The following is a 288,358-nucleotide window of genomic DNA, read 5'->3' as shown; positions in this document are numbered from 1 at the left end:
TGTTTTCCTGACTAAAGACACTTTTGAATGTGTGATTGTTTTCTCTGACTAGAGATACTGTGAGCGTGTATTTAATAAACATATTGCATCTTGGCTTTTAATGCAGGAATTGTCAGTCGAACCCACTGGGTGAAAACATACGATCTGACGAAAATGCAATCTCGAAATCGTAAGGACCGCGTTCGTCTAAAAGGACTGGGGATGACAACAAAGTTGCGTGATTGTGTTTATGAATAGGGCGCCGTATCAGTTTTTGACTTTCTGGCGCACAACAAGATTCTTGTTGTGAAATTTTCTGCCGGAGGACTATTTTCCTCAGATGTATAATTTTCAAGTGCCTTCAGAGGTTTACCGTGCACGTAAGAAAATTATGAACAGCTGTTATCAGGTTACCTTCAGCTGAAACAAAATGATAGCTTTTTTCTGAGAAAGGAAGATAATTTTTTGTGCCTTCCACCACATAAGTTTGTTTTGATTTTTTTCCCGTCAAAAGTCATGTGATATTTTTATCTCGATCACTCCGCCTCAACTGGAAATTCCCCTATGCACCCTAAAAGTGATTGAGTTTTAGAAAAACAATAACAAACCGTGTTATGTGGTGGCGGATTGCCCCTTTAATAACGCCCACGCCTCTCCCGATTGATTTGTGCAGTGAGGCGGAACTCTTGTCTATAGTGTAAAACCTTTAGTCAGGATTAATCAATGTGCGATTTTTATTGAGGAAATTTAACTCACCATGTGGTGCATGTTCTGGACTGTTTTGGTTGTCAACTCGACGGAATTGGAAACTTTCTCTCTGGTTATTTTCAAACAGCTTTAAAATGACTTTCAGGGATCTTTTTCCTAAGGATTTTTGAAATTTTTGGATGCAATATTCTTTTTTTTTTTTCTCCTAAAAGTGCCATACAGTGTGCTGGTGATTAAGGAAGCATTGATCACCAACAGTGTGAGTAAACAACAGTGCTTGATCACTAAAGAGGTACACGGCAAAAATATAAACCTTGTCTGCTTGAGCAGATTGATTTACATTCTCGACAAAGAGGTCGATAAAACAAACCTTGTCTGCTTGTTGAGCAGATTGATTATTTACACTCTCGACAAAGAAGTCGATAGAAAAACTATTGTCCGACATTTCGTACACGGCAAAAATATAAACCTTTTCTGCTTGAGCAGATTGATTTACATTCTCGACAAATTAAAGAAGTCGATAGAAAAACTATTGTCCGATATTTCAGGTTGACATATATTCTTGACAAAGAGGTCGATAGAATAAAGCATCTCTTCTTAAAGAAGTCATTACCAAAGAATGACAAAACGGTCACAATGCAATTGTTTGACCTTTGCCTTTATGATTCCAATAAAAACTGCTGATTTGGCCTATTTGAGCTGGTTTCCTTGATTTTTAACAAACTTAGCTTTACTTTTGTTATACATTTTTTAATATACATTATCATACTATATATATATTAATATACATTTTGTGCTTAATCTGAGGTTTACATTCAGTGTAATTTTTAAAACACATGACTACAATAATATGCAACGTTCCTCACTTTGACATTTTCTTGTTATGAACCCTCGTTACGCTCTTTCTTTATAAGAACCATGAAATTTGAGTTAAGCCTAAGCTTGTTCTTATTTTTTCTATTGTCTAGAATAATAGCCCTATTGTTTCAGTCTAAGCCTGATTGTTCTTATAAAAAAAGAGTGTATGCTGTTAACCCTTTCAGTACCTACACTTTTTTATAAGCGTATCGTAATGCCCGAAGTTTTTCATCATCTTATCCTCCATAACTCGAACCTCTATTACTCGAACGTCTCCTTAACTCGAACAAATTCGTTGGCAGCATGAAAATCTCCTAATAAACTCATATAAAAAAACCTCCATATATCGAATGTTCCCCTTTTTTGGCTCCATAACTCCAATTTTGTTTTCCTTTCCTGAACTTGAAAAATATAAGCAATCTGATTGGCTAAGAGACAAACCATATTTCTTTTTTGAAAATTTTGATTTTTGGGCCTGGGGTCGAGTTTTCATTTTTTTCAAAATCTTAACCTGCTACAATCAGACCTTTAAATAATAAATAATTCGAAAGTTACTGAAGTACGGCGCATTTTTAAGGCTTCACTTTTTCTTGCCTGAGAAAGGTTAGAGATTGAACTCTAGCCCTTCGGGCTTTAAACTCGATGAGTCCATCTGCAAGTGTAAGGGGGAAATATTTAGTCGCATTTGTGCGAATCTTGTTTAGATATTCCCTTTGGGACTAGGTATTTCGATTTCTACAAGTAGAATTTGTTCGTAGAAAAATTTTTATCCACATCTGATGATCGCCTTGTGCGTGAAACACAGTGTAATGTTTGTTTTTAGAGCTAACTTTAGTTAGGTTAGGTTAATTTTAAGGAAGACAAATTAACGCCCGCAATACACCCTTCCGCCATCATGCTACGCACTCTAGAAGCCATTGCTCAAATCCCAGTATCACTATTTATACGGGAGTGAAACCACGCTTAGTCTTTCTTATTCTTGTGTTTTCAATTTGTTGGGACGACATGTGCAGCAGACCCAAGACCATGTTTCAAGGTCAAAGAAAAGTTGGCTCCATAACCAATTTTGTTTTCCTTTCCTGAACTTGAAACATATAAGCAATCTGATTGGCTAAGAGACAAACCATATTTCTTTTTGAAAAATTTTGATTTTTGGGCCTGGGTCGAGTTTCCTTTTTTTCAAAATCTTAACCTGCTACAATCAGACCTTTAAATAATAAATATTCGAAAGTTACTGAAGTACGGCGCATTTTTAAGGCTTCACTTTTCTTGCCTGAGAAAGGTTAGAGATTGAACTCTAGCCCTTCGGGCTTTAACTCGATGAGTCCATCTGCAAGTGTAAGGGGGAAATATTTAGTCGCATTTGTGCGAATCTTGTTTAGATATTCCCTTTGGGACTAGGTATTTCGATTTCTACAAGTAGAATTTGTTCGTAGAAAAATTTTTATCCACATCTGATGATCGCCTTGTGCGTGAAACACAGTGTAATGTTTGTTTTTAGAGCTAACTTTAGTTAGGTTAGGTTAATTTTAAGGAAGACAAATTAACGCCCGCAATACACCCTTCCGCCATCATGCTACGCACTCTAGAAGCATTTGCTCAAATCCCAGATCACTATTTATACGGGAGTGAAACCACGCTTAGTCTTTCTTATTCTTGTGTTTTCAATTTGTTGGGACGACATGTGCAGCAGACCCAAGACCATGTTTTCAAGTGTCAAAGAAAAGTCTGGATAGTTAATTAAATAAATCAATAACTCTCAATGGATGTTTGCTCTGCTGGTCCTTACCTTACACTCTATGATTGCTGTTGGCTACTCTACTGCTGAATTCCTTCAAAAACAATAAACATTGCTGACTGATGACAACAAATATCCAGAAGCTCCCATCCACACACGTTGTTACTTGCGTACTTGTCTCCTCGAAGTCACAGTCCCAATGCACTTGTCTTCACTCTCTTCCTTGGATGTTTTTCAACAAATGGAAAGTTAAGTGAACAGTCTTGTAAGTTCAAAACTTCTATTCTCATCCTCCCCCCTCTCCAACATAATCAATCTGGTATATCTTTATGGTCCTTTGATGGTACGTGTACTCCCTGAGTTTGTTTTGCTGGTCATGGCACATGGGCAATCTTAGTCGTGGAAAGGAACCACATTAGGTTTGCGTAGCCTTGCTTTGTTAGTTTCAAGTTGCAATTTTTGTCTTTCATTTCTCTGGGGGGCTTCTAACTATCCACCCATGGGTTCATACATCGTAGTCGGGCAGTTGTTACCCTATGTTGTTTTTCCCTTCCTTTAATCCCTGGTAACATCCATGACGTTGATACATTAGCCATTTCATTATTCTAGCCTACGTACCTTTGGAAGCCTTGGTTGATGATAGCCCTGGGTTTCATGCGTTATCATCTTTTACCTTTTTGTTTTTAACTGGGGTTTTTAACTATCTACCCATGGGTTCATATGTCAAGTCGGGCAGTTGTTTTTCACCCCATTTGTTCTCCCTTCTTTAATCCCCGTTGATATATCCATTGGTGTGTTGATACATTGGTAATTATTTCAGCTTAATGTACCTTTCGGAATCTACTGGTTGGATAGCCTGGGCTTATTGTATGTTTCACCTTTGTTTTTAACTGGGTTTCTCACTATCCACCATAAGTTCACTTTAAGTTAGGCATTGTTTTTCACCCCTCTTTCTTCATCCTATCATCCGGTTGACGTCCAATGACGTCATGATATTGGTAATTATTTAGCCTATGAACTTATGGAGACCTTTGTGTTGTCATGTTATACTTTTGTTTTTAACTGGGTTTCTAACTAGCCACCCATGGGTTCACCTGTAAATTGGGCAGTATTTTCTTTTCCTTCTTTTTTTTCTTCACCTGGCCTTTTTTGTTTGTTTTCATTCTATTATTCCTGGCGACGTCTAATGACGTCATGATACACTGGTAATAATCTTAGCCTATGACCCCATGCAAACCTACTGGTCGGCTAGCTCTTGGTCTTGTGTCGTCAAGTTTTATTTTGTCTTAACTGGGTTTCTTACTATCCACCCATGGGTTCACCTGTAAGTTGGATACTTTTTTTCACCCTTTTCTTCATCCTATCACTCATGTCGACGTCCAATGATGCATTATACCTTGGTAATTACTTAGTCTATGAACTCTTCGGAAACCTACTGGTTGGATAGCCCTGGGTTTCTGTGTTGTCATGTTTTACTTTTGTTTTTCACTGGGTTTCTAACTATCCACCCAAGAGTTCACCTGTAAGTTGGACAGTTGTTTTTCACCCTTCTTTTCTTCATCCATCACTCATGCCGACGTCCAATGACGTCATGATACATTGGTAATTACTTAGCTATGAGCTTTGGGAACCTACTGATTGGATAGCCTGGGTCTGTGCTGTCATGTTTACTTTTATTTTAGTTGGGTTTCTAACTATCCACCCATGGGTTCACCTGTAAATTGGGCAGTTTTTTTTCTTCTTTTCTTTTTTCACCTGGCCTTTTTTGTTTTTTTTTCATTCTATTATTCCTAGCGACGTCTAATGACGTCATGATACACTGGTAATAAACTTAGCCTATGATCCCATGCAAACCTACTGGTTGGGTAGCTTTTGGTCTTGTGTCGTTAAGTTTTATTTTGTTTTAACTGGGTTTCTTACTATCCAACCTTGGGTTCACATGTAAGTGGGACAGATATTTTTATTTTCTTTCTTGTTTTCTCTTGCTATAATCCCTGGTGACGTCGAATGACGTCACGATTCAATGGTAATTATATTAGCAATGAACATGTGGGAATTTACTTGTTGAGATGTGGGTTTTGTTTTTATTTTATTTTTTATTTTTTTTTTGACACCTATTCTCTATACAGCTGTAACAGAAATTGGGTCTGGAGACTTCACAATAAGTAGATTGTTTTTTTGGTTTCAACTACCCTGTGACTTGGTTCCCTTTCTTTCCCTGAAACATACCCCACAGATATACAGTGCTTAGATTAAAAGTTATATGTCACCATCCTCAAATAATCTTTTTTTATATATTTAGCAGACCCCTTGCATTAAATGTCCAAAAAACAATTTACCCTCAGATCTCGATTCGATTCAGACCATCCTGCCTTGCTCATATGGCTGTCCTCCTTACAGTCCTTCGACAGGCCGTCATCCCTACGTTAGGCACCTAAGTCCATCATACTCATTACAATTTGGACTAAAAATCATCCCTTCAGGACATGGGCTCAGGTTATTCTCACTAGGATATAGGCTCAGGCCATCTTCATCAAATATATGGGCTCAGCTTCTCATTATGACCTATAGGAAAAAACTTAACGCACTAAGACCAGACGTCTCCTTTTAGTAAGAGTTAGGTTCCTAATGTGTAATGACTTCTTTTCGAGTTTGGCTGCTGATTTGGGGATGTATTGGCGGGTAGTTTTGGGGACGTTTTTGGGGTGTGGGCCCTTCGGAACCCCATACTCTACCTAGTGGCTAGCTTATACAGTATCTACAGGCACATACATGTGAGCGACGTCATAAGTTGAGAAAAGGCTGTCCTCCTTACAGTCCACGCTCATAAGGTTAGGAGGAGTAAAGGCTTCCTCCTTACAGTCACGCTCATATGGTTCCTCCTTACCAGTCCACGCTATTTGACTGTCCTCCTTACAGTCCACGCTCATAAGGTTCAGGAGTAAAGGCTGTCCTCCTTACAGCTCACGCTCATAAGGTTAGGAGTAAAGGCTGTCTTCCTTACAGTCCACGCTCATATGGCTGTCCTCCTTACAGTCCTTCGACAGGCCCGTCATCCTTACGGTCTTAGGCGCTTAAGTAGGCTCATATTGCATGGTACATCCCCAACATCAGCCCCAAAGCGAACAATATTTCACATTATTTCATTTCACAGATTTCGGCAAATTTCAATCATTTCAGTTTACTATATTTTACTCATTTCGAAAATACACATTTCGGAACTAATACTTTTGTCATTTATTGCCTCCCCAAATCTTCACCTGTTTACACTGTTAACAACATTTCGACCCTCTGACGTAAAAATTAATTAGAGCTAACTTAGTTAGGTTAGGTTAATTTTAAGGAAGACAAATTAACGCCCGCAATACACCCTTCGCCATCATGCTACGCCCTCTAGAAGCCATTGCTCAAATCCCAGTATCACTATTTATACGGGAGTGAAAACCACGCTTAGTCTTTCTTATCTTGTGTTTTCAATTCCCACCCTCCCTTCCCTTCCTACATTGGAGGTTGGAGGGACATGGTACTTGTATGCGCCAGTTTTGCTTGCTTTTTTCTCTCTCTCATTTTCAGATGATTGGCGACGACGCCCACGTCGACGACGAGGACGCACAAGCAGCAGCGCAGCTAGTCCCAGCTATTTTTTTCCCCAAAAGGTGTTTTTTAGTCAGGACTAGTCTTTTTTGTCTTCTTTGGGATGTATCACGCAATATGCTCTCCATTGGTGTGGGTCCCTTCGGAACCCATACTCCTACTAGTGGCTAGCTTATACAGTATCTACAGGCACATACATGTTAGGAGTAAAGGCTGTCCTCCTTACAGTCCACGCTCATAAGGTTGAGGAGTAAAGGCTGTCCTCCTTACAGTCCACGCTCATAAGGTTAGGAGTAAAGGCTGTCCTCCTTACAGTCCACGCTCATATGGCTGTCCTCCTTACAGTCCACGCTCATTTGACTGTCCTCCTTACAGTCCACGCTCATAAGGTTCAGGAGTTAAGGGCTCTCACGCTCAGGTTAGTAAAGGCTGTCTTCCTTACAGCCACGCTCATATGGCTGTCCTCCTTACAGTCCTTCGACAGGCCGTCATCCTTACGGTCTTAGGCGCTTAAGTTAGGCCTCATATTGCATGGTACATCCCCAACATCAGCCCCAAAGCGAACAATATTTCACATTATTTCATTTCACAGATTTCGGCAAATTTCAATCATTTCAAGTTTACTATATTTTACTCATTTCGACAAATACACATTTCGGAACCTAATACACTTTTGTCATTTATTTGCCTCCCCAAGATCTTCACCTGTTTACACTGTTAACAACATTTCGACCCTCTGACGTAAAAATTAATTAATATTTGAAGAGAAATATATGAAATAAAACTGAAACTACATTTTCAATTTTTTTGATAATTTTTTGCGAGCATAAACTTTCGCGAATTGCCTAGCCTGGATATCCAGGCTGTAAACTATTTCACAGTCTAGTTTTTGATATTTTATATTCTGGTTTACAGCCTGGTCTCCCTAGAGCGATTTGCATTCTCTTTAAGAGGATGCAATCCGCTTGCTTGCGCTCACTTCGCTAAAACCGTAAGGGCCAATCTACACGGCGTGGAGCAAAAATAAGATAGTCCTCCAGTTGCTAGTGAAGATAGGGCTTTCTGTTACATGAAAAAGAAGAAAACAGAGGCAAGTTGGTTGAAAACATGGTTGGTCATGATAATGCATGCAAACTTTTTTATGGACTTTGGTGTAATCTTTGGATGTTTTAAATAGTTTTAGATCTTGTAAGACTGCTTTTTATTAATTTCTGTTTTGTTGCCCTGGGTTGGCTAGGAAACATGGGTTTTCACTTTCATTCTTTAGGGAGACCAAGCTCTATAATTTTAGAACTTTGTATGTTGAGGTAAATTTCATTTTTTCTAAAATTTTGAGCTTGGATATCCAGGCTACGAATTGCCCTGTTAAGAATTTCCAAAGACATTTACTTGGAAGCCAAATGTACTGAAAAGCAAGGAGCTTTGTCGCGACGAATCATGAGACGACTCGCTGTTTTTGTTTATGATTTACCTGACGATGCCTGGTTTTTATTAAGTGTTTGGTGAAGTTTAAAAAGCAATGTTTGTGCTTTTTGTCTTATTGAGGAAAAGTAGAGCTAGTCTGATTCGCAGACCTATACTTCCTATAAGAAACTTTTTTCGCTAGAGGATAGATGAGCAGAAGCCTAGAGTAGAGCAGAATTACAGAGACTGTTGTTAATAGTGAACATTTTAATACCTTTACGATTTGGTCTTTGTTTCAACATAATTTAGGCGAGACAATATTTTATCAGCTTCTAGCGGATTAGCATGTTAGACGAAAACCGCTTTTTTATCGCGATTTAATAAAGAAAAAATTTGGTTTGTGGGAAGGCTAGTAGCCAGTAGCGAGTCTGACTGATTCTTGAATTTTAATCATTTTGAAGTAAGTGACCGGAGGAGACACTCTGGCAAAATTAGATAAGTAGACGTGTCCCTGGTGAGGGTCCTTCTTTAGGCCCTGATCTGAAGACATCTGAATAGTCCAAAATGTGCACGCTTTTTGGACCTACCTGGAGGTCCTATAAATTAACCTGTGTTCGTCTGTCCGTCCGTCTGTTACCAACTTTTCTCGGGATTGAATCATAAGAATTTTTTGATTTTTGGTACAAAGGTACAAAATGGTGTTGGACCAAATGTGACGGAGCCCGATTTTCGAAAAAAATGTTTTTGGGCAAATTTGGGCCAAAAAACGGCCTAAAAACGGATTTTTTGGACTTTTGAAAAATTAGATTATTAATTTTTTCTAATCTTTTGCATGAAAGTAGGGTACCATTCCATAGTTAAAAGATGGCTAAAGTAAATTTTTGCAAAAAAATTTAGTTGGCTCAAAAAACGCATGTTTATCTATAAGAATGACTATTAATAAGCATACATCAATGTTCTTAGTCAAATAACACTCAATTATTTTTATGAGATAGATGTTTTTTTTGCTCACAAAGTCTTTAATATGAAAGAATATTTCAAGAGCATGAAGTTTTGGTTTCTCAACGTTTTTTTTTATAAGAAACAAACGACTAATTTAAATAGATCGTCATTATTTGTGTTCTGAATGTTTGTTTAATGGTTACGTCACGTAGATATCAATTATAAATGTGTTAAATGCATAACCAGGTAGGTCCATAAAAGTATCACTTGTTTATAAGAAAATGTACTTTGGATGATGGTCAAGTATTCTTAAGAAAATGCTAAAATGGAGGGTGAAATATTCTTAACGTATTCTTACTTTTTTAAACCTGAATTTTACACAAAGACGAAGAAATGATCAATTTAAGAGTTTGAGACATTCGAGTGTACATTGGCAGCTTAAATTATATTTTTGCCTCGATGTTTCAAATTGAGTTATAAGAACCCAGTTTTTTCTGTTAACCAATACAAAATGACTGTATTCTTCACCATACCGGTGATGTCATCATATTGGTGAAAGGAAAAGGTTCCTCATGGGTCCTTTTTTTTTCGATGACACAAATTGTATATTTTCATTAGTTAGGTAGGCTTTTATCGTCCTCGATGTTACGGTTCAGAAATTTTGGTTGTTCCAAATCGTTCCTGTCACGGCTGCTTCAATACATGGATACATGCATACTGGCTTATTCATCTCAGGTTGCAGCTAACATATCATTTTCAGGAAATCAATTCAAGGTTTGTGTTTTGAGTTTGTTGGAGATTGGAAATTGAAGAATGTGATCAGGCCTGATCAGAGGGAGATTCACGCATGTCGACTCAGCAATGAACACGATATTAAAGTAACGTGCAACGATGGCTCAACTATAACTAGTAAATATGGTCCGGGGGTGGTTAAAATGCATCTGATCAATGTCTTAGCTGGCTCAGGTAAGAATTATGGCATGTCTCAAAAATATGAAAATCAACATAATTTTTTAAGACCATTAGCTGGCAGAAAATGAGCAAACCAATGATTTACTACGAAGGATACCATGATGAAATTTCCCTGTAGGGGTGTTACCTAATTGTTTACCCCTGAAAGAATTATATACAACGAGTTATGAAATATTTCTGTTTGATGTGAAAAAAATCCACTGTAAGTGTGCTAAGTAATAAGCGGCCTTGAAATTGATCAGAGAAATGGAATGGAATAGAAAAAGTGCTTCTCTGATTACCCGAAGTGTTCTGATCGTGTCTATTGAAAACTCCTTTGTTTTAGCTTTATTTGGTCGTTACAAAAAGTCCAGAAAAAAACGGCTCGCCATGCGAAGAGGGCTGGTTTCTATATGCTGTGTTTATAAAAGTGGTTTTATGTTTTTCGTTTTTGATCCATTACTTTTTAAACTTTCAGTATCCAGTAACAAATTTTACACTAACTTGTAGTCTGAAAAATTCTCATCACAATGATACCAAATTGTTTCTAAAAAGTTTGATAGAAATTCATCAAAGACAGATTTGATGTCTTAATTTCGTGCACTTTAGCTTTCAATCTAATTATGTAGTCATGATGCCGTTATATCATTAGAATGGCTTGAAAATTCTGAGCAAGAAAATATAGGTATCTTTTGGTATAAAAGAGGTCTCCCCAAAATATAAGCCCCTAAAGTTTACGCATAATTTGACCTGAAACAAAAGAATTTCGTCATACTAATTATACAACTTCTTTAAAGCAACAAAAAAGAAATCCATTAGCTCGAAACAAACTCCCTTAAGGGCAAAGGACCTGGTATATAACGAGCCGTTTGTCTATTGTTCTGACGAAGCTGTTTTTTCATCTCTTTACATTTTTCTGAATTGACACAAAAAATTTCAGTTGCTTTTCACGGCTGGTTTCAATTAAAGGGTTTTTAATCCGGGGGGTACTAGGCTTGCAAGATGACGGGTATTTCCGAGTCAAAGTTTGAAGACTGACCCTTAAATTCTATTCTAAGTTTCAGAAATTTATGACCCTTAGGGTAGGTAAGGGAAATTAAAGCAGTCGGGCCCACTGAGCCGACCTTCCTGAATGATAGAAAGGTGCTCAGTTGTAAAACTTCAAACTAATTCGTTGGAAGACAGAATCAAGTAAAGCAGGGCCAAATTTGAAGGTTCTTGGATCGCTTGTTGACCAAAAATGGTAAAAAAAACGGTCAAAATCTTAAAAAAGTGGATTTTTGTCAAATCTTTGCATTTTTTTGACTTTTTGGTTTAAAATCTCGCTGGAAAGACTCACTTTTGATTTACTTCTTGCTTGACCATGAAACCCAATCCAATTCCTACGAATTAGACCAAAAATGACGATTTCTAACTCAAACTGGTGTCGACGCCCTACCTGTGTTACTTTTTCAAATGTAAATTTCATCAAAATAGAAAATCTGAAAAGGGGTTTTAGATAAATTGGTCGAAATGATTTGCAAACGTTAATTCATCTTTTAAGAAGTTCAAACTCAAAGAAAGAAAACGTTGATAGTGTCGAAACAGTCTAACACAGAGAATTTATATTCAAAACAAAACTTGGTTCAATAGGTGGTGTAATAAGATTTCCGAGTCCTCCATCTTACTCTTTGGAAACACTTAAAAAAAACTTTATTATCAGTTTTATTTTGGAACAACTTCAAAAGTTCCCTTTTTAATTTTTGGAATACCATCAAAGGTTCCCTTGTAACCTTTGGAACACCATCAAAGGTTCCCTTGTAACCTTTGGAATACTTTCAAAGGCTCCCTTTTCGCCTTTGGAATACTCGAAAATAATGGGATCTATTTTTTTCTACATGTTTGACTTTTATATGTACAAAATTTCAAAAGGGGTTTCTTCTTTTAATCATGTTAAATTCCTTCCAAGGGCTTTTCTCGTTTAGATAAAATTTTTACTGCCTACGTCACAAGCTACGTCAAGGTTAATAGGTTAATCGAGACAAGTTCAACTTCAGTATAATCAACATAGTTAAATAAGGTTTCAAATTAGAAAGAGTGAGACAATCATACTAATACTTCGTCTTGATGATTGTAGAGAGCCCGGGGGGGGGGGGTACTTAGGCAAATGGAGGGTACGGTGTGTGCCGCCCTTAAGAGTACCTTTTTTGGACTTCAAAAGTCCCGCTAGGGTTGGAAAAATCAGAAAATCAAATTTCAGTCCCACTAAGGGTCGGAAAAATAGAAAAATTTCAACTTTTACTACCCCCTGAAAGATCGAAATTTGGTCGAAATTGGTCAAATTTGTCCCGCTAAGGATCGTAAAATCCCCAAAATTTTCCTTTGTTTTCTCCTTTTTGGTCCCGGTAAGGGTCTAAAGTTCGAAGGTCGGGCGGTACCCCCCCCCCATCAGCTCGCAACCCTAGTACCCCCCCCCCCCCGGGTAAAGAGAGAAGGGAGACGTCAATTAAAAAGTTGTATTTAGTAAAGATAACGATAAACAAAAATAAGGGGGTAATGGATGTACTCCAGACAGCAAAAGAGGAAGGGAAAGGGGAAGGGAACATTTCTGCACTCGAGGGAAGGGTTGAAAAAGAAAAGGGGACAGGTGGGCAGACAATCTCGGTAGAACCTCCATGTCGAGGCCTCTTTCTGAACTTACTAAATTTCACATGCATGTTGAAACAAAAGGAAGGCGAGTGAAGAATGAACTTTGAGACAAAGTTAGTTCCCTACAAAAATAATCTTTAACATAACCAGCTCCTAAAGATAAAAAAAAATGTTACACTTACATTGTGAAAATAAGTCGATGAAGGTTGAAATAACTTCACTTGTCTACTTGTCTACTTACAAAGAAAATTTGACCTCTATATATACTAGGTCCCTACCCCTAAAATAAATGTTAATTGCCTGATTACCTAATGGGTTGGGGTTAATGGCTTAGCCTTAGCATTTCAAAATAACAAAGTCGTAAAACAAATATAAAGAAGGAAGGTTTGAAAGTAGTTAAAGGGGTCAAACAAAAGGGGTAATTGCAAACAGCCTTCTGAGGAGCAAATATGATTTGATATTGACTTTAATTATGCGAAAATGGGGAAATGGGAAGGGGATAAATGGCTTCCTGGAATTATGTAACCTCGGGTGTCTGTTGAGGGACTTTTGAGGGTGTGAAAAAGGCATCTTAATGGGTCACACATACTAGGCACCCATTTTGCTCCCCTCACGGGTTTTAATTTAACACGAAATTTATTAATTCGTGTTAATTATCGTCCAATTACTTTCGTGTAAAATATTAAAAAATTAAATTTGAACCCTTCCGGTTGAAAATCTAATAACCCCCCTAATACCGAGGACTTTGATCTAAGGGTGCACTACGAAGTGACATAATTCACTACCTCGGTCGCTGATCTAATCTTGAATCTTTAATAGAATTTAAAAAATTTGCAGAACTTTTAAATTGGCTGAATTTAAGAGATGTTTTCAATTTTTTCATATCTTTCTCATCTTTCAGATACGGAGATTCTAAATGCATAAATGTTCTTGAATTAAAGGTTCACTTAGGTAAAAAATAAAGTATTGTTTTACAAATCGTTAATTCTTTCTTCATTTCTCATCTTCTTTTTTTCAAAGTCGACTTTACACCGTTCCCATAAGGGAACAAACACTACAAAACAGGGGAACACTCCCACCAATCCAATCATCTCGTTATCATCCAAACGATAATGAAGGAAAGCTTGCATGGCTGACAAAACACTTGTCACAAGACCAATAATCTGTTCAGAAAGAAAACAAAAGTTTTTTACTAGTTTGAGAGGAAATATTGTATTTAAAATATTCGCTTCAGAGGATCGGTTTAAATCATACATAACACCGGAAATCTTGAAATAGCAAAACATATATAACCTGCACTTAACTAAATCTTTTTTCAGTAACCTGTACGCATGAACACTACAGCTTAACTTTCTCTGAAATTAAGTTGTAGAAACAAACTATACATAAGAATTTTATCGTGCATGTCTGTACACAGTACAGAGCGTTATCTCTCGAAAAATTGCATCAATTAGAGCACAATGAAGAATATACATCAGTAAGTGAATTCTATAAAAACCAAACGCTTTAAATAAAAATGTTGAAAGTGAATCTTTTTTCATAGCCACTCCCTCCCTGGTGTATTTTAAGATTTCACCGGGCCACTGAGACATGGGTGTTAGTATGTACCCCGGGGAGGGTCCCTAAGGGTTGCACGAACCAGCTCAAATTCAATATCGTACCCTGAAAAGCCTAGATTGGGGGGGGGCTAAATTTCTATAAAATAGTTCCAATAAGGGTCACAAAATTCACAATTCGGGTTTTTTAATCCATCTAAGTCCCTCCGAGGGTCCGTTTCGGTCCCCATAAGGGCCCGACCGCCAAAAGTCGGCCGGCACATACCCGTCATCCCGCAAACCTAGTGCCCCCCGGGTATGTACCAGCATAACCAGCCGTGGTTTCTTGTCAAATGAACCCACATGACAAGAAGGAAGCTGTACCACTAGTAGTAAGTTGAGAGATACCCTTCTCGCCCTTTTTTTGGGACGATATTTTTTTAGGCACGTACATCGGACCTTATGCGTACAAGAGGACTCACCGTATACTCATTTTGAGAATGCAAATCGATTTAGAAAGACCAAATGGTGAACAAGAAACATAATATACTATACCGGGTGTGTTTTGAAATGAGAAAAATGTAATATACCATGCAAGTCCACAATCCTCTGTACTCGTCCATTTCAGAATCGGAACGAAATTGGAAGAACGGTCGAGTCATGGAAGCTATTCCCCAAAGACATCCAACTAAGACTAGAAAGCTGCAAATAACACATATTCCAATCATCTAAAATCAAAGAATAGTAGGGAAAAACTAAAATTAAAAAATAGATTACTTTTAGATTTTACGTTACTACAATCAGTGCCAAAATATTTGACATTAATTAAACAGTGATTTTCATGCGTTTTTGAGAAATTCCCAGTTACCTAACTTCAATGGTTGGATTTGCTGAATTTGATTTTAGGGGTCTGGGGGAGTGAAATAAAAGTTCCGAAGGGGTATTTCAAGGCTTACCGCCAACATATTATTGTGCTGATTGTAGCATTGTTTAAATCCAAATATTTTCAAATCGTAAGCAATGTATCGGAAAAATCGGAAGTTCCTCAATGCTCACAAGCTCGTTTTCTCACTGAGGTTAAGATTATTGATTATTGATTCGAACAAAGAATTTGAATGATTGGTCATTAAAATCCTTAAAAATATCACCAGGCACTTAAGCTTTTCAAATTTTTTGAAAACAAAGCAAATAAAAACACAGACCGATAGCCAGCTTTAAGGTGCAAATTCTTTATTTAAATTCCTTGATGTGAAGTTTGAGAAACCTGGGTAGTGTAGGTTTACTCACGATTTTGTGAATGTTGATATCTCCACCCTTCAATCTGTTGGAGATTTCTGTCACGTTAGCCAAGATGAAGAGAATGTTGGAAATCCACAAAATCAGATTTCCAGCCATGTACATGGACGACTCACTGCTGAACGCTGATAAACTTCCATCAGAATCTCCAAGCTTCCATCGCAAAATTACAATCATTACCCAATTTATCGTCAAAAAGGTCTGAAAACAGAAGAGAAAGGGTTAACCGGTTAGGGGGCAGTTGGTTTACCAACTGACGGTATGTGCGGCGAAAGAAATTAGCTTTTAGAATCGCACCCTTACAGCGCAGATTTATTCAATTTATATTTATCAAAAGTTCACCCTTACCAGAAGGGGTCGTTACTAAAATCCAAGACACGTATGAGTACTAAAAGTTTTTTAGATGATTTTTGACATACCCCACCTAATTTTTGGAAAAGTAATTTTAGTACACATGTACTAAAAACTTTTTTGACATTTTAGCATAGTGACCACCTAAATTAGGCTTATTTTGGAATTCAGTTCAGAGAATGGGTCTTTGGACAAAATGCCAACTCTGGTTATTTAGGCTGTCAATGAACCTGATCTATAGCTCTCTATTCTAGATAAAGACTCAGAAACAGTCCAGACACTTTTGCTCTGCACTACTTTAGTTATTGATTGCTTATTTTTCACCTCTAATTTACAGCTTGCTCTTTCTTTCCAGTTATCTATGGTTCTTTTACGTTTTTATTTTATTACTGCTATTTTGAAACATACCCTTAACCGCCGCACAAAGCCGTCGTTCAATTTGCCTGACTCCCCCGCCTCCCTCACGGGATGGTTTAAATCACTAATGTGAATCCAACCTTGCCATTTTGGTTGAAAAGGAGATGTCATAAGACATTAAAGGGAGAAGAATTGAAACTAAACCATCAAACTTTTAGTTTGAATTAAAACGGTTACAAAAGCTTTAGAACTATGAAAGAATAAGTCCATGTCAGCAAAAAATGTATGTCTTTTGTCGATTGAAATCGAGAACTTACTGTATTAACCACGATGAAAATGGATGTCGAACGAACAAAAAAGTCTTTATTTTTTAACAAAATGAAAGGTGTTGGCTGGCTGCTTTGGCGATTTGAATGGTCATCTTCTTCTGCTTTTTCATTTTCAAAGACTTCGTATGGTGGTGGAGGCTCAATCATTTTTCCTCTGTGATTTAGTTTTTCAAATAGCTGACAGGTAAGTTGCACTTAGTTGCTTTTATAAGACAACAACTTTAAATTTCCTCCTTCACTACGAAAGTTGTCTTACTACTGTATGAACGCATCATAATGCAATTAGCTCAATTAAACAAATTGTTGATATGCGTGGGTTTTTTATCCAACTATTTTAATACATTGATTATCAGCCTATTCAAAGGATCGTGCTTAGAGAATTTTTCCAAACTGCGTCAAGGATTTAGCAGTGATAAGCCTATGGTCTCCAGTCCTCGTTTTCGAAGATTGCCGGGACCAATCAAAATATTTTTCATGGGCCCACGGGGGGCCGGGGGGTCCATGCCCCCCCCCCACTTTTTGGTAGACCATGTCAAACCACAAAAACTATTATTCTCCCCAATTAGATATCGTTTTAAGGTGTTTTGAGGGTGTAAAAAGTGAAAAAAATTCTTCGTCGCCCAACCATTGGCGACATTTTTTTCCAAAACGTTGGCCCCCTCACTCAAAATGGCTCGCCGGGGCCCATGTTTTTAGGTCGTTGAGCATTTGGAATGTGGCACATCAAAGCCAACCGTAATTTCTCTCCAATGAGAAATTGGAACACTACCGTTGTTTTGTATAAGTTTCCCATTTCCGCACTAAGATTCACTTTTCTGGAATCTTTCCGCTCTTTTTCCCGGGATAACCGGCATGGGATTGGAAAAGTTACAGAAAATCTCGCGTGTTTGCATTTTTCAACCACCCGAAGTCCTGTTCTTTTTCCGCTAGTAATTTGGCAGAGAAATTTTAGTGCGGAAATGGAAAACTTATTTACAAAACGACGGTGTATTAAAGTCTGTCTCAAAATAATTTGCAGCTGGAGACAGAAATGGCTGTAACTTTTGATAAAATTTGAATCAAGTTACGATTTTGTGCTCGTTGAAAAGATATTTGTGAGTGGAATATTATTATACCTCCACTATCAAACAAGCTGCATACTTCCATCCTGAAAAAAATGACAACAATAGATATTAATGCTGACTAAAAGACAAGTTCATAGCACTATCCGCAATTATCATATACCATTTAACATAAATTGGAAGGTTGATTTTGCTATTGAGCAGCAGTACACTAAACCCTCTAATAGGTTCTGGTCTGTGAAATATCAAAATATTAGCAGGTGTCTAGGTCAAAACAAAAAAGTGTAAGTTAATTTGGGTTATCACTATCTATTACTGCTTAAAAGATCATAGCATTTTCAAATCATGTGAGATATCATTGGTCCAGCGCGCAGCAGAATGGACCTTTAAAAAGCAACTGATCGAAAAGATTTTGTCTTTGTCGGGGCCTGTGCGCGCAATAAATTAACAAGTCCAGGCTAAACCAACTGCCAATCTAGAATTTTTGCCCCGCCTACCCGCGCGATGTTTGACCTATGTTTTGGATTGAATTGGTAGTAGAGTCAAATTTCCCGGTTAGATTAAAGGGTTGTTTCAGGTAGGGTCAGGTAGGGTTAGGGCTAGGGTTGGGAATGGGAGTTAACCCCTGGTTAGGGTTTTAGCCCCCGGGTAGTAGAGTTTGGAGTAAATACCATGTTTATAAGGAACTTTGAACTCCTTAATGCAGTTCTGACTCGATGGCCGAGTGGTTAAGGCACTAGGCACTAGCGTTCTAAACATAGGTGTTTTGTATATAGTGGGTTCGAATCCCATCAGCGGCAAAAGTTTCGAAATTTCGGGAAATGCATCAAAAACTTTCAAAGAAAGTATCAAAGAATAGAAGCTCAAAGTGGAGGATGGGAAGGAAATCTTTTTGTGTCACTTAAGGAACCCGGTACGAAGGACATTCGGTTATTGCCACGTCAGCTTGACCTTCACGCCGCTCCGGCTTCTTGTTTGAAAATAATTTCAATCTCAATTCCAATCATTGAATTATTAACCCTTTAACAGTTTCTGGTCTATAAAATACCAATTTAGGCTGCGTTTAGACCAACTGGCATTTGTAATTTGGCATTTGCTCATGAGGGATTTGATTTTAATAGCTTTTCCATTGTATTTTCTGTCATGGCATTTAAGGAATCGTCTTTTTAGCGTCATTACTGAAAAGGTGATTCCCTCAAGTTCAACTTTGACAGATCAAACAATGAAAAACATGGAATTTCTCAAAAACTGCAGTCATTAAGACTGAAACTTTTTGCCGTAGGGCTAGGCTATGGCAAATCTTGCAAAATTTACAATCTATAAAAAGAACTGAATAAAAAACGTGAAAATACTTTAAAAAATCAAAAATGTCATTTTTTCTCTTTGTTTTGGCTCCTTTGTTTGATTTGAAATGCCAGAAAAGGAGATTCCTTTGCTCAAAATGGCATTTCAAATGCCAATGAAATACCAACACGCTGGCATCATAAGGCATTTGACAAACCGAACAAGCGCGGAATAATAGAATTCAAAAGAATACTACAAGCAATTACAAATACCAGGCTGGTCTAAACGCAGCCTTAGCAGGTAATTGGATGAAAATGATAAGTGTCATTTGAATTATCATTATCCATAACTTGATCAACATTTCAAGTTAATATCTCTTTCCCATTGTGAGATTCATATCAGGAAATATCATCTAATAGACCCCCGTCTCACAGACCCGACAGCATTTTTTTTAGTGAGGTAAAAATAACAGAAAGAATTTCAATGGGGATGAATAATGCAATGTTTTTTATGGCTGGGGATAATAATTCCATTGTTTTCAAGCCCAGGGGGGGGGGCACTCATATGGTCTGACCTACGGCATGTGCCACCCTTAAGGGTAGATTTGACCCTGGACCCTTAGAGTCCTTAGAGGGGTGGTTTTCAGGGGTCTTAAATACCGTCATACCGACAAAATTTTGGGTCAAATACCGTAATACCGTCGGTGAAGGAAGCCTAATACCGAAACCGATATTATATTTATGTCTTTTTTCGAAAATAATGAATTTTCAGTTATCAAATCTATTCCGTAGTAACAAATTAGAAACTGTACAAACAAGTCTTGTACTTTATGAGGCCCCCCAGTCAACCCTCAATTCAGGTATTCACGCACAAATTTTTGCCAATTCACGTATTCACGCGCGAAAAAAACCATTTTTACGTTCATGCACCAATTTTGCTTTTACATCTTTGGTTAAACGATTGTGACCTTATTGGGCTAAATTTAACCTTTTTATGGTCTCTTTTAAACAGATTGACCTATTCTTATGCCAAACATTTTCGCCAATATATAAAGTTTTTTGCTAGTTTTGTGACCTTATTCTCGATATCGTCGACTTTTTAAGGCCTTATATGCAGCTATTTGAGCTTTCATAAAGCCTTATTTTAGGTCTGCCGCGCCAAAGTTACTTGCTTGTTACGGGAGGCAAATGCAAAATTAAGCCTTTCCCCCAATAATTTCTTCCTCGCAGACCCGTAAGATGTCTTTTATATTGAAAATTAATTTAAAATCGAGGTCATGAGAAGCCGTAGACTTCAACACAGGCTTGGTGTTGTGGTGCTACTAGAGGACACGAATTCTAAACTCTAACCCCCCCCCCATATCGGAGGAAAGAAAAGTAAATGAAAAATAAGAAGGGGAGCGTAGCGAGCGCGAAAATCTTTCGACGATTTTCGCTCTTCTTTGTTATTGAAAAACGGCTTTAATACGCTATTGTTAGCAAAGTATGCCTTGTTTGGTCACACAATTTTTGTTTTTATTTAACACTTTTTGTTGGCAAAAATATGGTACGTTAAAGCGACGTACCTGCCGTACCCGGTGCGGCGTTCCAAGAGTTTCGCCCAAGAAAAAAATTAAAATTTAGAATACCTAGATTGCCTGAAAATGCATCATGTGCATCATGATGTGAATTATTTTTTAATCGTTCGATGCTGCACAAGATGTTTTTAGAACCTACTCTTACTAATTATTGCAGGAGTAAATACGGCCTTAATACAGTAATTACTATCTCTAAGTTACTGCAGTATCAGTGTATTGTATTGTAGTAGCAATATACAGTAAGTGAATACGGAGAGACGACCATATCATTTAGTTGGATGCAGTATTTGCATCACAAAAGTGTTGTCATTAAAAAAATGCGCCCGCAGAAAAATAACGAAAATATTTGTTCAGATATCGTAAAGTTTTGCTTATTTTGAATAACCTTACCATGACAATAAGTCAATATGACATTCAAGATTGTGCGAGCGAAGCGAGCAAGAAAATTTTACTGGTTGAAATACCGGAATAGATTTATCTTTTTTGAAAATTTTTCTGCATGAAACTCATGAAGAAACCTAAAGGTAAATAGTTTTATACCGAAATACCGTTTTTTATTGATAAAAATATCGAAATACCGACAAAAAAACAGGCAATTTACCGACACCGGTAGAAAATGAAATACCGTAATCCCGTCGTTTTTTCTTGTAATACCGATTTACCGGGGGTAAAAAGGCCCAATACCGTCATACCGTAAAAGTGACCCGGTGCCCCCTCAGGTTTTCAAGTCAGCAATGTCAGTGTTGGTGGAAAAAATAGCACGACGTTTTGCATTGGGTCTGTGAGAAGAGATGTTCTAATGTTAGCCAGATATTGTATGGCCTTTCATTAGATATTGCAATTTATTAACTCGATGTAAGCGAAATGGGGTTGAGTATCATTTACTGAGGGTTAATGAATCCAACTAGCCGTATGCGCAGCGTCGCACGCTGCGTGTCCCAATCCAGTGAATCAATACACATCTAAAAAAAACTCTAACGGAAGAAAAATAGCCGCCGATTAATGATACCATTTTGATTTTAGGAAATAAAGGAGAAAAAAGATAGAATTGCATTGCAATTTTTAACCACAATTAAGTAAATAGCTTTGAAAAATCATAATTTAGATTTTCGTAGCCATCGTGGCTAGCCATCGTGGTTGGACATTCGAGGGTGACTTTGAAATAGACTTTGAAAAATTTTGAAAGTGATAGAAGGGAGCTGCGATTGTAAATAGAAAGTTTTAAAGAGCATCTGGAATAAGAATTCTTCAAAATGAAAAATAAAATTTAGGAAGAATGTTGATTTGAACCCATCCGGCTCCAAACTTCCTGTATAGAAAATAGTATCTTAGGGTCTCAAAGTTAGTCTAGTGGTAGGAAATCTGCATAAAGTGCAAAAAGACGATGGTTCAACGCCACGAAGAGGAGGCTTTGTAGAGCTTTGTTAGATTTTCGAAAATATTATACAAAAGGTTGTAAACACACACGTTTTAGCGTATTAATATATAGATATCCAATGAAAGAACCCATGAATATATGTTTCATTATATACCCAAAATAATCTGCGAGTATAAATTTTAGATGCAGGGAAAGCCGCTAAGACAATGTTTTCACTATCAAACAACCAAAGCAAGAGAATCTAAAATTGACGTCAGAAAATAGCAATCTACCTTAAAAAGAGTATTACAGATTGTAGGCACTCAGTGAGCCTCTAAATCGATCTCAATTTACAAATTTCGTGTATCGAATTTCTTTCTTGTGTTGTCGATGCGGACGTGGTTGTCGATGGCGGACTGATTGTGCATATTCAAGATGCAGTCAAACAAAAGTACAGTACAGAGTGAGAAATATCTGTGGGCTAAGGTTTTGGAAGCCACGGTTAATAATTTCCAAGCATCGAATTAGCCTTGTTGACTTGCTTAGAGATATGTTCCACGAAATTCAACTCTGCATCAATAACAACGCCAAGATCTTTCTCTACGAAAACGTGTTCCAGTTGATTTCCATTTAGAGTATAAGAACGTGCATGTTTTATGTTTGTAAACTTTTCGATTGTAAGTGTATGACACTTGTTGTCTGGATGGAACTGAAGCAACCAGTCTTTAGACCATTTCTCCAGCTCAATTTCTTTTTGTATGATAAGAGAGTCATCGGTGGAGTCAACTTCTTTAAACTCAACCAAACTCACCCAAGACCAGGGCTAAAACTAAATAAATAACTTAAAACATCCAAATGAAAACATCGACGGTGCTCGCCCTGGGATGGAGGGTGATAAAGGAAATCAAATAAATTTTAGTTTTACTTCCCCATAGACGGTAAAAGGGGATTTCTCCACAAAAAAAATGCGAATTTTAAAGCAAATAAGATTTTTCCGGGAAAAAACAGATTCAGTCACTTTAGAGAACCTTGCCCTTCGTCTCAAATTTTAAGAAAAAAAAACTAAAGAAGTAACTCCACACAAAAAAACCTATTTTTAGGCAGTTTTTGGCCCAAATTTGCCAAAACAAAATCTTTCTCGAAAAATCGGGCTCCGTCACATTTTGGATATCACCATTTCACATTAATCTGCAAAATATCAATAAAAACTAATGAGCCAATCCCGAGAAAAGCTAGTAACAGACGAACGAACGGGCGGGCATTGGTTAAATTAGAGGACCTCCGAGGTAGGTCCAAAAAGAGATTAGGCTCGGGGAAGAGATCGCTGATTAACTTCACTGGACTTTTTTTAAAATTAGAGAATATTTGACCGCTATGAAAGATCATAAGTTTTTCCCAAAAAATAAAATTTGGCGACTTGATAATAGACGGGCACAGTAATTGATATAACGACGTAAAATGTACATCACAAAATTATATCTTTTCAATTTTTTTTGAAAATAAACATGTTGCAATATTCTCGAAAAACAATTCTCTTATAGAATAATAATAATATTAACAATATTTACAGGCTCATTAAAATTAGTAGCTACAAACTTAAAGAAAATAAATATTATTCAAAATTGATCAAAAAACTGAGGGGATGCAGTCTTCAGAGACTTAGACTACTTAAGTAGAATACTTCTTCAGAATGAAAAGTGTTTATTTTTTTCAGACACATCTTTCATACCAGGTTCAGAAAGTTTTAAATTAGGATTACATAGGGAAGGTCAGTAAGAATGCAAACTTGATAATTTAAATTCTACACCACCCTCCCTAATCTCGAATCTGAATCGCATGCTTTCTAACAGATTGATCCCACAGAGAGTGCTGTTAAAAATTTCTTCAGCATATCACATATGCTAACAATTACCATTGCATACCAGATCTTGAATGTACGCATAAGCCACGAATATGATATAGAATATTACGAACGTTAGTCCTAAGTATTTGTTCAACTTGAATTTAGCGGCACCGAAGACGATCAGTGACATAGCCAACACCAGGAGCAAGATGAATCCGAATTTGACGTGTGGGATCATCACAATCTCACCATTATCATATTGAACCTGGTGACAAAATAAAATGGAAAGTGGAGAAATTAGTCGTATTCTAATGTATGGGTAAAATCGAATATCTTCTGCATTCCAGATTTTTGGCATAAGTTCTTTTCAAAACATTTACAAATATTTCTATTAATATAAGACAGTAGAGGAGATACAAGTCAGATCTGCAAAGGCATAGCAAACAAAAAGGTGATAATACGTACACAACATATAGTACCAGTCAACACGAAATCCAATTGCAAATCTCCATCAAGTACACGTTTTTAAGAATCTCAAAAGTCGTTGCAATGTAGTAAGTATTGCCATTTAAGAGTTTAGAAGGTTTCACAAATGGCCCGAAAAAGTAATTATCTTCATAAAGTTCAATACAAACCTGTTCTTCTTTGGAGAGAATGCTAACGGGTTCGAAATTACGAATGAGTGAACTGATAAGAAAAGGGAAACCCAATCCAAGGTCAATATCGAAAACGTTGGATCCAATAGCGTTCGATACTGCCATATCACCATAACCATCACGAGCTACCAGCACTGAACTCAAAGCATCCTGTTTATATAGAGAATTAAAAAAGTAGTGGTATACAACCTCGCTTTCAATCACCTAAACAGTGTCCAAATAATAGCGGATTTTGGGAAGGAATACTTTTGAAGCTGTCAATTAGTTCTATACAAAACTGGTTCAAGTTGTTTTAAAAGAGATGGCGTTCCTTTTGAACCTTGGTAACAAGAATCGCAAAATTGCGACTAAATATTTCCTTAAAAATGAAGGTCATTATTGACATATATAAAAAAGCACACATAATAAAGTATACATATATATTTGTCCAGAAAGAACTGGCATGTTGTTTGCTTTGATTTGGTGTTTAAAAATATGTACTTATCAGTCCTAAAAAAAATACAAATTTGAATATAATGAGGGCAATAAGTCTGGTTAAATGTTACTTTATTCACAAGATTTAAGGATTACTGAAAAAATACTACTGCAGATGAACTCAACTCAAAAACTAAAACTTTACAATAAATTTACATTACGACAAAGTAAAAATCTATCTTTAATAGCAACAAAGAAAAAAATGTGGCTCAAAGTTTTAAAGCATTTAAATAGGTTGTAAACAGTAGACCTTTTTTTAAAGAGGCAGCCATATTGAATAATTATGTACTCCAGCATAACAATGATACAGCCATGCATAATTACTGTATCATGCATATTTTAAAAATTCAGTAGGTATAGAGAATTCAAGATTTGAAAACAGACACTGCATTGGTTTACAAGACTAGACTAGAGAAAGATGTCAACCATCCACACGGTTCATGAAAAAAATAAAGTATTTATCAAAAAAAGGTTCTCTTTTTTTTGGTAATCAATACACCGTTTAACAGGTGTCGGTTGCGCACGCGTATGAACACTAAAGTGAGCATTTATTTTTACCTACCGCCTCTACGGTGGGATGGCGAGACTGTTAAACGGTGTATTCCAACACACAACAATCAATATACCGTAACAGGATCCCACGGTCTAAACATTATCAACCAACAAAACCCACACCACCAAAATTGTAAAAATAAGTCAATATAATTTCTATCAACAATTTCTCGTAAAATGTTTTATTTCCAACATTCTGACTGTCTGATACCAATCATGGCTGGAGTCATCATGTGTAAGAGTGACTGTGTATAACAACAAAAGTTTATTGAAAATCATCCCATGGTCATGGTGAAGCTAAAGATTTATCAACCAAACAAAACTGACGCCAAGTCAAATCTGTCGCTTAAAAATTTCCATGAAAATTACAATCGAAACTTTATCTCATAAAATGCTTTTTTCAACATTCTGGAGGTGTTCAAAGTTAGAGGTATCATATGTAGAGCCAATCAATACATGAAAAGTCATTTGCTATCCCATTTGCCATGAGATATACAAGTCAAGAAATCAAACAATAACCAACAAATCATGTCTCTTCACTTTCATGTCACATCGTGTTTATATGGGGTAACCAGAAAGTCAATCCACAAGAACAGCCATCTTCCTTTATTATGGAGTGTTCCAAAACTATTGGTAGGTTGTTTGGAAGTAAAGAAACCCACACAGTTTGATTTATTTTAAAGATTTAACTTGGTGAAAACAAACTGCATCTTTCTAGCAAAAACTCATGTTTCAACCTGCTACATAACAATTGCTAGTCGGGTCTGCTACTAACATGTAATAGTTTTATTATAACCAGGCTTGAGAATCCGTAAGGAACTTGTAACATATATTATATATATAGTTTATCAGTCGACTCGAATCATGATACATTACTTATACTTCACTGTGTGCATTTTTCGCTGTGAAATTAAAAACGGGCGTCAGTCAGGGCGTACGGAAGGCGTTTTGACACGGGAAATTATGGAGAAAGCCCGTTTTAATAAATATTTCCCTTTTGGAAAACGGGAAATATTTAATTATGGTAAGGTAATCATAAATTTACGGAAGTAGATAGCTGGGTACTAGCTCCTGTTCAACACCAAGAGAAAGCTCACCGGAATACTAGTGCCAATGGCAACCACCACAAGTCCCATTGTGAATTTATCAATCTCCAAAATACAACCAGCTCGTCCCACCAACGTTACCATAGCAAAACTTAATCCAGCGATCCATGCGATGGACATGAAGAAAGAGAGAAGGTAATATTTCTTGGTCTGTGGTGTCGAACAATTCGGGATTGTCCACGTGAACATGATAACGAATGGGAAAGATACCAAGAAGAGAATCCAACTTAAGACGCATCGCAAAAATCCGAAAAGTGTAGGGTTTGGTTTAGCAGGGATATCAGCACTGACAGGTGGCAGACAAGGACAAACCACGATCGAAAAATCTTCGTCTTCTTTATCTTCACTTTTGTCAACAGATTCCGTCTGAGCCTGTCAGTTAAAAAGTCAAATATTATCAATAGATATGACAGGGACAAGAGTTTGGTTTCCCGTCTTTGATTAAAACGATACTATGAATAATGGATTCTTCAAGCGGAATTTCTTAGATACAAATATAGCACGCCGTGGTTAATCGCTTCTTTTAAGATAAAGCTTTTTCCAACTGAGGTGAAACAATAATGATAGCAAATCGAATTTTTGTAAAAATATGAATTGTTTACCAAGTTTGAGATACTGCTCTGCAAATGACCCTTGTTGATATGTGAAAATTTTCGTTTCTTTCCATTGCTGTCTTCTTCTCCGTCTTCTTCAACGATCTGTCAGCAAGAAGAAGAAAAGTACTCTTAGGTGCCAAATAAACGGGAGGGGGGGGGAGTTGGAAAATTTTCGAAATTTCAATAAACGGGGGGGCCTAATGTCGGGGGGGGGGGGGTTGGAAAATGTACTTCTGAAAACCCAAAAATAGGGTAAATATAGGCTAAAATCAAGTTAATTAGAGAAAAATAAGGGGCCTTCTCTTTGACAGCTGAAAGTATTCTTAAAAATTAATAAACAGGGGGGGTCCTAATAAGGTCCGGGGGGTTGGGAAATTTTCGAAAAATTAACAACCGTCCAAGTTAAGGAGACATTCGAGCTTCGAAATATGAACAATCACTGACATTTCCGACAATCAGTTAGTTAACTATCTTTCAAACTGTACTACCTACCTAATATATTGGAATTCTTACTTTTCATCAACATTTTTTTATGTCATCCTGTATATCCATCTATCTGTATTTGCCCACTTGCCCCCCCCCCTTACAATAAACAAACTATTTAGTAAAAGTTATGTTACCGTTTCTGTGCCATCTTCTTTATCGCTTTTGTTGCTATTGTCAGATGAAGGATCCACTTTTCGTGATCTAGAAGGACGGAGGAAAATTCGATCATGAAGATTTTAATCGAAAGAGATATTACTTTTAATGATACATGTTCATCTCAAGAACTTAAGAAATGTTCATACTGTCATTTATTTGGAGCAGACTTTACTTTAGAACGGCAGCTTCAGTAGACAATATGAACACACAATCGGCCACACTTACCCCCATTGAGCCATCTTCTCCATCAACTTCGGATTGAATTTCATCAGAAGGATGTACAGAAAATAGAGGGCCAGTAAAATGACACTTTCGTAGATTTCAAATTTGCCATCCCATGCAAAGATGATGAAAAAGCAAATAGAAAAACAGTAAAATGCAGCGTCACGCGTCAAGGGTCGCCAATCAAGATGTAGAACCTAAAGAAATAAAACATGAACAATGCAAAAGAGAACTGGGCCGAAAACCAATAAGCCAGGAGGCAGGAGCAGACCTTCGGGCGATGGGGACCTACTGCTGGAGTTGGCCTTGTGAGATATAATTTTTTAGTAGACATTTGACCCTAACTGACGAAATCTTGAATCCAGAAGTTCTGATGAAAATATCGACCTTGCTAGATGATAACTTTTTTCTTCATAAAACACTCCCTAAAGAGCGATGAAAATAACCACACTCGACCCTGTCGAATACACCCTTTGAAATTTAGTGAAATTGCAACCGTCGCGGGGTCTCTTACTAATACCACGTCCCCGTTTCCCATTTTGACTGAGCCCGATTTTGACTGAGCGAACCCAGCCTCTCGGTTTCGAGTAATTTCACGAAAAACAGCTTAATAAAAACATAGAAACAACTGGATTTTAAGAATTATTTTTACCTGACCAGCAAAAGCTGCCGATAATGCAACAATACCAAGAAGATTGAATATGGCACTCCTATAAAAATGAAAGAAGCTATCAAATTATACCTATGCTTTTTTATACGATATTAGTAAGATTGGTGGCGTCAGTCCTCGCCTCTACTTGAAGAGCTAAAACAGAAATATTTCTGAAGGTTGCCTTCAACACTGCCTATAGGCGAAACAAAAACGCCATAATATAAAGTAACTCAGAAATTAACTCTTTTTTACAAATACAAACCAACCAGTTTATTTATAAGTTTTCGAGATAAAAAAACTCAACAAAATAAGAATGATTTAAAACTTACCCAACTATAGTTCCGACACCGACGTCACTCTCGACCGTCACACCCACAATTGACGTGAAAAGTTCCGGCGCTGAAGAGCCGGCCGCCATAAAGGTGGCACCTGCTACATCTTCTGATAAATCAAGTTTTTCACTGATCGCTTCCAGAGAAGGCACGAAAAAGTCATCACAGATGATTGCCAAAGCTAAAAAAACAAAAGAACTTGCGTTAGAAAGTTTTTCCTTTCATTTTTAAGACTTCATCAAACCAACATAACTGAGATTTGCAATACCTTCAAACAAAAACATTTCTTCATCGGGCTGTTTTACAACACCAAAGCAAAAGTTCAAAATCGAAAACCACGCGCTTTTTGATAAGAACCAAAAATTTTTGGCTTAAGCTGGGCTGTTCTTAATTTTGTGAAATTTTAAGGCTTTAATGTGCTTAAAAGGTCTTATTTTGTTCAGAACATTTTTATTCATTTTCAGACCCATGTGTGTAACGGTGTTAAAGGAATAGTGTATTGCTACAGTTGAACTCGACAGCAAAGAAACTCGCTCATGTTTTTCCCGCAAAAAGTAAAACTACCCGAATCAGTATTTCCCGTCAAGGGCGCGAGAAAACCGAACGAGATTCTAGTCTTGCTCAAAAAACGAGCTAGAAGAAAATGGCGACTGGAAAATTTTTATTGAGAAAAACTGCAATCTTTACGAGACCTCCATTGATCATTTTGTGGCTGAGCAGTGTTAATATTAACTGAAATAGGTCATATTATTATTGAACTATCATTATGGAAAGTTTCAATGTTTATTTTTCTATGATGCTGAAGATACAAGAAGATATTTAATATCAAGGTTGAATTCTTTTGCTAACCAATTTATACAGAACTATCTCTTCTCTTGCTTCTTTCAGTTAAATAACAATGTAGTCAATTTTGAACACTCAAGAGGAGAAAGAGATTTCTATTTTCTCTCGAAAGTGTGCATATGGATCTGAGAAGTGAAATGAAACTCATCAACAAGACAAGAAAGACTTGTTCATCTCTCGAAAGTGTGCATATATGGATCTGAGAAGTGAATGAAACTCATCAAGACAAGAAAGCCTTGTTCAAAGAAGATTTTCATGGTTCGTACTTCAAAATATGGGACATTTTCGTTCATCCAATGACTTGAAAAATCAACTCTGGAGACTGTAGTCTACATAACTTCGGAATACTTCGTTTCGATATAATCATGGAATGTGGATATTATTTTCTCGATAAAAGCACTGTATCATGAGATTTTGCACGAACCAAATAAAATGAAGTGAAAAGTAACTCTACGATGAATGAAAGACTCTGTCTGGTTCTGAGCATCATATAGTACTGATTTGGAATTTTATGAAATAATGTTGAGGAAGTAGGACACATTGATTTGATTAAATTTAAAATCCTGTGACTATCATTGAAAATTAAGATCAAACCATCGATCAAGGGACTTTGTCTTCTTGTGCTTCTGGCATAGTTCGACTCTGAAGCTACATATCTCTGCACCCTTTTTGAAAGTCCTCGTACATGCTATGATTTGGGAACAGTTGAACGTATTTTTCATGTACCAGTTTGTTTCGTGATGGATGGACATAGCTGCATTTTTTTACATGGTTTACAGTGGTATGGATATGCTGCTGTAAGAAGAACTGTTTACATTTTATTTACGTTGTTAACTTGAGTGAATGTGGAATATTGTGACTGATGTTGTATGAAGTGACGATAAATACATATACTCAATGATAAAATTTTAAGATATTAAAAACATTTTCTGCTAAAAAAGGAAGTATTTTTTCAGCAACAGTTTTCCCTATGAAGTGCTACTGTGTGAAAAATTCTGAGGGTGCTTTAATTGAGAATTTTTTTTTGAATGGAAAGAAATATTTTGGAAGGCAATTTCAAAGAGGAGGTCATATTATTATTCAAATACTTTTGCATCACTTTTGATAAAAGTGAAGCCATAAAGAATTTGTAAATACTTTATATAGTTTTCAAAATCCAATTGTATATACAGGAATTTTGTAATGTCATGTTATTTTTTTCAAAAAATGTTTTATGCTTTATTTACTATTTGTTATTTTGTTCATCTGCTCTTGATGAAACACAAAGAACACAGGAAAACAAAAAAGAACTGTTTATATCTTCTCATCTCACAATCTCTTTGTGTATAGAAAAACTCTTGTGTAGTATTTACATTTGTGAATCAATTTTGGCATAGCAAAACAGAAAATTTCCTTCATATAAGTATGATAGAAGACAGAAGAAATTACACGAAAGATTTTTCATTCCCCTCCCAACTTTTTTATGTCGCAAAGTATTTTTCGGTTTGTTTAGATTACGAAAACGAAAGTGAAAATCCCGTTCGACCAATCAAATTGTAAACTTTTATCGCGCTCGACCAATCAAATTCCAGACACGTGACCATAATATTTTGATTTGCGTAGCAATACACTATTCCTTTAATTTCTATATTTTTGATTCAGACTTGGTCCTATTTATCTTGTTCTAAAACATTCACTAGAGCTGAGCGTCAGGTTGTTTTTAGGTTTTAACAAATATTTAGCCTTGTATGTGTCCTTATAAAAGAGTGTATACCACCGGGCCACTTTAATCGCGCTATCCAGTCTATAAGAGAGCTAAAGTGAACCCCGGGCCACAAATAATAGGATAAGTAATTCTCTGGTGGCATTTTTAAAGGCTCTTTCTTTAGTAAACCAACAAAAAGGCTATCTGAAAGAATGCCTTAAAATGAATGTTTAGGAGACAACAGGGACGGTGAAATGAACCATTTTTTATACTTTGACTTAAATCTCTGAATACAAGGGAAATAGGTTCCAACACGCATAATGAAATGGGATATTTTGATTGTCAACATTATTCAAGCAAAATAAACCAAATAGTTTCACATTAGACAAGGTTTTCATAGGGAAAAGAGTATGTTTAATGTTTAGTAAACTTTTGAACTGCATGATGTTGATGCTCCTTCTGTTGGTTTTATTATTCTCGCCATTTACAGGTAATCAAAAACTTATTTTGCTGTTTTCTGTAAAATATTGATCCGAACAAGTTTAGCTTCATAAAGTTCGACAGTCCAAAACCTTTGTTCACAATTTAAAATTTCTCATGCTAATACGAGAAATATCTTCTTATGCCTTTTTATTATGGACACTGTTATAAAAAGATAGTCATAGTACGAAATTACTTAAAACTCGGATATGGGCATGTATCACCTATTCTCTATTCAAGGGTTTAAACAGGGACAGTGTGTCCAAAAATCGAACAGGAAAAATAATTTAACTCTAGTATTTCATTAATGATAATAACTAGTTTGCTTCAACTTCCATTTACCAGTATCTACCCCACCATGCTGTGACATCCATGTTTCACAAGACACCAATGCAAATGATGAAGATGGTTGTGGATTGCGATCAGAACCTTGTCGCACCATCACATACGCATTCAAGAATTGTTTAGTACAACAATATATAAGTGTATGTCATTTGATAGTAGATGGTGGATCCTTAACAAACGCTTTGTTTACCACGTCAATGCTGGAAATGGATCACAGTATACATCGGACCAGTTCTCAATCTCCTTAGAAGCATTAGATTCAAGGGTTCAGCCAATTATCAAATGTAATACGACCACAGCTAATGAAACATGTATGGCGATACAGACTCAGTCTTTAAGCATCGTATCATTTATCTTTGAAAGCGAACAACCTTCTCAAAAAGCAGCTCTACATATAAAAGACTCAGAATATGGTATTTCTGAATTAGTAATTACCGATTGCATATTCAACGGTTTGACGATTCAGTTATTTTCAACCTACGGTGATATAGAAAATTGTATATTCACTTTCATGAAGTATATTTCCACCTTGGAGGTATCAATATTTCTCAGCAAGCCATTCGGACTGACCAATATTCTAGAGTTAAAATTGTAAACACTACTATTGATATAGGAACAGGTTTGGTATTTGAGTGTCCAGAAAACACGGAAGTAAAATATTCTTATGATGACAAGAACTTTGAATATTTCTGCTTGTCTTTGAAAGGAAGAAAGTATTCAACACAACCATCGACATTATTTTGGACAGGAACTTTTCAGACTTCTAGTGCACCACAATTTGAATGTCCTGATGATGGAGTATGGACGGAAAAAGGGGTCCTAAGTGAAGGAAATTATTGGGGATATGTTGGCAAAAATACAGGAGAAATCTCTTTCCAGAGATGTCCTTCAACCTACTGTTGTCAATCGATGAAGGACTGTACCTCATATGATACTTGTCGTAACGACAGAGTTGGCAAACTTTGCAGTAGTTGTCCATCTGGATACAGTTTCACAATATTTAACGAGTATAGTTGTGTTGCTAATGAGAAATGCAATGCTAGCATTATTTGGTTTGTTTTGTCTGACTCACTCATAGTTCTTTTAATGTTGATGTTTTCTGAAAAAGTTTTTTACGTTTTTGCGCATTTGGGACGAAAGAAAGAAAGAAATGTAAGGAATTTGACGCAGAAACAGTGGCGTAAGGAACATAATGATAATGCAAAAGTTTTAGGACAGCGACATGAAAGAAAGGAGATAGAAGGGAAACGAAAAGGCGAACAAAGATTTGACGGGCATAATGCCCATGGAGAACAATCATCAAAACTGGTGAGTGGTGAGAAACCAAATTATGGAGGTTGTAATTCAACATCTGCGAGCAGCAACACAGAATACAACCATGATAATTCGTTCGATTGCCATCAAAATACTAACGAGCTTCGTCCTTTAGTCGCTGAAAATAACCTGAACCAAAATAATATCATTGGAAACCCAATGCCACTTTCGACCCAAGGAATGATGAAAATCATATTCAACTTTTACCAGATCCTCGGTCTGATATTGATTCAGAACCCTTTATCACTTAAGAAATTGATTCCAACTGAAATTCTCGTCTCGATTTTCTCGATCAAGTTGCAGATACCTTCTCTCGAATGGAACACTTGTCCCCTTGAAATGAAAAGTATGACGGAACTTGAAATCTTTAGGATCATTGTATGGTTTACACCATTTGCTAGTCTGTCAGTTGGAGTATTTGGAATTGGCCTTTACGAGTATATTACTACCAGGAGACTCCAAAATGATCAACCGAGAAGGGAAATAGTCTATATCGATGAAAATACCAAAGCCTTTAACAAGATCCCCTTACCTGTCCGTATCAAATGCGCTTACATTCAACTGTTATGTTTCGGCCATACTGCAATCACCGTATTATCCTTTCAGCTAATCCATCCAGTCACCATCAATGGTAGTTCATATCATTTCATGGACGCTTCAAAGGCATTCTCCACCGACAGCGTAATCGTCTCGTCTTCTCTTTTCGTCTTGTTCTTTTGGTGTATACCCTTTATCCCTGCTCTGTACAAGGCAACAAGATGGTTAAGACAATGTAGGATAACTCCAAACCAATTTCTCCTGATTCTAACATTTCCACTCAGTGCATTGGTCTTTTTGTTAAAGCAACACAAAACACCAGAAGCTCAAAACCGATCAACAGAGATGAATGGACAGATAGCTAAACATATTCTTCACACCCTGTTTCAACCATACCGATTAAGAGAGTCACGTGATCAAAGAAAGGAGCAAGCTGTTTGTTGGGAGTGCATGTACCTCTTCTCGCGAACCGTTTTGGCTTTTGTTTGTACCTTCAGCGTTCGTCCGGAAAATCGCCTATGGTTAATTTCGTCCTGTCTTTTATTGCATTATGGTATACACCAGACCTCGCAAATATTCAATTTAACCCGCTTAAACATGGTTGAGTCAATCTGCTTACAAGCTTTAATTTTGATAAATTGCATTTCGATTTTAATGGAAACATCTACGAAAGATCAGGTTATTGGCAACAATGCCAATTATGTTGTACTTCTTTCTTTCGCACCTTTCATCTCTTATCTGATGTTTCCATTATTGGATATTGTTTATGGCAAAGTTGGCAAATATTTAACAAGACGTTATGATGGCCTAAATTGAACGATTGATTTTTGACTCTTTTTATATATTTGATTGGCAGCAATTTAAAATGTAAAATGTTTAACTTTTATTTTTTATTTTCTGAATTACCTTTCCAACAGATAGTGCTCAATGTTTTATTTCATCTAATCTCCGGGATTCCTTATAGTTTGAAACATACAACACTATAATCAACTTTGTTTTTAGTGCCAACACGTGCGTATTGACCCTAATAGCGAACTACCAAGCTGAGGACTGAAGTGAGATTCGAAATCGCGACTTTTTCATTACTAGTGCAAACGCTCTATCGACTGAGCTGTCCAAAAAATATCGTTATAAAACTGGGGTCAATGCACACATCGTGTTGACATAAATTAAAATGATGCAAAAATTTTCAGCCGGGAAAGATTTTAATTATTTTTCACACTTCGTGCAAGCGTACTCACAAATCGCGTGTCCGCTAATTCTCTCCAATATTTAGTGTTATATTTGATAGATTTTTTTATATGAACCAAGTTAATTTGAAAACTCTGATTATGAAAAATTAGGTATGTTAGTTTAGAAACATTAAATTACTTTTCTGTCTTTATATCCTAGTTTTATAAATTTTTATAATGGAATATATTTCACTGCTTGTTTTGGTGTTTTAATAATAATTGAAAAGAAAGTGAAAACTTTTAAGATGGCGGTATCCTCCATTTCACTGGATCTTTAAAATCATCAGGAAGCATCAGTCAGAAGTAGGCTCTATCGCAAAGTTAAATTGTCTAAGAATCAACCACGAAAGTATAAATCCTATGTTACCTGATAGGTGATTGAAGAAAGATGTGTTGAAAAATTACAAAACTTAAAAAGCGTTGTCCGAATAAAATCGCAATAATATTGAAAAAGAAAATAAAATTGTAAAAAAGCAACCCAATTATTTAGCGAGGGCATGCTTGATAAGTCACGGAGCATCCAGAACGGGAAAAAGTAAATAAATTTTCTAATGTGACGCATCTCAAATTACAAAACCCCAATACGTTACGAAAAAACTTATCTTTTGCGAAAAGCGTTTCGAAAAGTTTTCTTTTTTTAATGACCCCCCCCCCCCAAAAAAAAACAATTTGAAAAAAGGATTGTTTAAAGGAGGATGGTAGGAAAACGTTCTAAGTAAAAAAAAATTAAAGTGGAAAGAGCTGACGATCAAGGATAAATTCTCGTTAATTGCTAAATCACATTCCTAAATTAGGTTGCATGGGTGTCGAGGAGGAACTGAAGGAATGTATGACCAGCGGAATGGAACACAATCAACATTCAGTGATCTCTAATTTAAACAGCCGAATCTCTGCCGACTTTATGTCTCGTCTCGAGTTTCACTGACACTCAAAAGTTTGAAATGTTACAAACAAAATTAGTTAATTTGGAGAGAGCTTTACTGACAAGAAACCATATATTTGTATCTTGACTGAAAAATGGGAATAGAAAAGGAGCCAAGCTAACGATCAGCTGTGAAAATAATGTTTCTCAAGGTTTTCTCAACATTTTACTAGGAATACATAGGGTTTTTTTTCGAGGGAAATTTTGAGTTAATTTTCAAGAAATTCAAATTCTAGTCCTGTATACACCATGAATAAAGCGCTAAAACAATCCACTATGTATATTTTCAAAGCTAGAGATCGTAGTCAAATCATTTTTCGCTGAAAGAACGTTCGTGATTTTGCTGAGGCCTAGAGTGGGTGACATTTTCAAAAGGTGACACGCCTATGATTCTGTTTGTTCCAAAAATCCATAACAAAAATTGATCTTACCAACAAACACGATGAGAATAAGGATACAATACAAAGCAACCCATCCTTTAGCAGACGCTGGTGAATACCAAGAGTCTGGATTCGAATAGTTCCGTGTATGACCGATCTCAAAGTTGCATTGTTCCCATTCGAAAGCGCTCAGTAGGTGACGACTAGTTGCACCGTGTGATTTGCTTGTGTAATCTTGTGTAGAAAAGAAAACATAAGAGGTGAACATAAAAAAGCCGTAGTACACATATACTACAACAAGTCTTATACACCAGGGGGGGCACGCAGTTACTACAAGACATGATGTGTAGTAAGTGCTTTTTCAACACTTTTTTTCAGGACCACCACCCTTTGCAGTTACTACACCTTGGTAGTAACTGTTTTCAGAAAAGATTTCCAGGTACCACCCCTGTTTTTGAGTGATATCATCAAAAACATGCTCGAAATTACCCTAAATTGCGATTATTTTTCAACCTAAAGCCATTTTTGTGCTAGATTTTCTTTTAATTTACTTGGTTTACAGCTGTTGAGACAGGTTGAGAACATTTTAATGATAATTAGGGAAAGCATAATTTCAAAGTTGAGTCTGAGAAAAATTAATCAAATTTTTTTTCGTCCATTTATAACAAATATTTTTTTTAACAAAGAATTTTTTCACAAAAAAATTCATTTTTGGTGAAAAATTTTGAAAGTTCTTTAAAAAGAATTAAAATATAAGCACTTACTACACCAAAAGTGCTACCGTTAGTGTTTGGCACCACCCCCAAACAGCAGTTACTACACTGTGTAGTAACTGTTTTCATAACTTCTGAATACAGTACCACCACGGTAGTAAGTGTCATACTGTCTTGTAGTAACTGCGTGCCCCCCCTGTATACACGTTTTTTATAAGAACATCCAAAACTTTTGCAGCCTTTGGATGTTCTTAACATTTAGAGTTTTTAAGCCTAAAAAAATTCTTAACATGTTCTTATTGTGACAATTTTGTGAATATATTTTTGACCATTTTCCTAAGAAAAAGGTATTTTTGAATCCACAAAGCCTTAAAATGTTCTTAACTTGTTCTTAACATTTTTTCCATCGAAGCCTTATGTTCTTATATAGTTTGTTCTTATAAAATGAACGTGCACTCTTGAAAACACACAAAAAGATATGATTTTGAAGTTCAAAATCCTGTGACAATCCTACTCTAACTGACAGAACTTTTAACTTTGAAAGCCTGCATTTTTTATATGTTTGAGTACAAGACTTGTTGTGGAGTGTTGTGGAATACTCTTTTGCTGATTAAATTCAACTTTGAGAAATCGTAAATTTGTTGCTTATTTTTTGGGTTAGGAGTTTTGCCTACAACTTGAGTTTTTTCCAAAAAAACTTTTTCATAACCTAATGGGCTGTTCCAATAAAAAACGTACATGGGGGTGGACGAGCCTTTTCAAGTCAGAAAAAATTATTGTAAATGTGCGGATCCTAAAGGTTGGACTTTTTAGTGATTTTTTTACTGTATATAATGTTTGAAAGGAAAAAATAAAATTTGAAGTCCTAGCCATAAGCAAAAAGCTCGTACCCATCCATGTCTATTTTTAGCTGTTAAAGCATAATAATTTGAGTTGAGTTCTTTTTCAGGACATGAAACTTGGATATTCAAAATCTACTCAAAATTCCGCTTCCACTGATATATAACATGATAGGGTTATTTTCAAGTTAATATTCCGGTTTTTTTGGATTTCGGCCGAAAAATTACCCATTTTTGGCCAAAAAAGTGATTAAACGCTAAAAATCATAAATGAGAAATATGTAATTATTTTCCTGAATTTGTAAGAAATATTATAATTTTAATGTAAAGTTGTCAGAAATATATACTAGAATGAGAAAAATAAACTTAGAAAGCTAAAACATGAGCTGAATCCTAAAAAAAAACCCGGGTTTTTCCAAAATTAGTCTACGAAACATTTTGATCAAAAATGAGAAAATCCACCTTGCAGGACTTCTAGTTCATTGTAATTCTGCATTTTTGACTTTATTTTTTGCATATTCTGATATACTCTACCTATTTGAAGAATTTTCAAGCAAAGAAATCTCAATTCAAGTACAATTGACGAAAAGATAGGGGAATTTTGACATAGGCCCAAATTTTCCGTCACGGCGTGACAAAAACTAAAAAGGGCTACAGAAAATCTTGTGGGTTGATTTTTGAATTTCTATTTTAGGTTTCTGATTAACACTATATGGTTGATGTTTCATGGAGAAAATTAAGGCCTGATTCCACTCTCATAGATTTTTACAGGCTATTGAAAATTTTCCGTCACGGCGTGACAAAAACTCTGACCTAGTACTAGTCAGTGAAAAAATGGATTTGAAAGCCTCAAATCATAGATTTAACCAGTCCAAGTCCTATAGAAAGTTGACTCAGCTTGCCTTTTGTTAAGTTTTTTGAATCTATACCTGAAAAAAAAACCCTGTAATAAGGACATCATTCCAAAGCAGTTTTTTCAGTACCGTAGCAGCAGGCTCAGATTTAGCCTATGTCGATTTTTCAGGAACATATGCATGTTATATATCAAATTGTCGGAAATTTTATGTAGATTTCAAAAATGGTTAAAAGTAGGGGTTAAAAATGAAGTCAATGAGAAGAAAATGCAAAACTTGATGATTTTTTCTCCTATTTTGGCCTGCGATTTTACAAAAACCTAAAAAATGCGATAAAAAATTTCTAAAGCGAGGTTAAGCTCTATTTTTTTTTTTGCTTTTTGCTACAAAATACCATAGCTTCCCATAAAAATAGGTTTTAGAGAGATTTGAAGACCTTCATTTTTTGACATTTTTAAAATTTTTGGGTACGAGCTTTTTGCTTATAGCTTCCTGCCCTCGTGTACATCCTTATTGCATCCCCGCTGGAAAAAAAATCTTTACTAGGTCAGACGGATGTTACAAATGCGTGTGGCAGTTATTGATTTCATTCAAGTGATTTGAAAAAAATTATACCTGGTGTATTTTCGCGACCATAGAATTTGAAAGCAGCATACGCGAAAATAGCGATGACAGCCAATCGTCTGATACTTCCAATTGGTGTTGGACGACTACATTGTAGCATCGTTATCTGAAGGAATAATCCAGTAAATATATGGACAATCACGCACGAAGAGCTGTTTATATGGAAACAGCCCTCCCTCCTCCTTCAAAAGCCATTTTTTTCTGCTCTTATAAAAACAAGCAAAAACAAGTTTGAAAAACCGGTGCTAATGCGTACTGGTGCATAGTGGGAAAGATTAAGGCGTTAGGTAGAAATAGAGCACTCAAAAGCAAATTGGAATGGGTTTTTTGTTTAAATTAGAGGATTTTATATATAGAGGATTAATATATATAGTTTCAATTGGTTCCATTTAGGCAAATCGAGATATTTTGAGGTCTTTGTCAAAATTTGAACCTTAAAAAAATGCATAAAACGGCACATTTTTGAGAAAATTCATTCAATTTTTCCAATTTCTTCATCCAAAAACAGCTTCTTTTGGATGGAATAGTCTTTAGTCTTAAGCTTTGCAAATCAAGTCAAAAAATTGCTTTTGGCTTCAAAATTGGGTAACTATGGCCTTCTTTGCTCTGTAGAGTGGGAAAGTCGAAAAATGCTATTTTTCCAAATTCTTTTAATGCTCAATAAAGACTGAAATGGACAAAAATTCAGAAAATCGACCCAAACTTAAGCCTAATGTGTTGCAAATTTCATGTAGAATCGGAAACAATTGGTTTTTGATAAATTCCCGGACAATTCCACCTGCTTGCCCACAGTGTGGTGCTATATGACTTACCTTAAAGACTTCATTCCATCAAAACAGAAATTATTTACAACTTCAACTTCAAACACTGTCAAAATGAGAGCTTCTGTGCTCAAAATTAAGAGCTGCATGTAAGTATAAATAGATACGAAAGGGAGGGATCGTAAATTTAGAAATGAAAAACAGGAAAAAACAGCTCAATTAGTAAATCAAGCAGTTTGCTGCTCCACCTCGACATAAATCAGCATATACAATACAAAAAAAGACAACACAACAAAATTATATAAAAATCGTAAATTATTAACAACAAATGCAAAATATATTCGTCACTGTCATCAACTCTTTCACCTCTTTGAGAGTTTGAATTTTTTTTTCTCAAACTAATTTTTAATCTCTCCCTTTTCTTCTGATTTTTCTCTCTTGTCTCGTTCCTCTTTCCTTTCCTCGTTTTCTTCGTTTGTAGTAGTAATACTGTATAATATTGAAACACAAAAAAAACTTATCATTTTACTTTACAATATACAAATACTCTCTTGAGACTATTTCCATTCAATTTAGAGAAAAAAGTTCTCATCTCTCCTCTTACTTTGGTTTTCAGTTTTCCTTTAAATAAAACATACCCTTGAATTTTGGTCAAGAGATGAGAATAACCAACCATACTGTAGATAGAATTTCCTTTCAAGGCTCAAATAAGACTTTTTCATCGACATTTTTTAAGCCTGCTTTTTTCTTTTTTTTTTCTGGGGGGATTTTACACATGAAATACTGAAGACAAGAAAGGCTCTAATATAAAATTTTAATTTCAACATTTACACAATCAATCAAAGTTATATCAAATTGCAGCAATTAGAGGCAATTATGAATAATGTTTAGAAACAATGGTTAGAGATAGCCTGGATATCCAGGCTGTAAACTATTTCACAGTCTAGTTTTTAATATTTTATGTTCTGGTTTACAGCCTGGTCTCCCTAGAGCGATTTGCATTCTCATATGAGAATGCAGTCCGCTTGCTTGCGCTCACTTCGCTAAAGCCGTAAGGGCCAATCTACATGGCGTGGTGCAATTCTAAAGCAAAAATAGGATAGTCCTCCAGTTGCTAGTGAAGATAGGGCTTTCTGTTACATGAAAACATGAAAAAGAAGAAAACAGAGACAAGTTCATTTTCCAAGAAAACATGGTTGGTCATGATAATGTATGCAAACTTTTTTATGGACTTTGGTGTAATCTTTGGATGTTTTAAACAGTTTTAGATCTTGTAAGACTGCTTTTTATTAACTTCTGTTTTGTTGCCCTGGGTTGGCTAGGAAACATGGGTTTGCACTTTCTTTCTCTAGGGCGACCAAGCTCTATAATTTAAGAACTTTGTATGTTGAGGTAAATTTTGTTTTTTCTTAAATTTTGAGCTTGGATATCCAGGCTAGGTTAGAGACTGCGATAACTTTTCATAAGTTTGGATTTCAAAGGGTTGCTTGGTTACAGGAAAATGGGGGCCACTCTAAGCTGACTGAAAGCATGATTTAACTACTAGTACTACCACGACTTCACTATTTTTGTTGCATGGCTTTCTAAATCTACTTCTAGATCTAGAAAGCCATGGTTTGTTGGCATTTTAAAGCCTTAACTTAATTGTTATACGGGTGTTATACATATCCTTCTTGATCAGTTCTGATTTTTATTTTGGGCTTTAGACTGGATGTGCTTATTTTTTGACAATTTAGAGCCTTGAATGTTCTTGTTCTTGACGAAACTAATTTATTGAAAAGTATTACCTTAAAAGTTATAAAAACTGGCCCTCAAGTCAAACAAATCTGCTCTAATTTACGTAATTGTAGTAATTCTTTAGTTCCCAACTTCAAATAATTTGAAGTTGGGAAGTAAAGAATTACTACAATTACGAAAGTTTATTTGAATTCAGAAAAATTTGAGCATATGTTCTCTTCAATTCTCAGGCTGGCCATGTTCTTGCTGGACGAAACTTCATTCGAAGAAGATCTATTATTAAGAAAAACCAACTTATATACAGCAATTTATAGCATTGAAGACAATTATTGTTCTAAGACTTAGACTTTAAAAATATCACTTCCAAATTATTTGGATGATTATAGAAAATGGGTAATTTTGAACATTGCATGTTTTGGAATGAAAGTAAAGCTATATACAGTATATACTTTTTTGGTATGAACAAAATGCTTATAGCAGTGAAAAAATTCAAAGTTTTTACATTTACTAAAAACTCGGGACTAAAAATAAAAAACACAGAACATTAAAAGAGATTAAAACCTACTGTTTGACGATCAATCCAATATCTTTACAATGAAATTTTCACCATTCTTATGAATTGTCTTGTCATTTTATTTATGGAATGCTTTTTTTCTATTTTTACGATAACAACCAAAATATTTTTAACGTTCGAAATTTCAATGAACGTTCGAAAGTAAAAAAGAAGACATTGCATATGACATAAACAAACAAGGCAGGAGGCGATGATGAATTCAGCCCGCGCGGCTGGCGCGTGCATACCTTCACCCTACCCAGCGCTGTTTAAAACCATTGAGTTTCAAGCCCGAAGGGCTAGAGGTCAATCTCTAACCTTTCTCAGGCAAGAAAAATTGAAGGCTTAAAATATGCGCCGTATTTTTGATGACGGATTGAATCTAGCAATTCCTTTGTTTTCGAGTGATATATTTTTCAAAATTAAGCGGTAAATTTTAGTTTCAATCTGTCATTTGTGTAAAAACCAGGCGGGTCGCTCAAGGCCGCGCAACTTTGGTAGGATTTGTTGGCTTCAAATCCTACCAAGGAGATTGACCTCTAGCCTTCGGCTTGAAACTCAATGTTTAAAACCCCCTTTTTTCCTACAAAAAGCAACTACCCTATGGGTACCAGAGGCCAAATTTTCAGAGAAGATATTTAGTATTTATTCGAGCTTTGATAATCACGGAAAGAACAACTTGTTCCTTAAAGGGTCCTAAAATCACGATAGTCGAAATTTTTTGAAAAAAACTGGCAAACAGTATTAATTTAACATCGATGATCGAACGAAAAACTTTTTAAGGGTCCCGAAAACCCAAAACCCCCGTCCTCTAGCAAACCTCCCCCGTCGGGGCAACTGTTGTTTTTCGCAGGCCCTATTTTTAAAGCGGAATTTTTTAAATGCTCTCATCACCGTATTTAAAAAAGGTGAACCTTGTCAAGAGACGGGCTGAAGATGTTCAAATGTGTTAACTTAATTGAGCAAAATGAAAAATAATACGGCAGGGATGATTCTCTCCCTTTCTTGAAAGCAGGGAAGTAAAAAAAAGAAATAATGACAAAACCTTATCATTTGAAAAAGAATCGAATGTCGAAAGTTCGAATAGAATGCTGAAAGTTTTGGCACGTTCCAGCTGGATATGGCGGTTGAAAAGAAAAAAGAAAAAAGTCTGCTGGAAAAAAGTGGTCTGTTCTACTGAAGATTTGGATCAGCTGGAAAAATATGATCTGTTCTTATGAAAAAAAAATTGGATACAGTATCCAAAATATAAGGTCTAAGAGTTTCCTATCTGCTCTGAGGGAATTTAAAAAAAGTCAAAAAATCTATGAGATCTGTTCTTTTCCTTCTGAATGTGGTTGCGTGGAGTGGCAGCTGAAAATTCTCCATCTGTGTAGAACATCTGGAAATTATCGATCTGTTCGCACAGATATTTAAACTGTTAGCTGGAAATTAAGTTTCTGTTCTTAAAAGTCCTTCAGTCGAGCTGGAATTTAGCGATCTGTTCTTATAAGATTTTGTCCACCCTGGTAGATAAGAACAGTTAACTCGCATAAAATCAATCGCCTGGTAATTTCGTACCTGTTTCGAAAGTTTTTTTACCTCCTAGCTGGAAAAATATAACTGTTCTGAAGTAAAATTTTTCCCCTGGAAAACGAGGAACTGTTCTTAATTTCGGGGACATCCTTACAGCTGGCAAATCAGAACAGATAATTGCAAATTTTAGGTCGGTGGCTGCTTCTTAAGTTTGAATCTTCATTCCCGAAAGTAAACAAATCACAAACACCAAGCAAGACGGTAAGGTACTAGTCACAACATAATTCGAAGAATGAAACTTACAGATCTTATCTATTCACTATTGAGGGGTGTGAGCAGGATCTTATTTAAAATTAATAACCTTACAATATCCATTTCAATGAAGATCTACTTAATTATAAATATCATTAAATCCTAGTTTAATAAGAACCAGTATTAATAAATGACAATATATCTTTACAGATTTATTGACCATTTCGACGTGCCTCCTTTGTTGCTTTTTCTTCCATCAAAGTCAATCGAATTAATAGAAAATAGAAATAAAAACAATCTTTTGTCAGTGTAATAAACCTGGTGATCGAATATGTTCACTGGTACCTCGTTTCAATTGATAGGTTCACTTGACGAGACGGTGGATAATTTGCTTTCTGTAACTATCGAAAATAAGCTCTTTTCTAATAGATAGAGATCGACCTAGCAGAAATAGGTTTTGCCCTACAGAAATAAAAACAGAATAAGAACAATTTTTGGCTCAAAGTGCCAAAAAATGAGAACAGCGGAGCCTCGTCAAAAATCTACTGGTTCTCAATTCTAAAAAAGGGTCTTAATACAATATACACTATTTAAAATTTACACAAAGGCACAATCGAATCATAGATTTGACATAAAAATGAAATTAAAAATATTTTAATCGCTCACCTCAACAGAAAGTTTTCTATTTTACTCAAAACGTCACTGTTTTCGTCACAGCCAATAGACCCTAAAGAAATAATGAAAAGCTATATCTTAATAATTATGTAACCAAAAGAATCAATACATCTGAAGTTAAAGTGCTGCTAGATTGTTTGTTATATTATAAACAATCTGTCCTGCACGGGAGAAAAGATAAACAAGCATTCAGTCTATATTAAATGTATTCATAAACTATCAATGGAATGATAGGGTTCAAGAGGAAAAACATTTACATAATCACGCGATGAGGGTAACAACTTGTTATTTCAAAGAAAGAGTTCGAACCTGGAAAACTGCTATTAAAGCTTGGTCAGCCATCTTTTCTTCTTTGGAATTATCTATTTTTGAAGTTTTTTTCATTTTTATATCTAGAAGATAAAATAATTGAATAATAACCACAAGAATTAAAAGCTTCTAGTTTTAAAAACTTCATATAAAAACAGGGAGTTGATCAAAACTTTATCTGAGATCTTCAGTCCATTGAAATTAATTATTCTCTACAAAAAATTCCTACAAAAATTTAATAATGTGCAAAATTTCATAAATAAAGTTCTAAAATATGTAATTACATGCATAAGATACCGTTAGGCTACAATGTGTAGTTACTAACTAGTGTATATAAGATAAAAATTCATTCAAAGATAAAAATGTAACAAAACAAATTCAATCATAAATTCTTAAAAAAACGTGAATTAGCGGAAAATCTCAATGGTGTAATGCATTTTCTCTTAAGAAATGGTGCAATCCTAGTTGACGTGAATATTGGATAAACCAGCTTGAAAATAACTTTGTTTTGTGATATGAAGAGCACCAGCGTACTGATGTTTGGAGAATTCACTGGAGGGATTCTCTTGCCATCTCTCGTATAAACATTGCACCAACTAAAATAATGAGAGGAGTTACTTTTAGAGTCGCTTTTTTCAAAAATATATCTTCTACGCCTTCAATAATTAAAAATGTTTTAACAAATAGTTTATGTTTTGAACCACTCGAACAGCACTAAACTCAAATTACCAACATCGTAGTAGTAGCAAAAAACTCGTACCGAGTTCATAACTCAGCCAAATCTGGTATTTTCTTAGCCCGAAAATTTTAGCCTCGCTTATGGTGAGAATGTCCTCAGAACTAAAATCATTAAAATCGTCTTCAAACGTGATTTGCAACGTACCTTGTAAACGTGTTGTTCATAGACCACATGTTCAACGTTTGTCACATCTTTCAACAATGCATCCCAATGGTCTTGTGTGACATCACTCCCGTCGTAGAAATCTGATGGCTTCTTTCCTAGAATGAATGATTTAAAAATAATTGAAATTTCTGCATAGGGTCGCAGAATCTTACATATGGCTTTTCCAGAAATGGTCCGTGCCCCCTAGAAAATCGGGTATCCAGAGGGTTAACGATTTTTGTTCAAAAGTGGATATCCAGGGGGTTAAATATCTATAAGGGAGCGGATATCCGGTGTCTTTTCAAGTAAAAAATACGGTATCCAGGGGTAAGCATCTTTATAAGAGGGTCTTTACTAATAAAGTAGGATATGCAGTTCGGAACTTTGAAAAATCAATATCCTCAACAGTGAGGGTAAAGTTTTTTTCTGGAAAAGCTCATTCAAGGTTATAAAACTCAGAAAGTTGCTTACAGGTTCACACAGACAATGGTAACCTTTTTTAGGATGAAACAAGCGTTTACGTTAGATTCAAACACATCGATCACCACAATGATGAGACTTTCTCTATCTATGCTCACGAGATTTTTCTCTCTCGTAAAACTCACCTAAAAGTGGAGCTCCTTGTTCGAGGTAGGTCATCAGTATACCGCTCACCATGCCACGCAAACCAAGGAGTGCGTCATCGAAATTGAGGAGAGGGAGAACTTGCCGAGCTGACCAGGTACCTGAAAAAGAAGTTGAAACAATCAACCACTAAATAGCAGCGGATCTGCAAATGGAATGTCAATTCCAGCATTAATTTAGAGACACTTCTCTACAGCTATTTGGTATACAATAGAGAATTTATACACGATTTAAAAGTTATGTTTCATTCTAAATGTAGCGCAACCATCTATATAAACACGCCTGTTTGAGGCATTGAAAGTACATTAAAATCATCACCTAGAACACAAGTTTCTAAAAAGATGTAAGTAAACTGTATTCAATTCATTTAAGACGCTCACTATTTGCATTATGCATTGCTCGCTGCTCGCAGTTTGAGCACTCTTGTGAGTCCACAATGCAATCCACAAAATGTGTAACCGTACATGCTGTGCCCAAGTTCAGGAGTTGCCATAAAGCCATTATGTTAATAACCGGGAGGGCACATTGCTATACATTGTAAGTAAAATGTATAACAAAAACTTCACTTCTTAGACGCAGTAATGTAGTGGGGGTATCGATCTTGACTGCCATCCAGGAGGTCATGGTTTGATCCATACTTGGTGCTGTGGTTCACTTGACAAGTGAAAATATATCTTCACCCGGGCTAACCTACACTATTTGAGGGGTGTTTGGTAGACGAAAACTCAAGAAGCCAGTTAGTGACTATGACAGGGATCAATTCCAAAATACAATGGATGAGGTGAACGTTGACAGGCCTTGTTCCCGGGTGGCCAAGATTAATGCAGTTGCTCCGAAAATTGGATTGGATTTGTGTCGGGATCGCAAGCTGGCAGGCAGCAGAATAGCAAAGACGGTTTTAACGGACGACACCTAGCTCGGTCAATATAGAAGCAGGAGTCCTCTTGACAACAATACTGTAGGAAAGCAGTGCATTCTTACTTGTGACACCGTGCAAAAGGAAGAAATCATTTGTTCTGTTGGCTTCCACGTACGTTTTCGTTGCAATGTCCATCAACCAGTCCATACATCTCCCGATCTACAATAAGGTTTGTGGTAAATTTTAGAGACCGAATTAAAGTTAACCTAGAAAGGGGTACCTGTTGAGCATGTTGCTTGACCAATTATAAACTATGGTTCACAGACGAAGAGTTGACAATTTTCGTCCTAGGTGTGCCTGGACTAAATAGAGACTATCCATGGGTTTATGATTAGACTGAAAGGAAACCCAAAAACGATCAATATAGAAGCAGGAGTCATCTTGACAACAATACAAATTTTGCACAGAGGCAGTCTCAGCACGCCAAATATTAGATGTATATCAAAATGAATTTTTTTATCTAAACTTTAGAAGGAGCACAAAAGAAAAGAAAAGAGTCTCCATTTATACAGTGAGTTTTAGAGGACAAACTACTGTTTAGAACTGACATAGACAACAATAGTTTATGTAAACTATAAAACCATTTGTAGTTTTGTACATAAACATTCGACTAGTAGTAGGCTTCGAGTAGCTATAAAACTCTTCTCGTAAGTCGATAATGATAACACGAACAAAACAAACCTGACTGATATCTCGGTCAGCTGGCCTGAACCACTCTGGCAATTGGAGATTGTTGGTCAAATCCATCATCAAATCGCTATGGTAACGTGGGGACGCCCAGCCATAGATTCCAAACATGTGCGTTTCTTTTCTAGTATGAAGAACAGAAAAAAAGGGTCAAATCCATTTCAAAAAAGAGACGGTGCGGAGCACCAAAAAGGTTGCAACCGGCGGAGTGATACCACTTAGGAGTATGAAAACGTCAACTAGCACCTCGTTAGAACTAATACAATTTTATGTTGGACGGTGAAAAAGAATGCGGTTATTATATTTTGATTTTTCCCGACATGTTTCGGACTCGGTCCGTTCTCAAGGGAATACAATTTTATAATGTAGTTTTTAGTGAGTTTCACCGAGGGAAATTTCCAATGCTCACCTGAAATCTCGATCTTTTTTGTTTTCTTCTTGTACTTGTTGAACGAGCTTCTCGTCTTGCAACACTTTCAAGGTGTCCTCCAAGCTTGTCTTCCCGTACCCAAATTGTGAAAGGTCTAATCTCTACGAATGCGTGAAGTAAAATAATGTTCATTCATTTTTATGACTATTAGCCAAGGCTGTCCCGCAATTCCGCGTTCTTCTTAAAGCAACCGTTCGGGCTCTCAGTGTTTTAGGCTAGCCTCGCATTTCCCTACAATTATAAACGTTTTTACAATTCAAATAAAACATTTTTACAACAAAACAAAAATAAAACAAGAAAATCACACGGCTCTGAAAAAAGAATATAGCTACCTTAGGGTTGTTCATGTCGTTTCCATAGAGAGGGGAGTATTGTTGGTCTATGATGGTGATACCCTCCACAACAGCTTGGTCTGATCCTACTGCAAGACCATACCCCATCTGTATGAAACCATGGAAAGCAGAATACAATGGGCCATCCACGATCGGTGGGCACGTACCTGAGAACGCAAAATACTTAAATATTAATCTCGACGACCGGCTTCTTGATGTGTCAAAACGCTCAAAAATATATACCTAATTCCAATCAATATTTTACAAAAAAGAACCCGACGTCCAACAAATTTTACATTATGTTTTAAAAAGGTCTAAATCCAAGATGCAAGAAACCATGCGATTAAACAAGTCCATATACTATAGAAAGATTATATACGCTTTATCTAAAATCCAAAAAATAAGAAGGAGTTGGTGCCATACCAACTTATTATTATCCCATTTTTGCTGTTTTTTGCTCATTATTTTCAAGAGTTTAGTATTAGTTTATAAAATGTCAATAATCGAGTACCCCTCTTCCCGTGTACGCAAGCGCACATATATCCGCCTAAACCCCCTTCTTGGTACGTACTTTAAACTTTCATCCCTCCATCACCAGCGAAAAAAATTGTCTAGTTCGGGCCTATATTTCAAATAGGAACCTTAACTTTTTATTTTTTGCATTGAGGACGAGTTGTCAAGAAAACAACCTTTCTTTATAAAGGTCGCTTATTATTTCGCGAGAACAGGACAACAATTCACTCTTCATCTCTTTCACAGAATTTTACATGCAAAAAAGGGGCTGTAAAAAAATTCTTTTGAGTACGTACATTTTCTTTCGACCCTCCCCCCTCTGTTTGCAAGCATACGCTTTTGACAAGACATCCCCTAACGTACGTGGACGACCCCTAGTACAATCCGGGACATAAATATAGAAACACATGCTTGTAAAACCCCTTATATTGAGGGACTGTTTCATTCTTTTCTGACTCAGAGATTAGCGCTTGTTTACTAGCTCATTTTCTTGAATTTACCATAAATAAGACGGTGCATTAAGTTTGTGTATATTTTACTGACATTGTCCGTTTCTCTTTATCAAGAATCAACCTTACGGACCAATATTACAAAATAATGATTTATTTTTAAATGGCCTAAGTCAATTTCACAAGTTTTACTGAGTATAACACCTGTCACAGGCAGTCAGCCAAAAAAATACATTCTTCCCAACAGTAAGTACGTCTTTAAATTAATACAAGTTATCTGTTGATTTCAAAAAACTTTTGACATAAAAAATGGCTCCAGAGTCGGGGAAATCTCTAAAACAACTTAATTCAAGTTCTCAGGAAACACAAACCCTCTGAGTTGATACATGAAAAAACAACCGTGCTTTTATTGTGCAATTCCAGAAGAAGCGCTACCGTTTCCCCTGGCTTTTGCCGAAAATTTAGAAATTTTGATCCATTTTTAAGAAAGCCCTAGATCTTCAACAAAATGTAGTTTAATTGACCAAAACTTTAAAAAATTTTGATTATAGTATCCTTCTCAAACGGTAAAAAAAAGGAGATATTATTACTTGAAAATTCTTTTTAAAAGAAACAAATCATAAATGATAAGAATGATACAAGCAATGTAACAATACAATTGTTGAAGCTGATTCAAACAGTCATAACTTTTTAACATCTCAGTTCACAGACAGCTTTTTTGGGGTTCGTACAAGAAGCGTAATACCATCCTTTCACACTGCCATAGTTACGACTCAACATACAATGCCAATCTGAATGTTGACCAGCATCTGGTTTGGCCACAGCTGACCAGTAACTTCCAGTAACTCTTTGTGTTTCACATAGATGAGCTCCTCGACCAAACCAATACCACGCTCCTGAGTTGCCAACTTCGAATCCACCAATCCAAACATCATTATCGAATCGATGCGACATGACAGATTGAACTTCCTTGGTGTCAGCTCTGGCGAAATTTGTTCTGTTCCCTGGTTCAATGCTTTGACATTTCATCGCTTGCTCATGCCATGGTCTACGCGTATCAAGTTGTGTTAACCAGAGATTAGCGTTGACTCTGACCCATCGATGGTTCCAATTGGTTGGGAAACAACCAGTGGGCTGTTGGTGGGTTGAACCCAACGCTAGTGCTAAGCAAATTAATACTGCCAAAGACTTCATGGTGCTAAACTTGCTTGTTAATGACTGAAACTCTCAGCTCGTTTAATTCAACTTTATTATAAAGATTTTTTGTTTGATTGTTTGTCGTCTGTTTACATATACGAAGTATACAATTTACTTTGGGTAATGTATTCATTTGGGCAGCAGAAATAATACACCTGCTTTACTGTGAGTATTTGCTTACATTTTTTTATTAACTGAATCAAAGAAAAGCTAATTGCAAAAATAATAAAAAAATCAAAATGCATCGAATATAGCCCGTCTATTATTATATGGGACAAAGCTTTGCCCTTTAACAGCACTTTGTTTCATTCTTTTCGATGGCGAACAAACGTTAGATAACGTTAGTTGACGTTCAACACAAATAAAAAATGATGGACTACATTTTTTCGAAGGGTCAAATTAGAGTTTAGTAATAACCAGACTGAGGAGCGTAAGAGAATACTTACGACGCAAAAATAACTTCCTGATGCGGTTTACAATCGTAGACAAAACTACTGTCACAAAAGCGAGTCCCCCTTTTTCCACTTTCAATATTGGAGAGAGGAGCCTTGCAACTTCCATTAAGTCCATTTCAACCCTGAAGATGGGCATAGTGTGCAAGGGGGTTCCAGGTCCCACCTAGAAATTCAGGTCCCACCTAAAAATTCAGGCTGCACATAAAAATTCAGGGACAGGCTCCACATAAAAATTCAGGTCCCACACAACCCTGAAATTCCTACCCTCAATCCAGACTCCCAGATCCCAGCTAAAAATGCTATCCTCACGAAAAATTATACTAATTCGAGGAACGAATCAAAAATTCTTACAGTATAATAATAAAAAGGAGAAAGGTTTAGTAAAGTAAAATAATTATTTATAGAATATAAAATTTAGAAAATATTACAATTATATTGGAAATAAGAAAAAGCTAACATTAACTTTTACCAAAACACCAAAAATCCCACCTAAAGACCTTAAAACTTGTTTCTCCCACCTAAAACCTGAAAATTTCCAAAACCCACCTGGAAATTGTCGACCCAAAACACCAACCCCCCCCCTTATTCTGGGGAGGGGGTGCACACTTTGATGAGTGTAGGAGAACATATATTTATGTCCAGAATTGTAGGTCTACTTATATCTACCACAAATAACAAATAAAAATAATCTCCTCTTCTTTTGATCAAAACCATCCGTGCATATCTCTGATAGATACCCAAAAGAAGTATTTTGAGATTTTTAATATTAATATCGATATATACCTTTGATGGTATCCATGATGTTACCATTATATTTGTTTTGATGCAAATTCATGTAATGTGACAACAGTTTGTAGTAGCCTTGATTCTTACCACGATAATCTTCAATGTTGTCACTCTATGAAAATAAATGCAAAATATTTCAAAATGTATGATAATTTGGAAGATTTTCAGATTAAGAATATTATCAAAGACTGAATACTAAGATAGATACTTGAAAATGGGGGTGTAGACTTTTGATGTAGTATTTTGGCTTATTAACCATGAAAAAAAAACTGATCCGGGCGACCTATGACCCTAGAAAATTGCACAAGTACTCTTAATAAGATTTTATTAAAAGTCGGAAAGTTTCGAGTCGTTTAAAAAGATTTTCTCCGAGATATACGCAAAAAAACTCAAGCGTGGTAGATTCTATCCCCCCCTGGGGCTAATAGGGTTAAACGGATCTCTCAATAGAATAAAATAAAACTGCCCCTATCCCAGGGAGATGGTTCTCCTTAAAGCAATACTTTGAAACAATCAAAACTAAAGAACTTTTCTGATTGGTTGAAAAAAGAGAAAATATGTGAGACGCGTGTTATTTACTTTTTATCAACTGCCTTTCTTTTTATTTCAAGTGAGGGGATATAGCTGGATATAGTGTTAATTATAAGAACTTTCTGAAGCAGGAAGGATTTTTTAAGATTTTAATTGAGGTATGGCTTTAGAAATCCTTTCATATCTCAAGAATCAAATTGAAATACAACTTTTTGCGAAAATTTTGCACAAAGACAGTCTGATGTTAAAATTTATGCCAAATATTTTTGGAAATTTGTATTCAAAAATGGTGTTTACATTTCGGCGACATCGTATGTTGTCTCAAAGTATAGCTTTAAGGATAACATTCTCCCTTTGAAGGTAGATGAAAAGCAAGAAAAAATTCTTTTCAGGATTTACTAATTAGAAGACAAATTTCAAAAGCAAATTGCCTGGTTGAATATTTCATGAACTGTTGTCTATATCCATTACCTGAAGATGATCGATTTCTACTTGTTCAGTAAGCGGATCGTTTTCATTATACACTTCAACCGATGACTGAACGACTTTCACATATTTCTCAGTCAATTCTTTGGAATTGCTTAGTCGTGCAAAAGCAATGATGCCTTGAGCTTTATGGTTGTGTCTTACACCCTATTAAAGATGAATTAAAGAAAATCATGGAAATTTCAAGACACCTCGAAAACATTTTATCAAATACTAACAAAAATGCTCTAGTAAAATAAGATTATTTGTTTTAGCAAATTGTCTACAAAAAAAAGAGAATTTGCAGGAATTCAACAATAATATTGCTTGAAAAGAATCAGCAGCTCTTACCTTGTAATATGCATGATATTTAAGAAAAGTTTCTTGCTCAAGAATTTCCAGCAGCCATTTTGCAGATTTCATATTTTTTGCTTATTATTTTTCTAAGTCTAAAGGAAAACACACATCATATGTTAGAGTTATATACATCTCTTTTTAATCAAAATGTGAGATAATGACCGTGATTATGTCTATCCAGCATTGCCAACATTTCAACCACAATGATTAAAAAATGATATACCTCAAAGTAATAGATCATTCCAATAACTCTAAAAAGAGCTGAAAAGCAGACTGAAAGAAAGAAACTGAAACAAAAACCTCAAAAGACTTAATTACTAAAGAAGGGATGGGATTTGTTGCAAAATAACAAGGTCCAAAAATCATAACCATCATTTGTCAACTTTAAATTCCACTTTATGAGACGAGAGATCTCAGGATTAAAAATATAAACACGATTTTACTTGTAGAACTAACAACAAGAGTTAAATATAAACATTGTTTTTATCAAATATAGGAAAATTTTACTTAGACTCCAAGGTAATCGAATAAACTTTTTGGGAGGTTCTGATTCTTCAAATTCATTTCAGAATGAAGCACAGTCATCCTCGATTGGTGCTTCAGTGAAATGTTTTCTTCATTCATTGTCCTGCTAATCTTGAAGAATAAAACATCTTTCAAGTCCATATCCAAGTCACGAAAAACCGCTCCAACCTCTGTCATATTCCAATTGATAGAAAATCTAGCTGAGGACACTTGCTCCATAACCACCTCTGAAGACTTTTGGCCATTCGAATTAAGAATAAATAAACGAGATGTCAATGTTAACGGCTCGAAGGATTCATAACATATTCTTACTGACAGGAGATCTCTGCCACATCTTTTGATCGGTCGAACAGAATACACATTCTGATCTTGTACAAGATCATCTTTAACTTTCATTTCTGATACCTTGGCAATCTCACCATTTTGCAGTTTATACAATCGAATGATATTTACTTTCAAATCATAATCAGCATAATTTGAAAGAAGTAATTCTCCAGCAAAGAGAAAATTACAATCATCTGGTGCAGGGATGGAGCATGAACATACAAATTCTCCGTTGTAGTTATATTCATGGATAACCAAATGGTACACTTCATTGATAGGAATCTCGTCATGTAGATACATTTTGTCCTTCATCAAATGCAATTGGCAATATTCTGTGAGACGAGACTTCAAATCTATCACAACTCTATTCGAATGAATAAAAACATCTTGGTCTTTGCAAATAAAATCTATGTAACAGGTGGAAACACAGTCATCAAACTGTGAAACTTTATTGCCAAAAAAGGTTTTAACGGTCAATTTTCTTGTATTGTTTTGTTGAATCTTAAAATTCACATCAAGCAGCATATTACTTAGTTCTATGTCATAGTTGATAGAAAAATCAGCTTTTCCAATCTTTACAGTCATCTCAGTGACTTTATATTTCGTATTGAAAGCAGCTATAACGTCTACAAGGTAGAATTCTAAAACCCTTCTTGACTCTGAAACATATACTGCAGTACCAGTCTCAGGGTAGAACTTACTGTAAATTATATCTGTATGATCATCAAGATCTGGAAGCTTAATCCTCAAAATCTTCTTCTCAAGTTCAGATTTATTCTTATTGAATGAGAGGACGTATATTTCATCATCTTTGCCAGTGGAATGTCGAAACACCAAAAAGTATTGACCGGATGCATCAAAACCTGGTATGATTTTCCCCTTCAAATCATAAGGATCAAAATCTTCAGCAATAGACATTTCCAATTCTTTCCCAGTGAATTCTGATGGCAAAAACTTCTTTTTGTCTCCATTCATTTCGAAAAACTTTTTTGAAGCATAACATGTATAATATGAGGGTAATATTTCTGATTTGTGTCAGTGTCACGGTCAGTGTTCAGGTCCCACATAATAAATTGGACTTACCAAAATTAAAGTCCCCCATAAGATTGAGAATTTTTGGGTAGCACATGAAACACATGAAAAGTTAGAGTAATTGAATTAAAAATTGCACATCTCCTAAACAATAAAACATTTTGCCAATTTCAAAATAAATGATTGTGCTGTTGACAAGCACATTTCAGCTTTGATAAGCCTCTGAGTAAGGGTTATTTCAAAAAACTGATTATAGCATCATAATTGATGACGTCAGAAAATCTAAAAATTGAATTTCTCAATAATGTTTTACCTATTTTTGAAATTTGCTTATTTTGATATTTTTTCACTTTAGTGAGATCTTGGGTCCAAGTTTGAAGGAAGGAATGGGATAAACCATATGAATGAGAAATTCCATTTTCAGTTTTTATCATGACGGGCATCATCAATTAAGCAAAAATGAGCAAAAAGAGTCACACACCCCAGATTAGAAACTTCATCAAAAGACCCTTCATGTTTAGTCATTTTTTTGGTTATATTCTGTTGACTGATGCCATCTAATAATTATGGCAGTCTTTTGTACAAAACTTGGAGGATGCTTTCCCATCAAAAAGTAGTAAAATAGGAAAATTACGTAACTTTCACTGCAAAAATCAGTTATATTATTATTATGAGTTATAATTACTTTACATAAAAAATTAAATGAGTAAGACTAAGACTTTCTGATGATTAGTAGTACTATAGTAGTATTCAATTGAATTGAGAATTCATTGTAATACCTCTTCCAGAATGATGAACTTTATCATGGAAATGACTAACAATAGCTTCAGAAATACTAGATTGATATGTTTCAATGCAAAGTCTAACAAAGACCTACTCAACCTCCTACCAACCCGAATCATCTACAAAAGGATCAAGAGACGAAAGGGAAGTTCTTAGATTTATTTTTCAAAGCAATGAGATCTTTAGAGAAAAATTTTTCTTGTAAAAGCTTCTTTATAGTCATGAAGGAATCGTCTAGATCTTTAACGTTCAATTTACTAGTCACCTTTTTCTTTTTCATTTTATAAATAGCTTTTAGAACATAAGCAAAGACACGTAACATTTTAGGAAAGCTTGAAAAATTTGCTTCAAGATGACTAACAATATCCTTCAAGTCAAACGTTTGGATAGAATCAGATGTTTGGATAGCATTCACTTTAATTGAAGGAGAAATACACTCAGAGACACACAACACGAGACTTTCCTACAACCAAACTGCAATGGATCTGCTTATTAGAATCAACAAGGCGAACATAAGAACAACCATAAGCAAAATCAGAAAAATGATGAAGTGACACGTCTTTGATAACATCAGAAAATTTGGCAGGTTTGAAACATCTGGGAACTGCAATCTCTTTCAAACATGGTAGATTAGACTTCCAATCTATGAAAGCTTTCATGAAACTGTCTGGGAGAGAATCATCCCAGCTCAAATTCAATTGAGACAATTTTTGCAGAATCAGCTTGCCTTCTAACACAAAAGGGGAAGCTATACCTAAAGGGTCATAAATCGAACTAACAGTACTAAGAATTCCACGTCGAATTAATTTTAGTCTCCTTTGATAACATGTTACACAAACCAAGAGTATCCTTTTGAACGCTCCAAAGAAGACCAAGAGCTGTCTCAGATTGACAGAGATTCAAAGTTTCAGATTCGATGACTTTTTTATCTTCACTTGGCAAATCCTTTAACACTTCAGGAACACTGCTCACGAACTTGGTCAGTCTGAATCCACCACCTTCCTTACACATAGGAATGACATTTTTAATCAGATTTAATGCTTTAGACACAGAAGATGTCGATTTCAAGAGATCATCAACATAAAAACTACGATTAAGAGCATCAAATGCCTCCTCTCCCTCCGTACTTGGATCTTCCTTCAGATGCACTAGATTTCAAAGCAAAATTGCTACAAACTTGTTGAGGAAGTTGCACCAAAGACATGAACACACATTTCATACCGTTGGTATGGACGACTTGTACCCCCATCCTCCCACCACAAAAACTGAAAGAAACCTCTTTGGTTTTTTGGCACCTTGACCTGATAATACATAGCTTCAATATCAGCCATAAAGACAATCTTCTCTTCTCTGAATCGAATCAAAACGCCCAACAGATCATTAGTCAAATCTGGACCTTGCAGAAGCAAATCATTCAAACTAACACCACCTGTGGAAGAACTACAGTCCCAAACAACTCTCAGTTTGCTCTTTCTGGGATGGTACACACCATGGTGAGGAATAAACCAATCCTTTCCTTCTGGATAATCACATGAAACTTTCCTGGCATATCCCTTTTCTAACAAAGTCGACACAGAAGATTTGTAATCCTTCTTAAACTTCTCATCTTTCTCAAACCTTCTTTTCAAACCAAACAAACGTCGTTCAGCAGTTTTGAAGTTATTCCCGTAGGAAGCATTCTCTGAATGGCAGAGGGATCACGTAATGGCCATTGACTTTCTCAACATCAGAATTCATTATTTCCATAAACTTTAAGCTATCTTGAGATACTTCGTCACCCTCAACAGGTACAGATGGGACACTTTCGATTTCATACAATTTCTTCAACATTTTCTCAACACCATTGTCTTTCACAGAAACTCTATGGCAACTGGAAGCAGGAGAAGCAGAATTCAAAGGACCAACAATACACCATCCAAGTTTTTTGTTTCAAAGGAATAAGGGCCTTTATTCTCACTAGGAATCACTTTGATAGGCTCGATCAATCTTGGACAATTGGAACCAATTAATATGCCAACTTTTCCTCCAAGACATTCAGAAATTTTACTCGAATAAGGCCATTTCTCTAATGATTCAGAAGACAATCTCACATCACCATCATATATCTAGATTTTCTCTTGTGTACACAGTGGTTAACCTTAACAATTTTTATTATTGATGTTTCTCACAAGCATACCTTCAACTTTCTTCACGTCTTCAGAACAACAGCCGTTAATCGGTTTGTGTAATTTACGATGCGCGATCCAACGATTCACGATGCGCGATGCACGATCCATGCATATATTATGTTAATTATTCTAATTATGCATTTACAGGTTTTAGTAATCACATATTTTAATTCCTTCTTTTGTATTCCTGGAAAATCAATGTAAAGTATGTGTGTATATATTTTAACCTTAACAATCAAATCATATCAAAACATAAACTTTTTTGCCCATGCTTTGCATTGGATTGAGACAGGGCTATAAACAAAAATTTACAATGTTGTGGTAAAGTAGGGAAGACGTTTTTTAATGAAGAGCGCGTGTATAAACTCACCTTTTTTTGAGAAAGATCAAATGAATTGACTTGATCATCAAAACAGAGAAAACAAGCAACATGCTGAATGGACCTACCTGATGATGAAAGTTAGTTAGCAATGCGAAAAGAAAAATGAAAAAAATCAGTCAGAAAATATAGCATTTAGCGAAAATACACAACACAATAAATTCATCATTGATTGTTGATGGGGGGAGAGAGAAGGGTTGCAGGGAAAAAATAAATAGGAAGTTCTGGTCGCAAAAATCAGTTTTATTGACAATTGAATCATGCTTGATGGTGAGCATTGTTATCAATAATGTTTTTGTGTGAAAAACATAGAAATACAAGGAAAAAATCCAATGAAAATCTGCAAAAACGACGATTTCCGGCAACCGGGAAATTTTTTTCTCAAAAATCAACTCGGCCATCTTTTGAGCATTGCGAATACGCATCTTTCTGCAAAAAATCAGAAAAAACTAAGAATAAAAATTCGAGAAAAAGCCAAAAAACCAGTTTTTCCGGCATATTTCCGGCATTTTCGGCCGGAAATGAATTTTTTCGAAAATTGGGCTCCGTCGCAATTTAGGTATTGACATTTTGCATCAGTGTGCAAAATTTCATGAAAAAATATAAAGTACAGCTCACGAAATTCAAGAAATACCGTTTTTCCAGCGAAAATCGGCTGTTCCGGCGATTTTTAGAAAGTTCCGGCTTCAATAATCAATTTTATTGAAAATTGAAACATGCTTTATGGTGGGCATTGCTATTAATAATCTTTTTGAATGAAAAAACAACCAATTATATGGAAAAGTCCAATGAAAATCCAGAAAAACGGCGATTTCCGGCATATTTTCGGCATTTTCGGCCGGAAAAAATTTTTTCTCAAAAATCGGACTAGGCCATGTTTTGGGCATTGTTAATACGCATCTTTGAGCAAAAAATCTGAAAAAACTAATGATGAAATCTCGAGAAAATGCCGAAAAACCCGTTTTTCCGGCATATTTCCGCCATTTTCGGCCGGAAAAATTTTTTTTTTGAAAATCGGGCTCCGTCACATTTTGGGCATTGCCATTTTGCATCATTGTGCAAAAAATTAGAAAAAACTAATGAGCCGATCTCGAGAAAAGCTGGCAACAGACGAACGAACGGACGAACGCATTTGTCTCGTCAGTGTTCAAATAAATATCTCCTATGAATACAAACTGGAAAAGCATGGCAGACGATACTTTTGAACTTTTAAATAATTAACGCTGGAGGAGCAATTTCGAGTTGTGATCTATGTAAATTGCCAACCCATTTTCAGAAATCGAAAAAAATGACCTGAAAAAAAATGACCAATAAAAATTCAATGAGCTCCTGTGGGCTGAATAATTCTTCAAACGTCTAAAACTTGGTGTCCATTGGATGCAGAATTTAATGCAATAAAAAACAAGCAACCGTTTCTGTATCGAAAGTTATGGGGCTACTACCTCGGTAGAATGTCTTAACGAAAAAAAATACAGTTGACGCTCTCCAACTCGATTTTCAAGGGTAATCGGATTTTCATCGAATACAGGAGTGTATCGAAAATAGAGCTAGGAACGAAAAATATAAGCGAGGCTCAATCATCGGTTTAACCGTGAATCAGGAAAAATATAGAATACATTGTTGAAACTTAAAATTTGGGCAGAAAACTTTCAATATTTTCCTGTTTTTAGAAGTTTTGAAAAAATACCAACCAGACAGGTGGCCGATAGAATTTCAAAATTTTAATTCCAACACAAAAAAATTGAAAAGCCTAATTTGGAATTCCGTCCTAGGCCACCAAACACACCAAATCGAATAAGAGAGCGAAAAACCTTCACGAGACTGCAAATTTCCATCGAAAACGGGAGCTTCTCAAATAATAGAATGTCGAATTAGAAAGCGTCAACTGTAATAATAAACAAAACTAAAAATTACCATACATGGTAAACTCTGTTCCATACCTAATTCAACATAAAAATTATTTTTAAGCCAGTTTAAGCAAAAAATAAAAATAATCTGGATACAACAAAACATTTCATTTTTCTCGGTAAATAAAAACTAAAAAAAGAACTAAACTAGTATTACCGTATGGCTTCTAGTTAACGCCGTCCCCTAAATGGAAAAAGTCTCATCTCTTCGTAACTACAGTTTTGAGGCTAAAAGAGACCAGAAAAAGCAAAAAAGATTTTGCTCTGAAAACTGATTCTCGAAAAGAATTTAACAAACAAATTCCTTTGAATAAAAAATGCTCTTAAAATTCCTAAGATTTTTTAAAATAACCGGGGCGTTTATTATACGGAGTGCAAGTTAACAAAATCATAAAAATCTACTCAAGATGCCTTTAGAAAGAGACTTGAAAGGAAACTGATGGTAGGGGAATAACCCCCGAATAACGGAAGAGAGTGAAGATATAAATACAAAGAAAAAGACCTGCAATGGTACCGATTGGAAAATGATGAAATTTTCTACAATTTGAGTAGGATCAAAACCAAAAAAAAGAAGTCCCACAGATTAATATCAAAAGATTTCTCTTCAACTACACCAGTTCCTTAAAAGTCTCCACTGAATTTCTTTTCTACAAAAACATGAAAACAATTGAAATGATCAACGTTCTTTGATATTTAAGACAATTGGAATCCCGACCCTTTCTTCATAGCCGAAACAAAAGATTCCATCATTTGCTCTTCAGTTTGTATATGGACTGGAATTTTCACATACAATGCACATGTGCTGACTGTGGGTAAACAGGCACAGGCCGTCCCGTTTGGAGAAAGGCCACAGTCATGTTTAAAATATATTTTCATCTTGTCTGCCGGTAGACCAACAGGAGGGATCGTTTCGCATCCCGTCAGAAACTTCATTAATATTGGTGCCGGAATTAGGGTAGATTCTAAATAAAAAGATCAAAATGTATAATTATTGACAACGAACCCCTCGAAGAAAAATTAAGTTAAAGTCATGTTCGCAATGTTATGACGCATAGATACTACTAATAAATTTGTTTTTGAGCTCGAAACAACATTTGAGGGCAGCAGTTTATTCTTAAAAAGGATGAAAGAAGTTTAAAATTTCTCATCCACTTTCATATTCTTACATGATTTTTAAAACAGTGTCTACGAGAACAAGGTGAAAATCGACTAAATAAAGATCTCAAAAGAATATCTCTAAGAAGTTTCCAAATTAATAAGAATGAAAAGTGGGAAAAACAATACTAGTCTTATTAGTAAAACTCGAAAAAAAAAGCTGTCTATAATATTTTTCAGCAATATGGGAACTGAGATAATGCTAAGAAAATCTCAGTCTCAGCTAAATGGGCAAATCTGGGAAAACTTCTAAGAGTACCTCAACCTCTAGAAGAAAAAATGCAACGTACCATTCTGAAAACATTCATCTACGAAGTCCAAAAATGATTTGTAAGTGTTGATAGCATTATTTCTCTTGTTAGATCCATTTCATTTTCGTATTGTGCTTCCAGCTTTTCTAGGAGTAACTCTCGGGTCCATGTGTAAGTTTCCATTGATGGTGTAAAGACAGGTCGAAAGAGCTCAAAATTTTCACGGATTACAGTTAATGCGCCAAATGCTTCCATTCCTTTTGATATTTGACTCAGAAGATGCAACATTAGATGTTTCTCTTTCATGAACAGCGACCTGGGTTAAAAATCAATCATTTAAAAAATTCAATAGGTCCTTCCGTTTATCAAATTGAAAAAACTTTCCATTCCCCTGTTTAATGTAACCACCACCCCGTTTGTAAGCCTATAAGTAAGGCACTCAAAAGTACTGAGACCTAAATTTGGAAAACAAGCAAACCAGAGGCATATTTTGCAAGTCCAAGAATTTATTTTATTTTTGCACCCTGCAAAAAGTGGATTTTATGCCTTAAGGAGGGGAACTAAAAACCAACAGGACACCAAAAAATAATGAGCAAAAATTGAGTTAAGATAGATAAGTTACGATAGATACTACAATGTGTACCTTAGGACCAGTTGTTGATCATCCATTGTTACAGTTGCCGGGTTTCTTTGAAAACCGATAGAATCTAATAGGTCAATTCCCTCATCGCAGCATAACATTTTTCTTAGTTCTTCAACGTTTTTGGCTTGGTGGATCTGAAATTCGAAAATTTGATGAATGTTATTACAAGCGTCCCTCAAAGGATAGTTAAATACAATACTTACAGACACTGAAAGAACTCTGGTCCGCCCCAAAGTTTTAGAACAGAGATACAGACATTGTCAGATTCTCGAGTGAAGTTGAGAATTCATTCCCAAAAAATAGAGAATTCGAACCTGTTGAAATTTTTGACTGCATGATTCTGGATGAAGTACTGTGTTTTCTATCCCACCAACTAGATATTCGTACGCCCAAGGTGAGAGAAAATTTGGAGCTGGTCCACTACAAACAATGGATGATATAAAAAGATGACCAATACATATCATAGTGCCATCACTGACAGACATGTATCCAACAGCGGGTTCAAATCCATTTAAAGGTATCCCATCTGTCACTGGTTTGAAAAACCTCTTTAAAATTTGATTGAATGCTTCTGAAGTAAAGAAATTGTATCACTAATAAAAATTTGACTATTAACCATGGTTCCTTTGGTTGACTTTGGGATGATGTGTTGTCAACCCGACTGTCATTTAGACTTATTTGTTCATCCTTCATCTACACAAGGCTATGACGTTGCTTTGTTATCTTCACAGCAGAAAAACAATACATCAATTATTACAATATTCATGATACAGTAATTATGCATGGCTGTATCATTGTTTTTCTGCTGGAGTACCTACATAATTATTCAACAGGTGTGGCCTCTTTGAGAAAAGGTCTATAAAGGAACAGTCAAAATTTGTAAACAAAACCTGACAATACTCTATAATATGATATATACCTGAATAAAATTCTCTGGAAATCCCTCCAGTGTCTTTTCCTGGCTCTCCAATATATTTGATTTTTAAAACCTGTCCAATCTTTGATTTGTTCCACGTTTTCGAAAAAAATTCTGAAAGTCTGTAAACTCATAGCCCCTTCTCACATTTAGTACAATTGATACATCAGGATTTTGGTCAGGCCGAAATGTAGAAATCACTTCCTTAACTGATTGTGCTTTTTCAACCTCAGATTCTTGGTGTTCATCATTTACCAAGTCGATAAACTGTGTGTTATCATCATACTCATCATAAAAGGCAAAAGGTTTCTTGAGCTATCATTAATGGTGTCTTTTCTTCTTCTAAACATTTATTTACATGTTCATTAAGTTCTGAGATGCTGAATTCGGAATTACAAATGGGACATGGCAGTTTACGTTGTTGGGGTGGTGGTGGATCTTGATTTTTTTGAACAGTTTTTGATCGCTTGTTTTTCTTGGATTTCTTTGAGCCTCTTAAGCTGGAGATCTCTTCATCAGATTGAGAAAAACTTGATGATGATGATGACATTTCATCATGTTGAAGCAATTCCATTTGAAGACATACAAAAAGACATACTTTTGAATAGGGTTTCCCAAACCACTCCTGGTAACGATCCAACCTGAACGGCTTGTCTGTTCCTGGGATTGTATTAACAACTCTTCCATCGGAATAACAAAGAGAATACGAATCAGTTGGAAAAAAGTATTGGTTCGTAAGAGAAATTTTTGTAAGGGCAGCATCTAAAACTGCATCCCTTGTTGAGTGTTCATTAACTTGAACATTCACTCTACTTCCACGTTCTTGAACAAAAGCACCAGCTTTTTCTTTCATTATACCGACTTGAATCTTCACATCTTTTGAAGCTCCTTTCCGGGTACCATTTTCACGAGGGAGGCTATCACCATCATTAACTTGTTTGTCATTCTTCTTTGCTTTTTTTGAAAAAAAAGCAGTTCTTTGCTTTTCCTTTTCTTTTTTAAAACCAGAAAATGTCAATGGCACATTTCCTTCCACAGACGGTTCACTGTCTTCAGGAACTACTCGCCGGAGCTTTGCAGCACACTGGATGCAAAAGATGTCACCATCAAGTGGCTTAAAGCCACATTTGTGACAACAAGCTTTCACTTGATCCGCCATTTTGAAATAAATATAGTCAGTCGGATTCATCGTTCATTAGGTTTTGATTTAATAAAAGGCACACAAATTACAGTTAGGCTCGACTGAACTGGCGCTTCCCACAATATTCTCCCGCGCAGGTGATTCCCAATTCTGCGTTTATCATCATTCCCGCGGTTATTTTGGGAATCACCCTAAACAATTTCTGTCTTGTCTCTGGCTGGGAACATGACAGATTTTGAGAACGCGACACCTTTTGGGAACGCGACAGTTTTTGGGAACGCGACAACTTTTGGGAACGCGACACTTTTTGGGAGCGCGACACTTTTTCACGACATTTTGGGAACGCGACACTTTTTGGGGACGCGACAGCTTGAAAGAAATCCCGACAGCTTGAAAGAAATCCCGACAGCTTGAAAGAAATCCCGACAGCTTGAAAGAAATCTCGACAGCTTTCGGAAGAAATCGCACGCTGACCCTTCTCGGCTTCCATATAAAGGACTACCTTAGGTAGGTCCAAAAATCAAGTGAATAAAAACGTCAGGTGCAATTCAGTTGGTGAAAGGCTTTTATAAGAATATGCCAAAAGTAATGTACGAATGTAGCCAATGATTCCTTATTTACCTTATTCACTGTTCTTAAAAAAATAATAAACGTACAAAAGTGAGTTTGTGTTTCAATAAATTTTTCGCGCCAAAACTTTTCTATGACGTCAATGCTTTTTCTTCATTTTAAAAACGAGTGATGCATGCGGCGAACATTTTCTTTCTCTCGCTATCAATTTTGGGTTTTTCTACACAGAAGATATAGGTTATTTTAATTATTCTGATTACTGTATGATAAATTATTTCCCCTTCTTTTTTAAATTTTTTTTTCGTAGTGTTTGTAACTAGCATTATGAAAACTTATTTGTGCATAATTGGAATAATTAACATAAATCGACATAAATCATGCATGGATCGTGCATCGTGCATCGTGAATCGTTGGATCGCGCATCGTAAATTACACAAACCGGCCATTAATTGTCTTGATGGTAATATTTGTCTCAACAAAATCTGAACAGAAAGTTTTCAACAGAACTTCATCAATGAAAGAACCCTGACTACATGCATCTAACAGTCTAACAAGGCAAAGGTCTTCACTTCTCGTTTTGTCTTTGAATGAGTTAGAAAAACAGGCACAACACAGATGCTGACTGCAGATTCACCAGACACTACAGTAATGCTGAAGTTATAGGCACACTCTGAGATGTTGTAGTTGGCACTGATGATGAAACAGGTGTAGATCTTGGATTATCAGAAGTTGGAGAATCAGTTTTAGGTGGGGCTCTAGACTTTGGAACATAACCATGCAAAGATGTAGGAAGGTTTTTCTTACAGATTTTACAGACACAAATGTTCTTGCAGGCTGTCACAACATGATTTTTTGAAAAACAACCAAAACAGAGACGAACCCCATTAACAAATTGATCTTATCTCTTATAGACTTCTTTTTAAAAAGTGGACAATACTCAATATCATGATCAGATTAGAGAGACGACACTTTATTTGAACACCGGTATGATAATTTCTAAGACCTTTGTTTGGACCCGAAGAAGGTGTTCTATTGAAAGGTGAATTTTTATCATTCAGCAGTTTTCTTTGTTCTAGGGCTTCTTTCGAAAACAATGAATCACTCCACAAAGTCAATTCTTCTTCAACAAATGAAATCATATCCTTCAACTCTGGCTCCTGAAACTGTCTTGTTCTCAAAGACAAAGCCTTTCTATTCCACTTTTCACGAATATTTCCTGGAAGTTTTGACAGAATCTAGAGCATTCAAATAATTCCCTTCAACGACCTTTAAAGTCTTTTTTGACAAAATTTCTTAAATACTTATAGAATGACAAAAAAAAACGGGGGTAATGTTATTATAATATGGGTAAAAGGACCCCTCTTTTTTAACCTGGCTGAAATTTGAGACATTAGTAGCAACCATGCGGGGCCTAAGACGCCGAGTATAAACCCGCAACCCGGCATAGTGACAAGCCGTTACTAGCAACCCTGACCCTACCTAACTGTTAGTTAATCCAGTAATCCAGGTTAATCAATTCCAAACAACAAAACCCCCGGAGACATAAAATCATGGATAGGAGAAAAAACCATGTTCGACTGACGGTCAATTTTTTTCAACTTCCTCTAAAGTTTGCCTGGAATTCTGTGCCGAAATTTATTTTTAAAATTGATGTCTTCTGGGAATAGCCCATTTTGCTAGCAACTGGCAAATCAAGGTGGAGTATGCTGTAGGCACTTTGCAACTCTTATACATAGGGCTAGTTTAAATGATTTTGTGTCACACACACCTTCCTGAAGTACTTTGAAGAAAGATTTTCTGCCCTGATTAGACCTTTTTTCAAAGAGGACGTCCTGTTGAATAATTATGTAGTCCAGCTATAAAAACGATGATAGAGCCATGCATAATTACTGTATCATGCATATTGTAATAATTATGCATGGTTTTATCATTGTTTTTCTGCTGGACTACATAATTATTCAACAGGGTGGCCTCTTTGAAAAAAGGTCTTTCCTTGGCTTGGCGCTCCGAAGATCTCAACAAAAACACACAAGGCCAGTTGGAAAAAGGCAGGTTAGCTAATTCATTCAATGAATGACAGAAGTATAAAGAAAGCAGAGATGTCTTGCAAAATCTCTTTAAGATTATAATCTAAGACTTCTCTGTGTGCTTGGCTTGTGTTGTTGAGGTTATCCGACAGTCCGATGCGATTTGAACTGAGGTTACTCTAGGGGCTGAGTTAGGTCCCGTATGCGCATCGGCGTATAGTCATTTTTTCTTTCGATCATGAAAGTATAGTCCTTGAAGAGTCAGAAAACGTGGGGTTGGTCTAAAAAGCAGGGTAGCCAATTGGGGTAGCCAATTAATAGAAATACCGAAAATGAATGCATAGAACCACATTTTACTGACCAGGGAGCATGAATCTGATTGATACTTAGATTGATCATGTATGATTCCAAAGATAAACAAAGATATAAATTACCACGTGTTAATGCACGAGGAGTAAGAAATAGAGCTTCATTATTATAGAGCTATTTCAAAAGACCTTTTGTACCTATTATAAGCTGCCATATTTAAAATTTTGAAAGGAATTAATTGTTTGAAACATCTAAACATGATTTAAATTAAACAATAGATTCAATAACAAAGGATTGTTAAGATATGACAAGATTAGAGATCATATGGCCCAAAAGGCGATTCCAAAACTATTATCATCGAATTACAGCTTCACGGAAATAACAATTTAAAACATAAATAAAATCTAAATCTAAAATATTAAAAACTGTTTTGTATATATTTTTTATTCGGGTCTGTAAATTTTCAAACGAAGCCAAGAAGGAAGACAAAATGGCGCCAGGTCTCTTGAGAAGTGACAAAGTTCAGTACCTTTGGAAAAAAGGCTATTGTGGATGAAGTTCGAAAAGAATCTTAAATTTTATTACATGGAATCATTAACAAGATGTTGTAATAGTTATTTCCACATGAAAACAGGTTTCAGATTTCAAAGGTTTAGGCAAAAAGAGGTACCCCATAACCTAGCCCAATTGGCTACCCCATTGGCTACCCTGCTTTTTAGACCAACCCGAAAACGTGTGTGGCGTTATTTGGATCAGGCTCAAATTTCCATAATGGCGGATTTTAGATTTCAACCCTTTTTAGCCCTCTTGCTTGAAAAGAAATTTTTTTTTGACTTTAAACATAGACATATTATATACCAATCGATCACAAATTTTATGCTGATTAAGAAAAAGGTCAGAATCATGGTCTGAAAATTTTGTTATCTGGAGATATGAAGCACTTTCGATTTCGATTTTTTGAAATGACTACTTTTGGTTCCAGATTTGCGTGGCTTTAACATTTGATTGGCTTACTTAATTTACTTGAAATTTTCGGAGGGTCTTGCCTACCGTTCAAATAATAAAATTCAGGAAAAGTTTTTTTCTACATGAATTTCGAAATCCATAATGGCGGATTCAAAATTTTCTTTCGTCACATGGGCTCTTAGGCTCTGCTAGGCTAAGAAAAATGTTTTTTGAGCTTAAAACCCTGCATATTATACACCAATCGATCAGACATTTTATGCTGATTAAGAAAAAGGTCAGAACCATGGTCTGAAAATTTTTCTATCTCGAGCTATGAAGTACTTTCGTTTTCAAAACTTAGAAAACGTAAGTACTTCATATCTCTTGATAACGAAATTTTCAGACCATGATTCTGACCTTTTTCTTAATCAGTATAAAATTTCTGATCGATTGGTATATAATATTCAGGGTTTTAAGCTCAAAAAATATTTTTCTTATCCTAGCAGAGCCTAAGAGCCCATGTGACGAAAGAAAATTTTGAATCCGCCATTATGGATTTCGAAATTCATGTAGAAAAAAAAATTTTCCTGAGTTTTATTATTTGAACAGTAGGCAAGACCCTCCGAAAATTTCAAGTAAATTAAGTAAGCCAATCAAATGTTAAAGCCACGCAAATCTGGAACCAAAAGTAGTCATTTCAAAAAATCGAAATCGAAAGTGCTTCATATCTCCAGATAACAAAATTTTCAGACCATGATTCTGACCTTTTTCTTAATCAGCATAAAATTTGTGATCGATTGGTATATAATATGTCTATGTTTAAAGTCAAAAAAAAATTTCTTTTCAAGCAAGAGGGCTAAAAAGGGTTGAAATCTAAAATCCGCCATTATGGAAATTTGAGCCTGATCCAAATAACGCCACACACGTTTTCTGACTCTTCAAGGACTATACTTTCATGATCAAAAGAAAAAATGACTATACGCTGATGCGCATACGGGACCTAACTCAGCCCCTAGAGTAGGTGTATTCTTTTGTTAAATAAGCGGAGCAAGCGATACCATTTTGAAGTTCTGGCCACACTACGATCAAATATTACCATTGCCTCCCATCCTTAAAATCTGGTTGTAAACGTGACCATGCTATTGAGCGCGAATGCAAGTGCGGGAAATTTTGAACCAAAGTTTTATTTATGAATCCACTAATTCGTGACTTTGATTTCATTCCCACTCGAAATTCAATGTTTAAAAATTGCTCTCCAAAATCATCCCATTGGACTTTTTAGCCTGGGAACAAGAATTTCTATCCCCATTGGGATTTCATTAGGAATTTTTATCTCCACTGGGAAAAAAAGTTCCACCGGAGCTGTGAGACAGGGGTGTACTTATATAGCTAAAATTTGGTAAAATCAAAGTCGTAATATTTGATATACTATACTACACTCTTTCTTTTATAAGCTTACGGGAAAATTGGGTCGAGGCTCAGTACTCTCGGGTGCCTGCCTAATAAACGTACATGTACGTTTATTTTTTTCGTGTCAAATTTCCCGCCGGTACGCACCTTATTAGGAACTGTACGTTTATTTATTTTGAGAAATTTCCCGCCTGTACGTTTATTCCCTCCTGTACGTTTATTTATTTTGACCCAATATCGCCCGATTCATACTGGAAAAAATTTGTTATTTTTTGTTTAAGTAAGACGTGTAGAAAGGCCGTTAATTACATTCGAACGTATTGTGGGAGATTTCGAATGTTACACGAGTAAATTCAAACGTTTTGCTATAAATTCGAGCGTTCGATTTGAACTCTACTTTTGAAAAATTGGTAGATTACGTTTATTTTAGCCTGTACGTTTATTTATTTTAGCTTTGATTTCTCGTCTGTACTTTTATTTCAGCCTGTACGTTTATTATTTTCAATTTTATTTCCCTCCTGTACGTTTATTTTGGTCTGTACGTTTATTAGGCACCCAAGAGTATGCTTAACAAAATCTCATTTTCAGCCTTAATTTATGCTTATGTTTAGACTTCGTTCAGGTGAGAACTGACACGTTTTAATCTTGTTTGCTGATATATTTTTTTATCTTTTATAGTGTGCACAATGAACAAAAACTTGATGTTACAATATATAAATTAAACCAAAAAATTTACAGTTAAAAATGAAATCAAAAAAAATTTACAATTTGACTGATTACAAAAAGAAGCGTATGGTCGTCATTTTTCGAAAAAAGTCTTATAGCGTGTGAAATAAAAGAATTCAAGATGGCCTTGTATTAAAAACCTCAAGTGCATGTATTTTACAGAACGAGATGGTCTTGTTCATCGTACAGAGCCGGATCTTCAACCGTGTTTGTTGTTGGTCCGCTCAAGCTTTCTTTCTTGCACTTCAACAGTTGCGTCAGATCCTGGAAACAAAAAGTTGAAAATAACAGAGCATTGAAACTCTCCTTAGATGATACGATCAAGCACATTGTTTGAAGTCATCTAGTGCTTATTTGTCATCATGCTTGAGTAGTCAAAATCATGTAGACCTTTTCAAAAACCACATAGGCTTTTACGAAACTCATTTTATTTTGTCCATCCGATATACCTTAGTCCTACCAATTTGTGTGCCTTTTTCGCGTACCCCTTTATAATTGGTATTCGCGAACATATTAATTTTAAGGATAATTGGATGGACAAATTGCAATGAGTTTAAAGATCACTACCAAAAAAGCAGCTATATTATTTGTAGAATGTAAGGAATGTTTCGCTAGATTTGTGCTTTGTTTTGTTAGATTCATGATCTTTATGAAATAAAGTTTACATCAATCTAAAGATTAGATATCACTTACAGTCCACATTTTCATTTGGCGCATATTGGGAGCATGATTTTCTCGGAGATATTTCTGCTTCTCACGTAATTGCTGAAACAAAACAATAATGAATAAGCACTGTCGCTGGTCTTATAACAGCAAAATACACCAAAACCATTTCAACATTTTTAGCTGAGTAAAAAGAGGGAAAGAACATTTATACCATTTAAAGTTAGGTGTACAAGCTTTTTGAATATGAACAATTTCGTATAAAGGAAATCTCGAAAATGGCCACGGAAATTGAATTTAGACCAATAAATGAATAAAATGTTAAGAACATTTACGCCTGAAAATTCCTAAAAATAAGAACAGTCGAGTCTCAGCCAAAAATTACTCTTTTGAGTTAAGGATCGAAAGTTTGGAGAGTGAGAAAGAAAGAAGGAAGGAGAAGCAAACTGACCTTCCCCAATACTTCTTGTTCGTGAATCCTCTGTGAATATTTGTCCCTGGAGGAAAAGTTAAAGGATAAAAATAAAATCGCTGGAAGATACCAACGTGTTAAACAATTTGCTACTAAAAGCATATATCAAAAAAGCGGTTGTAGCTTTTATTAGGATTTTTAGCCATAATAAATATAGGTCAAAGAAGGTCAACGAAGGACAATGAAGGTCGATGAAATCAAACGACCATGCAAAGAAATCATTATTTTGAACGAAAAAAAAACAAAACTCTGTTTGGTCCAATAAAATCTAATTTAACAGCTACAAATAATTCTACCTGAGAGATTTCTTGGAACTATCAGTGTTGACATAAGATTTGATTTCTTCATCGATACGCTGTTGTTGGACCTCCAATACCTATAACAAACAAGGTAAAATTGATTGATTGATTGATTGATTGATTGATTCAAATCCCGAATACACACGAGTGTTTTTATTACCTCACTGAAGGAGCCAAGGAAAGTTTTGTAAATGAAGTTTGAAGACTTACAGCCCATTCCTCTATATCTTTTTTCAACCATTGCAGAGAATTTCGCATGGTCAAAGGCTCGTTCAGTCAGCCCTCCATTATTAAAAAGTCTCTGTAATGCGAGCCATAAAGGATGGTCTTCTCAGCCGTCAAAGCATTACCATAATAAGAATCATTTTCTAATTCGATACGAACAAAAATGTTTGCGAAGATCAAATTGGAAAAAGTCGACTGTATAGTGATTATTTCGATTTTCAGTTCGTGCTCTGAATGTCTCCTACCAATAAGAATGAAAGAATGAAAGAAAGAAAAGAGAGGATACCTCGATCATGGATTCCATGTAATGGTAACGACTTTCTTCCGCCAAAACCTCTTCCCGAAGTGCTTTTACTTCCTAAAGCGAAGAAAAAGAAAGTTTCAACAGGTAAATCCATTCTATAGAATAACTTAAAAGTAAAATAATTATGGCGAATTCGGCAAAACTTAAACAAAGCGTTTTTCGCAGGGACATTCGCTAAAAAAATAAAAAAAATGATCAAGTTCTTATACACGTGTATATATTTCAATTCAAAACGTCGAAAAATTTTTTTGCCGTTCCTTTTACCTGGTCAAGTTTGGACATGTTGCTTTCAAGGCCAGCAGCAGTTGTTTCATAAGTTCCTTTTCGTTCTTCGTACTCCACAGACAACTCCTAAGAAGTAAAGTTACTGCAGTTCGTCCTCAATAGAAATTTCATGTTCAACAGAAGCATTGATGAATTTGGCACTTGAATTTAGTACCAATATCTCTATTTCTAGCGAAAATATTTATCAAGACCTATAAGAATCCTTTCCGGTAATATACCCCTCAGCCTTTATGTCTAAGAATAGAAAAGAGGGAGAAAAGAAGGAGCTCAAAAATAGTTATCTATTGTGCTATCATGCGTGGCCAAAAAAGTAGTCACCATTATGCTGCTGATGCCACTCAAAATTCAAATATCATAACGGAATTGATCGTTTTCATGAAAATTGTGTCGATTATCCTTTGTACCAGTTTGTGATGATTTAACCGACAGAAAATTCGAGAGGAAGCAAGAAGAAATTCAGAGGGTTACCTGAGCTTGTTGACGTAACGGTCTCAATTCTTTGATGACAGGAGCTAATGAATTCTTCTTCTCTGATATACTGTTCGTTAATTGAACCACCTGCAAAACAAAAAACAATAGTCAATTATGTTTTAATTGTCTATATTTTGTCACGCGTTTCCAAAACAATTATTGTTTATAATTGCCACATTATCAGAGGAGATATCTATTGCGGCATTGGGACATTGGTAGCAATCACCAAATCTCCGTCAGCACTGTCAGCTCCCGTACCACTAAGTGATCCCCGGTGCAGTCCAGTGTACTCTTTTTATTTCACCGAATCTGAATAAAATCTAGTTTTGATTATTTTTTTTCTAATGTCATCTAATGTCATCTATTCTATATCCCTCAGACCCAAAACAGCGTTAGTTGTGCAAAACTCGTCCCCCAGAAGAAAAAAAAAGGACTATAAAGTCAGCATACCAATTGAGACATTTCTTCCAATGTTTTGCCTTTCTTCTCATCCAGTTCGCCTTTCATAGTTGAGACTTTCTCTAGTTCTTCTTGAGCGTCGTGAAAACCCGACACGCCATGTTTCGCTTCAAGATTCGACTGAAAATTAAATAGCTAACAGTTATTTATGAATGTAATCTGATGCTTCGTTTAACTGGAGAGGGGGTTTACTGGAAGTTGTTAACCTTAGCTCGGGATATTGGATAACACTGCAGATAAAAGCAACGCGCGGTGTTTGGAGAAAAGGCGTCAAAATGTCAGAATTGCTAGATTCGTTGAGTAATAATGTATTACTGTATTAATTGATATGAATCGCCAGATTCCGTACTGAGGAGCCCCATCGAACACGTGACCTTAGAGAGGGTAGCTTCTCTCCCTCCCTTGAGGTATCGGTTCGTTGCTTTAATACTGTTTCGAATAGAAAAGGATCCATTCAGAGAGTTAGAAGTACAGTGTGATATCACAGTGTGGAATATCTTAATAGACACGTTGAAGCTGTAAGTGTCGAACTTTTGAAACATTTTACCTGATTCAGCCAGTATTAAATTATAGAAAATGATAATAATTGGATGATGAAATAAAACATACAAGGAAAGCTTGCGAGTTGTCGTCACGTGACTTGAGAATTTCTTCAGAGCGGCTCAATACACCAACTTCTGCTTGCAAATCGGATATCTAAAGAAAAGAAATACTCATTCGGTCACAATTCTTTGTTGTTCTAGGACATAATAGCAGACTATTTGTAGACGAGATAACGAGCTAGTGTATAAAGAATAAATTCATGTCTGTTGAAGGAAATAACTAAATAGTACTATCAGAATAGATAAAAAAAGTTTACCTCCTGGCGTTTCTTTTTATAGATGTTGCTGATACCACGAAGTTTGTTCACGTATCGTTTGAACTAAACACGAAGACAGAAACGAAGGTAAGAAAATATGCTGCTGAAGAACTCTACACCTAGACTGCATCAAAGGACTTATAGCTTTTCAAGACTAGGAAAGCAAGGGGAAATTTTCGTAAAACCTCTTCAAAACCCCTGAAAGCCTAGAAAAAAGTAACGATACGAGAATAATTATTGATAAAGATTAACATTTAAGCTGGTGTATGAAGAAGTATTAAAACTGGACAATCATTGTCTATGATTAGACGTCTGAAAGCCGTCAACGGATCAAGCAAAGAATAAATGACACTCAGATGACATGCTACAGTACTTCATCTCCTTTCAACATTTGCACATCGTCTGAATCTTTCAACTTGTCTTTCCGCTCCTCAATCTCCCCTTCCGCATTGTGGTACTGTTAAAGAAAAGAAGCAAAAGCAATGTCATACCCAAGCATAATTGCGCTTCCCCACAATCTGAGAACGATAGAGACGCTCTATTCAGTGTTTCAGATATTTGTGTACAATATCCAAGACTGTTGAACGTGCTATCATGTAGGCATAATTGTAAAATTGATAGGCTAGACCAATAAAAAAATTAGAGGGTTCTAGAATTCTAGTAAACTGAAATAATTCAACTTTATTTTGAGTACAAAAATTGAGCCATTAATAGTTACCAGTAAATTTCAAATTATTATTGTAAAAATAGAAAAACTAGAATTCACCCTAGAAACAAGTGTTCCAAATTTTAGCCAAATCCGACCATTTTTGAGGTCTTCAGCGCTTCCAGCCTCGTTTTGATGAAAAACTGGTTCCCAGGTCCCAAAAATCAAAACTTTTAAAAAATGAAGAAAAGTAGAAAACAACCCACCTCATCCATAGCCTCTTGAAGGTCTTCAGCGGCTGATTTTTTCTTGTTTGCTATCACTGCTGCCTATGAGACATAAAAAAGTAAAAAAAACTGTAATAAAGAATCTTTCGCTGTGACATAGGCTGCATTTATTAGAACCTGAATTCATTAGACCTTCATAAACAACGAAAAGAATTGGAAAAAAGATTTTTTTTCATCGGGAAACGAAATTTTTGAATACCGGTTACAAGTGATAGAATGATAGCTAAACGTTTGGAAGGTACCTGTTGGCGAAAGACGGATAATTTGTCATCAATAGGATCGTTTCTCATCATTCGTTTCTCCACCAACTCGTTCACCTCTGATGATAACTCCTTGATCTAAAGTACACAAAAAAAGAAAATTGTTCAAAATAAAAAAATTCAGCTAGCTTGAACCAGTTGTATATCACTATCAGCTTACTTTCAGCTCGCAAGGGGACGGGTTTGATTTTTAGAGGAAGAGCGCCGCGAGTCAAAAGTCATCCGATGCGAAACAAGGGTAAAGGAATAATTATCATAGCAAATAATATGCTTTCATGGGCCATAATTCATTTTGAACTCTGAGGCCTCTCCCCTCACTCCTCTCTAGATTGTCACTATTATATAACAACTGCCGAACGAATAAGATACCTTTTCTCTAAGTAGACTTGTCCCCAGGCCCCGAAAATCAAAATCTCGAAAAAAACGAAAAAAACACCCTCAGGGATTCACCCAAGGAACAAGTGTGCAAAATTTTAGCAGAATTGGACAGTTTTTGAAGTCTCCAGCGTGCCCCAAAGTTTTTTGCCTCGTTTTGAGGCTAAAACTTGTGACCACACCCCTGAAAATCACAATTTCGAAAAAAAGAAGGAAAAAAACACCCATATATTCACTCAAGGAACAAGTATGCAAAATTTCAGCGGAATCCGACCATTTTTGAAGTCTCCAGCCTGCTCCAAAGTTTTGAGGTGACAGGAAGACATACAGATAGACAGACATTCTCAGATTTTAACTCAACTAAAGTTGAGAAAACAATTAAGGAGACAAGATCAGCAATAAGCAATGGAATAAACTTACACTTTGATTTAGAACTTCAAGTTCGTTTTGACCCATAGCAGGTTCATCTGAAACGCGTTGTAATGTATCTATGTACTGTTTCTTGTTCTCCAACTCCTATGGAAAGTAAGAATGTGAGTGCTCGTATAAAAGAAGTATCATCTTTTATCTAGGTTCATTTCAAATAATTTTTAAAGGGCATAAAGTCTGACATCTTGAATGGAGAAATGAACCGTTCAAGAAATTCGAACATTTGCCTACAAATGGGAGGGTAGGTGAGGGGCGGTGATTAGAGTAGGGTGAAGAGTAGGGCGCCAATGGTAAAACTTCAAGCCCATTCTTCTCCAACTTCCGTTCACTTGGGTGAAATTCTAGTACCGTAATTTTTCGATTCTTTTAGAGCAACATCCACAGAAAACTACAAAAGTCGTCATACTTTAGGTATTTTCTCGGTGGTGAGGTAGACATTGACTTGGTTCTCTTCTTCTAAGCGCTTGATCAAACCTAATATGAAGATAGAGACAGTTATAAACTTACTACACTTATATTTTCAGACAAAGATAAGCCAACCCCGGACTCGAATCTAAATAACTTTGGGGATGACATGACCCTTATTACCAATGTCTTTTTCATGTGGGTAATTAAACAGAAGCATTAATCTTTTTGCAGAACACATTAATATTTGAGCCATCATTGTATTCATTAAGCAAATCCTGTCATGTCAAGTGACAAATGGTATGGCTATATCACTATTATGTTAAAAATAGATTATTTTAGATCAATCAAATTTCTTTCTTAGAAGAGTAAAATAATAAAAGTTTCTTAGAATAGGCTTTTAACATTAGGTTAATAGCACTTTTTAGATTAATGTTTACTATTAAACACCATTAAAACAAAAAATACAGGCGTTATTCGACAACTCCGTTGATTTAAGGGGTGAAAAAATGATCAATTCTGGAATTTGTTGAATTCTCTAGCATGTAAGCATGCACCCTTGAATGCTTTCGTAACTGTATGAGGCAAAAGCACAGAGAAGTAAGAGCCATTCAATGAGATGGTTTCTCAGCCTGAGACAGTGGCTTACTGCCATTATTTTAAAAAATCAAGAAGTGTTTTTTTAAACAATTCTTCCGGTTTTTGGGATATACCAAAAACAGTGCACGAAAAGGTAGATGAAACGAAGTACTAAACATTGTCTTTGTTTGAGACAGCTAATTAGAGGTTTCCTTTTTTTAAAGGATTATCAGGGGGAATAATGAACGTACCATCAGGCGTGATTCCAATACTGGATGCTTTAAAGTCACGAATTTGCATTTGCATTCGATTGATTTTCTGCTCAGCATGGCTTAACTAAAAAAATAGATTTTGTTTAAATATTACTTAAAAAATGCATTTCTGTTTCGAGATTCGCGATTAATATTGATTTGAAAAACCCTCTTTTGTAGGGAAATCAGACAAATCATATTTAAGCAAAAAATGAGAAATTCCCTTTTTCGTTCGAGAAATTACAAGATTACAAATTGAACCGGTCTGGGCAAGTCCTGTCAAGTTGTTAGGGAGTCAACCACAGATGTAATCACTGTCAGTTTCTAGATGGGTTTTAACATTGGGAAGTTTTAAGCTGAACAGGAAGAAGAGTACTGATTGAGTTTAGGGGATAGTTAAATGGGGATGTGGCTGACATTTTTCGTAAACAGGGAAAAAACTTTTAAGGAAATGAAACTCCGTTTAGAACCCAAGGCTTTGCTAAAATAAACTTACATGAAAAAATAAATTCTCCCGGCAAAATTTATATTTTGTTCTCCCAATTTCCGATCTAAATATTTCCAGATAATACACAGAAAGAATTTCATTGAGAATTCGATTCTGATGCATCATCAGCATCCAGTATGATAAAAAGTCGGGGGAAGTAATGATCACAAACAAACATTGTACAAAAAGACCTGTCAAAAGTGACATCTCAACTCAAGTTGTATAGCTGAATCAATGCTATATAGTAATAGTTTATCATACTATGGACCATTCTTTCTTTCTTAGAAGCGTGGAATATTGACAAATGAGACACAAAAATGAGTTCCTTAGAAAAAAATTCAGCCAAGGAACCGTTGGTCACGTTGTAAATATGCTTTGTAAATATGCTTAACTTTAATGAACCGGATGGATTAGAAAAAGCAATGGTTTGATTTGAATCACATTTTCGTAGAATGAATTCTTTATTGACGTCGTCTGCGCTTTATAGAGCTTGGTTTTTGTGCAAGTTTCTAATTGTACTTTAATGTACCTACTTGACAACGTATTTACAGGCCTGTCTATTTTTCTTTGTGATGGAATTGAAATTTCGTAATTTAATTAGCGGAGCAATCAAGTAGCAATTATCGGGAGCTCACCCTCGTACTTAATAATAAATTAACATGAGACTTACGGAAGTTTTTTGTGCGTGCTGTTGGTCAGCTAAGTTACTTTCTCTTTCTCTCTCTTGTCTCAACTGTTTGGCTGCATACAACAAATTGTCTTTGTTGGCCACTGGATCAACCTGAAAAAGATTAGATTGTGTTAATGATGCATTTATGAGCCCTTACGGCAGACCTTATGTGATTTGTTGGGTAATCACCGGAAAGATATGGGTCAGAAATATGAAATGCAAAATTCGACGATGGCTCAACTGTAGAAGTCCCCAAATGTACTAATAGTGAAAATCAAAGTAAAAAGTATGCCAAAAATTCAATCGGGCAGGGAATTAAAAACTAAATTCTTTCCAGGTGCTGCCGGGTGTGTAGAGATAGTAAAGTAGTCAAACTTCTGAAGAAAATTTCGATTACACAACTTGTTTTTCGATTTATGAACAAAATCCAATTAACAAAAACCTTGAAAAGTTCTGGGTATTCCAGAATCAACACAAAATAATAGAAACAACAACACTGCGGTGAGGATTGACACTTGACAAGACTATTTACTAGGTAAATAGCTTGAAACACTATTTACTTTCGAATCATTAGAAGGTACAGTCCAAATAAGTTTTGTAAAGTTTTCCTTATTGCCTAGAAACGGTTACACTATTGATTAAAAATAGAATACTAGTATAGGTCAAATGGTATACAATTCTTGGGATTCCCCGAAATTGAAAGTTCTCCTTCCCCTAAAAAGTCAAGTTTTCTCTAAAGCTCTTTTCACATGTACGTAAAATCATACTTAAGGCCTTACAAAAGATCGCGCGCAAGCTTGCTTTTTGGGAATTTCCCCGACTTTGATTAAGAGGGTCTTAAAACTTTTTTCACATGTACGTAAAATTTTAATTAAGACCTTGAAGGGTGGGGAATTTCCCTAAGCTTACGTAGTTTTTTAAGGCCTTATGTAGAGTTTGCTTACGTTCAAAAAGTCACGCAAGACCTTCTTAATCAACAAAAACTCAACATAATATCGGGGAAATTCCCAAAAGACAGCTTTACGAACGATTTTCCGTAAGGTCTAAAGTAAAATTTTACGTGCATGTAAAAAAAGCTTAAGTAACTTTGTCTTTCGTTCAAAACTTTTTGAACGGAAGCATTCGACTTTAATTAAATTTTTAAAACCCCTTAAATTCGAGATTTAAAGCCTTTATAATGAGCCAATACCGAAAAAAGCTGGAAAAAGACAACGGACGGACGGATATGGGTTAATTTAAAGGACCTCATCAGGGAGGTCTAAAAATATCATTCAAAGGCAGGGCGGTTTGAAAACAATAGTGGTTACTATGTATATGTATAGGAAGAAAGTGCAGTTTTCCCGCCCCTCAAGAAATATATAATATCTTCAGATTACTTTAGTTAAACTTGACGAGTATTCGGTTAAGTACTTTCTGTTACTCACAAAAAGTTAAATGCCAAAACAATTGCTGAAAAAGATAATTAAATTAATCAAAAGGAAAATGTACTTTGGTGATTTCCGAGAAAATCTCATTTTGTCCCTCATCTTTGAAAATTCCCGTCCTTAATCTATGTAAACAAGATTATGAAGACCAATTTTCAAGTGACATCCATTGGTAACGAAGAGACGTGCTGGAGTTTTTTACAAGTAATTCAGTAATTGGTCATAGAGATGAGTTAGAGTAAATAGAGATGACGCGTTCTTTAGAAAAGTAACTGTAAATTGTAAATTGTTTTGTTAACGACCAGCAAAATGAAATAAGAGCTTGCAAAAAATCCATCATACCCCATAATGAAGGGGGAGTTTTCCAACTTTAAAATGATAGTAGTACTTCTACAAGGGAAAGTGATTTGTAAATGTTTATTTAAAGCCATAATGACCATTAAAAGTCCTCTGGGAATTTTAAAAAAGACACGCTGATAATAGTATAAATACACTCTCAATAGAAAAAGAAACTTCATTAATGAAACAAACCAGAAGAGGAAGATAGAAACTAAAAGACAAGGAATTTAAACGCGAAGCCTTTTTCTCATAAGAAAAATGCCGTTTCAAGAGATAGAAGAAGAAATGTTTGACATCGAGCGCCCTGAAGATATGCCGACACCACCTAAAGTCGTCAAATCAAGAAGTAATGTCGGTAAAGAAGTACAGTCCAATCGGCCACCAGTTTCGTGCTGTGAAGAAGAGGACAGAGATGAAGTTGATCGACCAGCCATGTGTTCATGGGTTCAAAAAGCGAGTGTTGGCAAACAACAAGATGAAGGTAACTTTTTTATCGTTTTTTGATGATGTCATTCTGTGTGAACATTTGCTTGACTGCATCGCTCGCCAAGTAATTCATCGAAAAATTTTGCGTCAAATTTAAGAGAATATACCTTATATGCATACAACAAACAACGGATATCGACATCATTTCAAAGATATCCTTCCTGACATACCCTTTTTTATTCCATCTAACTTGCCAGTAAGAATACCGAATACCAAATCGCATCAAAGTGGCTTAAAATTTTATAACAAATTTCTTTGATAATTTCATTCTAGATTCAAAAAATCCATCAGTCCAACCAAAACAAGACGAAATTGAAGACGAAGAGATGCCATGGACGACTGGGCAACACGCAGAACCTCTAAAGAAACCAGTTCTCTCTGACGTCGTCACTGTTGAAGAAATCACGGCAATGCAGCACGATGACGTCGTCACTGTTGAAGAAATCACGGCAATGCAGCACGATGTTATTGAATCTCCGCCAGCCAATGCTACTGACGGTATCCGATGGACTAACGCCCTCCACCAAGTTCAATCTCCACCTAAGTCAGTTGAACCAGTATGGGGGAAAGAATACTTGAAGTATTCGATACCAACCAAAGATGGCTTTGAGATGAGTCACCGAACAATTTACCCTCAAGCACTACCTAAAGGTTCTAAGCAAAAGAACTGCGAAGAAAAGCTTGACTCAGACTATTTCTATAAAATGGATACTTTCCCAAGAGGTAGAATAACCATTATTAACGTCAAGGAATTCAAGAGAACAAGCTCCTTATCGGACCGCTCAGGGACAGACAAAGACAGAGATGGTTTGATCGACACGTTCCTACAATGTGGCTTCATTGTTGATGTCTTTCAAAATCCATCAAAAGCAGAAATCCTGAAAGCCCTCCAATCAGCAGCCAATGAAGATTATTCCAACATGTCATGTTGCGCATGCGCTATTTTGAGTCATGGTCAAGAAGGCATTATCTATGGTAACGATGATGGAATCAAGATCAGCGATATCACCAAAATGTTTCAAACACGCGGATTGGCTGGTAAGCCGAAATTCTTCATTTTTCAAGCTTGCCTAGGTTACAAATACATGGATCCCATTGATGCTGTTGATGCTGTTGATGGACCTGGTGTTCACCGAGAAGAAGAGAAAGCATTGACGCTTCCATCCGAAGCTGACTTCTTATACGCTTATTCGACTGTTCCTGGTTATTTTTCATGGCGAAATTCACACAAAGGATCATGGTTCGTGGAATCTTTGGTGAATGTTTTCAATCAACAAGCGCACAAGATGGATGTCAGTAGAATGTTGGTCAGAGCAAATGGTGGAGTCTCAGAACGTAAATCAAAGACAGACAGTGCTTACACAGACAACAAACGACAAGTGGCCTCAACTGTCAGTCAACTGAGGAAAGAATTGTTTTTGTTCCCACCCTATGGACCTTTGAAAGATCGTAAAATAAAATTTCATTAATTGTTACAGTAGACTCTAGCTTATTTGAATTCCATTATCTTAATATTTCTATTATTCGAGCTAATTCACAGTCCCTGTCAAGGAGAGAATAAAAGCTAAGATCTCATTTTTGAAATATTGAAATAGATTGGAAGAACTGTGTTTGTACATATATAATAAGGTCCTTTTTTCTTTGTTAAAGTGTACATTGTATGACATTGTATTTTCTTGATCATTTTGTATAGAACTATCACTATCAGATTTGATTAAAACTGTGTAAAAGAAATTATGGAAATATTTTGTAAAATAAATTTTACTTTTATAAGAAACAATAGAATTTCAATGATAATTATTTTGTACATAGTAAATTGATTGAAAGATTGAATATAATATAATCCAACAATTCTCAGTTATCAGAATAGTCTTTCAAAAATAATCTTGCAAACTAGCAAAGCACTCTTCGCATTAGAGTATTACTGCAACGCTCTTAACCCATCAAGTGCCACTGACATCATATGAAATCGCCCAATATTTTCGGTTCTTACAGGCCATATAGTCGAGATTGGTATTTTCTTTTTCTTAGCTGGACTCCCCAGCACATTTGACATCCAAAAATATTTGAAAAATCCTTACAAAGGACAAGGAAAAGCAATAAAACTTTCACCTACCCTTTTCTTGACACGATCGATTCGTTTCCTGAGTTGTTTCTGTTCTTCTTCCATTGATAAAATATCCTTAAAGATTATTAGAGACATTGTTCAATATTGGTCAACCCTAGATATAAGTACAGCCAATTTCTTGAGTATTTGGATACTAGAAATTGGACTTCTGCTAACTTGTACTGACAACCCCTTAGAAAAATATTTGGATTAAAAATACGGCTACGGTATGTATTATATGGTCGTTATTTTTCTTACAGGTACAGTAAACTTCTGGAGGCGCTTGAAAATTACTCATAACCATAGGAAAAAGTAAGTTTTATAAAAAGAAATCTGTTTCACCCTGGAATGTCGAAAATTGATTTTTTCTAATACAGCCATTTCAACACAATCAAGCAACCTTGTTGTTGTTCCTAGTCCTTCCTAAAATGTGCGTTCCTTACAAAAGCGAGCTTATTCTGTCAGATTGCTTGTTCTCACCTATCCCTTTAAAGTTTCAGTGTTGCTGGCAGAAAGCAATCATGATCTGATATAAAAGGAGTTCAAAGGAGGCTCTTTACTGACAAAGCAGAATAAACAAAAGAATTTCTCAAAATTAGTACTTTTTAGCAATTAAAGGGAAAAATTTGTTCTTTCTTTTGATTAGAAATGCTGTGTAAGCAAGTGGTATCTCTCCCTTTAATTGTATCCTATTTTGAAAATTAAATCCATCAGGCGATAGTATCTGACGGAAGACTAAATTATTCTTTAATCTTATCGCACCTTAAGTTTTTGCTCTCTAATTATCTAATAATTGCTAAACAATTATAATATACACAATTGTTTAGGGGATTAACAATTATCTTCGGTTATCGATTCAAAGAAAAAATGTAATTAGGAGATAGATAGAAAAAGATTTTTAATAGACTAAGTTAAAAGTCACGCTTGTGACAAGCATCCCCCCCCCGCAAAAGCGAACGTACACAGATCGACTTGACCCCCTCCCCCCGTTCGTTTTCGTTCGCTTTTTTACTGACCCTCTCCCCCCCTCGGCGACGAACGTACTTTTTGAATGGCCCCTACTAAGCCCGTCATCTCACTTTTTTTATTTCGGCAGCAGACATGCCTGACCCTTTGATCTGCTCTGATTCTTTGTGTACTTCCTTGAAATCTTCGATTAAATTCAAATACTGAAATAAATTAAAAATGAATATTTTATACTATATAACAGAGAAAAATCAATTTTAAATCACAAATAAAATAAATCTGTTTGGATGATTGAATGTTTTTGGCCAATAGATCCACTAAAATAAAGCTTACCAGTTGATGATTTTCAGATACTTCATTGTCAATCAATACTTCACCAGGGATGTCCAGCTTAACCAGAAAACGTGCTAAATATGCCCTTTGTTTCAATTCAGCACCTTGCTCTAATAACCACTGTAAAATTGGGTATATCACTGGCTTATCACCTTGAACAATTCCCTGTCGAAAAGCACTCCTAAAAGTAAAATAATGTCATGTTGACTATATCGTTGCATAAAAATAAAAAAGTTTTAAGTCCATTTTTGTTGTTTTGAGAAAATCAACTTAAAATTATTTCTCCTTAAGTTCTGAAAAACATATATTAAAACAAATATTTTGTGTTAAAAAAGACTTTAGTTTAGTCCAAAATTGTTTTCACTCTGGACCTTTTTGCCCTAAACTGGTGTGACAAGGCTTTTTTACCCTGAAAATAAAGTGAAAAGTAAAATTCTATTTTTCTAAAAGCTTAAAGTTAGGCCACCCTAGATTGTTTTTTGATGGATTTAAGCCAAAAAACTGATAAAAAATGGGGTGTAAAGCATCGATATGGTCATAATTCAATTTTCCAAAAAATGGACTTAAAGCTTTTTTATTTTGATGCGATGATATATACCTTATTACACAAATATTACTAGGCAAGTATTCAACAGCCTTGAAATTTGCACAATCCGTTAACACAAAATTTTTTGATTTTTCAAGGAAACAATGGTTGGTTTTAATTAAGGGAGTTTTTATTGACACAAAATTTGGAGCATGATCACTGCCGATGAAAGGCCCATGATAAGTCTAACATAGAAATCTTAGTAAAAAATGAAATTATTACTCACACATTACCACCATCAGTTTTGGGTTTATATTTCATGACACGTAAAAATTGTAACATCCTCATTACTCTAGATTCTGGATCCTCGTCACGTACATCTGAAGCTTGCTGTAATGTAATTAAATTATAAACAAGCGATACTTTTATGGACCTACCTGGTTATGCATTTATCACATATATATGATTGATATCTACGTGAGTGTTACCATTAAACAATCATTCAGAGCACATATAGTGACGATCTATTAAAATTAGTCGTTTGTTTCTTATAAAAAAAACGTTTAGAAACCAAAATTTCATGCTCTTGAAATACTTTTTCATATTCAAGACTTTGTGAGCAAAAAAACATATATCTCATCAAAAAATTGAGTAATTTGGCTAAGAACATTGATGTATGTATCAAAAGAGCCAATCTCGAGAAAAGCTAATGCCTAAGTAATTAATAATGTGCTTACAAATAAATATCGAATTTGGCCAGTTTTTCTATTAAAACATGCCAAGCAACCAAAATTTCATGTGTAATTGAACTAAGAACATTGATGTATGCTTATTAATAGTGATTCTATAGATAAACATGCGTTTTTTGAGCCAACAAAATTTCTTTGAAAAAATCTGCTTGACCCATCTTTTACCTATGATGGTACCCTACTTTCAAGCAAAAAATCAGAAAAAGTTAATGATCCAATTTTTCACAAAGTCCAAAAAAACCCGTTTTTAGCGGTTTTTTGACCCAAATTTGCCCAAAAATATTTTTTTTCCAAAATTGGGCTCAGTCACATTCGAGGGTTTATAGTTACACATCTTTGTGCAAAAAATCAGAAAAAACTAATGAGCCAATCTCGAGAAAAGCTGGTAACGAACGCACTAACTAACTAACTAACTAACATGGGTTAATTCATAGGACCTCCACCGAGTTAGGTAAATGTAATTAAATTATAAAAATATATTATCTGTTCATGATATCACAATGTAACCAGGGTTGCAGTTTCCATCTCAAATTGTGATTCTTTTTTTTCAGATTATCTCAACCTGTCTCAACCAAAATATATATTGAGAATGGTGTTTATTTTTCACTCTGGATAAAATAAAAAGAATATGAAATATATTGCAAATTTTAAAATCTCAAACTACCTGTGGATTGATATTTGTCATAACATCGTTGAGGATTTGAAGCAGTTGAATGGGTTGCAATGAGTCGAAGCTGTAACAGAAGAAAAGAAAAACATTTACATCTTTAAACATGATTAAATGATTTTTTTTCGCTTTAAAGTACTTACATTGGCTGGTTTATATAAACCATTTGAAATTTGGAATTTTGGTACCCTGTTGCGGAAAGGACATGTACAAGTTTGAGTAGAATCGCCCATTTATAACATAAGAACAACCACATAATAATCAATATTTAAATTCGAATGGTAACAAAGTGAATACATTAAAAAGATTGATGATTATCCAATACATTACAAGGAAACTGAACTGACAAAAGTCCTTTGAATTCCCAGCAAACTTACCTGATCAAATTAAGATTCTTGTTATAAGGAACATCATTGAGCCCATCCACTATGTACTTCAGTTGTTCACTCATGACTTATATTTAGTTTATTCCTGAAAGCTAAAAAAATACAAAGCTAACAAAGGGAACTGGAAAAACTGATATTTCTGATAGAAAATTCCTTTGCCATAAATAAACCACCCCAACATGGACCACAGATACAAACTAAAGGTTGAAAGTTACAGTGCAGAATAAGACCAGATATGTGTTTCACTAGTGTAACCATATATGTGAAGAAGCCACAACGCAGACAACTGTTTGACTGTGGGATGGCTCCCTTTGCTTAACACTGCTTAACAAACAGAAGGTCTATATGTTGTTAATCAAAGTTTAGATTAGTTTGTAAATCTGGTGGGGAGTTAGATCTGGAGTGCAGAATATTAGATCCAAGAATATTATCAAATTGAGTATATATGGTGAAGATCAGAGATCTTAACTCAAGGAGAGCAAATGTTGAAACTACTAAATAACTTATGTTAACATAAAGATGAAACATAAAAAGGGACCAATATATATTTATAATTATACGTTTTTTTCTATTTTTTGGAATTTTTCTAAATAAATAAATCAAACTAATCAAACATTCTGTCAAGAAATGAGAATTTTATGAGAAAAAGAACCAACAAACCAATAGACACAAAGTAAAAGACATAAAAGACTTAGGACCTTAGGATCTCCGGATTTAAAAGCTCATATTTGCTCGAATGACGCTTGGAATATAGCCTAGAAGCCACCAAACCCCTCTAAAATCGAAATATTCAATGGAAGAAAGTGGAAGTGCTAAAATAGCAATTCTTGCCCGAACTATAAATTCTGAAAAACGTTAAAATACACTAAAATCTCAATATATTTCGAGGGTGATTGTAGCTTTACAATAGTGCCGCGGATCATCAATGGATATTATTCAATCATCATTATCCCTTTATTTTCATTCCTAGAACTTTTGTAAAAAAAAGGAAAAATAGAAAAGTTGTATTTTTTACTACTCTATTCACATACTAAATTTGAAAGATCTTTTATGTGGCGTTTTTTTGCAAACTTCAAAAATTTGATGTTTGTCCCGCCTTTGCGAGACTTTAGTTTTAAGTGCTTGCGTATCAGCATACACAGGAAAAAATTAATGATTCCCTAGCTTAGGGATTGTTCATTTTCAGATGTGGTTTTTTATTCGATCAAATCAGTCTAGAATTTTAAGTTCAGGAAAGTAAGGAAACTAGGGAAACCTATTTTGGAACCCATGCTGGAAGTGTATTACCAATGTGTTAGTGAAAACGGATTTCCACATTGTGGAAAACTAATATTTCTAACTTTCTAGTTGCCCATTCAGAATTGCATCAGGAAATTAAAATTCCTAAGTTTTTCTAAACTGATTATGGATGAGTCGGGAAAAGAGAGATCACAAGTTTATTTAAAATGATTACTTTCAATGGACTTGCGTCAAAAGGGCTCAGTGGATTGGTGAGACGGGTTTGAGGTCATTAAGTTGGCTCTCTAGTGCAGCTCCACTGTTGTGACAAAAGTGCCAGGATTCTCAAAGTTGCACAAGTACATGTCAGAACAAACGAGAGCTATTGAACCAATGCTCACAGAATGATCAAATGTGTCATGCCACGCGATTTCCAACACACAGAATACCTACGGGTGTTCATTTAACTACCTACCGGTTTACACTGGTGTTTTGCTTCTTCCAACCGGTGCTTCCACCGGTGCTAACTGGCTGAATTTTCGCGTCACTGACACCATAACAAACCATGGAACACCGGTGGAAGAAGCGAGCGCCACCGGTTTCAACACCGTAGCTGAAATTGTATAATTGTAATAAATTGCCGAATGAAAAATAATGAGAACCATCCTATAAAGAACTTGTTTAGGTATTTTAATAATAATCGCATCTGGTTTGGAAGTTTCAAACTCGTGCTGGTTCCTTCTTTAAAATTTTTCCTATCTGGAGTTAGCCTGGGCTTATCTGGAGTTGATCTTTAAAGTAAGTTTGTATTGGTTTTTCTGTTGACTGATGAAAGTTTATTAAAAGACAGTAATAGGAAACCCAGATCAGATGATTTTTACCTTTGTATGATTTGAGTTTGTTTTAAACCATAAAAATTTGGACAAAGCTATTTTTCCATACCAAACACAAATAGTTTCCTATCTAATTTAGAATCCTTTTTCCCACTTAATGTGGCTCTTTGATTATGGAGGGGTTAATAATTTATTTTTTGAGATTTGGATTTTTTACGAGTCGACTTTTCCTTTTGTGTTAGCTTGCATCTTTGAGATAGGTAGCAATACCTACGGTTAGGCCACCCTGACACCACATCCAGAAGGGCCCTTTATAGTATAGTACAGTTCCTTTAACGGGAAACATAACATGATTAGTAAAACACCAGCTGTTTGATTAAAAAAGTATTCTACGTTCCACTTTCTTAAAGATTTTATGTTTTTGCCTTGTAAAATAAGAAAATTTTTGATCTTGAAAGTCAGAATAGAGACTACACATGATTTGACTGAGATAAAAACAATGATGTTATAATTCTTTACTCAGTTTAAGGGGAAAAGTTTTAAATTATACAACTCTAAAACTAATGAATTTTACAAATTTTTGTACAATATGGCTTAATTTTCTCGTTCTTTCAGTCCAGTGAATCCAGTTTAGTAGATTGGCAGAAATGAAGAATCTAGGTCGGTTTTAGTCATTTTAGGTCGATAATGCCAAATGCCAACCTGAATTCACAGGGCTTCCTTTTTTTACTGTTAGGCTGGACTTTAAAAAAATTTTGAATTGCCTTCACCCTATTCAAAACCTGCCAACCCAAAAAATTTTATTATATTGCTGCTTTATAAAAGAAGAATCTTTTTGTTCCATTTGTTTTAAAAGTCCATCAGCGCTGGAAATCTTTAAAATCAATAAAATAAAAAAATTTTCCGACCGACTGTCCTCCAAAACTTAGGGTTGGGTGACGGCAAACCAACATTTTTTTAGTCCAGCTTTATTTTAACTTGAACACAAGTTTCGTGAAAAAAAGTAAAAATACTAAAACTCTTACAATAAATCCTATATTGTGATAACATATGTGAACAAATAAATTAGGTTAAAAAAATGAAGTTGCAATCATAAATCGATCAAGAATTGCTATATATATCCTTAAGTGTGATTTACACATGCCAATTTTGTTAGCTGACACAAAAATCGTTAGACCAAAACCTGTGAACAGTTTAAAAATGCTGACATCAATTTTTTGAAGACGTTACATTGAAGTTTGATACTGAAATTCATTCAAGATTGATTCTGAAAATGACGTTGATTTTTGTGTCAGCCGACAAAATCGGCTGAGGGTTGATCCATAAGAATTAATTGTATAAATTTATTGACAACGTCATTAATGATGATGACATGATTTTTGATAATTATTTTGTTTTAGATATTGCAAAAAGTCAATCTGATTGAATGAAGAAAACTAAGGTTACAATCATATGGTGTTGTGGGTTGATCCACGAGAATTTACTGTTAATAGCTGTATTGAATGTGAGTAAAATTCTGAATGATTTGAGTCACCATATAATTTAAGAGCTGACGTTTAGGATCTGGCGAAAAGTCAAACTGATTGAATGAAGAAAACATTAGGTTTAAAAAATAATTTTGAATTTTTTCGACAAAACCTTTACCGACCAACTGACTAACTCGTATTTTTATTGTACAATTTTGAAAAAATATTTTTCAAATCTGTGGTATTGTGTTAAATTCTCTGAATCCTTGCCACAATGAATTCAAAACATTGTCTTAAAAGTTCATATTTTGCTAAGTACCACCGCAAAATGCAGACAACGAAACCAAACCAAACTGAGTCACCATATGATTTAAGAGCTGGCGCTTTGACTTGGAATTTCCGGTGTTATTAATTTGATATTCTTCCTATGGGCATTCAATTTTATCCCAATTCTAGTTTCAATGGGTCCCAGGAACACAAAATCAGGGCGGAGTTTGAATTTTTCTCGAATGGAACAATAAATATTCCTCATTGTTGCCTCGTTTAGTTTCTTCATCCTGCTGGTGCCTTTGATGTTCCCGTATTTGAGTTCTTGCGGGCTGAATTTACTCTTCATCATTTTGATGGCGGATTTGGCAATTGCCTCTGTTTCTTCAGTTGAAACCTCCGACTTTGAATTGTTGATTGTCCCATTCCCCAAGAGTTCCTCCATGTAACCACCAGGCAAGAAAAGGTTTGGTCTGGTATCCTCAATTACTCTTTCAATATTTTCCAGTTCATTTTCGACCTCATCGTGATGAAGAACTGGCATTGGTGGTTGGCGGTTGGTAGTTTCTTTCAATATGGTCATTTTTGTGTTGATGTCCTTTGCCTGTTGCTCCATCACCCCACGCTTTCTAACCAACTCCAAAGAAAGTTCATCGATCTTCTCACGTAGGCTTTTTTTATCTTTGGTTTGTTGAAGAAAACGACCACCACTTCTTGAAGAAACAACATAATCTGTTGACTCCGGAGTGAACGACATGCGTGAGGAACTGCTTGGTGTGGTGTATTGTTGGCGTGGGGTTGAAGCGTTCGTTGAATAAACTGGAGTGTTGGCAGACAAAGGAACAACAAAACCAGGCAACAGAACATTGGAGGAACCGGACGACAGAACATTGGCGGAACCAGACCATGGAACATTGGAGGAGCCAGACGACGACGGAACACCGATTTTGCCAGACAACAACCGAGAGTTGATTTGTCCGCACGACGACGAAACAACGATTTCGCCGGATGATGCCGACGGAACAACGATTTTGCTGGATGACAACAACGGAACACCGATTTCGCCAGACAACGACAGAGAGTTGATTCTGCCGGACGACGACGAAACAACAATTTCGCCGGATGATGCCAACGGAACAACGATTTTGTCGGATGACGACGACGGAACAACGATTTTGTCGGATGACGACACCGGAACATAAAACCTGGGCCTGGAAAATAACTATTGATGTCAGTTTAGGAGGAGAGAACCCCCTGCTGGAAACCTTTAATACCCCCCTTGGAAAATCTGAAAAATGAACAAAAACCCCTTGGAAAATCAAGGCTCAGACCCCCTGGAAAAGTTTGTCAATACCCCTGTATGGTTTAAAAATGGAATAGCCCAATTCCCTTCCCGCCAAAAGAAGTTAGCAGAAGAATGTTTGCAATCGAAAAGTATATGCAATCGAAGCTAATCGAAACTATAGTAGCCATTCCAGGGTCAAATTGAAACTATTCTGGTGGCAATCAAACCTAGTTCATCTTGTTGAGCTTCAAAAAAGAAAAAAAATGAGGGGTCATACATCTCCTAATGATAAGCGGTTCCAGAGATATTGAGATTTTGGTTTTGCTAAAATAGCACCTTTTTAGACATTTGAGGTTGACAATTTAGCCCAGAAATGGCATAACCTGCGGCACCAAAATATGCTGCAAAAATTGAAAATTCAAGCTTTTGTATTGAGTCAAGATATTCCAGATAATCTTCATTTTGACTGCAGACTTTTATCAAATTCTTTTTGTAATGGCTTGCTAACACTTCAAGGAAGAAATGAAAAGACATTTTTTTGAAAAAGAAGACATTGCATTGCAAAAAACAATAAAAACGCTATAAAGCAGAAGTTAAAATTGCTGAACCTACCTATCTTTGTAATCAAAGCGCTGCGGAGGAAAAATTCCCCATGGCATGTAAATAACTGTTTTAGGCTAAAAAAGGGTCGCATTTTTCAGTGGTACCACTCTCTATAATTCTAGTCCTCATTTTCAGGCTGAAAATGCTTGCCAAAGTGTAAAAATTAAAAAATAATATCTTTAATGAAAGAATTAATTTCAGAGAGTAGCACCATTGGGTTTCTCAGGTATTTTCTGATACAAATGGAAAAGTTTCACTGTCTGAACATTTTTTCCTCCGCAGCGCTTTGAAATCAAAGATGAGTTGTGAAATTTTTTGTGTCCTGCAGATCTAATTTTTCTAAAAATGGCCTTAGTTGGAACGAATTTTTAGAAAAAAGTATAGAATATTACACCTGCATATTATATATGGTTGGAAAGCTAAAAGAAAGCTCTAAATTACTCAAAAATAATTAATTTTATAGCTCAACTACACAAAGAACAATTGCTTGTCAAAGTTGGACCTAAAAATGAAGATTTTCATGAGGCGACAATCACAAATATCTTCATTTCGCGTCCTTGTTGGGTCTAAAAAGTGAGTCGGTCGGTTGGTCGGTCGGTCGTAAAAATTTTCGGGTTTCCAATTTTCCCTCTAATTTTTGGAGTCCATTCTTGGAAAAAACTGCCAGCCAGCCAGCAGCCAAAACAACCGCGTGTAATGGGTGTTTTAAAATTATGACCTTTGAACACTGTGACCTCAGACCCCAAAATGGCGCATGTAATGATAAACAAAGTCAAAATGCTGCGAATGCGCTTGAAATCGCTCGCAAAAAATCGGCAATAATAAAATTTTTGAACGAAGGAAAGGTCATTGACAGAAAAAGTCCGACAAATTTACCGACTCACCGACTCAATTCTACTCAATTTTCGAGAGTCGGTCGGGTGACGCGAAACAAAGATATTTGTGATTGCCGCCTGAGCGTCAAATAAAAAACAAGCAAACCTGGCCTAACTATACCGTGAGATTGGGTAACTTGCATCAGTGGAGGCTAACATGCATAGCCCTCAAATGAAAGACCTGGCTGGTCATTAAAATACAAAGTTAAATCAAAACAAAAATGGTAGAGTAGAGCTGCGAGTGGAGCTGCGTAGTTGTTTTTTAATGACCAGCCAGGTCTTTCATTTGAGGGCTATGCATGTTAGCCTCCACTGATGCAAGTTACCCAATCTCACGGTAGCTTATGGCGCGCCAAAGCGGAAATAAATACTATCTCTCATTTCGTGACACTACCTTTCATTTCACGACACTATCTTTCACTTCGCGGCACTATCTTTCATTTCGCGACACTATCTTTCATTTCGCGACACTATCTTTTATTTCGCGACACTATCTTTATTAAAACGACACTATCTTTTTTAAAACGATACTATCTTTCCAAAAAAACATTATCTTAATTGAAACAATACTATCTTTTTTACGGGATACTATCTTTTTTATGGAAGCCAAGAAGTGCCATCGACAAAAAAATATTTAATTTCAGAAAAAAATAATTAATTTTAGAATAAAAGAATATTTAATTTTAGAAAAATAAATTTGAATTCAGAGAAAAATATTTGATTTTAGAAAAACGATTTAAATTTAGAAACAAATATTTAATTTAGAAAAATAAATTTAAATTGGGAAAAAATATTTAATTTTATTTAGTAAAAAAAAAATAAACTAAGAAAAATTATCAATTTAGAGAAAAAAATTTAATTTTACTTTAGAAAAAAAAATTAAAACCTTAAAACATACCTTATTAATTGGAACTACTTCTCGCGGGTTTTAATTTTAGCGCTTTTCGCGGTTTGTTATGTACATTAATTTTTGCTACCGAAATCTAACGCAACTGTTACCTACCTATTTATGATACTCTACTTTCAGTTAGGGAAACCATCCAGGATCCTGCCATTCTATAAGCCAGCAAAAACTAAATGCCACTTGTAAACTTAAGTTTCTTACTATTTTCCATCAAAAACAACCGAAACATTGCTACTTCCCAAAGATGGAGACCAAAACAAATTATCTTCCAAGATTATGGCGCCCTTTTGGATCTATTGTTATGGCCATCTAAAATGGTGGAAAGAGTTGCGGAAAGACAGGGGCGCCCGCTAGCTTCGAAGGTGGTAACGCCAAAACGCCCAATATGATCTTCCAACAAAAGGCGAGTTAGTTACCGCGCGAGTTACGTCATACACTCCACCGCAGCGCACAACGAACGGTATTTTAGTGAATATCAATAATTATAAGAATATCTAATGTGCTTAAATTCAGTAAACTTTGAGTGCTTATTGAAGATTAAGAAGATAAGAAGATAAAAAATGCGCTGGATAATTTTCATTGCAACTGTTTGGTCAATCATTGCTCAAAGTTTGAAAAAGGGCAAGGTCTCGATATAAGGCTACATTTAGGCGACCTATATTACATATGTTATATGTTACAGCTATATTACAAATGGCTCAAGTAGATAACAGGATAATATAGGTCGCCTATTTGTTCCTTGTTATATGCAGTCGTTCCCCGCCAATCAGTCGTCAATCTTATGCTTTTTCCCTTGTCCCTTTCGCCCTTCTTCCCTTTTCACCTTCGTCAATCCTATGCTTTTTCCCTTGTCTCTTTCTCCCTTCTTCCCTTTTTACTTTTTACCTTCGTCAATCCTATGCTTTTTCCCTTGTCTCTTTCTCCCTTCTTCCCTTTTCAACTTCGTTAATCCTTTGCTTTTTCCCTTGTCCCTTTCTCCCTTCTTCCCTTTTCAACTTCGTCAATCTTATGCTTTTTCCCTTGTCTCTTTCTCCCTTCTTCAGTTTTCAACTTCGTCAATCTTATGCTTTTTCCCTCGTCCCTTTCTCCCTTCTTCCCTTTTCAACTTCGTTAATCCTTTGCTTTTTCCCTTGTCCCTTTCTCCCTTCTTCCCTTTTCAACTTCGTCAATCTTATGCTTTTTCCCTTGTCCCTTTCTCCCTTCTTCCCTTTTCAACTTCGTCAATGTTATGCTTTTTCCCTTGTCCCTTTCTCCCTTCTTCCCTTTTCAACTTCGCCAATCTTATGCTTTTTCCCTTGTCCCTTTCTCCCTTCTTCCCTTTTCAACTTCGTCAATCTTATGCTTTTTCCCTTGTCCCTTTCTCCCTTCTTCCCTTTTTACTTTTTACCTTCGCCAATCTTATGCTTTTTCCCTTGTCTCTTTCTCCCTTCTTCCCTTTTTACTTTTTACCTTCGTCAATCCTATGCTTTTTCCCTTGTCTCTTTCTCCCTTCTTCCCTTTTCAACTTCGTTAATCCTTTGCTTTTTCCCTTGTCCCTTTCTCCCTTCTTCCCTTTTCAACTTCGTCAATCTTATGCTTTTTCCCTTGTCCCTTTCTCCCTTCTTCCCTTTTCAACATCGTTAATCTTATGCTTTTTCCCTTGTCCCTTTCTCCCTTCTTCCCTTTTCAACTTCGTCAATCCTATGCTTTTCCCCTTGTCCCTTTCTCCCTTCTTCCCTTTTCAGCTTCGTCAATCTTATGCTTTTTCCCTCGTCCCTTTCTCTCTTCTTCCCTTTTCACCATCGTCAATCTTATGCTTTTTCCCTTGTCCCTTTCTCCCTTCTTTCGTCCCTTTTCTCCTTTTCAACTTCGTCAATCTTATGCTTTTTCCCTTGTCCCTTTCTCCCTTCTTCCCTTTTCAACTTCGTTAATCTCATGCTTTTCCCCTGTCCCTTTTCTCCCTTCTTCCCTTTTCAACTTCGTCAATCTTATGCTTTTTCCCTTGTCTCTTTCTCCCTTCTTCCCTTTTTACTTTTTACCTTCGTCAATCCTATGCTTTTTCCCTTGTCTCTTTCTCCCTTCTTCCCTTTTCAACTTCGTTAATCCTTTGCTTTTTCCCTTGTCCCTTTCTCCCTTCTTCCCTTTTCAACTTCGTCAATCTTATGCTTTTTCCCTTGTCCCTTTCTCCCTTCTTCCCTTTTCAACTTCGTTAATCTTATGCTTTTTCCCTTGTCCCTTTCTCCCTTCTTCCCTTTTCAACTTCGTCAATCCTATGCTTTTCCCCTTGTCCCTTTCTCCCTTCTTCCCTTTTCTCCCTTCTTCCCTTCAACTTCGTCAATCTTATGCTTTTTCCCTTGTCCCTTTTCTCCCTGTGTTTTCTACTGAATGAAAAATTTTTTGAAGCCTTGTAATCGCATTTTGAATCGGTTTTAAACTTTTTCTGCTCAACGAAAACGCTTTTGAAGCTTTCAGATGGTATTTGAAATCAATTTAAAGCGTTTTCTGCTGAATAAAAACACTTTTGAAGTAGGCGGGTGGTATTTAGAATCAATTTTAAGCTCTTTCTGCTGACCAAAAACACTATTGTAGCCTTTGGATGGTATTTAGATTCGATTATAACCTGTAAACTGAATGAAAACATTTTTCAAGCTTTATGATCGCATTTTGAATCGATTTTGTCCTTTTTCTGCTCAACCAAAACGCTTTTGAAGCTTTCAGATGGTATTTGAAATCGATTTTAAGTGTTTTCTGCTGAATGAAATCACTTTTGAAGCAGTCAGGTAGGTATTTTGAATCAATTTTAAGCTTTTTTTGCCGAATGAAAGCACTTTAAAAGACTTGGGGTGTCATTTTTTTAAAGCTTTTTCTGCTGAATAAAGACAGTTTTAAATCCTTCAGATGGAATTTGGAATCGATTTGAAGCTTTTCCTGCTGAAGGAAAACACATCTAGAAGCATCCCGGTGGTATTTAGAATCAATTTTAAGCTTTTTCTGCTTAACCAAAACACGTTTGAAGCCTTTGGGTGGTATTTGGATTTGATTACAAGTTTCTTCTGCTCAACGAAAACACTTTTCAAGCCTTCAGATGATTCAGATGGTATTTAGAATTAATTTTAATTTTTTTTGCTGAATGAAAACATTTTTCAAGCCTTATGATCGCATTTCGAATCGATTTTAACCTTTTTCTGCTCAACCAAAACGCTTTTGAAGCCATAAGATCGCATTTAGAATAGATCTTAAAAACTTTTTCTGCTGAGCGGAAACGCTTTTGATGCCTACAGATGGTATTTGAAATGAATTTTAAGCGTTTTCTGCAGAATGAAAACAGTTTTTAAGCAGTCGGGTGGTATTTAGAATCAATTTTAAGCTCTTTCTGCTGACCGAAAACACTTTTGAAGCCTTTGGATGTTATTTAGAATCAATTATAACCTTTTTTTGCTGAATGAAAATATTTTTCAAGCCTTATGATTGCATTTTGAATAGATTTTAACCTTTTTCTGCTCAACTAAAACGCTTTTGAAGCTTTAAGATCGCATTTAGAAAAGATTTCGTACTTTTTCTGCTGAACAAAACGCTTTTGATGCCTTCAAATGGTATTTGAAATGAATTTTAAGCGTTTTCTGCCGAATGAAAACACTTTTGAAGCAGTCGGGTGGTATTTAGAATCAATTTTAAGCTCTTTCTGCTGACCGAAAACCCTTTTGAAGAGTTGGGATGTCATTTTAAAGCTTTTTCTGCTGAATGAAGACAGTTTTGAAGCAGTCGGGGGGATTTAGAATCAATTTTAAGCTCTTTCTGCTGACCGAAAACACTATTGTAGCTTTTAAAATCTATTTTAAGTGTTTTTTACTGAATGAAAACATTTTTGAAGCCTTGTAAAATCGCATTTTGAATCGATTTCAAACTTTTTATGCTCAACAAAAACGCTTTTGAAGCTTTCAGATGGTATTTGAAGTTAATTTAAAGCGTTTGCTGCTGAATAAAAACACTTTTGAAGTAGGCGGGTGGTATTTAGAATCAATTTTAAGCTCTTTCTGCTGACCAAAAACACTTTTGAAGCCTTTGGATGGTATTTAGATTCGATTATAACCTATAAACTGAATGAAAACATTTTTCAAGGTTTATGATCGCATTTTGAATCGATTTTCACCTTTTTCTGCTCAACCAAAACGCTTTTGAAGCTTTCAGATGGTATTTGAAATCAATTTTAAGTGTTTTCTGCTGAATGAAATCACTTTTGAAGCAGTCGGGTAGGTATTTAGAATCAATTTTAAGCTTTTTTTGCCGAATGAAAGCACTTTAAAAGACTTGGGATGTCATTTTTTTTAAGCTTTTTCTGCTGAATAAAGGCAGTTTTAAATCCTTCAGATGGAATTTGGAATCGATTTAAAGCTTTTCCTGCTGAAGGAAAACACATCTTAAGCATTCAGGTGGTATCAAGTAAAAATTTATATTTTGTACGTTGCAAATTTCAAAAATTCTCTATGGTCAGAGCTTTTAATAGGGCTTAATATATTTAAAATTCTGTAATTTTCGATGGAATTTTCAACAGTTTACTACTGAAAAATGACATTTTAATTTTAGTCATTATTTACAAATTTGAAGTAAACTCATTTTGTTTTATAAGCATAACGTTTAAAAGCATACTGAATGAAGCTCGAATTTCCAGAAAAATTAAGCATAAGATAAGCATACCTTGAGGCTCAGCGAAAGAAATTTTTAGAATCGTAATTTCCAAAACTTCAGAAAATAACAGAAGAATGAAGAAGAGAATTACAAACAAATAGTACTGTATTATACAGAATCCAAATTAATCCAAATATACTATATAATATCAAAAAGCACCGAGTCAAGAGATAAAGTGTCGCAGTCTGTTTTTGAAACATGAACACAACACTATAAAGATTCGAAATCATATGGTAAACATTCAAAAACAATAGAATGTCTTCATTTCTTTTAAGATTAAAGACAGGGTAAAATGCGCGAAAATTGTTACCCCCCCCCTTTATAATTTTTTTAACAAGCATAGGGTTAAGCATAGTTGAGGCTCAAAATTGAGCTTTACTTAAGCATAGTGAGCTTCAGCCGAAATTTACCGTATGCTTATAAAACAAAATGAGTGTATAAGTAGCCATTTTTTTTTAATTTTGGCGTTATTAACGGCCCTAATTGGCGTAAGCCCAAAATTAGGCTGTGGCGTAAAAGTGGCCGGCGTAACAATGGCCGATAAGGTAGTGCTTTTCAAAAAGTCGAAATAAACTCAGGAAAGGTGGTATTAATTAGGATTTTTATGAATTCAAAATAATGGCGATTTATTTTTATTAATTAATTATTTGGAGAGTCCGAGGATCCTCAAAAAACGGATTCGACCTAAAGATCAAGACTACTCTTTCGAAAATTACTCCACGCCATATAAAACAAATATTGGAATGAAAAAAGAAGAGGAATTATAAATACTAGTTCGCAACTCCATTGAACACCTCATCCTACAAATAGAAACAAAAATTCGACTTGAAGAGGTCTGTCTGATAGAAATAGCAATGCAGAACAAAGACACAATGTTATTTGGCTGCTTTTATAGAAGCCCAACCAAAACCGAAACAAACGACTACGATGAAAATAACAAGAACATGAACAAGCTCATAAAAGATCTCTGCTTAAACCCAAAATACACTCGCCTATGTCTTGTAGGAGACTTTAACTACGGAAAGATCGATTGGAAACATTGGTCTTCCCCATGCGAAGAAGATAGCAACGAGGAAAGATTTCTCGATGCTCTAAGAGACTCTTTCTTATACCAACATGTCCTCGAACCAACACGCCGACGTGGAACCGATAGGCCATCGACACTCGATCTCATCCTTACAGGGGAAGAAAACCAAGTCTCTGAGATAAAATAATTTGCCCCACTCCATCTCAGTGATCATAGTGTCCTCTTTTTTAAATTCTATGGCTACTTCACTCTCAAGGATGAACTAAATAGATATCAATATAACAAAGCTAACTACCACCTAATGCGAACTCATCTGAGCCAAATGAACTGGTCCACAAACTTCATCCAGCGGTCAGTAGAATTAAATGTAAATGAGAGCTGGGACCTGTTCCTAAAGCAAATGATCGAGCTGCGAAACCTTTATGTGCCAACTTCCAACAGTAACAACAAAGACTTGTCAAATAAGATCAAAAAAGGCAAATCCATTAAATCCAAACACTTGTTACCTAATTAATGAGAAACGATAACTGTACGTAACATTTGTCAGACCACACTTAGAATACGCCCAGGTTATCTGGTCACCAAAACTGAAAAAAACACGCGAGATTGATAGAAGGTGTTCAGCGACGCGCATCTAAAACAGTTGAGATATGTGGACAGCTAAGCTATGAAAATCGAATGCAAAGAATCGGAATAACTAGTCTAAAATACAGATGCGAGGTAAGTGACATGGTTGAGATCTTTAAACATCTAAACTACTATGACAAATCTTGCATCCCTAAGAAATGTAACCAGCGAGGGAGACCTATGAGAGCGCACAAGTCTGAATTAGTAGTAATCTTTGGGAACGATGGTGTTCGCGGTTCGCAGAGTAACACTCCCTATACTATCGGGGCATTAAGCAGTGGACAGATAAAAAAATTCACTCCATTAAGAATTAGTGAATAAGAATTAGTGAATAAGGTTTAAGATAAAAAGTACAAAAAGAACGGTAGATGCTGTGAAATCCGACAAATACAGCGCTAACAGGGTTGCGATCAACCTGGCACTCTTAGAGAAGTGCGAAGTTCCTTGTTGGTGTTGTTTGTAATCAATTGGATCTTCAATATCAATCATAACCAATCAATCAACTGTTCAATATATCTACACTCAAACATTTGCAAGTATACATCCCATGTCGCATGTGTGTCCTTATCATTTACACTGAACAGATTTGAGGTTTTCGCAAATAACCGTGGACCAGCTGTACGTACGGTTTGGAATCGACGTACAGCTGAGCAGGTACCTCCTTACTTATTTTATTGTTTTATCTGCTTCACCAACAATGAATCTCCTAAAAATTGTATCCTTATTTGCCTTCTTCTGGCAATTCCAAATTACTGAACTGACTACAATACCTCAAGGAGACTCTCTTTTATGTTGTAAAGTCTTCTCAAACAATGAAACCTGTTTGATGTCAATTGCATTTTATTATCAGGATAACTCGCGTCGCTACAATATCCACCCTTATGGCTTGCTACAACAAATACTTCTTATCATAAGTGGCTCAGTTGAAGTGAACCCAGGACCAAGAACCTATAAGATTAAATTTCCATGTGGTGACTGTCAAAAACGCGTCAAAAGAACCGATGTTTCCATTGCTTGCGACATGTGTGACCTCTGGTACCATAAGAACTGCTGCCGCATGGGGGACCAAGTATTTGACTGCTATTCTACTGACAAAAGCCTCTCCTGGACTTGCTACCAATGTGCACTGAAAGGACTATCTACATCATTATTCGACACTTCTTTTTCATCAATCTCGTCAGATGGCTCTAACCATTCCATCGATGATGGCATTCCAAAGAAAAAATCGAAACAGCTTCGTCTAACAGTATGTAACTTTCAAAGTATTTGGAATAAAAAGACAGTGCTTGCACCCTTCTTGATTGACAATAACATTGACATCATGATTGGATCAGAAAGTCACCTATCAGCAATAACAAATAACAGTGAATATCTACCAAGTACCTACACTGCAACTCGTGAGGATCGCGATGACGGTTACGGTGGTGTTATTATTATACGAAAGAAAGAACTTAAGATTGAAGAAATACGTGTTCAAAGCTCAGACATTGTTGCAATAAAGGTCATAACGTATGAAAAACCTGTGCTTGTTTGTGCTTGTTATCGATCTCCAAGCAACAAGAAAGAGGACAATAAAGTTATTATCAACAAACTTAATGATCTTCTTAAAAAACATAAAAACAACCCTATTTGGTTAGCAGGTGATTTCAACCTCCCAGACATTGATTGGAATAGTAATAGTATTGTTGGAAATGCTAATTCAGTTCAATTAAATGAAGACTTTCTTCAACTTTTTGATCAACACAAAATGTCTCAACATATCAATTTCAATACAAGAAAAGAAGCTCTCTTAGATCTGCTACTCACAAATAGACCTACATTCCTTGTCCGCTGTCTTCCAGCGGCAGGTTTTGGTGATCATGACACATGCGCCATCGCTGACATTGTATGTCATCCACAAAAATTCAAACCAGTGCAACGCACAGTGCATTGTTGGAATAGAGCCAATATTCAGAACCTTCGCCAAGACATAGATACCAACATCAAGAATTTAGTCGCATCAACAACTCCTGATACTTCTGTTAATGACATTTGGATAAACTTGAAAGACATTCTTCTTACTGCGCAAGCCACACATGTTCCTACAAAAATCACCTCACAAAGATTTCAACAACCATGGTTTAACAGAGCCTGCAAAAAAGCAGTTCGTAAAAAGAAACGATCTTACCGCAAATATAAAGTGTCAAAGGACCCTACTGATTGGAAATATTATATAAAATGTGAGAAAGAAGCAAATAAAACATGTGAAAAGGTAAAAAATGACTATATAAAACGAAGTATCATGAATGATGATGGCAAAAAAAACAAAAAACTCTTCAGCTACATCAAATCAAAAAGGAACGACGTTATTGGAGTTTCTCCTCTTGTGGACGCAGATAATATCACAAATATAAATGACAACGACATAGCTGAAATATTAAATCAACAGTTTGCAAGTGTCTTCTCTAAAGACGACGGCTTATTACCTGAAATCAAAGGTCCTAAAGGATCAAACATCAAAGACATTGTTTTCACCAGAAACGGCATCCATAAATTGCTATCGAATATCAATCCTAAGAAAGCTTGTGGACCCGACAATGTCTCAGCAAGGATTCTCCATGTATGTGCAGACATTTTACCTGACATCCTTGTTTTACTTTTCACGGCATCACTCGAACAAGGAGCCATTCCAAACGACTGGCGACATGCATTAGTGACTCCAATTTACAAAGGCGGGAATAAAGACCGATCAAAAGCTGAGAACTATAGGCCGATCAGCCTAACATCGATCACTTGCAAGCTTATGGAGCACATAATCCACAGCAATATAATGACTCATTTTGATCAGGACCACACACTTTCTGATACACAACATGGCTTTAGAAAATTTCGATCATGCGAGACGCAGCTAATTCAAACCATAAATACGCTGGCGCATTCTTTGAACAATCGCGAACAAACAGACTCCATTTTGTTGGATTTTAGTAAAGCCTTCGACAAGGTTTGTCACAGAAAACTTTTATTGAAACTTGAACATTATGGCATCCATGGAACCTTGCTTAAATGGATAGCGGATTTTCTGAACAATCGTAGTCAATGTGTAGCTGTAAGAGGAACTCTGTCAAAGCGGATAGCGGTCACTTCAGGTGTCCCTCAAGGCTCAGTTCTTGGTCCCCTCTTGTTTCTTGTTTATATAAACGATATGCCCTTGCATGTTGATTCAAATATTGCTTTGTTTGCTGACGATTCCTACTTATTCAAAGTAATCAAATGCCTAAATGATGCATATTCATTTCAAGCAGACCTTGACAAGTTAGTGGAGTGGGAAAAGCAATGGTCAATGGAGTTCCACCCGGGGAAATGCTATGTACTTCGCATAACAAACAAACATAAAATTATTGACCACACCTATACAATCCATGGTCAAAACTTGAAGGCAGTTGATAAAGCGAAATACCTTGGAGTAACCATTTCCAAGAATCTCTCTTGGAAACATCATGTTTCAGTCATCACTGCTAAGGCAAATTCCACCAGGATATTTCTTCAAAGGAATCTTCAAATGACAGACACAGAAACTCGTCTCGTTTGCTATAAGACATACATCAGACCTCTAGTAGAATATGCATCTTCAGTATGGGACTCACCTGGGAAATTGAACATAACATCGCAGTTAGAAAGCGTTCAACGAAAATCCATCCGTTGGATTTACAATAGGTGGGACAGGGAATGTTCACCCACTTCGTTATTGAAAGATGCTGATTTGGATATACTTGAAAATCGTCGCAAAATCAATCGCCTCAAACTTGTTCACAACATCATGTCTGGTTCAAAACACGTAGACAAATCAATCCTCCCCACGAGACAGCGTTGTAAAAACGTAAAATATAAACAATTACTGGGCTCAATCCAGTCATACACAATGTCTTTTTTCCCAAATGTGGTTCAACTATGGAACAGCCTTCCAAAAGAAGCAACATCTATTGAAGATACTGTTGTTTTTATTGATAAAATTAGTGGTCTGAACTTAGATTTCTAGTAAACCATTGACTCCATTTTATGCTAATTTTATCCCTTATCTTCAGTCCTAAATCTGTGGATCTAATTTTAAATTATTTTTGTCAACACCTATCCAAAATCTAGTACTCAAAGCTTGAAATCATTTGGAATCTCTCTACTCACTAAGCTTTATATAATTACCTTTTAAGATGTTTTTATATTTATTTTTAGTAAATAAATCTTGTTTTTATATGCAATTTTTAATTTTAAGTTTATTTTTTTTAAGCCAGATACATATTTTTTTTTATCACTATTTATTTACCTTATATTTATATTCTTTTTAGATAATATTTGTGAGAATAGGTTTTGTAACCTCCTGTAAATTATCGAATAGAAATAGAAATAGAAATAGTTTGCCTTCAAAAGTAGTCAACTCATCCTCAGTGGAGGAATTTAAGAGCCATTTTTTTTAAGAGTCTTCAGGGTGTGATACCTCACCCTCTTGGATTTTGCTGAAATTTAGACCAAATGATCTATCACACAAGAAAATAAGACCCTGAAAATTTCACCTTGATATCTCAAGTAGTTTTGAAGATACAGTGTCTCAAAGATAGGCTACTAAGCGAAAATTGACCCCTAAAAGTCATGAACTCTGGTGGGGAGCAGATTTTGAAAGCCAATGAATTTTTATTCAAGTACATTAGAAAGCTGATTTACAGTGGATTTCAAGAACTTTTTGTAGGGAATCAGAAAAAATCAAATTGAGTCTCCAAAATTTTCCCCGAAAATCTCTAGCACCTCCTGTAGAGGGCTTCAAACTTTGCGTAATCTGGGTTTGGAGAAAAGAGACCCTTAGTGTGGCCTGGAAAGCTAAAAAGTTTGAATATGATTGAAAGTGCCACTATTGTTGCATACCTGTCTATATTAACAATGTAAATAATTAACCCAAAATGTATGAGCGATTCAAAGAGGCCCATGTGTCCGCACGGTGGCCTGCGAATTTGTAAAACAATATTATTATTATTATTATTACTATTAAATTTCTTTCACTGCTCATATTATACCCATTATAGAGAAGAAGTTATGAACTATTCCAACTTCCCGTACGACTTTTTTTCATCTTTTTGACTTTAAGGCATTGCTCCTACGTTTTGTTTTAAAAGAATAGTTGCTCGTTTTTCTCGATTTAGAGGTTGAAAAAGCACAGACAACTGAGACCATGTTCACACTATACCGGATAGCTTTTTGTGACGATAGAAAGTGGTTAGTGTGAACACCCTATCCGATATGATTTTTGAGACGATAGAAAACTTATCGGGCCGATTTTTGTAGCGGATGATAGGGGTGTTGAGACGAGACGATACCCTAAGTGCTAATGTCACGTCCCGTCACATATTGGACCGGTGCATCTTTTGAATATGAACACCCTATTTCCTGATTTTTTTCTTGACTGCTGCAGCATCTGGAGTTGATGACTTCCCCTTTCCCATATGACTTTGAATGCTTCAAACGAAACAAGCTTCTCTCTGCTTTCTCTACATCTCAGCTAACGATCATGTAAAAGATTTCTTTCGAAAGAAATTCACTTCAATTACATTGTAGGTTTCTGGAAAACGTAAATAGTAAACTGCATACTGCTACAGTCTGCTAGACATTAATAAGGTAATATTTGCTCTTCATCTTTGATTCTTTCTACAGTTATTAGATTGACACATCCTCTGATACTCAGGGTACCATCACGCCGTTTTTTTTTAAATTTCACGCCATCACGCCACGAAAAACCCTACATCACGCACCCGCTTGGGAGGCCTTGTAAAAGAATCTTTTGAGTAAAACTGATGTTGATTAGTAGTCTAGCTCTAGACTAGCCCACTACGTGAAGCAAAAAAAGCCCCTGCGGGGCACAATTAGTCAGGCTTATGGTAATGTTACTTTACAGATGGAATCGAAATAATAAACATATATTTATGTTATGATTCTCTATCGCTGACTCTTTTTTAAGCATTGGTGACATTTTTAAGTTGTGTTTTCAACGACATGAATAAAGATATCAACTTTGAGCTTAATCCAAGATCTTAGATTGCCGTCATGCTCATGGTTACTTTTCTCTTTGTTGATTGTGCGGTGAATACATCTCGATTGGTCGATACTTTCCGGAATTCCCGGAAATTCCCGGAATTTTTGACGAAACTCTTACATCTTATCATAAGAATTTTCGGTGGTCAACTTTTTCAGACAGTTTGCGGCAAATTGGGGGAAATGGTGAAATTGATGAATCTTCTATGTAGTTCAAAAAATAAGATTCTCCGTTTGAGTTCGAATTACAAGAGTCAAATGAACAAACTCAAAGACTCAAAGTTTTTTTATAAAATACCTTGAGTGGATAAATTTTTGCGTGGATTAATTTTCGCAGTTTTCGCGAATTTTGGCCATTTTCGCGAAATTTATTCCACGCGAAAATTTAGAAAGCCTTCGATTCGTGAAAATTAGTCCACGCGAAATTATTTCGAATTTTACAATCGCGAAAATAAAAGTTCGCGAAATCTAGATAACATGTTACAATCAAAACATATTAGGAGTTTAACTCTTCATTTCAATTACTCTAGTAACCTCCTAAAAGTACTTTCTTTGAAGATTTTTGAAAGCTTTTGAGTGACTTTGTTCGATTAAAAAACTAACTTATCTAGTTAATATTTAAATAGTCACGAAATTAAATAAAGAAGGCCATTTTCGCGAAATTTAATCCACGTGAAAATTTTAAAGACCCATGATTCGCGAAATCTTTAAATTCTCGTCTCACGAAAATTAGTACACACTAAAATTTTTCCACTTAAGGTATAAGAAATCAATGCAAATGTGTAGATACTTTTTGAGGTTTTAAAGGAAGAAATTTGAAGAAAAAAAAAGGGAAAAGTCCAGAAATTCCAGCATACTACGCTTTTAAAAGGGCAAAAATATGACAAGAGAATAAGATAGTCCCAATTAGTCCCTTTAGTAAGGATCGTAAAATTCACAATATTTTCCTTTTTTCCTCATTTAGTACCGCTAAGAAGGGTCCGAGGGTCGAAAGTCTGACAGCGGAGGCATATTTCCTTCACAAAGGGAAGAAAGAGGACAAAGGAAAAACAAAAGATTGACGAAGTTGAAAAGAGAAGAAGGGAGAAAGGGACCAAGGAAAAACGTATGGTGTTAACAAAGTTGAATAGGGAAAAAGGGAGAAAGGGACAAGGGAAAAAGCGTAAAATTGAGAATATAAAAGGGAAGAAGGGAGAAAGGGACAAGGGAAAAAGCGTAAAATTGAGGAGATAAAAGGGAAGAAGGGAGAAAGGGACAAGGAAAAAAGCATAAAATTGATGAAGTTGAAAAGGGAAGAAGGGAGAAAGGGACAAGGGAAAAAGCATAAGATTGACGAAGTTGAAAAGGGAAGAAGGGAGAAAGGGACAAGGGAAAAAGCACTGGATTGACGAAGGTGAAAAGGGAAGAAGGGAGAAAGGGACAAGGGAAAAAGCATAAAATTGATGAAGTTGAAAAGGGAAGAAGGGAGAAAGGGACAAGGGAAAAAGCATAGGATTGACGAAGGTGAAAAGGGAAGAAGGGAGAAAGGGACAAGGTGAAAAGCATAAGATTGACGAAGTTGAAAAGGGAAGAAGGGAGAAAAGGACGAGGGTAAAAGCATAAGATTGACAAAGTTGAAAAGGGAAGAAGGGAGAAAGGGACGAGGGAAAAAGCATAAGATTAACGAAGTTGCAAAGGGAAGAAGGGAGAAAGGGACGAGGGAAAAAGCATAAGATTGACGAAGTTGAAAAGGGAAGAAGGGATAAAGGGACGAGGGAAAAAGCATAAGATTAACGAAGTTGAAAAGGGAAGAAGGGAGAAAGGGAGAAGGGAAAATGCATAAGGTTTGGCGAGATTGAAAAGGGAAGAAGTGAGAACATACGTATGTGTATTATATGACTATATTATAACTATATATTATAGTAGACAATACGATGGATCGTAATATCAATCATATCACTGTAACATTGATAACAGGATAATATAGGTCGCCTATTTGTTCCTTATATGCAGTCGCTCCCTGAAAAAGTTTTTCCGACGCAAAAAAAAATTTCAGCCAATTAAAAGCACAGTGTGCTTATATTTACTATGTTTGCTATATCGTCTAGGCTAAAAAAAGTGCGAAAAGACACGAACATCATTTTTTAATGAGTGTTGTTATGATTTTTTAGATCGCGGTCGCGTACAGGAACTCGCCAAATGTTCCTAACTGACTTTTATGCAAAAAATCAGAAAATTTTTTACCTACGTTGTTATTATGGGAAAAAATGTCAGCGGAAAGTGACGAAAATTTTGAAGGGGTGACGAAATTTTTCCCCAACAAAATTTATTCCAAACATTTCATCACCTGACCAAAACTTTTTTTACCCGATTTTTTTATTCCCGACCAAAAACTTTTACTCAATTTTTCCCCCAACCAAACTTCAAATCCAAATTTTTTACACCTTTATTAACCGAAATTAGTGTTTTATAAACGTCGAATTACAAGATCTATTTTCGAGCTAAGTGAAGAAAACCATTTCATTTGGACAGTTTAGTCATGTGAAAGTGACTAACTAAATTGTAAATTTGGTCGGGGAAAAGTGACGAATTTGAAATTTTGGTCGGGAGAAAGTGAAGAAAATACCTCTAGGTGACGATTTTTTTCCCTGACGAAATAAAACTTCGACATTTTTTCCCCAATAAGCAATAAATAAAAGGTATTTAAATATTGAGCATAATATCGGTTCTGTCAACTTGAATTGTTTGTGGATTGACATCTATGTGATGTGCAAAAAAATAATCTGGTCTGAACAAAAGTCAAATCCAAAAACAAATCCAGGAAGTATGAAAACGAAAGTTGTAAGTAAGTGTGTGGCCCGGGAGGAATCAGGCCAAAAAGGTTTTCTTTTTTCAATTTTTTTTCAGACGGTGGACTTTTGGTGTAAGCATGCACGGAATCAGGCTCTCCCAAAAAAAACTTTTTTCTAAAAACAATTTTTTTCTGAAGTGAACTTAATTTTTTCTCTAAATTGATATTTTTTTCTAAATTTAATTTTTCTTACTAAAATTAAATATTTTTTTTCTAAAATTAAATATTTTTTTCTCGATGGCACTTCTCGGCTTCCATAATAAAGATAGTATCTTGTGAAAAAGATAGTATTGTTTCAATTAAGATAATGTTTTTTTGGGAAAATAGTGTCGCGAACTGAAAGATAGTGTCGCGAACTAAAAGATAGTTTCGCGAAATGAAAGATAGTGCCGCGAAATGAAAGATAGTGCCGCGAAATGAAAGATAGTGTCGCGAAATGAAAGATAGTATTTATTTCCGCTTTGGCGCGCCATCATAGTAGCTAATCGAACGTCAATCGAACACCAATCGAACGGTAATCGAATCCAATCAAAAAAAAGATGTGAAATTCGATTGGCGTTCGATCAATTCGGCTAATCGAAAAATCAATCATTCGATTGGATTCGATTAAGTTCGATTGATTCGGTAATTTTCGATTGACATCCCCCCTGGTCGCTGGTGGTATAGACCTTTTTTTTAAAAGGCAGCCATGTTGAATAATTATGTACTCCAGCATAAAAACAATGATAAAGCAATGCATAATTACTGTATCATGCATATTTTAAAAATTATGCATGGCTGTATCATTGTTTTTATGCTGGAGTACATAATAATTATTCAACATGGCTGCCTCTTTAAAAAAAGGTATATTAAACATTAATATCTAGAAAACACTGTGCGCACAAATAACACAAATACTGCCAAAAAGTAGCTATTTACCCATCGTTTTGCCTGCTACCAGTGCCCATGCCTGTAGAATTATATTTGAGTATCTTTTTAGCATGAAGGACCCTGAATGTTGAAGGAAGAAGCGGTAGTGGTGATTCCGGCTAACCTTTGCGATTTCTCCGAAAAATCGCTTCGATTTATCCAGAATAGGATAAGCAGGGGGGCTAGTCTTTAATTAAATATGAAAATATCACCTTCAAAAAATGAAATGGATATTTCAAAATACAAGCGAGTTAATTATTCATATTTTTACAGTATCTTGTTACAATTTTGATCTTGAAAATTGAGGAAATATGACTATATACTTTGCAAATTTTGTTTTAAAACCCCCGTGAAACTTGTTGTTTCCACAAACTAATATGGCGGCTAACTTTTTTTTTAATTGGCACGCCACGCGTATTTTTTCTTGCAAAAATCTCTTTTACGTGATCTCCGCTTTGGTCCCCCATCGGGAAAAATTAGATTTCATAATCGAAAGTGTTAAAATATTTTTTTGAAAACAAACTCTGGACTTGATCAGCTGTCAGCTGGTGGTAGAACTTGTTGAAAAGACTTGAAATGATGATTTCTTACAGATTTTTTCGTATCAAATCATTTACTATATCAGGTTTGCGAGTTTCTTTTTATTTACTTTATGATTTAATAATTTATTTAACGATTATAAATTATATAAGTTGTTTTTATGAAATTTATGGATGGCCCCGACAAAAGAAAATCCAGGACCCTTGTCGACGCAGCACCGGACTTAACGAACACCAGACACCCGAAAGTCCGGTGTAAAATGAGAATTTTTGTTACCACCGGACAATCTCTACACCGGATTTAAGGAAGTCCGATGTCCGGTGTCGGAGAAGGATATTTTTTCCCACCGACGGACAATCAAAACACCAGACATGACCAGTCCGGTGCGTCCGGTGTTTCTTAATTTTTTGTTTCATAAATGGCCGGCGTCCAAAATTCCCTGTATGCAACACCGGACTGACACCGGACTTATTGCGTCCAGTGTAGGGAAAGGATACTTTTTCCCACCGGACAAATACACACCGGACAGTCCGGTGCGTCGGCAGGGTCCTGAAAATCCTTGCCTTTGATCTGAAAATAACTGCTATGAACAAAAATTCTATGTTTACAAACATTCTCTCTCCAAGTTGAACAATAAACTATTGCAAGAACTCTCCGAACTAAACATCTAACAAGATGACTACCGTGAGATTGGGTAACTTGCATCAGTTAAGCCAGAACACCCACAGTCTGGGAAATCCTCTCAATTGCACGCTTATGTTCCGAGGGCGTAAGCGCGTAATTACATGGTTATGATTTACGCCCGCTCCCGCCCCGGTTCAGAATTCTCTAATTCGGGCGAAGGCATGGTTTAACGGGCAATCCATTTTTACGGAATCTTCTTCTACGATAAATTTTGAGTAAAACTGCCCTAGGCTTTTGAAATTCAACAGAGCTTTCGGAAGGAATTACGTGTCAAAAATATAGGAAATTTTAAAGCGTGCAATTACACGCTTACCGCAAAAGCCGTCACCCGTCAATCTTGCTTAACGCTTTACCGCCCGTTTTTCAGAACAATTTCGATAAGCGTGTAATTACACGCTTAAAAATTTTGCCGTTTTGATAACCATGCAATTGCGCGCTTACTGCCTCGGAACATAAGCGTGCAATTGAGAGGATTTCCCAGACTGACCCAGTATGGATACGTGTAACACTAACGCCAAAGATCTTCGGCGTACAACTGGAATGTTTTTGGCGCATTGGCGTAAGGGTACCTACTTACAAAGATTGTTTGATATTCAGTTGGCGTAAATTAGAGTACCCTGCCCAGTTGGCGACCGAAATTTTTGGATTCAAATTTTTCACTTACTTTTAACTTTTTTGAAAATCCTTTTCAACCAACGGTTAGACAACTTTTAACATGTTCTTCGTGTTTGTTTTGATTTTTTATTTGAGGCGATCTTCTTAGAATAAAAAACTTTTGAAGCGAGCGGTACTAGTGCCCAGTTCCCTACTGACGTACCAGTCTGCGACCGATCGTTAAAAAGAGAAAATCAGTGCTCTACTTGCAGGTAAGGTCATATTAATTGATCAGGATGATAAAAAAACTTATAAGCTTTCCCGTATTAAATTTCTTTACACTCTTTTGTTTTAAAATAGCTCACTTACATTTCCCTTCGGCATGTTTTTTCAGAATTTTTCTTCAAGTCGCCATTTTTTTCTAAAGTTTGTTTTTGTTTTGTTTTGAAAGTGGCGGTCTATGGAGAGTCTTCATTTGATAAAAACGCGGGAATTTTTTATGCCGGTTTTTTTCTCTTCGCGTCTGGAATGTTTTGATCGCAATGTAGAGTCTTCTTTTTCATTTTTTGTGTTTGGTCGGTCGCAGACTGGACGTCAAATTTTGAAGCTGATTGCATCAACTTTTTTATCAATATTTCACACGAAGGAAACTGTATAGAGCTGATTTTTACAGAAATGCTTTCTAACATACTCATTGTTTTGGACAAGTATTTTTTGGCGTGGGAGTTGAAGCGTTTTTTCTTACGAAGCTTTTTTGTCCACAGGTAGCCATTTTTTATTTTTTTTGAAAAATCCGGCTTTTTCGTGTGCTTCCGTGCAAAGTTTGATCTTTCGGATTCTACTCGTTTTTTTCTAAAACTTTTTTTACACAGTACGGGAAATAGGTCAAGGCAGATAACTACCAAAAGAAATTCTCCAGAGGTTTGTTTTTGTATGACTTTTCTGGGTTCAAATAGGTTCGGTCGCCAACTAGACCGGTCGCCAACTAGACCGGTCGCCAACTGGGCAGGGGACTCTAATAATTCCAGCTTCGGCATGAATGACTCCATAATCCGGCGATTTTTAGCTTTCATTTGGCTAAATTTGCTTTCGCTCGCTTACGCTCGCGTCAATTTATTAATTATGTTGGCGCGCAGTATGCGCCTCTTTTCCCATCTTACACCCTTATTGAAAAATTGAATGTTGGTACAAAAGAAATTTTGCTTGGCGTGAGGCTTGCTGTACGGAAAAATATCTATGGCGCGAGATTTTGTGGAATCCATACTGGCAGAACACCATGCCTGTTTTGACCGTAGTGGTCCATTTTCAAATTTCTATAAATACAATTAATCCAAGAATTGCTTAACTGCCAAAGGTGTGGTCTCTGAAAAAATTCTGGGAAAAAAATGAACTATAGAACTTTCATTTTTTCCCCAAAAATCATTAAGATTTCAGGAATGGCAAGAGAACTGAAAGTCTGCTGAAAGTGTCAATTTGAAAAATTATTCGTTGAATGGGGTACCCAACACCAAGCAAGTTCTACATTGTTGGAGATGCTTAATAAAGACTGTGGACAGGACTGGGCTTGAACCACGAGATCTAACTGACTTTGAATGGCTATAGAGCCAAACCAGACCTGATCAATCGAACTTGTCGAACCAATCGAACAATCAAACTAATCGAACTCCATCAAACGATCAAAGTTTGATTAAAAAAATTAATCGAACTCTAAGATTTTTTAAAAGATTGTGAGTGTTCCATTAAGTTTGATCAATGGGTTTCGGTTCAATCAGTTCGATAAACCAATTTTGTTCGACAAGTTTGTGCTGCTCCGCCACCGTATATTTAAGCTTCTTTTCAAAGCCAAATTCGGAATGTAAATCAAGAAATTACTTCAGATAACAGATTACAAACTTTTCCTGTATCCTTTTAGCGCCAGAGGCAGTTTGTTGGGGTGTAGTATTCCGCCACCCGACCGCGCGAAAAAATAGCAACAGAGGGGCTACGGACTTCCGTATTCTGGATAGACAGATATCCAGGTACAATAAACGTTAAGCTGTTAAGTCAGAGAACAGTCGCAATGGCAATCGCGTGGCAGGATCCCGGGGCAGGATAAAGTTTTTGCAAGGGAGGGAAGATATGAGGATTTAATATCATCTAACTAATTGAATTTTTTACTGACCGAACTGATATTGCTTCAGAAATTGTGAGTTTTCGATTAGGTTAGATTAATTTTTTCAATCGAACTTTAATCGTTCGATGGAGTTCGATTAGTCCGATTGTTCGATTTGTTCGACAAGTTCGATTGATCGGATCTGGGCCAAATTGTGCCATAGTCATTATAAAAAACCCCGGTCTGTATTGTTTTAGCTTTTTAGTTCAATCTTCTTTTGTTACAAACAAAAGACAAGTTGCGATTTGCATACTTTTTGATCACGTTGCCAAAATCTCCTCTTGGGATTGGTCTATTTTCCAATCACATAATCAAAAAGTTTGCAGAATAAATCGATTTAGGTACGTAAGCTCCATCTTTTAACAATAAAAAGAGACAAAAGCCCTCCAGACCAGTGTTTTTATAATGACTATGATTGCGCTACAGGATAGTACAGAACTAGTTTGAAACTGTATGGTATTGGCACCCTCGCGTCGGGTGAAGCAAGGCATGTCCCAAATATATTTTGAATGACGTCCACCGCCTCCCATTATTGCTTAACTCTCATATATAGCTCAAAACAATCGTATCAACAAGAGGATTTCGAAAAGTGCTGGGTCAAAAATTTACATTAAGTCAGTCTGAAGATATCGGTCAAAAACTGATTTTCACGTTATAAAATACATCGAAAAAACACAAGTCATGAGTAAGATTCAAATGACGTCATTATTGAAAAACGGCGATAACTTCAATTCTAGTATGTAGTAATGCAATCTATACCAAATTTTGACTGGAGTTGTACAGTAAATTAACAATTCTGAAATATTTGTTAAAAAAATTTCAGAATATTTAAATGACGTCATTTGTTGTCGGGAAAAATTAAAATACGTCATAAAATGCTGACGTCATCATGAATTTTCAGTCCATGGCCCGGGAAGAAAAGCCCCATATAATTGCAATCTGCGAAGCTAAGACAACAGCAGGTGCCTTGAAGGAGCTACATGAATATGAATTCGATGACTACAAAATTGCTAGCCAAGTTAACCTAGATACAGATCAAGGGCGTGGCATTGTCATATTTGTCCATATATCCATTAAACACTTGGTAATCGATGTCAAGCCTTCAGTGACTTTCAATGAAGTTTGCATGATTGAAGTACAACTATCAGGAAAAGATTTGCTTGCTGTTGCAAGCATTTATCGAAGCCCAACTAGATCTACGTCCTCCAACGAAAACAACAACAACCTAAACTTATTGATCAAGTCCATTGCATTAAACAAGAAATATTCACACAAATGTTTGTTAGGTGATTTCAACTTTCCAACAATCAATTGGGAAAACTGGACCACCCCGCATCTGGAGGATAGCAAAGAAGAGAAATTCTTAAATGCTTTGAGAGACGCATATCTCCATCAACATGTTAATGAACCAACTCGATGTAGAGGAACTGATGACCCATCCCTCATCGACTTGATCTTAACAGGCGAAGAAAACCAAATTAGTTCGTTGGCTTTCAATTTCGTTTGCTACGCATACTCCAAACCTACGCAAACAAGGTTCATCTATGCTTCGGCCAATTTCAAATTAATGAAAAATGACCTGACGTTGAGGGAATGGAAAGAAGGTTTCAAAAATGCATCCGTGAATAAATCAGTGGAAGATCTTTGGGAATCATTCAAGAAAGTTGTCATTGATCTCAGAAATCAAATTGTCCCTTTGAAAGGAGTTGGAAACGGTTTTTGGAGGAAAAAAGGTAAAGTTCCAATTAATAAGAATCTTCAAGATGAAATCAAGTCATTCTCAACTTCAGTTGAGCTACAATCTGACAATGTCTGTGTGTGTGTCTGTGTGTCTGTGTGTGTGTCTGTCTGTCTGTCACAAAAACTTTAGGGCAGCCTGGAGACTTCAAAAATGCTTGGATTTGGTTGATATTTGGCACACTTGTTCCTTGGGTGAATATCTGGGGGTGTTTTTTTCAATTTTTGAAAATTTTGATTTTTGGGGCCTGGGGACGAGTGTTTCGCCAAAACGAGGCTAAAACTTTGGGGCAGCCTGGAGGCTTCAAAAATGGTCGGATTTAGCTGAAATTTGGCACACTTGTTCCTTGGGTAAAATATCTGGGGGTATTTTTTTCACTTTTTGTAAATTCTGATTTTTGGGGCCTGGGGACGAGTTTTTCGCCAAAACGAGGCTAAAACTTTGGGGCAGCCTGGAGACTTCAAAAATTGTTCGATTTGGCTGAAATTTTGCACACATGTTCCTTGGGTAAATATCTGGGGGTGTTTTTTTCATTTTTTCAAAATTTTTTATTTTTGGGGCCTGCGGACGAGTTTTTCGCCAAAACGAGGCTAAAACTCTGGGGCAGCCTGGAGACTTCAAATATTGTTCGATTTTGCTGAAATTTTGCACACTTGTTCCTTGGGTCCTTGGGTGAATATCTGGGGTTTCATTTTTCATTTTTCAAAATTTTTGATTTTTGGGGCCTGGGGACGAGTATTTCGCCAAAACGAGGCTAAAACCTTTGGGCAGCCTGGAGACTTAAAAAATTGTCAGATTTGGCTTAAATTTGGCACACTTATTCCTTTGATGAATATCTTGGGGTCTACAATTGGGCCTATAAATAACTTGAAGCTACTGAAGTTGAGCCCAGTGCGTTGCGCACGTTCGACTATTAATAAGAATCTTCAAGATGAAATCAAGTCAAAGAAAACGCTCCATAGAAGGTGGTTAAGATCTGCACCTCTCGACAGAGATCGTCATCGTGCCAATTACACTATTCGAAAGCATCCACCGAAGGGGGACTTCAAAATATCTGTTCTGAAGGCACGTTCCAGCTGGATATGGCGGTCTGTTCTTAGCGAACTAAAGAAAAAAGTCTGCTGGAAAAAAGTGGTCTTTTCTACTGAAGATTGGGACTAGCTGGGAAAATATGGTCTGTTCTTATGAAAAAATACTTTGATATCCAAAAAATAATCGCAATAAGGTGTCTAAGAATTTCCTATCTGTTCTGAGGGAATTTCAAAAAAGTCGAAAAGCCTTTGAGCTGAAAATTCTTCATCTGTTCTATAAAACATCTGGAAATTGTCGATCTGTTCGCAAAGATATTTAAAGTTAAACTGTTTTGCTGGAAATTAAGTTTCTGTTCTTAATAGTCCTTCAATGTCGAGCTGGAATTTAGCGATCTGTTCTTATAAGATTTTATCAGCCCTGGTACATAAGAACAGTTAACTCGCGTAAAATCAATCGCCTGGTAATTTAGTATCTGTTCCGAAAGTTTTTTTACCTCCTAGCTGGAAAAATATAACTGTTCTGAAGTAAAAATTTCTCCCCTGGAAAACGAGGAACTGTTCTTAAGTTTGGGGAAATCCTTCCAGCTGGCAAATCAGAACAGATATTTGCAAATTTTAGGACGGTGGCTGCTTCTGACTATTGTAAGAAACAGAGTTAATCGTTTGATGTCAAAGGCCAACAGGACTTATGAAAAAAGCATTTGTGATAAATCCAAGGAAAAGCCAAAGATATTTTGGTCTCATGTAAGATCTAAACCTAAGTCATCAAGCGGAGTCTCACCACTACTTGAAAACCCTGATGACAAATCATCGATTAAACACGACAATCTCGACAAGGCTAACATCCTACAAAAACAGTTTTGCAGCGTCTTTACCAATGAGCCCCCAGGAACGATTCCTGACTTTCCTACACGAACGGAGATTCAAGTTGAGAACATCATCATAACAGAAGATATGATGAGAAAACAGATAAAATTGCTGGATGTGAGTAAATCCTTCGGTCCGGATGATATACATGTGCTGTCTTCGATTCTCCTATTTGCTGACGACACGAAGATTTTCAGAGAAGTCAACTCGATTGAGGACTCATTGGCTATCCAACAAGACATACACAAACTTGAAAAGTGGTCAAATGATTGGCTATTAAGATTTCACCCAGATAAGTGCCACGTTCTCACTCTCGGTAAATATTGGAATATTGTCCACGCGCACCCTTATTCACTTAGAGGTGAACAACTTGAACATGTTTTCGTTGAAAAAGATCTCGGTGTTCTGATAGACTCTGACTTATCCTTTGAAGAACACATATCAAAACAAGTGAAAAAAGCTAATTCCATTCTAGGAGTCATCAGAAGAGGTTTCAAAGACCTTAGCCTTGAAACTTTCTTCACTCTGTACACAACCTTTGTCCGGCCTCATCTCGAGTATGCCCAATCTGTATGGTCACCAAAACTCGTAAGGACATCAACTTATTGAGGGCGTTCAACGACGTGCCACTAGGATGGTCAGAAGGTTAAGTAATCTACCATACGAGCAGCGCCTACGAAAACTTGACTTGCCTTCTCTCGAATTCAGAAGACACTTCAGAGACATGGTTCAGATCTACAAACACTTGCACTTCTACGATAAGGACACCACAGTTGGAAAGTTTATTCGCAGGGTGCGTCCATCTCAAACTCAGATTACGAACTGATACCAAACTTTGCAGACGATGGATTTAGAGGTGTCCAGACCAAGTCGTTTTACTATCGATGTGTGACAGCATGGAACCAGCTACCAAAAGAGACTGTTAACGCTACTAGCATCAAAGCGTTCAAAGAAGAACTAACCAAGGCATGGGTGGAACATCCATTGCGCTACGAATCAAGATCTTTGTAATTGTAGACGATAGATCGGTTTAGAGGCCCTCGTGTGCCTGGACTGTAAATCTTCATTAAAAAAAAAAAATTGTCTTTTTGACGTGTTTTTTCAATGTACTTCATAACGTCAAACTCTGTTTTTGGCCGATATCTTGAGATTGGCTTAATATCAATTTTCGACCCAGCTGTTGATACGATTCTTTTGAGCTTTATATGAAAGTTAAGGAATAATGGGAAGCGGTGTGCACCCAAAATTTATTTTGGACATGCCTTTTTTCACCCGAGCCTGCTGGCATGAATCCCATCTATAACCTGGTAATTAATACCTAGACTGCTATTTGATTCTAAAAAAGAGATATTTGAATCTTTTTTTAGGCATACAATAATTTTTGTTATTATACTAAGTTTTATCATTTTGATTTATATTCTTACCTGTACATACTAGATTTAGTTATTTTCTCTAGATTTTATATTTTCATGATGATACTTTCTTGATGATACTGATTTCTTTCATTTCATTATATTTTCATGGTCCTAAAAATCATCAAAAATCAGTTACTACGGATGATGTTCTGGATCAACTGCTTGACCCCCCCCCCTGAACTTAAGTGCTTGCAAGCACAATTTGGTACAAAGTTCAAATATGTGTTTCCGGTAAATTTTATATGAAGAGTTAGGGCTATACTGTCTATGTGCAAAAAATATGAACTCTAATGGGCAAAGCATTGAGATATACCACCCAGAATGAATAACTTTCCTAGTAGGCAATTTCAAAGCGTTAAAACCCTGGACACAAAACGACAACACCTAAAATGTGACGGGGCCCGATTTACGAAAAAACAATTTTTTCCGGCCGAAAATGCCGGAAATATGCCGGAAAAACCGGTTTTTTGACATTTTCTCGAATTTTCATCTTTATTTTTCTCTGATTTTTTGCAGAATGATGCGTATTTGCAATGCTCAAAACATGATGGCGTTCGATTTTTGAGAAAATGTTTTTTCCGGCCAAAAAAGCCGGAAATTTCCGTTTTTGTAGATTTTCATTGGATTTTTTCGTTTCATGTCATTGTTTTTTTTCAAACAAAAACATCATTTATAAGAATGTCCACGATTAAGCATGGTTCAATTTTCAATGAAACTGATTTTGGTACAGAAACTTTCTAAAAATTGCCAAAACAGCCGAGAATCGCCGGATTCCATGAATTTCTCGAGTTGTTCTCGTATTATTCTGCATTTTCATACTATTGTTCTCATTTTTCAATTGTCTTATTACATCAATCTTCAGGTGGGTCAATTCAGCATGTAGCTTGTTAAACTGTATGGTCAGACTTTGTGCATATGTTTTAATTTCTTTCTTCTTGTTAAACTGACAGGTTACTCTAGAGTGGCAGGAGATGCTTACTCTTGGTACCGCACCTGATCTCAGACTTCTGTTTTCAGCTTATCACTTCCTTTTGTGTCTTGTGCATTCCTTTTGTTTTTTACTTTTTGTATTTCTTTTTTCCAAAATGTATACTGGGTTTTTATTACAGATTGTCTTGGTTAGTCGCTAGTTTGTATTTTCTTGGGACAAGCTGGAGTTTTTACAAGCTCTTATTTGATTTGGTTGGTCGTTAACCAGTAATAAAACAATTTTGCTACTTTTTCTAAAGAACTCGTCATCTCTATCACTTCAAATAACCAATTAGTGAAGTATCTTATAAAAACTCCAGCTCATCCCCAGTGCATATAACTTCACTATAGCCTTCCTAATTAGGAAATATGGGAAAATTGTAAAATACTTTAGGCAAAAACTACTGACTGGCAGGTCAAATCTTTTCATCTACAACTCAAAATCTACCCAGTCAGCGATGTCAACCCACCAATTTATTGAAGGAATTGAAGATAACTGTTCGATTACCGAACCAAATTGAACAGTTATCTAACTTAGAAATTCTGATAAAGTTCGACTGGAACTTTAGCTTAAGAAGAAAAGTCCATGTGTTTTCAACAGATTTTTTATAGGAGTGCTTTTACCAAGTCCTTTTGGGACAACAGGAATTTAACTCAAGAAATGTGCTTTTCAATCATATTCTTTCCCTGTTCTTTTGATCTATTCTAAAATTTTGTAGAGGCAAATCCCAATTTTCTTAAGGGTTATTGACTTTTCTTAAAATAGAGTCATTGAGTTTTTTATCTTTCACAACTACAACCTTCCAACCTGAGATGACCAATTTTGATTTGTTATGTTTACAGTCGAAAAATTTCAAAAATACTTGCACATTGTGTGTTATTTTCTAATCATGATTTTTGAGATCACTGTCTTATCCTTTCTATGGTTCACATTATATTTGATGCTAAGAGTTTTATCTGGCAAACCTGAAGAATGGTGTAATCGAACATTAACACTATTGCATTCTCTGGTCATATGTCGTATGATAGAATATAGTGCATATACAGATGGAAATCCGCTCCACAGAATTGGTGGCACAAACACTGTTATGGAAGAAAAGATTTTAATGTTTGCTTGCTCTTATTTCATTTTTGACACAATTTGGCTGCTCTTTGTTAAGTCTGATGAAGATCCCCTGATATTGGCACACCATGCTGTTGGAGTGTTAATGCTTCCTTTATCACATTGGTATGGATCAAGTGGTGCCGAGATTTGTGTGGCGCTATGGGGAGGAGAGCTCACTAATCCTTTCCTCCAATATCGATTTTATTTGAAATACTACACCATGCAAGGAAGCAGGTTGGCTTTTTGGAATGATTTTGTATTTGCTGTTGTGTTTTTGATCATTAGGGTGATCTTTTTTACTGTTCTATGTTATCAATTTATGGTTGCACCTAAAACTCACACCCTCATCAAAGCATTTGGACTATTGTTTTATTTTGTTGGATTGTCATGGAGTTATAAAATTATTGGATTCATCCAAAGAAAATTGATGTAAACTTTTTAAAATGTTATTGAATTTACATATGGATTTATGTTCTATGAAATTGTTCCTTCTATTTCTTGTTTTTGATTGGTAATTTATTATTCATGTTTTTAGAATTTTTTGGACCTGATTGAGTTAAATGTATTTAATTAAATGAAGTATACTTTATTGACAACATGACATTACTTTTATTTAACAGTGGATTAATCAGTACCAAACCAGGTTATAACTCTCACCTAAGAACATTGCATTGTACTATGTCACCAATAGGCCATTTTAAAAACATACAAAACAAACACAGATATAAACTTGCTACATGGTATAAATAATAATTATTGATGCTTTGAATTTGCATAGTTTGTACTTGCTATTTTATCTGTCACATCAATTTTCTAGGTTTAATGCTAAATTGCTCATCATTTTGAAACTTGTTTTCTATGCAAAAAAATATGCAAAGATTGGGATGATAATTGACAACTTTGTGTGGTTTAATGATAAGATTTGAAAAGTTTTTGTTGTATTTGTAAATAAATAGTATTAATTATAAAAAGCCCGAGATTTTAGAGTAGATATTATATTTGTTCCCATTTTATTTTTATTTTTAATATATTTCTATATTGTTTCATTTTAATTGAATTTTGAATTCTGAATTTTATTATAAAAACCAAAAATCTAGGTATTTTGAAATTGTAAGATGAGTATCGTTTCAAGGTGTTTAATGTCTTTATGCTGATATTTTCTATCGTTACACAGTAGTTTTGGTTTGGTTGGCTGAGACTCCACCTTTTCTCCTACTAGCAGTATGAAGGTTTGTGCTGTTTTCCACTGTTTATTAAATAATAGGATGACGATGGTCTTTGTACATGCCTGAAAAATGAATATTTTGTTGGTGTTAGTCTAGTTGTAGATATTTTGATTCTGTAAGGAAATATGGATCAATCAAATATTTTGTTGCCTGGCATCAGTCTTTACAAAAAGGATTATTATACCATCTAGCTTTCTCTTTGGCCCGAAAATTCCCAAACACTGTAATTATTGTCCCTAATTTGAAAGACGATGCTTTATTTGATTTAAAAGTTGTATTTGTAGATTATACATTATTTCAGATTTTATGTAGCAGCTAAGAAATATATTACATACATTTTGAAAATCTTCGAAAATAATATGGTTTTTCAATATTTTTCCGGATAAGGCTCCTTTAACTTTTTGTTTAAGAACCATGTAAGCAAAGTAGGATTTCTTTATGGACTGATCTCGGCTATTTTTTTGAATTATTTTGATGAATTAAGGTATGATAGGCAGTTTAAAGGTTTTGGTTTAAAAATCGTTTACCCCATTGTTCATTTGCTTTTTGTTTATTTTTTGTTTCATTTCTTCAGAAGAACACTAAAAATGATAGATTACATTTTGCTAGGAATTGGAATCGTGCTCTGGTTTTTTATATTTAAACTGATTCAATGGAAATGGAGCCTTGCCACTACATCAACTTCGTATGCAGTTGCTTTCTTACATGGGTTGTTTGCAGCGCGCTCTTGTGAATATCTCATTGTGACCGAGCAATTGTGGGATTTTAACCGGTTTGGAGGCCCTGTGTCACCCCTTCAAAAGACAGTGCTGACCATCAGTGCAGCTTACTTTTTATATGACACACTCATTTGTTTTATCATCAAAGAATCTGTAATGATCAAAGCTCACCACTTGCTAGCAACAATTATTTTCCTTGGTACCACTTATGCAGGAACCTCAGGACCTGAAGTTATTATATGTGTGTGGTATGGTGAATTTACAAATATGTTTTGCAACTTGCGGTACTTCTTCCAGCACAGTGAAAGATTTGCTGGGTCAATCATTGCTCTCGTCAACGACATACTCTTCTTTGTGTTTTTCTTGTCCTTGAGATTCATATTCGGTACATACGTCATTTATCACATTTTTATGATTGGGCGCAGTTTGTTGGTGGTGCGACTTGGTGCCATTTCTTTCACTTTCGTCAATATTGCGATGGGGAAAATGATGATCGAGGGAGCACTCGGCTTCTTGTATCCTCCCTCTAATGCTAAAGGTGATAAGCAGAAATGATGACACACCTTGTAGGTCCTTTCTTAACCCAGCCCTTTCCAGTGCTTTTTCGCGCGTGTTGCAATTTTTTGGAAGGTTTTAAAGAAGGAAAAAATAATTAAAAAAAAAAGATTCTTAATGGAATTTTCAACCTTTTTTGTTCTATCAAAAATGATATTTATATTAAAATTTAGTTACTACAAGTTTACAAAGTTTAAAACATCCCCTTCTCACAGACCCATTGCCCCACTTCCCACTGGAAAAATTGTACAAAATATCGTCGCCGGTGTAAAATATTATCCTCCAATTCTTGTTCTCACTGAAAATAATGAAATAAACCAATCCTCACTTCAAAATATTACGCTATTTCTCCCATTCCCTCTAAATTTTCTGACTCGAAAATAAAAGAATATCAATCTCCATCAAGTTTAAGTCCGTTATTTTATCCCTACTTGCTGAAAGAATCCCACCGGGTCTCTGTGAGAAGGGGGTGTTCTAAAAGGCAATTTAAGTTTTGGTGTTATAAACAATCGTCATTGCCGTAATCCTATAATGATAATGATACAATAAAAAAGGCCAATGAAATAAATAGTCTATCTTTTGTTCATAGTCTATTTTATATTTATTAAAAAAAAAAGAAATGTTATCAGTTTATGTTTAGAACTTTCTTTAGAATTGATTGTTAAATTTCTCCTTACCCTTGAAACTTGATTTTAGTTTCAACTCGACCACTTCTGAAAGATTTTGAACGCGCTTTATTCCATTTGTAGGCTAAAAAAACGGAAAGCATTTATTCTCTCTTATTTGTTTGATTTGTACTACTAATTGATAATTAGAAGAAAACTGTTTGCTAATGCCTCGCTCGTCTATCAAAATTATACCTTGACATTCCAGTATTGGCTTGGATACAAATTGAACAAGCTTCTTCTTCAGAAGCTTGATTAAGAAAATGACTGGATGTCTCAAGGGACTTGAATCACCTTGGCAATCGTTTCAAGACGAGGCAGAGGTTTTACGTGACCTAATTTATAAAATAGGCTGATTGAATCTACTTCTATCAATCTACTTCATTAGTTGCATTTTGAAAGGGCTTCGAATTGCCTTTTTTTATTTCGATTTGTTGTAACTTGGAGATTTGTAAAGTTAAAATGTTTATAAGTGGTAATATTTTTATGCATTGTACCGTAGTATTTTTTTGAAAACAAATATTTTTATCTTGAACTTTTTCTTGCATTTGAGAATAGATTTTTACGAATTTGGTCTGCGGAAATTGTACCTACTTTTCGTCGATCCCAATTTTTCGGTCAGGGCAGCTTTTTTTTAACGGGGTTAAGCAAACATTGCTGATGCTGATGTTTTTCATTTCCCCAAAAAAATAAAATCAATTTTAAGCAAATTAGATGTCGAGGCCATATGGTAGTAAAAGATTCACCTTTTATTATTCGGTTTATTTTTTGAACTTAGCTGTGCTGAACAAATACTTTTCACCATGATCTAACGTTTTTCATTTCTTATTTTTCAGAATTAAAAAAAAAAACACAATGTACTATAATGCACTTCTATTCTTCGCTGCAATCTGGTCAGCATATTATTTCTTGTTGTACTTTTTGTTTCGCAAAAAATACAATGCAGAATGGATCAGTCGTATGGTCTCTCTCACACATGCTTTGGCTATCGTTCGTTCTGCAGAATACACAGCGTACTTTGAAACATGGCCCTTTGACACAATGGGCTTCTTAAACACACATCACCAAAACCTCGTGTTATGTTTAACGGCTGGTTATTTTATTTTTGAGATCACGTGGTGTTTGTACATGCGCACTGAAGGTGTGTTAATGGTCATACATCATGCCATTAGTATCACTTCCATGTTGATCAGCCTGTGGACGCAACATTCAGCCTCTGAAGTGTTGCTAACCACGTGGGGCTCTGAATTAACTAATCCCTTTCTACAGATACGTTGGTTTTTACGAGAAACAGGGAATTATCAAAGCATATTTGGTTTTATTAATGATTTGGTGTTTTTTGTCTTGTTTTTCATCCTTCGAACGGTGGTTGGTACGGTAGTGGCGTATTATCTCTACCACGCCACTGAAACTACACTATTCATGAAAGTTTGTGGATTTTCTTTTTATGGGTTGAGTTTGGTATGGATGATCCAAATTTTCAAGTTTGGACAAAAGAAACTTTTTAATGGATACAAGTCTAGGATTGAATGATTTCTAGTTTTTGATCATTAGGATTTAATTTTTAAAGGTTTATGAAGGTCAATTCAAACTTGTGTTTTCAATTATTTGCCCCTGTTTAGACTTATCCATTCTAGCGCTTTGTATTAATAGTTTTGATTAAGATTCTTAGCACTGTATGTAACTGATTATTCTAAATCGAAATAGATATAGATAGATCGGTAGGGATAGATACTGGAATACTCCAGTCTCGTGAGCAATTTTGTATTCATTCTATTGCGTGAAGTTTTCGCCTCTTCTTACAAAGCATTTCGATCAATTAGATAATTTAAGATCAGAACTATTGCTTCAAAATATTCTAATTTCTCCATGTACCTTTTCGTTCATCACGTTTAATAGTCCTAGCCCGACAATGTTGTTCTTAGTATCAAAGACAACAATTTGTGTTCGTTCCATTTCCTCTCCTTTAAAAATGCATTATTTTTCATACACTTTCATTAGCAATTACAACAAATTGATTAATAAATATGGTCCGTATCAAACTTGCACCAAAACACCATTTGCAACGCTGCTCAAATCTACCAACAAAACCAAACAAAAATACGAGAAATCAAAGAAATCATCGAGGAAGAGAAAAAATAAAGAAAAGAAAATGTAACATTATTTTTCTATTCTCTTGGAAACCAATACATATTCTTAAAATCACAGCCGATAATTATAAAAATCTTAACTACCAGACCGACGAATTGGTGACAGAACTAATCTTGAAGATAAAGATTTATAAGTTTACACTTTGATACCTCTTACAACTCTTCCTTCGTATAATTTATCTTCTAAAGAAAATAAAAGGGGATTCCTCCACATTCAAATCCATGTTTTATACACCCCCTTCTCACATATCCGGTAGGATTTTTCAGCCTCATAAAATTCAGTGAGGATGGGAAAAATAGTAAAGTTTTTTGCAGTGAGGATTGGTTTATTTGATTATTTTCACTGAGGACAAAAATTGGAGGATAATTTTTCACCGGGACGATATTTTTGCCAACTTTTCCAGTGGATCTGTGAGAAGGGGGTGTTTTTATCTCTTGGGTTCTACGTTATTTACTTGTGTACTTTTAACTCGTTTTATTCTTTAAGGAGAATGAAGCAATCGTTAATTAAAACTGTCGGAGAAATTCGGTTTTACCAACGGACCACATTTAATCTTATACCTAAGTTGAGTTTTTGTCGTTTAATTAAAGAACTTTTATGCAGTGCTGGTGCAGAACATCTCCGGATACAAACAATAGCACTGGAGGCCCTCCAAGAAGCAACAGAAGATTTTATTGTCAGATATTTTCAAGACTCAAACTTTTGCGCTTTACATGCTGGTCGTGTTACGCTAATGGTTAAAGATATGAAATTATTGAATATCTTGAAATTTGAGCCGTAGTCAAGGATTGCCTGTTTTTTCCCGTTCTGAACTTTTTAGATTTATTTTCATATTTTGTTATTTTCTTATGATCATTAACGATTTTAACTGCGTACATCGTGCTTTTATCGTTAGCTTACGTTTTAAATTTTTTTGTTCTTGAGAAGGTCTTTAATTATGGGTCGTTTTGGAGGTTTTGTTACTGGTTGGAATGGGTAAGCACACACCCACTCTCAGATACGGGCAGATCATTGTCAATTTTCTCCATCAACTTCGTCACCAAATTTTGCTTCAAATTATTGATTATGAAATTAACTTAAGACTCGTTTTCTTTACTCAAACTAGTGACTACGATTCAAACATTTTACATGGAAATGAAATTATAGTCTACAATTTTTAATACAATAAAGCTTTTAGCCAGAAAATCTTCTCTTTTTTTAAATTTAGTTAGGAGCGACCAATTTGATTTTTTTTTTTTTTTTTACCGGCCCGACCTACCCTGAAATTTTAAAAATCGAAATAAAAAATAAAATTAATTTTCATATTATATGTTTATTTTCATCCTTCATACTGCCAAATTTTCAAAATTTTGGTAGTTTTTCATCAAAGGTTTCGAGAATTTTATGTTTGATTTTTCATTTTATCTATGAATTCGAGCTTTTTGTGTCTTTTTATTTTCTTTCTCGCATTTTTGTAAAGATAGTAGTTTTTGCTTTCTTTTTAGGAGATTTTATAAATGAAATTCTACTGTTATCTTTATTTTTTCGCCGCTACCGACCGACCCTCTTTTTTGGCCCGTAAAACAACAAGTTAAAATGGCCTCGCCTTATTGAAATTTTAAAACCGTCAATCATACCTCCTTTATCTAGAAGTATGAATTTAATATAGACACTGGATAAATAACAAGCTAGATTTTTATTGATTTCTTATGGTCTAGCCCTGTCTGCAAGAATTATTGTTCACTCTCCTTCCTTATTATCCTTTATTGAAAAAAGATTTTCGTAGCATTTTAATCACTTTATCCATCAAAACACGGTCTTACAATTCCCAAATTAGAACTAAAGTGTTCCTTAGAGAGGCAAGTGCATCAAGATAATTGCTAATTCACGTGTCGTTATGACGTTTCAAGCCGTTTTTTCATACCAAAATTAAGCCAAAGTGGGGCCAAAGTCTTATATATGCCACTTAGCTCTTTTCAGAAAGATGTTAGAAAGATATTGCCAACTTAAAATTCAGTGTCATTTCAGGCCTTTAGTTTAGTTTTTCTTTTGATCTAAATAATGTTTGAGTTTATCGACCCAGTTATTATATTCATATTGGAAGTTTATCGTGGCTTGGATCACGAGGTGTTTTTCTTGCCTAGTGTTTTTTTGTCACAGCAGATTCATTGATTTATTCATTAAGTATTTTCAAACTTTTGGCGAGTAAAAGTACAAAAACTTTTTAGAAATGAGATTATAAATAATATGCAATAGTTTTTCAAAATCAGAGAATTTTAAGCCATCGTGATATAGTTGTCTTTTGCAGACAGAGCTTGATCCTTGATTGTTTTCTTAAACAAAAGAAACACAATGCTTCGCTCACCACCGTTTTATGGGTTGTTTATCCATTCAGTGTCTATTTTCGATCGCCTGAGGGCGATTTTAACAGTGTAGATATACAAGTCAAATCTCGTTTTTGAAATCGAAAGTAAATGTTTGACTCGCTTAACTTTATAAACTCATTAGTTTCCTTACATTTTGTCTGAATAGGAGAGATTTTAAAATTTTTTCAGGCTATATCCCATCCCCTTCCTCAAAGTGTAACTTTTTTCTCTAGGGTCTACGCTTTACTTTTGCTTTGATCATGTGTTATGTACTGACTAATAATGGCAAAAGTTGCAGATCAAATAAAATGTATAACAGCCTTAAGTAGTCTATTGTATTCATCACTTTTGTATTGTTTATGACGTCATTCCCCTATCATTTCAATGTTCGTCTCATTTATCCATGTTCATTATTCTACATTATGCTTAGGGCTGTTAAATCGATTTACTTTAAGTGAGACAATAATTTCACAGCTGTTTTAAAACGCATGCGTAAACATTTTGTTTTTTACTACAACGATTTTGATAGTAAAATAAGTGTCCTGAATTGAAATTGCATGACAGTAGTAACAAAAACAACGATAAAGTAGCTTCTAAAGAGGTAAGGTTCACTCGACCATTTTACTCGACTTTATAATTTCGTCTAGCTGCTGTAATCTTGCCATTATTTATCAGAGACAGTTCTGCATCGCAGGGGGTAAAGTAATAAGCCATCAACTTTGCCCTTCTACGACTAAACGAAAAAATGGACAAAGTGAAAATTAATTTCTTAGTGAACACTACAGAAGGTTCTTTCTCCGATGATTTTGTCGGAAATAAGCGATCGCCAACAGTGTGTTTGAAACACGCTGACCTAGTTACTATTCATGCTAGAAAAAAATCATGAAGTTCGTTCGTAGCTCGCTGGATTGCTTAGAGATTTTTTTTTTTTTTGCGAAAATAAAATTCGAGTTAATTTTAACTCGAAAATCCTTTTTTGAAAATGAAAAATCGAGTTAGAGTTGATTGACGTAATTTGCACTTTTATTTTTTTGAGCTTCTCGCGCATTTTCAATATATACAAATTTTACCTCATAAATACTTCCAAGATGTTGGAAAAGAAAAGAAAATCTATGTAAAAAAAAAGATACTAGTCCCGGAGCCAGTCCCGGTATGGATCTTTGGATATTATCTCAAACGTAAGTAGTCAAAAGAAATAATTTAGAAATTTTTCAATAAAGAAATTAAAAAGCACAAATCACCTCACAGTTACTCGAACGAGTGAAGAGGAGACTTTTATGACGTCATAATTTAACTAACTCGAAGATTCCGTGCCTCACTCGATTTCCGGGCCTCTCCAATTAGGGTGGTGTGGGCGTGGGCGACGGAGCAGGCGGAACCAAATTTTTAGTAAAGCGAGCGCGAAACACAGTCGAGCTCAACACGAATATATTATTCACTCCTAAATCATACTATGTCTATCGCTGACGAGGAAGCGAAAACCCTAGTACATGATGATTATAAGGATTTTTGAGTGTAAGGTGTTCAGGCTGAACTCAACTGTACGACTTTGAATGGTGGCAGAAAATCAAAATTCAAAAAAACACGACAGGACGAGTCAACTTTATTCCAGATTTACTTTTTCCTAAGTATGATTCCAGTAAAAGAACTACAATACTCAGAAAAATATGATGATGGGGAGTATGAGTATAGGTTTGTATTCATTGTTTTAGTTAATTATCTTCATACAAGGGAATCTCAATCTAGCCCAGTTTGCATTATGCAATATGCATTATGTTACGACCCTGCCTATGCCCCGGACAGTCCGGGGCAAATGTCTGGGGTCTGAAAAAAATAACTTTTTCCCCGGACCTATGTCCGGGGCTCCAATTTTTGCGCCATAAATTTACCCCGGACGTATATCGCCCGAGCACACTTTAAACCCCCGGACATTTTATCCAGGTCTAAAACTCACCCCCTCACGCCCAAATATTTCAATGAATTAGAAAAAAGCCCGCGCGGTCAGCGATTCTATAAAAAGCGACCGCGCGGGCTGTCTGGGGCGTCCGGGGTAGTCTCTCAAAAACAAATAATACGGACCCCGGGCACGCATCAAAAAACCCCCGGACTGTCCGGGGCATAGGCAGGGTCGTATTATGTTTTATGCATTTTGAACCTGCCGGTGTGTCGTGGCACACAACACGTTTGCTGCTCAAGATCTCGAGTGCACAACTCTGAAAAAGACGAGTGCAGGTGCAAAATTTATAGTTTTCAGGTGCAAGAGTACAGAGTTCCGCTATTTTCTCTTAGCCCTGGCAATTCAGCTTTTTTTGCTGCGGCAATCATACTCTTTATCAAATTTGCTGAGGCAAAACAGCATTTTGCCGCGGCATTTTTTTGTTTATTGAATTTTGACTTGAGAAACTCCCATACAGCCTATGTCATCCAAAGTACTAGACGTCTCCTATATTATCAGAAAACAAAGAACTTAAACGATTTGGCACTTTTGAAGTTTCTTTGATTTTATTAACATTTGTCAGAAAATTTACCGTGGCAAACAAGGAATAATCAAATTTACGGCAGCTTTTACCGCGGCATTTGCCTCGTGCCGCAGCTAATTGCAAGGATGGACTTACTTTTGGATACTTTTGGATGTATTTGAGCGTACCGCTCTTTGATCCACACCACAATCTTCATTCAATCCACAATTCCTGAAGGAAAAAATGGATCAGCAGAGAGATTTCATGTCTAAAATTGAGTTTGAGTCAACTCTCCTGCACCCTGTATAACCACAGATTTGGGGTTCATCAGGAATTTTTTGCAAGTGTTTGTCAAGTGCATTTTTGAATTTGTCAACAGTTAAGGGGCCGTCGACAAACGAATTTCCTTTTTTTTAACGGCTTCTGGCCGTAAGGGGTGGGAGGGGGTCACTGCAATGCAGTTAAAAAAGTTTTTAAAAAAGGGAAAGTCTCACTGACAAATTTCATCAGTCCAAAAAGTAGAAAAATGTGAAGAAAGGCTAATTGCTAAGACCAAAGCAACCACACAACATTCACCTTATTCCCGATCACCAATTAAATGCTTCAACAAGAAAAATGACTGGTCACGTGACGAAAGTCGGCAATTTTTCCCTCCCCCTTAGTTGACTCCTTGCTCCACCCATCCCGCCCTGACTTGCTGCGGGGCTTGGAGTTTCAAAATTAGAAGGTCACGGCTCAAAACCACATGTTTATTCCGTGCGAAAAGAAGAACTTTGAGGATTACGAATCGAAAGAACATGGCGGCCATGGACCAGTGAAAGTATTTACTTTTGAAGAATTCTTTTGGCCGCTAAGACGTAGGGGGGAGGGGGTCTAAACCTTAACGGCCTCAGGCCATTAAAAAAAAGGAAAGTCGTTTGTTGACGGCCCCTAAATTTTTCAAGTTTCTACTGCTCTTTGGCATTGTATTGAAAAGTTTTGCTCCTTGCATAGTCAGGGTACTGTCACGTAATTTTGAATTGTTTGGAACAGCTTATTTCTTAAAACACATTCGTCCTAATCTTGGATGGTCTTTAGATTTGAAGCAATCATTGATATTTGGCACAAGATTTTCCAATATTTTCCAGGTGTATATGATCCTGTAGCGTTCTCTCCTTCTTTGAAGTGAGTATATTTTAAGCTTCTTTAGACTTTCCCAATAATTTTGGTGTGTTCCTTTTATTTGTTTTAAAAATGATTTCTGGAACTCTGCAAGTCTTTGAATAAGACTAATAGTACTGGGGTTCCATAACGCTGAGCAATAAACCAGTATAGGGATCACAAGTTATTTATAGAGAGTGATCATGGTATGTGTAGAGCGGGAAGTGAATGTTCGTAATATCCATGAAATGATGTTTTTGGCTTTTTCAATTATTAATTGATTCAATTTGATGTTTAAATACTTGACGATGGATTGGACAACATTCTCATCTATGTCTCCAATGAGTATCAGGAAAATCAGGGGTCCAAGTACACTTCCTTATGGAACACCTGAGATAACTTCTTGATTGTTTGATTTCACACCATAAACCACTACAATTTGTTGCCTGTCTCTCAAAAAGGACTCTATCCAATTATAGATTTTACCAGTTATTCCTAGCCTTTTGAGTTTTGACAGAACAGTTGATTGATCCAGCGGATCAATTTTTAATCGATACTTAATTTAGTCGAAGTATAATCGATCTATTGAAAAAATCTTGAGTATCGATTATCAAGTATCTATCGGTTAATCGATATCTAATCCATCGATTACTTATCGATTATTTATCAATTACTCAAGATGATTATCGATTATATCGATTAACTATGCCTGGTTTGTCAGTGCCGTGCATATTTTGTCAACATCCTTTTCATTGGATAAATACCACTGAAATATACAAGATAAGTAAACATAAATTTATCGCACGCGAGCACGACTTAGCTAAGCGCACCTCTATATACATTCATTATCTAAGAATTGAAGCGGGCAAAGATTACCGCGCAGGCTTATGGTCGACAAAGGTTATTGAAGTTATTGAAGATATTTTCCAAGGTACGGTCAACTGCTCTAACTTGGAACTATCTGACAAAACATGGGACGTCAATTTGGCCACCATTACACCACCATTTTACCGAAACCTCTAAAGTCATTTGATTTGACACGCGCCCTGTTGCTAAGACCTTTGCTTGAAATCAAAAGTGAAACCAAAATAATTTAGCACACACTGCCGTTCGGGTAGTATAGTATCGATAAAGTAAGGGAAGCCCTGACTGGATAGAAAGTATGATTGATAAACTTGGTGGAGTTATCAAAACAAATTTGTTGTCAAAGAGATTAACAGTAAGTGAAAATACAGGCCTGATATCAACAGTCCCATGTTTCGACCAACTGTCCCAAGTTAGAGCAGTTGACGGTAGACCTTTGGCTAGCTAGGCATTTTTCATCATTGAAAAAATATCTGTTTTCTTGTTCAAAAGTTGCCAAAAAGAGCAATAATTGATGTTTTGGCAAACACGATGGTCTTTTGAATAACTAATTACTCCCCATACATTACTTTCCCTCAGCCAATAAAAACATGATAAATTATCTTGTCTCTATTATTAAAAAGACCGCCGCGTTCGCTAAAACAACTATTGCCGTTCTTTATCTTTAATCACTGCCCAAATTTGGGCCGAAAAGTACCTAAAAATGGGGCTTTTTGGACTGTGAAATCGCTTCATTAGTTTTTTCTGATTTTTTGCATAAAGATAAAGGGCAAGGTTCTCTAAAAAGTGGGTCAAGTAGTTTTTTTCAGAAAATTTTTTTTGGCAGTAAAAATCAGATTTTCGTATTTTGGGGAGATTCCCTTTTGCCATATCTGACATCACAAGTGATTTGAAGAACGTTCTACACTTTTTTACTCTCTTGTTATTGGACCTACCCCGGTGGAGGTCCTATAAATTAACCTTTGTCCGTTCGTTCGTTCGTTCGTTATTAGCTTTCCTCGTGATTGGCTCGTTAGTTTTTTCTGATTTTTTGCACAAAGATGCATAACTATAAACCCTCGAATGTGACGGAGCCCGATTTTCAAAAAAAAAAATTTCGGCAAATTTGGGCCAAAAAACGGCTAAAAAACAGGTTTTTTGGACTTTGTGAAAAATTAGGGCGTTAATTTTTTCTGATTTTTTGCATGAAAGTAGGGTACCATCGTAGGTAAAAGATGGCTTAAGCGAATTTTTGCAAAAAAATTTTATTGGCTCAAAAAACGCATGTTTATCTATAACTATAAGAATCACTATTAATAAGCATACATCAATGTTCTTAGTCAAATTACTCAATTTTTTTATGAGATTTTTGCTCAGGAGGGCTTACTTTTAAAGAATATGTGTGTTTCGACTTGAAATTTTGGTTGCTTGGCGTGTTTTCATAAAATAACTGGCCAAATTCGATATTTTTTTATAAGCACATTATCAATTACTTAGGTATTAGCTTTTCTCGAGATTGGCTCTTTCATTCTTTACGATTTTTTGCACAAAGATGCATAACTATAAACCCTCGAATTTGACAGAGCCCGATTTTCAAAAAAAAAAATTGGGCAAATTCGGGCCAAAAAACGGCTAAAAAATGGGTTTTTTGGACTTTGTGAAAAATTGGATCATTAATTTTTTCTGATTTTTTGCAGGAAAGTAAGGTACCATCATAGGTAAAATACGGTTCAAGCAGATTGCAAAAAAATAGTAGTTGGCTCAAAAAACGCATGTTTATCTATAAGAATCACTATTAATAAGCATACATCAATGTTCTTAGTCAAATTACTCAATTTTTTTTATGAGATAGATGTTTTTTTTGCTCATGAGGGCTTACTTTTAAAGAATACATGTGTTTAGACATGAAATTTTGGTTGCTTGGCTTGTTTTTATAGAAAAGCTGGCCAAATTCGATATTTTTTTATAAGCACACTATCAATTACTTAGGTATTTGCTTTTCTCGAGATTGGCTCTTTTATTCTTTATGATTTTTTGCACAAAGATGCATAACTATAAACCCTCGAATGTGACGGAGCTCGATTCTTGGGGAAAAGATTTTGGGGTAAATTTCAGCTAAAAAGAGAGATGTTTTTTTGCTCTCGAAGTCTTTAATATGAAAGAATATTTCAAGAGCATGAAATTTTGGTTTCTGAACGTGTTTTTTTATAAGAAACAAACGACTAATTTTAATAGATCGTCACTATTTGTGTTCTGAATGATTGTTTAGTGGTCATGCTTAAATGTAGATATCAATTATATATGTGTTAAATGCATAACCAGGTAGGTCCATAAAAGTATCACTTGCTTGTCCTATTTTTATCTGATTCTCATCATCAGGTAGGTCGATTCAGCATGTAGCTTGTCTTTCTTTTTTCTAAACACAGAGAAAAAAAACATTCGTTTTTTTCTTTCTTCGAAACAACGGTTGAGAAAGAAAAACATTCGATTAGTTTTCATTCAAAATTCTCAGAGCAATAAGTGTAGAAAACTGTCTTTGTAGTCGAGTGCAGTTGAGTGTATTATTTGGATTGGCATTACTAGCCATCTTGTCTTGTTTGTTGTTATTTTTGTCTACTTTGTGTTCACGTTTTAGCACAACTTCAAAACTTAAGAGTTGAAAATAGCGGGAAAATAGAATGTTTCAAGGAATTTCCTCGGAGGTTCACGCATGCGCATAATATTTCTTGCACTTATAAGTCTGACGTCAATTACTGCTTCCAAATTTCATCTATTGAAATTTTGGTTTATGTATTCTGTTTTCGTGGAATTTTTTAATGGCATCGAAACAGAAAATGCTACATCTTTATAAATAGATTTTTAAAAGGATTTTAATGCTTTGCAAGTATTTCCTTTTGAATTATGAAGTTTGATCTTTTGTTGTTTTATTAATTTGTATAATGTTTGGTAAATGTAAAAGCCATAAGGTCGATTGATTCGATTCGATTGAGTTCGATTGATTCGCTCGGTCATTCATTTTGATCTGTTTCGAATGTATTTGATTATGATTGGTTCCATAATCAAACTCCATCGGCACAAGGTCATTTTGGTTGAACACAATTGAAGTAAACCTAAGTGATTGATCAAATCGTTCAAATCCAATTGAGCTCAATTGAAAATTTACATAATTTTCTGACTTTTATTGGCTTTGATTGTTCGATCGATCACTTCGATTTAGTTCGATTGGTTTTATTATTAAAGGAGTATAGTTCGCAGGTCTATTGACCTCTATGAAACAATCTAATTCAAATTTACAGTTCATCAATAACGGTCTTTTTACATATTTTCTTAAAGTAGAGCTTAGCCCGAGGGCTACCTCTCACTTTCCATACACAGCATTCATCCTTCTCATTCTTCGTTTTCTCTTTAGCTTTTTCATGCCATTCTTTAATGGGTTCAAGTTCTTTCTTGGAGAAGTCATCTGTTACACTGAAATTATCTTCGTTTAGTTTATGGACTGAGGCCATAATTCTTTCTTGTCTTCTTCATTGGCCAACGTTACTTTCATGTCGCCATCTTTTCGTCTTGAACATATCATCCTTTCGAGCACCGATTCGTTCTGCAGTGACAACATTTATCTTTAATCTCATACGATTTCCTACAACTTCCTCCACGTAATCTTTGTCACCGGCCCGCTGTTCCTCTTTGTTCTCATCTTTATTTTCACCCAAATGATGGACAATGATGTTACATCTAGTTAAGTTCTTCCAGCGATCTTCTTCTCTTTCTTCTTTTTCATTTTTGATAAATTTCTTGATGATAACCTCCTGTTTCTTCACCTCTTCCTTTGTGATATCTGCATAATATGTTGCCCGTTTTGGTTCTTTAGCGACGTCTTCTTTGTTCATAGCTATATGTTCCTCCATTTTCTTCTCTAGATTATGCAATCTAGTGTTGAAAACAGATTCAAATATTTGCTGACCTCCATCTTGACATTCTGCTTCCGTTATTGTTTGCGTTATTTGGTTACTTCTGACTCTTTGCTTACTTGTTTTGATTTTTTCCAAAAGTATTGGCGTGACTGTAACACATTTTTTACATTCGAAGCGTCGGCTTTTGTATTGCAGACAAAGCTGAATTTGGTATGCGGGAAGCTCCGAACAAGCATAATGAACGAATCTCTGGCATTTCCTACATTGTAACATGTCATTATCCTTTATTATGTCATTCGTGAAGCATTTATTGGCGGTACAGGATCCATATTTTTCAGCATTTTCAGTGGATTTTTCATCGATTGTTGCCATTCTTTTTCATTCATTCGCAAGAGCGTGGCCGTACATATTGTATTTGATCAACTAGTTAAATTTAGTTCAATGAGATTTGATTCCAAATTCTTGATTGGGTTCGATTGGTATTACCTGGCTGTGTCCAAGCAATTAGCTTGCACAAATTTGTGTATATGGTTTTTGATATGAATCAGCTCTCATGTTAACGCCCCCAGACAACTAACAATTAGGCTAGGCTAGACTTACCTCTCTTTCCTATTCCAATCAATCAACTCAAGGATTCTTCTGTCTTACCTTTACTTTTTCCTTTCCAACAACTTTTGTTTTGTTTATGTAAGTTTTAAAACTCACAAGTAATGAACCTCTTATAACTTCACCCAGATAAATATACCTTATTACACAAATATTACTAGGCAAGTATTCAACGGCCTTGAAATTTTAACACGCAAAAAATTAACACAAATTTTATTAGCTTTTTCAAGGGCACCACGGCTGGTTTTAATTAAGGGGGTTTTTATTAACACGAAATTTTTCAATTCGTGTTAATAAAATGACTAGTAATATTCGTGTAAGGGTAGTTGAAAACCTTCTGTCGGATGTCATTCCGTACTTTTTTTAAACCACAAGGTGAACCAGTTTCATAGAATGTAACCCCCTGGCTCCTAGGGGTGGCTAGAAATCAAAACTCTGACTGGGGGCTCTTTTTTCCTAAGATTAGGGGGGACTACTTGCTCAGGGGCGGCCTCTGTTTAGGTCTGTTAAATTTTTTTTCCTTGTACATTTTCGTTGTGTGTAATGATAAAGTCGTTCTATTGACGTTTGTTGATCTAGAATTTCCCGGGGGGGGGGCACTGGGTTTGCGGACTGACGGTATGTGCAGGCCAAAAATTGGCTTTTAAAATTGCACCCTTACAGTGCAGCAAAAATCAGTGAAAATCATACCCTTAGAGTGCATTTCCCCCAAATTTTCGATCCTTTTCGTGCAAAAAATGGTCAAAATTTTTGGTCAAAATATCTAGATTTTTCAAGAATTTTCTGAAATTTCTACCCTTACAGTGCATCGCTAGTTTTTCCGACCCTTACAGTGCATTTTAAACATATTGGAAAAGGTACCCTTAGGACCCGCACATACCGGTCGGTCCTTTTTCCCAGCTGCCCCCCCCCCCCCCCCGGGAGAATTTCAAAAGAAGACATTTCATTTCAAATTGTTTTTTCGTTTTAGGTAGGGGGCTCTCTATTTAGAATTTGGATCGAGGCTTAATCTCAGGGGTGCTGAACCTTCAGGGGGGGATTCGACCCCTCTGCACTCTATGAGTTTCTAACTTTCCTGTGGGCGTGATTTGGCGTTCTGTCATCGCAAAATATTTTTTATGAAAATTTACCATATTTCAACCCTAATATAATCTAGATAGAGGACAAATATTAACCTCGATTCTCTTTTGGTTGTATTTTGCAATTTCACAATTTCACGATAAAAAGAACTATTTAGAAATTATTTCCTTTAACAGAAGTTGAATCAACATTGAAATATTTAAAGAAGTCGTACTTTATGCGTACAAACTCTCACAAATTTCGCGAAATCTTAGTTTTATGAAATTTTAGTTTATGCACCGAAAACGTGAATTTTCTACATTTGCGAAAGTTTATGCTTGCGAAAAATTATTTTTTGTCATCGCGAAAGTAAATGTCATAGATTTCGCATATTTTTTCGGCTGAAGTTTTTGATTATTCAGCATGGCTTTGTTTTATGATGTGAAATCAAGTGCGTATTACTTATGGGTAATGAATCAACGGATCTTGCACTAATGTACTTCCCAGTTTTCTCAAAGGTAACGAATCGAGTGGGGATTGAACCCACGATCATTTGTTTTATGTTTTTCCACTACGAACTTCATCATCATTTCCTGTCTCATTTTAGGCACGTTATAATTCCAAGAAAATATGTGAAGCTAGTTCCACAAAATCATCTGATGACAGAAACAGAATGGAGAAATTTGGGAATTCTACAATCACCGGGATGGAAACATTATCTCCTTCATTCACCAGGTATGATGATGAGATTTTATTCATCCTGTACATCATTTTTGCAGCACTTACCAAATCTTGATACCTTATCGGGGAAAAAAATGTTGGAGTTTCAATTAGTTGGGGAAAAATTTCCTCACCCCCTCAAAAATTTTGTCACTTTCCCCCGACATTTTTTCCCCGATAAGATAACTCGAATATATATCATGACCTAAAACTTGGATAGATGCAGGCTTATCTGCTCACAGCTAGCCCTAATTGAAGTGACATAATTTTCTTTTTACAGAACCACATATTTTGTTATTCAAACGTAAACTAACAAACACTGTACCACTTGGAAATGCTACCAATCGAGCACCGCCTCAAATGGAGGTCTAATCTGCAATTTCAATTTGAGTGGAACAAAAGAGTGGATTCGACTAGGAGTTGTTTTATTGGTCAAGGAAAGAAGATTTTAACCCTCTACTAACTTACTAACTTATAGTTATAGGATGGCAAATAAGGTTATTTTTAAAGAGTTTATATTGTACATTGAGAGCCATGTTTTTACGATTTTATTTTCTTAACACTTGTATCGAACACTTTGGATTTGCAACATATAAGTATTATAGATATTTGATAGATTGTCAATATATACGATGTGAGTACACCAAAGGGTATTAAAGGTGAAAATATAGCCGGAATATTTATGATCAGGAAAGATTTTATTTAGGGGGAAAGACCGGTGTCTAACCAGGAACATCATAATTAAAGAGAAAAGTTTGCAGCCTGGATATCAAGGTGAGGGAAAATTTCACCATCCACTTTTGACTGTGGAAAATTTACTTTAGAAAATTTGCAATTTTCCCCGACCTTTGATTTCCATTTAACTTAATTTTTGGACAAATAATGAGCCCTGTTTGGAAGTGGCTCTATCGGGCGTTATCATTGTGTTTTTGAAACTACTTTCAACATAGAGATCCTTATTGTAAAGTTTTTCGAGTAATGTTTTACATATATTAGACTTTCATAATTTTGTTTTAACTGTACATAAAAATGAAACTTTTATGAAAAGCGTTAAATCTTTAAGCAAATTAATTGCTTCAAGCTATAACTTCTGTGTTGTTCATTTAAAATCCACTTTAATATCAGGAAAAGCTTTTATTACTCGGCAAAAAAAAAGTGTTTATAAGATTTCATTCTCGTTTGCTAGGATTTTTACTTGTATACTAGATTTGATTGATATTATGCTAATTTAAAACTTTGGGAAGAGCTTTTTTGGTTGATAATTTTATTCGATTTCTTTTCTTTTCAGTATTTAAATAAGAAGATGAGAAATCATTTAGTAATAAAGATTGGAAGCAATTCCACATTGTTTTATTGGTATGATGTTCAAACACTTCGCCAATTGAAAGAAAACATCGAAAAAAGATATACTATTCCTCCTGAATGTCAAACAGTTTGGAGTAACGGTATGAGAGTCACCGATGAATTATTTCGAGATCTATATGACAACCGCTTTGAACGAGATATCCATTTGGAAGTTGAAATCACTGACGAATCTTCGTATGAAAACATCGTTCAATCTAGAAGAAAATTCGCTTCTCAAAAATCAGAAATTCGAAAAATAAAATTCTTCAATCTAAGTAAATGGGAGATCTTCAAATTTACGTTCAAAAATCTTGATACGAGATCGACAGTAATGGATGTGAAGCGTCATATTCATAGTAAGAAACGCTGGCAGCCTACGGACGAGTTGCATATCTTGCATAAGAACTGTATCATTTTGAGTGATGAGCAACTCCTTGTTGATCTTTTCCTGGATGGAAATATTGGTATGGAATCGCTTTCTTTTCGATTGTTAGTTCAAACAAGATATGTTTTTGACGCAGAGGGAAATTATGTTCAACCTGATAATTCTTTTACCGAAATCTTACCAAATATTGAAATTGTCGTTCCTGGGAGAGACGATGTCGTTGAGTATCCATTGAAAGAGATTTCTTCTTTCAGTGTAGATGATATGAAGACATACGTTAGACATTTATATGGAACGCCTTGTGAGGAAATAGAATTGATTTTAGAAGGAAGCTCGCGAGTGCCTGTTGGATACCTTCCTATTGCTTGGACAGAAAATCCTGACTTAACCCCACAACAAATCAAGTTGCTCATTTATCATACTCCGAATCTTGAATATCAACACATTTACGAGAAGAATGATATTCAGATGATGCAACCAATCGAGATTACATGCTTCAACAACAGTTTCGAGAGTTTATTTTATTCTTACAAAGGTGAAAGTGGATCATCCATCGAAGAGTTCATTCAAGAGTCCCTTCAGATTCCAAAGAATAAGATTCTTCTGTATTTCGACAATAAATTGACTTTCGAATTCGAACTACAAACGAGGATCCGACTTGGTGATATCGAACCTCCGCTGGTCGTTCGATTTGCTATTCAAATCGATGAGGTCGAAGACGAGAAATTACTTGAGACGGTTACAAGGCATAATCTGAGTTGCGTCAAATCTGTTATTATTAAGCATCCATGTGATGAAAATATCGCGTTTTGCCAATTTTCGATATCAAAAGTGGTAGGGAATTCTCAGTATCAAGCATTGTGCGCCCTGGTGCGATCACAACACGAGGATCTCAAGTCTGCCTCCATCGAGTTTCATCACCAGGGTGAGCGAATCTCTGAAAATTTGGAAAACTATTTTGTGAATGATGAGGGTGGGATCAACGAAAGTGTTACGTTGTTCCTAATCATTAAACCCTCACTCGATAAAAATGTTCAATGTTTTTGTCATCAGTATGGTATCAAGTTTTTGAAGTCGGTGAACATTAACTTTCTGACAGGTCAGTTTTGCATTGATGTTCTAACGCAAACTGATTCAATAAAGACGATAGAAGAGTTGAAAGTCAAAATTTACCAATTGAAAAACATTCTACCTCATTTACAAATGCTCCATTGTAAAGAATCGAACATCGCTGAGATTACAGATTCTATGAAACTTGATTCGTTATCAAACAATCAATGTGAATCGATCACATTTGATCTTATAGTCAAACCAGCACAAAGTATGGAAATTATTTTCACTTGTCCTTTTTACCGAAACGTTAAAGAAGCATTACCAGTGTTCAAAGAAACAGATACCTTTGCGTATGTCAAGGAGCAGTTTTCTAAATTGAGTGGTATCCCTACCTGTCTCATTTTCCTTGGTTCTAGTTACATTATCCGGAACGAATATTCAGATGCTGAACCAGTTTGGATGTGTAGTAAAAGGCGACCTGATAGAAAGGTTATAATATCAAAGAAAGTGTTGTTGACCATCGAAAACCCGATGGAAAATACACAAGAAGAACAGGAATTTGCGCTTTCAAGCGCTTCTTACGAAGACAACATAGAAGAATTACGTATAGAATTAAGTCATGCGTGGAACAGAAAACATAAAAACCCTGATGTGACGCTTTCTTGGCGCAAAGTTGATCATTTTTCTTTTGAAACCAAACTGAGTGAAATCAACGAAGAACGACTTGTGTTTTACGTCAGGCCTAAAACTTCAAGTTGTGCTATTTCTTGATGTATCACAGTATTTTATTACTTAGTAATAAGAGAAGAAATTCTTTTTGACTTCAGCCTAAGAATTTCCATTTTCATTGCTCACATTTCCCAAAATTTCGCGCTTTTTCGTCTCGCGAATCTTTCTTCTCGTACTTAGAATTCAGCGAAACTTCGAGCTTTGAAGAAATTGGTGAAAATTGATAGAATGACAGAACAGGGGTGCCCCTAAATTCCTCCATATTTAAAAATGGTGACAAGAAACGAGAGATTCTAGCTGGGGTCAAAACATACCCATAATTATGCAAAGTTTGTTCATGCCAGGCTACGCCTGTGTCGTTTAGTTCACAAACTTTTGAAAGTATTCTTTCCGGGATAAATAGAGTAAATCAACCGTTAAAGGACATAAGATTAGTCTGATTCGCATACCTCTATGATGATAAACCAAAGATAACTTCCTAATAAAATAAACTTATTTCGTTAGAGGATGCTTCAACCTCCAAAAGTACCGCTCTGCAAACTCAACCCTCTCCCTCTTTGTTCGGTTTTGTATGATTCTGAGCGCACACAATTGTATCACGCCTGATCTCATCTACAAGTAAAATCAAATAGTTGTGCAATTGGGGCTCTGCAGTCTGGGTAAGAGATATAATCTAAGTTTGCTTTAGATCAATCTACCAAATTTTTCGAGTGAAGCGTTTTACTCGTATTTTCTATTTTGATTTCAAAGTCCCGAAAGGGCTAGATTTTCAAACGAATTGCCGAGTTTGGAAATTTTTGCGAGGATTTAATTTCGATCCAAAATTCGTCAAATTCGCCAAATTTAATCCCCGCCAAAATTTATCCACTTAAGGTACTTATTTCTCATCCAAAACGCGTGACCCGTTACCGTGAGTATCGCAGCATATGAAATATGTGTCTGATATGAAACGGGAACACTTATGTAAAAATAAAACCTTTAATACAAATCTTAAGTTTTTGTTTTTTTTATCTCTTGTGATATCTATTTTCTAAAGTAATCTATTCCAATATTCTTTAATATATACTGTAGGATATGTATATGTAATCACATGATAACGAGTGCAATTCGAATATAATTGCACGAGTGATTTTTTTGTTATTAATTTTCCGAGTCCGAAAGGACGAGGAAAATTCGAAACAAAAAAATCACGAGTGCAATTTTCGAATTGTACGAGTTATTATGTGATTACGAGCTAATCGCACAATGGCTTTCACTACTTTTTCCCAGTTAGGAAAGTAAATTACAGAAATTACACTGAGAGTTTTATATTGTTCTCTTCTCTTTATGTCTTTCTTTTATTGTTGTTTATTGATTTTCTTTCTCACAAAATAAATTTCGAATGCAATTAAAACGTTCGATGCAAAAAAAATGTAAGAAAAAACATTAAAATCAATTTTGTAAATATTGGCGCCTCATTGAAGAGTGTGATTAACGATTAATTGCTCTCTACAGGATGCAATTAACGATTAATTGCTCTCTTTGAAGGCGCGCCAAAGAAGAAAAAATAACTCATCGTGCGATTAACTGTTAAATTTCACAATGGTTTTGGACAAATCTTAGGCTTTTTTGCGTTCGGTGATGTAAGTAGGACCAAGTCTGTAAGTAAGTACACATTCTGATAAATAACGAGATTGCTCATGGGAATTTCTAGCCCGCGCGAGCAAACCCGCACCTGTCAATCATCTTTTAGACCTGTCAATCATTTTTATCTGCCTTTCTATTCACTTGTGGTTTCGAAAAAAGTGTTAGTGAGATAATAAAAAAAGACGAAAGTCGATTTTTATGCATTTTTTTAGTTCAATGTTTTGGAATACTGGATTTTCAAGAGAAGGGAAAGTCATGTAACTCTTGACTCTTGACTCTCCACCCGCTAACCAACCTGATCCATTTTGAAATACTGTACTTGAGTCAAACTGCACTGAGGTAACACAACTTATAAAATTTTTGTTTCTTAAAAATATAACGGGAATTTCCAAAAATATCAATAAGACCTCATAAAACCGGGTCAAGCTGGAGTTTTTACAAGGTTTTCGATGATTCGGTTGATGGTTGAATCTTGAGACAAAGAATTTTATTGCTTTTTCTAAAGAACGCGTCATCTCTATTATTTCAAATGACCAATTAGTGAAGTATCTTATAAAAACTCCAGCTCATCCCATAAAACCAGAAAAAGGTTGGTCAATGCTGACAAAATAACACAAACTTCAACGCACCGTATAGGATTCGAACTCTCAAAAATAACATTCCAACAACTAACAGCCCAACGCCTTAACCACTCGGCCACTTAAGATGATCTGTAATTAAACTTGAATTAAATATTATATATCTTTATTTGCCATAACCTGTATGATTTTATTTGCCCTGTCAAGGTATTAACTTCTTAAATAAATGATTTTAGATCATTTCCAACATACGGGAGCCGATCACTCATCGAGATTTTCAGGGGATTTTCAGGACTCTTTATAGTCTTTTTAGTGGGAGTGCAGCAAACGGGTTGTAAACCCTGCTAGTGCCTTTATTTAAAATTAGAATTTCCATCTGGGGGGTTAGGATACTTTCCAATCTCCTTAAATTCCAAAAGACTGAAGAGAGGAGCTTTTTCTTGTATACAGTACCTATATACAGCAGACAGGATTCACAGAGCGTACACGCGCGGGCGATTAAACACGATCGCGCGGAATGCGGGTCAAAAAATTCCCGTGAGCAATCTCGTTATTTATCAAAAAGTGTAAGTACACACAGTACATACATGGGGCACCGGCGAACAAGACCGTTATTCTCCTAACCCGTAATTTCCGGTACGACCGGAAGAATAAACACGAAACATTACGTAAGACTAATGCTTTTAAGCCAATGAAACGGATTAGATTTGATCACGTGGTTTTGTTTTCTTTTTTTTGCACTCGTAAGCCAAAATATCAAAACAAAGTTCTCAGCTGAGAAAAATTATTGAAGTAACAAGTTTGCAGTGTTTTGCTATAACTTACTTTAAAAGTTGATATCATTTCAGAGATATATGGAGACATTGAATGAATATGGAACAGTCTGATTTGAAAACTTTTTGCAATGCCCTCCATGAGAAATTCTCCTCTCAATATGACTTTGATAATTTGGATAACATAATTGTCAGATGTGAGTAGCTATACTTTATTTTATTCTTTTTCTTTTTATATTTGAAACATTTCTGAGTGAAATGTTAGAGTGCGATTGTCAATAGAATTTATCAAAGGTTGCTTTGTGTTTTTACTTTTCTTTGGGGTAAAAAATTCTTTCGGCCTGAACATTTGATCGTTGTGGTGATATTTTAAATTCATCTAAGTTCTGGGATAAATTTATTACACTTGTTCAACTTTTATTCAGTTAAACATATCTGCATAAAAAAGTCCATTCTCCAGCTTTGCTAAAACGTAGTCGTCTAAGAAAACAGCTATTTTTTTTTAGAATCTTCCTTACAATCTAGTTTTTCTATTTATAAAAAGTAGATTGCTGACGTGTGGAAAGGAATTTCAGCATGACTGATCCTTTTGTTACGATAATAACATCAAAGCGGGAATTAATTTTCTTCTCGATTCTTTCTTTCCTTTTCCTTTCTTATCGGTTCATGCTTTCTCTCACTACTTTCAAAGCGTGGTTAGCTCAAGCGGTTAGATTGTCTGTCTCATGTCATATGCATGGGGCTCCGATTTCGATTCCAATGGATGTCCAATTTTTTCAATATACTAAAAGATATTTGACTTGTATTACCGTCGACTGCTCCAACTTGGGACGATTGGTGGAAACATGGGACTGTTGCATATCTGATCTGTATTTTCACTCACTGTAAAATCGAAAGAGAAATTGTGTATTTTTAAACACGCCGTCCATTAACTCTTTTTAAGCTGCAATCCTTACACAATGGTCCCATTCCAGTGTCTTTTAATGACTTAACACCTAATTGGTTGGTCATTATCAAACAATGAAACGATAAAATTTTCCCAGAAGCCGTGAATTTGTAGATTTAAGGATGCTCTTCCCTTTGAAATAATAAACATTTGTTTAGGGACATTCTTCATTGTTGAGGGACCCCTATCTATCTATCTATATATTTAAGTAGTAACAAAACATATATGTTCGTTCTCCCTACATATAAAAACATTTAACAAAAAAAAAATATAAATGAAAATGAGTTAAAATAAAATGTTTGGTTCTTTATTCAAAAATAATTTATAATATAAAATTCCTAAAGAATAAGCTCATATCAAACCGAGGATAAGTAGTAAAGTTGAGAATTAAAGGCTGAGAATATTGACACAAAGCTTAACATAATGGCTTGGTGCTGAGAATACCAAAATATGAAGGCAGCCAGCGGTATTGAAAACTAGGAGTTGAAATTAAGTTGAATCCTCAAGCTGAAAATGTAAGTTGGCGGTGATGAGAAGTTCAAGTCAAAAAATAAATACTAAATGAGTTAAATGAATTAGATAAATAGCAAATATTATTATTCAATGTTTCCTTTTTCATTCCTTTTCTAAATATTATCTTTTTGACAGTAAAAAAAATTAATCATGGTTTTTGTAAGACCGATGATTGTTGAAAAGCTTTCTAATGAAAGAGGATACAATTTTTCGTTTTGTTGACTTCAAGGCTATTTCAAGGCTCTTATTGCTCTTATTATTTTATAGCGCTTAACTGTCCGCAACAATCTTTGGATAAGAGGAAAATCATAGGACTCGATCATTGCAGCATCAAAAATGCTGGAAATTATGATGACATCGCCAACTCGTGCCCCATGGTTCAAGAGTTAGATGTTTCCTCAAACTACTTCGAAGATTGGAGCGAAGTAGGTGTCCTTGGATCATTTTTTAAATGTATCATTTTGAAATTACAGCCCGTTTCTTTTTATGTAGAAGATTTGCATTATTAACAAATATCATGTCAATTCATTAAAATTAATTTATTTTCTCCTTCATCAATATATTTCATCAATTAAGTATTGATTAAACATGAATGTACAATCATCATTTCATAATTATAAATTCTTTATCATCGACTTCATTTTACAAAATTTAACCAACGGCATATATAAATCATGTTCACGACGACTTTTTTTACCATGCCATATTAAAACACCCTCAAGGGAATTAATCTAATGCCATTGGCATGGTTTCTACATGAATGAAAAAATCTTGAACAGACATTCCGCTAATCCCCTTTATTCGGATTTGATTTTCAGATAATTAACATCACAAAATGTTTGAGACATTTGACCTGTTTGAATGTTTCACACAACCCACTGGATAGGGATACTTTGCTTCAACATGACCACAACTTGTCAACACCTCAAAAGTCCATCCACAGTTTAGTCATCAATAACACTGGCATCGATTTCCAATCTCTTCTTAAACTACTTGATATCTACCCAAGGTAATATAATTTTCATGCTTGACAAATGATAAACACTTGGAGATTCTTCTCTGTACCAAATTTCTTGTACTGAATCTTTGAAATACAAGGGCATAGGATTTCTCTAAGATACTATGGCATTAGTTCGAGAAGAGTAGCGTCAATTGTCGAGCTTGTTCGAATTGAAAAATTAGTGCAGGTTTTAGGTCTTGGATAACTACAGCCCCTTCCCACTGAAAAAAATTGGCCAAATTATCGTCCCGGAATATTATCCTCCAATTTTTGTCGCAACTAAAAAATAATCAAATAAACCAGTCAATCCTCACTGCAAAAAAATTGTTATTTTTCCCATCCCCACTGGATTTTCTGACTTGAAAACAAAAGAACTTGAATAAAATATTTGGGAATATTGATCCCCATCGCGTTTCAGTCCGTTATTTTTATCTCCACTGGCTAAAAAAATCCTACCGGGTCTGTGAGAAGGGGGTGTATAACTTAAGGGTTTTTTGGTCCTTACTTTTTGTTTTGCAAGAGTGTGGTTCATTGGATTTTTGGTCGAAAGTTTTTGAATTCTTGGAAGAGATTATCTCCTTATTAACGTTTTCATCGTGCTAACCAAAATATCCTCGTCGCTCTGAAAATAATATTTGTAGTTTGATGATAGAATTTCAAACTTACGTAATGATAGACAACTTTGAGTTCAACTTTTAGCAACCAAGTTATAAACAATTTGAAAGTTTTTATATTATTTTATTCTTCAGTGTTGCCGTGCTTCACTTCTGCATCAATGATATTTCTTCCATCCCCGGAAACCTGAACAAACAGTATGAAAATGTTACCACTGTCTCTATGGCAAAAAATAACATCAAGACATGGGCTGATATCCGAAAAATTGGAAAACTTTTCCCGAATCTCGTTTCTTTGAATATTAGTGAAAATTTATTCAAAGAAATTGAATATGAAAAAAATAGCAATGACTTTTGTCATTTGAAAAACTTGAACATTATGGAGTGCCCCATCGATGATTGGGAATCTATTGAGAATCTCCAACATCTGCCACAGTTAAGAGAGTTACGAATTAAAGGCTGTCCAATTTACGCAAAGAAATCGTTGACCGAGAAACAACAACGTTGTTTGACGGTTGCTAGGTTACCGAATATTACCAAATTAAACGGGAGTAACGTAGAGGACGAAGAACGTGAGGACGCGGAGAGGCTGTTCATCAGGTTTCATATGAAAGGTGAAAACAAGCCCACTCGTTATCAAGATCTTATACAAACATACGGAAAGTTAGACGAATTGGCTGAAGTGAATTTCGATAGAAGTTTCATTGTCGATGTTCTGGTCAAAGGAGACGTAGAATCACCTTTCCTCTATTCTTTGGATTGCTCTCAAACTGTTCGCTCTTTGTATAAGGAACTTGGCACGCGATTGAAATTGAAGAAGAATAAGTTCAATTTGGTTCATTTTGAGCAGGAGGAAGAAGAAAACGATAGTACATATGTTGGCCGTAAGATGAAGAAATCAAATGTACAGCGCGTGACAAGTTATTATGTTCGTGAAGGAGATTCTGTGCAAGTCATTCGTCTCGATCTCGACATTGATTAACATGCGAACGAATGGAATACATTATAAATTATCCTTGCGTATCGAATTTTTTCAATATTTATCATATCTTGTATATATTCATTGTAGTGGTAGCATCGCTCTCAACCTTCCCAACCCTTATCACGTCCTTCACTATTGAATATTATTATATCCGATTGAAGTTCCAGTGAGGAAAAGGACAGTAAGAAACAACCTAAAATTAATTTTTCATTGTAAATATTGTGAGGGTAGAAAGTGAAGAGCTCAATGAGGCAGAGATGTATACCTGTTTGATCCAGTGAGAGAATATCATTTATTTGATCGCTTTGTTTTGGAAACAGACGACCTTTCTAAGTTTTTGTGTTTAGTTTGTTTTTATGATGATTTGTTCTAAATTGTTCCTTCCTATAATTTGACTCGAATCGAGTTAGTATTGTATTTTTGTGGACTAACCACTGTGAAACACTAAACGCCAAGACGTAAGGATCAGTTGTTCCTTCTGGTGCTTTCCATATTGGTGTTGATTATGATTATGAGATGTTTTCAGCTATCTTGTTGTTAACGATTGATTATCAGGTGCTTAATTTTTCGTATTTGTCTTGTAAATAACCGTAGTATTTTTGATGAACTTTATTTTATGTAAATATTTATTTCTAATGCGCAGTATTTTATACAATATCCTTTTTCAACAGGACACAAAAGATGCTTCGTTAATCTTGGTATTTTCAACTTACCCGAAGACCCGGTGGAACCAATACCCACTGGAAAATTTTATTTGAAAACTTCACTAAGCTCAAATCCCTACTGAGTATGATACTAAATATTTGAGTATGCACATTGCATTTTTAATATATAAACACTACGCAATTCCATAGCTTGTTAAAACCGATCAAGGTCATAGTATTTGAGAAAAAAAGGAAATTTTCCAACGAAATCTTATAGCCACAAACGATTTGGAAGTTCTCTAGCTTGATTGGAACGGTCTAGAGTTTTAACTCTGAGTTTTAATATTAGACTTATGACTTTGTAGAATCTGAGGATCCAAAAGTTTAAGTATGGTCAAGAAATAAGACTCTATAAGACCCTAAGTCTATAAATCCCTCCCAAAATGAAATATTCGATTGAATTAAACAAATAGCCCAAAAGCGACTTTCTCGCCCGAACTTCCAATCTAAAAATGAAAAAATTCTAAAAATATTTTGACGTTGATTGTAACCTAACTAATGTTTTCAAAAGTGAAAATTTTGAAAATTCGTCTTCTTTAGGTCTTCAAGAACATCAACATGTTAATGTGAGGACATAACAGCATATTTTATCTTTAAGGGGATAAAACTTTAAATTTTACAGTCGAGTATGTCTTCCTTTTCGTGCCAAGCTCTATAAACTATATTTGCCCTTCTTCCTTTTTCAAAAAAAAACATTCAAAAGAGTCTTTGCTTTGGACACTTTAGGATAAAATATTTAAAATCCATTGCAACTTGAATTGTAAAATCAGCGAGGTGTCTTAATGGCCCCCGTCACCGAGGGTCCAAGGGGGCGCCCCCTATATCGTATATGTCACCAATAATTTGCAAAGTGATCTAAATATACCATTAAAATACAAATATACCATTACAATACATTAAAGTACAACAAAAATGAAAAATCGAAAATATTCTTCCTCGCCCAACCAGGGGCGATATGACTTTTTGGCCTGGTACACACACCGGAGGCCGATAGTCTTATCCTAATAAAAAAATGAACTTTGACGTTTTTCGTGAAAAATGAGTTGCTGACAGAAACATTTTCTGATGTTTTTATGACGTTAGAAATAAACTCTTCTTAAAAGGTTGGTCATATTTCTATAAAGAGAAACACATGTGGCGTATTATTCATTTATGCTGATTCAAAGTAACAACAGTGAAAGAGGTATTTTTGTGTTGACTTGTATGGTGAGTTCAAAATTTCTCATTTGTTGTTTATAAGAATATGTTCAGGGACTTTTTAGAGGTGTTAGTGAGAACTGGTGTAAGGTGTCCTTCCAAGTTCCAGTGAGTCCTTAAAAGTTACATATCTCCTGTATTTATGACGTCATAGATGAGGAATCCAGGTTTTCCACTGACCACTGAGAGTATTTTGTACATTATTCCCTCAAATTATTAACGGTTGCAAATTCTAACCACCACTGTAGGTAGGTAAAAGTAAGCTTCACTAGTTCCAAACAAACTAGTTCCTTAGCCGCGAGCTATCGTCTGTGTACATTTAAATATTGCCGGTTTTTACCGGTGAAACGGCTAGTTCGAAACACGGGTCACGGGTCACGGGTCCGGGTCACGGGTCACGGGTTACGGGGCACGGGTCATGGGTCACGGGGTGACGGGGCAGCTCAGATCAAAGTAATTCAAACAGAAAATGTTTTAAAAACACTAAAAATTATCGAAAAAGTCAATTTTGAGGTATTTTATCCACGTATGACTATTTAAAACGCTAAAACCTAACCACGTGCTTTCCACGTGCTTTCGAAGTTTGCATCGTGTATAATGCAGACCAGAAAACACCGCAACATATTACATACATATAATAAGCTTATATTATCAATAATACACTTTTAGTGTTATATGCATGTTATATGTTATACGTAAGTAATATACATATTACAATTCCCATCGCCTGAAAAGCGAGCTTTCTCAAGAAAATGATAGTACGGCTATTGTTAAATCATATCTCATTATATCCCCTCCATCACCTTGAGTATGAATATAATTTTAATGGATAATAACGTAGAAATGATGGTATTTTATAAATGTGTCAATATTTTCCACTTATCATTATGAATTTTTAATAAAAATGACGTAATTATACTCATATCTCTAAAACCACTATCTTGCAGCATTTAATCGTTTTAAAACATGTCAATCTATATCCAGTCACATGATTAGCATCCTATTGAGTATGAAAAAACATTTTGCTGTAAATTGGTTCAGAGGCCTTATATTTCATGATTTTGACAATATTTTTGTCATTCAATATCATTTTGTCAAAATTTGTGGGTGACATATTATTTAAAAATTTTCATGATAATACTATTCGTATATAATTGTTTCAGACATACTATACTAGTAGTATTAGTACTATTATATGTGTTATGTAGTACACGTGTTATGAATTATACGTCATGATATCGTTATATTTTTTCCGGTCTGTAAATTGTATGCCCCGTGCCCCGTGACCCGTGACCCGTACCCCGTAACCCGTGACCCGTGACCCGTGTTTCGAACTAGCCGCCGGTGAAACGATCAAGAAAGTTTCGGAAATGAGAAACAAAAAACTCACTATAACCATGAAGGTAATAAAGATATAGATGGAGAGAAAACGTCTCGGTAATGATCTAAATGATCGTTGAAATCTTTTATAAATCTATTCAAAGCGGCTTTTCTTTGATGTACCATCATTGGAAGCAAAAAAATCCGAAATGTAAATTTATAAGAACAGAAGTGAGAATGTTATCCTGATTGAAATAAACTTATTGAGCAAAAAGTTCTTGTTCAAACGCGATACAAAAATAATTTTCTCAAAGTCAGGTTACAAAAGTTCTATGGTTTCATATCGATGTATTTTTGGGCGAACACGGTGCTAATTTTGAGAGTTTCAGCACATTTTCCTTGAAAATTTCTTCACTAGAAATCTTTACGTCTAAAAGGGAGGGGGCTCTCAAATTCTGATGGATGATTAATTAAAAGGTTACCTAATCGTAATATAGAATTCTTTTTGAAATTTATCGATGATTTTATGAGAGGGGACCCTTAGAAATATAGGATTTTGTGCTTGTTACGGTAACCTTTTTCTTATTTTGATCAACAAAGTTATTATCTCACAATAGAGTTGTTAAAAATCCAACATCTTTTTATTCAGTTTTTTATGAACTTGAATATTCCCACGAGTATACCCAAAATTAATCATCTTATTCCCAAAGCAACCAAACAGCTGTTTGCTTCCGATGATAAATCAGAATAGAACAAAAGGCATTGACTCTCCATCTATATTTTTATTACCTCCATGCTATAACCAAGTAATTTGCCGTAGAGATATTTAGTATTTAACGGGATAATTAATTCATTAGTATATGTTGCTGTGTAAGCAAAAGAAAAATAGTCGGTTTGCAAAACAAGGTATTCGCCGAACGGTCAAAGTTCATGAAATGATCATTTACCACGTAAAAGTACACAAAGGAAAGATACTTTGTGATGAAGTATACAATGTGCACACAAGAACAATTACGTAGGCATACAAAACTGTTGTTGTTAAGGAGACAAAAGGCAACTCATTTCCTTTACATTTAAAGTACCATTAAAAAACGGAACTTTCTGTTTGGGTTTGATTGTGATTGTGATGTTTCCTCTCAAACAGACCACAAGCTATTCAATTCTGCAACTAGATTTTTTAGACAGACAGATGTTATAATATTCCAAAAGACTTTGTCCAGATCGTTTGTCCGCAACCTCGAACCCAGTCTTTTTCTTTAGTTGGTTTTTTCTGATTCGGATAGCGCGCACGAAAGAAGAAGAGATTTGTATACTACCTGTAATTATAGATTCATTTTGATTTATACTACACTAGTAATAACGACATTCAATACGATTCCGAGTGGAGTTGTCTACCTACTAAGTCAGAACAGAAATGGAAGAGTTCTCCGGTTAAAATTCCCTACATATCCCGTTCAGTTGAAACCTTGAATGAGTGTGCCCTTTATGAAAATGTTTTATCAAAGTTTCTTGTGCTGTACCATCACAAATACACCTTTTCGACCGCAGTCGCGCAGTCAGGCGAGTGCCACTTTATTATCATCCCAAACTCGATTCAATCTTTTTTCAAACTTTTTTCTATTAGGTGCGAAAAAACACTGGGACGGTTTTAGGGTGGTAAAACGGACAAAAAATGCCCGCGCGGCAATTAGCACCTACGGTCAAAAAAGTGTACTAAATCTCAGACGATCACTTTCTATGTATCGATAGCGAAAATAATACAATGGAACTACGCTGAAAGAGAACGGACGGTTCCAGAGGCCATGCCAGTTTCTTGAAGTTTTGCAATTAATTTTTTCAAATGATTGCGGTCTCTTAAATAGGTCTTTAATGACTTTTACGCCATCAATTTGCAATCATAAAGAGAAACAAGTCGTCAGTAAATAATGATGATGATGGATGAAAACATTTTTCTCCATAACGAAATCTGGTTGATAGAAACATATTTTAATGCGCAAAAAATGAAATCTAGATTCATTACAAATCAAAGGAGATTTAGAAACCATTTTTACATGCTTTACATAACTTTAGAATCCATTCAGACGGAGGAAAAATCGTCTGAAAACAAAATTAACAATTTTGAATGTCAGTAGACCCGCTGATATTTTCTTTTCTATTATACAGAGGGGTTTCTTTTCATGAACTTTACTTTCATGGAATGACGCTCTTCCAATTTGAACTAATAGCAAAGTGACGTCATTAAGTTCAATTCTTAACCTTACTCCAAACGCAAGAGGGAATTCACGTCGAGATTATTTACGTCAACTGGGAGAAAATATTGGCTTCCTGTCTTCCTAGATTCAGCCTGCTTTTTTCTTCAGGAAAGTATCAGAAAAACAGAAAATTTGAAATTGCCTACTGTATATTGTGTGTGCGCAAAAAAGAGCACGTTGAAAAAGCTGTTGTCCCACTTTAGTGGAACGAAAGGATGCTAAATACCAATTAAGAATTTTAATAACAAAAGATAAACATAGAAAGGCATCGGATGTTCAAACATTTTTATGATTTGTGTTAGTGTTCCTTTTCATTAATATTTTTGGCATCATTAATAGACAAAGTTCAACTTTGATTAGGTTGGCGTTGATTCCAAAAGAAAGGAGACAGAACGACTTTTGAGTTCCGCTTGCCAAAATAACACTAGAGCAGGAATCCTCGTCCAAAAAAGAAATCCCGATAAATTTCATTCACCCAAAAACCCAATTCTTAATGGAATCTGGGCACTTTTTACGAAGACAAAGATCCTTTTTAGTGGTCTACAAACGATAAAAATAGCTGATGAAGACTAGCGCCATAAAAGTTGGCTAGGGAGTTACACTGGTCAACTTTAACCGATGTAATTCAATACAGCAAAAAGACAAAAAATAACAACAAATATTTTCTTTTTTGATTTTTGACATATTTTGTGTTTTTCATTGGCTCTGCCACGGGTCAACATAAAAAATAATTTACAAATTTTAGAAATTCCCTCTAAGTATTTTTCACTCTCAACGCTCAATTCAAATCTCACTAAAATCAAAAAAAAAAAGTTAAAATAACCAACAACTTCTATCTCACAATATAGTAATGACAATTTTGTACAAAAAATAGTTTACGAGCTACCTTTATTTTCGAAAAATCAATAAGACGTAGAGTTCCGCCGATACTTAACCCTAATTAAGGTTATGTATATCAAAAAAGACAAAAAAGAAGGAAGCTTGTAAAATATTTAACTTTGAAAAGCCCTTGGTAGGTATTATCTGCAACTCGTTTGAGTTGACGTGGTATATGAAGTAAAACTAAAAAATAATTTCTTTTGAAAAATAAAATAATTTAAAAATGTTATTGTTATAAAATCAAAGGTAGTGACTGTGTGTAAATTTATTATAAGAAAAGGGGGCAAGATATTTCAAAGCGTCAATTTTGGCATCTATCCAAGTATATGGTTACTTGAGATAGCACCGAGTGTTTTGATTGAAGTCAAGTTGTCTTTTTTATATAAACAGACATAAAATACGTCTGTATGTAATTTCTTTTACGTCATTTTACCTTTTTGAGAACACATGACATGCACAGCTCACAGCAAGCATGTTGACAAAGGTAAAAGAATTAAGAGATCCACTTTCTTATATCGCACACGAAATGAAAAATCCAAAACAATATACACAATTTTTAACTCATAGGTTCATAGAGGGTGTGAAAAAGTTTTGAAAGTAAAAATTAATTTGACAGCCACGGTATAATTATCGAAAATATTGCAAATAAATCAATTGAGGCCCAAAATTGAATATCTTTGTATCAAAATACTCTTATTAACTTTGAGAAATAGCGAATTTTAAACCTTTTAAAACATTTAAAAATACTTGTATGTACAATTTTACAGAAAGATTGAAAATAGGATTAAATTGGTGTAATAACTTAAAACTAGAAATAAAACATGGTAAATTCAAAACAAATTGTTATTATCAACAAAATATTTCTTAAAAAAGGTGGAAAATAAAAACAATTTTAAATTTACGAGCGAGAACTATTCATTAAAAAAGAACCGAACAGGATCAACAAAATCAATCATCCATTCCACTATCAAAACTAGAGAAGGGACTTTCCCCAAGGACAGGAGTTCTCCTTTTGCGAATGTGAGCAGGCAAAGGTGAATATCCCCCTGACATCTTTCGGTAAGGTGCCTGTCTTCTACAAGGTCCAAGTCCATTATTCCAACTTTCCTGTTCATTTTGACCTTCTTTGTCTTGATTAACTAAATGCATACTTTGCAGAGTCATCATAAGTTCGTTTTGGCTAGACAAAGGACTTGATTTCCAGTCTGGTGTTTGACCATTCTGGGTAGCACACCCACCAGATTCAATGAATTGATTATGGTTAAATTGTTGTTCGCCTATTTCATTTGGAGTCAGACTACGTTGAAGAAGCTTCTGTAACTCCTGATATTCTTTTAGATATTGGTTTTCGGCCTTGTGTAACAAATGTCTGAATGGAGCATTCACACCATCTGAAGCACGTCTTCCTTCTTTGAAACCAATATCTTTGTGCGCAAGTGGAGATATAGGAACAATTTTTGGTTGGGCATTAGGTTGCAAAGTCATTGACATTGACGTTTGCTCGGTAACAGGTACAGTGGGTTCAATAATTTGAATCTTGACTCTATTTGCAAATTCATTTCCAGACTCAGGGGGTTTTTCAGAATTTTCTTGTCTCAATAAAGGATGGTTTGCAGGAACATATAATGTATCTGGATTTGGAGGACCTTGCACAGTATGCCTCCTGCTATTGTTCATGTGTACCATGGCATCTACGGCTGACCGACGACCTCTCCTCTTATTAGTTGGAGGTGGGTTTGATACTGGTTGTTCACCAACACAGCCTTCTTCTGTAACAGTCTCAATATTTGATTGTGCCGATGAAACATGTGTTGTGACATGGGAAAGTCTAGAAGTGTATGATGCTTGAGTTGTAATAGGGGGAATAAATTCTGTAACACAACCAGGAACATTACTACTACATATTTCTGGAGGAATCTTAACATCCCCAAGATGAAGTTCATTCAAAGCATACTGTAATTGTGCATGTGGATTTCTACTTTGTGAAGAAGGAAGTCTATATTGTTGGTGATTAACGAGGGCTTGAACCCTATTGTTTCTAACAATAGCTTGATCAGCCATACAACTAGCACGCCTAATCCTGGTTCCGACATTGCTTTTTTCTGGATATGACGTGCGATGTTGCTTTAGCCTTTCACTGAGGAGATGGTAAATGGCACTGTGGTGATCATATGCATTCTGCTCAACAGACTGAAATGAAGAAAATACGAGGAATTAAACATTTCTAGCTTGGATTGCATTATGTTGGAATACTGTACATGAAAGGCCCTTATTATCGAGGAAATAAAGTAATTATTTAAAAAAAAAAACAGAAAAAGAGACAAAAATTACTTACTTTTTTTGTTTTAGTGATGTCAATATTCAAAGTTTGCATGAGTTGTAACACTTGGGAATTTAATTCTCCATTGAAGCCATTGCATTCTAAATTCTGGATGTTGGGGTTGAAACTTCGTTTTTCTAATGGTGCTTTTAGCATCCATGGATGTCCTTTAATTTGATTTAATGTGTATCTTTGAGATGGATTCTTTACCAGGATCTTTTTGATCAAATCTTCCAATTCTGTTAAAACAAAAGCTAAAGTTAGTGAGATTGTTTCGATATACGACTTTTTTCAAAAAAGTTGAAAATTTAGCAAGAAAAAAGCTATAATAATTGAAGGTAAAACTTTGAAAAAACGATGAGAGTAATTTTTACCTGATGACATGAAATATGGAACACGAAATCTTCCTTCAAGTACACGGTCTCTAACTTCATGGACACTTTCACCATCAAATGGAAGGGCAGCACAAACAAGAACATACAAAACAACACCCAAACTCCAAATATCAATTGCAGGTCCGTCATATTCTTTTCCTTCAAAAATTTCTGGAGCAGCATAAGGTGGGCTACCGCACCATGTTGATAATAGTTCATTTTCTGATGTATAATTACTGAATCCAAAATCTGCTATTTTAACATTTAGATTTTCATCCAATAATAAGTTTTCAGTTTTAAGGTCCCTGTGAACAACTTTTCGGTTGTGACAATATTCAACTGCTGATATTATTTGCCAAAAGAAGTTTCTTGCTTCATCTTCGGATAGTTGACCATATTTGTCAATGTGTGCTAAAAATCAAAAGCAAAATATAAGTAATACAATGCTGTTTTGACTTAAAACAGGCACTTTCAAGTAGACCTCATCTTCAAGAGATACAATATTTAAGTCAATAATTATGCTAATAATCTGGCTAAATACATTTTTGGACTTACGACCTACTGTTTACACGCATACTTTCTAGCAAAGATCTATTGAATAAATAATTACTACGGCATAAATTACTAACTTAAAGCAGTAATAATATGTAAATAATGTAATTCTTACCAAACATTTCTCCTTTAGTAGCATATTCCATCACTATATACAGCATGTTCTTTGTCTCCATCACCTACAGAAAAGAACCAGTTTGATAATTATATTGAAAGCATTTTTATCAACACTGATTTAATTGCCTTATTCACTAAGTTTACGGGAAGGCACGTTAAACTAGATCTGAATTGAAGTGACGGTCAGAATCAATATAACCAAATGAGATTTCTAGATTATCAGCAGACACAATCAAGTCTCAATCAAAAGGGAATTTCGCAGTCACTTCAATATCATTGCCTCTTGGTATGATGTTAAGTTTAACACACAAGACCCATTTCTGAAGTTGCATGGGCATACAATATTGATAAGATAGACACATTAAATATTATAATTCAATATACCTGGTAAAGTTTTAGAACATTAGGGTGACGTAGCAGTTTCATAATCTGAACTTCACGATAAATTTTCTTTAAATTTGCTTCATCAAGTCTGCTTTTGTCAATGATTTTTATAGCAACCTGATAAATAGATGGTAAAGACAGGTCAGACAGGTTATTTGAACACAAGAACTGGGTCGATCTCCCTTGAGCATTCTGATGTCTGGTTTTTATATATACAAATTGTTTTTAGTTTAACCCATTAATTTAAGTGTAGCAGTAGCTGAATGAACAACAACAAGTACAGAATTAGATAATATTAATTGTGTTCTTACCCTTGATTTTGTTATCTTGTGTCTGGCAAGCTTAACCACAGCAAAGTTCCCCTTGCCTATGGTTTCTTCCATATCATAAAATCCAACACGAACAGGTTGGGTTTTAAAATCTTCGTTCGTACGATCCATTTTACCGTAAACATTGACGGCTAAATAAAAAAAATATAAAAATACTTAGCAAGCTTTATGGTATAAAGTCAAGTTTTTAGAAGTCTATTTCTTAATTTAGTGACAAAACTAAACCATGTTCTCCTTCTGTTCTGTGCAATCAGTCGACGCGGGCAAGAGAACCGAGGAGAGTAAAGGAAATGGCAGCGCGACGGTGATTGGTTGATTTCTATCGATGACGTTAAATCTACGCTTTTGATTGGTCGAGCTGAACGAGACATTTTATTGTGAAGAAGGCTTGAAATCTTTGGCATGGATTGACGTCATACTTTTTATTCGAGAAAAATATGCTTTTGTGAAACAACAATAATTCGAAGATACTATCAACACAAGGTTATAATTAATTGATCATCTATGAGGTTTTGACGTCATCGTATTTAAAAAGTTGAATATCTCTTTTATTCAACATGACAACAAGCTTGGACCGAAAAAGAGGAGATTACTTCAAGGCGACTTATTTGATCACTGGGTGCTTTTTCGGCGACGTAGTTTTCGACCATTTCACGACAATGACCTGAGTCCAGACTGTGTAATAGGTAGGAAGAATTCTAAGAATACAATGAAGATATAAACCATTTATAAACCCCAGAGTTTTTCATGCGGTTCATGTTTGGTTACGTAATCCCCGCCATTATGGAAGCAAACGTTCGAACGTAGATTTTACGCAAATCGAACGTGTGCTTTTATAACGAGGGCAGAGTTAACTTATGTAAATTAATCTACATTCCGTACACGTTGACACTGATTTATTTGTGTGGTGGTGTTATGATGATAGGTACAACAACGCAAAAAATATCCAAGTTATGAGACGTTGAGGGATTAGTAATTGGAGGAGCGATGATGAGTAAATGACAATTGAGGGATGTATAGTTACGAAATGTCATGCATTTTGTGTAAACATTTTCGTACATCAGTTTAAAAAGAGGGGAGAAAATTAATCACAACCCACGTATTATCATGATGCCATAACGTAAAAAATATAAAGGACAAAAGTTTTGTCATGCCCGCATGTTCAAATTTAATGTCTGTATTAATTCTATTACTAGGTAAAAAATTGTTTTCGTCAACCGTCCGTAGCGAAAACCCCCCACATGTTAGTCTAGCAAGCTATTCACATGCCCGATGTTTGATCAGCTTAGCTAAACATTTATTTAATAGATTTTTCGTTGGGAAAGATCAATTCTTCAAGATTTTCTTACACATATATAGCTGATGACGATTTTTATCAAAAATGTCAAGAAAGAATTTGTTAAACTTAAAGGTGACCTTTAGAGCCTTTAGACGAAAAATTTCGAAATTGAAAGGAATTTTCTCACACCAAGCTATATATCAAGTACCTATCAATCATTTGGTCATGCAAACTATTTGTACTTAATATGGTATTTATGAAGTTTTACGTAAAAACTTCATCTCCTTTAAAGTTTTATAGCTATAAATAGAATTCCAGACATTGACATCGAAGCCCGTACCAATATGGCGGATGGACAGTGATGGAGTACTGTGACTTCAATCGCTTTTGCAACTGGAATAAAGTTAAAACAAACATGTTCACTATTTGCATCATTTGTAAGTTTTGAAACTCTTTTACGTCTAAAAAGTGTCTTGAATAATTGTCAATTATCAAACTTCGTCATAGCCTGGATATCCAGGCTGTAAATTATTTCACAGTCTAGTTTAGATATTTTATGTTCTGATTTACAGCCTGGTCTCCCTAGAGCGATTTGCATTCTCTTAAGAGAATGCAGTCCGCTTGCTTGCGCTCACTTCGCTAAAGCCGTAAGGGCCAATCTACACAGCGCGGAGCAATTCTAAAGCAAAAATAGGATAGTCCTCCAGTTGCTAGTGAAGATAGGGCTTTCTGTTACATGAAAACATGAAAAAGAAGAAAACAGAGGCAAGTTCATTTTCCAAGAAAACATGGTTGGTCAGGATGATGCATCCAAGCTTTTTTATGAACTTTGGTGTAATCTTTGGATGTTTTAAATAGTTTTAGATCTTGTAAGACTGCTTTTTATTAATTTCTGTTTTGCTGCCTTGGGTTGACTAGGAAACATGGGTTTGCACTTTCATTCTCTAGGGAGACCAAGCTCTATAATTTAAGAACTTTGTATGTTGAGGTAAATTTTGTTTTTTCTTAAATTTTGAGCTTGGATATCCAGGCTAACTTCGTCATCAATGACATAATTAAATGATTGATAAATGATATAAAGTTTGATGGAAAAAATAAACAAGTAAGGAACTGTTCGAACTGTAAATCATAAAGAAAATACTATCCACAGAATTTTAGAAGCGTTAATAAAGAAATGTGTGTTTTTAGAGAGAAATGAAAAGGAAATGACCACCTTCAATAGTTTGTTTATGTTTTGGGTGAGTTTTGGCGGTTTGTACCCTTTTCTTTCAGTTATTAAAGTCTCAGTTGTGGATGTTTAATGACGTGGATTCACCAAAACAAAACATTGTGGATGATGGGGGTGCACGAGATAACAAAATATGTTGATTTTATTATGAAACAACACCTCTGCTAGATGACATCATCAGTCTTCACACTCTCTGACAAACACCCAGAGTTATTTCAGTGACCAAACAATCAAAATATTAAACGCAACCAAAACGCAATAAGAACTCTTGCCACATCTCTCTTTAGAAGCTCGTCCGTTACATCCCAGTTGCAGCAATTGTAAGCCTCGATAAACATTGCGAGATTGAAGCCTCCTTCCCACTGGGAAATCACAATGATATGGAATTGAATTCTGCGCTTTAAACGATATTTTAGTTGTTTGAAACTTTTGTCTTTTGACTTATAAGGCATTTAACATGCTAAAAAGTGAACATATTTCCTATTCTGTCAAGAATTTTACGCGAGTATAAACTTTCGCGAATCACGTCATGAATAGAGTTTTCAAAAACATTGACTTTCACGAGAAATACTAAAGACTAAAAGTCGTGAAAACCGCCAAGTCCAGAGTTTCTTCTTGCGAAAGAACTCACCGACCAAATTTGATTAGCTTTTCGATGGATTATCTCACATTTACTGATTAATAATGAACAGATACCTTGTAAACTACATCTCTAATACTTTGATACCATCGTTCAACTAAACACTAAGCTTGTTTACTTTGTGCATTTCAGAGAGGATTATCTCCTAAGAACCAAACTTCCAAGTATGGAATAAATAAATACTCAGTAAAAAAGTCTTTACATTCTGGTATCATACAGACAGTTAGGTTGCCAGATTTTCGTCATTCTTGTCTATGCAAGAATACTCTAAGGTCCAAAAGATAAATACAAAGAGGGAAATTTAAAAGCTGTCAAAGCTACCTACGAGGTACAATATACAACTAAATGCAGGAAACATGCAATGGCCGTGCCTTCAGACATACAAAGGATATTAGAGCATCTGGTCACATGCAGATAAACACGTCAATTCGATTGGTTGAATGACGTCACCATAGAAATCAACTGTCAGCATAAGAAATTAATATGACGAGTGAAGTTTCCTCTTTTATGAAATCGATTTTCAATCAACTGTTCTCCGATGAGATATTGTCTGCAAAAATGATTTTGATATTAAAATTATCTTAACTTGCAGGGAATATCCCCTGTATATACTTACCCTGTCAGCGATTTACCCGATTTTTCTGCCAGGTGCCTTGCCCTGTGTACGAGTGTATCAATAAATTTCGAAATTGATAAAGAGATACTGTGAGTCAATTATGGAGAGGAATGTTTACCTTTATTTTCAAGAACTGGCTGCAATAGTTGGTCCATCTTCAGATCTCGCAAAGGAGAATAATTGCGCCCCATCGGTATCAACATTTCCCACAATAAAATTCCACTAAAAATATCATCAATTACATTTGATACTCAACAAAATACCACTACTATTCATACATCTAACTCTCTACATATCCTCTTGCATCTGCTCTTTCTCGATGAGTAGTGTGCAGATAATATATAACTCTTAACCGTGAAAATTCACAAATTCTTTTACGTTGGTTATGGTTGTTGAATCTTTTCTCGCGTATATAAAAGAAGCTTCGCTGATCTCAATCCCAAAACAACTATTTTGTTTTTTGTCTATTTAAAAACATAATCACTAGAAAAATAGGATTTGCTTTCAAACAGTAAAACATGACGTCACAGTGCTATTTAATTGACGTCTGTATAGTGAAACAGACTGTTCTTTCTGTTCTAATTCGTCTCTTTTCCTCGCGACATCTAAAAGTGAAAAAAACTTTAATATTTACAATATCATATTTTAATATTTAAGAGAGAAAAATATATTAGTCTTTTATAACACGAAGCAAAGAGGGTAAAAATCTTCAAATAGTTTGGAACAGTTAAAAACCTTGGGAGGAGCTTAAAGAAAGATTTCAAAGCCAAATGAAATTTACTTACTACTCTCTATCAAATACCATGTTAAAGATTTTGCAATTTCACCTCTTTGGTTTGAAGTATTTCCAATATCTGATAACTTCCTACCCAATCGGGGAAACCTTCGTCGGGGAAAAGTATATTAAGGGCTCTGACCATAGTGAATTTTTCATAATTGCCGTGTTTAAAATGTGTTTTCTGACTGATGTAACCAACAAAACTATGGCATGTTATACATTTTTCTGTTAGACAAACTATTCCTGAATCTGAAAATTCAAAAATTGCATTGAAAAAAATTGATGAAGAAGAAAATGAAGACTTTTGCGAGGAAGAGTATTTCAACTTTGAAGAGCTTAGTTTCGGCGAAGAAAAAACATTTTGAAAATTTTTCGCAGTAGATGGTGTATCTTTTACCGAACACTAAAAATTTAATTTTTGCGGAAAATTTTTGTAAATGCAACTTTGTCTCGAAATCTTCAAAATAGTGGTTTTTCATCAATTTTTCATCTGGATTTTGCTTAAAAAAACAGTCATAACTTTTGACATATCTTTTTAGAAAAATTTTCTGCAAAATTTAATTTCAACCGTTGCACGTCAGATCGCGCCAATAGAATTGCTTCATTTTCTTTTGACCATTAGCGTGGAAGCTTTGCTTAAAAAAGTGCGATCGCAGCGCGAACAAGTGGAGATCGGCCTTTTAAGATTACTAGATTTTGCAAGACCCCCCTCCCACGTTCTAGCAACGGGAGAACTCTCGCCCGCAGATGATTATGACTATGAGGGGGGATTTGGCTCATAATGCCGGTCCGGACTAGTAGTCGTGGGTTGGGTCGCCGCCTTTCGAAGGTTGTCGTGGGTCGGGTCGCCGACTTTCAAAGGTTGTCGTGGGTCGGGTCGCCGCCTTTTGAAGGGTGTCGTGTCACGACTGTGATGCGGTACATCAAACGATGACTACTATATGTCTCCGATGGGTACAGTATATTGGCCCGCTCCTTTAGAGCTTTAGCGTGGGCGGCCGCCAATACGCCATCGGAATATCAGATAACAATAGTGAGGTTAAGTAAATCGGTAAAATCACGACGACGAACGAAAAATTTAACAGGCTAGTGAGTTTCAACCAATCAAATTTCGTGTTTCCACTAGCCTATTACATTTTTCGTCCGTCGTCGTGATTATCCCGGTATACTTAACCTCACTAATATTTCTTGCCTGATCGATGTTTTATAAGAAACACTTCTTATAAATGTCGATGTTTTATAAGAAACACTTTTTATAAGAATATCGATCTTTCCAGTTAGGGTTAGGGTTGGAGACCCAAACAATAGCATAATTATACTAATTATGCTACTAGTACATAGCTTACACTAACATGCCACCGCAGCAATATAATATTTAAAGAATTCTATAATAAATTGTATAATCATAACAATGTCAATTGCAAGATTATAAGAAATGCATGGGGACAAAAAAATAGTAAGTAACTACACGTTTGGTTAAACGAAGAAATAAAAGATTTTCTTTTTTCCTGAAAATAATAACAATAACACTCCATCTAAATAAATAAAAACGATGGCCTAGTTATAATTAAGGTTTCGACGAAGACATGAAAAAATCTAATTAAAAAGAAATGACTCTTATGTTTTGCAAGCTAAAGTTTATTACACTTAACCCTATTTTTATCAGGGGGGGGGGTGTTTTCCACCAGGCTGGCACTCTTTTGTTAATAGCTCACTGAAAAATTTTTTTAACACCCTGAAAGTTCTTGACTTTTAATATAATCCTATTAGCAGCATGTATACCAAATTTTACAATTATACACCGACCAGATCAGGTTTTATGACTTTTTTGTGCAGGCATATCATAAAATCCAGCTAAAACCCTGTAAAATCCAAAAATCTTAAATTTAGCATAACTTTTGACCTAGTCATCCAACTGACTTCAAATTTTGACAGGTTTTAGGTATCAATAATAAATTCTAAAAAATATTTAAAAAATTTTCAAAAACTGCTGACGTCATCAAAAATGACGTCATTGTTTTTTGAAAAAATTTACTCAATTTCTGCATGGATTTTAAAGGTCAATTTTATTAGTTTAAAACCGGCAAATATGTTAAAGATATTTATTTTGGCTTTTAGAAATTCAAAACAGAATTGAAAAATCTCCATTCGTTCAACTTTAATTGCTATTTTAATGAATAGTACTTTTTCATTAGTAAGCGATAAATGTGAAAGTTTGTGATGACGTCAACACCTTTATGATGACGTCATCAACCCAAATTTTTTTCTATGAACTCCTTTTATGGTAGAGAACATTTATGCCAAATTTCAAGTCCATATCTTGCATAGATCAAAAGTTATGCAAGGCTGGTGGAAAACACCCCCCCTTGAGAATACAAAATCCGAAAAAGCCTGATAATAATAGGGTTAAATTGGCATTCATTTTTGCTATCATGTGGAAACCATATCAGAGTAATTAGACTACTCGAGTACCTAATAAACGTACAGTAGCGAATAAACGTACAGGGTCGAAAATGGAGGCATGCAAACCTAATTGAAGGATCTTTTTAATGAGGTTTGGGGGTAAATATTGGGTAATTTGAAAAGTCAAAGATGGATATTTATCATTAGAAACAAAAGTAGGCACTTGAAATTGACGAAAATTTTTGTTAAAATTAATAAACGTACATGTACGTTTATTAGATACCCGAGAGTATCTTCCTTGAGAGTGGTTTGTACATGGTAGCAAAACAAACTTCCAATTTACATGGAATAGATTTTAAATGTAAGACGGGTTCAAGAAACGAGCTTGTCGGAACAGGTTGACGAGATAAAGGTTTTAATGCCTTAAAGATTGAAACATAAAAAATAATCAGGAATAATTAATTGATTTGATTATTGATTGATTTAATTACTGATTGATTGATTGATTCTCTATTGCTACTTTGCTTAATAAACAATAGTCAAGAGGATACTGCGGATAAAATTTATCAAAAAGTTCTGCGCCATCTTAAATAGGGCGAAATAGAAACCAATCCTAGCTAAGGCCCGGACTCCACTCGCCTACGCTTTGATTGTACTTCTCAAGCAAAATCTTTTATGTTGTTGGTCAAAAGAAAAATAAAGATATGCCATTGTGGTCCATTCAGACGCATTGAGTTTCAAGCCCGAAGGGCTAGAGGTCAATCTCCTTGGTAGGATTTGAAGCCAACAAATCCTACCAAAGTTGTACGGCCTTGAGCGACCCGCCTGGTTTTTACACAAATGACAGATTGAAACTAAAATTTACCGCTTCATTTTGAAAAATATATCACTCGAAAACAAAGGAATTGCTAGATTCAATCCGTCATCAAAAATACGGCGCATATTTTAAGGCTTCAATTTTTCTTGCCTGAGAAAGGTTAGAGATTGACCTCTAGCCCTTCGGGCTTGAAACTCAATGTTCAGACGTACAGTCGAGAAAAGTTGAAATGCGCCTAATTTTTTTTAAAGTGCATAGTACTTTTTCATGATGCAATCTTTTCTCCAAACTAAAAGCTGATTGAATCCATTAAGATGATCGCAGCGCAGACAATGAAGAGATGTGCCTTCAGGAAGCTAGACTTTTTGAGTTTATAGCTATATACTTTCACTTTATGGTGTTTCTGTATGACTGTCTGTGTGCCTAGTCTAACCACCGTTAAATGCCTTCGGGAAGGTCCCTCCTAACTTGGAAAGCCAGAATTGGAGCTATTTCACCAAACTACTGGAGCGCAAGTTATTACGTAGGCTATCACAACTGAAAAAGTTGAATGTATGCGCCTATACAAACTTTTTTCAGGTTTTCCAAATAGATTTACCACACTGAACAAACAGTGAAAACACTCTAAGTGAGGTAAATCTATTTTGAAGACCAAAAAAAAAGTTTGTTTACATCGATTCACATTCAATTTTGGATTCATATGCTACATTCTACTTTTTTGTACTTTGCCGGTATCTTGTTTTACCGTTTCTGTATGACTGTCTGTGTGCCTAGTCTAACCACCGTTAAATGCCTTCGGGAAGGTCCCTCCTAACTTGGAAAGCCAGAATTGGAGCTATTTCACCAAACTACTGGAGCGCAAGTTATTACGTAGGCTATCACAACTGAAAAAGTTGAATGTATGCACCTATACAAACTTTTTTCAGGTTTTCCAAATAGATTTACCACACTGAACAAACAGTGAAAACACTCTAAGTGAGGTAAATCTATTTTGAAGACCAAAAAAAAGTTTGTTTACATCGATTCACATTCAATTTTGGATTCATATGCTACATTCTACTTTTTTGTACTTTGCCGGTATCTTGTTTTACCGAGTTAAGAAAGATATTCCCGAGTTACGACCATATAATGGTCTTTAAAGCTTAAGAAGCTCTATAAACAATAAAGGTAGTTATTAATAAAATAACATACAATATAAATTACAGTTTGATAAGTTTGAACAAAAATATCAACAAAATGTACATTTGAAAACTTGAGCAAATTTCTTTAAAGATTCCCGAAAAAGAATTGAAATCATTGCTGAAATGAACTTCTGACTAAATTACAGTATTTATTCAGTTTTAAAGACAAGAAACAAAATTAGACATACAAAACACTTTTTCCATTCAATGAATCGAATCAGCTCATCATCATAACCAGTCTGCCATTTTGTTTGTTTTGATTTGCAAAAGTAATATTGTAATCCTTGTTATGGTGTAATTATATACGTTTTCTATAATTTGCATTTATAACACTCGCTTCAGCTTTTCAATCCTAAATCAAAACTAATGAAATGCAATATATAATAATGGTAATAGCATATAACGTAATATGAAAATGTGTATAACATTTACCGCTGTATAATTTACCGCCATATTTTTGCGGAACACTTAATTGGCCGGAACATACAATACGAACAAACGCGCGCGCAAAGATTCGAGATTCCTGTCCAATATCCTTGCGTGAAGCTATGAAGGCCTCCTCACTCGCTACGCTCGTTGCGGGGGCAATTAATGATGTAATCTTTACTATACGAGATTTTTGCGAAGCGAATTTATGAGCGAAGCAGTTTTGCTATATTGTGCACGTACCTTTAACTTCTATCCCAAGCGAAAATTTGCTATAAAATTTGCTATATAAATCACATCTTCAAACCGATGATTTTATCAAAATGACCTTGAATGGTTTGGCTTGAAGCCACGTAAACTTTCTCGGTTTGGTAGCTAGGACTGCGAAAAATGCCGTTTTAAAATGGTGTACCCTAGCAGTGAGCAGCAACAAAATTACCGGAAGCCGAAACACGGAATCTGAAGCTGATCAAATTGCCGCGCGGGCGGCACGCATCTAAGCAATCTAAGCAGTGGTTCTTCGGTTTTTATTTTGCTGTTTAATGGAAAAAAATAGTTTGAACGGTGACAGAAAGGATCTTCATCATCCCTTGACTTTTAACAGCAAGTATCAAGTATCAAATAAGGTCAATCAATGAGAGGTTTTTGCAAGTCGCGCGGGCGGGAGGAGTGCTCTTTTTAGTGAACGAAACTTACCTTGCAAAACCAAGTGGATATTCTTCTATGATAAAGAAGTACAGAGGTAATCAAATTTGTCGAATTTGTTAAGAAATAAATCAAAACTGCCGAAGAACCAACAAGCCATCTTTGTACATTTTTGTTTTTGTTTTATTTTTGTGTTTTGTGATGATTTCGACAGACGATCGATTCGTGATTCGAATAAAAATGTTCGATCGTTCGATTTTATTAAGGCACCATTTACACTAGTATAACTAGAAGTAAAACAAAAGAGCGATGTGCGGGGCAGCGGCGGGTGTTGTGCCGCCGTGGATTATGTGATGTGTTTGGGCTGGGGCATTAAGGCTCTTACGACCCTGTCTCTATAGCGGCTTTATTAGAGGGATTTTTTTTAGAGTGTCTCTTATTTTGCTAGCAACTTGCGAATTGAGGTGGAGTTTGGATCGCTTCGCAACCCTTATACAATACGGCTAGTTCATTGACCGCCCTCGAAAGGTTAGAGATTGACCTCTAGCCCTTCGGGCTTGAAACTCAATGGTCCCTTATACAATACGGCTAGTTCTTGCCGCAGCATGCACTAAAATGAACAAGCTCATAGCTAGGTTATAATCAAGATGGTAGTGAAAGCTACGATAGATAAACTTGTACCTTTCACTTTTAAGATTTTACTTTTTTTTTGGACTTTACTTTGTGTTTGTGTGTTTGTTGTGGCAGGGTAAGGATTCGTTGCATTTTTATCTCAGAAATTGTTGAAGCTTTCATGGCAAGACTTTTTAAGGTTGTTATTTTATCACTATTTTACCAGGGTTGCATGAAATTGTTCCAGTTTTTGTACAAAAAGCAAGGCTGAACGAAAACTAGCCGTATTGTATAAGGGTTGCGAAGCAATCCAGACTCCACCTAACTCCCTCCACCTCAATTCGCAAGTTGCTAGCAAAATAGAGCCACTCTGATAAACTCTGATAAAGCCCCAAAAGAGACGGGAGGTTGTCAGTAGTCCGACACACTTTCTAGTCCGACAGTAAAAATGTCCGACGACGACGTTGGATTTGAGAAATGCGTCAGTATTCTGACAACAATTTTGTCTGACAACGAGTCAAAACTAGCCATATTGTATAAGGGTTGAGAAGTGATCCAGACTCCACCTCAATTCGCAATACAAGTTGCTAGCAAAATAATAAGAAAGAGACACTCTAAAAATCCTTCTAAAAAACTAAAAGCCGCTATAAGGCGGATTTTTAAAAAATGTTTGGTTCCCGTCATTTCAACTTTACAAAGTGGGTGGGTCGTCGGTCGGTCGGTCGAAAATATTTTTTTGTACATACATTCCATCTTTGTTCATTGTAGAGGGGGGTACCCAGTGCACGAACGGCAAACTTATTTTTCTCTTTTCTGACTTACTTTTCGTTTTTACATAAATCCTTTTTGACCATCTCGTAAACAAGCTTGAAGTCCTTCTTTCAGTTTGTTTTCACTTTATTTGAAGGCTTCTTCTTGGAATAATAAGTCGTTAAAGCGAGCGCTATTCGGACCCAGTCCGCGAACGAGGAACCAGTGCGCGAACGATCTTTTGAAAGAAAAATTAGAGCTCCGCTCGCAGGTAATACTTTAACTCTCTTCCGAGATGATACAGGGGTATTTGAACTTTTCAAAACCACACGCTTTTTCACCAAAATAGCGTCTTTTTTATAAGAACTTTAGCGTTTTACTAACCTGTTTATTTTTGTAAATATTTTCTTGTCGTCCATTTTTTTGTTTTCTTATTCAAGTTTTGTTCATCGAAAAGCGCGGCAATGTAGTGTCTTCTTTTTTAATTGAGATCGTCAGCGCTTTCGAATGTTTTGACGTTGCAATGTCTTCATTTTGAATATGGTGTTCGGATCGTTCGCGGACTGGAACCTTTTTTATATCAACTACTGGTGATATGTTTCTATTGATTTTGAATTAATGAGCTAACAAATTTCAATGAAATTTTGTGTGATGGAAGATAACAGGTTTTTAAAAGAGGAAAGTCATTTTCAGAACTCTTCCAGGGTTCGAATTATAGCTTCGCACGTCGCAAATTGCGAAGCAATTTCAGGTTTTGGCGAAGAAAAAAGTTTTTTGAGATAAAAATTGCGAAGCAAAAATTTTTAAGCGAAACTTAAAAATTGAAAGGCAAAGAGAAAAAAGAATCTAACACAGTCTGTATATGTAATTTAATGAGTGGGATCACACGCCTGAATAAACACTTTTTTAAAGTCTTTCTATATAAGCTTTTCTCTCTGGCATCATAAAAGAAACTCCCTTATTTGCTTGCCTTTTTGCTGAAGAGAAAATCTCTTCGTTAATTGTTGCTGAGTAATTTTTCTTTCTCTCTGGTTATTACGTCATAACAAATGTTCGGTTCATTGCACTTGTTATCTTTAGTAACGAGTAAAATTCCTTTTACATTTTACAAGTCTAGACATTTATCTTCTCTTTTGAATCTCAAAGAGAGAGGAATGTAGTTGTTTAATAAAGCGTTTTGATAAACAACTTTTGTATATTTAATTAATATTGTTCAATGTGCCCCCTGTATCACTATCGATCTTTTTAAAGACACCCCCTTCTCACAGACCCGGTGGGATTTTTTTAGACAGTGGTGGTAAAAATAACGGACTAAAACTTTGAAACAATTTACAGTTTTTGCTAATTTCCGTTCTCGTAGAGATTTCTCGAGACAGTAGAGACATAAATTTATTATTGTTTTGAACACAAAATTCCAAAAGAGGCATACAAATTTCTAAATTCTATCTACTTCACATTTATGTTGTAGATAGAACAATAGATCGTAAATATAGATCGCATTTAATCGCAAATTACATCGCAAAACTCCAAAAGTGCTTCGAAAACATCTAAAAATTTTCGCCTGCGGCGCTATCCGACTCGCTTCGCTCGAATTTTTTTAGCGAAGCTCCTCAAATTTATAATTCGAACCCTGTCTTCTTGCGCAAATTTTCTTATAAAAAACATTTTCTCTCGCGATCAGCCATATTTACAAAAATCCCAAATTTCGTGATTTTTTTACTTGGCCTCGTTCAAAATCGGTTTGATGTTGTTCTAGTACTCCGTTTATTTTAATTTTTGGAGAGATTACAAGGGATAGTTTGAGGATTCTGCTGCACAAAGGAAGTTCTATAGAAGTTTGTTTTTGGTTGTTTTTTTCAAGTTCAAAGACGCTCGTTCGTGCACTGGGGACGTTCGTGCACTGGTGATATGACTCTAGGTACCTGCATTGTGAGCCCCATAATCATTATTATGCAACATCTTGTTTTTTAGAAAGTGATGCTTCGCGAGCGTGGTCTGCTTCCACGAAGTTCCGAATTATGAAATCGGGTTAAAAAATCGGGAAATCATGGATAAACTGGTTTTTGGTTCACTTTCCGCTGGCGCGCCGCGCTCCCTATTTTGATTTGAAAACTTGTAAACACTGAGCGCGCAGAGGTTGACAATTAGGAATCCAAAAGTGGCAAAAGGGGTCTCCGACTCTCTGACTCTAACTTCTGAGTAAAAATCAGGGTCGGTCGGATGACGGGAACCAAACAATTTTTAGAGATCCTCCTAAACACACCACATAATCCAGGGCGGCACAACACCTGCTGCCGCCCACATCACTCTTTTCTTTTCTTATAGTTATCTAGTGTAAATGGTGCATTAATAGACCTTTTCGCCTTTCCATCCGCCATCTTGAATTGTATGCAAAAATATAGGAACGAAAAAGCCGTGGTTGGATTTAGTTGGAAAATATGCAAAACATATGCAAGTTTACACAAAGATTAAAAAGACAACAAAGCATCTTATAAATAAATTTTATAACCATTAGAACAATAAAAGATGGAATTTCTTAATCCAAAAAGAAATATTTACCGAATAACAAAAGCCTTTTAGGAATTTGTTCTTAAAGACATTGCATATTCTGTTTTCATGCCATTAAAAAATTCCACGAAGACGGAGTTAGCCTGGATATCCAGACCGTAAACTTTTTCACTGGTCTACACTCTTCTCTTAATCCCATAATCTTAATACAGGAGCTTTAGTCTATACTTCTAGGTCGTAATTTTTCTGATTTTTTGGAACTTTGTGAGTTATTTCCAGGTTGGTCTAAAAAGCAGGGTAGCCAACTGGGGTTGCCAATTTGGGTAGGTTGTGGGGCAGCCGTGTATTTCACAGACCAGAGTAAAAAAATAATTTTTTTTAGACAATAATCCTCACTACACAATGGAGCCCAGTTTTGAAACTTTGAAAAAGTATCTATATATTAATTAGCTGTAGTCTTTATGTCACTTTGTTTGTCTGTCTGTACGTGTGTTGCTTTCGTTGTCGCAATGTTTTTGTTGGTAGAGCCTGGTTTAGACTTTGTTTGGCCTTTGTTTTGAAATTAAACACCCATCTACATTGAGCAATTTTAATTTCTGCCCTGACTTGCACGCTCTTTTTTCTCTTTTCTTTTATATATTTTCGAATGTAATTGACAACCTTATTTGATAACTAATGACATTGCATGGTATTTGTGGTTCTCATCAAACTCTGCCTCCTGATTGGTTTGTTTCTAGTGTTGAGACAAACTAGATACTTTTTCTTGCTCTCTGTTTACACCTTGTTTATATGTTCTTTTTTCTTGTTTCAATCGTTGTGAGAAATATTATATCAGAGAAACGGGAAGAAATTATCTCCATTATTTTTAAGGTATAAATTATCAGAGCTGTAACAAAAATAAATTCTCTTTCCTAGCCAATCTGATAAAATTACATGGGAACATTTGCAGCGTTATCACGTGCTGATTCGGGAGAATGTTATGTGCCAATCTAAACAAAACTTACTTTAGGTAATAAACAAATTTCTGAAGAATTTCTTTAGTAACTATCCACCTCGACCTATTTTATTGTAATGTGTAAAAAATTTTGAGAAGTGAACAAGCAGAACACCAAATATTTAAGTCTTCTAGGTAGAATAAAAAAAGCTAGTTCACTATACGATTTGGAGCTCGATTTTCTGTAAAAAGTATTTTTTTATTATTGTAAATTTCATTAAAAAGTGCCAAGTAATTTTTTTCATAAATTCGTTTGGAGTTTTTGCGGCACATTCTATGCTTACAAGTAAAGTAAATTATCGCTTTTGCAGCATTTATCTTTGATACGCATTTCAAAGGGACACTAGTGTACGACTTACTTATCCTTTTTTCAGTTAAAATGACATAGGTACAGAAAAAAAGATTAGTCCAGAAATTGTATAATGCTTCAATCAATAGCGTTATGGCTGTTAAAAGATTATGTTGGAGAATACATTGAGAATCTGAATGTTGATCAACTTTCAATTGGATATGGTAAGCTCTTAAAAACTTTTTCTAATAATAACCCATGTAAAGTTTTTGTTTGTCAGCATTAATCATTTATCTGTTTTTTTTTCATATCTATTCTATACTATTTATCTACTGGGTGCCCCAAGAAAAAAAGTATACATGTTTGTCATGATACTATGATTTTGCAAAGAATTTCACGAAATTCACTAAAAACAGTTAATCAAAATTTAAATGAAAAATCAACATTATTATCAAAGGTAATTTAATCAAAATGAAATTTTTAAGTACTATTTTGGGGGAAATATTGTTTTCATGTTCTTCACGATCTTAAAAATGAAAGAATTGATACGGATCGAGTGATTGATAGTGTAAAACCCACCAAAGTGTAAATGTACTACTCTATAAAATATAAACGTGAGATAATGTAGAAACAACAGGAATGTTGACATTCCCACTCTTTCTTTTGTCCTAGAGAAAATAACAAAAGAATATACTAATATAAACTAAAGAATGCAGCTCCAGAGCTGTCCTTATAAGCAAATCAATGACAACAAAAACAAAGTCAGACAAACCAACTTCTATCAAAATCATATGGCGACATGCCTACTTTTACATGCCCCTATGGCAGCATTTTTATAAATGCTCCGAAAACACTTTCATAACGCTTTTATCAATAAGCACCAGTATTATCCAAATACTGTAAGTAAATTTCATCAAAACCATCAAGTATCAAAACAAGCCATCAAAACATTCAAACAATACACTTTCCAGATTCCAAAACATTCAACAGCTTTTTCGCATCTGCTCCCTGTTTTGTAAGAGCGTCAGCAAGTTGGGACTCACTAGGCAACCATTTTAACGATTCAATTTCATTCTTTGTCAACATATCTTTGATGATCGCGATATCGACACGTAAACGACGCTCTTCAGCCATTGTCGTAGAATGAGCATTTCGGTAAAGTGATTCATTGTCCGTCAATGTGTGGATTGGTATGGTATCAAATCCTTTGGGCACCAGGATTTCGGTTAAGACGGTTGAAAGGTAGAAAGCTGTATCGAGGGTATCCACCATAGCACTTGTTTCAGCAGCCAGTGTGCTACGAACAACTCGACGTAGTGTTTTACTTCTCCGGGATAGCGGTGCAGCATTTCCTTCATTATCGTGAAGAAAGACGATATATCCCCCTGAACTTTGACTGTTTTGGAGATTTCCCAATGAAGCATCACTGAAGCAAGTAATGAAGCACTTTTCGAGATTAATTCTTGGAAATTTGATTTTCAAAGGATTGGATTTGACTTTTCGTAACACTTTGTTTGCTTTCAAAATGTCATTGGCGGTAGGTGATTTCATTGAAGAACTAAGGCGAGATACATCAAATGAAATATCTGGACGGGTTTGTGTTGCAATCCAATTTAGTTTACCGACCAATTTACAGTATTCGTTGGCTTCAGACACGGTACAAGGTGAATCCTTCAAGGTTTGACGATTCCTCTCCATCACGATCGGTTCAGTTTTCTCAATATAGTCTAGCTGGTCAAGAGTGATACTGCCATCACTGTTTTGCTGCATATTGGCACCGACATACTTGAAGGATTTTGAAGCTGTGTGACTAACTTCAAAACGATTACAGATACTATCAATAATTTGTTTGAACTCAGGTGTACCCGCCCAAAGAAAATCGTCTACATGGGCAAATATTACACCAGAAAGTTTATCATTTGAGTCTCTCCAGTAAAAGATTCCATAATCGATGGACGATCGCCGAGACGTTCCAATTCATCCCAAATTGCAAAATACCACATACGGGCTGCATCGTTTAGCCCGTAAACACATTTTTCTAGCTTCCACAGTTTATTCCCTTTGGTTTTGATTGGAGGGACAATATAAACATCACGTTCGATAGGTTTACCTTGTAAGAACGCAGCTTTAATGTCTAGTGTTTGTAGCGTCCAGTTCTTACTAGCCACGATGGAAAGAATTAAGCGATTGCTTTCTTTGCTACCAGTTGGCGAGTCAGCAGGGATTGAAGATTCCTCTTGAAAACCTTTCACAACAAACCTTGCTTTAGGGAATGTTTCACCATTAACAGTTTTACGAGTGCAAACCCATGTGCCTGACAATGTTTCTTGGCCGACATCATCAACTTCAGTGTATGCTCCATACTTTTTCCACTTTTCAAGTTCTTGTAATTTAGCGTCTCTGAATTCATCAGGAACGGAAAAGGCTACGGAAACACAAATCTCATCTTTGGAAGGATCGATATTGCTAGATAGTTTCCACTCGTCCACCAAACTCCAATCGATCGAATAAGTTGATTCGTCACTTCTGACATTCAACCAGTTTTGATGGACTCCTCCTTTCTTTCCAGCCGGTCCTAGAACTTTAACGATTTTCCATTGACTGGTTTCTGGATATTTGTATGACACGGTCTGGTTTCGTTTTGGCAACATAATTTGGTCAATGATAACTGGAGCAGTTTTGTGTCCGTCAGCATCTTGAACCACGTCCTCAGTTGGCTTTTCGGCAGTATTTTCAATACTTTCATCAGGGATTGGAGCTTCGGGATCAGTTTGGGTCTCAATGTTTTTTATTTCAATTTTTTCATGTTTCTCAGAAGTCTTTGGTTCTGTTGTATACTGCAGTCTACATGGATGTACTCGACGAACAACACTTCCATGTCTTAGCATAACAACCTTTCCGTCTACTCCAATTACTGTGGCGGGTCCTTGCCATCTACGGTCATTGGGCAATTTATAAAAACATGATCACCATATTGATACACACGATCACAATATTCACGAATGGGATGTTGTAATGCTTTCCTGAGTTTCGAGCTTGTCTGGGCATGAATGAAAGCTTTCCGAGCAGAAGCAATAGCATTTAGATGGGTAGCAATGGTTGGACTAGTTGTGACTCCTTCCAGAGCAGGGAAATCGTCATGGAGTGCTGATGGTAATCTTGGGTTTTGTCCAATGGCGAGCTGTGCTGGGGTAAAACCATGTACAAACATGCACGTGTTACGGATGGATGTGGCATATTGCAGGGCAAGAGATTCCGAGAGCTTTGGATTGTCCTCTAGCATTTTCTCCATCATAATGTCTATGGTGCAATGATTTCTCTCGTTAAGACCGTTAGCCCACGGGCTGTATGCTGTGGTATGTTTGATCGATATGCCAAATTGATTTCCAAGTTCTCTCATTTCATCATTTGCAAATTCTCCCCCGTTATCCATATGAAATGTATTTGCAGCTCCAAAAATTGGTAACCATAGTTCAATAATTTTTGAAATAACAACATGCTTTTCCTTTGATTTGACGAAATCTGCTCGAGTGTAACGCGTTACCATATCAATGAGGTATAGTATATGTTTACCGTTTCTTTCTTTGAGATCAATGCTGACATTCATTAAATTTCATTTTATCGGGAGTAAATAAATTACCGACAGCTGGTTTTGGAATCGATGGTTTGTAGCGTTTACACACTTCACAGTTCTTGGTGTAATTTTCAAGGATGTTCAAAAATTCCTTGTCAGGATCATTCAAGCCACTCAAGACTTTTTTCATAAATTCGAAAGTTGGATGGCAAAACTGTCGATGAATTTGTTTGGCTGCATGCGTTTTTTGCTCTCTGGACATTTCTTTGACGGAAAACATAACATCAACTACTTCAACGGGAAATCCAGGTTGAATATTAATACACCAGTGACCAGACGGAGCATTAAACAGCTCTACATTGTTCTTAACCGAATTTATTGTAATTTCTGCAGTGTCATCACCTGTATTTATCAAAACGTTCCACTCTTTCATGTTGTGTTTCCCAAGAAGTAGTGGAAGATCGGTTTCAACAACATCAAATTCGATGAATGTTATTTGTAGGGATCTATGTTAAAAATGGATTTTTGGAATCATAAACTGATTACCCCTTCAAAATGTGCCAAAACATGTATAATTTCAGAAAAATAAGAACAAATTCGGTAGAAACTTTTTTTGACTTCCCTACCGGGGCCTTTAAGGCCACGCCCACCTCGGAATCTCACTGCAAGGTTGCCTAAAAAAGACTTCTCAAAAACCTATCAAGTTACCCCTCATTTGAAAGGTAATTTAATGTAGATTAAGAAAAACATCATGACTATGCATCAAAATTGAAGTGATAAGGTTGTAGAGTACATTACATTGCTCTTGAAAGAGGCTTTTTTAGTGTAATCGTGTAATGTCTTAAAAAATTCATACTTTTGCAATTAATTCATACTTTCATTGTATTTTTTGGAAGACCTACATGAAATAAACATAAGTACTTATTTTCTACTGATATCTATCATACATTTTGAATCTACAGGATCATTTTAAAAATTTAAAAACTATAAAACCAAGGATAAAGGAGCTCTTTTACAAATAAGAAATTTCGTTGCTCTTAATGGAGAACAGTCGAAGTTAGAAAGTCTGTCAACCTCTCAAACTTTATACTGAAAACATGTTGTATAGACTTTAGCATAAAAGGATTTCATCCAAAAGATATTTTACAGAGTTTGAAGGGTACTTCCTTTGCTATTAGACTTTAAACCTAATAAATTGAAATTGAAATATTTTTGACAACATCTTATCCTCGCAGTTCCAAGATATTGGACTTTGATTTTAGTCGTAATTACTTGGTCGACAGATGTCTTAATTATTTCAACTTTTTCAGGGAATATCCAGTTGTGTCTGCTTTTATCAGTTTGTGTCATGTATGAAACTGTTACTGGTTGAACCTTTTCTACTACTCCTAAATGTCATTTTGTCTCATTACCCTCATGCAAAAAGGCAATAACATACTCCCCAATATCACAAGTCTTTTGACTTTACTGCTCCCCAATATCACAAGTTTTTTTACTGTACTGTTTCATCCCCTTGACCTTGTAAAGGAGAGTTGAGTTCCAGTGTTAGTGATTTACTATCATCCCTTTTACCCACAATTCCATGTATAACATTTCTAAGATCTCCAATAGTTGTCTAAGAGCAACAACCGAGGTAAGAGCTCAAGTTTTCAACATACACGTTTTTTTTTATATAAGGAACACGTTTATAAGGAACTCAAGGCTGAAAATGGTTCAAAAAATAAGGAATTGTTAAGGAACTGCTCGGGCTGAGAATAAGTGGATTTGAAAATAATGTACCTTATTGGGACTAATTTGACCAAATTTTGATCTTTCAAGGGGCAAAAAGTTCAAAATTTCCTATGTAGTAAGGAACTCGATAAGGAACTTTGAGACTGAAATTCTCTGTAAAAATAGGGAACTCCAGGCTCAGAGCAAAGTTAAGGTTCCTTATAAAAAAAAAACGTGTACTCTTCTGTGGAGAGGTTGCGATAATCTTTTCTCAAACGAAAGACTGCAGCTGTTCGCTTGAGAGACATGCATGTAATTTTGGCATATTTCACTTCATTATACATCCTTTTGTTCTTAAGTTTATCATCCAAGTTTGTTTCTACGTACTTCTTAAGTAATTTTTTCTTCTGAGTTATATGGGCCTGAGATAAGTCTCCAATAATGAGTACTTTTTTGACTCTTCACTCAAACTTGCCTTTTCTTTTTCAGTAAAGGCTTCATTTTTCCGCTCCTTGACTTTATCAGCCTATTCAAGTTTAATTACCTTGACTTCTTTGGAGGGTTTTGTAAACTTTTTAAAGTTATTTGGATTTGTTTGCTCAAGAATGTCATGTTTTATTGAGTACCATTTTCTTCATACCTCATGTACTTACTGCAGCTTACTGAGCTCTTGAAAAAATACTGCCATCCTATGACAAAAAGTCTGATTTACTCAACTCTGTATGATTTTTTTGAAAGTATTGATCAAAGCATAACGATTTGGATAGGGCAGGGGGGGGTCATGCAGTTATTATATAAACACTATGACAATTACTACCGTGGTGGTATATAAACCAAAATTTGGGAAAACAGTTACTCCACCAGTGGACTAACTGCAACATGGCTCGTGCCTAAGCCCAAAATTGTCGATTTTGGTAGGATATGGTGTACTAAGTGAGCAAATTTTTCAATTTTTCACTTAAAATTTTAGGTTTTTAAAAATTCCGGAAGCAAAAAAATTCAAAACATTTTTTTCAAAAGTAAAAAAAAAATCACAATATTTTTTCTTCAATCAAGGCATGAAAGATATTTTAACAAACTTGGAAAATGATTGAGATATTTAACTCTTGAACGGTCGTTAATAAGACGTACCCAGTAAAATGGTATCAAAAATGAGGAATTCAGTGGAAAAATTGCCGAATTTGGCATTTTTGGGGGTGGTATACACCAATTTTGAGGGTAAAATCAGTTAGTACACTATGGAATAACTGCAAGGGTGGTGGTGTCTGTAGAAAATGTCCAGAATTGCAGTTACTCCACATAGTGTCAAGGAGTAACTGCAAGACCCCCCCCTGGATAGGGAAATGATTGTAAGAGCTTAATATACCCAACATGTGTTTTTAGAGGGAAAATCACAAAATCATCATTTTTTAGCAGGCATAACTTTTTATAACCTCATTTTCAGTCACTACTTGTGACCTTTTTTGGAATCTGCATGAAATTCTCTTTCCAATGAGGGGTCACATGACTATCTTTTGACAAAGAAAAAAAATCACTCCTAGGGCGGCCCCATTGAGCAGTCGGTGGACCCTAAATGCCCGGGTAGGGAAACCAAAAATGGTTCCTACCCTAAAAATTGATGTTTTTTCAAGTTTTTATAACCTATGGCACATTTTAAGAGGGTAATCAGCATGATCTGTTCCTAACATAAATCCCTATTATTTGATTTGCAATCATGATAGGTGCTTTGATTTTCTTTATCGATTTAAAAACTCGTCCACCACCAAATTTGAATTTATTACTACTCTGTTCAGTGACCTTTTTACGCATACTGTCACTCATTGAATTAAGAAAGCAATCAGTCCATACAGATCCTGCAACATTCTGTGGGCAACCTGTGTCTAGAATCATGTAATTCAAAGCTCCTCCAGCAGATGTGTCAGCAGATCGACATTCAATGATGTTGTCGTTCTCGTTTTTACTCATGGATGCAACAAATGTATGGTTTTCATCTGAAGAATTGTCTCGATTTTTCTTCTTTTCACGATGCGGGCAATCTCTTGCAAAATGTGCGATGGATCGGCAGATACGACATGTTAACGGTCTACCATCCGAGTTTAGTGGATTAGTGCGAATTGGGGAGCGTGGGGTATATCGGTTGTTTGGTGGCGGTTTATCCTTTGATCGATATTGTTTCCATGCCACATACGATTCATATTCATCAACGGATGTAAACAATGTTTCTGTTTTAACATTTACAGCTGCAGATTGCTCCGGTTGCGGTTGGTTACTCGAAACGGCAGATAACCCAAAATATTTCTTTAGTGCTTTCTTAGCTTGTTTATACATCTCATTTGGTTGGTCACCGTCAACCTCTCTCATAGCTAATCTTAGGTCAGAGTCATTTAGATTAGCCCCACAAAGAAGATTCAGGCCATGAATTCTATCACCCAGGTTCATGTTGTATCTTTTCATTCGAACTTTGTACTTTTCATAGTGCATTATATATTGTTCAATTGTCTGTCCTTCTTTCCGAGAAAGAGTTCGAAATTCCTTCCATGTTTCAAATGCGGAAGTATTATCATCCTTACTATAGTAAGTCTCAATCAATTCAATGACTCTCTCCCAGCCATTATCTCCTTTCATTTCATTAGTATCAAAGGTGTCAAAAACCTGGCGACGAATTTCACTATTGTTCGGTAAGTGTAATGCCAGTTGTAAACCATGAACATTTTTAAGTCCTGCAACTCCTGCAGTAGCCTCTTTCCAGGCTTTCACTTCACATAACCATAAAGAAAACTCCTTGTTTTCTTCGTCCCACTGAGGTGGGTTTAGAAAACCACTACTTGCCATCACAACCAACGTCTGCTACCATGAAAGAATTGAAACGGATCGAGTGATTGATCAGTGTAAAACCCACCAAAGTGTAAATGTACTACTCTATAAAATATAAACGTGAGATAATGTAGAAACAACAGGAATGTTGACAAAAAATACCATTTTGTTAAAAAGGATTCAAATAAGGGGCTCAAAACTGAATTTAATGACATTAAAGTATCGATATAGTGGCATTTTGACGGATTTCTTAAATTATGGGTGGTATTTGAGTTTTAATTCTTTCACCGAAATCTTTGAACTTTTAATGGAAATTTTACTGTTCTGTGCAAATTCTGTGCTTCAGAGACTTTAGATCAGCCATCTCAAAGTTCTCAGTTGCAAAATTTAATCCTTTTAGAAGAACTATTTGACACTTTTGGAAGTTTTATTCACTGTTTTATATGAATTTTTTTATTTTGTTTTTAGATAAAGATTTTCATTTTTAAATTTTGTTTGACTGAACCGATCATAATGTTTTAATATACCAAAATTTAAGTTGAGTTTTCCTCTATAGAATAACAAAAGAATCAACAAAAAATCTTTACCCATTAGCTCACATTATCCTGACAAAAATGTATAGTTTTTCTATATTTCATTATTTTGATAGAAGATATTTTGATGATCTCATATTTTGGTACAAAAATGAATAACCAAAAGCTTGATGTACTTTCGCCAATTAAACTTTTGACTTTAACTTAAAGTAGTAGGATTTTAGCCAGGGGAGTTTTTTTAATAACTTGATAAAAAATTACAATGAGTGGCTTACTAATAGGGAAAAAGAAGATGACAATAAACACTCTACTTAAGAGACTTACAATCTAAAACATTTGACCAAAGCTATCACATAATTATTTAAGAAAGACCAATGTTTCAATGGGAAAAAATATTGCTTATTTTTTAGGTGGAGTTGAATTGGAAAAGTTAGTTTTGAAGAAAACAGCATTGAGAAGTCTTCACCTTCCTTTCAAACTATCTTCAGGTAAGATGAGGAGGACTGCTACTGAAAAATGTTTGAGGTCACTTGTAGAAATTAATCTTAAAAAATAGTAATGAGAATACTATTTTAAAGGCTACATCTAGATCCTTTTCTTTGTATGTAAAAGTTCTAAATAATAAGACAATTTAACGAATTTGAGTGAAATAATCTTCTGATTATTTTCTAATAAAATTCTTTTATTGTTTTTTTTCTTGTGCTCTGAAAATCTGATATTTCAAAATTATGTGTTTAAAATTATCTATTTTTGGATTTCTTTAGCTCGCCCAGAATATAATTTATACTTAGGACACCGAAATACTCATGAAGCCACCTAAGAATTGAAAAATTAAATTATATGTCAAGGGTATTAAGTAATTGATGAGGCAATTTCTTTTTATTTTGTTTGGTTATTAAGTTTGTTAGTAAATTTAACTTGGCACTGTAAAAATATCTAATCCATGGACCATGATTAAAGACCCAGAGCTCTAGTTTCTAGTTTCACATTATCTGCATCTGTTTTAATGTTGTCAAGGCTACATTGGAAAATTGAATTTGGTTATCCCATATGCCAACCCAAACACTCAGCCGTGGATCATTAAGATTGAAGACTTATTTTTATTTGTGGAACCTGAATACCAGGTTTGTGAAAAGCAGTCCATATATTATAAATAACGTTTAAAATTGAGATTTTTTTTACTAGAGTTTTTCCCTTTTGAAGTTTTTTTTTAACCAAAGGCGATTATAAAAGTGTTTTAAGACAGGCAGGTACGGCTTATATTTCCTCATTCGCCGTACCAGATTTAAAAAGCTTCCGTTGTGCCTGTTAGAGGTTATTTTTCCTATTTAAGATCATGCAGCTAACCTCTAGTATCTTTTTAATTTCATCGATAGATACCAGAAGATGAGGCAGAAGAAGAACTTGAAAAACAGAAACGAAAAAAATTGAAAAAACTTGAAGAAGAATGGAAGGTATGTTTTTGCTTTGTCTTTGTTGTACAATTTCATTGCTTTCTTTTATAAGGCCCAATTGACAAATACATGTTCTATTAGGGCTACATACACTACACAATATTATTGTTTAGACAATATCTTGATTAGTGTCGGCAGTATATTGTAAAGTATTCACAATATATTTAGGTCTAGGCAACTGAGCAATATGTTGATAGCTCAGCTGCAATATTTCATCAAGATCTGTTTTTTACTTCGTGCAATGAAGTCAAATATCCAACCAATTTTATTTTACTTTGTAATTTTCAGGCCAACATGAAGAGCGCACAGAAAGGTGGTTGGTGGTCATCCAGCTCCTGGTTTCCATCTCTCTACTCTTCTTTCTCAACAAAGATCGTGGAAAACCTGCAACTACAAATTAAGAATGTCCATCTCAGATATGAATGCAAAGAAGAATCACACCAGTTTGCATTCGGATTGCAAATTGAAAACTTGTCTGCTCAATCTGCAAATGAAAACTGGGTAATTTTTTTTTAATCATCATAAAATTTGATTGAAATTGGATTTATGTTGAATATAGGCTTTTTGTCTGTTGCCCACCAACCCTTTGTTTTTTTAGCAGAGTTTATTTGTTTGTTGGTTCAATAATAAGTCAGAAGGCAGCAGTTTGTAAAGTTTCTGCGCTCCAATGAATATTGATTGTTATTATAAAGAACAAGATTTTTATAAATTATCATTTAAGATATGAACTTTGTTGTTAGGAAACTCAATATGCAGGATGCTCAACAGACAAGAAATTTAAATCTGTAAAGCTAGAAAACTTATCAATCTACAACGACAAAGATTTCATGGATATGGAAGTTTTGAAAAATAAAGACTCTGAGTTTTACAACAAGGTATTATTTGATTTATTATTTGTTCTTGTAACACATCTGCAATAGAACAGGTACTGCTTTAATTGTGATAAAACAAGCAACATTTTAAATTTTAAAACAACTAAACAACATTTCATTCCCTTTTCTCATTGTTGATAGAACTTCAAGTATATTCTAAATCCAGTGAGTGGAGAAGCTAGGATATGTAGAAATGCATCCAACAGTCCTCTATCAATGAAGGATGGACCAAGATTTCATGTAGAAGTGCTATTTGACGCTGTGCATGCATTATTGTCTAATGGTCAATACAGATTGATCACTGATATCTCAGAGGAAATCACCATGTTTTTCAAAAAGAAAGAGAACAAAAAGTGGAGACCTTTTACAACAGTTCATGAAGAGTAAGATCAGAGTTCTTATCAAATTATGTTTACGGTACATATTTCTTAATGTGACTTAGATGATTCTCTACATAAACATTTTCTTTTCAGTTTTTATTCTTCTTCATTTCAGCTCCAAAGCTTGGTGGAGGTTTGCCATTAAAACAGTGCTGGAGCCAATCAAAGATAAACATCGGAGGTGTCAGAAAATGTTCATTATGAAGCATGTCAAGTTTGCCACTGAATACATCCCAAAATACACTAAGGTGTTGACACAAGGTGCACAAGTGGAAGCTGATGAACTGGTTAGTAATTGAAATGACCTATTGCATTGTTATTATACGCAGTGTGAGATATGCACTTGCTTTGTATATCATCAAATACCATGTCTTATAAAAGTTTAGGGTTCTCTCCAAAAATTCAACTTTTAAAATTGATTCAGTCCAATAAGACTGTTAAATAATCTTATTTACACAAGTTTTATTTTTCTCATTAGAAATCTGTGGAAGACATGGAGAAAGAATTACAATTTGAGGCAATTGCTGCTATGCGGAAAAACGTTTTCTCCAAGATTGCTGGAACTGCAAGTAATGAAAAGGTACTTGAAAAATATTATCAACCAGTTTAACCAATTTTCTTAAACGGTCATAAATATCATGAGGGACGTTGCAATCATAGCTTCTCTCTCTTTATGTATATAGTAATTAGAGATATACGGATTTTCGCATAAGATTGTTATGTTAGAATGATGTACTACGATTTGTTTACAATTGTTTATTCTTTGTTTAGATCAATCAAAAGAATCAATCAAGTCAGACGTGGACTTCATGGGCAATGAGTTATATTCCATACAATCAAGCCAATAATGCAAGTGAAAGTGATGACGATAATAAAGATCTTGCTTTAACATCAGGTTTGTCTCATCTATCCTTTCTTGTATGGCCATATCTTAGGATATAGAAGGGAAGACCAGTGATTAGAAAGAGCAGCTTGAAGGCTATGGACCCTATAAAAACAAACCAAAGAACTGTCTAAAAGTTCTGAATTCCTGAGCTATTGACGTTTAATATTGACTCCCCATTCTCCCCACTCTAGTTCTGCCAGATGCTAACTGTTAGTTCAATAGTGGATCTGGTATTTGCAAGACTTAGGAACGAACTTGCATTTTATAACAGATCAATCCTAATCGCTAGATCACCTCTGCTCAGAGATTTAAAAGATTTATTTTTCTCCACTTCTAGAGGAGGAGAAATTTTTAGCCGACTTAAGTGAAGCTTACAGCAATGACGAGGAAAGCTTATACAAAAGAGATGCGATTTTCACTGAAGTTTCTTTCACTCTCAATAAGTGTGGAGTTAAATTGCAAGGTAGAACTTTCAATTTTTACACTCTTAAAGCTTCATTTCATTTTATTAACAAACAATTATTGTTAAACTCAAAAACATCTTCACTTTATATACAACAAAAGGTACAATATTTGATTTCAGATTTTTTAGAAGACGCAAGATTAATTTCAATGTTTCTCCTCTACTTTAGATGAATACAGTTCAAAGGTCTTGCTGAATGTTTCATTTGAAGCATTGAAGTTTTGTTCGAAAGTGCTTCTGAAGACAAAGTATTTTCATTGGACAACTAGCCTTGGTTCAATGATCATTGAAAACCCTGAAAAGACCGACGAACATTTTCCAGAGCTGGTCTTCCCGCAAGCTAAAGTAATATTTTTTACATTACTCTTTCCTACACTTTTTTTTACTTATCATGATTTTCTTGAGGAGACAAAGCATACAGTTATAACAAAAAAAACGTCCAGCGCCACAAATACTGAAAACTAAGTTACATCAGCAGTTACAGGAAGTAAAATAAGATTGAAATTGCAAAGCTAATGAAGATTTGGAATCCTTTTTGGGTTCCTCACTCACTACTATAGCTGTTGTTTTCTTACACAGGAAAATGGGAACAGTAGCGATAAGCCTTTCTTGGAGATCAGCTTTGGAAAAACTACCTTTCCTAAAGTTGTTAATACGTAAGTAAATATGAGCATATTTCTATGAATTTATCTTTGTTCCTTTGGCGCTTCTTAGTCACATGATACTTAGTATAAGGGTGGAAAGAATATTGAGATTAGTCACACAGAAACAGATTTCTTATTTTAAATAAATAAGTTTTTTTTCGCTTGATTCTACGAATAAGAAAAAATAAGTATTTTTCAAATATTCTATATCTATTCTTTACTCCTAAGGCAGGTGGACCCATTATTTTCAAAATATCATTAGTGAATGTAGAAGATGCAATAACCATTTCTTATTTTCATCAATTCACAAAATGTTATTAAAGATTTAGTCAAAATTAGTCCATCTCAAATTTAAATGGATAATTCTTTTTAGAGACAATATCTTTCACTGTGTTTTTCTTTCATTAGGTTGAGTATCAAGTTGGAGGCTTCAACAGTGGTGTACAAACCTTCGTTGTTTTCACAAATCAAGGAGTTTTTTGTTCTTCAAGAACGATCGCGATATCAGTTGAACATTGACAATATGAACAGTAAATTGCGACAAGCTGTAAGCTCACGCCTTGAAGAGCTCAAAAATGCAACCAAAACTGAACTAGTACAAGTTGTTGATAACCTTCTCAAGGGACAAACCAAGGTGAGTATGTATGATAATTTGGCAGGTTGCAGGTTATTATTGGGCAAAAATCTTTTATTACATATGCAAAAAATCCTGTTTTGAGGCTTAAAATTACAATTTGTATTTAGAGAATGTACGAAATGAATTAAATTTGTTGGAAATAAATTTAGCAGATGACAGAAAAAACTAATTTTAACAGGACCTTAATTCAGTGGAGTTTGCCAAATTTCCATCCTTTAAGGTATTGTTAAAGGAGATACCTTGCAATTTAGCCATGATGTGTTAATAACCCATACGTATTTTCTTTCTAGATGTTAGAGGAGCGATGGAATATCAGTTTGGACGTAACAGCTCCTCGCATCATTATCCCTTTGAACCAAACATCAAGAAGTGGAATTCCCGTCTCTAAAGATGAAGACATTCTCAACAAAACGGTATGCCCTCCTCTATCCATAGTTGACGAGTTTGTAAGAGCATTTTGTATTACTTTCGTTGATTTTTTGGATTTATTAATTTATAATCATTTATAGGTAGTGATAAATTTGGGACGCGTCACATTTGGAAATCAATATGCTAAAGGAGTTTTAGAAGTTACAAAGCAAGCCAATATTGCAGGTATATACGGCATGGCTCAATAGTTTTCCTCCTATATACCACAATAGAATACAACTTTGTGGACATTCTGTTTTTCGGTGGTAGTTCATGGCAGAGAACTGGTTAGCCTGACTTACACTTAATCTGTTAAGATTTCAGTTTTGTTTGGAGCTATGTGCCAATTCATTTTTGTGGTATCAACAAGCGACCCCTAATAACTGTCGATATAACACTCAAGGAATTTCCTGCTCAGAAGCTGAATACTTTTTGCAACGGTCTTCATTTACATTTCAGAATCAGATGAAGAGGATGACGAAGAAGATGAGTTTGTAACGCCCTCCTCCACACCGCCCACTCAAGAAGAAATGAAAGAAAATCTCACTAACCTTTGTGAAACATTACCCACAGAAGAAGTTAAAGAGAAATTCTATGACAGGTTAACTAGCATTGTTGCCAGTCTTTTCAAAATTCATAAATTTCACTAGTTACAGCTCGGCATTTTGTATCCAGGAATGGGTTCTTCTGATCTTGAATGATCATCCTTTCTACCAGCTCCAGGAGGGGAGGGTCGGTACTAAATCTCTGACATCATGTTGTTTTTACTGACGCGGTGGTATACCTATAAAAACTTAAAAATCTACCAAAAAGGTTGTATCCAGACTAAAATTAGAGTAGTACCGACCCCCTGCCAGTGCCAGTGCCACGCCCTGATCGGACAGCTTGTTCAACCGATTTGTTCAAAACTGCGTTATCTTTTATGCCTGAAAACGAAAACGAAATCTCTGGTTTGAAAAAGAGATCTTTGAATTTGATTTTGATTTGCTTTTTTTTCTCCAGTTACACGGTGGAGTTGAGTATGGTTCAGATTTTGGTTTGCAACAACAAAGACATTTCATCCATTCAACTGAAAGGTTTCGGTCCTGATCATGTGGTTGAAGAGTTCTCCGTCTCCTTCCATCTCAAAAGGTATTTAAATGAATGGTTGGTACCTTTGTAAACTCTTTGCAAAGAAAACGTAATTTAAGAATATTGCTAAACTGAATAAACTGCACTTGAAAACAATCAATGGATGATTAATTTGGCTATTAAAGTCATAACGATTAATCTATATCAGCATCAGATCGTTCATAATATACTTCTTCTCGACCACTTACCAGGCGTATCGTGTTCACAACAGATCCAGAGCTACCAGCAGTTATCTTGACCACCGTCTTACCACAGTTACTCATTCACATCGATGAAAACAAGGTAAACGATGAATACGATGAACATTTTTATTTAATAGTTTACGTGTGATTTTAACTGGAATTCTCTCCAATTATTTAGACTCCCCAATTTCTCGAATTCGGAGGGGATTTTCTCTCATTATCTTGCTTTTTTTCTTTCAGCTACAAGCATTGTTTTCATGCGTCAAAATGATCACCAACAACCAAAGCAAATCGTCACTCATTATCAAAGGTATACAATTTACATCCTGGTCACGTGGTACCTTCTTGCGCTTTGTAGAAATGATTGCAAACACACTTCTACAGTTTAGTTTTTGAGTCTTCTTTTCCAACTTTTCAAGAATAAAGGGATTTGGCACCATTGTTGGTGGGTGCAGGTAGGGGTTTCAGGAACTCGTCTTTTTTCATCCGACCTTAACCCCCCCCCCTTACACATTATGTGTTGAATGATGGTGGAGTTATGATGTCTTTTTGAGGTCATTTCAAAAGTTTTTATTTAAATTTGTTTTAGATACTGAAAGTACAGTGTCAGCCTCCAAATCTAGAAGGTAACGTATGCGTCAACATGGTGGTCTTAGATGTATTTTTATTATAATGAATTGCTTCTGGTTTTAAGTTCAGCTGTCTGTCTAGTGGCAGTTTCTTACTAGTCAACAAGATTTTTTCCATTTCACTTTCTTTTTACAGTGACACTTTCCTGGATGTGGATACGATGGATTTGCTATCCGAATCCAAATTATTCATGGCTAAGTTCACCTTCGAAAAACTCTCATTAGGACTGCACAGTAGAGGTATGGACTAATACTCTCGTTTCTGAGATACTTCCTTAAAACGATTCAACACACTGCTGTTATATATAAAGAGTTTAAACAAAACATATTTAATGTTCTTGACTACCAGTTGATTTTATTTTGAATCCTAAAAAAGAGACAAAAGCACGAAAACTCTTTGTGATACTCAATTGTATTTGGAACCATTTTATCATCTTCTTTTTCTACACACAGGAAGATGTTTTGCAGAGCTCCAATTAAAAGGGATCGAGTGCGAAGTAGCGAAACGACCCTACAATCTCTCTGTTTCTTTCATCCTGTCTTCTTTGATGCTGATCGATGCCATACAAACTTATGGAGAAGAATATGAACTTCTTGTCAGCTCGAATAAACCCACCCAACCGCTTGGTACGACTTCATCCGTACAGTAGTTAAAGCTCTCTTTAAGACACAATCTCTACTTCCAATGAAATGGACAATGAATGGAAAATGTAGAAATGATGGGCAAGAAATTGGAAGAAGGTCGATTTTTATAACTACTATATAGGCATTATCGTTTTTCCAATACAAAAAATTTCGCACTTTAGATTTTGGGATAAAGTTGGTTTAAGTTTCTCTCAATGAAACTTCTCTCTTCTTTCAGGCGAAGAGGATGTACTGATCAACATCACATACGACATGATCAGCTCTGATGCTCCTTCTCTCGATCAAACTGAAACCACTCCTCTAAATATCCTGTCCGTCAATTTCAACACTCTCTTCATCATAGGTAGGTGTAAATACTTTATTTATGTAAATTAATGTAATGACCCAATGTAACGAACCAATGTAATGAACCAATCCCTGCTCCACTTACATTATAGCCAATCTTGAGACAATGGTAGAACTGAACAACGTGTTGAGTCAACTGTTACCCAAATCTTCTTCTTCGCGACACACCAAGCACGGAGAACGCAAAAGACACGACTCTACTTCCGAAGATGTAAGTCCTTCTCATATGTAACTAAAGAGGTATAGAGAGAACCTAATACAGTTTCAGTGATTTCTCTCAATGTGAAAGTATGCAAGACACTCTCCGTCTTGAAAGCAATCGCATTTTCAGTATATTTTGTTCATTTCAAAGATTGTTACACTCCACATCAAAATAGTGGTTATCATTAAAGAAAAAGTTCTAAATTCGCTAAAACTCTTTATACAGACAAACGAAAGGCGGATTGAATTAACGGCTACGTTTCGCGAGTTGGACATCTTGATTTTCCGTTCCATCGTCAAAGATTTCGTCAAATGTCCTCTAAAGGTCTCCAAAGTGACGGTCAGCAACCTCGAACTGCTTTCCACGGTCGGTTCAACCATGGATGTGTCTGGTAGTATTGGTAACGTGACCGTCATTGATCTCTCTTCAATAAGCTTTCTTCGGAAGAACATCTTCACTGTGGGTGAAGAAGCCGGTGGGCCAAGCGAAAGAAGTGAAGGTGATCCAGAGAAAGCGTTCACATTCAAACTAACCAAGAAACGAAACGTTCAAGAATTGAACATCCATATCGCGTCAGGGTATTATGTTCACAATCCAAATTTCATCAGTGAGATGGTGATGTGTGTCGGAGATTACAAACAGTATGCTGTCAACATGGCAAAGTCACTCCAATTGGCTGCCTCAGATATGGCGAAAAGCATCGTGGCTGGTAAACCCAACTTCTTGAGCAGTCCTGTCAAAGGTGTTGACCCTTTGTTTCCGCAGACTACAGATTCACCTTCTTTGCAGCAAGGTGATACTCCTTCTCAAGGAACCTTCATCTACATTGTAAACATCAATTCACCAGTCGTCATCTTCCCCAAAGATTCGGAAAGCATGGAGTTTCTGGTCGGTCATTTGGGGCGTATCCACATCGACAACCTCAACGCTACAAACTCCAAAACAACATTCGGTGAAAACATCAAACTGGACATCCAGAAGATCAACTTGTCCATGCTGAACATGGAACATGATATGACTTTCGCCACAAATATGAACCAATTGTTGTTGGAGAGAACATCTGATATGGTTTCACTTCTCGACAACACTGACCTCTTCATGCAGATCCAAAAAACACCTCCCAGGTTTCACCAAGACGCCCAACAAATCAGCATCCTGGCCAAAATAAACACTGAGATCAAACTGTTTCTGTCAGTTCCAGTGTACCAGCAAATCCTCTCCACCTTGCAGTACTCGACCAGCATCACTGGTGCAAATGCATCCTCCTCGTCGACGTCTATACCGACAACTCCATCAGCTGCGTCATCCGAAACTTCTCTTTCCATATCCGTCTCTGCTGAAAGGTTTGTACCCTTCGGGAGATTCGTCACAACGGCAAAATTACACTATCGTAAAGAAGAATATTCGAAAGAGAATATTTTTAAGGTTTTGCAGACACACCCAATTTCTAAGGGACGCCGAATTTCTTAGGAAATTGCACAAAAATACTCGCAAAATGGTTGAAATTTTGAGGCTTAAAGCTAAAAAAGTTAAAAAAATCCGAAGGCTTTAAAATAAAGTTCTTGTAAAAAGAAACGTGTAATTCAACACTAGTTTTTTGCTGTAGATATTTATAATGAAAATTTTCGACGGTCGGTTTATGATTAGAATGTCATCCAGACAAGTCTTTTCTACAAAACTTGATGGTGTCTCCTGCTGTATGGTTACAAGGAGAGTAACTGAAAGTGCCTTCTGGCGCCCATTTTATTTATTCGAGCCTTTTTGAATAACTTCCCTCTTTTTTTTAGTCAAGAGTTTGAAGAAGTAGCTGAAGAATCAGTGCCCACAGAAATCACGGCAGAATTCAAAATGCCTTGCTTACAACTGGAACTACACGGTGAAATGGCCGGAAAGTCATGCGGATTCGTGCTCATCGAGTTCAACGATTTCAACTGTGCTTTCTCAAACATCGACCGTCCGTTCACCACCATATGCATCACTCTGCAGAGTTTCTTCATCGAAGATCTACTACACCCTGAGAAAGACAAATACCGTTACTTGTTGTCCTCCACCAGTCCAACACAAACAACTTCAGCACCTTCCATCATGCTGAAGAACGAACGGCCGAGCTCCTCGTACCCAGGGGAACGCTCCATATTCATGGTCAACTCATTGTCCACATCTCTACCGAACATGTTAAGTGAGGACGCGTCTTCGTTTGATGAGGAGGTGGAAGGGACGAGCATCCAACAAATGGAAACACCACTTATCTCCATCAAAATTGTCACCACAAGTGATTCTCATTTGGAAGAAGAAATGATGGACTCCACACAGGTTCGCATTTATTGTATTCTTTAAATTAGATCATTCTAACACAGAAATGGCGAAAATGTAAAGAATAAATAAGACCTGTCCAAAACCCGATCATGAAGCTGACGTAACCTTTTAGTAGGGGGAAACCCTTAGGACCCGTGACATCTTTTATTCGACGCAACGAGACCTGCTCTATTTCAAGGAATTAAGTATTTAAAAGTGAGGGGTTCTGGGTTATGAAACCTCAAAAGTGACGTCACAAGAAAGTCCCCTTGACCCCAAAAATTTGACGAAAGTCAATTAAAACCCGAAACCACTTATACCAATGGAAGCTCTCATAAAACGTTATAGAGGACTTTTAACTGGATAAAGTCGATTTCTTAACTCGAGAAAACTAATGCAGGCAAGGTAAGCGTAACCTTAGGCTTTCCAAAGTACACTGTAATGGTTTGTTATCACCATTTGGATGAATATTTAACCAATCATTCTTCTTGCCAGGCGAAGAAGAGCATCACGGTAGATATGAACAACTTAGACATGGTGGTCAACCTTCAAACATGGGTCATTCTGTTGGAGTTCTTCGGTATTGGAAGTCAACAACCACAACCACACACACCTCCTTTCTCACCCAAAGACCCCAAACCACCTGCGCAAGGTATAGAAATTGTCTTCAGCTATAGATTCACTAAATCCCCTAAAATCAACACTTACTTGAAAAATCTAAGCTCAGCTGCAACGATGTTTGTCTACACAATACATTTGTCTCCCGAATAGACGGGGGGGGTCCGAATAAGCAGGGGGTAGGAAAATGTTCTAAATTCTAATAAGCGGGGGAATGGAATAAGGGGAGGGGGTAATAAAACAGAATTTTTTTTAACTGATATCAATTTCAACAGCAAAAAAAAGAAACTTTAACAAATGAACACGTAAAATAACGTAAAATAAGAACCAATACTAACATATATCAATACTAACGTATATCTATCTATACTGTGATAAAATATTGAATTATTCGAATTTAATTAGCGGGGGGGGGGGTTAATAAGAGCGGGGGGTGAATTTTTTTCTCTTAGCAATTAGTGGGGGGGGCCGTCAATTCGGGAGACAAGAGTAGTTGAACTTTGAGAAGAGAATTGACCAATGACATGAATGCATTTGATTGATAATCTCATTTTCTTTTCAAGTCATCGAAGAAGCACAAAGCGCCATTGCTTCTGCACCCACCGACGTCAATGTAAACATCAAATCGTTGGTGTTGTACCTCAACAAGGAGTTATATCCACTGGCCAAAGCCTCCGTCACCACAATGCAATTGAATATGTCGCTGGATGATGGCAATCAAGACATCTCTGGTAGCGTTGGTAAAGTGGTGTTGATGGATCTGTCGCCTTATAAAGGACTCTATGGAATAAGGTAATGACCTGTTTTGATTTTTCGGTCCTCCTATGTTGATAATTTGGTGTGCATTTCAGAATGCTTTCTCACCGCGCTTTAGTGTATATTCTAAAATGTTATGTAAAATTTGGAATCGATAATGAATAAATGATTAAGAGTAAATGATAAATAAAAACAAAAGAAAACGAAAATAACCTAAGAATCTATTGTACAGATATACATATTATATTTTAAGATGCCCATCCATTCTTATTACAGGCTTATTTCATCGGGAGAGAAAGCGTTGGATTTCTCCTTCTTCCGTTACGGAAGACCCGACCCTTTCCTTAACCGTGATCATGATATGGACCTGACGCTGAGCATGTCAGCGCTCCAATACGTTCACACGCAGCGCTTCTTGATGGAGACTATTTCGTTCGCTCAACATTTCGTATTTTTACAAGAGGTTTTGGGCAGAATGAGGGCAGCGAACGAAGGGAAAAAGGTAACTATCTGTTTCACTCATCATTTTTATCCTTTTCACCCATGTCAAGCAAAACATATACGGCACATTTTGAAAGTAGACTCAGGGAACATAAGGAATTAATACTTTTTCAGATGTTTATTGCAAGATGTTTATTGCACTTTTTATTTGTTTTTTATTTTTTTCCTTAGTGATCTTCATTTATTTCCAAGGTTTTATATCAATGTTCAGTCAGTCTTCATTTCCACTTTCCGTTTTCCGTATCCATAGTCCAATTTCCGTTCAGGGTCAGTTCCGTATTTAAATCGAATTCATTTTCGAAGTTATTCCGTTTTCCATATCCATAGTCAATTTCCGTTCAGGGTCAATTTCCGTATTTATATCAAGTTCCGATATGTTTTTAAAGTAATTCCGTTGTCCGTTTTGCATAGTCCGATTTCCGTTCAGGGTCAATTTTCTTTTTAAAGCAGGAGAAATGAGATTTTTACATCAAATTTCTGTGCTGTGGGGGTAGAGGTGGTAAACCAGCGGCGGGAACAAATTTTCGATGCATTGCTTTTCTTTGGAAAGAAGGAGCAAAAGCAGACTTTGTTGGTGGCGCTGTTGTCCGTTGGATTTGTGGCAACTTCAGATGTCTCGGTGGACAAGGTGCCATTCTTCCTGATGGTGGTGGTGAAGTCAGAACGTTTCGTCTCCGGAATCGTGAAAAAGGTTTCGGTGAGTTCACTGCTAAATGGTTTTCACTCTGCAGAAAACCTCCTAATCCCTCTTTCTTAATTTCAAAGACTTGAATGTTCTTGGCGACTTGTCCATTCACCTTTGGAAGACGTGGTTGGCTCATTGAAGGTCTTAATGCCAACAATTTACCAGTTGATGGATTTGATAAGTCGATTGATTTATGTGGTCTCGTTGTTGACAAGCTTCCATCGTCTCTAGTGACTTTGGAGACTGGTTTTGTAGATTGCCTCTTCTTCTGGATGCTTTGTATATCCAATGGATTGAGATACCAAGGCGTTTCCAAAGATCTTGAAATAGAAACAGCAGTTGGTTGTTTTGTTTTCATTTCTTCGGCAAGCTTCAATAATTTCGCCTGCAACATCATCTTTCCTTGATTGACATCATTCACAACTATAGACTTAAAGTGAGATGGTCCATCCGCAAACTGATCATCAGGAGCTTGTTGTTGTTTCGCCTTTAAAAGAAGGACAACTGCTTGCAATTTCGATTTCAGCATATCTTGACCCATCGCAATGGAGATCTCATTCACAGACGCACGTCTTTTCAAAGAGCTGGATCGATAACAATTATCAACAACAGAAACCATTTTCAATTTGCTGTTATTTATAAGCAATTTCAAGTATCTCAATTGGTGATTTACACTATCGATGAACACGATAAATCACAAAATGAGTGAGAGCGTTAACGTAACACTTCTTCACTCTTCAGAATAAAAATTCCTACCTAAAGATTTTTAAAGTTTTTTTCTTTTTGTTTACACTTGGGAAAAGTGACGTCAAATATATTGATCTTTATTTGACGTCAATTTGTTTATAATGGCTTTTGCAACGTCAGTGCTATTTTACTTTAAGTATTTTTTGTGGAATATACCCGATCTTTTCCCGAAATGGCTATCGGAATTTAATCATCGGAATTGATATTTACCGGGTGACCCACGAAAAAGTTCAGACGTTTCCCGACGTCTTGAGGCCGAACAAATGTCCCAAAGTGCTTGGAGTTTTGATATTTAGAAAGTAAATATCCTAACTTAAAATTTGAGCTATCACTTTTTAAATTTGACCAACTTGTTCTCTACTTATCAGCTTTTAAAGTCAAAATTCACTTTTCTAAAAGTGTAAAAAACACGTAAAAAAGAGGTATTAAATTCATGCAATCAATTAGAAAATCATTACAAATTGACTTATTTAACGAGTTTTATGACATTAATAATTAATAAAAAACACCTTTGAAAGTAATTTTTGTTTAAAACAACAAGACTAGTTTTTATAAAAATTGGCGCTTTCATAGATTTTTTTCAAAAACTGTATATCAAAAACGTCTAAAAAATACCAAATTTGATACCCCTTTTTTACGTGTTTTTTACACATTCCGTAAAGTGAATTTTGACTTTAAAAGCTCATAAGCAGAGAACAAGTTGGTCAAATTTAAAAAGTGATATCTCAAATTTTAAGTCAGGATATCTACTTTCTAAATATCAAAACTCCAAGCACTTTGGGACATTTGTTCAGCCTCAAGACGTTGGGAAACGTCTGAACTTTTTTGTGGGTCACCCGGTAGTTCATTGGTCCAGTAATTGTATCCTTGTTTGTTTTCGGCTATATGTAGGACAATTTCGTGTTATTTAGGTAGTAAGATTATATGACTCCATCTCCACGGTGATTCAATCCTAAGAAATTAATACGGCGGCTCCGCCAACTCAATAATCAAAACTAAACATACTGAAAATTCATTTCGTGTTTTCTAGGTTCACGCGATAGTCAACCGTTGTGCTCGGCTGAAATTGAAAGTGCAGGCGGAAGCTCCCATCCTCATTTTACCACGCAAAACATCATGCGCAGATGTGTTAGTGGCCAACCTTGGCAAACTGTCGGAGGAGAACCAGTTCTTGTATGCGAGTGACCAGAAAACGAACGCTTTCAATTTCATCGCCAGTCGATCGAGAAGTAATTTGACCAACGACGAGGATGAAGGTATGAAGAAGGTTTCACACTCATCCCATAAAAAAAATTAAATAATAAATATAGTCCATTCACCATCATCTGGATAATCACCAGCGACTTTTAAGGAAAACCTTTTCTTTTCACTATCAAAAACAATGAAAATGAGGCACAGTCTGAAACGATAAACATCTCTTTATTCTGTAAGATGTTCATTTTTTCGACAGAGGAAGAAGAGGCGAACACTGACCGTTTGTTGGATTGCATCAACATTCGTCTCACCGACATGGAAGTGTACAGTGCGTTGAAGGTGGAGACAAGAGAGGAGAAGTTGGTTTACGTTCATCAAGGCGAGAAGATGATGGTGGACCCTTGCTTCTTAAATCTGATGGTGGAAAGAAACCTTGAGTGGGCGTTTGGCAGACAAGGTGAGATCTCTAATTTGTCTGTTTTTGATTATAAAGACGATTAAGAGGTACCGAATTTCATAAATAAAAGGATGAAAGAAGAATTGAGTTTTTTCTTATTCTATCAACACTTTTAACAATGCAGGGGTTACTCAAACACCGGTCACTTTTACTCCGGTCTTTCTATCGTAATTTTCCAATTTCGCCCTTATCAGTAGGGTCAAAATGCAAAACCTTTAAAAATCGCTGAAATTATCAAAGTTTGGCACTCTAACGGCCCAAAATAACGCCAGTGAAGGCCGGCGTTAAAAGGCAGTGCAGGGGAGTCTCTATAACTCGGACACGGGGAATTTTTTCGAATTGATGAAATTTCGAGATATGGAGTTAATTAATGAGACGTTCGAGTTATAGAGGTTAAAGAGTGTCTACTGTGCGGTAAGTCTATCGTTTCGTAGTTACAAATCATTACTCATGTATTTTAAACCATTATTAACCCTTTAACTGCCGATGTCGGCATATGCCGACATGAGCATTTTCGATTTCTTTGCCGATGTCGGGATTTGTCGACATGGGCACTTTCCATTTCTTTGCCGCAAAATTTAACACTTCTACAAAGATTTTGTATTAGATGGTTTGAAATGAAAAAAGATAATAGTTAAAAGCTTTTCTATGTTGAAAAATAACTATTCAACAATGTTCAACTCAAAATTATAGTCCTTGGCTGATACTACATCTGGCAAATAGGTCGAACCTTCTTTTTTTCCCGGGCAAATAGATCGAACCTTAAAAAATACGAACGGCAGTTCAAGGGTTAAATCATTTTTTTCAGTGCCAGACATGTCAGTGACAGGACATCTCTCTTCGGTAGCTATCGACCTCGACTTGTCTCAATTCAGTTTGATCATGGGAATGCTCGGCGAGAACCTGGGTGAACCACTGGACGCTTTCCAAGCACCACTTACCGTTATCGTCGACCCCTTGGAAATGGTATAAAGAAATATTTTTTCCTAATTAGTGTAATTAAAACAAAAACGAAAGGGTGATAAAAGAAAAGTAATAAAAGTGATGAAAATGCTAGTTTATATTCGTTGGGACTACCTAAAAAAGTTTGCTTTTATTTCCATGACGACATTCGGCAGGCACGACGGAAGCTTTTTATATCTGGTACGGCGAATGAGAAAATTTAAGCGATTTTATAGCGATTTTACCGACAAAGAGGAAAATTTTGGGTTTTTTGTGAAAATCTGGTACGGCGGCCGCCGTACCCGTTATGTCCTGCCTGCATTCGGTGTGCTTGTAGCTTCATCAGTACCCGTAATGATTAACGTATTAAACGTAATAATTAAATTTAGGAAAAACCTATAAGCAGTAAGTGACAGGAAAGTGACCAGACCAGGAATATGCAAAAATTGGATGGTTGATATCACCAATTAGAGAGCTTTTGAATTTCTTATTATTTCGGATTTCTTAATTCTTCAGAATTCGACATCCAGTCAAGTATGGACGAACCTTCATATTAAGTTGAACTTATCCAACGTCACTCTGATCACCTCGCCCACTTTCTCCTTCGGACCGTTCAAAGGTCTTTCCACATCACAAGGTGGCAAACTGGGCAAGTTCGACCTCATCAATTCCAAGTTCGTTTTCGAGTCATTTTCTGACAAATCGAAAGCGATGAATTTGGTGTCATCTGACGTTTTGTTACATGATATCCGATCACCAGGTACAACTCACTGCATTCATTTTTTAAACTTGAAAACAACAGCATTTGAACAAAGGAATTTTCCATCCTCGAAGTCATTGAGCTTGGCTGAAAATGGCCGAAAACGGGCAAAATAGACCTTCTCTTGGGGCTGTAACTTTTGAATCAAAAAAGGTGTAAAAATCTGAAGGCATATTTGAAATCAGCGATATCCAAAGGTTCAAATTCAAGATTTTTGGTCCATTAGAAAAATCTTCACTTTTTTCATCGTTTTTTTCACTTTCGTTTGAGAATTTTTTGAAGATTTTATAGTTTAAAATAATTTGTTTTAAACAGCGAGACTTTATCGAGAACATTTTGCTTTCAGCGAACACTGGCATACTGATGCCATGTACGAAGAACCGACGAACGTCCAATTATCTCCAATTCGAAGTCCATTATCTAGATACCAAAGATAAATCGCGATTGACCTTCCTTTGCAATGAAAGTCGCATTCTTTTGCAATTCGAGTTTCTCTTGCAAGTCATGAACTTCATCCTGCGGAAAGAAGAAAATCAATTGTCAGGTATGTTCCCCTTTTTACTTTCTTGGATGTATTGAGTTCTGTTGATATGTTATTGGTCATCGGTTGAACTTGCAAAGGAAAGTATAAATATAACGAAAGTTTTAAGGAAAGGCTACATTTATGTTTGGTAGTGATAGTAGTATGTGTTCGTAGTGTTATGTGTAAGTACCTATGTTCTTAGAATGAGAGAGATGAAGGTTTGCTCATTGAGAATTGGGTCTTCATTTAGCCCTTAATTCTAAAGTAATAAAATGCTCTTCAATTGTCGTTCACCCTTTCACCCTTTGACAGGAAAAGCAAGTGAACAGGGACCAGTGATGACGAAACGTTCCTCACCCACAGTCCTAACCAAGGTGGACACCTCCTCCAACAAGAACACTCCTCCCTCTCCAAAGAAGAAACAGTTCGAATTGAAAGTCAACATCACCGAATCAGAACTTGTCGTTGTTGAAGACATCAAAATTGCCGATAGCCGAACGGTCATTCTCAAAACTACCGCAGTCTTCTTTTACAGGCCTGACCATCCAAGTGAGCGACCCATTTCATGCAGTTTGCAAAGCCTAGAGATTTTCTCATGCTGTTTGAGTGCACCTGACGACTCAGCACTTTCCATTGTGGACCCTGTGGCGTTCCTTGTGGAATTGAACAACCAAGTCAAACGCCAGTCCAACGTTGGTTTGCTGGATGCTGTGGAAAATAAACCAATGCTCGAAGTAAGATCACAACTCAAATCTTACTTTTAAACTTTTTAGCTCTACCAGATCCACCAAAGAGGCCCGATATCTTATTTGCTATTGGGGGAGAGAGAAGTCTTCCAATTTATAAAGGAAACGTCGTATAAGCACTATAAAGTATGGCATTTTAAAAGTAAAATTTCCAGTATTAAGAATTAGGAATGTTGTTAGAAACAACTTGAAATTGTTGATAAGCTTTATTCTTAAATTCTTGGCCAGGTGCAAACCATGACTTTTAACGCATTCTGTCTTCAGGTACAATTTCAAGTTCCAGTCAATATCCGCCTCTCATACCACGACGTTCAAATGTTCAAACAGATCGTCAAAAGTGCTCAACAACAAATTGCTTCTGCTCTCTCACAGCCAACTACCTCCAACAGTTCCTCGCATCTTCAAGTCGATGGAAAAGGTAGTTTTAAACAGCTTCTACCATTGACATAAGTTTGAGTATCAAAAACTCATTACAGAAAAACAATTCGCCAAAAGTTGGCAAAAAACCTTGAAACTGGTATTTTTAGAATATTTTAGCCCTAACTCAAATCATTATATCAATAATGCATAAATGCATTTCTCAAATTTCTGGAGAATATCAAATAGGTATGAAGTTATGAATTTTGAAAGACTCTCTCCCTTTTTTCTTCAGGCGGTGAACCGAGTTTAAAGAAGAGAAAAGTGACACGGTTGAATAGCAAACCATCTGCATTGGGCGTCGACCGCGTGGATTCTTCAAGTGCTTCGCCACCACAATCCAACTTACCCATCTCTGGATTCGAGGTAATTTATCAAAGGTTGAATAAAATCAAAAGCAGAGTTTTAAGCTCATGAAAATAAAATAAGTAAATCGAAAACGTGTCCATCCAACCTACTGTAGTTTCATAACTTTATGAGCATTAAAAGATTTGAAACGTGCCAAATAGTCCAAATTGATTTTTTTTATTGTGTTCCCCTGCGAGAATAGTGCAGAGATTTGCCTTGAAAATCTTGAAATTTAATTTAGAATATTGGGCACGTTTTAAAGTTTCTAATGCTGTTTGGGTAAAACCGTCAGAGAGAGCGTCGAATTCTGATATGAATCCATATATAAAACATCAAAAGTGGTCAATAGTCTCCAAAATTATGAGCATTTTATGTTTTGCCTGGAAAGGCTTGTGATGACGCCATTAAGAAACTTTGATTATTAGGAAAATTTTCAAGGAATGTTTTATACCTCAATTTTCATCAGAATTTCATGCTTTTTCTGATAGAATCATCATATTTTGATCAAGTGTGTCTGCTTAAAATTAGGATTAACAACCCTAAGGGTCATCTGTGCCAATTTTCAGCCTTATAACACAATCTGAAGTATTTTTGTGCTCACAGACTTTAAAATGACTATCCTTACATACCCAGAAGTGTATACCCGAAAATTTCGGGAAATTTAAAAATAAAAGCTAGGTAGAGACAAAATTTACTGGCTGTTAAAGAGTGTTCAATCGTTCACTCTTCCTTATACCTCCTTTTCTAGCTGAAGACGGACCTTGTTTCGTTGATCATCATTGATGATTGTGGTGATACAGATGTACCCTTATTGGATATTCGTTTCAACAGTAAGCACTATTTCTCCAAGCTTTAAAGCCACAGGTGCAATTTGTGTAAAGTATAGTGTGGATGGCAAATAAAAAGTAGAGATTCTGCCGTATACACGTTTTTATTTGAAATAACCTTGCAAGGGGTTTAAGTGTAACCGGAGCCTCCAAATCAGTTTTACCCTTATAAACTCAAGACTTAATTTCTTGAAATGGTGATCAATAAATCCATGCTATCATCTTCTTGACCTTTAGAGATCATGATGCACCATGACTTTGTTCCCGAATGGAAAGGTTCATCGGAATGTCAAGTGGCCACCAATTATTACAACACACGTGTTTCTGCATGGGAACCCTTCCTTGAAAGTTGGAGGTTTGCCCTACCTTTTCATTATCCTCTCATATTTGTAATATTAAAAAATCTTCGGAAGCAGCCAAACAAGTAGTTTTCAAAGTTATTATGATCATCACTGGACTCTTCCACTCGAACTTTTTCATGACGAAATTGACGAAACATTTCATTGTTTTTTGGACCTACCGGGAGGTCCTTTAATTTGACCGTTGTCCGTTCGTCTGTTACAAGCTTTTCTCGGGATTGGCTCATTAGTTTTTTTTAATTTTTTGCACAATGATACAAAATAGCAATGCCTAAAAAGTGACGGAGCCCGATTTTTGAAAAAAAAGTTTTTGGGGCAAATTTGGGCCAAAAACTACCTAAAAATAAGGTTTTTTGGACTTTGTGCAAAATTACTTCATTAGTTTTTCCTGATTTTTGGCAGAAAGATAGAGTACAAGGCACCCTAAAATGTGGCTGAAGTAATTTTTCTCGGAAAATTTTTTTTCGTCGTCAAATACAGATTTTCGCAAAATTTGGGCCAAAAACTACCTAAAAATAAGGTTTTTTGGACTTGGTGCAAAATTGCTTCATTAGTTTTTCCTGATTTTTGGCAGAAAGATAGAGTGCAAGGCACCCTAAAATGTGGCTGAAGTAATTTGTCTCGGAAAAATTTTTTTCGTCGTAAAATACGGATTTTCGTTTTTTGGGGAAATTCCCTTTTACCATTTTCCTGTTAGCAGCTTTTCTCGGGATTGGCTCATTAGTTTTTTTTTATTTTTTGCACAATTATACAAAATAACATTGCCTAAAAAGTGACAGAGCCCGATTTTTGAAAAAAAAATTTTTGGGGCAAATTTGGGCTAAAAAGTGCCTAAAAATAAGGTTTTTTGGACTTTGTGCAAAATTGCTTCATTAGTTTTTCCTGATTTTTGGCAGAAAGATAGAGTGCAAGGCACCCTAAAATGTGGCTGAAGTAATTTTTCTCGGAAAATTTTTTTTCGTCGTTAAATACGAATTTTCGCAAAATTAGGGCCAAAAACTACCTAAAAATAAGGTTTTTTGGACTTGGTGCAAAATTGCTTCATTAGTTTTTCCTGATTTTTTGCAGAAAGATAGAGTGCAAGGCACCCTAAAATGTGGCTGAAGTAATTTTTCTCGGAAAATTTTTTTTCGTCGTAAAATACGGATTTTCGTTTTTTGGGGAAATTCCCTTTTACCATTTTCCTGTTAGCAGCTTTTCTCGGGATTGGCTTATTATTTTTTTTTAATTTTTTGCACAATGATACAAAATAACAATGCCTAAAAAGTGACGGAGCCCGATTTTTGAAAAAAAGATTTTTGGGGCAAATTTGGGCCAAAAAGTGCCTAAAAATGGGATTTTTGGACTTTGTGTGTGTGAAATTGCTTCATTAGTTTTTTCATTTGATTTTTTGGACAAAGATGAAGGGCAAGGTTCTCTAAAACGTGACTGAAGTAGTTTTTTTCGGAAAATTTATTTTGGCCGTAAAAATCGGATTTTCTTATTTGGGGAAATTCCCTTTTGTCATATTTAGGGAAAATGAGCATTTCTCGAGATTGGCTTGGTATTTTTTTCTTATTTTTTGTATAGTGATATAAAATGGTAATATGTAATGGTAATTTGGGTAGAAAAGTGCCTAATGTTTGTTTTTTTGGACTTTTTTTGACTAATTTGAGCTCTGATACTCACGGTAATCTATTCAAGCTGCTCACTACACTTTCTTATTCCCTTGCTATTTGTCCTATTTTTTTCTGATTTTGATCAACAGGTAGGTCCATTCAGCATGTTGCTTGTTTTAGATTTAATGTTCATTGGTTCAAGTTCTTGGATGAGAAACAAGAGAAAACTGTCCTCAAAGTTGATGGTAGTTATCTATTTTTTACGTAAAGTGCCGAAAAAGGTTGTAATGACATTCAACAAATTCACTGGGCCTGAAAAATGATGCTTTTGGTTTTTTTAAGTTGTATATTTTCTTAAGTACAGAATATGCCTTTGCTATATACTCTCCGGTAGCATAGACAAGAGGGGCGCAAAATTTGTGTAAGAGAGCAGACTTTTATGACACAGTAATTATCTATTCATATTATTGAAAAGAAAATTACTGTTTCATAAAAATCTGCTCTCTTACACAAATCTATTTATATTATTAAAAAGATAATTACTGTGTAATAAAAATCTGCTCTTTTACACAAATTTTGCGCCCCTCTTGTCTAAGCTACTGCTCTCATTTTCATTCACTACAGTCTAACAATTTTTGAATTGGCTTTACATTTTGGTCAATCAGCAGTGATGTATTTTCTTTGTAGCTCCTGAACGTTTGGACATGAACATGACGAGCGCGTTTGTGGACATTTGCAAAACGACAGCTGGCTTGTGGACAACCAAACTGATGGAAGATCAACAAGATGTTCGTGAAAAGAAACGAGCTCCCTTCCTCCCTTTCGTCCTCAGAAACCGAACGGGTGTGTTTTAATGAGACATGTTCGGTTGAATAACTTTGAAGAAATATTTTCATACAATTTTGAAATAATTTTTTGGTAAGAAAGTGTCCCTCTGAGATTCCTCTTCCACGAGGAAAACGAAGTTTTTTTATACCAACGACAACACCTAGCACCGCAAAGTAATTTTTTTAGCGCCGTAAAATTTTTCACAACGCCAAATTTTTCTCAAAGAGAAATAAGATTTCTTGTTAGGTTTAAAGTACTTAAAATTTGCATAACGGATTCGATACAAACAAATTATCCTTTAGACAATCACTCCATCTCTAATTTTTCAGGTGTGAAATTATCTTTTAACACATTGATGACGTCACCAAAGAGCAATACGTCATCCTCCCTCCTCAAAGTGAATCGTTCACGTCTGTTGCCAACGGAGACGTATCACCATGACGTGGAGAACGGGGACGAGTTACCATTCTCCTTCCAACACAGGAGCAAACAACGTCATCAGGTAGGGCAATAAGTAGTTTTTGTCTCTGTCCGTAAAATAATATATGCAGGTTCCCATGTTTCATACATTATTGCCATGTTATGGTTTGGGAAAGTCAAACATACATGAAGTTGATCTATAAATTTAAAGAAAATCTTCAAAACATTTAATATAATGTCAAATATATGTATTCAGATTTTTCATATTTTAGTACTGTTCCTTTTCTCTGAGTCTATTTTGCCGATATCAAGCTATTTTGTCACGCTGGTTTTCTTAACTAAGAAAAAAAATATGAAAACGTATTTGAAATCGTTGACCTTCTAAGTCTTTTTAGAAAAGTACCCGTAACAAATTATGTTAACAAATAACGGTAACAAGAATTTGACATTTCATCGCGCGTCACTTTTCTATGGAGGTGTTTTTCTTCTTCTTACAGGCCACACATTCGTTGACGGTTCACCAAATGATCGTCAAACTACCTGGTCTCAACCCCATCAAACCGATCACTGTTGATCGCGTCGGAGAATTTTATCGCATCGCTACACACCAAGATACCCAATCCACAACTAGCAATCAGGTTTGAAAGCGGTTGCTACTTTTTCTTAAATATTTCTTCTCCCAGCAGACTGGATGTTTACTTGTGCCGAGATGTCTTTAAGAAGCGCATGTCGAGTATAAATTGTGACTTAAATTGTTCAAAACTTATGTCCCTAAACTTTCTCAAAAGAACAGATTATTTTTATTTGAGGAGTGATGGGTAGTATTATATTATATTAGAGTTTCTCAAAAAATTATCATCGTAAAATATGCTTTTGATTTATTATCAGGCATAAAATGCACACGATCATATACAATCACATCGTTATTTTCAGATGAGTTCAAAAGAAGACGTGTATGTCATGATGGACATCAAGTTGGAGGGTGCGCGAAAAGTGATCACTGTTCATTCCGCCCTCATTGTTCAGAACAAGCTCTCCTTACCCGTCGAACTTGTGGCTGAACTCTGCTCTAAACAGTACAGCATGTGCATACTCCCTGCTAAAGAAACTTTCTACGTCCCCATCAACTTGCTACAAAGTAAATTATATGTGCGACCTATCCGTGCTAACTGGTCGTTCCAGTTAAGTAATGACGAGATCAGTTGGCGAAATGGGATATCGGTGCAAGAAACGAGTTTCGTCAGAAGTTGCAAAACCGATTCTGTAACCACACCTTTTTACAAGTATGATATTGAATATTATCTTCTCATGTTTGTTGGATAAGGTGAAAGACTGTTAGTTAGGCATCCCCTTCATAGCAATAATTTTCTAGTATTCTTTTTTTGCTTCAACATAATGTATGTCTTGTATAAGTGTAAATTTTCTTCATGTTGGCAGGTTTACAGCGGTTATTCGTCGGCTTGCGTTGAATCGCATCAGTCGAGATTACGAGTTCGTCGAATGTTCGCACCCTGAACATCACATAACCCTCCTACACAGTGTTGTGCTGGAAAATCAGCTTCCTTGCGATCTCTTCTACACATTCAAAGGTTCCGCGATGAAGAGCGTGGTAATGACAGGTGACGTCACTCCTTTGCACGTGGAACACCATGCGGGCGACGAAATGTCGGTCTTCTTCTCCTGTGACAATTTCCAACGATCCGATCCTATCCGCGTTTCATCGGAAGAAAAGAACTACGTGCAACCCATCCGCCTTTATGATATGCATGATCGTGTGCTCTTCCTGAGGGCCTTCATCAAATATCGCAGTGGTACTGTCTTGGTAGGTATCTGAATTGAAATTTTTTCGAAAGGGAATCCTGAACATCTTGAATATTTAGGAGAATATAAAGCGCGAACTCCAAAGCAGGTTATCCACACCTTATCACGCCCTTTTCAAAAAAATGCAACACTGATGGATTTTGAAATCATCATGCTCCTTTTCTCCATAGAATTGTATGGTGCTTTAAACACTTAATACATAATTAGCGAACGGAATTGCGAACGTTCGCACTTTAAATAACGGTCGTTTGGGCACGTATATTAATTATATAAATTTTGGTTGAAGTAATTATTCTTTTTGAAAACGAGGCCTGCAACCATTTTAGGATCCCGAAAAGAGTGTGTTATGCAATTTCTTTTCTTTTTAGATTTCTGTTTCTGCACCGTTTTGGTTGGTGAACAAGATGTCCATTCCATTGGTATTCAAGCGTGAAGAAGATGAGAAAGAGGTTGCTGGACAGTTTGAAGAGCACGAAGAAGCCAGAAGTCTAACGCCTCTCCTGTTCTCCTTCTTCTCCACTGAATACATGTACACTTGTCAAATGCGCGTCGGTAAGAACTACAGGAGAAACGAGTTCCCTAACCGAAAGTCCACATCCATCTGGAGTCGTGCTTTTAATTACGAGAAAGAATTCGAGCATCGTTCTCTCTATGTGAGGCGGGAGGGCGATCGCATGGAAAAAGCGTATCAAGTCGGCATCATTACGAAATGGGGAAAAGGTGTTTTCTCTAGGACTAAGATTGTGACTTTTGTACCGCTGTTTCAAATCAAAAATTTAACAGAGTATAAATTGAAAGTGACGCAATGCTCGACGGGTAATGAGAGTGAGGAAGACGTGCTACCGTGTGATCCAGGCGTTCTCACCAATTTTCATTGGTCCGCTAAATGGGATCGTATTCTAAGGCTCCGTTTACACGACATAGGAGAGTGGTCAGGTGGATTTCGCATCGATAAAGAAACGACGTATCATTTAGCCGTCAAGTCGAATCGTAATGAAGAAGTGACGTTACAAGTGAGCGTCGCATTCAAAAACGGCACTTACCGTTGTGTCTTTCTAAACGGTGAAGATTTCCCACCGCCTTATCGCATTTTGAATTTCTCAGAAGTGCCTTTGTTTTATTGCCAAACCAATGAAAATAACTCGGAGATCAGGAACGTGATACGCCCCAAAGAATGCAAAGATTACGTCATGGATGAACCCTTACAACCTCACTCATTGACTTTTAATGTGTTTCAAGAATGCTCAGAGAGTTATGATTTGAGCACCAAGATGAAAGGTGGTTACAGAAAGTTGTATTACCAAAACGCCATTTTCATCGCCTTTGATGGGAACTCCAGGTGAGCCCCTTCATTACTTTTGAAATAGCGGGCCTCAAATTTTAGGTTTGCCAAAAATAACACTATTATTACATTCGGAAAATAAATACCCAGTGACGAATGTAAATATGAAGCAAACAGATACAGAATCACAAGAAAGCGAAGAGCTATATAGTTGTCCATGTTCAAATCTTCTTCTACGTTGTATAACTTAATGTTCTCTCTATTTTTGATATAGGGAGTCCATACCGTCATCATTGCGAGCGACCTCTTCCGCACCCCAGACAACACAGTTAGTGTTAGATGTCGTCCACGATCGCAAAATTGTGCTGGCCATCAAAGCTGAACACAAACTTTCTCAACTGTGGCGCATGAACGCTGATGGCAACTTGGTGCAATTCAAACCTGAAGTAAGACGAACGAGTAGCGCGCCTTCACGGAGAATGGTACTGGACGTGGAACAAACTAAAGATGGCAAAGGAAATGTCATTCAAAAGCTGGTTTTGAATCAATACAATCCAGACAGAGCATCGACACAGACTTGGTTTTTCGAGTCCAGCTCGTTGAAGTGTTGTATGAACGGTTACGCCGTGCAAGGAGTGGACGGTCTACGTGCAAACACGCTGGCCGTACTGACCAAATATACGGGAGAGACTTTTGATAAGCATTATTACGCAATTCGTCGACAGAAACTGAGACCTGGGTCGGGCGTGCTGTCGGTGCGGCTGTATGCGATAGGACCGACTCAAGTTGTGGAGGTTTCGGATTCACAACACGATTTTGAGAAAGAGGATATGGTTTTCATCGAAGGTGCTCCTCAACTTCATGGCTTGGATTTGTCCCGAAGAAAAATCCCTTCCACTGAGGTTGCTTTTATAAATTTTATTGATTTAATCTGCATTCGACTCTCTCGAATTTAATAACTATCTTTCGAGGTCCATATCGGTTCGTACTTTCAAAGACACGTTAGCTCAGACCTCAAAAATCTTGCTATACACATATTGAAAAAGTTTAAGCATTAAATCACAATCTCTCTTTCAGATCAGCGTTTCATTAGCAGCTGGCTTTGGATTATCCTTAGTCAACCTCTACCCAGAAGAAGTTGTCTTCGCCACTTTTTCTCACATTCGTTTCATGTATGAGTTCACACCGCGCACCAATCAGGCTGAAATACGCATCGGTGCCGTGCAAATCGACAACCAATTGTTCGGTTCTCAACAGACTGTCGCTCTTTTTGCTGCACCACCTACCGCCTCCACAAATTCTTCTTCGACTGCACGACAGAACCAGTCCGCCGATCGGACGGATCTCCGAATATTGTTGAAAGTGGAGAAGGATCCGGATTATGGCTTCTTGGTTTTCAAGGTATTTTTGCCTTTCCCCCCTTCTTTTCTCATGATAAGGATGATGTACTTAATCAGACAGAATCAACTATGTACCTAGTACGTCCATGTTAACATTGTATTTGTCAAGTAGAGGTCACGATACCCTTCAGATTGTCAAGTTTTTTAAACATTTGCTGGTAAAAAAGAGTATTTGTAAGTCGCTTGTCATTCAGTGACTGATTCGGTCTTATCTTTCAATAGAAATTTCATTTGGACGTGACGCGTTTATACATCCGACTGGAAGATCGTTTGCTGTTGAAACTGATACAAGCTGTCCAATCGCTGATGATGCAAGAGGTGGACACGCCCACTGCTGAAATCCAAAACCTCTTCGATAGTCATCACAGGTTGGATGTAGCGGATGACGAAATTCAACAGAAGATTTTTTTCGAAGACGTCAAAGTGAACCAAGGGGATTTGAACATCAGTCTGGTGGTCACTGGCAAGATTGATGGCGAGCTTGCTACCATCAAGAAGAATCTAGGTTAGTTGATCGCTATGTCATACTTTTCACATTTGAAATAAAGGCATAAGTACTTTGTATCGGGTGCGCTTTAGTCGGTCTCACAATGAAAAATACGATAGACTCTCCACAACTCGAACACGTGGAGTATCAGAAATCAAATAATTGAGAATTTGAATAAAGGTCGAGCAATGACATTAGATTCGGAACAAAATAGACAGCTATGAAATCTTCCCTTTGCATTTACCGAGTGCACTGTGCTCCGTGATTTTTGATGAAATCGAATCCACCATAAGCACTAGAAAGACCTGTCACAACATGCATTTGTCATTCATTCCACTAGGACTATATTTGGCAAGTTTCGATGCAGCAGTCATTGTATTCGAAAGTTACATTCGTAACAATATGTTCGAAACTTTCCCCTCGCTACAAACGCACATCAAAGAGTACTACATTCAAACATTCAAGAATCAAATCACTTCCATCCTTGGTTCACTGGACATACTGGGCAATCCGATGGGTTTGTTTCAAGATTTCAGCTCTGGTATGGAAGGGTTGCTGAAGAAAGGCAACGTGGGTGGATTGTTTGTCAACGTGGCTCATGGAATGTCCAACAGCGCTGCTAAGGTATCATGTTATCGTTTAAGTGTTGTGAATATTAATGACAATCGGGAATAGTCATTCAAACCCTCTCTGGTTCTTTGGGAGCGTATCTTGCATTGGCCAATCTTTCAAAGCACTTTGGCTGATTCGAAATCGAATTATAGAAAGATTGCAATTAAAGAATGATTCGGATTATAGAAAGATTCGAATAAGCGAGAGTGCACTGATTGGAAACACTCTTTGTGAATTGAAACTTTTTACACCACTTTTGCTATAAAAACTAAAAATATCAACGCTAGCAATATTTACTTCAATACATTTCAGATGACAGGCGTGTTAGCGGACGGCTTGTGGTCAGCGTCAGGGAAAACTTCCAAAGTATCACGTGACACAACTCAAGGATCACAGTCGAGTACATCGCACGTTTCAGCCGGTTTGAAGGGCCTGGGTAAGGGTGTGTTCGGTGGGCTAACCAGCATGATCACGGAACCGTTGGAAGGTGCTTCAAAGAAAGGTGTCGGCGTAAGTATCTCTCTATTTCAAGAAAGTTTCAACAATATTACGGATCCTCGAATAATCAAAAGCTAAAAGGAATTAGGCGCGGTATCTGGCGGTATATGTCTTTTGGATTAGTACTACTTTTCGCGATGAATTTATCATACTATAAATATGTTGTTTTTTTTTCTCATAAACTTAGATGTCGTAGGCACTAATTTCCTCATTCATCACCAATGGCTCGTTGCCCCTTCTTTCTAGGGTTTCTTATCGGGCATTGGAAAAGGAATTGTGGGAACGGTGGCTAAACCTATGGCTGGTGTGCTGGACCTGGCCTCCGGCACAGCGGCCGCAGTACGGACATCCACTGAAACGAGTGTTCCGGTACCACCGGTGGTCCGGTTGAAACGTAATTGTTATGGACCGGGTGGTGTGTTGTCAAAGTACTCAAAGAACGCTTCGGAAGGACAAGAAGTTTTGAGATGTTTCAATCAAGGCGATGACCAAGAAATGTGAGCAATTTTTTTGCAATTTCTTTTTGCTATAACATCCCTCTTCTTTTAGCTTCTTTGAATCTTAGAACTAGAACTAGCTGGAGTTTGGTTTTATTAAAGTATAACTTAATTTTATCGATTAAAGAATAACAATGTTAAAAGTTATTACAGTATATGGCCCCCAAAACGGAGACGGCCTCCAAAACGGAGGTTTTCATTAAAATGAAGATTCTGACTTGTAGATTTATCAGAATTAAACGATTTTTGTTTATTTTGAAAGAATGATGGTTATACTTAAAAATTAGCATGTTTTTGCTGGTTTGAGACATATTCAAAATAACATATTTGCGTCTAAAGGAAATATTTTAACACCAAAATTAGATAAAAATTGCATATAATTCACTTTAGCTCCTTGGATATTGAAAATAAGTTATGAAAACGGGGTATAGGAAACTTTCTACACCTAATGCCGTTCAGAAAATGCAAATACATCTTTGACTTTAGAGGCTGGGTAAAAGATATAGCATCTTGAAGGTCAACCAGTATTTTGGAGCCCTAGAAACAGCATTGACAAAACCGAAAATTCTAAATATGAGAAAAAGCAAAAAATCTTGGAATTCTATTCCTATCACCTTGAGTTAATAGTTTATAACAAAAAATTAACATTATATATAAAATTTTTCGCTGAATCAGCAAAAACGGCAAATTCTGTCATTTTTTTTGCAAAATATAGGAGAAAAATATCTTTAAAGCTTAATATTTTCAGTTTCAGTTAAGCTTTTTTCTAAAATTTTCACAGCTTATACCATACATGAATGAAACTATTTTCAAAAGAGATTTGTTTTCAAAAACTTGATTAAGACGTTGTTAAATCAAAATTGTCATTTTGCAAATTTCTAAATTTTCAGTTTGGACTTTGAAATATCGAAAATCTTGAAATACTTCATAAAAATCATAAATTTTACATCCATCGGGTCGTAAATTTAAGGGAAAACACAAATATGTTCATAGTTTTTCCCCCTTTTACCACTGGGCTTAATAATTTGATTTTAACTACACCACCGTTTTGGGGGCCCCAAACCTGAATTTTGACAACCAGGGGTATACTATAAAAATGTTATCAAATAAATTTATGCCCAAAACCCTCTAAATCACATTTCAAAACTATGGTCAAAATTTTGTATTCATATCTTAAAGATATCTCGAGAAGCTGCTAAAATTTCAAACCTCCGTTTTGGGGCCCATTAGAAAAAAGCTACCTATCTTTAAGCGATTGAAAAATATTATTCAAATTAAAAATTTTGAAAAGGAACTTCCAGGAAATAAAGTAGAGATGTTAAAGGTTTTCATGCTGCAAAACTTTTGTAAAATCTCTTTTCCTCTAGATTTGAGAGAAATTTCAAATTTAATCGCCGTTTTGGGGGCCACATACTGTACATAGTTCTCAGTGAAGTATATGAAGGGGCTTTCCATTCTCAAAATTTCAAAAACATGTGCTATAAACTTTGATAGATACCTATTGGGTTGGGTATGGACAGGAAATATTTCCGATACATCTAACTGGGATTTACCGGCGATTTTCACACTTTGAGTATGATTACATCTCAGCAAGGTGTCATAAAAAATTGACACATTCATTTAATGTCAAATATATCGTTTAAACAGTAATTTATTGAACATTTAAGATAAAATAAGCCTTTTAAAATAGTAGAATTTTTTATAAAAGTTTTGTCAGTTTGGAATGGCAATGAAAAAAAAGAGGAAGTTTTCGAATTTGGCTCACTTTCGACATGATGGGTGACGTCATCAGAAAGGCCAACTAAATCATAAGTTAAGGAGTGTTACAGGAAAAGCCTTCCCCTATTTCTTAGCCGCCCTTAAAAAAACTGAAGAGAAAAAAGTGAATAACTCATTAGAATAAAGAATTAATTTGAACCAAAGAATGTTAAGATTTATTTTCTAAGATAATCTACGTGAAATATCCTACATTGAAAAAAAATATTTCAAATAACGATCTCGTAAATATAGACAAAAAATTAAGAAGAAGAAACGAAATCAAGTTCTTGTAACTTATCTTTGCTCGTTACCATAATAGAAGTTTTCTTTGCGAATCTTTACCCAATGAGAAACCTCTCAAAATCTACCAGGCGTCTATGTGGCCAATCCCAACTCAACTTACGGCAATTAATTGCTTCCCTCACCCCCGTCCGCTTTCTTGTTGACCACGAAGAGGTTTGTGATACATCGCAACATGTAATTGCACACGTGGAAAGTGGAACCACCAATCTCCTCCTCAATCACAACAACAACTGTCCACCATTCGAATCCTAAAGATTTATGCTCTTCAATGATCAAAACGTTTCCTTCTTGAAGAAACTTGTACGGATTCTGTCCCTTACCAAAATCTCGTTTTGTTCTGATGTACGCTTTACAATTCTCGCCCGACTTCTTCAAAAACTCACAAAAGTCTTGCACATCGAATTCCCTTGGAACAATGACAAGGATTCCCTCGTTCGTACGCTTTCTGGCTTCTTTTATCGCATCTTCGAACACATCCACAAAGACGGGCGCACAACCACCAGGGAAGTTGTCAGGCGGCATGTTGATACCTTCTCTGTATGGGTAATCTTTCTTCTCTGCTACTGATTTGGTTGCCATTACAACATTTCGAGAATTCCGGAAATTCCTCTGGAAATCGACCACTGGTAGTCAACGAGTGGCATTACTTCCTCCATCCATTTGATGGCTTGTTTCCACACGTTGCATTCGTCAATGAATATTGCTTTGATGTCACGTGATTTGACCTTTCCAAGGAGAGTAGTGTAGTTGGAAAGCTGTCGAATAAAAGAGAAAGTTGAAATTATTTAGCCCCATATTTTATGTTCTGTTTAATTTTTATTTCATCACTGCGATTGAGAAGGTCTTATCAGAAGGCTCTGATTATAATCCATAATTTATGCAGTCTCGTCAAATTTTGTGAAAAAGTATAAAGTTTGACAAAAGTTTAGACTTTTCTTTTCAAATTCGCAAATAGTAAATTGATTTCGTGCCTTTTTGAATATAAAATAATTGAACGCTTACCAAATCAAAGGTTTCAACGAATATTCCTCGATCTTCCTCCAGCTCCATCTTCAATCTATTAGCCAGCATGAGTTCATTCCATTCATTGGTAGCCCGAATTTCCACACCAACAATACACATGACCTTTCCGTTGTATTCAGATTGTGTGTTTAATTGTATGGCCTTCTGCATAAGCAAGATACTTTTGCCAACACCAAATGGCCTACGTACCATCACTTTCTTGTGGCTAGGATCATCGTTGTTCATTATTGCCAACTGTTGGCTTGAGTAAAATATGATGTTATGACTTGTTGACACATTTTCGATAGCGTTGCTGGTGTATTCGACCCATCTGGAGGTTGTAATGGGTGCAACTTGGTCTTTTTTCGATACGTGAATTGCAAATACCAAAATTTTCAGGAGATCTTTCACTTCATCCAAGGGATTTGATGTAGGTGTTGTTTGCACGATTGGGAATTTGTTGAAGATACTGATTAGCCACGCCTTAATTTCAGTTTCCATGGTGACATAGTGCTGACTGTTGACTGACAGGGCGTCTTTCTCAACGCAAACGACCGGGAAATAAGTCCAGCCTGATTTCAATTGATCTCCAAGTCTCTCCTCAAAAATTCGATGGTTCGATTCCAACTGCTCAAAGACTTTCTCATCTGCAACTGTTCTTTTCAGCTCGACAGAGATTATGAGCTTCCTTTGCCAAGATATGATTAAAAAATCAATTTCTTTGTGCATCTTACTTTTCAAATTTGTCATGAATGTAAGGGATGAAAGAGCAACTGTGTCCCGGAGAGTGTCATCTTTTAAGGCTACGAGCTGGTTATAAAACCAATGCTCCATCTTTTCACCAGTGTCAGATAATTCCAATCCGAAAAGCCATTGAAGGTTTGAATCCTCGGTTGAGTTGTTTTCAACCATTTGCTTGATTTGCTTTCTCAGGATCTTTGCCGAAAGATTTTTACAGAGAAGTGTTTTTAAAGCTGATGGGGAGGGTAGCGCTGCGATAACGCTTTGGATGAAAACTCGAAGGTCTGACGTAGTTGACGGTAAGGTTGTTTGATCAGTCTTCAGCTCTACAATAGCTAAGTAGATGATTTGAAGATTCAATGTCCATCGTTGAAAATCCTTTGCATCAATACTTTCGCCACCATGTTGCGTGCTCATAAAAGCTTCCAATTCTCTCGTGAACCAATTCATTGGTGAATTTTGTTTTGAATTATCCAAAAGTCTTCCAATGTCTTTTTTGATGTCATAATCGAGGATAGCAGTAGAATATTTCTTGTATTGATTCGAAACGAATGTAGGAGGTATGAAAACACTTGAGTGTTCACCTTGAACGTAAAGTGAACTTTCGCCATACTCCCTTTCAAGAACGAAGTCGGCTGCATCGATAGGATTCGCTGTGCAATGAGTATTTCCCAGGTTGAACTGTTTGGCTTGTCTTTCTGACGTCGATTGCCTGTTATTAAGAATCTGATGATACAACGATTTGTTTGGGGTGCACTTGGTAACATCGATTGGTAATGGTTTCAATGTCAATATTTTTGTAGTAATACTAGCCAAATTCACTTTACTGGTGGTAGCAGCCATGTTTTTTTTTGTTTTTTTTTGCGAAGTAATTTAATTTCTGCAAATGAAAATAACATTCAACAAAATGCACTTTCTCTATAAAAAACGAAAAGACAAATTCGCCTTATTTATTTTTTATAAATTTTCCTATCGTTGTTGTTGACATTTGTGGCTTTGAATTTGCATTACTTACGTCATTGATGTACTTGATAGGCTGTGTACTGGTTGGTTATCCTTTTACTGATTATTACGTTTGCTGCCTTCTTATTGAGCAGTTCAGTTTCGCGATTTTGTGGAATTCTTTCGGCCTGGTTTCCGAATGCTTTTCAAGGATAGTTAACGGACACGGTTTTTACTCTATATTGATTGCCAAGTATCTAGTTTCATAATACGTGTTCGTGTAGCTATACCTTTAGGGATTACTTTCAACCGCATTCAAAGGGATAGATTTATTTTGGGCTTTCTTGGACACGCCACCAGAAAGAGCGTCAAATTTAAATTTTATACCTCATTGCGGAATGAGGCACTTTGCTTTCTAGTAATGTGGCGTATGTGACCTGGTTGTTCTGTCAAAATGATCGAAATCGCGTCTCCTTTTGCCGTAAAACGAAAGTTGCAAAAACCACTGGGATTTCATGTTTATGTTGACGAGTGAAGTTTGTTTTAGTATCATGGTTTTGCTTTAGCCAATCATCGAGCTCAAAAGCTCACTTAATATCCCAAATCCCAAATCCCAAATCCGGATGAAAAAGATGATAGCCAACCCTGATAGACTCCTTAACGGAGACTCTGACCCATGGCCATCTGTTGTTGCTGTTAAGAATTAAGTTTTAGGCGTTGCATGCTTTTATTGTGATATCGTGACAAAACAAAAAATGGCTGCTACCAGTAAAGTGAATTTAGCAAGTATTATGAGATATGAATTAATAGAGAGTTATCAAGCGTTTTTCCTCTAAATGAAGGGCACATGTGAGGGGTCCCTTAGTGCCAATGGGATTTCTTTTGAACCTGCGAAGTAGTAATTGCATTCATTTGTTTTGATCATATTTTAATTGCATATTTTCTCACGACTGATTGAATTCTTTTCAATTCTAGAAAATTATTCACATAATTAGAAGATTAATTGATATCTCTATGGTATTACTACAAAAATATTGGCATTGAAACCATTACCAATCGATGTTACCAAGTGCACTCGAAACAAATCGTTTAGAAAGAATAAACTTAAACTTTGAAGGGTCATTCATTAAATGTTCATTGATTCATTATTCTGCTTTGGCGTTTCAAAACATCGACCAGAAGTGACTGAAATATTTTACGTGTTGTCTCAATGACTTTCTTTAGAAGACTGTGATAAACAAAATTAACAAAAGCACTAAATAGGCCTCGATTAGTCTCGATGACCTAAAACAATATAATACAATAAAAATATCACACTCCCACGCACGAGGGGAGGTCACGTTCGTCGATGAATTTGATTTTCACTTCTTGATTGTTCTTGTCATCACTTACTCGTGAGTGATGATACTCAAACGGAAATAGTTTATTGATAGGTCTTCGGAGAATTCCGTTACCGTATTTGTTTACAACGACGAGTTCGGCTCCGCGAACTTTACCATCTCTTCCTCGTAACAATTTACTCACTCTACCTTTCCTCCAATCATTACGTTTAACATTTTCCTCATTGATTAAAACGATATCATTCTCGTTGATCATTTCGCTTGAGTTCTTTCGTGCAAGTTTCTTGTGTGTTTCTCTCAACTCGAGTAAGTATTCTGTTTTCCAACGTTTCCAAAAGTGTTCAATTGCTTGCTTCGTGTTTTCTGACAACTCAAACTGTCACTGTTGTCGTTTGTGTATTTGTGTTACGTCCGAGACGTTTACCGTATAATAAATGATTCGGGGTGAGAGGTTCTTCTGTCAATTCGTCATAGATGAAGGTTAAAGGACGGTTGTTGATTGTTCGTTCAATTTCAATCAATAACGAAAGGAATTCATCGTACTTCAGCGTTTTGTTGTTCAAAGCTTTATTCAAACACGTTTTCACGGATTTCACAAGTCTCTCTGTAAACCCATTAAACCAAGGTGCTTTCTCGAGGCTAAACTTCCATCGAATTTGACAATTTGTAACAAAGTTTTGTACGTTTTCTGCAGTGAACGTCGAACCTTTGTCTGAAAAGATTTCTTCTGGGATTCCTCTGCGATTCATAAATCTCCTTAATACTTCAATGCACGACTCTCCACTGTAGTCTGTAGCAATGTCTAAATATACAGCCCGACTGGCTTGACATGTGATCAATGAAATCCATACCTTGAACTTTTCTTTCGTTTTGTCGAATACATTATACACCAAATATGGACCGCAATAATCGATTCCAATGTTCTGGAAAGCGGCACCAACTTGTAGTCTAGACTTTGGTAAATCGTAAGATTCTGGATAACAATAAGCTTTACCACCATGTTTCTTGCAAATCGTACATTTGTAGATAAAATGACGGACGCGTTGACGCAATCTTGGAATTTGAAATTGGGATCGTAGTTCGTTCAAAGTTTCACGTTGGCCGTTATGCATTACCTTGTCGTGGGCTTGCTTGATCAACAAATCAACAAGTGGACTGTTCGTAGGTAACCATATTGGATGCTTTGCGTCAAAGGGAATTGGAGCATTGTTCAATCTTCCCTTCCATCTGTACACTTCCCCTCCAAGGAAAAGATTTTTCTTCATTTCGTCTGGAATACCTCTTTGGGCATCCAATAACCATTTCTTCTTGGCTGATAGCAAATCATCAGCATTCAAAATATTCTGTTTGTTTATTTGTTTCTTATTTATTTTTTTGTTGTTTTTATTTTTCCAACAACGTATGTTCTCCACAAATTTGAAGACATACCCAGTAACACGTAACAATTGTTCAAAAGACCGAAATCTTTGAACGTCAATAATTTCACCAAGGTTGGACTGAGCTTCAGGTATAGTTATCCACTCAGTCCCATCACTAATATTGAATGAAAGGGTATCCTTCTCCTCAGGTATATTTAGAAGATTAGGACCCTTGTTGACACCATCACTAAAAGGTTTGAGGTTTGTTCCCGTCTTCTCAGGTATAGTTAGAGGATCAGGGACCTCAGAAAATTTGTCACCGACTTTCAAACGAGGCCACTGAGATTCAGGCATAATTAGAAACTCAGGACCATAAAACCATAATTTACAACCAGCTAGACGTGCTGGCTTAGACCCCCGGGACGCAATGTCCGAAGGATTTTGCTTTGTAGCAACTAATTTCAGTTCAATGGAGAGAGATTCAAAATTTCGTCTAATCTCATCAGAAATATTCTTATATATCTATCTTGTTTTCTCGAAGTTTCAATGTTCTTGACCCAACAGTAAGCAACACTACTGTCAGTCCATACAGTAAATTTTTCAAATTCAAAGTTCATTTCTAAGTGTCTCTTAACAACATTCATGAGACGTGATACAATAAGTATAGCTACCAACTCCATTTTGGGTGTCGTCAACTTCTGGTCATCAGGTTTGGTTTTTGATTTCGTCTTGATTGGATTCACGTGTGACTTTGATGTGACGAGGCTTGTCTTGATATCACCATCCTTTGATACGATTCGTGTGTAGATACAGCAACCATGTGCGTCGTCAGAAGCATCTGAGAAGCCATGTAACTGAATTTCCTTGACATTTTGTTTAACACTCGAATAAGCTCTTTCGACTCTGATCTCTTGTGTATACTCAAAGTCTTTCACCAAATTTTGCCATTCACAAAGCAAATCACCGTCGATGGGCGTGTCCCAATCAATTTTACTTAGGCACAATTTCTGAAAATACAATTTCAACGTTAACACGATAGGGTTTATCAGTCCTAACGGATCATAAATGGACGCCAATGCTCTCAACACATTGCGTTTCGTCGGTTTCAAACTCGCTAAGCTTTTGAGTTGGAAACAAAGTTCGTCAGATTCTTTGTCCCATGTAACACCAAGGACTTTCGTCTTACCCATCACAGTAGGGTTTTCGGTTTCTCCGTATTTCGATTGGAGTTTGGATTCAAGTTCCTTCGAGTTGGATTGGAATTTTCTCAGGTTAAACGATGCTTTCGATAAATGCTCTTTCGTTTTCTCGACAAACTCTTCAGCTTCAGCAACAGTTCGTTTGCTTGTTGTCAAATCATCCACATGTAGCGATTTGATAAGGTTGTTCTCGAACTCTGCGTCGTTTGCTGTTCTGATATGATGTTGTAGGGTGGCATTCAAAACGAAGGGCGATGCGTTTATCCCAAACAAAACTCTGCACATCCGGTACTCAACAATTTCGTTTGCTTCAAAGTTTTTAAAATCAATTTTGTCTGAATTTTTGAACCATAAAAATCTAGTAAGGTCTCTCTGTTCGTTGTTTAGTTTTATGTGTAGAAAAGCCTTTTCAATATCACCGACAATGGCGACTTTGTCTGTTCGAAAACGTAACAAAATTTCAAAGATCTGTATTCAATGGAGGACCCGCCTCTAAACATTCATTCAAAGAAAATAACTCATTGTTATTTGCCTTTGCACTCGCGTCATAAACAATGCGTACCTTTGTTGTTGATTTTTCTGGTTTGATAACAGCGTGGTGCGGAATGTAATGTGTTTTTCCAACCTCTTGATCATTTGGCGCTTTTTCAATAACACCTTTTGTTAACTGTTCATTGAAAATCTTTTGATAATCTTTCAATAATTGTTGATTGTTTTCGAAGCTTTTTGATAAACATTGAAGTCTTTTTCTACACAGTTCATAATTGTCTCCTAGCGACCAATTCTCCTCTTTGACTGGATATGTAGCTTCATACATTTTCTCTTTCTCGTTAAATTTTAATGAGTTCTCAAACTCCTTCACAAATTCACGTTTTTCGGTATCAAAGTTTTCACATTTTATTCCAAGACTCTCCAAGTCCCAGAACTTATCAACGGTTTCAGATGATCGATCATTTTCACTAATGACGGCTTTCAAAACATGTGAGAAAAAAATTCCGGACGAAATCTTTTCTTTTAAATCAGCAGGACCACTCAAAACGTATCCCAACGACGAACTCAAAGCAATGGGCTGGCCAGACTTGCCAGTAACAGCACCTTCAGAGTGTATAAAATCCCAATAAAAGTTTGAGCCAATCAAAATATCAATATCGATGGCTTTTTCATGATTTGGATCTGCCAGTTTTAAACCTTTCAAATGTTCAAAACATTTTTGACATTCGACTGTGTTCTGTCTCGAAACGGGTTGACTGATTTCGGATACGTATGCTTGCACAGGAACCTGTCCTTTCGAAGTTTTCACGTTAAATTCGACCAAGGGTAAGGTTTTGACGGTTTTGTTGTTTCCGAACGATTGGATACAAAGTTCCTTTTTTCCAATTTGCTTTAGATTCAGCTTTCGACTCAATGTGGGTGTAACATAACTCAACTGACTACCAGGGTCAAAGAAAATTCTACTTTCGGACGAACGATTTTTCTCGACATTTTCGATTTTGGCTTTGGCTGTTTGTAGCAAAACGGTACACGAACTGCTTGCTAAATTCGACTGAGTATCTTCTGGCGTATCTTCCTCTTTCTTGAAGGTTTTACAAATACTGCTATGATGATTTTTTCGACAATGATAACAACTGCGCATCGATCTACAACTTTTACTATCATGTCCTATTTTCAAGCACTTGAAACATCGTTTCTGTTTGATGAGAAAATCCTTTCGACTTTCTGGTTTCGATATCTTGGAACATTGATAGGCTTTGTGTGAAGCGTTTCCACAGTAAACGCATGGAAAGGTACGGAACGGTTGTCTTCTTTTGCTGTCTGTAGGACGACCGGTACTCATTAGGTTTTCGTAATTTTCGACACCTTCATTCTCTGTAAGAAGGACCTTTTCTCGAGCTTCGACTTCTTGTTGTAAGGCTTCGAGTAACTTATCGATTGCCCATACATCCTTTCCGAACTTTCTAGTCAACAACAATTTTATTTCTTGTGGCAATTTCGACATAATAACTGGTGCGAGCATAGGGCCGTAACGTTTCTCCTCCAGTCCGATTCCACGAAGATTTCTAATTTGAATTTCGATGTTGTTGTAAAGCATTCTCAGTTCTTTGATATCGATAAAGTTTGATGTTGTTTCTAAGTTTAACAATTTATTCATATGCGCACTAATAATTATCTGTTCGTCACCGAACCTTTCTTTTAACATTTTGAGCGCAATATCGTAATTTTCGTTAGATAATGTTATACCTTGGATGCAAGATTCCGCTTCTCCTTCAAGTAAACTGGTGAGGTATGTCATTTTTTCGACGTTGGTCATATCATCTCTCTGATGAACGGCACAATCAAATGTATCGAAAAATGTTTTCCATTTCAACGGATCTCCATCGTAGGGTTTCAAACTCAATTTGGGTAGACGAATATCAGCTTTCCGCTGTTTCTCTCGGGTACTTGTGACACTACTATCACTCTATCACTAACAGCAATTTTTGGGTTCTCTTTTGACAATTCACTTTTAACGGCTAAAATCAACGACTCAACTCGACGCTCAACTTTGGAACACTTCTCATATTGTATTCCCATTTGCTCTTCATCGTCTAATTCATCCACGATGTTATCCGTAATCTCAATGATAATTTGTAACTTTTTATTTAAAATTTTACAAGTGGTTTCAAGAGCGTTTTTGTTACTTTAAGCATCCTTGTTCCATTCTTCGCACTCCAAAACCAACTTGTTAACATATGATGTGAGAGCGTTGCGCTTCTTGCCAAGTTTCTCAACATCAACCATTTTTCAACTTTTATTATGTATTTTCTTGTTTCGACTTTTTAATTTTAATTTTCTCTTCTTTCTTACAATTTTTTTTCTCAACACTCACACACTTTAACTTTTTTCTTCTCTTTTTAAAGGAATAGTGTATTGCTACGCAAATCAAAATATTATGGTCACGTGTCTGGAATTTGATTGGTCGAGCGCGATAAAAGTTTAAAATTTGATTGGTCGAACGGGATTTCACTTTCGTTTTCGTAATGTAAACAAACCGAAAAATACTTTGCGACATAAAAAAGTTGGGAGGGGAATGAAAAATCTTTCGTGTAATTTCTTCTGTCTTGTATCATACTTATATGAAGGAAATTTTCTGTTTTGCTATGCCAAAATTGATTCACAAATGTAAATACTACACAAGAGTTTTTCTATACACAAAGAGATTGTGAGATGAGAAGATATAAACAGTTCTTTTTTGTTTTCCTGTGTTCTTTGTGTTTCATCAAGAGCAGATGAACAAAATAACAAATAGTAAATAATGCATAAAACATTTTTTGAAAAAAATAACATCACATTACAAAATTCCTGTACATACATTTGGATTTTGAAAACTATATAAGTATTTACAAATTCTTTATGGCTTCACTTTTATCAAGAGTGATGCAAAAGTATTTGAATAATAATATGACCTCCTCTTTGAAGTTGCCTTCCAAAATATTTCTTTCCATTCAAAAAAAAAATTCTCAATTAAAGCACCCTCAGCCTCAGAGTTTTTCACACAGTAGCACTTCATAGGGAAAAAAGTTACCTAGAAAATAAAATTTTATCAAAACTGTTGGTGAAAAAATACTTCCTTTTTTTAGCAGAAAATGTTTTAATATCTTAAAATTTTATCATTGAGTATATGTATTTATCGTCACTTCATACAACACCAGTCACAATATTCCACATTCACTCAAGTTAACAACGTAAATAAAATGTAAACAGTTCTTCTTACAGCAGCATGTCCATACCACTGTAAAAAATGCAGCTATGTCCATCCATAACGAAACAAACTGGTACATGAAAAATATGTTCAACTGTTCCCAAATCATAGCATGTACGAGGACTTTCAAAAAGGATGCAGAGATATGTAGCTTCAGAGTCGAACCATGCCAGAAGCACAAGAAGACAAAGTCCCTTGATCGATGGTTTGATCTTAATTTTCAATGATAGTTACAGGATTTTAAATTTAATCAAATCAATGTGTCCTACTGCTACTTCCTCAACATTATTTCATAAAATTCCAAATCAGTACAATATGATGCTCAGAACCAGAGTTTTTCGTTCATCGTAGAGTTACTTTTCGCTTCATTTTATTTGGTTCGTGCAAAATCTCATGATACAGTGCTTTTATCGAGAAAATAATATCTGCGTTCCATGATTCTATCGAGGTATTCTGAAGTTATGTAGACTACAGTCTCCAGAGTTGATTTTTCAAGTCATTGGATGAACAAAAATGTCCCATATTTTGAAGTACGAACCATGAAAATCTTCTTTGAACAAGACTTTCTTGTCTTGATGAGTTTCATTCACTTCTCAGATCCATATATGCACACTTTCGAGAGATGAACAAGTCTTTCTTGTCTTGTTGATGAGTTTCATTTCACTTCTCAGATCCATATGCACACTTTCGAGAGAAAATAGAAATCTCTTTCTCCTCTTGAGTTTTCAAAATTGACTACATTGTTATTTAACTGAAAGCAAGAGAAGAGATAGTTCTGTATAAATTGGTTAGCAAAAGAATTCAATCTTGATATTAAATATCTTCTTGTATCTTCAGCATCATAGAAAAATAAACATTGAAACTTTGCACAAAGATAGTTGAATAAAAACACTTTATGATTTTGGTGCTTTACCTATTTGCTTGACACTTAAAAGTTTCACATTAAAAATCATATCCAGCTGAATCTCGAGCATCACTGAAAAATATGCTTTGAAACTTTCCATAATGATAGTTCAATAATAATATGACCTATTTCGGTTAATATTAACACTGCTCAGCCACAAAATGATCAATAAAGATCTCGTAAACATTACAGTTTTTATCAATAAAGATTTTCCAGTCGCCATTTTCTTCTTGCTCGTTTTTTGAGCAAGACTAGAATCTCGTTCGGTTTTCTCGCGCCCTTGACGGGAAATACTCACTCGGGTAGTTTTACTTTTTGCGGGAAAAACATGAGCGAGTTTCTTTGCTGTCGAGTTCAACTGTAGCAATACACTATTCCTTTAATATGCGGCACGTGTGGACCATGAAATATTTTACGTGTTGTCTCAATGACTTTCTTTAGAAGACTGTGATAAACAAAATTAACAAAAGCACTAAATAGGCCTCGATTAGTCTCGATGACCTAAAACAATATAATACAATAAAATATCACAGTGACGACCACTATAAGTGGCCACGACCAGCGATGGGTTATCGAGCTTATCTGCCTTCTCTACCGTTTAGAATGTTCAAATCAAGTCCTTAGAATACTAAAAAGTCATTTTCTTGACAAAGTGACACTATAGACAAAAATATTGACATTAAGTATGATTTCTGTAAGTTTTATTACACCGAATATTTTAATTATGCTGAATGAGACGCTTTTAGTATGAATAGATAAAACTTGTCAGTAGGAAAAAATTAGGAAGGACAGTTTCAGAGGTATAAATCTGATCAATTATTCTATTGTCTTTATGTGGACAAAATGACTAATTTCGACAGAAATAGTGATCTGATGATTAAATGCAAAGCTCCACAAACCATTTTAAAAAGATTCTTCAAAAGACTGGTTACTTCCTAATTATTTTGATGCTGGTAATACAAAAGGATAGAAATTGACACCATAATCAAGCTCCAAGAGCCTCGAAATGGTTGTTTTACGCATTGGGCACGTGGCTCTAATTAAAGATTACACATGGGTGAGGCTACTCTTCAATACGATATATTAAAATGATAAGGAGATTAGAAAAAGGGAAAAAAATCGATAACCCAAATTCATCTGGTCGCTATTTCTGGTTGATGTTTAGAAACTAGCCTTTCTCATGAAAAATGATTAATTAAATCTCTTACCTTTTTCATAGTAAATTTTCATCTTCATTCTTTTCTACAAGTTTCCGTACTCAAAGCTTTCTTTCCAAAAGTTTTTTCAACATTCATGCTTGTGCATCAATTGGTCAATTTGGCTCATTAAAACCGTCATTTTAAGTTTTGACCAGTCAGATTTATAAATCGTTTTATTATACCATTTAGAGTATGTACAAACTTTCAAGACGTCCTTTATAATTACCAATTTAAAGAAAAAGGAGACTTTGTTGTCTGTATAAGATTTATTTTATTGACGTTTAGAACATGTCTGAACCGGGTGTTGAACATTTCTTGATCATTTTCCAATTTCATGTATTTTATAGGTATGTAGCGATGGAAGTGCTGCGGAAATCTGATCGCTTGAAAGCCTTGCTCACAAACAAAGGATTGTACATCGTGCGTTCCGGTCCGCCAAGTTTGGAAAATATTGATCTCCATGTGGAATATTCTCTCTTTGTGGACGCCGTACCCATAGTTGAAGGTAAAGCGAACTTATAGTGTGCGCTATTTCGAGTAGCCATACCGTTGTTGTCACAAAATTAAGTACGGATATACTAGGATCAATTCAAAAGTGATTCTCACGACGAAAAACCTTTTAAATTGTGTTTTTTTTTCAGGCAATAATCGGCACAATCTGGAGATCTATTACTATCCGGAGAAGCCACGCATCGGTATGATGGACCGTCAGCAGAGATATCCTATCAGATGCGATGGTGAAAACCAGGTGGCTAATCGGGTAAGTTTCCCTCTCTCTCATTTGACTTGCTCACTTAGAAAGTAATAGTCGCTAAGCATGAAGCTCGAGCTTGACTTTAACAACATTCTTTTTGGTTCCTATTTTCGTTTCGAGAATCTTGTCCTAAAAAGTGTTGAATAAGACCAAAGCCCCAAATATTTTCTGATAAAAAATGCATTTTGATAGAATCTTCATAGGCAAACTCATATATCCTAGACCAGAGTAGTAAAACCACGTCTTTGTACGAGTTTATCAAGTTTATATTCAGTATATTAAGAAAAACGTTTTTCTTACCATCATGTTTCACTTCGAGCTCTTTTGTTTTTGTAGGTGAGTCAAAAGGCTAACCATTTGAAGTCACTGCACGATGAAGCACAATTCAGTGTCGCTCAAACCAATACGTGATAATAATGAAGAATTACGAGTAGCTATTTTTTTACCTTAATCATTTTGTGACTTGGTTTTGATTGAGGGTTTCTGAATAGCAAATTCAAAATATTGAAATAGATCACCGACGTCGGGCCCTTCAGGCATATTTTCCTGACACGTTTACTCTTAGGTGCCAAATAAACGGGGATGGGGGGTGTTGGAAAATTTTCAAAATTTTAATAAACAGGGGGGGCCTAATTGCCGGGGGGTTGGAAATTGTACTTCTAAAAACCCAAAAATAAGGTAATTATAGGCTAAAATCAGCTTAAAAATTAATAAACAGGGGGGGTCCTAATAAGATTCGGGGGGGGGGTTAGAAAATTTTCGAAAAACAAGCAGGGGGGGCCGTTTGGCACCTAAGAGAACTCTTGTTATTTAACGAGGCTTTTGGATAAGATAATAATTATAATCTCAAGATTCACTTGTCCAGCCGTTACAATGCATTTCGGGAAGGCTTTTTCTTTCTATTCCCTCAAATCCGCTTAGAATGTATTTTAAGATAGGAATTATATTTTGAGAAATTATTAGTAGTATTTAATATTTTCGGTAAGAGATTTATGAGAGTTATTGTTATATTATATATAGAAATAATGATGATGATGATTTTTGTACAGTATTCTTTATTAGCAATTTTTTCCTTTTTTACTCTTTTCGAGAAATTTTCTTATAAAATTGTAAAATCCTCTGATTTCATTCAATGTTCCTTGTTTTCATTCATTCGCTCTCCTGGTGTCAGCTAAATTTTCCACAACAAAATTATTGTATAGAAAATTATAAGTTTGTTTAAGGTAGCTCGTTGAAGTCGAAAAACCTGGTTTCTTTCGCCATTTTCAACTTCAGTGGACCATCTTTCGAAAGCAGCCAGCGAGCGAGACGACCTTTTTTCCGATGTGTTCTGAGAGCATATTTCAGCTAGAAATTTTGATCTGTTGATCAGATCTTCGAAAATTAATCAGCTAAAAATGATGATGTGTTATGGTGAGACAGGGGTATGATCAAGGTCATCTACCGTGTACTTGTTGTCTAGGTAACCCTAAAAAGCTTCAGAACACATCTTTTAAGGGAACAGCCAGTCGGTACCACTACATGAAAAAGGCAACTATTGCCTTAACGGGAAATATTTCCCGAACGGGAAGGTAAAAATAACCCGAAAAGGAAACTGTTTCCAAATTGAAAATTTCATCACTTTTCTGGTTCCCGTCTTGATCAAGAACTTTTCATCGTCCCCGAACGGGAAATAAAATTTTTGTAAACAAAAAGACTTTTGTTTCCCGATCGAGAAAAAGTTTCCAAATAGGGAATGGGGAAAGTAGAATTACCCGGTGGATTTCTTAACTACCTAGTAAATGTTATTTATTTTCCCTCCTTTACAAGAGGGCCAACTTTTAACTTTTCCAAAGGCATTTCCGGCGTGCTCAGAGGCCACTTTCCCCGATCGGTGAACTTCCCGATTCGGAGAGTCTAGCCATTTTGGGAAGTTTTCCATCTTCCAGTTCGGGAAATATTTCCCGTTAAGGCAATAGTTGTCTTTTCCATGTAGTGGTCCCGACTGACAGGGTATATTCAAGAGAAAATTGATGCAATCTTGTTGCCTAGTAACCCTAGTAATTTTCAGAACACAACTTTCGTGGAGCAAAACAAATATTTTACAAGTTTATCTTGGAAAACTATTTGTCCTAGATTTTAGAACATGTCAAACCATAAATATAGTGCAATAAAATTTCCTAGAAATCAGAACACATCATTTATATAAAAAATTGAATGGTCATAATATTTGGTTCTTGAACAGCTAGAGAATTTGATTCAAAGCTAAGAAATCGAGAAGCCTTTAGTGATAGCGGAAGGCAGACAAATCAAAACAGAGTTCTCAGTACCGTGAAAAGCACAGGCAAAAATCATATATAGACCTGTGTCGACCAATCGAGATTCTATTCAGCGCGCAATCAACGCAGAGAAAAGTAACCATGACGACCATCCAAGATCTTGGATGAAGTTCAAAGTTGATATTTTCATTCCCGTCGTTGAAAACACAACTTAAAAATGTCATCAATGCTTTTCAAAAAGAGTCAGTGATAGAGAATCATAACATAAAGGATAAAGATCTACATTATTTCCATTCCATCAAAGTAACATTACCAAAACTAATAGTTTAGTAATTACTGTTATACATTTGGGAATCATTTAAAAGATTTCTTTCGAAAGAAACTCATTTCAATTACATATTTGGACGTTTCTGGGGAAATTGTAAATAGTAAACTGCATACTGATACAGTCTGCTAGACATTAATAGTATTTGCTCTTCATCTTTGATTCTTTCTACAGTGATTAGATTGACACATGCGCGATAAAATTTCTATTATTGTTGGTCTTCAGAGGTTGATATATTCTTCGAAAACTCAACCTCTGATACTCAGGTCAATTGCAGGGGAAATAATGCCAACTTTGAGAGAAGAGAGTCTGGGGAGGGTCTATCATGGTACCCTAAACGATAGGAGTGAAGGAGTCAGGATCCAAATCAAAAATCAGAAAAAACCAAGCCAATGGTTAGAAATTTTTTGGCTAGCTCATTTCCCCTAAAATATGGAATTTCCCCGAATTAGAAAATTCGGTTTTTACGGACAAAAATATTTTCTGGAGAAAACAGCTTCGGCCACGCTCCTCTTATAGAGAAGAAGCTATACTACCTGCGGTTTTGTAGAGGTCTTCCATTAAAACTACGCCCTCTGTCTTTTTATGCAAAAGATCAGCAAAAAACTAAGGAAGCAATTTTACAAAAAGTCAAGAAATAGTAAGTGGAAATTTGTTAATTCTTTTGAGGTCGTTTGATTTTTTTAGTCAAAGCACTTGTTATACATTTTTGGTCGAAAGCTCTCAAAAAATTAAAATTGGAGATATATTGCAAGTATAGGTGATTTCTGTACCTAACTCGAGATAATAACTCTTTAAAAACAGTGTTTTTTGTCCAGTTTTTACGCTTCAGACTCTCAACCCTAACCAGGGTTCGCAATCAGTATAGGGTATGCATAGATCTCCAGGCCAGGTTAGGTCAACAAAGGGTGAAGTATTTAAGTCTGAGATATAAACTTAAGGTGGTAGTCTACCGCCAGATTTCAAAAGTCAAAAAATCACATTTTTTGCAATAACTCAAGAACTTCTTTACATTTCGTAATGAAATTTTCAGGAAATGTATATCAACTATTAACATTTCTAAAAATAAAAAAAAATTCTAAAAATAACCAAAGACGGGGGTAAAATCAGTCAGGGGGTAAAATACTTTATTTTGCTTGTGTCAGGTTTTCTGAATAGTCGGCTTGACCTATGAAGTTAGTTTTTTTTTTAAATGACTAATATTTAGAAAAGGTCTGGAATGAGTGAAAAAAAAATTGAAATTTTTTTCCAGGGGGTAAGAAACTGAAAAAAAACGCTTTTTTGAGATTAAAAATCAGGAAACCAATTTTAAAACTTTTTAATCCATTCATTCAATACACAATCATGTAAGGAAACTTCCCTGAAAATTTCAAGTCTGTAGCTACTCTCAATCCTAAGATATTTCTGACAAGGTGAATGCAAACCCCCGGAAACGCGTTTTGAGAAAATCAAAGAAAAAGGCAAAAGTCTGCAAAAATGGGTATTATTTTAAGTTGGAAAGCTCTTTTCAAAAAATTTCTTCACTGAATACTCCAACCAGTCAGGTTTCAAAAGTTAAAGTAAAACATTTCACAAAAATTGATAAAATATCCAAAAATCAACAAAAACATGTTGCGCTAAAGTCATGTATACATAGCAAAGTTTGCGGTAATCTTGCGATAACATCAAATTTGGGTGAAAACAGCCACATAAGTGTGTCAAAATGTTCATTGAAAGTCCAGCATAACTCTCTGTAGGCATGAAAACTTTTTGCGTGCATATTTTTATTCACATAGACTAGATGACAATGAGCAATGAGCTGGCTTCTTGACCGAAGGAAGGCTGTTATGAGTGGCGGGTGTCAGATGAGAATGTGCGTCTCCAGAAGTTAGGTCCAGTTCATTATAATGCACATTTCCATCTCTGTTACATCATGTTGTGCTTGGAAATATCTCAGTTGCATTTAAATCCACTACAAAACATTATGTGAGCCACCAAAAAGCACACACCGCCTCTCACCGCCTATGATGCTCCTCAAAACAAAATGGCGGCAACTTAAATGTTTTTCGTAGAAATCCAGCAACATAACCAATGTACAGCAACTTTATGGCTTCTGTAGAGTCTATTCTTCATTTAAACAAATCATTTCCATCAAAGAAATTAAGTTTTGATCTAAAACCTGCCAAGAAATCTGCAGAATCATGCTAACAGCTTGCTTTTCAGCTTGTTTTGATGTGTTACACTACTGAAGCTACCATCTTTAATTTTAAGGATGACGTAATGCCACGGAAAATAATATTTTGACGCTCGAAAAGGGCGTAAAAAGAGCTTTCTTTTGGTGTATCACATTGCTATGTTTCGGCCGAGATTGAAAAAATAAGTCCTTAGCAACGGGATTTTTTCCGTTGCTAGGGCGATTTTTCAAGCACCCAGCAGGACAAAAATGCTCACTGCGACCTGAAAAATAAAGATATCTCTCTGAAATTTCCAGGAGATGTTCAGAAAGACCTAAGGATCTCAAAACACCCAAAAACCAAAATTCGACAATTTTTTCGATGATTTTCCATTTCTCGGTAGACTACCACCTTAATGGATTTAATTTTTTTCGTCGAAAATTCTGAAACACTGTTCAAATTTAAAGATTGATGGACCGACGACAATAGCTGGTCCAAACAATAACTTCAAGGAAAATCTAATGTTCAGTGACAGAGAGGAGTACTTTTTTTCATGTAGTAGTAACTATTTCCTAGAAAAAATATACTCTAAGGAATATCGGGAAATATGTACTGGGAGTACCTTTTTACTTTTAAATTTTGAAAAGTCTCTTATGGAATGAAAAATGGATTTAAGATTTAGGGCTAAAATGCAATAAATAAAATTTGCATTAAGAGATAAATATTTCGAAAAAAGAAGTAACTGGAATTTAGTAGGTTTTCTTTTGAACAACCACACAACAGACATTCGCTTGGTCGAACTTTCCTCTCTTCTCTTTGAAGTCCGTAATAACAAACGCCTGAGGAATATTATTTACTTCGTTCCATTTCTTTCAATGTCTCTTTAGCTTTTTAAAATATTTACATTACTCGATATAATATAATGGAAATAAAAATTACAATAAAAAAATCAAACACATTGAACCATCCTGACAAGATAAAACTACAAAAAATGATGCATTGACAACAATCCTCAAAAAGAAAAACCAATTCCTACCGATGGACAAAACAACGAAATATAGAAACTAAATAGCTTTGAATATATAATGACAATGTTGTTCAACAAACAGCCCCGAAATGCCGGATACAATCCATCCACTTCGAATCAACCATCCTTTTTCTAATAAAATGAATATTTACTATCACAGAAATTTGAAAGATCGAAAGTTAGTTCATCGAGATACACATAGTCCTCATTGTAGAAGGTCAGCGTCATTTTGAACGAGCTCGGCCGCTACGCTTTCTTCTCCTACCACGGTGGTCGTCTCATCGCATTTTTCGACGACGTCTTCCTCTTCTTCTCCGGCCCCGGTCCGGATGTTGAGTATTTTAGAGTATTGTTGTTGTGTGAGAAGCATCAAGGCTTGCTGCAACTGAACGATCAACGAATCTTTCTGGCGCGATGAATGATCTAATTGCTCGTGTAGAACTTTGATCTCTTTACTCATGTTAGCTGAAAAAGAAAAAGAAATCAAATTTCGAATCGGTGAATCGATCAGGTCTTCACAAAAAATAAGCCACGCAAAAAGAAGGTTCGATATTGCCAATGGATACAAAGGATCAAAACTCTGATCCTTTAGAGAGTCCATTTTTACGGAAAAGGTGATATGTAGAAAAACTAAATCTTTGAGAGACTGTTTTAAACCTTTCGTTGAAACGTTTGGTACACCCTTAAAGGAGACTCATGAAAGGTAAAAAACGACCCATACACAATGTGCCTAATGAACTTACTGACGAGTCCGTTCAGCGCATCCACTTTCTCACAAAGTTGACGAAGTTTCATGTTATCTATGGAACAAAAAAGATCAACATTTTCCGTATTAATTCTAATCACAACGAAGATTGACAAAATAGATGGTTAGAAAAATCGGTTTCTTTAGACTTCTTTCTAAAAAAGAAGAGAACCTTACCGGAGACGTTGATGTTTGAAGCCATTCCGCTGGTACTCGTTCTGTTAACCATTGAAACACCTGAAGAAAAATCATGATGTGTAATCAATGGCTCAACTTCACTATATTTCATATTATATCACACCACGTGCGAAAATCACCCCTTAAGGTCCAAACAATCGCAATTTTCCAAGTATGTAATACACACTTACGGACGAAGAATTGAGAAAAATGCATAGCTAGATCGGGAAGGAAGCGTTTACATTACATTATTTACAATACAAGCAACCTTTACTGATCAACACAATATGGCATATTACCTGAAATATCGAGTGTGGTGTTGAAGGAAGCGCTCGCTTCGTCCTCATTTTGACTTTCATTCATATCGATGTCCGTAAAATCACCACAAAAATCTTCCTCTGTGAACACGGGTAAATCGACGTCCGCGTAATTCGGTAGCAACGTCACCCCGTTCACTATTCGACCGTCATGCGTCTTTTTGATCTCCGTGCTCGGGAAGGCCAAATTAAAGACGCGGTTGATTTTCGATTGGTTGGTGGTCTGTAAACCTTTACGTAATACGATATTGATGGGATGGTATTTTTCCACGTGTTGTTCCTCACACTCTATGATAATCTTCTTCACCCTATGTATTGTTTAGAACAAACAAAATGGTTAAGCTCCGTTTTTAAGTGCTGTGATCATAGTCAGATCGGTTTGAAGTAAATCTTTCTAATACAATACCGAATTAAGACAGAAAACTAACTTCCCCTTCAATACACTCTTCTCGAGATGCATAAATGTATTGTTGTCCTCGTTTTCAAACAGATTTCATTGCTATGAAATTACATTTTCACAACGATAATTGTGTTGTTTACACCTCATGAGACATTTTGAATTTCAAGTACTTTTGTTTCAGAGTTAATGTTTGCCTTTTGGGAATTTAAATTGGTTTAGATGTATAATTTTTCATAGCAATGAAATCTGTTTGAAAACGAGGACAACAATAAATTTATGCATCTGGAGAAGAGTGTATTGTCGAATCCATATCCCTTCCCCGAGCTTTTCTTTGCCTGGCTTGAGTACCTTTCCTCCAATAAGCGCCGCCCTTTAATAAGCGCCGCACCTAAAATTTGAATTTCGAAATGAGTGCCGCCCTCTAATAGCACTGCACCTTCAAATGCGACGAAAATCAGAGAAAATGAGATTTTAATACTTTTACTCGAATTGTATAGTTTTCTTATTGCAATAGTCATCTACAGAAAGTTCTAGATAGCTTTGTTTACAATTCTTGTTACTCATATGATATTTTAGAAATTTTACTGTTCGTTGAAAAAAATTTGGTTTTCTCGTACGTTACTTACCCCCAAATTTTATAGCAAGAACTCTTTTTCTAAGGATACCCAACCAACCGATCGAATTCGAAGATAAGGCAAAAACTTCAGAAACCTGAAATCTGAAATATTGAAATAAGCGCCGCCCTCTTATAAGCGCCGCACCTAAAGTCACGAAAATTAAATAAAGGCCAGTCGCTTATTAGAGGGAATACGGCATTTATAATTAACAATCTAGTGCTTACCACTCGACAGCTTTCTCTACCCAAGGCTCTTTAGGACGAAACTGTTCTTTGATTTCCACACCTCCAACGTACGCTACGCCTTCACGCTTGCGATAGACGATGGCAGGGAAGGCTTTGCGAAGGAACTTCAAGCATCCTTTCTCACTGATGTCTTCTTGTAGTTTGGCGATCATCATACAACGAATGTCGCTCAATCGTTCGCGATGACGTTCCATTATCTGAATCGTGTTACGTAACCTGAAAAGCAGATAATATTCACATTGTTTACATGGTAGGTTTTATCAGTTATAGGCGGAAAAACAAAATGTCACCCGCTATAGGAATGATTCGTGATTCTGCAAATATTTAGCTGGCCATTTGAAGAAGAAGCACGTCAATGATAATTCGTAAACACACCTTCCGGTAGGTGTGGGGGTTTTTCACAACACTGACAGAAATGCACTCTCTTCATTCAATTAGCCCTTTGAGTGAAAGATTTACCACTTCGAACTTGGCAGTGCTTAGCTGAAACACAAAGTTACAAATTTTTTCTAGTTAAAAAATAGTTAGGTATAAGAATGATAGCTATAGGGTTGTTTTTCTTTTTAGGCTCAAAAATTGTAAATGATCAAAACCAATAAACCCTCCAGTACAAAGCATCAATGGTATTTTTTATAGCTTTATAGGTTTTAATGTTTGGAAATATAATCAAGCATTCAGGTGGAAATTGAACCCTTTTCCTCTTGATTTTTTTTGCAAGTTAACACCAGAAATTCAAGAAATACCGGTAGTGGGTTTTCCATTTCATGCAACAAAATCTTTTAAATGTGACAATTTCTTGTTGTAGTATGTCCAATGCTTCAAAAATACATTTTATGAAAGTTTATGAGCTCCTATAGCAATCTTTTGATGAAATCTGACAATGAAATGTACTGTTTGAGAAAACCCCAGGTAACTTTACTAGTGCAACACACCAAAATTAAAAGTATAGGTTTGAAAGTATAAGCAGAGTATGTATTCATAAATTAGGTAGAAAAACCTTCCTTGTTTTTCCGTACGAATTATCATTAATGTCATGAGTCTGATCAAAGTACTTCCAATAACGAACCTTTTCCTTAGAATCATCTAGCAGAAGACTAGAATTTCTTAAGAGAGTGATAATGTTGAAAAATAAGACGCACCATAAGACCATTTCTTTTTCTTCTTCAGTGATGGGTGGTAAGACACGTAGGTTGCTTTCTTCTTCTTGCTTTCTGTAACTTGAATTTCATCACGATCCACGTGTTCACGCAGTTGGATGTCACAGTAATACGCTGTGCGGTCGAACGTTTTTCGCTGGATGCTTGGGAAAACACATTTGACGGCAGCCAAACACTCCTCTACGCCCACTTTAACCAATGTACTGAATGAGTGCAGCAAAAATCAACGAGCATTTTTCTCTACCATTCTCGTGACGCTTCACATTTTGTCTCAACCTGGAAATTCAAAAAGCTTCGAGTACTGGCATACTGTACAAATGAAATCGATTAATTTGAAAACTTTTTTTTCTTTCCGATAATCACCATTCGGTCATCAAACCAAAGGCACTTGACATTTAGAATAGCTGCATTACCAAACAAATAATAAACTCATTTTAACCTGTTTTAACCCCTTTTCACTAAAAAAAAAAGGACTTACCATGCACAAGCAGCTTCCAGCCAAGCAACTCTCTGTCGCTCTTCTTCAGTCATGACTTTCTCTGGCAAAGTGATTCCACAAATACCATCTCAACCGATCTGATCGACGTACATACACTTCAGGAAATGCTTTTCGAAGGTATGTACCAATCAAACTACTCCTCTGGAATCCGATTTCCTTGTTTGCAATATCTGATACAGTACTGACAGAAATGCTCCCATATTTATCTTCTTTGAATCGTGTTTTCAACCTGGCAGAAACAGTGGATGCATGTGAAAGTGCTGTGGTGGAATACCAAAACTGAGAATTTTCGAGAGAAAACATGAATTGAAATCTACACTGGTTGTACAAAGCAGCAGTGTGATTTGAATCTAGAAGCTTAGGTGAAAGCTTATAGATACTTTTACGGGCAGAAACTTTTGCGGGCAGAAACCTTTGCGATAGCGAAAAGTTGCGAAATTTCGCGGATTTAAGTTTCGCGATTTTTACTTTTAGAAAATTTGCAGAGGAAACTTTTAGCGTTTTTTGTGTCAATTTAGCTGCAATAACTTTCGCGAGTGGCTGGGGAAAGTGAATGAAAATTACGTCAAATCTCATTTCTTTCTTAGATCGAACGAGTGATATGCTAATAAATGAAAAATAAAACTATTTGCACTTCTTCCTCCCATTCCGAATCCTAGTCACTGCAATAATATCGATAATGTCGACTCTCCTCGGCTTTTAAAACTTGGAAAAAACTTTCGCGATTTTTAGGAAAATCTCATTTTTCGCGAAATTAACTTTCGCGAATTTCTTGGTTAATTTATTACCTGGCAGAAACTTTCGCGAAAAAATGCCAAAAGTGCCAAAAACGCGAAAGTTTCTTCCCTTAAAGTATATTTGCATAAAATGTTATCATAACATTTTTCAGAATAAAATAAAATTATTGAGTGGATTAGAAACATAAATGTTTTACCAATCAACAACTCTGTCTTCTGTTGTAATGTAATTATTCATTTGCTTCCCAAGTAATAATCTCTTCCTGGTCATTGCTCTGTTGTGCTTGAAGATCAGGGAATGCATTGACAAGACATTCATGAACAGTGGCAGCAGAAGCACCAGGGTAGGTTTTCAGCATTGATACTGTTGTGAATGAGTGAGACTTTCACTGCTTCCTTCTTTCAATTCCAGAATAGCTTTCAATCTAAAATAGAAAACAATGTAATATGTGAAAACTGCTACAACCATCTACAGATAAAAAGGAACACCTCTGAAAATTCTACTCACTTGGAAAACACCTTTTCTCTTAAAATAAGGAAAATGACATTCTTGTCATATGGTGAGAAAAAGTCACATAAATACCTACAATCAAGGTCATAATATTTGAGAAAAAAGGGAAATACACCGGGAAGTTTTTGAACCACAAGCGATTTGTAAGTGCTCTAAAGTAGGTTGGAAGGGTAGAGTTTTAACTCTGAGTTTTAACATGAGACTTAAGACTTAGGACCTTAGGATCTTAGCATTCAAAAGTTCAAAAATAGTCCAATAAGGCTCAGAATATAGCCTGTAAGTCTGCCAACCCCTCCCGAATTGAAATATTCGATGAAATTAAAGAGACAGCCCAAAATCGACTTTCTCGCCGGAACTTTAAATCTTGAAAAACGTTAAAATAACCAAAATTATCAAAATATTATGACCTTGATTGTCTTTGAAAATAAAAAATGCCAAATTCTGCTCTGCTGGGGGTCTAATTTCAAACTTAAGGCATATTTTCCGGTTAAAAATATCCCTTTCTTCGATTTAACAGTCAAAAACTTTTAAAAAATGGAAAATTTTCTCAATTATTGGCATTTTTGGATTTCCATAAACGGGACCTTATCAAAAAGTGAAATATTTCACCAAAAACTGATTTTGACCTAATGAAAATGCCTCAAAATGGTCGGAAAAGGGTTATTTTTCAAATTTTTGGGGTTTTCTCCTAATTTTAGACCCCCCGCAGAGCAGAAATCGGCATTTTTAATTTTCAAAGACAATCAAGGTCATAATATTTGAGAAAAAAGGGAAATACACCGGGAAGTTTTTGAACCACAAGCGATTTGTAAGTGCTCTAAAGTAGGTTGGAAGGGTAGAGTTTTAACTCTGAGTTTTAACATGAGACTTAAGACTTAGGACCTTAGGATCTTAGCATTCAAAAGTTCAAAAATAGTCCAATAAGGCTCAGAATATAGCCTGTAAGTCTGCCAACCCCTCCCGAATTGAAATATTCGATGAAATTAAAGAGATAGCCCAAAATCGACTTTCTCGCCGGAACTTTAAATCTTAAAAAACGTTAAAATAACCAAAATTATCAAAATATTATGACCTTGATTGTAAAGTGTGTATATTTTTGGGGTTACTAATTTTTTTCCAAGAAACATGTTTCGTGAATACTCAGTTTTGCAAATGCCACTGTCTGGAATTTTTAATGTGTATTAAATTTCGTGATTTACAGTATGATATAAGATAAAAATGTTAGAAAGTTCTCCGCAGAAATTTCTCACACATGAAAGAGAGTGTTGTGGTGGATGATAAAGTGAATAAAGTGATAAAGTGATATAGTTCACAACAACATATTTTTCATTATTTTTTCCCATACTTGTTGAATGAGACTGCTGACAGCTTCTAGCCCCAAAACATTGTCAATTTAGTAAGTAAGTATATTTTATTTGTGTAGCATTAGTATATTAGTATCTCAAACTGATAGGGAGACAACCCCTTGTTTAGATGGGATTGATAAAATTTCACAAGAATGACTTTCCTGCAAGACCTATTCTTTCCATGCCAGGATCTGCGGGATTAACAAATAATGAGTGTGTAACTTGCCGCATGACGTCAAAAGCTCTATCGTTTTGCCACTAATATGGTCTTCTTTGTTCCAGACATTCGCATGTGTTCCACTACAGATTTTTTTCATATTTCGATTTAAAAGCCTACTTGGTGCGAAAGAAAAATTGTGTATTTTTTAATTTGCTGTTCATTAACTCAAATCAAATGACTTTGGAGGTTCGGTGAAATGGTGGCTGAATTGCCGTCCCATGTTTTTTTCTGTTCTATGGTACCGTTGTTTTGTATAAGATTCCCACTTCCACACTAAGATTCCTTTGCCACTTTTCTAGAGGGAAAAAACCAGGACTTTGGGCAGTTGAAGAAAAATGAGCCAAACACTTTCCAAACGAATCTTAAAAGTTGTGCCGGTTATCCCAGAAAAAAAACCAAACAGATTCTGGAAAAGTGACAAGAATCTGAGTGTGGAAATAGGGATCTCATACAAAACAACAGTACCGAACTAGAGACAGTACTGAATTAGAGACAATATTTTCCATATATAGTCTTGTATATTTTTCCAAAGTTAGCTTTGTACTTTTTTTATTTTAACCTTTTGAATCAATATAACGTTAAAACAACAAAAGCCTTTTAGAAATTTGTTCTTAAAGACAAGGCATATTCTGTTTTCATGCCATTAAAAAATTCCACAAAGACGGAGTACACACATCAAACTTTTAAAACACCCTGAAAGCAATAATTATGACGTCACACATTCTTACCCGTGCAAGAAAATATCAAAACTGGACAAGGTCAAATGCAACACGTTAGTAAAAGCAGCTGTAAATCAGGGGGGTTCAGATCAATGCTTTAAATCGATCATTTGGCTGTTCTATTCCCAGGAGAATAATTTTTACAGTCAGCCAAATAAGGTTCATTTTTGTACCTTCACTGGTGATTTTTCAGCTTGAGTTTATGTCTAATGTTATGGTTTTTTCAAGAAACATAGGATATATGGAATCTAAAGTCCGAACAATGGTCATTGTTTTGCATTGTTCTTAACAATGTCTTCGCATGCGCACACTTCGTCGGCGCGAATTCTAGCGGGAAGTTCAAAATGGCGATTTTCTTACACTGATTAGTTCCTCCACTTTTTTTGGTGACGCGGGAATTTTTTCATATTTTGATTGATTTCATCGCATTGGAAAACCCAGTGAGGCTTTATTTCAAAGATTGTCTACCCCTTTGGGGTTTCCCTTTGAAATTTGACAGATTGGACTCGTTTATCCAAAATTATTCAAATTTGTTTTTGTGGTAGTTGCACGAGGAGACACAAGTTAGAGAGAACTCAGGTGAGTTTTGATTTTTCAATATCTTCTGAAATACATTTCCTTTTTTTATGATTTTTTCTGTGGCCACTCATGAATATAGCTAGAACACACTTATATCAGTTTAATTTGCAGGAACTTACAGGATTTTGGAGAAATTGGCTATTATTTTGGTCTGTAATTTAGGGGTGATCTGCACATTGCCTGAGCTTTTCTCTTTTAAATACATCCTGGTCATATAATACAAGACTCTAAGGATCAAGAATTATTCTGAAAGGTACTCACTTGATTCTGGTTTCATTTTCTAAAAGATTTACTTTGGATTCAAAGTAATGTTCTATTTGAATAATTTGCTAAAAATGGCCACGTTTGTTATAATTTTATTGTAAAATGTCTTCTGAAAAGAGACATTTTTTTCTCAACAAAGCCAATTCTATTAGCTGTTCCTAATTTGAGAAGAGCTTTTCTGAGTGAGGACAAAGCAGTGAGCAATTATTGCCCTTGCCCAATCCAATAGCAACCATTTAACTTGTTTTTCTTTATGAGTTTCTAGGGTAGCCGCCAGGTTCGGGCTCGACTATTTCCATGAGAAAACCAGGTTATACCCAACAGCTAGCTTGACTTGAAAGTGACTTCTAATGTCAAAATAATAACAAAAATTACTTATTGCAAAAATTTTGGTTACATATAATTTTATTTTTAAATTACCTCTGTAAAATTGATTTGCTTTTATTTTGATCTTTCAGAATGGCCGAAAACCATAATGCTAAGTTGCAAAGGATTTGCAGAATATGTTGTATGGTGATCAAAACCGATAAATCTTACACCGAAAAAAGACCTATCACCGACTTTACAACCGAGATGAAAGCATTGTTTGACATTGATGTGTTGAGTGATATTCATGCCCCGCCTTATCTTTGTGGAAATTGTAAGAGAAAGCTTGAACTCAAGAGAAAACATCCGCAATACTCAACTGAAACTGAATTGTTTAATTTTCTGGAACATCGTGATGAATGTGATGTTTGCAAAAGATTGGTACCAATACGCTTTAGTTTAAAGACAGTTGCACCCTCACTTCCTAAATTCGAGAAAATTGGTAATGATTATGGCTTCCTTAAATTGAGGACTGATGAAGACTTTCTAGTACTCTCAAAACCAGTAAATCTAGAAAACACAGTTAAAATATATTAACTGTCAAATTGATCCTAGTTGTCAATGGAAGGTGTTTGTCAATAATAGACAGCTTGCAGCTCAACATGAACTTTACCAAAAGTTTGGTTCGGTATTGTCGATGAAAAATGCTAATGAATTTTTCGAAATGTTGGCATTGTACAATGTATGTGAGGGTAATACAAGATATCAGGAACTTGTCAAGAAAAAAGTTGATAAAGGAAGTGATCTCACATTTCTCGACAAGCAAGGAAAAGTTGCTGCTTGCATCGAAGCACCTGGATTCAACCAAATCCATCCAGACAAGCTTACAATCCGCCATGTAAACTGTGAATTGATTTCCAAAGACAATATTAAATGTAAAGTTTGTGCAGACTATGGACGTAAAATTTTATCTTCCATGTCCAGCAGGGCTCAAAAACTTCCAACGACTAACCACCCAAACACTCCAAATATTTATCTCACTCGTCAACAATTGGAAAACAAAGCCAAAACATTGCAAAGGGATAAAAGAGAACTGCAAAATGAAATTAGACGCTTGAAGACTAAAGTAAAAAAGCTTATGACTAATGAAGCTGTGGCATTGCCTGATGAATGGAAAGAAGTCATTCCAGCTGTTTTTGAAAGTAATGATGCAGGTTTTTTTCCAGCTGACACACCCCAAGGAATTTTATGGGAACAACAACAAAAATATGCATCCTTGAAAGATAAAAGGGGAATGCGCTGGCATCCTTTAATCATTCGATGGGCAATCAGTATCTTCTTGAAATCTCCAGGTATGTTTACAGATCAAGCTTGAAAAAAAAATACATAGAATCTACAGTATTTTGAATTTTGAAAACATCAAATCCATTGCAATTTTTTTAGAATAACTATGGAAACTAATGATTTACATCCCAGTGAGAATAAAGGGGCTTACTTCTGATATTAAAAACAGAATGACCTAAGCATAGACCTTTTTAATAGGGAGAGTGCCAAATTTTTAGGGGCCTTTGTAGGATGGCACCAACATTTACCAAAAAAATTGGAGGGAGTGGGAATGATGGATGATGGGTGGGATCAAAATTTTGGTCAATTTAGTCATATACAAATGACTACAGGCTGTTTTAAATTAAAAGTATGTACCAGCAAATCAAAAATGTGCATCATGTTAAATAAAATGCTAGTTATTGTTATATTGTGGAATTGTTTGCTTGTGTTTGGTGATGCATTTAGAGCGAGTTCTTCTAAACAAATTTTTGCTGCAAAAAAGGGGGAATTAGTATAATGGGGGGATGAAATAAACATAGGGGGATCAAATCCCAATGCAAACTATGCTTAGCTCTACAAAGCTCAAAAAATTGACCTATCAAATTTTATTTGAAGATGTTCATTGTAAGCGTTTGTTTATTTTCAGCTACTTACAGGCATCTCAAAGCTGGAGCATTTCTCAACCTACCCAGTGAAACAACGCTGAATGCCTACAGCCAGTTTTGCAGCACGAATACCGGTTTTGATGTTAAAAAGATAGAGCAACTCCTGAAAGAAATTAAGATAGACGATTGCAAGGATTATGAAAAGAATGTTGCTCTGGCATTTGATGAAATGCATATCAAATCGGGACTAGTGTATGACAAGGGATCAGGGAAGTTGATTGGGTTTACAGACCTTGGTGACATCAACACTGAAATCGAAAAATTTGAGCAGCAGTTTGCTGGCAGCCAAGAGCGTCCATTATCCACACAAATATTGTGCTTTATGGTGAGAGGTATATACACCCACCTCAATTATCCGATTGGCTTCTTTGGTACCAACGGTTGTCGAAGTGATCAGATCTATAATTGTGCCTGGGAAGCAGTCAGAGTGCTTGAAGCAGTTGGCCTCAATGTCAGGGCATTCATTAGTGATGGGGCATCAAGCAATCGAACATTTTATGCTATCCACCAATTGCCTGATTCTAGTGATCAAGATGCTGAGAGCAACATCCACAAGGATGGTACCCTTTATTGGTGCTGGAATCGGTTCAATGTTGCTAATAAAATATATTTCTTTTGTGATGTCCCGCATTTGATCAAAACAGCTAGAAACAATTTGGAGAACTCGCATGCACATCTATGTTCACGAATGCTAACAGTAAGTAGCACTCGTTACTTTTTATATGTTCACTAATATTCTGTACTTTCTATTTGATCTCTGCAAGGTTTTGATGACTGTTAGATATCATAATCACCAGTCTTTAAGTTTTGAATCCAGCTACACCATCTTAGTCGAATTTTGTAGCATCATCCATAGTTTGGAAACATTTCAAACAAAGTCAAAATTTCGTTACTTTTGATTGTTAAGGGATTTTTTGAATTTTAATAGGTTTACCCTACTACACAATGGGGAAATTTTGTGCTCATAATTATATAGATAACTTTTATTTAGCTTGATGGTTACGAATTGAGCTGGCAGCATATTATCGCAGTCTATGAGCAAGATCTCATCCCAGATACTAAAGACGAAGATGGTGTGGCTATGAGGAAGTTGTACAAGCTAAGCAATGAACATATTCATTTGTCACCAAGATTAAGAATGAGAGTGAACCTTGCAGCCCAGGTTAGTCATAAATTTAAAATTTTGGGAGGATATACTTATTAGCGTTTATCGATTCAGAGTCTTCTCATTTTTAGTGGAATCTCAAAATATCTTGAAACATTATTTAAACTCAAGCCTTACTTCATTCAGATATTATTGACTTTGTTTGTGATAAACTTTCATCCAAAAAGGATCTTTTTATATGGGAATTAAATCTCTTGTGTATAATACTAAGTTAAAAAGTTTTTACTTTGTACAGGTTTTGAGCAACAGCGTTGCACTAGCACTTGATAAACAGAATCTTCAGTCCACAACCTCGACTCGGAAATACATTCGAAAAATGGATCGATTCTTTGATTGTTTAAACGGTTGGTCACTCTTCATTGGACAGAGAAGAAACAAAGACGATTTAAAACCTTATTTTGAAGTTACAGACAAAAGATTTAAGGTATTCATTTACGCTATTAATTGTATTTTTATCTGATATTCCTGATTGCTTATTTTCTTAGCTATCATACTTAAGGAAAGCCTACCATAGTATTAGATTCTGGTGATATCTTTAGTTTTCATATAATTTATAATACCTTAAGGGAACTAATTTTTGCAGGAACTAAATTTTGCGGATTTAGGCCTGTTTAGGCCCAAAAATTAAGTTCCCGCAAAATTTTTAAAATGCGAAAACAAAGGCTGAATAATTCACAGTACGGCTCTAATTTTCTTTCAAGTGAGAAATCCGCAAAATTAAGTTCCCGCAAATATTTAATATTAAAACTTGAACTGCGAATCGCAAAAATTGGTTCCCGCAAAAATTAGTTCCCGCAAAAAATAGCTCCCTTAAGTTAAGTTTCTCTGTATTTTAGTTTCTCGAAGATGAGTTATTGGATTTTTTTTCGGATTGGGAAAAACAAGTCGAAAACCTGAAAGGTGTTCCTGAAGAGGTCAAACCAAAACTGATGATCAGCCGCCAAACGACCAATGGAATAAGAATAACAGGTAAGAAACGTTGGATAAGATTAACTTTGATATCTTGTATGTAGGTAAAGACATTTCCTGACATTGTGATGTTATTTTTAACGTGAATCAATAAGATATTTGATAGTGGATGCAATATCACATTTTTCCACTGAAATTCATTTCATTCATATCTACATTTTTCTTCTTTTTTAGTTCACTCATTCTGTTCACTTGCAAAGCATTTGCTGACGGAATTCCCTGAAACCTACATACTACCTGACAAGTTTAACCAGGTATTATCTTTAATAATATTCTATTGCTCTTTTTTTGCTTTCGTTCTTGTATTTTAATGAATAAATATACTATGAAGCTGTCCAGCTCATCATCGAATCGGAATTGAACCACATATCAGTTTTACTACAGACTTGATTTTTGATCCGGCAATTGAATGGCTAAAATTACTTAAGAAAAGATTTTATTTAAATATTCTTTGATTTTTAGGATCCAGTAGAAGAGAATTTCTCCAAACAACGAATGCGTTGTGGTGGCTCCGATAACCCGACCATGCTACAATATTCTCAAAACGAAACGAAAGAACGAAAGATTATGCTGTTAAAGTCGGACATTTTACGTGTTGTCACTGCTAACACTAGAGGACGTATTCAGCCAGTGCAGTCAGCCGATTACGATTTAAATGAACCCTTGCCAAAGAGGAAAAAGTAACTTTATGGTGGATGTCGTTGATTCATTTTTTTGAGCTCTGAATTATGTCTTCAGTTTATAAATTGGTGATTGCCAAATCGAGGCTCATACCTAGTGAGATACTGTTCTTAGTATATAGAATTTTTAGAGTCTATATTTGTTCAGGGTTTTTTATGCAAGTTCGTGCTTATTTCCCATCTAGAAGGATTTACATAATCGATCCACTATAAAATTATGCGTCGTTTTTTAGGGAAATTTAGCTTTATACTTTAGGTGCATATTTTTTGCTCCACTATTTTTATTATACATTCACTAGATTGAAAAGATAATTCCTTTTAAGAAGGGAAGACTAATTTGCATTTTTGTCTAGTTTATTTTTCGCTCCTAAAGTATCTAATCCGGGTAATTTTTTTCAAGCTGATTTTTTTGCGAGTTTCATTTCCCGAGCACTAAAAATGAAAATCTTTGGCAAAAATTATGACTTCACACCATACACGAAGATTAAATTATGATACAAAATATCATCCTAATTAATTCACTTAAGCTATGTAATTGATTTGTGTTTGATTTGTTAATTAAAGTGGTGGTAGTAATTTCTAATATAACTTTTCGACGACACAAATCCCATTAATTTTGACAGAATACCTCTAAAAATATCGCGAAAAGATTCTAGCTCTGTCGACATTTATTTGATTGTCTTTGCATAATGGACTCTTCCAGAAAAAATTCGTTCATGGGGGGTGGAGGATATATTATTTTGTCTTTGATCTACCCCTGGACATTTCGATTTTATACCCCCTGGACAAGCATCAAATTGACCCCCTGGACACAAATATTCACCCCATGGACATAGCAGTTTTTCAGGTTTTTTTTCTCAATACCCCCTGGACAAGATTTCCTTCACCCCCCCCCCCCCCCCCCCATGAATAGTTTTTTCTGGAAGAGTTCATTGGTATTCACTTAAATTATGCCGCGTAAATAATTATCGTTAAAAATGGTTTTGGCGCCCCGTGTTGAGAATAATTATCTAGCCTGAAGCAGCCAAAAAAAGCAAGCAAACGGGAGGCTAGCTTCAACTTGCTTAATGCAGAGGAAACCCCTAGATTTTTAATAAGATTTCAACTTGCTTAGCTTTTAGGATTTGCGGTGGAGGGATACAAACAATAAAATCTCTTCTGCTCAGAGAAAATGGTTTGTTTTGAGTGTAAAGGGAAAACCATTAGTAGATAGCTCGGCACACACGATTTCAATGTTCTAAAATTATACATATATGATGGGATAACCCAATCACCCCCGTTCAAGAAAGACACAATCCAAGTAGAAATAAAACTTTTCAGGATAGAGGGTTTGTGATCTCTTCTCTGGCTGTCCCCGATTTTTTATCTGAATGATACATTTCTTAATGTTTATAGCAGTACACTGTACTGTTAGTAGAGTTCAATTGTGCACTATTAAGTTCATAGTCAATCAGTCTATTTTGAATTATAGCAATGCCAAAAAGCAAAGGTGTAGAGAATTAATTTTCCAGAAGTGTTTTTGTCTTATAATTAATCAATGAATGAAAAATACACTAATGGCATTTTACAAAAACTATAATATGAAAAAAAATAAGATGAAGATAAGATGATATTACTTTCCAAGTAATGAAATTGTCAGGCTTTAATTTAATAAATTAGTCAAATAAAGTTCAAAATCAAGAGCTGTACTATGAGTAAATCATGATCTCATCCTACCCATTTTTTAAGAAAGGCTAATAAAAGAAGGCAGCTAAAATAACATCAAGATGCAATAGAAGACAAAAATATTCAAAAATCCATAATATAAAAATATTGAACCTGAAAGCTGTTCACAAACAAAAGAAATTTATGGAAACGATGCTTCAAATAAAAATAAACACCTTCAGGTTAAATGGCAGGTTGGCTTAATCAAAAAATGTTAAAATTCAATAAATCAAAATTTATAAAAATGGTAAAAATCAACATAAATAAAATAAATAAAAAACTGTATGCTAACAAAAATAAATTTATCAAAATTGTGCTCAGAATAAAAATACTTACACTCAGGTGGAATAGGTTTGTTTGTGCGTGAAAGCAAAAATGTTAAAATGCAAAAATTAAAATGTATGAAAATGGTAAAGATCAAGTTACAGTACACACAAATGAAATAAATAAAATCTATAAAATCAATTTATCAAAATGGTGTTTAGAATAAAAATTTATAAATAAGGTTGTTTGAAGTATATAATTTTTACTTTTTTGTAGCGAGTAGTTTTCTTATACCAGGCTCTCCAGCTTCACTGACTGTTTCTGATTTTTCTGAATTTTTCTTTGGCATTCAACTTTCGAATGTTCAATACTGACTTGATGAATCCGTTTATCCTTAAATTGATCCACTTTCCAATAATTTTTGATCTTATTTTTGATTTAATGTTTTCATTAGGTATATCCATGGTAAGCTTTTGCCAGCATCTTTCAACATTCAAATTGGCACTAAATTCAGTTCTCAGCATTTCACGAATATCATCTCCTTTATAATTTGCAAGAAACTTTTGATGCAGAAGCTTTTTTGTTGACAATTCAATATGTTTAATAAAATGAAAAAAATCATCAACAGCATAAATCAAACTTCCTCTATTCACACAGCTTGTACCCAAGCAAGGGTAAAGTGGTCCTCGTCTATATTGTCATCAAATTCATCCTCAAAATCTTTGTAGCCCCAGCTTTTAAGCACCTCCATGGTAGCTTTACCATCTAATGTCTTATCATTTCTCAGTGACTTTTTTAACGAAAATAGTAAATATCCACACACGTATCGGATAGTTTGGAGTTCAGACCCTGTTACACTAACATAGATCTCTTTGTTGCTTGTATCAGGAAGAAAGAACTCCCTTCTTATCTTTAGTAACTGCTCAAGGATTTTTGAGGTGACGAAATTAAAAAGCATTCTTGTTTGATCAAGATCACTCCCTACCAATGCTAGGAATAACTTCCAATTATTTATATGTTCATCTGCAAAACACTGTTTGTTGAAAAGCTTGAATAAGTTTATGTGGTAAGGTTTTGACACACTCTCTTCTTTTTCAATTTTTCATGCATTGCTTTGATGAATCCTTCCACAAATATTTTGGCGTTTTCGTTACTTGATAGCGGAATGAGTTTTGAAGCCAACAAAGCTGCACTTTTGCCAGGCTCTCTGATCATGAAGAAAGGGTCATCAGCAGCAGATTTTAACGATGTTTCCAATATGTTGACGGACGAATTTAAGAATTTTTCCTTCAACAACACAGCTGGTGTTTTTTTCTTTGGTGCAATAGGTTTTTTGGGCTTTCCACTTGCTGCCGTTGGCTTCTTTGAAGACTGTGCTTTTGATCCTAAAAACATGAAAAGTTGAAAAAATGAGGTTCAAACTCTCGTTTCTTTAACACCCATGATGAAAAGGGCTATACTCAGGCATAAAATAGAACAGTCTCAGAAGGGCGGGAATGAGCAACAAAATCTACATATATATCCAGAGTTTGCTTTAATAATGCCATTTTTTATTTCTCGAAAAAAAAAAGCTATTACATAAAACAAGCTTCTATCTACCAAAAAAATGTGGTGAATCAAGTTTTAAATGAAGTTGAAAAACAAACAACCATTTGGCATTATAATCAAATCTATAAAACTCAACGTTGAATTTTATTTCACTGGAATTTATAATGATCAAAATAATTTTGGCGGTTACCTTTGCATGTTTTTTTGTGTGTCTTTATTCCCCTTTCTCTGAAGTATTCTTTCTGACAAAGGTCACATTTAAATAATGGTTTAGAGTCTGAGACGTCTGACTCTGACTGAGGAAGTATAGTTTGCAATGTTTCCTCGTTGACAAAAACAATCGTGGGAACAGTGTCCATTGTAGTTTCATCCTCAACGTCACTTATGTCTTCCTCGTGAATAAAGGATACTGGAACTGCAGCCTCTTTTTCAAACAAATCAACTGTCTGGATATCTTCAACTTCTTCAAATACAGGCGATAATTCATCGAAATCCAACTCAACAGGGCCAGCCATGATTTAGATTTCTTTGATTTGTTATATAAAACTTTCTTCCTCGTTCGTTTTGGTAGAAATCTTTGTTTATGTTTTGATAAAATTTCTCACGGAACCGAAGGAAACCCGGGGTAATATAATTTCAGCAATTTTCATTGGCTAATGGGGAACAATCAAATATTTTGGCGCGTTAATATAAACTTATAAGTGGACCGCGCTTTTTATTGTTCTCTGATTCAACTAACAATTGCCGACGAAGTCGAGTGCAAAATATAACAATCGCTATTGTTTAGAAAAGATTCCATATATCCTATGTTTCTTGGTTTTTTGAAGGGCTTGTTCTAAGAGTTGATGAGCAAATATAATTATTTTTAGTCTTCAAGAGAAGCAAATTTAATTTTTTTTCTACAAGATTACACTTTAATATAATGCCAATTATGCACGTAAGTTTTATATTAATACTTTCTTTTTGCATATGTTTTGCATACTTTCTAAGGGAATCTCACCATGGCAATTTGGCCACCATAATTTTTGCATACCATTCAATATGGCGGATAGAAAGGTGAAAAGGTCTATTCTCCGTCCATCATACCGTATTTTGGTCTATTTCGACATCTGTCTTCTAATTTCGACACCCTTCTTTAGAGATAGGAATAATATGAAAGTTGGAATTGGTGATTGAAAAACTTAGATTTATCTGTAAGGGAACCACTAAGCAAAGAAAAATAATTTCGACCTTTTCTTTATTTTTCAGCTCTACTCTAGATCTAGAAAAGGGTGTCAAATTTAGACGAGAGAGGGATGTCGACATTAGACCAAGTTAGAGTACCCTGCCAGTTGGCGACCAAAATTTTTTGATTCAAATTTTTCACTTACATTTTACTTTTTTGATTCAAATTTTTCACTTACATTTTACTTTTTTGAAAATCCTTTGCAACCAACGATTGACCAACGATTACACAACTTTTAACATGCTCTTCGTGTTTGTTTTGATTTTTTATTTGATTTATTTATTTCTTAGAATAAAAAACTTTCAAAGCGAGCGGTACTAGTGCCCAGTTCCCGACCAACGTAGCAGTCTGCGACAGATCACTAAAAAGAGAAAATCAGCGCTCTACTTGCAGGTAAGGTCATATAAATTGATCAGGATGATAAAAAAACTTTTTTCTAAAGTTTGTTTTTGTGTTGTTTATGGAGAGTCTTCTCCAGAGGTTTGTTTTTGTATGACTTTTTTGGGTTCAAAGACGTTCGGTCGCCAACTAGACCGGTCGCCAACTGGGCAGGGGACTCTACGGTAGCAACTATCTGGTCTTTTTAAAATATTTATAGATAAACCTTCTGAATGAGCTGTTTAAAAAACTACCTGTACCTAATTTGCAACCGCAACCCGATATAGTATGTACCGTCAACTGCTCTAACTTGGGACTATCTGACAAAACATGTGACGGTAATAATTCGGCTACCATTCCATTCACCGAGCATCCAAAGTCATTTGATTTGATTTAATAGACCTTTTTTTAAAGAGGCAGCCATGTTGAATAATTATGTATATACTCCAGCATAAAAACAATGAGACAGCCATGCATAATTACTGTATCATGCATAATTTAAAAATTATGCATCAGTCTGGGAAATCCTCTCAATTGCACGCTATGTTCCGAGGGCGTAAGAGCGTAATTGCATGGCCCCGGTTGAATTTGCTTAGGGATTTCAAGGGGTTCAGAATTCTCTAATTCAGGCGAAGGCATGGTTTAACGGGCAATCCATTTTTACGGAATCTTCTTCTACGATAAATTTTGAGTAAAACTGCCCTAGGCTTTTGAAATTCAACAGAGCTTTCGGAAGGAATTACGTGTCAAAAATATAGGAAATTTTAAAGCGTGCAATTACACGCTTTACCGCAAAAGCCGTCACCCGTCAATCTTGCTTAACGCTTACCACCTGTTTCAGAACAATTTTGATAAGCGTGTAATTACACGCTTAAAAATTCTGCCATTTTGATAACCGTGCAATTGCGCGCTTACGGCCTCGGAACATAAGCGTGCAATTGAGAGGATTTCCTAGACTGTGCATGGCTGTATTATTGTTTTTAAGCTGGAGTACATAATTATTCAACATGGCAACCTCTTTAAAAAAAGGTCTATGAAATACCGTAAGTTGGTCTAATGTCGACACCGGTCTTCTAATTTCGACATCCTTCTTTATAGATAGGAATAATAAGAAGGTCGAAATCACTGGTAGACTAAAGATTTTTTCCTATCATCGCACTATATCAAAGTCAATCAGTGATTCCGACGTTCCTCAGTTTCTATTGTTCCTATCTCTAAAGAAGGGTGTCGAAATTAGAAGACGGATGTCTACATTAGACCATCTTACGGTACACGATTTCTCTTTTACACCGGAGTAGTACAGTCAGGGAAATCCCTCAATTGCGGTAGTAATATCTTACTGCAATTGCGGTATAAACATCACTTTTGAATTTTTCATATACCGCAATTGCAGTATATTCAAGAAACAGAATTCAAGATACAAGGAGAAAACAGGCAATTTTTGTACATAATTGGTCATATCTTTTGAACGCACAGACAAAATATTTTTTCCGTAGATCAGATTCTTTTAATAAAGAAAAGCTATCTTAACGTACGATTTTTTACAGTCGATGTTTGTTTATCTTAGTCGACCAGCACTATATGTAGCTGTTATAAGCCTTTGTAGGCTAATCACGAATGAAAACTACCGCAATTGCAGTATACCGCAATTGAGGGATTTCCCTGACTGTAGTAGTCAGGCTTTTAAATGGAATTATGAAAAAAATCCGTAGTGGAATTCATGCAAGTGTCTGTGTGCACTCTAAACTATACTATAAGAGGAGCGAAGAAGTATGATTGACAAACTTGGTGGAGTTAGCAAAACAAATTTGTTGTCAAAGAGATTTAAGAGTAAGTGAAAATACAGGCCAGATATAAACTTTTGACCAATCATCCCAAGCAAGTTAGAGCAGTTGATGGTAGTAACTTACCCAGAGTGTTGGTCTTTTTCTGCTATTATGAATTGGCAATACTGAAAGTTTTATGGTGGAAATGACTGACTCTTAATTCAATAGGTCAATTGTTTAAGTATAAAATTAACTTACGTCTTGATTATTGAATCAGTGGAGTTCTCTTCAGCTTCAACGATTATTTCTTGCAAGGCAGAGGATCCTTCGTCAAAGGTTTGATCTGTGGTACTTTCCTCAGCCATGGTGTTGTTGTTTTGATCTCGCTCATCTAAGCCCGGAGGAAGAAAAGTGCGGTTCAGCCCAGCCCTCCCGGTTCAGTCCCCTTGCTCGATCGCGTTCCGAAAAAGTTTGGGTTGCAGAGTATATTACGGAAATAACTTTATAAAAGCTTATTTTTTATTTTTTGGGCTTTTCTATGTTGTTATGAGTATCATTATTCATGCAGTACTCAGAAAATCTTATGCATTAACCATAAACTTTTTCTCAAAAATCATAAAAATGACAGAAATGACACCGAATTACAGGAATTATGAGCACGATTCCCCACGATCTTGAGTCACTTTTTCCGTCCGCGATAATTCAGCTTTCATGTTTCATATTTTGGGCAGTCTCTATTAACCCGACACCGACCTCGACCCTGACCCTTGAAAAAGGCCGACCCTCGACCCTTGGAAAAAAGCCGACCCTCGACCAAAATACAATAAAAAGCCGACCCTGCGTAAAAAAACAGTTTTTTGCAAGTTTTTTACAATGTTTTAAAATGAGATTGACATATCCTAATACTAAAGATTGAGCAGACAAGCAGGGGCTGGGAAACTTTTTATAAGAATATATCAACGCCTCGTCGTTGAACCCCCCCGGGTATTATCATCTGCTTTTTTATGTTTTACTGTAATGAGTGGAAGATAACATAATCTCTCGTGCGTCAATGTAAACGTAAGTTAAGCCTAAAATGTTGGTCAATAAATATGATGCCCAGAGGAGCCCCCCCCCCCGGGCTTGTGAAGAATGGATCTCATCCTCCTCTCCCCCCATCCGATGACTATTCTTAAAGTATTCTTTAAGTGTTCTAATAATCAGTTTATGGAATATTCATCCAAAAAAATTCTTATAAAAGTCGCTAAAGCATTTTTTTACCCAGGGTCGGCTGTAGCATGGTATGGGTTGAGAGTTTGAATTTCTCAGATCCTAATAACGGTTGAAAACATAGCCAATCAAATTTTGTTATTCTTTTACTGGTCACACTTTCTTAGAGAAAGCGCAACTTTCAAAATTTGGTTTTTATTTTAGTAAGTGAGGACAGCGCTAAATTCGAATTTCCCACTGTAAAAAATGTGAGTCCAATATTGGACTCACAGCTCGAACCCGTCTTGTGTACATCAAATTATAAAAAAACACACGACGGTTCTCCTGTCTAGGTCGGCTGCTTTTTATTGTATTTTGGTTGAGTGTCGGCTTTTATCCAAGGGTCGAAGGTCGGCCTTTTTCAAGGGTGTCAGGGTCGAGGTCGAGGTCGGATTAATAGAGATTGCCCATATTTTGAAAGGTAATCGAGACTATTCAAAACAAAGATCAATAAGAATAGGGTTTTCCAGAGAGATACAGCGGTTTTCCACATTTTACCTACCTAACTATCCAAAAGTCCAACCAACCACCAAATTAATCCAGTTGGTTTAATTTGAAACATATGACGTAGTTGGGCCAAATAAACTAATCAGTGCTCGAAAAATGATTGGAATGTTTAGCAAACTTTCAGATAGTTAGCCGTAGACACGGTACAGGCAAAATAAAGCCAGTAAACAAGCGCTATTCGAGCCGATAGGTACCATCTCAGTTTAAACTTTCAAGACAGGATTCAGATAAGTATACCCAATTTCTTTTTTCAAACAACCTACTTTACTTACTTGGCTGCTCTGGTCTGGCTCCAGAAGCTAGCTAGTTTCAATTTTTCTTTTTAACTGTTTAAGTTTTAAATTTTCTTTGCTTTGTGGTCTTTGCTTTTGGCCTTTGGTTTAAAAACAACGAAAAACCAGAGGGTGTCAATCGAACAACTTTGAACAAAAATTGCAATCGAATGTAATCGAACGCGATCAATTAATTGCAATTCAATTGTCGAACGTAATTGTATCTCAATCAAACGGAAGGTGATAGAAATTGACCGTCAACCGAACATCCCCCTTCTGTTTTTAACTACTTCCTATCTCTCTATTTCCTTTTCTATTTTCTGACTTTCAGGACTTTCTGAGACTTGTTTTCTGATTTCTACTAGCTTTTCTATGAATTTGATATTTCAAACTTTCTCCAAATATCGACCCGACCGGGATTCAAACCACCAAATGAAAGAATCTCTGATCAGAAACCCAGCGCGCTATCTGTTGAGCCACACTCGCACAGCAGAACACAAAATTTGTAAGTACTTATAGAATGACAAAAAAGGTAATGTTATTATAATATGGGTAAAAGTACCCCTTTTTTAACCTGACTGAAATTCGAGCCGTTACTAGCAACCCTGCGGGGCCCAAGGCGCCGAGTATGCACCCGGCACAGTGACAAGCCGTTACTAGCAACCCTGACCCTACCAACTGTTAGTTAATCAATTCCAAACAACAAAACCCCCGGAAACACAAAATCGTAGATAGGAAAAAAAAACATGTTCGACTGACGGTCAATTTTTATCATCTTCCCAATCAAACAGCCGATTCCTCGGTAATATTGGATTGTGTCCAGTGCAGTGTGGAAACGATGCAAAGTCCACGTCGAATTGTTATTTGATTAAAGTAAGGTCCACCCCAAAAGAAGTTCGGCTTGTAGAAAGGCAGGCAAAATTGCAGGGAGGGGGGGGTAAGCCCCCAACGGGTTAAGGGCTGAGCCCTGGTGGTTCAGGGGGTGCCCAAAAGGCCTGAGATTTTGATCTTCTCATGCGGTTTGTGTAATTTACGATGTGCGATCCAACGATTCACGATGTGCGATGCACGATCCATGCATATATTATGTTAATTATTCTAATTATGCACGAATAAGTTTTCATAATGCTAGCTCCAAACATCATATAACAATAACGAAAAAAAAATTTTAAAAAGAAGGGGAAATAATTTATCATAATCAGAATGATTAAAATAACTTATATCTTCTGTGTAGAAAAAAAACAAAAATTGATAGCGAAAGAAAGAAAATGTTCGCCACATGCCTCACCCGTTTTTAAAATGAAAGAAAAAGCCTTGACGTCATAGAAAAGTTTTGGCGTAAACTCATTTTTGTACGTTCATTATGTTTTTAAGAACAGTGAATAAGGTAAATAAGGAATTATTGCCTACATTATTACTTTTGGCATGTTCTTATAAAAGCCTTTCAGTTTCACCAACTGAATTGCAACTGGTGCTTTTATTTATTTGATCTTTTTCTTTGTTTGATGATCAATTTAATTCATTTGATCTTTCTCAAAAAAGGTGAGTTTATACACGTGCTCTTCATTAAAAAACGTCTTCCCTACTTTACCACAACATTGTAAATTTTTGTTTATAACCCTGTCTCAATCCAATGCATTTGGTTGGTTTAATCGGAAAAACGTTTTTTTTTTAATAAAGAAAGCAAAAAGGTTACAAGATATTCAATTCAAAGCACGGACAAAAAAGTTTATGTTTTAATTTGATTTGATTGTCGAGGTTAAAATATATACACGCATACTTTAAATTGATTTTCCAGGAATACAAGAGAAGGAATTAAAATTATGTGATCACTAAAACCTGTAAATGCATAATTAGAATAATTAACATAATATATGCATGGATCGTGCATCGTGCATCGTGAATCGTTGGATCGCGCATCGTAAATTACACAAACCGCTTCTCATGCCTAAGAGTTGCTCAAAATTTGTAGAAAAGAGCTTGAATTGCTGGTACTTCTAAGAAAGAAATGAATTACTGTAAGATAAATGAATCAGTGCCGTAGGAAGCATTTTGATATTAGGGGACATACGTTCAGTGACACTGTGAGGGCCAACCATGGTTTGGCCGGAGGGGGGAAATTTTGAAATCTAGAGCTCTAAATTGGCTAAAAACACAGTCAAAAGAATTAAATAATTCGAATGAAGGCAAAATGTAAAGGTAAAATACTCCATTTTATGAAGAAAATCAATCTTAACACCCCCGGTAGCTACGGCACTGAATGAATCATGACCATGATCCATATTTTAGGAATTACTGAAATGGGATTAGGGATTAATGAATTAAAAGCGCTTTATATTCTATTTACACTCTACGTTGTTATATGACGGTCAAGGGAGAGCAAGGTGGATGCGTTTAAACCTGGTGTAATGAAATTGGGCGTAAAAGCTTTGACTTACGCCGATATCTTACTTTATATTCACTCCTTGCACCAATACGCCAAAAGATTTACTGCCTCACCCCGAATATATTCAGCGTGCTGTTCACTAATTCCAGCCTGGGCTGGGATTGTGTTCGATTGCGTTCGAGTAAGGTTAGATTGGTTCGATTTATAGTTGACTATGTTCGATTGGTTCCATTGTCAGTTACATACATTCGATTTAATCTTCAATTTCATTCGATTACGATTATGTTTGATGAGTTTGATTGCGATTAAATTAAATGGCCTGATATATGTGGTATATCAGGTTTTAGATTCATAGTGTTATGTTTTTATCTGTACTCTTCATTCAGCCTCTGTTTCATGTAGCCTCACTCTCATGAGTATTTAAAGAGCACATGGTACCTGAACAGCCTTTTTCTTCAGTTCTTCACTGTGCATGCTGACCTGTATTTTTGCTGATTTATTATACAAACTTTTCTGAAACTTACTTTACGTTACCTAGAGAAGGTTGAAGCCACCATTCTCGAGGAACTAGCGGCTGGAAATTATCGCATTGCTAATTGCAAACCTACCATTGTCAGTGCACTTGGAGCCGTTCCAAAGCCAGACTCTGAGGATTTGCGCATAATCCACGATTGCTCCATGCCTCCGGGGCGTGGGGTAAACTCTTTCATTGACATTGAAAAACAAAAGTTCCAGACCCTAGATGATGCTACTAAACTGATAGGGAAGGACTTTTACATTGCTAAGGTGGACCTTCGCAGGGCCTATCGCTCTGTTCCCGTCCACCCTGGAAACTACTCAGCACTAGGTTTGAAGTGGCGGTTCAAGGATGACCGACATTCCACCTACCTAATAGACACACGTCTTCCGTTTGGAGCTCGCAGTGCTCCTGGTATTTTTCATCGTATCACACAGTCTGTTAAGCGCATGATGGCCAAGAAAGGATTCTCTAAACTGGTTGTTTACTTGGATGACTTTCTTGTAGTTGGCCGTACATTCAAAGAATGTCAGCGAGCATTTGACACCCTCTGTGCCCTCTTACTTGAACTGGGTTTCATGATAAGCCCAAGCAAGTTGGTCCAACCCTGCCAGAAACTTACCTTTTTAGGTGTGGACATTGACACACAGTCCTTGTCCCTTTCTTTGTCTCAAAGGAAGCTCAGGGATCTCAAGGACCTGCTATTCTCTTTTCAAACTAGAGTGCGAGCGTCCAAGAGACAGCTTCAACAATTAGCGGGTCGCCTTAACTGGGCCTGCAAGGTGGTTCATGGCGGTAGAACCTTTCTTCGGAGGATCCTTGATCTCATGTCCCCCCTTGCCTCCCAGTCTGCTAAGTGCTTGCTCTCAGAGGAGTTTTTCAAAGACCTAGATTGGTGGGTTAGTTTTTTGGAAGTTTTCAATGGGTTTTGTTCATTCCATGACTCACGCCCTGTTACTAACCTCCACACAGATGCATGCAACTGGGGAATCGGTGCATCCTTTGGAGAGGATTGGTTCTATTCTAATCTTCTGGTGGATGCTCCTGAACTGTCAGGTCTTCATATCACGTACAAGGAAGCTTTATGTGTAGTTTTTTCTGCGGAGCGTTGGGCGGAATCATTCAAGAATAAGGTAGTCCACGTTTACTGTGACAACCAAGCGGCTGTTGCTATGCTAAACAAGGGTACCACAAAAAATCCGGTTATGATGACTTACCTGAGACGGCTCTTTTGGTGTTCTGCCATGTACAATTTCCGTCTTCGGGCATTTCATATTCCGGGAAAATTGAATGTTCTGGCAGATCATATCTCTCGTCTTCACTTCCGTCCTAACATGCAAGCTTTTTGTCACCATCTGCTTGCCTCCGGGGGGATGCCAGCCCTTGTAGCCCCTGCCACGCTACACATGTCTCCCTTGTCATACTTCTTTCTGCTGGGTCTTTACTCCTCTAGCCTCTGTTTTTCTTCTGCCTTTTAGGTCGAGCACTGTCCTCCTCTCTCTTGGCAGACGTCCTATTCTACAGACAGGCCACCTATGCTCCCAACACTATGAAGGCCTACCGTACTCACCGCAATACATACTTCCGTTTTTGCAGCCTACTGGGCATTGAGCCAGCACCTATTTCTACTGTTCACCTCTGTATGTATGCTGCATACCTAGCTAGATTTCTTTTGCCGCAATCTGTTTGTATATATATTAATTTTGTGGGTATTTTTCACAGGGACCAGGGCCTCCCTAACCCACTGACGGATAACTGGACCCTCTCCACTGTCCTGAAGGGTATCAAGCGCACCTTAGGCTCCCCTCCTCTCCCAAGGCTCCCTATGACCACAGACATCCTGCTTCGTATCCGTGGTCTCCTCAATCTCATGGATAGTAAGCATGCGTCATTTTGGGCAGTCTGCTTGGTCTCTTTTTTTGGGTTTTTCCGTAAGAGCCATCTCCTGCCTTCTTCTGTGTCAGAGTTCTCCCCCTTGACCTACCTCACTCGTTCGGACTTTAGCTTTTCTGGGTCTTCAATTCTGATCAGGGTCAGGTGGAGTAAGACGATCCAGTTTGGTCAACGCATTGTTACCATTCCACTGGTTGCAAGCTCTTCTCCCCTGTGTCCAGTTTGGGCCGTGTCCCGTGCGTTCTCTCTCACTCCTCATACTCGTCCCAATGACCAGGCCTTTTGCTGGAGGGATTCTTCTCGTGTCACTTACCGGATCTTCACGTATAAGGAGTTCATGCATTCACTGCAGTTCTTCCTCACTCGTTTAGGTCTCAATTCCGCTCAGTATGGTTCCCATTCCTTCAGAAGGGGTGGTGCTTCCCTTGCCCTTGAAGCTGGCGTCCCGCTGGACACTATAGCTGTCATGGGTGACTGGAAGTCTGACGCTATTTACCTTTACCTGCACATGCCTTTGTCCCAGCGCTTGCGTGCCCAACATTCCATCACTTCCTTTCTTGAGTGCTAGTCCTAGTCTTTCACTGTGCCCCACCTATATATAGCTTTTCCTAATATATATATTTTTTTTTTCCCACTACATTCTCACATTGGGTTTGGACCTATCTCTTTTTGTATATTTTTGTCCTAGCCCATGCTAGTCTATTCAGAAGAACTGTGATTGTACCAATGACAGGTACCCTGTGTCCTTTTCTTACTCTATGTGTTTAATGGCCTGATATATGTGGTATATCAGGTTTTAGATTCATAGTGTTATGTTTTTATCTGTACTCTTCATTCAGCCTCTGTTTCATGTAGCCTCACTCTCATGAGTATTTAAAGAGCACATGGTACCTGAACAGCCTTTTTCTTCAGTTCTTCACTGTGCATGCTGACCTGTATTTTTGCTCCTCCTCCCTCCCCGACATCTCATGGTGTTCTAATAGGTTTATTATTATTATTTTTATTATTTTTACTGTGTATTCGCTGAAGGTTATGTACCTATATTTGCTTTATACCTCTATTGTCATTTTCATTTTACATTTTCTTTAGCACATTTTTATTTAATGCTGTTTGCTATTACTCCCCGTGTAGTTTTTGTTTTCATATTGCTATATACTATACTCTATGTTTTCAGTTTGTCAGTTGGCCATTATTAGTATTATATATATATGTATATTATTTTTTTTGTTCTCTCTTATATGTGTTTGTGTTATTTCATGTTTACCTATCTCTTTTTGTATATTTTTGTCCTAGCCCATGCTAGTCTATTCAGAAGAACTGTGATTGTACCAATGACAGGTACCCTGTGTCCTTTTCTTACTCTATGTGTTTAATTGGATCACTCTGTTAGGACTTTAGCGTGGGCGGCCGAGTGCTTAAGTACCGCACCAAAGCAAATAAAATCTAATACAATTGAATCAATCGAACGTAATCGAATTCAATCAAATGTAATCAGAGCAATCTAATGGCAAATCCTGGGTAATATTCGATTGTGATTCGATTGCGTTCGACAATCGAATTGCAATTATTCGATTGTGTTCAATTGCATTCAGTTGATTAACAAAATTCCACCTTTTAAACCATGATTATTCCTGTTCCTAAAAAGGGAGACCTATCTCTAATGAATAACTATAGAGGTGTTGTGTCAATATTTCCAACAAGCTTCTACTAAATAGGATCCATGATATTGTCAATCGTACTTAACTTAGCTGGCTTCCGACCTGGTAGAAGTTGCACCCAACAATTCCATACACGTTGAAGGAACGTGTAATTGAAGGTCGGTAAGTGTAAACCGCAGGTTACAGGTTACAGGTTACAGGTCACAGGTCACAGGTTACAGGTCACAGGTTACAGGTTAACAAAACACAGACCGGAAAACTGTAACGCACTCTTAACATACAATTCATAACATACAACTCATAACATAAGTTCCTGAAAATATTATATGTAATGGAAATGTAATATCAAAATATGTTAATAATGTTATTTAGAAGACTTAAACGACAAATCATCAACCCCAAATATTGACAACAAATGACACTTAAATTATGTAAATAATGATGTTATCTCAAAGTATGAGGTTTTGTACGCCAATTAACAATAAAATATTCTTCATGCATAATAGGATGCTGACGCTGCAAGTGGATATAGATTGACAGGTTTTGAAAACAATAAATACTCCAAGAGAGCTGTTTTAGAGAGATGATAAAGGTGACGTCATTTTATCAAAAATACAAAGCAGGGGATAAAAATATTGACACATTTATAAAATATAATACCATTGACGCTATTTTCATCAATTCTTGTTATCATACCCAAGGTGATGCAGGAGATAAAATGAGATATGACATAGTGATTGCGAAATAGCTATTTTCCTGTTAGGGGGCTGTTTAAAGCAAAGGTGAGATCGATATTCGAATATTTCTTTATTCTTTGTATATAACATACGTAACATGCGTATAACATTGAAAAGATAATTTTTTTACATGTGTGATATAGATGTAATATATAATACAAGTATTACAGGTCCGTGTTATACACGGCATAAAACGCGAAACCACATGGTCAGCACGTGGGTAGATTTTTAGCTTTAAAATAGTTCTAGATCAATAAAATACCTTTGGAATTATATTTTTGACATTAACAACTGTTTTTCAAACATTTTCTTTGTGTTTTACAGTAATTGAAGCTGACCAACACTGACCTGTGACCTGTAACCTGTGACCTGTAACCTGCAACCTGTAACCTGCGGTTTACACTTACCGATTGAAGGTTGAATAATTAAACAGCTCCCACTTGTTGCTATTTTTATCACATATATTGATTTTTGACTCCATGACTCAAATGTTCAAGATTCTTCAATCCCATGGTATACCAAAAGCTATTGTTGACTTTATGTAATTATGACGATTCCAAGAGCGCTGTCCTTATTGAAAACCAAATATCCCACGGTTTTGATGTCACAACCACAGACTAAGCTGGTCTGTGTTCTGGTAACTTGAAAAGATTTGGTGTTCAGATTGCGTCCCATTCCATCTGAAGATTTAGTTATTCAAAACCACCTGTTTATCCATTCATTTCTACAGCTGTGTAACATGGATAATCACCATAGTAATGGCTTCAAATATCAACTCATTCCAAACAAGTTGCCTTAGAATAATGCTTGGAATTGAAAGACTTGATAGAGTTTGCAATCGGCAAATCTATGAAACTACCTCTCATCGTCTCCATCTCCATGTCGACTGTCAGAATGCGTCAGCTCAAGTTCACTGACCACATGCTACAAATGGATAAGAATGAGCTAATCAACACCTATGTTCTGTATTGTATCTTCTGCCACAATGGAGGTCAAAAAATGTTCTTTATCAACTCAATTTTAAAATCAATTGATCCAACTGGTGTTCTACGGCAAACAACATAATTCAAGCTGCTCAAGACAAAGACGGGTGAAGGAAACTTGCAATCGCCTGCTCCGCAGCTGAACAATTATGATGTATTTTGAAATTCATCATTAATGTGTTTTATGTTTTTTGTAATGCTGACGTCATTGAAAAATAGTTTAGGTATAAACTTATTTCTTTTTTTATGATTTTTGTTGGCCAACAAAAATCATAAAAAAAGAAATAAGTTTATACCTAAACTACTTGAAAAACACCAAAAACATTGATTTTTCGCCTTAAAAATGCCATTTCTCGGGACCAGGTGGTCGCAAACTTAATAAATAAACCCATTTTCTTTATCTACTTTTCACGCTGAATCTGTTTGTAGCCTCAGATATTAGATTTTCAAACTTCGAAAAAACCGTTTGTAAAGGGGTAAGTTCTTTCGATTAACTAAAAATCGATTCACTGGAAAACTGTTGGAGATTCGAAGGGCAAATTTTTTTTGTCAATTCTACACCCTACTAGGGCATAGTATCAAAAATTTGCCCTGATCTAAGGGGTGCCCTACGAAGTGACAGAATTCACTACCTCAGCCGCTGGTCTAATATAGAACAAGATCCTTACACATGCACACTACTTGTACATGGGTCAATTGAAATATATCCTAACAATGTCAATTGAATATTATACATATGTATGTATAATTCTAGTGACTATGATCCTAAAAAAACTACTATGAAGCCGCTATGCGTCAGTCTTGTAACTGTAAGGAAAATAAAACATGTGTGGCCGTCATTGCGTATAGTCCTCCTCAGCAAATTGTACTGGGGCTCTCCGTGGTCTCATTGACCTACAAGCAAAATCATGTCTGATTGGGTGAATACCCTCGTGTTGTGGAGCAGGGTTGGCAACTTTACCATCTCGTTGGAGGAGCGCTTGTGTGTGATGGGGTTGGTTCTTCAAAGTCCCATTGCGTCTGCGTGTTTCTGATGTTCTTCTCTTCTTCTTGTTGTTGTTGTTGTCGTTGTTGATTCTCTGGTTTCTTGTAGATTTTCCATTTCTGCACGTCTTTTGTGATGGTTCGATCTGGTCGTGCTGCTGTGATTTGGTGTCCATTGATTGAGACGACTTCAAATGATGATAGGTCAAAGGGTGGTTTGGATTTGGTGCTCTTTTGTTTCAGGAGAACAGTGTTCCCAAGCTGGATGTTGTGATGCTTAACATGCGGCTTGTTGTCTTTGTAGTGGGATTGCTTCATCTTCTGTTTGATCTCCTTTTCTCTGGCTTTGGTGATGTCTTTTCTGCTGACTTTTTCATCTTGCTGTGGTAGACGTGAGTGGAATTTTCTGCCAAACAGGAGCTCTGTTGGTGCCTTATAACATTCAATTCAAGTACATCAACTTTCAGGGGTCCCTCAACAATGAAAAAGGCAGAGAGAAGAGCATCCTTAGCTAAATCTACAAATTAATCGTTTCCTGAGAAAATTTTACTGTTTCTACTGTGTCCTTATCCTTATTTCTTAATGACTAATTATTCAGGTGCTACTCATTAAAAGACACCCAGGCTGCAAATAAATATTTTTAGTCAATCGGACATCATGTCCGACAGAAATGAAATCCTGTCCGTCAAACTCAAAATCCTGTCGGTCATTCAGTGTATATTTTTTTTTTAAGTTACGGAGAAAGCGAGTAGAAAAAATAAAAGTTTCCTTTGAACAGTTTGTTACTGTATATAACAGAGAAATTGATTCGATAAAAGTGATCTTAGAAACACTCTTAAAAGTTAAGAAGAAAGCGAGTTGATAAAAGTTTAACTTTGAAACACCCTAGAAGTTACGAAGAAAGCGAATTGATAAAAGTGATCTTAGAAACACTCTTGAAAGTTACGAAGAAAGCGAGTCGATAAAAGTTAACTTAGAAACACTCTTGTGAAAGTTATGAAGAAAGCGAGTTGATAAAAGTGATCTTAGAAACATTCTTGAAAGTTACGAAGACAGCGAGTCGATAAAAGTTAACTTTGAAACACCCTTGAAAGTTACAAAGAAAGCGAATTGATAAAAGTGATCTTAGAAACACTCTTGAAAGTAACGAAGAAAGCAAGTTGATAAAAGTGGTCTTAAAAAACTCTTGAAAATTACAAAGAAAGCGAATTGATAAAAGTGATCTTAGAAACACTCTTGAAAGTTACGAAGAAAGCGAGTCGATAAAAGTTAACTTTGAAACACCCTTGAAAGTTACAAAGAAAGCAAATTGATAAAAGTGATCTTAAAAACAAAGAAGGTTACGAAGAAAGCAAGTTGACAAAAGTAATTTAGAATCACTCTTGAAAGAGTTACAAAGAAAGCGGGTTGATAAAAGCGATCTTAGAAACAAAAAGTAACGAAGAAAGCAAGTCAATAAAAGTTAACTTAGAAACACCCTGAAAGCTAGTCTAGCAAGCTAGACGACTAATTCAGACATATTAGAAATAAAGCAAAAAAGTAAATTTTAGTCGTCTAGAAACCTTTGTGCACTAACTCCAAACAAAAAAAAAGTGTCAATATCGCAATTAAAATTTTTTCCCGCTCAAAAAGAATTCTTGAAAATAAAATGTGTGTGGATTTGTGTGTTAAAAATGTTTCATTTGAGTTGATTTTATTTTGAGAGTTTGTTATTGGTTAATAAATTGTTTTCTCGCTACGCAAGTTTCTGCGTAGCTAGGCCCGGTATCTATAAGGCTGGAACACCGGATTCTTCCAGTCGTTTATACAAACTAAATCCCGTATCATTATTTGTGTTTATTATTAGTATTACATGCATTATAAACGACTCCAGTCTACCTGAAAGCTACAAAGGAAGCGAGTATTAAAAGAATAGGCTAAGTAAGAGACAGGGGTGTAAGAGATTTATTTTCAACTCTCAAGTTAATGGTTTATTCCTTTTTTCATTCGGACATCATGACCGACACAAAAGATTTTCAGTCGGTCAAATAGCTTTTTCAGTCGGACATTGACCGATGACCGACGCTTATTTGCAGCCCTGGACACCCGTATATGATTGTTGTGTAGGGATTACAGTTTAAAGATCAATCCTACCAGACAGAAGAACAAACAACTCTCCACTCTTGGTTGTAGCCAAGGTTCTAAGCTTATACTAAGTATATATTATTTTTCTTTTTTTTTCCAACTGGAAAAATGTAATGTTTTGTATATAAAACGTTAGATGTTTCTAGCTTGGAATCAGGCAGTTAGCTTGCCTTCTCTTTAAAAAACATCTTATGGATGAAACAAGTTGTTATCATTGTTTAGATATTGTGAATGGGATTTGAAATTTCCCTAATTTGTGGATAAGTTATTTTTGTTTCTAGTACCTGCCTGGCAGTGGTAATTTGAAAAAGTATTGGGCGAAAAAATGTACAAATCTTTCTCGATAATTTTGGAATTTATTTCAGAATTTTCTTCAATTTTCAGAAAAGGATTTTGAAAACTTATATCCCTCATCCAACCAAGCAAGTCCCTTAATAACTAATATTCTCTAAAAAGCTTTAAAATGGAAAAAAATACTTTACGTCCTAAAATTATAAGATATTTATAAATTTGGCAGCAAATACTTTAAATACATAATAGCTGCAAATTGTTGTCTTCAAAAAAACCCTGGGGGCACTGATCTTGACGAACGATGGGAGTTTGAGTAGACCCTGTCAGATATGAATGTTTGGTAAATTTGAGAACCTTACAAAACGAAAAGCAGAAAAAAATTTCTTTTTTGCACCCTGAAAAGTGGCAAAAATGACTAGTAGACGAAAAATTGAAACAATTTCTAATTGACAAATGGTTGAAAATGGTAAAAAATAACCAAAAGCTGATATTGTCAGAACTTGGAAATTAGATGTGCCTCCCCCAGGAAAACTACATGACCTCCCCCTGGTCACTTTATTTTCTGATAAAGCAAAATTTTATCAGTTCAAGGCTTTCCCATTTAATAGAAGACAATCAATATCGGGTATCGGTTCCGCCAGAAGAACTGACATTTTTAGGAAAACTTAAAAAACCCCATGTATTGATTATCAAAGTTCAAGCAAATAAAGGCCATTTTGCGATTGGGCTAAAGTGCTATCAATGCTTGAGAAGCCCATCATGGTCGGAGGAAAAGTCAGAAAATCCAAGGTTTGTATTGTTTTTTGTGAACATTTAATGTGATGTTTAATCGTAAAGCCTTTTGAGCAACTTGCAAATCACATTTTTTTCACTCGTTGTTTCAAATCAAGTAAGAAACGACAAAAAACCCTTTTAGTGGATAATTTGTTGTATTTGTTTGAACCCAAAACAAGTCTTCTTTAGCCAATTTTGGGTTGGGAAGTTAATTTTGTCAATAACTTTTTAAACCAATAAACTCAAATGGTTTGAGGTTTTAAAAATTTTTAGTCTTCAATGAGGTCTCAAATTAAAATGAATTTCCATTTCCTTTTTATAAAATTTGTAGCTTTACAAATAACTGACCAAATTCAAAAAGTTGTACCTCAACATTTTCAAGTAGTATTTAATTAAGTAATTACCCTAACTTTTAAATTCAGTCCTTTAAAAAACCGAATGTCGCGCTAAGGGTTGATAGGTATATTGGCTTCTAAATGCTCTACATCTTGCTTTCAAGGGAATTTGTTTCGTTAAAGCATAGATTCATAGTTAAGGAATCTTTTTGAGCAATTTGTTGCCAAAATAATAAAGCTCTTTTTTTTATATCTCTTATCGATGATTTAAATAAGATTTTGTTGAAAATATTTCTATAATATTTAACTATGCTATATATAATTGATAAATGGCTTTTAGTTTTTGAACCAGGTAATCTCGTTTGGTGTTGTATTATTATCCCCAGGATTGCACTTGTTTTATCTTTTTAATAAAGTACATTTCTTAATCCTTTTAGAGCTCTCCCTTTTATCCTTTTTATTAAACAATATTTCTCTTTTGGACACAGGCTGGCTTAATGTTTGAAAATATTGGTGCAAATTTTTCATTTTTATTTTTCATTTATTTTCATTAGTATTTTTCATATTCCTTTGAAAACCCTCAACAACACCTTGCACAAGCCGATAGAGAAAGCATAGGAAATAAAACTCTTCACTTCTTTACATTAAGTTAAATTCATTCTAAATATGGGTGGGTGGTTGTGTTTTGTTAATCTCACCAATGATTCACTTTCATTTCAGTTTTCATGCTTCACTGCTTGAATATTGGTGGAATTTTTTATACTTCTTTATTTTCATTATTTTTTGTGAGCATATTTTTCAGAAGGTATAGCACGTCCAGTATCTTATGACTTTTCACAATCCTCCTATTTAAAATGGTCTATATTTCACACCATTTAGACTTACTTGTTTCTGATAGCTAAAACAAGAATGTTTCTTTTCCTTCTTTTCGTTCTGTTTCACAAGCTCAAGAATTTGAAAAAAGTGTTGAAGTGATAAGTTGGTAATGCACACTCTTTCTTGTGGACTGATGATGGTTTACGTAATGATAACGTTTAGTGGCCAATGTAAGACATGCCCACACGTTATATGAATTTTGATGTAAGGTGAGAAGTTTGTGAAGAAAAATAAGACTTTGATCATGTTACTATTAAGTCATTTGTTAAGATTAAAATGTACAAGAGCCTTTCGTGTTTTTTGATACACTAACAAAAAGGTTGTTGTCGAGTAGTTTATCAATCTCTTTTTTTTCATAGCTACTTGTTACTTTTTGATCTGAAAACTTATCTTTGTTTTAGCCTTGATTTTTGACGGCCAACCTTTTTGACACTTGTTCTCTCTTTTTTCTTTGACTTGTATGTACGAGTATCTGGAGGTTTATGTTTGCTTTGAAACAAACTGAGAACTGAGATCTGTTTCATAATCCGAAACGTCCGGTGAAGTATGACTGAGCGAATGATCTTGTAATTAAAAACATGATTATTTCTCTGGAAAAGTCTTTTATTCAAACAGTCTGCTATTTTTGTCATTCTCTGTCAGTGTCTCATTTTTTGAAGTAATGTTTTGACGATAGGACTTTCATCACTCCTGTAAGAGATATTCGAACTTTGTTATCATGATTTGCTGTCGTCTTTCTTTTCGATGGAGATTTTTTATTCAAAAGCTAAGTGACAGTCTGTATTTTTGAGTCGAAGCATTTTATGATCACTTTTTTCATCTGCCACATAAAATGTTTATACTTATGCTAATATCAAATTTGCCTTTTTTATTGTAAAGTGTTTCCCTTAATTTTTCGATGAGTTTTCAAAAGAAAATATGTTTCAATTTGTTTCATTTTTCATTCTTTTTCTTTCAAAAGACGAAAAGATTTGGTTAGCGACCACCTTTGGATGAAAGAAATATGTCGCGTTAGAGCCCTTGTGAAATTCATTCATCATTTTAAAGAGGAAAGGCGGGTTGGCATTTAAAACATCTGGTTCTTTTGTTCCTTGTCTGTTCCTCTTTTGAGGTCTTCGTGGTTTTTCGGAAATACATTGTAGTAGGAAAACCAGATGACCTTAAAAGATCACGGCAACATTTCAATGCAATGAATATTTATATTTAGCTGTCTCTGAGTCAGGTTTTAACTTTCGTGTGGTCAGTCCATATTCTCAAGTATTTTCACACTGTATTGGAGGTTGTTAGGAGAGTGATAGATTCAACACTAAACACACCATTGACAAGAATGATCCTGGATAATTTGGTGAATATAATGAATGTCTGAAAGAAAGAAAGAAGCGCAACAAAAGAACGAAGAAGGTTTCCTTCCCACCATTTGCGTCAGAAAATATTCAACTTGTGCAAGATGTTGTTAGAGACATCAATGTTTACGTTTTGTAAGAGTCTTCTCGTCAAGAGAGATACACACAAGGAAAGGATGTCCACCCCTTCATAAGTTCACACAGTAAAATTAACACTTTCATGTCATTCCATATAAAGATCTGTTCATTCAAAGGAAAAGGGTTTAGTAATTACATTCTCACTTCTTTTTTGAGGATCGGCAGGTTGGATGATATTTTGTGACATAAAGGGCTAAAACTTTATCTAATCCCTTTGATGGATCTGATTCTCTTCGAGAAATCTTGTGATGATCGATTATCGGATTTTTCAAGACGTTTTTCCATTTGGTGGAAACACATTGCATTGGTTTTCGGCTTTATTTATTATATGACAGTTTAAAAGATGGATATGAATTGTATTGACGTTTTGAAGTTTATGTGTTTCTAAGGAGAACGAAGAAGGGAAAAGAAACACTCATCACTTCCAACTCGGACGCACAAGGATTATAATTAGATCGTCTCACTCAAAGAAAATAAAAATAAAAATAAAAACTAATTTCCAAGACATTAAGAGTTGCTCTTGGCAGTGCAGACATGTAATGTTTTTATGGCAGTTTTCTTTTTGGAAGTCGTTTGAAATTTTAATATTCAAATTTTAGATGGCATCTTAGATTTTCAATGCCGATGATGATTTCAACATTTTTCAACATAGGTATCATGTAAGCACATTGTTTGGTGTTGTTTTGTTAGCTTTGTCTGTCGACTTAATCTGATGTCAAAAGGGATTTTCCATGGCTAGGTATTTCCTGAATTGGTCGGTTTGAAAAGCAGCGTGTTGAAACGTGATTATTTGAAGTAAAGATGAATATCAGTCAAAAGACATCAGACAGTTTGATGTTGCTACATACATGTCTCTTCAATCAATAATTGAGAAGTTGTTTAATTTAACAGGAAAGTGGTAAATTGATGTGATGACATCATTTTTAAAAAAGCGAGTAATATGATTGAATGTTGTGTTGTTGTGGTATATAGTTTTCTCTTGTCAAAATTTGTTATTTGATGTTTCATCTATTGGTATGAAGATGTAATAAGAATTTCGTCATCTTGGGATTGGTGGAATATTAATAAGGATTTTTTGAGATTAAAATGTTTTCTTTATCATTTGTCTGGCTCTGATTTGGTCAATAATTCGCGTTTTCAAGAATTGTTTTATAGTACAAGAAAATGTCGACCTTCAGTTTTTCTTTCATCCAAGTGTTTTTGTATCAAACGAAGAACTTCCTTGTTTGCTTTCCAAACGGAAAAGTGAAAGAAATTAGTTCAGGAAAGTTTCATCATCCAACCATTGAAAACATGAAACTTCTTTCCTTTCGTTTCTTTCTAAATATTTTCTTTTCGTTTGTTGTCATCTCATTTTGCTCCTAATTTCGATGAGTGTATCAAAAACTATGGACATGTTGAGTGCATTTTGTATCAAGTAGTTTGACAATTCACTGTCGAGTTTTATTGTTGCTGCTTTTTTTCAAAAACTTCTTTCGCTTCATTTTCTTCTAGATTTCTCTAACCACAACAAGATGACTTCATCACTCCATATTAACCCTAAAGAATGCTTTGTAGAATTCTTTTTGATTACGATTTACTGGAAGTTTTTAATGTCTTTATTTAGGCTTGATCAGACAATGGCACTTCACCATGATAGGACTCGTAGTATACAAATTTTAACGAGGCAACACTTTTTAAATGCTGCGGTTTTCTTATAATTGTTCATTAAAATGATGAAAATGGTATTCGACCATGTTATGCTTTATTGCCGTTTGTTTGGATTAAGTGTTGCATAAGCCACCTTTTTCTGACAACGTGAATTATTGACCATTAAATAGATTAGCAGCAAATCGAAAGTCGTTTAAATTCTTTACACTCCTCTCTGTCTATTTGCTCTCAAACATTTGTTTGGCAAGTTGACCTATGGCTGTCTTTGTCAAAAAGAGGGACGATCATTAGGATTTTAAAGTGCTCTTGGATATGAAAAACATCTTTTTGTGAGAGTGTTTTGAGTGGCTGCTTTGGAATGAAAAGAAAAGATTACGAAAAATGCTTGTTATTGGCACTCAGTGAAACCTTTTATTTGTTAATAGGATGACGATCAAATTGCAATATTTTCATTTCATTTCACTTTGTGAGATGAGATGTACTTTGTAAGCGATTCAAAATCATTTCTGATTGAAATGCGAGTGTTGGGCTTGTAATGGTATTTTTTTTTCTTTTTTCGAAGTTCGAACATGGTTATTAACTGATTTGTTTGTTCAACATAGAAAGCGAAAAAAACGAGAGTGTTATTTAAAGGTATGGTCAAATTAAAAGCTCATCATTATGCACAAGCTTCTACTGTATGCTTTGTTAATTTCGCCTTAGCGAAAGTATTACGATAGGCATGGTGCGATATCGGACGAAAATTTAGAAAACGAAAGTACTTGATACGGTGGACAAACTCACTAAAATCAATTTACAAATTACACGCTCGTATAACCACGGAAGATCTTCGCAGGTTTTCTTTGGATTACGTCATTATATCTTTGCGTCTTTAGCTTCACAGTTTTGATTTTTCTTTATTTTCTTATACAGTAAGCATATACTTTATAAGAATCAAATTAATAACTCTTGATAGACGGTGATATACCTTTCGGTAATTAGTTCTTAGAAAGTAAACAAGGGATGGGACACAATATGAGCATATTTATTTTCTTATAAGCATATACTTTATAAGAATCAAATCAATAACTCTTGATAGACAGTGACATACCTTTCGGTAATTAGTTCTTACAAAGTAAACAAGGGGTGGCGCAAAATAAGAGCATATTTATTTTTCTTATAAGCATATACTTTATAAGAATCAAATCAATAACTCTTGATAGACGGTGATATACCTTTCGGTAATTAGTTCTTACAAAGTGAACAAGGGATGGGGCACAATATGAGCATATTTATTTTTTTTATAAGCATTTACTTTATAAGAATCAAATCAATAACTCTTAATAGACGGTAATATACCTTTCGGTAATTAGTTCTTACAAAGTAAACAAGGGATGGGGCACAATACGAGCATATTTATTTTTCTTATAAGCATTTATTTTATAAGAATCAAATCAATAGCTCTTGAAAGATGGTGATATACCTTTCGGTAATTAGTTCTTACAAAGTAAACAAGGGACGGCGCACAATATGAGCATGTTTATTTTTCTTATAAGCATATACTTTATAAGAATCAAATCAATAACTCTTGATAGACGGTGATATACCTTTCGGTAATTAGTTCTTACAAAGTAAACAAGGGTTGGTGTACAATATGAGCATTTTTATTTTTCTTATAAGCATTTACTTTATAAGAATCAAATCAATAACTCTTGATAGATGGTGATAAACCTTTCGGTAATTAGTTCTTACAAAGTAAACAAGAGATGGCGGGTAATAAGAGCATATCTATTTTTTATAAGCATATACTTTATGAGAGTTTTTAAAAATTAAACGACAATTGTTCTTAAATTGGTCTTATTTTTTTAGCGATTTTAAGCCTCGTTGTTCTTGTTGTAAATTTGTTTCATCAAGGCTCGATGTAAAGTAGATTTCAGATTAGCTTCATCTACTTCTTGTTTTTCCCATGTAGTTCAAATTCTAGGCGAAATTTTCGACTTCAAGTCGTCTTGTTATTCTTGAATTTAAGATCGGCACACCCTATCATCGACTATGGAAAGGGTTCGAAATGATGAAACATATTCTTTTTTTTCTCAGAATAAAAATAAAAACGAAAAGACAAATATACTAGAATACATGGTTTTGAAATGGATGTGATGAAGCACCCAGGAGACATCCACCATCACAACCAACAAAGGAATTACTTCCACAACACCACTGCACATCATCATCAACACAATCAACATGACTTCGAATACATTGTTCCTCCTTCACACCCTCACACAACGCCCACTACACATTATGAACGCCATCATACGACGCCTATGACATCAAATCCAAAATATTTTTACAACAGCCAACAAGGGTAAGACTATTATTGTTTTTTTTTTCACGCAAAACCATCTCGTTCTCCTTGAGAAGAAAGATTATAGTAAAGTTCCATAGTGAGAGTCATCTGTACCGGTTCACAATCTTGGTCTGTTTGTATGATCATGAACATATAAACGACTGGACATCCATCTCCTTTGTCTTTTTGTAGAAAGCACTGCTAGCTTCGTTGCCGCCTCGTTAAAAGCATAAAATGAAACAATAGATTTTAATGATATACCACTCGGGAGTGGTATAAAAGTCTCTGTTGCTCTACCCTTCTCAAGTCTTTTATCTATATCATAACAAAGATAACAGAGGCAAAATCATCGTCAGCTTGTCAAAACTCCGACTAATATTTCTAAATAATGTTGATAAAATATATTACAAACTTGTGAAAAAATTCGAGAGTAATTATTTTTGTGAATTGGGAATAATGTTCAAGCTCTATTAATCCTTTTACCTAAATAATTCAAAGAAACAAAATTATGACGGAATATTGTCGGATTTTTCATATCAATTTTGAAATACAGGCGGCAACGAAGCTCGCTTGAAAGAGACAATAAAAGACAGATGTCCAGTCGTTTATATGTTCATGGTATGATAGATGGGTAGTAAGTATAGCGTGTCTGACAATCTATTAACTTTCTAACACTTTAAGAAAGTTTGTAACATGTTTTATGAATTGAGGATTTAATTTATATAAATTTTGTTTCGCTTTCTGCTTTTTTTTTCCCGGACACCGGTGTTAGGCCCACTGATAAAACTTAGGAAAGAAAGAGAGGTGGGAAAAGAATTCATTCGTGTTAGCCGATTATCATGATCCTGCAGATGCGAGTCCATTCATAGAATTCCACGAAATGAGTGCTACAACACTCTGAATGCTGGAATTTCTACCTAAACTTCTGTACCAGAGAATCCTTGCTTTAAATAAAGACTTATCACTAGAGCCTATTGATGATAGCTCAAAACATTCTTGAAATGATCTCTTGCTTATTCAACTGTCAAAATAATGGGAATGCACTTTACTTGCCAAAATGGATTGCTAAAAAAACAACCCTTTCCGTGCCGATGTCAGCATATGTCGACAAGAGAATTTTCAATTTTTTTGCCGTGTGTTTTTTTTAAGTTTATTGAAAGTTCGATTTCATTAAATAGCACAGTTGAATATTTAGAATATATTTCAAAAATATTTTTCACAATCATACATTTTCCAACTAAAACCATATCACTTATATTTCTGATACTCATTTTTCAGAAAATAAAGCTAAATGTGATGGTAAACTCTGTGGTCGCTCATTTCGGCATATGCCGACATATTCTGGCAAATAGGTCGAACCCTAAAAGATTCACACGGCAAGTTTGTTAAAAACCTGTTGTTCCACCATGTTGTTAAACTTTTCTACTTTTTATAATGATTCATTAACATCAAATTGTTTATTTACTCGTTAACTACCAATTTGCTGACCTCATCAGAAATTTGCTTATTCGTGACAATCATCATATTCAATAAGATGCCAGTTGGATTACCTCGGTTGCTAAGCGTGATTCAAGAATTAAGCAAGAAATGTCAAGAATTTCCGTTTAGAACGATCGATTGATCGCTTTGATAAGAAAGAGGCTTTTCTTTGCATACTTGGGATAGCTCTTATTCAACGATTTACTAAACTTATTATGTGACGCAATCTCTCTCGTCGTCCAAAATGATTATTGGTCCCGATTCTTTCACTGTCAAATGACAAATCATCACCCAATATTGTTCCCGGGAAACTTGATTGATTAAATAGCTGATCAGCAAACAACCGACGACTCACGCGGTTAAAAATGTTGTTGTGTTGGACAAATAGCAGTTTCTTTTGGTAGATTAAGTGACAAAAGAGCATTACCTCACTCTCCCCTCTCCTCTCTTTTTTCTTGAGTTGATCGATCTATTTTGTTCGATAATGGTCTTTTTTTTTAGAGAGAAAGTTGTATCTTGTTTGTTTGTCACTCTCACTCGCTCTGTCGTATACTTGACTTTTTTTCATGAAACAAGTAAGTAAACCACTCTTCCTTGTCATGACTGTCCCTTTCAATACCTACTGTTTTTACGAACTTTTAATAACAAATAAACCAGCATTTTTCGGCTATCGGTATCGATTCATGAGTGATTCGGTGCGGTAAAAGGTCACATAGTCTGCATCACGAGTGACGAGAGGAGAGCAATGTAATTTTTGTTTTGATTCAAAGAGGATGTCACAATAGCTAGATAACGATCGGTAGAGAAAGCATCTCTTAAATCTCCTTTCTATTCTATATATAATGTAGACTATAAAAAATTATAAACATGAAAATAGTCACTTGTTATGCTATAGCAAGGTTGTTTAAACGAATCATGAAAAGTTTTATCGATTATGTTGGTTGTGAGTTTTAGATTAAAACCATGTATTTCATTTTACAAGTTGTTTTAAAGTGAGTATTTTTCCCTGACCTTTCTTCATTTCATGCTGTAGTATCTAGTATAAAATATATCATACACGAACTAAGGAATTTCAACTGTTAAGTAAATACCTTGTTTCACTAAATATTCGATTTTCATTTTTAACCTTCTGATTTTTTTCTTCTTTCAGCCAAGATTCGTATTACTTCCCATCCTCTCACCTTCGACACACCATTTGGTTGGACAGAAAGAATCAAGACCGCATTGAAAACTGGTTAACGGAACAACACGAATATACCGGATACCCGCCACCTGAAACTGAATCTGTTATCTCCTTGAGGTCAAGCAGTGCGGTCGATCTGTTAACAGGCGAACGCTCTTTGATTGACGAAGTGAAATATAAATCAGAGGAAAGGATACAACAAACACATTTTTTGGAAGTCGATGATCCCAAACAAAACGGATTGTTTAAACGCTATAATTCGCCTGATTGTATTCGTCGAAGATATTTTAGCCCGAGATCTGACCCCGCTTTGAATACGGTCGGTAAGCAGTCTAGTTTGCTTCCAACGAGGAGTGCATCGTACAAACAATTGTGGCATTCTAACGGTGAATACTCTTCCACTGATCATCGATTGAATCCAACTTTTTATCAGGCGGGTAAAGGAAATACGTTTCCGAGACGAGGTGGAAAATTTGCCGGTCAACGAGAATTCTTGCAAACTCAATCCACCGAGAATATGGGACAGCAAATGGATAAATACCAACAGAAAGTCTTATTGAACCCTTACGCTTCTGTTACTTCTACTCAACATGATTCAGACAAAGAAAACAGAATTCTGAACAGACAGGTCAACAAGCAAGTAGAAGAATCTTTCTTAGTTGGTCGTACTTTCGTTTTGAACGGTATAAGTTTGCACAACAAGCCAGATGTTTCTGATCACACATCTACACCTGGTCGAAACAGTAGTGTGGCTGCAACGCAAAATACTCTTTATAATTCTACTGAAATCATCGACACAAGCACTTCAAATAAAACAGATAACGAGAAAGTTTCAATGAACAATTCTTTAATCAAAGAGGTCGAAGAGAGAGTGCCTTCACCTATTTCCCACACCGAACCTCGGTCCACCTCCACTTATCACCAGCGTGTTGTGTCAGCACCTGCAACCACTGATAGCACTCATCTACAGCGTGATCCTTACTGGCGTGGAGAAACGGCCCAACGAAAAATCTCACACGAAGTCCGTAAAGTGAAAGCGTTTTCTTGGCCTAAACGAGCCGTTCTTCCACAACAAACAGATAAAGATTTCATGGAAAGAGTCACACGAAAACAGACTTTTAATAGTGATCAAAATAAAACAAACGAAACAAACTCTATACCAGATGACGCCAGTGATCAAAGCGATGTTCCTCCTGCACGACCGCCTCTTCCCGCCGAACACATGTACCCGAAGCGCGATAGCTCGTCCGCCCATCGCACGTCGTCGCTTCGTTCCACGAGCCAGTTATCTCAAGCGTGCTCGCAGATCAGTGAGGAGGAGATTATCCCTCAAGAAATCAAGCATGATGAACATCAAGCGCTTTCCGAATCAAGTTATGCTTCGTCGTCTGCTCCCTCACAAAATTTCCAGCACAGCTCCACGTGTGAACTTTCAAAACGAGTCAGTATGAGCCTCAAGGATCTCATTCGAATACACGAGAAAGAAATAGCGCGCGTTTCAGGAGCGTTCTCAACGCGTACGCTGGACAAGATCGACGAGAAAGCATCTTCGGTAAAATCACGTGACGAGGCACATGTTGATCATTCCAAATGGAAACGTCACACCACCATCGGTCTGCTCGGTGATTTCACTTCCTATCCCTCAGAGCGATCCGCAAGCGGACCGTTAAGCCCGCGTTCGGACGGCTCTTTACTTTCACCAGATGCGCGCTCTTCGTCACGTCATTCTGCGCGCAAATTCAACATCACGATTTCGTCACGTGCTGCATCTTCAGACGCAAGTGAACTTGTCACCAGTCCCCTATCACCCAAAGATAACAGTGCCTTCAAAAGCCCACCGCCCAATATTTTACCCAAACCGAAAAAAGTGACGACCAGCTCTATGGTGACGTCTCCGTTACAGACCGTGGTCGCACCTCTGAAGGCGCAAACACATGAAGAGTATAACGTACCCTTTGAGACGTCCTACATTGCTCACACGTCCGATACCAGCGTTCAAACTGAAGGGAACTTCTCCCGTACGGCTTCATTCCGAAAAAATGAGAAACGCGTACGTGAACTAACAGAAGAAAAAGAACTGATGAAAATTTCCTTCGAGGAGGAACGGAAAGAACTCAATAGGAAATTGCAAGAACAAAAGAAAGTGGCCAACGCTTATCAAAAGCTTGAAGACAGATATCGTAAGAAAGTGTACGAACTTCAGAAAGCCATGAAAATGTGCAGTTGCTCGGGGAGTCGATATTTCGCCAATGGAATCGATAACTTTCGGTAAGATCCTAGTTCTATCATGAAGGTAATAAAGATTGATGGAGAGTCAATGCCTTTTGTTCTATTCTGATTTATCATCGGAAGCAAACAGCTGTTTGGTTGCTTTGGGAATAAGATGATTAAGTTTTGGTATACTCGTGGGAATATTTAAGATGAATGAAAAGACATTTCATTTTTAACAAGTATATTGAAATATAATAGCCTTGTCATGAAAAATTGAAAAAAAACTTCACATAATAAGCACAATACTCTAGACTTCTAGGGGAAGCTGCCCATAAAGCCATCGATAGATTTAAAAAAGAATTACGTGTTACGATTAGGAACCTTGTATCGATCATTTTGTCAGAGTATGAAAACCGCTGCCCACTTAGACGTGAAGATTTTAAGATAAGAAACTTTCAATAATAATAATAATGTGATGCGACTCTTAATGTTCACAAAATGCCAGCCCATCCTTATAAAATTAATATATTCTTTCATCCATAAATCAGTTGAAACTATTTCGAATCGCATTTTGACTAAGATTTCTCGCAAAATTAAGTATTTCAAAATCAACGGACCAGCCTCTTTCTGTTCTTATAAAGTTATAAATTGATGTTTTTTGCTTCCAATGATGGTGCATCAAAGAAAAGCCGCTTTGAATAGATTTATAATAGATTTCATCTATCATTTAGGTCATTACCGAGACGTTTTCTCTCCGTCTGTATCTTTATTACCTTCATGGTTCTATATAGATAAACTTTTTCATTTCTGCCCGATAAATTTTGCTTTACTTTAAGTAAAGATTAACTTTGGCGTGGATTTAATTTGACGAGTGGTCAAGATGCGATTTTTGGGCGGGTATTCGGAAACAATGCATAAAACTACTCGTAAGTCTCGTAAGCTCAAACACGCACAGGAACACAATTTTGTTCGAGTTAAGGAGTAAAGGTTATAAGGCATTGTTAACTGAATGTACCGTACAGCCTGTTCGAGTAAAGGAGACATTTGAGTTAAAGAGATTCCACTGCTTACTGCTTAGAGGATGAGATTTTTAATCATATCTTTTCGGTTAATATAATTTGGCGGGTTTTGTCAAATTTCACCGAATTCAATCCCCGCCTTAATAAATGCAGTTAAGGGATCTTCATATTGACTGTTTGCACGTTGACTTGTAAAGCTATTTAGCTTATCGGCTCAAAATTGTGCAGACGGATAAGGTACTGTATGAAGAGTTACACAGCCAGGAATCCGTGCGGTTTAGTTTTTGCCATTTGAGATGACATTATTGCTATGAAATTAATTTCCTAACATTTTTTTTCTTTTCCCTTATAGTCAAGATCATTCGTCACCGGTCAACGATCATCCTAACGACATCTCCGTTCAAAAGGTGGATGGAATTCTCCACCAATTGGAAGCTTGGTTGAACCATCACACAAATGGTATCACCTACCCTGACTCTGACATCTCTTCCCTTTTCGGTTCAAACGCAGCGGACGAAGTTTATGTACGGAACAGTAAGCGAGCGAGCGATCATTACAACGGTAACGGGTCAATTCCGCTGGATAGGATTATTGACCGCATTGATGCGACCTCCGTTTGATAGATTGCAATTTGCTCAATATCGAAGTGGGACATTTACATGGAAACATTTGCATCGGGATCGAGGGCGTATGACACTAACGAGGGCATATTTGTTTGTCATCGCTAGAAATCTCGGACGAGCTTCGCTATCATTTAAATTTTTCCCTTCCATGTTGAATTCTTTGAGTTTGTCTCTGATAAGTCCCGAGAAAGCACACAAATCAATCAAAAAAGTTAGAATGCGACAATTTGCTCAACCCTATAGAGGGTGCATTGTTATGTTGCGATAAGTTGTTTTAGTGCCCAAATAGAAACATTTACTTTTGCGTTACTTGATGTAGTGAGCCTGTTGGAGTATATTTTTGTAAATATATGCAAATATCTTTAGGTCTATTTTTTTTGGAAATGATCAGATAATTTATGCGGAATGCAATGACGTAATTTTCCCTGAGTTTTCTTTTTTTTTGCCAAATCGTAAGAATACCCTAAGAATACCCTCTAGGGTGAATTTCACAGAATTTGATAAACATACAGCTTCCTTCGTTAGACTTGAATTTACACTTTGAGGCAGAAATTCATTTCTTATGTTAGTAAAAAAGTCAAATCTAAAAAAGTAAGAATATGTTAAGAATATTTCATCCTCAATTTTGGCAATTTCTTAAGAATACTTGACCCTCATCCAAAGTACAAAAAAAAACTTCAGAAGCAGCCGGCAGAGAGATTTTTTAGAAATATGTGTTCTTATCTTCTAGGAGACCAAATGTTATGACCTTTCCATTTTTTATACAAATGGTGTGTTCTTATTTCTAGGAAACCTTTATCGCACTACTTTTCTTTCTAAGCTTATCACTACTTACTTTATGGTTTGATGCAACACATTATCACACATAATTCTACAGAATACGTAGATGGTGTAAATTTAAAATTTCTACAGATGTCTGTAGATTTACGGGTAGAATTATAATTCTACAAAATATGTAGATTCATATTTCTACATAAATAGCGATCTAGACAGTTAGCCTTACTCGTCAGTTAGACTGTTTACTCGTCACTACAAAAGTTCTTGGGTCAGGGGTTTGGAGCTCGAGTCTCGAGCGCGCACAAAGTGAAATCATTCTAGAATATCTACAAAATCAGTTGAATTCTACATTCTACATTATATGTCGATATTAACGAGTGCCGTAATTCTACAGACGTCCGTAGAATTAAGAAAATTTATACATCTACTTATTTTGTAGATTTTCTTGTGAGACTGGCCTGTTTGATGTGTTCTAAAATCTAGGAAAAACAGTTTTCCAAGATGAACTTGTAAGATATTTGTTTTTCTCCACGAAAGTTGTGTTCTGAAAACTTCTAGAGTTACTAGGCAACAAGATTACATCAATTTTTTCTTGATTATACCAGGACAGATCAAAATTTCTAGCTGAAATATCGCCTCACCGGCTGCTTTCTTTCGTTTATTTTAAAGCTGCTTGAGCTTTCTTAGAACAAAGAATTTCAAAGATTTTCGCTTGCGACGCCAAATTACAAAGAAAACTTTCATTTTTGAGCCGAATCAATGTTCCGACTTAAAATTCAAAATTTTCATAAACCAAAAGAAAATCAACAAATCCAAGTCCAAACATTTAAATGAGCATAATTTAAGGCTGAAAATGAATTTTTTTGCTACTTTAACCGGATTAAATTTCGCGAGCTAAAAAAATCGCGAAATTTTCTGGATTTAATTTCGCGAGTCAGAGTTTTGAAATATTTCGCAAATAAGCCAGAAAACAGCTGAAAATAGCCATTTTTTGCCATAAATGGAGACTTGGAACTAGTTTCTCCGCCAAAAATACAATTTTAAAAGTTTTGTGGTGGATTTAATTTCGCGTATCAGGAATCTCACGCGTGTTCGCGAGTTTTAATTTCGCGAAAATGGCAACAATTCGCGAAATCGCGAAAATTAATCCGATTAAAGTATATTGCAAAACATTTTTGTTAAAATTTTAATGATGACACCAAAAGTAAGCATAAAAGGAAAAATCCTTTTTGCTGACATCATATAATCAGATTGAGGTTTTTCGCGAAAACGAGCGACGCGAACATCAAAGTGCCCTTCTTGTTCAGCCGACTAATACAATAGATGGTTACTTTTAAGTGTACCAGTAAAATCATATTGTAAAGGTGGTGAAAATGGGGGCAATCAAAAAAATACATTCGTACCCGAGGGGGGGGGGGCAAGTCATTACTGTGGACATTCACTTTTGAAGCCCGTTTTGAAGAGGGGATAGCTTTATTCTTCATTCGATTGTAAAAAAGTCTGTAAAATTGATTGTAAAAGTTTTTTTGCAAGGTTGCTACGTCTGCCTGAAATGTCTGAAAATTTCTGGAAAGTCTGGAATCGGCATACTGTACTAAAAAAGTCTGGAATTAGAAATGCCTGTATGGAATTTGAAGGAAATAGTCCTGAATTAAGTCTAGTAAACTTTCTGGAAATGTGAAACTTTCATCCTGGCATTTGAAATTCGCTTCGCTCGCAACCAATTCTATAAATCATCTTCATTCTGAGATTTATCATTCGGATGTGTTCATCAATATGGCCTTTCAAATGACTGTTAAGGAAAAACTAAAGATCTTCCTAATGGTTAAAATGTCTGGAAAATGTTCAACATTTTCAGGTAAAAAATCTGGAAAGATATGGCTTTTAAGACTAAAAGTCTGGAATTTTCAATTCGGCAAACCTGTAGCAACCCTGTTAACTGGTCGCACTTTTAATTCAAATTAAATGCTCACCGATCTACTATCCTAAAGACTGACCAATTATTAAGTGGAAAAAATCTCTCTCCAATTTTATAAAAATATACTTACTATAAACTTAACTTAATAAGTACAAAAGCGAAACTTTTAACATCGTTGGGATAGTCAGAAATCTAATTTTGAAAATGAGTTAAGGCCTGTCCAAAGTAAAAGTGAAACAGAGCATCAGAACAGATCGAAAAAGTGTCACCTCGCTAGCTGCTTTCAAATATCGAATTGAATCTTGAAAAACTCCACTACATAACACTGTCAAGTTTCATGGCTTTTCCATCATGTTTGCCTGGTCTCCCCTAGACTATGCTATTCTTCTTTTTCACTTTCTTGAGCGAATTTTGAAA

At 35.8% G+C, this 288,358-nt stretch overlaps 17 protein-coding genes across 23 annotated transcripts; 8 read left to right on the top strand and 9 right to left on the bottom strand.

Annotated features, from left to right (window-relative positions):
* Positions 1-13,728: 13,728 nt before the first annotated feature.
* Positions 13,729-16,948, bottom strand: LOC136811562 (uncharacterized). Its single transcript, XM_067068185.1, has 4 exons — positions 16,659-16,948; positions 15,625-15,834; positions 14,928-15,065; positions 13,729-13,965 (listed from the first exon to the last, which is right to left on the bottom strand). Exons 1-4 carry the CDS (start codon positions 16,815-16,817, stop codon positions 13,774-13,776), a joined length of 699 nt encoding a protein of 232 aa, XP_066924286.1. The 5' UTR covers positions 16,818-16,948; the 3' UTR covers positions 13,729-13,773.
* A 6,454-nt stretch (positions 16,949-23,402) lies between these two features.
* On the bottom strand, positions 23,403-45,677 carry LOC136811459 (sodium/potassium/calcium exchanger 1-like). Of its 3 annotated transcripts, XM_067068070.1 has the most exons (12): positions 45,593-45,677; positions 45,275-45,335; positions 39,782-39,896; positions 36,812-36,994; positions 29,021-29,204; positions 28,692-28,749; positions 28,043-28,236; positions 27,796-27,862; positions 27,182-27,277; positions 26,571-26,951; positions 24,427-24,597; positions 23,403-24,056 (listed from the first exon to the last, which is right to left on the bottom strand). In XM_067068070.1, the coding sequence occupies exons 3-12, from the start codon at positions 39,888-39,890 to the stop codon at positions 23,850-23,852; spliced, it is 1,650 nt and encodes a 549-aa protein (XP_066924171.1). In that variant the 5' UTR covers positions 39,891-39,896; positions 45,275-45,335; positions 45,593-45,677; the 3' UTR covers positions 23,403-23,849. The 3 variants fall into 3 exon arrangements, with proteins under 3 accessions (XP_066924171.1, XP_066924168.1, XP_066924170.1); XM_067068067.1 differs by lacking the exons at positions 45,275-45,335; positions 45,593-45,677 and adding an exon at positions 42,854-42,963; XM_067068069.1 differs by lacking the exons at positions 45,275-45,335; positions 45,593-45,677 and adding an exon at positions 40,603-41,120.
* On the top strand, positions 32,904-35,138 carry LOC136811458 (uncharacterized). Its single transcript, XM_067068066.1, has one exon. The coding sequence runs from the start codon at positions 33,285-33,287 to the stop codon at positions 35,040-35,042; it is 1,758 nt and encodes a 585-aa protein (XP_066924167.1). The 5' UTR covers positions 32,904-33,284; the 3' UTR covers positions 35,043-35,138.
* Positions 45,678-45,778: 101 nt separating the features above from the next.
* LOC136811457 (uncharacterized) lies at positions 45,779-54,338 on the bottom strand. Its single transcript, XM_067068065.1, has 10 exons — positions 54,215-54,338; positions 53,870-54,031; positions 52,865-52,979; positions 49,468-49,634; positions 49,115-49,236; positions 48,700-48,829; positions 48,081-48,177; positions 47,081-47,200; positions 46,476-46,591; positions 45,779-46,188 (listed from the first exon to the last, which is right to left on the bottom strand). Exons 1-10 carry the CDS (start codon positions 54,284-54,286, stop codon positions 46,054-46,056), a joined length of 1,236 nt encoding a protein of 411 aa, XP_066924166.1. The 5' UTR covers positions 54,287-54,338; the 3' UTR covers positions 45,779-46,053.
* A 17,009-nt stretch (positions 54,339-71,347) lies between these two features.
* On the bottom strand, positions 71,348-87,963 carry LOC136811455 (intraflagellar transport protein 81 homolog). The gene is made up of 23 exons (XM_067068064.1): positions 87,832-87,963; positions 87,452-87,521; positions 86,325-86,428; positions 85,513-85,693; positions 85,293-85,382; positions 84,223-84,288; positions 79,858-79,968; positions 78,701-78,785; positions 77,872-77,939; positions 77,457-77,552; positions 76,644-76,739; positions 76,381-76,443; positions 75,842-75,925; positions 75,469-75,531; positions 75,219-75,305; positions 74,601-74,729; positions 74,148-74,237; positions 73,659-73,745; positions 73,377-73,448; positions 72,863-72,942; positions 72,546-72,591; positions 72,125-72,196; positions 71,348-71,695 (listed from the first exon to the last, which is right to left on the bottom strand). Exons 1-23 carry the CDS (start codon positions 87,903-87,905, stop codon positions 71,588-71,590), a joined length of 2,022 nt encoding a protein of 673 aa, XP_066924165.1. The 5' UTR covers positions 87,906-87,963; the 3' UTR covers positions 71,348-71,587.
* LOC136811452 (caspase-3-like) lies at positions 81,755-83,759 on the top strand. The gene is made up of 2 exons (XM_067068060.1): positions 81,755-82,101; positions 82,380-83,759. Exons 1-2 carry the CDS (start codon positions 81,879-81,881, stop codon positions 83,573-83,575), a joined length of 1,419 nt encoding a protein of 472 aa, XP_066924161.1. The 5' UTR covers positions 81,755-81,878; the 3' UTR covers positions 83,576-83,759.
* A 13,968-nt stretch (positions 87,964-101,931) lies between the features above and the next one.
* LOC136811451 (intermembrane lipid transfer protein VPS13D-like) lies at positions 101,932-232,004 on the top strand. 2 transcript variants are annotated; one of them, XM_067068059.1, is made up of 57 exons: positions 101,932-101,946; positions 177,117-177,255; positions 186,073-186,150; positions 186,680-186,786; positions 187,039-187,116; positions 187,405-187,617; positions 187,857-187,991; positions 188,130-188,371; positions 188,484-188,655; positions 188,847-188,948; positions 189,140-189,263; positions 189,592-189,717; positions 189,887-190,062; positions 190,297-190,373; positions 190,770-190,995; positions 191,289-191,411; positions 191,508-191,592; positions 191,866-192,007; positions 192,409-192,537; positions 192,729-192,819; positions 192,960-193,029; positions 193,309-193,342; positions 193,485-193,588; positions 193,802-193,975; positions 194,211-194,336; positions 194,431-194,549; positions 194,766-195,883; positions 196,328-196,853; positions 197,331-197,487; positions 198,017-198,245; positions 198,486-198,711; positions 201,173-201,398; positions 201,593-201,793; positions 202,602-202,759; positions 203,252-203,495; positions 203,842-204,039; positions 204,331-204,752; positions 205,029-205,182; positions 205,417-205,547; positions 206,278-206,359; positions 206,594-206,711; positions 208,494-208,558; positions 209,001-209,156; positions 209,471-209,643; positions 210,059-210,199; positions 210,495-210,844; positions 210,999-211,383; positions 211,751-212,721; positions 212,939-213,566; positions 213,742-214,065; positions 214,287-214,569; positions 214,892-215,175; positions 215,476-215,673; positions 215,908-216,158; positions 230,991-231,148; positions 231,285-231,403; positions 231,734-232,004. In XM_067068059.1, exons 2-57 carry the CDS (start codon positions 177,165-177,167, stop codon positions 231,806-231,808), a joined length of 11,895 nt encoding a protein of 3,964 aa, XP_066924160.1. In that variant the 5' UTR covers positions 101,932-101,946; positions 177,117-177,164; the 3' UTR covers positions 231,809-232,004. The 2 variants fall into 2 exon arrangements, with proteins under 2 accessions (XP_066924160.1, XP_066924159.1); XM_067068058.1 differs by having other exon boundaries at positions 193,309-193,345.
* Positions 124,309-124,995, top strand: LOC136811544 (TLC domain-containing protein 5-like). Its single transcript, XM_067068165.1, has one exon. It carries the CDS (start codon positions 124,309-124,311, stop codon positions 124,993-124,995), a length of 687 nt encoding a protein of 228 aa, XP_066924266.1.
* Positions 126,516-127,193, top strand: LOC136811542 (TLC domain-containing protein 5-like). Its single transcript, XM_067068164.1, has one exon. It carries the CDS (start codon positions 126,516-126,518, stop codon positions 127,191-127,193), a length of 678 nt encoding a protein of 225 aa, XP_066924265.1.
* Positions 131,668-141,981, top strand: LOC136811450 (cyclin-dependent kinases regulatory subunit-like). The gene is made up of 3 exons (XM_067068057.1): positions 131,668-131,848; positions 140,782-140,909; positions 141,175-141,981. Exons 1-3 carry the CDS (start codon positions 131,787-131,789, stop codon positions 141,264-141,266), a joined length of 282 nt encoding a protein of 93 aa, XP_066924158.1. The 5' UTR covers positions 131,668-131,786; the 3' UTR covers positions 141,267-141,981.
* On the top strand, positions 147,382-152,130 carry LOC136811449 (tubulin-specific chaperone cofactor E-like protein). The gene is made up of 4 exons (XM_067068055.1): positions 147,382-147,579; positions 149,109-149,266; positions 149,660-149,850; positions 150,591-152,130. Exons 1-4 carry the CDS (start codon positions 147,477-147,479, stop codon positions 151,435-151,437), a joined length of 1,299 nt encoding a protein of 432 aa, XP_066924156.1. The 5' UTR covers positions 147,382-147,476; the 3' UTR covers positions 151,438-152,130.
* LOC136811447 (serine/threonine-protein kinase SIK2-like) lies at positions 157,560-165,933 on the bottom strand. Of its 3 annotated transcripts, none has more exons than XM_067068052.1 (7): positions 165,747-165,933; positions 161,848-161,996; positions 161,537-161,653; positions 161,151-161,214; positions 160,484-160,894; positions 160,125-160,348; positions 157,560-159,979 (listed from the first exon to the last, which is right to left on the bottom strand). In XM_067068052.1, the coding sequence occupies exons 1-7, from the start codon at positions 165,829-165,831 to the stop codon at positions 158,738-158,740; spliced, it is 2,292 nt and encodes a 763-aa protein (XP_066924153.1). In that variant the 5' UTR covers positions 165,832-165,933; the 3' UTR covers positions 157,560-158,737. The 3 variants fall into 3 exon arrangements, with proteins under 3 accessions (XP_066924153.1, XP_066924155.1, XP_066924154.1); XM_067068054.1 differs by lacking the exon at positions 165,747-165,933 and adding an exon at positions 164,358-164,410; XM_067068053.1 differs by lacking the exon at positions 165,747-165,933 and adding an exon at positions 163,485-163,619.
* LOC136811446 (uncharacterized) lies at positions 217,987-220,899 on the bottom strand. The gene is made up of 2 exons (XM_067068051.1): positions 219,222-220,899; positions 217,987-218,974 (listed from the first exon to the last, which is right to left on the bottom strand). The coding sequence occupies exons 1-2, from the start codon at positions 220,803-220,805 to the stop codon at positions 218,798-218,800; spliced, it is 1,761 nt and encodes a 586-aa protein (XP_066924152.1). The 5' UTR covers positions 220,806-220,899; the 3' UTR covers positions 217,987-218,797.
* LOC136811564 (uncharacterized) lies at positions 225,262-227,279 on the bottom strand. Its single transcript, XM_067068186.1, has one exon. The coding sequence runs from the start codon at positions 227,107-227,109 to the stop codon at positions 225,262-225,264; it is 1,848 nt and encodes a 615-aa protein (XP_066924287.1). The 5' UTR covers positions 227,110-227,279.
* A 4,974-nt stretch (positions 232,005-236,978) lies between the features above and the next one.
* LOC136811445 (uncharacterized) lies at positions 236,979-258,089 on the bottom strand. Its single transcript, XM_067068050.1, has 9 exons — positions 257,948-258,089; positions 242,252-242,479; positions 241,297-241,546; positions 240,801-241,094; positions 239,641-239,877; positions 238,382-238,707; positions 238,083-238,142; positions 237,904-237,960; positions 236,979-237,625 (listed from the first exon to the last, which is right to left on the bottom strand). The coding sequence occupies exons 4-9, from the start codon at positions 240,809-240,811 to the stop codon at positions 237,366-237,368; spliced, it is 951 nt and encodes a 316-aa protein (XP_066924151.1). The 5' UTR covers positions 240,812-241,094; positions 241,297-241,546; positions 242,252-242,479; positions 257,948-258,089; the 3' UTR covers positions 236,979-237,365.
* On the bottom strand, positions 253,832-254,937 carry LOC136811541 (uncharacterized). The gene is made up of 2 exons (XM_067068163.1): positions 254,511-254,937; positions 253,832-254,157 (listed from the first exon to the last, which is right to left on the bottom strand). The coding sequence occupies exons 1-2, from the start codon at positions 254,833-254,835 to the stop codon at positions 253,832-253,834; spliced, it is 651 nt and encodes a 216-aa protein (XP_066924264.1). The 5' UTR covers positions 254,836-254,937.
* A 20,389-nt stretch (positions 258,090-278,478) lies between the features above and the next one.
* On the top strand, positions 278,479-285,665 carry LOC136811444 (uncharacterized). Of its 2 annotated transcripts, none has more exons than XM_067068048.1 (3): positions 278,479-278,749; positions 281,361-283,661; positions 284,976-285,665. In XM_067068048.1, exons 1-3 carry the CDS (start codon positions 278,532-278,534, stop codon positions 285,241-285,243), a joined length of 2,787 nt encoding a protein of 928 aa, XP_066924149.1. In that variant the 5' UTR covers positions 278,479-278,531; the 3' UTR covers positions 285,244-285,665. The 2 variants fall into 2 exon arrangements, with proteins under 2 accessions (XP_066924149.1, XP_066924150.1); XM_067068049.1 differs by lacking the exon at positions 278,479-278,749 and adding an exon at positions 280,989-281,202.
* Positions 285,666-288,358: the final 2,693 nt, after the last annotated feature.

The sequence above is a fragment of the Clytia hemisphaerica genome, unplaced genomic scaffold (assembly GCF_902728285.1).
Source record: "Clytia hemisphaerica strain Z4C2 unplaced genomic scaffold, Clytia hemisphaerica genome assembly, whole genome shotgun sequence".
Lineage (NCBI taxonomy): Eukaryota > Metazoa > Cnidaria > Hydrozoa > Leptothecata > Clytiidae > Clytia > Clytia hemisphaerica.
Note: the sequence above shows the minus strand (reverse complement) of the source record. Positions and strands in the feature narration are given on the sequence as shown.

What these genes read in the sequence shown, in the direction of transcription:
- LOC136811449 (XM_067068055.1), top strand. Translation starts at nt 147,477, where the DNA reads ATGAATATGGAACAGTCTGATTTGAAAACTTTTTGCAATGCCCTCCAT. An exon ending in GGATAACATAATTGTCAGAT is followed by an intron (nt 147,580 to 149,108) that starts GTGAGTAGCTAT and finishes ATTATTTTATAG; the next exon opens with CGCTTAACTGTCCGCAACAA. An exon ending in CTACTTGATATCTACCCAAG is followed by an intron (nt 149,851 to 150,590) that starts GTAATATAATTT and finishes TTTATTCTTCAG; the next exon opens with TGTTGCCGTGCTTCACTTCT.
- LOC136811446 (XM_067068051.1), bottom strand. Translation starts at nt 220,805, where the DNA reads ATGGCTGCTACCACCAGTAAAGTGAATTTGGCTAGTATTACTACAAAA. An exon ending in TCGTTGAAACCTTTGATTTG is followed by an intron (nt 218,975 to 219,221) that starts GTAAGCGTTCAA and finishes TTTATTCGACAG; the next exon opens with CTTTCCAACTACACTACTCT.
- LOC136811455 (XM_067068064.1), bottom strand. Translation starts at nt 87,905, where the DNA reads ATGAGTGAACAACTGAAGTACATAGTGGATGGGCTCAATGATGTTCCT. An exon ending in AAATGTTGAAAGGAGATGAA is followed by an intron (nt 75,532 to 75,841) that starts GTACTGTAGCAT and finishes CTTCGTGTTTAG; the next exon opens with TTCAAACGATACGTGAACAA. An exon ending in ATAAAAAGAAACGCCAGGAG is followed by an intron (nt 75,306 to 75,468) that starts GTAAACTTTTTT and finishes TCTTTTCTTTAG; the next exon opens with ATATCCGATTTGCAAGCAGA.
- LOC136811562 (XM_067068185.1), bottom strand. Translation starts at nt 16,817, where the DNA reads ATGATTGAGCCTCCACCACCATACGAAGTCTTTGAAAATGAAAAAGCA. An exon ending in TTTTCATCGTGGTTAATACA is followed by an intron (nt 15,835 to 16,658) that starts GTAAGTTCTCGA and finishes TTCTGTTTTCAG; the next exon opens with ACCTTTTTGACGATAAATTG. An exon ending in ATATCAACATTCACAAAATC is followed by an intron (nt 15,066 to 15,624) that starts GTGAGTAAACCT and finishes CTTTGATTTTAG; the next exon opens with ATGATTGGAATATGTGTTAT.
- LOC136811450 (XM_067068057.1), top strand. Translation starts at nt 131,787, where the DNA reads ATGATTCCAGTAAAAGAACTACAATACTCAGAAAAATATGATGATGGG. An exon ending in GATGGGGAGTATGAGTATAG is followed by an intron (nt 131,849 to 140,781) that starts GTTTGTATTCAT and finishes GTCTCATTTTAG; the next exon opens with GCACGTTATAATTCCAAGAA. An exon ending in TTATCTCCTTCATTCACCAG is followed by an intron (nt 140,910 to 141,174) that starts GTATGATGATGA and finishes TTCTTTTTACAG; the next exon opens with AACCACATATTTTGTTATTC.
- LOC136811541 (XM_067068163.1), bottom strand. Translation starts at nt 254,835, where the DNA reads ATGGCTGGCCCTGTTGAGTTGGATTTCGATGAATTATCGCCTGTATTT. An exon ending in ACACAAAAAAACATGCAAAG is followed by an intron (nt 254,158 to 254,510) that starts GTAACCGCCAAA and finishes TCATGTTTTTAG; the next exon opens with GATCAAAAGCACAGTCTTCA.
- LOC136811564 (XM_067068186.1), bottom strand. Translation starts at nt 227,109, where the DNA reads ATGACCAACGTCGAAAAAATGACATACCTCACCAGTTTACTTGAAGGA.
- LOC136811542 (XM_067068164.1), top strand. Translation starts at nt 126,516, where the DNA reads ATGTACTATAATGCACTTCTATTCTTCGCTGCAATCTGGTCAGCATAT.
- LOC136811459 (XM_067068070.1), bottom strand. Translation starts at nt 39,890, where the DNA reads ATGCTACAATGTAGTCGTCCAACACCAATTGGAAGTATCAGACGATTG. An exon ending in AAGAAGATGGCACAGAAACG is followed by an intron (nt 27,278 to 27,795) that starts GTAACATAACTT and finishes TCTTGCTGACAG; the next exon opens with ATCGTTGAAGAAGACGGAGA. An exon ending in TTCTCTCCAAAGAAGAACAG is followed by an intron (nt 24,057 to 24,426) that starts GTTTGTATTGAA and finishes TTTTGTCACCAG; the next exon opens with GTTCAATATGATAATGGTGA.
- LOC136811544 (XM_067068165.1), top strand. Translation starts at nt 124,309, where the DNA reads ATGATAGATTACATTTTGCTAGGAATTGGAATCGTGCTCTGGTTTTTT.
- LOC136811444 (XM_067068048.1), top strand. Translation starts at nt 278,532, where the DNA reads ATGGATGTGATGAAGCACCCAGGAGACATCCACCATCACAACCAACAA. An exon ending in TTTTACAACAGCCAACAAGG is followed by an intron (nt 278,750 to 281,360) that starts GTAAGACTATTA and finishes TTCTTCTTTCAG; the next exon opens with CCAAGATTCGTATTACTTCC. An exon ending in AATGGAATCGATAACTTTCG is followed by an intron (nt 283,662 to 284,975) that starts GTAAGATCCTAG and finishes TTTCCCTTATAG; the next exon opens with TCAAGATCATTCGTCACCGG.
- LOC136811445 (XM_067068050.1), bottom strand. An exon ending in CACCACACTCGATATTTCAG is followed by an intron (nt 238,143 to 238,381) that starts GTAATATGCCAT and finishes ATTTTTCTTCAG; the next exon opens with GTGTTTCAATGGTTAACAGA. An exon ending in TGCGCTGAACGGACTCGTCA is followed by an intron (nt 237,626 to 237,903) that starts GTAAGTTCATTA and finishes TTTCTTTTTCAG; the next exon opens with CTAACATGAGTAAAGAGATC.
- LOC136811451 (XM_067068058.1), top strand. Translation starts at nt 177,165, where the DNA reads ATGCTTCAATCAATAGCGTTATGGCTGTTAAAAGATTATGTTGGAGAA. An exon ending in GTAACCACACCTTTTTACAA is followed by an intron (nt 210,845 to 210,998) that starts GTATGATATTGA and finishes TCATGTTGGCAG; the next exon opens with GTTTACAGCGGTTATTCGTC. An exon ending in ATGGCTTCTTGGTTTTCAAG is followed by an intron (nt 214,066 to 214,286) that starts GTATTTTTGCCT and finishes ATCTTTCAATAG; the next exon opens with AAATTTCATTTGGACGTGAC.
- LOC136811457 (XM_067068065.1), bottom strand. Translation starts at nt 54,286, where the DNA reads ATGAAATCTGCAAAATGGCTGCTGGAAATTCTTGAGCAAGAAACTTTT. An exon ending in TAGAAATCGATCATCTTCAG is followed by an intron (nt 52,980 to 53,869) that starts GTAATGGATATA and finishes TTATTTTCATAG; the next exon opens with AGTGACAACATTGAAGATTA. An exon ending in ACAAGGAGCTCCACTTTTAG is followed by an intron (nt 46,592 to 47,080) that starts GTGAGTTTTACG and finishes CATTCATTCTAG; the next exon opens with GAAAGAAGCCATCAGATTTC.
- LOC136811458 (XM_067068066.1), top strand. Translation starts at nt 33,285, where the DNA reads ATGAAGGACTGTACCTCATATGATACTTGTCGTAACGACAGAGTTGGC.
- LOC136811447 (XM_067068052.1), bottom strand. Translation starts at nt 165,831, where the DNA reads ATGTTGATACCGATGGGGCGCAATTATTCTCCTTTGCGAGATCTGAAG. An exon ending in ATGTTCTAAAACTTTACCAG is followed by an intron (nt 161,215 to 161,536) that starts GTATATTGAATT and finishes TCTTTTCTGTAG; the next exon opens with GTGATGGAGACAAAGAACAT. An exon ending in ACATCACTAAAACAAAAAAA is followed by an intron (nt 159,980 to 160,124) that starts GTAAGTAATTTT and finishes TCTTCATTTCAG; the next exon opens with TCTGTTGAGCAGAATGCATA.
- LOC136811452 (XM_067068060.1), top strand. Translation starts at nt 81,879, where the DNA reads ATGCCGTTTCAAGAGATAGAAGAAGAAATGTTTGACATCGAGCGCCCT. An exon ending in TGGCAAACAACAAGATGAAG is followed by an intron (nt 82,102 to 82,379) that starts GTAACTTTTTTA and finishes ATTTCATTCTAG; the next exon opens with ATTCAAAAAATCCATCAGTC.